The 287,047-nt window shown below is 42.9% G+C and overlaps 7 protein-coding genes across 15 annotated transcripts; 4 read left to right on the plus strand and 3 right to left on the minus strand.

Moving 5' to 3' along the window:
- The first annotated feature begins 2,018 nt into the window (after positions 1-2,018).
- Positions 2,019-38,594, plus strand: STAT4 (signal transducer and activator of transcription 4). The gene is made up of 23 exons (XM_032190208.1): positions 2,019-2,146; positions 4,022-4,166; positions 15,751-15,849; positions 16,648-16,740; positions 18,245-18,323; positions 19,945-20,030; positions 20,875-21,026; positions 22,293-22,451; positions 23,347-23,439; positions 24,320-24,379; positions 25,786-25,803; positions 25,886-25,979; positions 26,780-26,824; positions 29,290-29,373; positions 30,136-30,234; positions 31,155-31,290; positions 32,434-32,477; positions 33,276-33,370; positions 33,818-33,954; positions 34,458-34,649; positions 35,782-35,848; positions 36,365-36,473; positions 38,278-38,594. The coding sequence occupies exons 1-23, from the start codon at positions 2,019-2,021 to the stop codon at positions 38,302-38,304; spliced, it is 2,241 nt and encodes a 746-aa protein (XP_032046099.1). The 3' UTR covers positions 38,305-38,594.
- A 2,041-nt stretch (positions 38,595-40,635) lies between these two features.
- Positions 40,636-62,492, plus strand: STAT1 (signal transducer and activator of transcription 1). 2 transcript variants are annotated; one of them, XM_032189701.1, is made up of 24 exons: positions 40,636-40,707; positions 41,146-41,274; positions 41,903-42,047; positions 43,257-43,355; positions 45,082-45,177; positions 45,358-45,436; positions 46,337-46,428; positions 47,028-47,179; positions 47,471-47,629; positions 48,898-48,990; positions 49,491-49,550; positions 50,333-50,362; positions 50,445-50,538; positions 51,408-51,449; positions 51,944-52,027; positions 52,197-52,295; positions 52,797-52,932; positions 54,749-54,804; positions 55,218-55,312; positions 57,095-57,234; positions 58,350-58,535; positions 59,112-59,187; positions 59,628-59,730; positions 60,315-62,492. In XM_032189701.1, exons 2-24 carry the CDS (start codon positions 41,147-41,149, stop codon positions 60,336-60,338), a joined length of 2,268 nt encoding a protein of 755 aa, XP_032045592.1. In that variant the 5' UTR covers positions 40,636-40,707; position 41,146; the 3' UTR covers positions 60,339-62,492. The 2 variants fall into 2 exon arrangements, with proteins under 2 accessions (XP_032045592.1, XP_032045593.1); XM_032189702.1 differs by having other exon boundaries at positions 40,652-40,707; positions 59,628-59,703.
- A 297-nt stretch (positions 62,493-62,789) lies between these two features.
- Positions 62,790-115,095, minus strand: GLS (glutaminase). The gene is given in 19 exon segments (XM_032189703.1): positions 62,790-66,024; positions 66,026-66,059; positions 66,147-66,210; positions 66,314-66,390; positions 67,310-67,371; positions 81,491-81,583; positions 83,141-83,272; positions 84,359-84,535; positions 86,906-86,956; positions 87,478-87,544; positions 88,725-88,783; positions 89,042-89,074; positions 96,389-96,447; positions 100,742-100,905; positions 102,406-102,485; positions 103,220-103,349; positions 109,199-109,320; positions 109,802-109,898; positions 114,770-115,095. Coding segments are annotated over 19 exon segments (2,013 nt in total). The 3' UTR covers positions 62,790-65,838.
- A 30,918-nt stretch (positions 115,096-146,013) lies between these two features.
- On the minus strand, positions 146,014-169,385 carry NAB1 (NGFI-A binding protein 1). Of its 4 annotated transcripts, none has more exons than XM_032190046.1 (8): positions 169,368-169,385; positions 165,469-166,302; positions 159,812-159,945; positions 158,756-158,807; positions 153,405-153,515; positions 150,829-150,970; positions 149,557-149,706; positions 146,014-148,739 (listed from the first exon to the last, which is right to left on the minus strand). In XM_032190046.1, the coding sequence occupies exons 2-8, from the start codon at positions 166,285-166,287 to the stop codon at positions 148,648-148,650; spliced, it is 1,500 nt and encodes a 499-aa protein (XP_032045937.1). In that variant the 5' UTR covers positions 166,288-166,302; positions 169,368-169,385; the 3' UTR covers positions 146,014-148,647. The 4 variants fall into 4 exon arrangements, with proteins under 4 accessions (XP_032045937.1, XP_032045935.1, XP_032045934.1 ...); XM_032190044.1 differs by lacking the exon at positions 169,368-169,385 and adding an exon at positions 168,466-168,608 and having other exon boundaries at positions 149,581-149,706; XM_032190043.1 differs by lacking the exon at positions 169,368-169,385 and adding an exon at positions 168,466-168,607.
- A 20,385-nt stretch (positions 169,386-189,770) lies between these two features.
- NEMP2 (nuclear envelope integral membrane protein 2) lies at positions 189,771-201,864 on the plus strand (the record flags this gene model as incomplete). Its single annotated transcript, XM_032189957.1, has 9 exons — positions 189,771-189,789; positions 190,991-191,106; positions 192,753-192,981; positions 193,157-193,229; positions 194,229-194,322; positions 195,028-195,142; positions 195,770-195,995; positions 197,984-198,160; positions 200,329-201,864. Coding segments are annotated over 9 exons (1,275 nt in total), but the record flags the coding sequence as incomplete, so codon positions are not given.
- A 2,325-nt stretch (positions 201,865-204,189) lies between these two features.
- MFSD6 (major facilitator superfamily domain containing 6) lies at positions 204,190-231,661 on the minus strand. Of its 4 annotated transcripts, XM_032189733.1 has the most exons (8): positions 228,581-228,599; positions 220,546-222,144; positions 215,284-215,381; positions 210,816-210,977; positions 210,161-210,259; positions 208,514-208,794; positions 206,527-206,545; positions 206,239-206,307 (listed from the first exon to the last, which is right to left on the minus strand). In XM_032189733.1, the coding sequence occupies exons 2-8, from the start codon at positions 222,090-222,092 to the stop codon at positions 206,297-206,299; spliced, it is 2,217 nt and encodes a 738-aa protein (XP_032045624.1). In that variant the 5' UTR covers positions 222,093-222,144; positions 228,581-228,599; the 3' UTR covers positions 206,239-206,296. The 4 variants fall into 4 exon arrangements, with proteins under 4 accessions (XP_032045622.1, XP_032045621.1, XP_032045623.1 ...); XM_032189731.1 differs by lacking the exons at positions 206,527-206,545; positions 228,581-228,599 and adding an exon at positions 231,184-231,661 and having other exon boundaries at positions 204,190-206,307; XM_032189730.1 differs by lacking the exon at positions 206,527-206,545 and having other exon boundaries at positions 204,190-206,307.
- Positions 231,662-243,269: 11,608 nt separating this feature from the next.
- Positions 243,270-285,240, plus strand: HIBCH (3-hydroxyisobutyryl-CoA hydrolase). 2 transcript variants are annotated; one of them, XM_032189753.1, is made up of 14 exons: positions 243,270-243,339; positions 244,153-244,195; positions 244,927-245,067; positions 246,292-246,376; positions 247,277-247,357; positions 248,846-248,898; positions 263,054-263,132; positions 267,682-267,827; positions 268,867-268,953; positions 270,908-270,966; positions 271,868-271,949; positions 276,648-276,767; positions 277,937-277,970; positions 283,076-285,240. In XM_032189753.1, exons 1-14 carry the CDS (start codon positions 243,308-243,310, stop codon positions 283,189-283,191), a joined length of 1,158 nt encoding a protein of 385 aa, XP_032045644.1. In that variant the 5' UTR covers positions 243,270-243,307; the 3' UTR covers positions 283,192-285,240. The 2 variants fall into 2 exon arrangements, with proteins under 2 accessions (XP_032045644.1, XP_032045645.1); XM_032189754.1 differs by lacking the exon at positions 244,153-244,195.
- The last annotated feature ends 1,807 nt before the right edge of the window (positions 285,241-287,047 follow it).

Here is a 287,047-nt window from a genome sequence, read left to right on the forward strand (position 1 = left end):
CTATTACTACATCATGATTTTGTTTTCTGTACGTATCTCCAGAAATACAGCCTGTGATTCCTAGTAATTACCAGTGTAGCAATAAAGAGAGGAAAGCACTCCTGTATATTATTCTTGCTCAGCATTTTAAATAAACAAAGTAAATGTTTGGGCAGTATTTTTCCTCTCGTTAATGGAAGTAATAAAGAGGAGGGAAATGGCATTGGGCACATTTCCACAGATGGTAGGCAGCGTCCTTTATAACGCACACAGAGTCATTGCATCCAGCCTTAGTTAGCGAGAAACTAAAGCTTGTCACTTTTACTTTTCATGAGTAAGTACTCGAGGCTGTTACACCTTGAGATACTTCATCCTTCTGTTGTTCTTTTTTTCCTTCTGACTTAAGCAACATAAAAAAACCCACAATTTTCAACATGTATTCTTTGAAAAGATGATGTTACGATTCATAAATGGAAATGGGAAAGCTGTTTATAAAAAGGTCAACATTTTATAAAAAATGTCAATTTTGATGAAATCTCATCTTTCTTTTCGGGAAAAAAATCTATCAGAAGTGTTCAAACATAACACTGACCTACTGCAATGCAATCTTTAATCCATGGTGCTGGGTTTTATGTCGTTTGTTAGCGCGAACAAAGATAATAAAGGAGCAGATGATCTCTGGTACAGGATCAGGGTAGGGCAGAGTTCACGTGAGGGCCAAGATACCAAGGCATGCCCTAGGGTGTCCCCCTTATCTACTTACCCATAATGGCCCATTACCAACACCGCTTCAGATTTTTCCTGCAGACACCACATCTAGAATGACAACCTGGCATAGTCTGCCCCGCGGCAATGTTTTATCTCTCTGTGCGATACAGAAGTACATCTGTTTATCTCAGTGCATCCCTCAGTACTATAGAGAAGATCTGATAGTGCTGGAAGGACCTGGAGGTATAGGCATGAGCGCTGACACAAGCACACTGCCAGTGGTACCCTTCAAAGCAACCTTCAGTGCACTGTGGGCTAAAGCAGCAAACCAGTTTCTACTTTTTTTCATTTGAGCTTATTCCCCTTCTGCTTTTGGCCAGGCTTTTCAGCAGAAAAATAAATAAATAAATAAATAAATCACAATGAAATTGCTGTTTTCACCAGTTGGATTAATGATGATGTGGTGCAACCCTAGAGCACAAAGAGGTCATGTTCGCCCAAGCGGAGAAAGAGTCACAGAAGCTGAGATGTCTACTTTGAGAGTCTGCTCACCCCAAACAATCTCTTCAGTCCACGGAGACGTGGATATTCAAAGACAACTCAACCCACCTAAAATCTGGAACAACCAAGCTTCTGTCTCTAATATGTCAGTAAACAGTCAAAAGCTAACTGGGATAGATATTCCAGTCAAGAATTTCAGAGCCTGTCATTGGGTGATCCTACTCTAGCTTGTCTTTTAGTTTTCATAGGGCTTTACCCTTCCCAAGCTTTTTTATTTATTTTTTTTTCCAACATCAAATCTCAGAATTCTATGCCAGTAAAAAAATGGAAAAGATCAATAATTTAGGTTGTGACATAAGCAGTACTCTCCAAACAGAAGACATGGGGCTGTAGGAACAGCACACCATCATACAGTAGTATGAATTCACAGATAAGAGCAAATTCTATATTTTTACTAACATCATAAAAATAGTTTTACCTGGATTTGAAGCATACAATCCTAAGCTACTTCTATTGAAAGAGATGCTATGTAAATCTCGTTTTTTCATAAGCATCATACAGTAACCCAAAACATTTGCATTAAGGAAGAAAGTTGGTAGTGGTTCCCATTCAGGTTTAAGAGCTAAAACCTCTATTGGTCTTGCTTGCTTTTCTTCCTCTTCCCCTTAACTGATCAGCTTTAGCCAGGTAATGTCCATTTTGAAATACAGAGGATAATTAGGAATATTAAAGTATGTAATAAAAAAAGAACTGCAATGAAAATCTGGATTATTATTATATCAAATACATAACTTTCAGTATCAAACATGTTTAATCATTTCTTTTGCAGTATGTCCCAATGGAGTCAAGTTCAACAACTGGAAATAAAGTTTTTGGAGCAAGTAGACCAGTTCTATGACGATAACTTTCCCATGGAAATCCGACATCTGCTGGCACAATGGATAGAAAGCCAAGATTGGTAGGAATAATTTTTTTTCACTCTCTTATGATTTCAGTCATAAACATTTTTTTTTTTTGCTTATCTAGTAGATTTTAGGGTGCTCATTTGTGAACTGAGCAGACATCTACACCCCAAGAATAGTATTCCACTCATTATGGATTTAGCTTGTTGAGCTAGTGTTACACTTTACTTACTTTAGGGATTCAGCGTCAGTAAACTCCTGATAAAGCTGCAAAGTTCTTCTTAATTTATTAAATAACAATTGTACATATTTTGTATGTTATGGATGTGCTTATCTTAAACCACAGAATAAAATTATTTCCTACGCTTATTCCTAATAAATAAACCACCACATACTACATGAAAGATAAGACGGTATTTTTGAAGAGAAGTTCTGAACATAATTGGGTTTTCTGCATGTGTTGAAATAATGATTTTAATGAAAAGCACCATATTACCATATTTAAAGGTTAATGTAAGTATATACTCAATGTATCAACATTCTAGATTGGATGCACTTTCTTAGAGCACAGTTTTCTGTCCCTTACAGCTTTAAATTTAAGAAACATCTGGAAGTGAGTTTTCATTTCTACTTATTCCTAAACAAAATCCCACAAAAATTGTCTAGCAAATTAATGGTATTAAAGGTTTTTCATCAAAAAAAAAAAAAAAAAAAAAAGCAAGTCAGATTTGAATGGAAATGTTATTAATTTGCCTCTTACAGCACAAAATTATTTGACTTGTCCAAACCAGCTATTTGCAGGAACAGTTTTCTAGAAGGTGAATTTATGCACAAATCTGGATCAAATTCACTGCACAGTTATCTTAAGAAAATCCAGAACTAGATACTGAAAAGAGTTTATATTAGTAGTACCAGTAAGACATCTCAGCTTGACAAGCTAATTCCCCAAGGCTATTGGGGGACTATTGCAAAAATCTGCTAAGGAATATAATCTTTCCTCACAGTTTATGACATACTATGCTTACGTGCCTATGGGAACATGGGGAACATTAAAATCCCCTGTTTGCCAGATTTAGCAGTCATATCTCAAACAGGCATCTGCCATTTGGGGAGCAAGGAGAGAGTGCCCTAAGGACAAGGATGCCATGCAATCCAAAGCTTATCTTCCTCTATTCTGCTCACTAATGTTATTGCCCATCGTGTAGCAAGCTGTTCCATAAACAGCAGAGCTAGTAAAGCCTGTTTTCTCATGTATTTGTGTCCTTTGTCCCCTACATACCCTTCACTAGTAGCTTCAGAGTCTTCTTGGATCCCCAAATAGTTTGGCCAGGCGAAGGCTTATCTGGTGCCTGGTGTGAAGATATATATCTGCTGACTGGCCATCTGGCTGTTGCCTCCTGGAGCAAGTTTTTACTGCCATTTTCCTCAGTGGAGGCACTAATTTGGATTCCTCTCCTCTACCAACCTGCCAGTTTTCTGGGAAATTCATGCAAACATCATCTCTTTTAGACTGCAAGCCCCCTGTCAGCGTTGGCTGAAAGTGGGCAGCAACTTCAGAAATTATATGTGTGACTGACAGACTGAGAGTGACAGCATGCATACGCCTCATTTCCTCTGGGAAGCAGGCTAAAAATGTTTAAATATTCACTGGAACCAAGACTAGAAAACCCTGGTTGTCTCCCCTCTGGCTGACTCTGTAGCCTGGGCTTAGACCATCCGCTGCCTTTATAGCTGCTCATCAAGGTGAATATAAATTAAAGCATCGTAAAAATTAATTATTTACATCGCCCTAGCTATATGCAAGTCACTATGTATTTAAAGCGTTTTTTTACAGCTTTAATTTCTCAATGGATTATAAATTTCTGTAAAGATGGTTTGGCACTTCTTATAGCATTTTTAAAATGCATGTTTCTCAATCGCTTTTTCTCTAGGGAAGCTGCATCCAACAACGAAGCAATGGCAATGATCCTCTTACAGAATTTGCTAATACAAGTGGACGAACAGCTAGACCGGGTTTCACAAGAGAAGAACCTTCTTTTGATACACAACCTGAAGAGAATCAGGAAGCTGCTCCAGGTAGGTTGTTGCTTCAGATAACAAATTGCACGCTCTTACTGGCTTCTAAAGGCACTGCCCAACCTCTGCTGAGTGCAGCTTGTGCCTGTGAACAGCTCAGAGCTGTCCTGCCCCCTGTAGACTCCATGCAGCCATGGGAAGACCAAGCCTTCAACAAGGTAACTCAAATAATAGTTCCACTCCCAGTTACCTTGTGGACAAATAATTTTTAAGGCATGCTGCTGAGATGCAACAATGCTGTGACCTTGTAGCTCAATGCATACCTGTGCCTCACTCAGCTCTTCAAAATAAGATTGTATAGTGCTTATAGAAGTTAATGTTTATTGCAAATGTAATTACTGACTTTGCAGACAAGTACACGTAACTATGATTAGCTGTGACTATCTCAGGAGTAAAAATGTGTATTTTAGGATTAACAAAACAGCACCCTGAAAAAGGAACCGCACTTGGTATTTTATGCTTAACTGGGATTATTTATTAGGAATGGCTTAAAGGATTTTCCATTAGGCTTCTACAAAGTGATATTTATTTTGATTGACTGCATGATTCTCTAATAATTGTTTATTTAAAGCAAGAATTCTCAGAGTTCCACCCCATTAGTCACCTACTTCCTGACATCTATGTGTCTTCTTCATAAAACAGATACACATCTGAGTTTAATGAAAGTTTGGGGGTTTTTCTCTTCTTTCATGGTGTTTTCCATAAGCACTTCAATGAAAATTGTACCACTTACAAAATATTTTCTTTATTTTATATGAATATATTGGTCTGGAAAATCTGAAGATGACTGTGTCAATTATTTTGGTCTCTTTATGGCTGCGTGTCTTTCTATTCTATATCCCTAATGGTGGCTTCTTAAAAATGTGACAATATTTCCACTGCTGCCACTTTTTGTTCCGGTGTTATGCAAGCAGTTTCATGTAACTTGAAACTAAAGTTCTTTCTTTATTTCTTTTCTGGTTTGTGTGGCAGCATTAACCCTCATTTCAGTGCTGCTCAAACAACAAATGCACTTACCTACTTTTGGAGTTGACTGCAGAGAGGCTATTGCTTTTATTTCTGTCATGGTCTTAGCAGACTTTGCCACAGCAGGGCTGAGTCAGAACTCCGTCACCTTATTAAAAATATTCTCTCACAGCAGCATGCACATAGAAAGAGCATTTCAGGACACTGAAAAAAGCAGTTGTATTCTTGCAGATTGTACATTTATGATTCTACCATCGCCACATGCATATGCATAGGGATTGGTATGTATTTACATACAGGCTCTAACAAATTCAGCTCTCACTGTCCCTTCTTCGCCTCACACCATTTATTTTATTCTAAAATTTTACCAAGACTTGAGGTGGAAACTCTGGATCCTCCGTGAAATTCAGCATACTGAGACAAGGCATCAGGCCCCATCACACCCATGAGTCAGTCTGTAAATGGCCAGAATGAAAACCAAGTCCTGTAAGCCCCATCTTAGCAAGGCAGCAACATCTCTGCTCCATTGGGCCACAAAGGTTTGTAGGTTAATAGCCTAAAGCAATATGAACTGCCTGAGAGGACATCAGTGGTGCCGAAACTACACTACTAATTAAAAAGGACCGTGATGAGTTTGCAGTAAAATGTTTCCCATTGAGCAAAAAATTCAACAGCTCTTCTCTCTGTGAAGTTGGCCCTTCACCACTATATAATTTCTCCATTCTATCAAGACAACAAGCAATGTCTATTTAGATAAAAAGCTACTCGTTCAGTTTCAAAATGCACGTGCATCCTACCAGGCACTGAATGACACTTTCCCTATCAGAGCCTTTCCTGATTTCTTATGACCTTTCTCACTCACAGTTTGTGATTAGCTTGTGATTATAAACTCACAGGTTGAGCTAGTTTGTGACAGCTTCATGAGACTGCACCAGGAAAGGTGACTGAAGTAGACAGTGCACTGCCATAACCCCTTTTGTCCTGAAACACCACCTAGAGAGAGGGAGGCTGGAATGGCAAGCTGCAAAATTAGAGATTCTCCACCAGACTTGATGGGGGCAAGGACTGGCTTCCTGAATAGGAGAGGAAGCCACGCTTGTAAACATCTTTTCATTTCTGGTGACTCTGTGAACAGTCTCGGCTTGATTTTCTCTGAAGGTTAGTTAACATGATCCCACCTTTATCTCTGCTCTCTAGCGCAAGCACTTCTTTGAAATTTCACAGTTCACTCCTCTTCCTTCCCTTCTACACCACACACACAGGCATACAGACACATGTACAGCACACACAAAGCTGTCCAACCTCAGCACAGGATCTGAATGCAATGTTTGTTATTTTGAGCCAATTATATGTGGCTTGTCAAGGTAGATAACACTGGAAACCAGCATTTATCGCTGCGTACGCGGAGTAGCAAGTTGAGCTTTAGTATAGATTCCCACACACTATGATAACAACGATAATAAAACAATTACAAATGCAGTACACTCAAAAAGAATTCTGTAGTTTTTGGGGAAAAAAAAAAAAAAGTGTGATTAATGTTAAATTAATAATACATCTAGGTCATTGGTGAAGGGCAGCCTTAGAAAGGGAAATAACAGACCCTACAAATGGCTCGAGTGGCTGCTTTCTAGACAGCACGGGGATTGCTAGGATCAAGATTCCCAGTGCTATTACACCTGTTTTGTAATATCACAGCCAAGCACACCCAGTCTGAAGTTCTGCTGGGGTTCACTTTTATTAAACAGAGGAAAAGTTCTGAGCTCCACCTGCAAACATCTTTATGCAAACATCTTGGTTATTCAACAGGATTAAGGAAAGAAGGAAGGGAAAAAGCAAGCACTTGCCTGCCTGACACTTGCAATATAAAGTTTTTTGATGAATTTCAGGAGTTGTGAAGTGCAAAGAGCCGAACTGTTAGCAGAAAGAGATGCCTGCCTAGCACCCTTGCTTTTAGGTCACAGGAGCCATCCCTATTCTTTTAGCATTACAGAAATAACTATGGAGCATGACATTTCTGCCCAGACTGCTGACATTTCCAGAATTATCTTGATGTAAAAAGAAGCACTGACCAGGAAACATACAATCTGAAAAAGTTATAAGCACTTGAAAAAGCACTGAGCATCTCAGCTAAGCTTATTGCGAGCTCTCAATAATTTGCTTCTCTATCCACTTCTTTCTTTTTTCAAATGTTGCCTCTTGACACTAATCTGGTATAAACGCACACATTATATTAAAATCAGGATCGGTGCTTTAGGTTAAAATCCTTCATATTCTCGTATTATTATTTCTGCAGTCACTAGATGGGATTCATTTTTACAGCAGAGCAGTCTTTTGTTGCGGTGCTCTTCAGCGGATGACAGTGCAGCACAGCTGCTCGCTGAGGTTAAATTCCCTGTCCCTCCTCCCACAGAAGCCCTGCTCCCAGGAGCAGCAGCTCTGTAAAGAGATGAGGAGAGAAAACGTTTGGAGGGGGGAAACTCTGCCTGTGATTCTTTCTCCTGCTGAAAGCCTAGATGGAGCACAGCAAAGCAGATTAGTCACAAGGACGTGTTTTGTGCTGTTGCTATGACAGCAAAAAGTAAAGGGCAGATGTTAAGCTGAGAAGAGCTGCCTATCACTTCTAGGAACCAAATTTCAGATGCAACAGTCTGCAAGACCTTAGCCTATGAACAATTACATCTTGGCTTTATAAAGGTTTTTGGTTTTTTTTTTTTTTTTTTTGAAATGACTGTGCCTGTCCCTGATGTAAGCTTCTTTACAACACACAAATAGATTTAATGCACGGAAGAGACTGGCAAAATTATGGAGACTCATTTAGGGCAGAAACTGCATGCTGCTGGCTCACAGGCTCAAACCCTTGATTAGTGAGAGCAGCAGGGCTGCAGCGTCCCTGGGGGGCACAAATCAAGGCACCGGGAAGCTCCCAGTAGCCTGGAAATCTGCGATGGCCACCGCTTTCCTGGTGTCTCACCAGCCCTCCTAGGAACGTGTGTAGGTCTCTGAGTTACCCAGGCATTTTGCATCTCAGAACTCCTCGTGTCCTTGCGTTTTCCCCCAGTGGAGCTGGAAATTTGGCTTGGCTCCCTGAGCCACGCTTGAGCTACCAGAAACTTCAGAGACACAGATGGGCCACGCGTTGCAATGGGTGTGTGACAATGACAGCAGGAGGAAGCAGGAATTCCCAGAATGGGAATTCCCACTCGTAATTGCAGCCCATCTTCATGCTCTGGTCTCAAGATAACTCTTGAAAGCAACCCCTTCTCATTAGCAGCAACATGCATCTGTGTCTCACCACTGCTTATAACATTCAGGGGAAAATCGGATTACATAAATCTTTTATAAAAGTGAAATAACTGATTTCAGGAAGAGGAACGGCTACTTTGCTCATTTACCATTGCACGCTGAGCTAATGAGGGTATGGCATGCTCTGGGGAACATTTTGCTGCGAACAATGTATATTCATGCTTTTCATTTAATATTCACAACAGAGTCTCAGGTATCGGTGAACTTTACACACTCACCAGCCCTGCCAGAGCCTGAGATGAGGGGAGGGCAGGCAAGGGGGATCCTGCCTGGGTATGCGCACCATCAGCAGCCCGGGGACTGCTTGCAAAGAGAGAGCAGGCAGACTCGCCTCATTTGCTGGTTCCCACCAACCAGTTATATCAAAATGAGCTTTTGGAAGCACTGTGAGTCCAGGAAATAATACTTCAGTTATACTTTGTCCTTCTACACAGCCCTACTTTTTTATGGAATGATCTGGAATAGCATCTTAAGCTATCTTCTGTCGTCTTAACCAACACAACTTAACCTTATGGCACTTCTTTCCATATAAAACTCACCCTGCTCCTAAGCAGTACAAACAGCATCTTGCTTTCCATGCTGTTACTTACATCAGTAACACCATCGTGTGCTCTTGCTCCTGCTTCATTTTCTCAGTTACAGTGCACAGCTTGTTTCCATCTGCAATGAGAACTGAGCATCCTCCTGCTTCTCCAGGCAGAACTAAAGTGAACATTTTCATTTCAGTTCAGGTGACTGTTTACACGAGTCACTCTGCCAGAAAGGAAAAGCACGAGGGGCCCTAACATTACTGATATTGGTGCATCAAAGAAAATTGACCAAAAAAAAAAAAAAAAAAAAAAGCATTAGATCTGAAATAGGATATTCCAGTGGATATTTAACAAATATTTCTAATAAGCATTGTGATGAGAAACAGTTGCAAAGAATGGAAACATAGCTATTGATGCTTAAGTTGCAGTTTCCTGTTAAAGCTTAGAACTGGGTGAGAATGGAACAAAATAGACAAAGTTTCTAACACACCACAGAAAAAAAAAAAAAAAAAAAAAAGAAGAAAGAAAGAAAAAAAAAAATGTTATTTACATGCAATTTAGTGCTCATGTAACCTGCCAGATCAACAAATCAACAAATTATAGTAGAAAACATGCTTTGAACCAATGCATTCTGCTAATACAATTTGAAATGACTTTTCATATTAGCATCTTGCCCCCAGTGAGTTTTCAAGTTCCACCATTAAAGCTGTTTACAAAAAAGTTTGGCCTGTAAATGGGAAACCCTGAACAGAAGACCATATGCTCACCAGCCACCCCTCTGCTATTAGTGATTGCAGGCTGGCTGCTGGGTACCAGCTAGGAAGGATTTTCTAAAAGGATTCTGATATAAGACAGAAAAAAGCTCTTAACTAGAAGTCAAATATTTTTAAGTTCCTTTTGTGGAACAGTTTGCTTTTGTAGAATGAATAAGAATTAGCTTACACGCAGAGGTTACAAACAAAACAAAAACAAAACCCACAAGCACATGAACTAAACCTCCTTGTGCTCTTTGCTCATTCTGGAGTATTAAGGGCCCAGCTGCAGGCAAACACCTGCCTGAGAGATTAGTTAATAGTACTCAGGTCTTCAAGGTGGTGGGGGGGGAAAAAATCAAAATAAAATCAGACCTGTCTCCTCCTCCTGTTTGCCCTCTTTTGCTGGGAACATTGCACTTCTTTTAATTTTATTTTGAAATACATTCCCTTTAAATAGGTTGCATTGATACATTATTCATCTCACGGGTTATGATGAGCTCTATAGCCACATGTTTTCTGTAGCCACCCCCCACCTGCTTAGAAATCTGCTGCTCCCATAGACCCTTCCTTGGCTCTTTTTAGTGCTCTGTCTATTGAGAGGAACTTAGTGGAGTTTGGGGGCAAACTAGGGGATGGAAAAAAATATATATATGTATATATATATAAATAAATAAAAAGACCTCTGCCTTCACAACTTTGCCAAGTTTTGCCTTGGTTGCATACACCCCATAAATATTTACGATCTTCTGGAAGTTATGCATTACTCTATACGAGAAAAGCAGAAGTACAGCATTGCAGAGTTATGTTTTCGAACTTCCCACACACCATAGGAGTTGTCTAAAAGAATGAGGCTGCCTTTAAAGTTCTCTTAGGTATTTTGAAAGGGGGAGGGGAAATCTAAAAATAAGAGTAGAACACTCTAAATAGTTGGTGTCACAAGTACTTCCTCTTAAAGACCTACATAAAACAGAGTCGTCTTTTTATTAGAAAAAGATTTTTAGTAACAACAGTAACTGTTTAAATGCAGGGTTCCAAAATAAATAAATAAAAAAGCAACCCTACAAAGAGAAGGTCAGTCCTACACTGAGATAGGTGTGCCACTGCTGCCTCCATTACACTTTCTGCCTGGATGCATAAACAAAGGTAGAAAATAAATCAAGGCAAAATGTTGTTTGTCACATCTGAAGGTGAAAACGGGAAATAAGCATGCATGGTTATGCCTTCCCACCCACACAGTTCTTTTTGCAACACATAAATATACCAAGTTTTGTTTTGTTTTGTTTCTGACAAAAATAAAATGATAGGCTAAAGTTTTTTGTTTTTCTTTTTTCTTTTCCCCTCTGTTTTTTCATTACATGAAAGATGAGATATCTGCTTATCTAGAAAGATGCTGAGTGTTCAAGTTGGTAGAATAAGGGTACCACAAGTAAGCAACAAGGAAGGAAATGTATTCATTCTTGACTTTGTCATCCCGTTCCCTATCTGTGTCCCAGCTCCCTTCCGTCAGCTTCTTTAAATATTCATTCAACTTCAACAAACACATCAACTGTTGTAGTAGTTAACAGTTCCAAGCCTCCAATAAAGATTTTATTGTATATGCTTAAATGGCATGAAGTAGGGTTTTGCTAGCAGAAACAAGAAAAAATAGAGCTGATGTTTTTTATGAAAAAAAAAAAAATAGAGGAGAAAAGTGGGGAGAAACAACCAAATCTAAAGCACTTTTTTCAGAATTAGAAAGCAGTAAAACCTTCTCAAGACCTTTCTAAGTCATCTTGAAAACCAGAAGAGATAATCAGGTAAAACCCTGAGTGACTGTATAAAGGTTGAACACTGCATCCTTGTACGACAGAAGCAGAAAGCAACAGTACCACCTAATCCTGTACTTTTACCACTGAAAACAGAGTCAGGGTACTCAAGCAGTGCATATGTAAGTACTCATTTATATATGTGTGTGGTAGAGAGACCTTTGATGCGTGAAAAGAAAGCTGGCCAATATTAGCATGGTTGGGAGTGATCCAATCTGCAATGGAGACAGCCACAGGAAAATACACTAATTTTTTTTCTGGGGGAATTAGATGTGAGGGCAGGGGAGCAGGGGGAAGCAAGACATTGAATCTCTGGCCTAGATTTCTTAATTCTTCCCAGGAAAATTCTTCCCTGAACATTTCCAATACTAAAATGGACGGTTGCTTAGTGTTCTTTTTGAAACCATGTGTATTTGCAACTTTCATAATAAGCCTTTTCAAGTTTCTACATGATCTTGTGACTTAGGGAATCAGAATCATGCATTTCTCCAGCCACTGAGAAGGCTCTGAAAATATCCCAAACAGCTCAGACCGTTTTAAAACCGAGCTGAAGGATGTGAACGCTGCACACTGTAATGCACGGATTGTTTGTGCAGAAACGCTTTTTTGTTTTTCCTTGTGATCTAGTAAGATACTATCACAACTCATCTCTCTGAAGCAGAGACAATGCATTCTGGGTTGTGGTAGGAGGCTTTTCTCTCTAGCAAACATCAGCAGCATTCAGATAAAATTTTCACCTGTTCAGAACGAAAGTTTTATTTCCCCCGTATAAATTTATCATCAAGCTGGTAGCTGTTGAGAAAAAAATGGTCCAAATAAGATTGTTTGTTGTAAATCATGATATGAAAGACCTCATCAAAACAGAAGAGAGGAGAAAAAATTTCTAAGAACTGAAATACAGTAACTGAATTACAGTAATATTAGCAGATAAGAATAACATTTCCATTCGAAACTTTAGACAAAAAGTAAATCCCCAGTTTCTCTTTGTTGGTATTTATAAAAACACGACTGTAAGTTTCCCTCTGTAAATATATTCATTTAAACCTAATAATACTATTTTGCATAGCTGCAGAATCTACACCCTTTGTCCTTTCCAGCTGTCAATGCTCATGTTACACAAAGTTAGGATTCCCCTACCTCAAGCTTGCTTTTTGGGCTAAGCTTCCTTTATTTCCAAACTTACGCCACTTTTGCAACGAGAGGAAATCACTTGCAGGCTGTCATTCAGAAGCCAAGTTCATCCTGAGCAAATTCCACCCTCAGCCAAAGACAAAATAGAAGTAGAGAAGAACAAGGGCTTACAGTAAACTGGTAGCACTACCGGCTGGCATGGTCTGAAGTGCAATTTCCTTTGAGAAGTATAGAACATGGGGAGAAAAAATTCAATGATTATTATTATTTTGACAATCAAACACGATGGTTGCTCCTTTTGGTAATTATTGTTATAAGTTGTAATTAAGATATTTAATGCTATAATTTGTTTTCTTATATCATCCTATAGTCTGTAAGCTACAACCCATCTGCCAGTGCAGTGCTGGTAGCACAGAGGCTGAAGAGCCATCTATCTCCCCCCTAGGAGGCTGGCTGCCCACAGTTTGCATCTGTCTTGCTCTCCTTTGGTCACAAGCACTTGTGCTGCTGCTCCACAGCAGCTGCAGGGCGTTATTCCAGCCCTTGTTTGAGGGGGGCTACAGCCCTGACAGCTCTCTGTCCACCCACTCGGCGCCTGCTGGAAGAGCAGGCTGAATCTAGTGGAATTGAAAAAGCAGCACCAGGCAGGCAAAAAGCAAGGGAAGCATTAGAGAGACAGCTTATTGCTAGGGCTTTACGAGTTACAGAAGGTAAAAAAATAAAAAAAAAAAAAAAAAAAAAAAAAAGAGAAAAAAATAAGTTAATTTCCTCTTCATCTCTTGATTCAGATGGTTTTCCCTTAATGAAACAAAGGGAGAGAGTTTGTGAATGTTTTGCAAATGAATGCTATTTAGACATGCTAGGGAAGTCCCTGATACCTGGCATTTTTGTGGGGGATTTTAAAATGTCTCGCTGTCACAAGGTTCTTTGAAAAGCCTTTTCTATGCAGATACGTTTTCCAGCTCCAAGAGAGGATTTTTATTTCTTCTTGACTTCATTAGGGACATCTTTTGTTTCAACCCTTCTTGTTACACAGCAAAGACAAAAGGCAACCATCGATCCTTGTAGGCTCCACAGGGGTTTTTTGGATGGCAGTTTCAGTACTGATTCCTCCAGCCTATTTTGATTTTTCATGTTTCCCTCCCTATGCTCAAAGCTTAAAATAGACTCACAGACCCAGCCCAAAGTAACGAGGACAGCAGCAGTTTTGTCTCTGCTCTTTGGAACCCCGCACTGCAATCCAGGTCTCCACACTCCTGCAGCCAGAAGACCCTCAGGAGCCCAAAGACCTCTCTGTTGCCCGATTGTGTTTTAGATTAAAAGTGCTTTCTGGATGCTACCACTGTGTTCTGCCCTGCTCAGACTCTGTCGGGCAGAAAAAAAAAATGGGACGAAACACTTTGCAGGCTTTGCTGCTTCAGGTATCTTGCAGGGGCACCCTTGCATATTTATATATATATATCAGCAGCAATTAGAAACCAACTGATTAATGCACACATCAGTTACAGATTTCTGACCACAGCTTTCATCCCAAGCCTTATTACAAAGATGACTTTTTTCCTCAAATCAGGGTGCAAACAAACAAGGCTCAGCAACACAACCTACTGAGGCTGGAACAGGGCAGCCCTGTTCTGCCCTCCCCTAGCCAAACACTCAGGACTTCACATGTCCTAGTCCTCAACAACCAGCTCATCCTTTCCTGAGCTGTTTCAGCCCACTGAGGGGCAGAACACCATTTCAGCAATTAATTAGCTCCAGCTGTTGATGCTGGAGCCTACCTTCAACCTAGTTCCCCACGAAGCTCCACTCCACTCTTAATCTTTGTTCCTAACCTTACAACCAGGAGCACAACTCTCTGCAACTCAAATTACCATTTTAGTCTAACATTCCTTTACCTTGTAATGGAAGTCAAAACACGTGAACAAATACTTCAGGTTACTTAGATTTCATGCAAAAGTACCCAGGAAATTATTTGGTTTTGTCTAGTAAAAGCTGCTAGGAATACAGGCTTACTGTCATAGCAGTAGTTGAATCTAAAAGGCATGTTCACATTTCTATCAGATGTGTTCGCATCCGTGGTTTCTAGTAGAGCAATTGGTATGAGATATCTAAGGAAAATACAGTATTGGTTTAAGTATGCAGAAATTTAACACACCAGATTCAGAGAAAGCAAAAAGAAACAAGCTTCTGAGTGGCAGCAGAGTAAGATGAGACTAAAAGTAGTCAGAGAGAAGGGAAAAAAGAGCAAGTCTAAAAGAGGAAACTGTACAGGAAGATAAAAGAACTGGATTAGTTCTAATGAATGGCTGAAAAAAATAGCATATATGAACACTGAATAAGGGGCATCTGACTGAATAAAACATGAGTGCTGAATAAAAGGCATGAAGGATATTGAGAAACTGAACAAATGTATCACCATGAAAGATGCTGCTTGAGTTCTCAAGCTTTCCAATTTGATAAATATAGCACAAGCCAATATTTTTTTCAAATTGCACCCATTTCTCAGTCACGCATCAGCAGTTCTGCACCTTAATTACAGCAGTATAAAAAATGTGATTTTGATTCTTTGACTTGGGACAAGAGCTGCTTCTTCCTTCGTCTTACGCACATTGTTGAAGGAGATAAATTGTTCATAAACTCAGTTTAAGTCTTTCACTTTATGCTGAGGAGGCCTTTCTGAATGCACCACTACCATATTGATATGCTTACAGTTTTTTGTTGGCAGAAGCACTACATGCTAACATCCTATTGAAAATGGAAAACATGATAAAATCATGCACAGAATTGGCTGACAGGAAAGCCCTTTCAAAAGAGCTGTGTTAGCAGTGGAGCAATTTGATCTTCAAATGATGTAAATCTCAGAGTTATATCTTTGTCATCTCTGTAGAATGCTGTTAACAATATTTTATGACAATGGCACTAAGTGATGCTGCACTGCAAAGACAAACAACACTAGCAAAGGTCAGGAACATCAGGGAAGTCTTTTTCACCCACTCGAAACTGTGCTCAGACAGAGAAATCACACTGTTTGAGATTTCCAGATGTAAATCCTAAATTCTTAATTTTTAAAAGTTGTATTTGCTTGTGTTTGCAGGGCAAATACCATGGTAATCCCATGCACATAGCAGTGATCATCTCAAACTGTTTAAGAGAAGAAAGAAGAATATTGGCTGCAGCCAGCATGCCTGTACAGGTAATGAATTACATTTCATTAATCTGCTCCATGTTAATCTGCTCGCATGCTTTTAGGAACAAATCCTGTCCTCTTATTATGAATTCCACTAGAGTGATTTGTGTACACTGGGGGTTGCCAAATGTTGCTCTTTTTAATCTCATGTTTATACTTCATTAGTGGCTCTACTGCTGCAAACACTGCTATAAGTGACTCCTATGCCACAGCTAATCTTCAAAGACTTTAATCTGTGGGAAAGGCTTTAAAGAGATTATTCTTTGCAAAACAGATGTGTATATATTAAATTATGCATTGCACTAATTCATATTAATTATGCAGTGCAAAGACATTCCATCTTCTACGTTACAAGGCATTGATGGGTTTTACAATGTTTGAAGAAAGAAATTTTTAAATTACATATAAGGTCATTTTGTGGAAATTTAGATGGTTAAACCCATACAGAATATTTTTAAATCCAAGTGTGTTATTTTGATAACCTGTGGATGTAATATGTATTCTTACATGAATAGTACAATACTGGTCTTTTTTAGAAATCTAATCATCAGTGTGTTTCAAGTTCTTAAATTTACTAGATGTTCAATGACTGCAGTATACCTACACACCCTTTCATCTTTTTGATTACCAAGTTAAAGAATCATGCTTTTCAGATCTGTGGAACTAAACAGATTGAGCTGTTTAGACCAGTCCCCAGCCAGATGAACTCCAGGTTGTGAACTCCCTCTCTATGCTAGGACTTGCCATATAGTTACTGTCACTCGTCACTGCTCATCCAAGTATTACCCATTCAATGTGTTCTAGGGGCCACTGGAAAAGTCTTTGCAGAACTCTGTGGTTTCAGAACGACAAAGAAACGTAGAACACAAAGTGTCAGCCATCAAGAACAGTGCTCAGGTATTTTGTTGTCCTGTTTCCTGTCTACAAATCCGTGATTTTCATAGACACTACCTATTTTACAGCCATCACACTCGTCCCTATGTGAGTTGCAGGGGGACTACTGAGTACAGTACAAACATACCTACGGCCTCTCAATAGATGCGAGGTTCAACCAACCTGTTTCTATGGCTCCATCTCCTTCAGTATCATCAGCAGTAGCTAGCCTTCCTGACCTCTGAGTCACATACCAGGATTTTTGTAAAGCTAAAGGTTACGTGACATAATTACATGTTTTTGAGACATGAAGGGACATGAACATTGGGAACTGATGGTAACAATCCTCCAGAAGTTTGTCATATCACTGCAGGGCAGAGCCAACCCAGTAGCTATATCCCAAAGACACTGCAAAGGCTCACAGAATAACTGCCCGTTCGTTTCAAGGCAGGATAAGGATTCCACTTACCTACAGCCTTTTTGCTGTCCCAGCCCTGCAGCAGACTCAATGTAAGAATTACATTTAAAATGTTTGTCCATATGCCATTCAAGAGCAACACTTCAGGTACACTAGAAAGAAGGCCTAGTAGCATTCTTCATAATTGTCTCCCTACACAGAGAAGAAGGATAGAGAGATGCAACTCTTAAAAGGATAAAGCTAGCTTTAGAGCAATGTGGTACTAGACCTCTATCAATGTTGTAAGAATTGCAGAGGAAAAGCATCCAAAGCTGCAACCCAGCAGCCAACCACACTGTTCTTCTAGTCTGTGCCTAGCAAGCACCTATGTGGAGAAGTGCAGCCATCCCTGAAAGCCCGTGAAAAAAGGAGAGTGATTTCTAGGTACAAGGGTGTTTTTTTAATAGCTAATTAAGTTGAACACAGAAATCAGCCAGCTCCTTGTGTATGTAATTTCATACCTTACGCATATAATTTAAAAGTTCAGTCTCTGAAATAAAGAAGAAAACAGAATTGCTAACTGTGTCCTAATTTAGCAAATGAGTTTTTTCTATTTTCCCAGACACTTCACTTGCATATCTCAGGGAACTGAAAAGCGTTGTTTATGAGTTGATGGCAGGATCAAGGCTTCCCATAAACAGCACATAAACAGAATTTTGAAGCAAACCAGATGATTTCCTACAGTTACATTTTCCTTCTTTTCATCTGTCTTTTTTGAAGTATTTTTGTATGCTGAATGGTGACCACTACACACCTTCTAAGCTTTTTGTTGTAGGTATGAATACTCCCTTGCAAAAAGCAAAGCAGTAAAATTCCTGAGTATTTCTGTAAAAATAGTCTCTGAACTCTGTTGCTCTCCTTAGTTCCAACTTTCTTGACTTTTCAAAATTACCAATTTGCCCTGCTCTAAAGTTCTAAGAAGAAGGTTACATTATTGGCATAACAGTTTAGATTTTCAAATGGTAGGAAAGGAAAATACTACATTATGCATTTGTCCACGACAGAACAAATTCCTTTTTATGTCACTGTGAACACCCAAGTAATTTCTTACTTTTCTCTCTCCTGGGAAAGATGACTGACCAAGATGTCAAATACTTGGAAGACTTGCAAGAGGAATTTGACTTCAGGTATAAAACAATACAAAGTTTAGGTAAGAGCTTTTGTAATAATTTTTAGATTCTCTAGGAAAAGGCTGATTATATGACTAGCAACCACTCTCAGGATTTATTTCTGTGCATTACCCAGATGCTACATGTAAGCATAAGAATGGGTTTTTAGTTATATAAAATCATAGTCTAGGACATAATGACTCTGTGGGGTTAAGAGGGCAAACAGGATCTTATTGATCAAGTATAGTTATATTCTATCAATAAGCTGCATAATGGATGAAAATAAGTAATTTTCTTAATTCAAAGAACCTAATTTTCAGTTTCTTCATGATTGACTTGGCCCTTCCTTGGCAGGATGTAGAAGAGACTCTTATTTCCCAGAGTAGAGTTGGGCGAAAGTAATTTTTTAACCTCTAATTTCGTTTTCTGTTCTTTCTTGACCACAGTGGTGATAACCTACTGGTAAGCACTCTGAATGCATGTTTCACCCAGCCTATGATGGTTGAAATCTGCACGCTGCAACAGTAGTTGCATGATCTTTATCAGAAAAGAAACTGAGGTCCACTCGTGTCTGCTCAGATTTCTTCGCGTCACCTCCCTTTGAACATGTAGAGATATTTGAGCCTTGAAATGCCCAGGTTCTTAAACATATTGCTCTTATCTATTTAAGGCTGGATATGGCCAAACAATTAAAAGAGATCGAGTTGCCATGTTTTAATGAGGTTTTGGTCACCAGGTCAATCACAGTTATTGACCAAGCAGATGATTGAAACCTGCCCCACTTGCAAAATAAAACACGCTTATGTAAGTGACGTTCAGGGCTTACAATTTCACTGTGTCACCAAATGCTATACACCACCACAGCCAGCTTGAAGTGCCTTAAAATGCACATGGGAGCATTTGCTGTGGCTGAGCTGACAGTCAGGTACTGGGCTCTCTCTTTTGAAACACACACTCTGACGTAACGAGGAGACATCAGTTTGGAGCCCAGCAGAGACACAGTTGGCACCAATTTCTTTTCTGAAGGTAGCATGAAAATGCAAGAGCAAAAGGTGGGGGAAGGCAAGGGCAGGGGGAAGAGCCATATGCAAAAGAGCATTAGGCAAACTTGGGGAAGCTTGAAACTAATGCATGATCCACAGAAGGATATGTTACAGAGAGGGGGAAGTACCTAGTGATCGGTACTCCTGGCTGCTGAAATCCCCATGGTGATGAACACTTTTATCTGTTTCAAATGCCTAACCTCCATTCTCTCAACCAGACGTAATTCACCTTAAGTTCAAAGAGCTTTAGCCTAACTGCTGACACCAATAGTGCACAAACCAATCACTGAAAACCAGATGCATAAAATAATACACATAAGAAATTTACAGATTTATATTTATGATCCATCTTTTCCACCTTCTTCCTCTTCCAAATGTGCACACATATCTCAAAAAGGGAGTCATAAAACCTTACCTTAAAGTCGTATTCATTAGTCTCTTCAAATGAAATACACTATTACATAATCTATTGATGTCTGCAGTTTATTTTTCACTAGTTCATACTGCACTCAGATCATGGTTTCCCCCCAGCACCTCCTATAAACACGCGTGCACACCCCCACGCCCACACACGCACTTGTACTGAATTTACCGGGTGATTTTTTTCATTCCCCTGCAGAGCAGAGCGACAAAAACAGTGCCCTCATTAAACAGGAAATGTTGGCGTTGCAGGCTATGCTCAACACGTTAGACTACAAGAGAAAGGTTAGTGACATCTTTTGTCATCCGTGCTGTGGTTCTTCAGCTTTCTCCCCTTATTTGCACGCTGAATACTCAAATGCATATGTGCTCCTTTTGGAATTCTCGTCTCAAAAGCGCAGGCAAAGAGCATATGAGTTGTAAATGCACCAAAGGCTTTCTGAAGGTGATTTTGACTAGCAGGTAAGAAATTGGCAATTAAGCAATGGCCTCATCAGGGCCGTGCTTCTGCACACCTTAGAGGAAAGGGGAGGACGTCACAGGACCTCTTACGTGCCGTGTTGACTGGTTAACCTAGTTGACAGTCTACAGCTTTTAGAGTAAATAAATGTTATTTGAAGTAAATGTAGTCTAATAATCACAAAAATAAAACAAAAGAAAAAAATCCACAAATGGTACCTAGCTCTGTTCAGCAACAGAGACTTGTGAATAAGACTGCTTCTTGACCGCTTTGCTATGACAGAAAACCACATGGTCAGGCAGTTGGAGTCCACCTGCTGTTTACAGTTTTTTACAAGCAAAAAGAAAGCCTGTGAATTGGGTATGATGCAAAACAGGAGAACGACTTTTTGATCTTGACAGTGCTTGTAAACGTCAACTGCTTGGAGGTGTTATGCTCACAATGAATGCAGCAACCTTCCCTCCCACCCCCAAAAAGGGAAGATTTACTGAGGAGTTCATTGATATTCAGGATGAGTTTCAAGTGCAGTGGGTGACGAATCCAGACACCTCTGGGCCAAAGAGCCTAAGGTGGTAGGACTAAATATAGCCGATCCCAAAACAATTCCAAAAATGCAACCAGCACTGTATGACAGCTGCTGAATTCTGTGACACCTTTCCTACGCCGCAGGAAGTACTCAGCAAAATCGGCCGCGTGATTCACGAAATCGACATGCTCATGAGCAACATGCTGACCGAGGAGCTGCTAGACTGGAAGAGACGGCAGCAGATTGCCTGCATCGGGGGTCCTCTCCACGGGGGGCTCGATCAGCTCCAGAACTGGTAAGCCCGCGCTGAGCTTGTGTTTCCACTGAAAACCACAGGAAGTCTGCTGCTCGACAGCGAGCCCCACGCGCACACACTGATCATTCCTGCAGATCGGCTGCCGTGCTACCTTGCGACATCAGCACATCCACAAGCAGCTGTGCAAGTCAGTAACTAAAAACACGGTTTCCTTTGGTGGACAAGGTTTGCTGTTAGAATAAATGACGTTAGAGCCAACTGCTGAGCCTGAGCCACTGCAGTTGGTCATTTTTTGCTTTGACGGCTGTTGCAGATGCATGATGCATATTCCCCAGGGAGTTTTGCTTGAGTAAGAACTGAGCTGAATGAGTTTGTCACTGGGGACAGTGGGAGTTTTATCTCAGCAGGAGCTGGGTAGACACACTTTATGCTTTGACTCACTGGGTGCATCACTCCTCCAAACGTAAAACTGCACAGGAATTGAATGGCAGAAGTACGCCCCATGGTGGTGATAAACAAGGCTCTAAAGGAGGCTCCAAATAAAAACTGTGCTGGATTTAAAAGACAATGCAGCCAAGGAAATCAATGTCCTGACCGTTTCTCTCCCATTTAACTTCTCATCTGGAAACTGTGAAGTAAAGAACAAGGAAAAAAAAAAAGAGGGGGGGGGGGGGGGGGGGGGGGGAGAAGAATTACCAATACCTTTTTTTTTTTTCTTTTTATATTTGAAGAAAAAAGTGGTTTTTTTTTTTTCCACTTTTTTCCCCCAATGAAGTATCATTTTTTCCCTCCAATGAGCACATTAAAAACTTCTAAAAACATTATTTTAATACATACATACCCTATTAAACTAGAAGTATGTTTGGATTTGATTTTCCTTGGCATAGTTTTTGCATTTCTGAGAAATGCAGCTCTTTAGTCTTGGTAACTTGTTCACTTTATATAATTGTTCCCTTTTAAAGAGTACGTTTTGAAAAGCAACTGAGCTGTAGGGAAGAATAAACCTGACAGAAGTGCCCTGCATATAAAACATCAGGACAGTGTATATATTTCTTCTAAATTATCACAGCCAGTGTTGCGCTGTTGTTGATGAGGCCTCTTGGGAGGTATTTACCTTTGAAAGTAAAGTAGGAGATTTTGTCTGATGTATTTATACACTGCTGTAAACAAAAGATGAACAGACTTCAGTTTGTATAAGGCTAGAAAGCACTAATCTGCACCAATTCTGATTTCCCGAAGTAAGAATTATGTTCCAATAACTGGTTTATGTAGCAGACTGCAAATTGATCTGTTGCCTCGCTGTAGTTTTACACTGTTGGCAGAGAGTCTGTTTCAAGTTCGAAGGCAACTAGAGAAACTGGATGAACTATTGACCAGACTGACTTACGACGGGGATCCTATCCCAGTGCAAAGACCTCAGCTGCTGGAAAAAGTCAATTTCCTGCTCTACAACCTGTTCCGCAAGTGCGTAAGCTATTGTGAATTCCCGTTGCTTTGCTTGCACTGACACAAGGTTATGGGCAACACTGAAACCATACTGGTAAAAAGAAAAGGGACAAACGGCTGAGTCTGCAAGGATCTCAAAGACTGAGTTTCCAACGTAAAGAGCATGTACAGCTGTCATCAAAACTCGTAGGAGCTGAAGGTATCAGGCAGCTTCTTGTTTATTGCACTTAAGGTTTTGTGGTCAAATTCTGACTCTAAGAGAACACACAAAACCCACTTATTTCAGTCATGTACATACCGCTGAGAAGTTTTTGTAGTAAAGTGACAGGTACCAATTTGTGCCTCGTCTTTTTTCTTCCCCACCAAGGCATTCTATAAATCTATGGTTTTTTTCCCTCCTAAACTTACCCATCTATTCATATATAAAATCATCAGATATATTTATATTCGTATATAAAATCATCATTCCTTTTCTCTTTTGTATTGGCTACAAAAGGAGATAAACCACAAGCAGCTATTCTGTTAGCTGCCTCTGAAAGCAAAGCATGCTTAACTGTTAAAAAAAAAAAAAATTAATTTCATTGAAGCTGGTTCAATGTACTTTTAGTTTGTTTTATGGTTCTGATAGAAGTCCACATCTTCCAACCGATACTTCAGGCCTACAGAATTTGATTTTGGTTTGGTTTCTAATGTATTCCAAGTGTGTGTTTCCTGTGGGAACAATTCAACTCTAAGTTATACCACTAGATCATTTGGAGAACTTAGGGTGGGAATACATGCCACCCGCTTCAGCTTCTGCAGAGAAATAAGCCTAAGAGATAACAACACTATCCCTTCCCCTCTCTCCCCCATTATTACCATTTATTTATGCATATTCCTAACAATTTATTTGTTTCATTTCTTTTCACCCTAGTTCATTTGTGGTGGAAAGGCAGCCCTGCATGCCAACACACCCCCAGAGGCCAATGGTTCTTAAAACGCTAATACAGTTCACTGTTAAATTAAGGTAAGGAAAGGAAACCTGATATAAATTCCTCCCTTTGTACACTGCATTTTATCCTAGGAGTCCATTTCGGGATCTAAAAAGCAAAGCAGAACAACATCTGTGCCAGTCAGGCTGAGACTCTTTTGACTCCAAGGCGGGTTTTCCTGAGCAGGGGTCTAAAGGCCACAGAACCTGCCACTTGTAATAATGACAACGAAGAGCAAACCAGTGGAAGGAGAACAGGCAGGCTGTGGCCAAAAGCCAGCACCTTCCGGAGTCTGTATGTATTGGATTGCTGTCTTAATGACTGTGCAAACTAAGCGAGTGGTGATCCACGTCCTGTAAGCCAAGATCAGGATACTCAGAGCCAACCTAGCACATAAGAGGGAGAAACTTGTGCAGTTTGGGAGGCATGTAGTTGGTGTACCAATGACAGGTTATTTCTCTCCCGCTCACTCCTTGCCTGACTATGTGAAAAGAGGTAAGATCGGAGAGGATCTCACATCTCATTTCTGCCTAGCAGCAAAAAGAAGGCAGGGAAGGGGCAGGGTGGGCAGGAGTGGAAGGAGTACATGGAGGAAAGTACAGGGAAGTTGCAGGTTACACAAATCCATTTCTAAGCTTTGATGTCTCTCTACCCATTCCCTCAAACACATACTAGCTTTTCCACATACTTTCAGGGAGACTAAAACATTTGCCACTGGAAAAAAACTCATCCCTTCTTTCACATATAGGAGCCTTCAAATTGTGATATAACCCTAGGTGCTTAACCTGTTTTCCGATTATAATCCTTTCAGATACGGTGGTGTGGAGCTATTGGTCTCTAGTATTTCCTGGTGATTAATTTATTTGTTAAAGTTGTTGGCTTAGAATATTCACCTCTACATTTTCTGTTTTGAAGGTTGCTAATTAAATTGCCGGAGCTGAACTACCAGATCAGAGTGAAAGCAACTATCGACAAGTAAGAAACTTTAAAGTGAGGATGTTAGACAACTTGCTTTCTACAGAAGCACAGATTTTTCAGTTGCTACTCTATCTGCTTTAAAGTCTGTTTTAAAAAGGGAAAAAAGAAAAAAGAAAAAAAAAAAAGAAAAAAAAAAAAGGACAGCTAAAACATAAGGGTGGTGCTTTTTTATGTGGAAGATTTCTTTGTGTTTTTAAAAGAAAGCTGCTATTTTTAATTGCTTTATTGAAATTGGAGACAGCAAGTTCATTTAACATCTGCTTCATGTCTTAAATAAAATTCATCAGTTATAAATAGTGGCATCACATGAAAACTTTCAATCAAACTATCTTGCATTTACAGTTTAGCATCTCTGCGTGTGCTAATATCTCCACCATTGTCTATGCAGCTGCTCCAAGTAGTACACAAAGTTTGAGCTTGGAAAGCTGGTGCTGTAATTAGTACATATGGCAGCTTAGAGAGTTTTACCTCTGCCTGAAATTAAGGCTGTTAAGTGAACTCCTGCTTCCTAACGGGTTTGGTATGCCTTCATGCTCCCATTATTTCTTACAGCAATCCCACATGAACAGAAACCTCTGCTCCTTCTGTTGGCCATAATTTCCTGAGCAAAAGGCACCTCCGAGCCTGTCTATGCTATCTTTGTGAAAACAGTGTTATCTCTGCCTCTAGTATTTCTATTTGAGTTGATTTGTCTTCTCAGCAGGATTTATTATTTGCAGTACAATGCAATAGTCCTGACTGCAGAGCAAGCTTGGTTACAGATAGGCCTAGCAGATAAAACATGAAGCAGAAGAATCAGGGTATGATTTCAAAATCAGCAAAGCTGATCCAAGCCCTCACTGCTCACCATCCCCTCCCAGCCACAGGTGCTGCTTCTGGCTGTTGTGCTTCTTTTAGCCCCCTAAAAAGCCCTCTGCTCATGCTGATACATGTCAAAGGCACTGGCCCAAAAGGAAGGGAAACACCCGGTGGGGAAGCAGCAGGAGAGAAGACAACTGTTTCTCTCAAAAGCAGTGTACTGTCCCATTTGCTGTGTACACACGTCCCCAGTACGCTGTGACCTATCTGTACAGGCTTCTATTGTCCCTGAACACACTCATGGAGGCAATTAGAGAGCGCAGCAGCTTCCAGTATCCACTTATGGCAGAAAAAAAAAAAAAAAAGAAAAAAAAAAAAAGCTAGATATAATACACTGCTTGCATCTGGACAGATGGAAAAGTCTAACTGGACAGAAGAAATTTCAGTTCTTGTTTTCAAAAATGTGCAGTTGTATTGGAAATATGTATTAACTTTAGGAAACGAGGCAAAACCTCCTGCTTCAAGATACGTTTTCTCGGTGCAATCATGGCTTACACATTTACTGATTCACCACCTGTTTCCTCCCCACCCCTCTTCTGTTTTAGGAATGTTTCAACTGTCAGGTAAGAAAATAAAATACAAGATCTCTTAAATGATCCAACATTATAATGCTATCGGAGTACATAAGTGTAATGTCCTCCATAGTAATCGTAGATTCGTTCTGTGTGGAACGCATGTGAAAGCGATGAACATGGATGAATCGGCAAATGGAAGTCTGTCCGTAGAATTTCGACATTTGGTAAGTTTGACTGCTCTTCTCTCATCATGCACCTCTGGTACAGAAATAAGATGTTATTTAAAAACTATGCAAGGAGAACTGTAGTATTGTCACTCGTTTTCTTCTTCCTTATACAGAGAGTTTACTCCTAGAACCAATTTATCCCATTCCATACTGCTCTAAAATGAAATCACACATTTTCACAGAAAATAAAAAGCAAACCCTATTTAACGCCAGAAAAGGAAAAGACTAATCTTGCTGAATTACACAGCTCCTCCGAAATTGATTAAAAATAAAAATAAAAAAAATGATAGAATGGAATGCTTTAGATTTGATTGAAATTAATGCCTGAGACAACTGTCTTTTAAGAGACTATAGAACTGCTTCTATAACTTCTCTAGTACCCCAGTGAGTCATGCTCTTAAACTAGGCTCTTTCACCTGTGGTATTTTTGTGGCTTCACCACGCGTGCAGTGCTTCATTGTAGTTTTGCAAAACGAGCTGGAAACTGATGGTCTTTACTTCTTTTTTTTCTTTTTTTTTTTTCTTTTTTTTTTTTGTATTATACACTCCGCAAGCAACCTAATTAACACTTTGTTACATTTACTCTATTATAATAAAGCTAATTGCTTCAAAATTCTTTTAAAATATCTATGAGAAGCCCATTCAGTGAAGGCATTGCGTCAGAACCTTCATTAGAGCGTACTTGTACGTTCTAAATAAATCCTTATTATGCTAAGAGCATCGTGGTTACAAATAGCATTCTTTATGTACTCTCCTGTAGTTTCTCTGCCCCATGAATTCTGTTTTGCTTTATACAGCAACCAAAAGAAATGAAATCAAGCGCTGGAAGCAAAGGAAATGAGGTTTGTGGATTTATTTTAGATGGTATTTTTGATTACTCTCAGAAGTATTTCAGACTGGATTTTATTTAAATCAAACAGCAACCATATGTAAGTAAATTGGATTTTGAAATATATACTCTCCTTATAAGTACAGAACCCAATAATCGTATGATTGTGTAAGCACAAAGAAAACTTTTCAGAAGTACTCAGAAATTTTAATTACATGCCTCTAATTTATGTATTAAAAAGGTACAGTGGAAGGTAGGATCTAAACATTTCTGGGGAGGCCTCGTTGCTGCCTCCCAGTGCTTGGGGGGGTGGGGGCTTACAAAAAGGATGGAGAGTGACTTTGTACGTGGGCAGAGAACAGGACTGAGCCTATGTCGTATGTCGCCATCGCGTGGCGACACACGAGGCTTCAGGAACAGCCTGACGGAGGGGCCAGGCACTGCTGGCGACTGCTTCCCACTACAGGAGCCTAAAATCCGAGTGCTGCTGCCTGCGGGAGTGCCCAGCCCTCCCCAGCTTCCAGCCCCACAGCCCACACAGATGTTTTATACAAGCACTCAGTGCAAGCTGTCCAAGTGCAAAGTAAAGGCGTGATCAGCACGGAGAGCTAACTGAAAACCTAAGGCAGAAGATACCTGAGCGTGCTCCATGCCATTTCTGAACGGAATAACTTACAACAAGATTAGCAAGACTGAAACTCAAAGCTCGCCTCCCAGCCACTGTGCTGCTTAGAGTCATTTGCATCCAGACAAGCAAACGCAGAGATGGAGGCGTAAAAATGTTAGTGTTCGACTTCTGGTGGCGTTTTACTCCCACTTTCACGTTTTGTGCCTTTATAACCATATAAAATATAGGGCTGTGGTGAATTAGGACATCTGAGCCATGACAAAGTTCACTGCTACCTGCTTTCCACAAATAGAGCTTCTCCTTGGTCAAAGCACAGCCTGAAATCATTAACTTAAACAAGTTTTTCACTTAACAGCAGCCATAATAATTAAGAAACTTGGTTCATTACAGAATGGTTAGTAAGCCACGAGTATAGTTGAGAAGTATGACTTATACTGAGAAGGAAAAAAAAAAAAAAAAAAAAAGTGGAAACTCTATATTTAAGGTTTGTCCTTTCATGTAGGAACACCTTTTTACCTAGAGGCTTTTGTTGTTGTTGTTGTTTTCTCCCCAAAATTTAAGATTTTTCAAAATCATAACAGGGCAGAAAAGGAATGGGGAGTTTAACCAACCTTTTTCAACTTTTTTCAGTGGGACTGTTTCTACCTGTATTAAAATATTTGAGTTCATTTGATGGATGAGTATTTCATTTAAAAGCAGGCAGCTCTGAACTGGATTTTTTCCTTTGCAAGGCAGATCCAGGTGCCAGAGCATCTCGTGGTCTCAATCTCTCATTTATACAGAATCTTTTACTACAGCATCCTGTACATGCCCTGAAGGAGGGGATTCATGGGAAAGATAAGGCCACAAAGTCCTTTCCCAAGGAACAATTTTATTTTATGTGGGCTCAAAGTGAAGCATTGCAGTAAACGGAGTGGAAGTGTTTAGATCCAGAAACATGCAGATTTTGTTTCCTTTTTTTTAAGAATTCTGACAAAATCATATCTGAAGGGGTTGGGGGAGGGGGGAGAACACCACAGGAAAAAGTGCAAAAAGATTTTTATACTTTGCCTTGTATGGATGGAAACTCATTTTGAAAGATCTCTTTCCCAGGGGGCAGAGATCTGGATGTTTACAGAGCTTTCCTCATTTGTAATCAAAACAAAATGCTTGTATGACAAACTAATCAACTATGCTGAACAGACTTTCTTTTTTTTTTTTTTTTTTCCCCAAGAAATGTAGTGGGGTTTCTGTTTGTTTCTTTTTGTATACCAGATTTACTTTAGATTAATGATTTAGGCCTCCATTTGTTCAGCTAGTACCATCTGAGTGTACTTAAACAAAAAAACTGTGTTCTAGGATGGGGGCCTACTTGCACATAAAGACATGGCTCCTATAACTGCTTTTTCTTGTGTGGCTTGTTTCTTGACATTTATCATCTGTGTTTGAACTGGAACTGTCAATCAGTACAGAGACTTTAGGAAAAGTGGGAGACGATCTCTATCAGATAAAAAAAAAATCAGATTTGTGTGTGCAATACTGTGCTTAAAAGCAACATTTTTAAACAACTTAAAAGCAGAAGTTAAAAATTTTAAGATATTGCTTTAACAATGTCTAGGGTTGTTGGATTTTTTTTTAGGGGGGTGTTGCGTTTTTTTTTTTTTTTTTTTTAAGATTTGTCTAAAAAAAAAAAAAAAACAGTTCTGGACTAGTTTGATATCACAGTTTAACAAAGGATTTCCTTCTTTTCCTGTCTCTACTTATAAATTTGATAAGTTTTCTTGCAGTGTTATGCAATCTCAGCAGTTTGCCAAGACAGTGTTAAATACCAAGCATGCATTTGCAGTTTTATAATTTACTTATTCTCTCAGGGCCCTCATATGGTGACGGAGGAGCTGCACTCCATCAGCTTTGAAACACAGGTCTGCCTGTATGGACTGACTATAAATTTAGAAGTGAGTATTCTTGACAGATTTTCTGTGGCAACAACAAAAATCACTTTCCATTTGCTACATATGAACAACTGTGTTGGGCATCCTAGGTGCTGTCTTCAGCAATAACCATAAGCAGATGCGAGATATCCAGCACTTCTGGACAGAGGCCTATACAGATCTGCAGCAACGTTTTAGCCATTCTGTTCAGAAGCTGAAATGCTGGCTCTCATGGCAATTTTGATATGCTATGAAAGACAATACATATTGCTATGCAAAAACTGTAGGATCCATTTAAGCCAGTGACAAAATCCACACAATATTCACTAGAAGGCACATCCCTCCATTAAATGTCATAAATTAACACGTTAGAGGGAGTCTATGATACCGACTTCAAGTTGTAGGCTGAGGACATCCCTGTGTGCCTAAAATGGACCTTCAGAACCAATTCTGGTGCTAACCACTGCCAGAAATCCCTTCTCTGGCTGCACGAAGCCATGCAGTCATTCCTCTGTATAGCTGTCATGCAGCTATGAGCTGAGCTTGCTGCCCAAGTCCAGCTAACCTGAGTGCTGACCACCTTCTGGAAGCCTACGTCTCACCTCAAACAGGCTAGGCAGACGTTTCCAACAGCTGGTCCTGCTCCACTATGCAGGTAGAGCCAGGCTAAGGAACAGTATTTGGGTTGGCAGGAGAATGAGAGGGGCCTGAATGAAAACAAAACCTAGCAGAGTGTTATCATTCTCCTCAGCAATATTTACCAACTGTGTTCGTTTTTCCCTCCAGACAAGCTCTTTGCCTGTGGTGATGATTTCCAACGTCAGCCAACTGCCCAATGCATGGGCTTCTATTATTTGGTACAATCTATCAACCAACGACCCTCAGGTAAGTCTTCAGTGTGCAAATACTGACTTCCTGCATTTCCGTGCTTCTGTTATTTGGTTGCCAAATGCTTTCATTACAAAAAAGGCTGTTTCCCCCTCTTAAACAGGCCTGATTTTCTTCACGTTCACTGTCGTCAACATCAAACTCCAACATTATTTGCTTTGTCTTTTGTTCCCTGCCCAGATATAAAACCACATGCCTCTTAGCCTTCATTTTCGTAGGCTAAAGCAGTAATTCATAAACTGAGGAAAGGTGCTCACCCTTCTCCACAACTTTTCCACTTGGAATTGGCCATTCTTGAATGCTGATGATTAAAACTGCACGTAGCGCAAAATAATTCTGCTATATAACTCAAAACCATTGAAGTAGACATATGGTTGGATCTATGATGCAATTAAATGCTGCTTTCCCTCATGCATTTTATAGGAGCCAGTGCTTTATATGGAGAAGATCCTAAGAGTCAGATAGCACCTTTCTGGTAGCCTTAATGCTGAGCAAAAGCAGAATCATTATTTCTCTGCCTCCTGCCAGCTCAGCATATATTTGAGTTTCAGTTGCTGTTACTGCATTTGCAGATTGTAGAACATACTATCTGCATTTATCGGATAGGCTTTACACACATTTTCACTGCCTTGACATACATCACTATCAGAAGCAGAGCCGGGTATCTTATCACCCAAGGCAGGCACACTGACAGCCACTCTCTCCGAGTCTCCCCTGACATCTCTGCCAGGCGACTGAGCAGAACTTACTGGGGGGCTGCAGGTGGGATGCCCAGGGCATATATGTCCCAAATTATTCTGCTCCCCCCTATCCTCTGGACTCAGCTTAAGTACTTACTGCTTTTACTGCTTTCTTTTAAAGCCTGTAGTGTCTTTCATAGTTGCTAACTGTCTAACGAAGCATGAATTCTCTTGCAGAATTTATCTTTCTTTAACAATCCCCCTGCTGCCACTTTAAGTCAGCTCTTAGAAGTGCTGAGCTGGCAGTTTTCATCTTATGTTGGCCGCGGACTCAATTCTGAGCAGCTCAACATGCTGGCCGAGAAACTTATGGGTAAGTTTGCAGAAACATACATTTTATTTGTTTGGGCACTCTTATATTTGATAGTCAGGACTTTAAGCATGACCTCCACTTCCACTGCTGACTTCAGAAATGCCACTGTAACACTGTTTTTTCTTTAAAGAAAAGCACACGTCAGCATATTCTTACCACAAAGCGATTCAGCTTCTGAACTTGTAGGCTGCTGAGCTGAAGAAAGAGGGCATCAGAGTCACACTCAACATTATTTTGTTCCTTAGCAAGTAATTGTTATCTCTAGCATCAGAGATCAACAATCTTTTTGCTTGCTGGTGGGATTTTGGCTTAGTTCGCTTTTTGTTGTAGTTCTCATGGTTGTTTTTAAAAGTACCTGTCCTCTGGGGCTTGTTTAGTTCTGGGATCCATGCTTCACTGATAAAAGCACAGAAAAAAAGGCTCTGCATGACTGAAAGTTCAGCAAGATGAGCAAATGACCACTTCGATCTGACTGTCATCCAGAAGGGAAAGGCCTTACGGAAGGCTGGCAGAATGAAGAAAGCATCATCTGTTTCTGGAGAATAAATAATTATAACGTGTATTGTAACCTGCAAGAAACTCCAAGTGAGGGTGTAACAATACCTCTGCTGTCAGGCAAGAGCTAAAGCATCTGTGTCAAAGACTGGGGACAATCTTTACTTTTTACTGCTTTCAAAGCTGGGAAGCAACAGCTGGCTTTCTTTGGTAACATGCACTTTTTCTAATGCTTTCTTGGAGATTTCTTGGTTAGTGAAGTTGAAAGATGCCATTGTAAATCAGTAAGAATCAAAAAAATAAATAAAAATCAAATCATATTAAAACATCAAGATAGGGTGAAGACCAAGAGAAGTAAAACTGAAAACTGAAACTGAGCGCGCACTGCAGGAACAGAGGCCCAGATGGCTTTAGGCAAAGACTCCCCCCAGGCTACCACGAGCAGGCACTTCAAAAGGATCCACAAAGCTGAGCTAGCAGCTGAACGCTCTCTCCATGCACACAGTCCCTCACCAAGCCTCTCTCAATCCCTCTCCAGGGCTGGATGAGCTGTACTATTTTTCAACTATACAGACGTCAAAAAATACCTTCTTAAGAACTCCAGAAATACAGACTCAATTTTATTTATTTTGCTTCTAGGGCAACAAGTCAGTTACAATGATTACCAGCTGTCCTGGGCGAAGTTCTGCAAGGTACGGTTCTGAAAGTAAAGCACAGACTCTGCTTGAACACCTGCACACCTACCTGTGCCACTGATCCCAGCGATGAGGTTCCCACTTACCATTTGCGGGACTTCTAGCCCAGCACAATCCTATTAAATCTAGAAGTTTAACAATTAAAACAGTATTTCCTGAAGTTTAAAGCTGGCACTTGATTTATCTTTATTTAGATCTATTTAGACACATTGCTGCAAGTACCAGAAACTGTCATTATAGTCAAGAATGCCCTATATATTTCTGTAAGTGATCAATAGATTGGACTATTATAGTATAGAGTAAATTTTCATAAAGCATACAGTATGTTTTGTTCTATATGCTCTGTTGTGACCTAAATAATTTTAAGTCTGTATAATATATCCAAAATATTCAGTAACTTTGATCAGGAACAAAAGAATTGAAAAAGAAAGGCAAATCCATTTTGTTCATATTAACCACATTATTTAAACACAACTAGAACTTTGCAAGTATGTTCAACTTTCTCCTCATCATTTCTCTCAAAATGTAATTTCATAATGAAAAAGAAACTGAGCATGCTTTTTCTTTAAAAATGAACAAAGAGGCACTTCCAATGCTTATCTTAAAAAAAAAAAAAAAAAAAAAAAAAAAAAAAGTTTTTACATTAGGTCAAAAGAGGGAGTCTCAAAGCAGCAACTCAAATTTGCCACAAAGAGAAACTAGAATATCTTTAAGAATCTGAGATAGCTGTATCATGTTGATGAGCTGTAACAATACGCTCACAATGCTCTTCTTTTCTCATCTGTTTTCCATTAGGAACATTTACCTGGGAAGTCTTTTACCTTTTGGGTTTGGCTTGAAGCTATACTGGACTTAATTAAAAAACACATTCTTCCTCTTTGGATCGATGGGTGAGCAACACAGAAACAGCTTGGTATACATTGATCTCTCCCTGCTTTATCTTTTTTCTTTACTAACCTCACTTCTAGCTAGAGAATTTGCAGAGTTGAATACTGCTGTCTCCCTCTTCCCATTTATAACTTTTCAAAATTTCTGCCAAAAGGGAACACCGTTGAATCTTCCAAAAATGCAGCTTTTGATCTATTTATCAGTTCTGTCAGTGTACAGTCAAGTGCTGTGACGAATTTCATCACATTTCATAGTACTGAGAGCTCAATGCCACACTCCACAAGTAATTCACGTGAAGCTTTTGTGATATTTTCAAGACCTTACAGCTTTTGTAACCAGGCTTTGAACACCTGCCTCAACTCCTGTATGAAGTTTGGCCAAATGCAGCACACAGAATGAAGTCTATCATTTTTGCAAAAGTAAAACCATGATTTCCTGTCACACTATAGGTACGTAATGGGCTTTGTAAGCAAAGAGAAGGAACGAATTTTGCTCAAAGACAAGACACCAGGAACATTTTTATTAAGGTTTAGTGAAAGCAATCTGGGCGGAATTACCTTTACTTGGGTGGATCAGTTAGAAAATGGTAAGTACAATTAAAAATAAATAAATAAATAAATAAATAAATAATAATAATAATAATAATAATAATAATAATAATAATAATAATAATAATAATAATAATAATAATAATAATAATAATAATAATAATGTAGAGTTCAAAATCTGCAATACACCTGTAAAACAATAGCCATGGTTTCTTTGGTTTAAAAGTAAGGTTCATGTGTATCATGTCTTTGTTCGGTTTGGGGCAAGACAGCAGTATCATATTTACTACAACACAAACTAAAACTCTGAAACTCTTCCTCTCAGTTTTTTAAATTAACACAGGTAAGCTCGTTAGGAGATGTACCTGCTTTCTGCAGGCTTTAAGTTCGTTCCCACACGTGCAGAAAGTGTAACTTGAAAGACACTAACATAAAGGTAAAACCCAGGCCAGAGTAAATCGCAAAAGAAAGGCAAGAAGTGCTCCAGTAGAGATGTTGATCCAGCCACTCACCAGCTGCTACACACCTTTGTGTTTTACAGGAGAGGTAACCTTCCACTCGGTGGAGCCCTACAACAAAGGCCGCTTAGCTGCACTGCCCTTTGCCGACATACTGCGAGATTACAAAGTTATTATGGCAGACAACGTTCCCGAAAACCCTCTCAAGTATCTGTACCCAGACATTCCCAAAGATAAGGCCTTTGGCAAACACTACAGCTGTCAGCCGAATGAAGGTTGGGCTCTGTTTCTGTACTTACCCCTTCCGAAAAGCAGCTTCAGGGTCAAGAGGCAATTCAAGGAATTTGGGGAGAGGAAGAAGGGAACAGACTTCCTTCAATAAGCATCCTCAAGAGAACCGTTTTAATCCACGTCTGTCATTTAGACAGCTTCACCTTGCAAATATAGCTGTGGTCTTAGAGGCTAAACTAAAAACATTTAAAAGAAGCGAAGAAATAGATCTCGAGTTAGGATTTTTTTTTCCTGACCAACACATTGCAAAATTCAGTACATGCATGTTCAAAGGAGATGAAATTGAAAAGCTCATCAGCTTCATAATTGTGTGACACTGTAGCATGCTTTCTCCTCAATTTCAAGGCATTCTGTGTTTTCCAAACAGCTTGGGAGACCTGCTTTAATTCCACAACGAGACAGCAGTAATAACCCCTGGCAACTGCAGTAGAAAACACAAAAAAAGCTAGATAAGATTAGCTCCAAATATGTACTTGCTCTTGTTTGGGTTATGAGTCAGGCCATTTCTAGATCAAGCTTGCTCTCTCTCAAAAAAACCCTGTTTTTTCTAGATTATATACATTCCCCTGAACTTTCATTATAAAGCAATACAAGCCCATTTGAATCCAAATCCTTACACTTTTCAAAAGATACCTGGAACCAGCAAATGCTTTTCCTCTTCATTTTACTGCAGTGGATTTTGCCTAATGCTCCAGTCCTCTGAAAAATTACGTGTGCGTTTAATTTCAAGCCAGAGACACCTCCGAAGCTGTGTCTAGAGACAGGGCTCCACGCAAGCATTTGCAGCACCGAGATCCCGAGGCTCAGAAGTACAAAGCTTTTGGAGTCACAGCACAGGCCCTGTGGCAGCCCTGAGCAGCTCCCATTCATCAGCTGCTGTATTACACTTGGGGAGGGTGGTGTAGATTATTTCCCATCATGGGAACACAGCCAGTTATGTGACTAAGACCTGAACCCAAACACTAATCTCAGGAATTTCCCTGATTTTATGGCTGCTTATTTAATCATAAACATGGTCATTTCTCTTTTAATATACTATGGTCTGCAACATAACCAATTTTAAAGAAATAACAGCGTTAGTAGGCAACATCTAATCTCTCTAATATTGATTTTTAGTCTCAAAGCCCTCAGACGGTGGAGTGAAAGGTTACGTTCCTTCTGTATTTATCCCAGTCTCCAAAATGTGAGTAACCTTGTAAGATGTATTACTCTTTTGTGTGCTTTTCACTACACCTACATCCTGTTTCAAACTTTTCCCTGGCTCCCTCCCGCCAGTCAAAATAGTTCAGGACAGCAAGGCATTGTAAGTTTTTGTTTGGCCAAGGACTGCTAAAGACAAGGGAAGTGAAGAGCTTCACTCCCAGAGCGCTTTTCCTGTGCATGGAGCCAAACGTGTAAAAACTGAATGCAGACTTTATGGTATGCTGCTCTACATCATCTTCCACTCTCCCCTTTTTCTGCCCAGCCACTGATATTACAGAGTCAAGATTAACCTCTCCCTTCCTTTGGCCCTATTCCCTACGTTTTTAAACATACACCAGGTCCTTGGCGTATGCTCACAGCAAGCCTAATAAGCACAGGCTTAACTGCCTCAATTAAGCATTCAACATGAGTGATCCACCATGCTCCACAGCAATCTTCCATCAAATTGGTGGGATTTACATTACTTTTAATGTCATTTTCTATTTTTTTTTTTAAGCTTAAATGATTCTACAGATCCACATTCTCCATCAGATCTTCTTCCTATGTCTCCGAGCGTTTATGCGGTGCTGAGAGAACACCTGAGTCCCACAGTGATCGAGACTGCTGTACGTTGCAAACATTTCCACTCCTAAGTTACTGCTAAGCAAACAGGGTGTATACAACACAGGTGCCGGTTGTAAAGTGGCTGCTGTACCATTAGGAAAACGCTTGAGCTCTTTCAGCAGTTGCTGCGTTGTGTTCTGAAACGGTGCTGCAGACATCTCCTACTCGAGCAGGGATGGGATGCTGCAGATACTTGGAAGCATTGCTTCAGATGAAATTATCAAACTCACAGGCCAGCGAACCCTGAGTGCCAAAATTCAGAGGTCTCAGGGTTCTCGCACAAATGAAGCCAAATGCAGATGGACTACAGTAATTTTGTAGATAACACAAAGGACACGACTTCCTCAGGAAAGCCGCACAGGGAGCACACACATTTCTGACCCTTCAGACTCACACAACTCCTCAGCACTTTTGATATCTGGTACCAGGATGAGAAAATTAAAAAGTCAACTCACATTTTTAAAAGATAAAACTCATATTCATTAAGACTACAGAGGCAGATTGGTAAAATACTGTATCGATCACAGCACGGTCTGTTAAAAATATTCTCCACTTTTTCCTAACAAGTAGAAATGTTGTTCAGAGCTCTGCGCTTCCAAAGATCAGTTCAGCTTTCAAACTATAAAGTCAAAATCATGTGGCTTAGAGTAGTGCTGATTTTTCCGCACTGGGGATTTGTCCAGCAGAATTCTATCAGGAAACGCAGCAGTGGTTTGGCTTTAACCACTTTAAAAGAAAACATCCTTTCAAAAAAAAAAAAAAAAAAAAAAAAAAAAAAAAAGCTTTTAGTTTCCTACATATTTGATGATTTATGATCTTAAAATGATTGTGTCCTTAAAAGCCTGTCTACTCCCCTCTGAATGACTCCCTGTAAACTCTCCTCCTCATCTACAAACCAAACAAAAATAAAACAGATTCTTGGCTGTCTGGAAGCGTGGTGAAATTTCACATACCAAGAGAGGAATTCTTTAAAATAGACCAAGCCGAAAAGCTGATCGAGAGCAAAATATTCTCCTTTGCTTCTTCAACATTTTTCTGGTAGTGCTCATGACAAACTGATTCTTCAGCTAAAACTGAAGTAGTAGTCTGAATGAAAATTCTGGGTTAAAAGCTCCCATACTCACTCATCTGCCATTTATTTTCATGTATATTTAAAACAGTTTTGACCTTCCGAATTGCGTTTGTGAACTACGTGTGTATTTGCATTTCCCCGTTTCTGGGGTGAAAAGAAAAGTTGGCTTCACTTTTGTTTAACATCACGTTCAAAACATTTGTGGTTTCTTTTTAGCACGCACAACAATTCTCAAACCAGCTCTGTCCAGAGCTTCCAAACCAGCTGTGATTGTCACCATATTCTGGGGCCACAACCACACAAAAAAATTACACAATGAGTTGGGAGAGTCAAGTAAAATCACGTTGCAGTTTTTAAGGGTACTAGAGAAGTAGTTCGGTGAACTGCTAGATGGTAGGTGGATTTCTGGAGGCTCTTGCTAGACATGTGCTCAAGTTCTGCTAGAAATTAGGGCAGAAAATAGTTTTGGAAGATTTTAACATTCCTGATTTCCCTTTTCCACTCTATTTACCCTCCTAAATGAGAACGGGCATGATATGGAGGTTTTTTTCTTTATTCCTACAAATTCACAAAACATAATCTACCCACACGAAGAGCTGGCACTATACTGAAGTCCAGGAAGCAAGGTTATCAAAGGAGCCGGAGCAGGTTTGCTTTGCAGTTGTTTTTGAATGAACAGCAGTAATTGCCTTAAGACTGATCTTTTCCTTTTTTATTTTTTTTTTTCCTTCCAGCTGAGTTCTCCTTACTCAACTGACTGAACTCCACATACTGGAATCTTGTGGACACTGGATGGGTTAAAAGTCTCGAAAATATTTTCTTCATCATCTTTGTAAACCAGCATTTCCTGGAAACCATTATAATGCTGTCCTCACTGATAAAAGGCCAAATCCTTTCTGGACTGTGGGTCATTTGACTCTGGTTGGGTGCAGCAGGCATAAATACTTGCAGAATTACTGGCCTTAGAATTGCTGTAAATATGACAGTGTAAGAACAGAACTTTTTGCTTCTGATAACAGCATATAAGGACAAATAAAGACTTTAAGGCGTTTGGAGAAATCAGTTTTTATTACATGAAATAGTAACCATCTTTCTGTATGCCCTTGGTTTAGCTTCTATTTTTAATTTAAGATTCTCATCCCTCTGAGTTCAATTGTCCCGTAGGTATCCAGGGGTTCTTTTTTCCCAATGATGAACTACCTCGAGCATAGGTTTTTATCTGCCACTGCAGCAGAAGCTGTGGGAGAGAGGAAGGCAAGACTAGGAAGAGAAGGGAGTTCTATGAGGAGATCAGACATAAAACTTGTGGTGACAAATGGCTCTGTCTTCATTTTTGCAGCTGGAAGACAGGGTTAGTAAAATCTGTCACTGTTTTCGGGGGGAAGTAAATCTGTGTGCAGTACTTACTCTTGTACCTGGGCGCTATCAGAAAGCCTACAAACTAGAAGTGCTGATCTGACACACGGTTTGGACACTATCTGGTAAATGCAGACTGGGAGGCAGTTTTAAGAAGTAATTACTGAAGAGCTGCAACATCTTCTGACCACTGGGCACGTTGTGACACATGACAATGTTACATGCCTGTTGGAAACTCACCTAGTAAGCAGAATAACTGGTTTTATACTGCCTTTCTATTTTATTTTATTTGCTTCAGGCATAGATTAATGCTTGCTTGTTTGAGGTTTTTGTTTTTCTTTTCCCCCAATACTATCCCTAAAAACCGTTAATGGAATAATAAACTGGCGATTCCAAGGCCACCGTCTTTCATGTGTGTAGCCTCATTAAGATCTAATTCTTGTGTGCAGAGTAAATGGTTAACGCAGTTCTTAAAACACACAAACAATTATGTATTTGCACTTTATACTCTTCTTGAGCATGTACTCAAGAGTATTTATACTCTTCTTGGCACAAATCAGATAACCAGGGTGAAAAGATGGAGTCAGTTAGACCCAGATTTCGCTTTCATTTCTCTACTTCGCTCACCCCCTTCACCCACAGTATTGATGTTAATTAGCAGCATCGCTGTTAGAACAGAAACAGATTATTCCATGCATCACCCAAATACTGCATTGGACTGACTTTAAATTAACAAACGCCTCTCTGTAGCTGACTAATCTGAGCTGATTCAAAGCTAGCTGCAGATAGGAAGTCCTATTTTCTCAGAAAGCATCGTGTATAAATGATTTTCCAAAACGATTGTGTATATACATCTAATAAGATCTGTAATTTATATGACCAGTATGAATAAAGAGAGATTTTGGCTTAAAGTCGCATCCCTGGAATTCTTCAAGATACAAGAGGGAGTCTTCTTGCGCTAACACAGCCTTAAGAAACAGCAACTTGGTCTTGCATTTTCTTCACGCCTGTTTGTTCCAACCCATTTTCACCATCAGAATAGAAACAAAATGACAAATGGCTCCTGCCCACCCCAAGCTCAAGAGGAACATGATGAAGGAAACAAGCCCGGGAATGTTTCTCTCTCCTTTGCCCCCGCTCCCCATGAAATCCAACTTAAATAGTTGGATGTTCTTGGCTTGAACATCGAGTTTTTTGTGTTGCTGGACGGGACTGTGAAACAGGGCTTGGCGCTAGTTTTTATTATCCTTTTAAAAACGCGGTTAGCACAGGGCGGGTTAACAATTAACGGGACGGCGCCTCAGCTGCGGGCTGCGCCGCAGAAGCAGGTCACTTCATGTGAAACCAGCAGCTGTGGCAGCAGCGCGACTTTTGTCCTTCAGGCGCTGTGAGGTGAGGGCTCTGCCTCGGTAAAAGGAGGAATTAGAGGAGGGGGCTCCCCGCTGACGGCCCCCTGAGGCGCGGCCGTGCCCCAAGATGGCCGCCCGGGGGCGCGCGGGCGGGGGCGGGGGCGCGCGCGGCGCTTTCGGTTTCGCCTGCCGGGCGCCGGCCACCTTTCCGCGAAGTCACGTGGGGGCGGCGCCGGGCCGCGCCTGCGCGCTGCGCCTCCGCTCCTTCCCAGCCGCGCGGAAGGAGAGGGGGGGAGGAGGCGGGGCCTCCGAGCGCCGCCGCGCGCGCCCATTGGCTGGCTTGGCGGGGGCCGGGCTCCCATTGGCCCCGCCGCGAGCCCCCATGGCCGCGGCCCGGCGGCTATTTGTGGGCGCGGGCGGCGGGCGCGAGCCGAGCCGCGGGGCTGCCTCGTCCGACGGGTAAGTGCGCGCCGCCAACGGTCGCCCCTAACGGTCGCCAACGGCCGCTAACGGCCCTCGCGCCTCCCTCCCCTCAGCAGGCGGCCCCAGGCTCCTGCCTGCCGGGCAAAGTCCTGCCTCTCCCCTCGCTGCCTGCACCGAGCGCTGCCGGAGGGGCGCAGGGGGACGAAGCGCCGGTTGTCTAAGGAAAGGTGACTCCACTTGGAGCTGTTTTTCGTTAAATAATGCACTGAGAGCCTCAATTCGCGATTTTTTCTCAATTTTTTTAATTAAAACAAAGCCAATGTACAATATTATCATGCAGTCGCCCAACAGAACACGTTTCTCTTGGCTGGAAATGCTCCTCCTCCCTGCACCTTCGTTTTTAATGAAAAGCTGAGCTCCCACTCAGCTATTAATCACTCACACTGATTATTATTTTTTTTCTCCCTTCCCCAGAATGACTCAGTGGTACCAGCTCCAGCAACTTGACTCCAAGTTCTTGGAGCAAGTTCACCAGCTGTACGATGACAGCTTCCCCATGGAGATCAGGCAGTACCTGGCACAGTGGCTGGAGAACCAGGACTGGTAAGCACCGAAAACGACCTCTGGGTTACGTGACAAGAAGGGGTCTTGTGTTTTGCTGCTGCCTCTAACTCTGCGTGTGCTGGGGAAGCGAGCTGCCAGGGAAACCCTTGCTGGTAGGACACTTCAGTAGCTGTGCGGCTGAGGGACACAAAGAGGGGCAGGAGCCCAGCCTATTTAGAGTAACGTGTACCATCTCATAATCCCCTTTGGTCCCTAACAGAAGTAGTTGTTTTAAGACAGATCAGGTTTTTTTTGGCATCTCATGCTCTCACTAGTCAGTGCTTTGTACTTTTTCCAGAGCTTCTGCAGAGTGTGTTTCTAGAACTGTAGAACAATGTGCATGTGTCTCAGGGTCACCTTCAGCTTCCTGACATGCATGGAACAGGTAAATGAGGCCACACAGAGTGTGGCAACAGTAGCCCCAGGGAAAGGTAGCGCTTCTCTGTCAAGGAAAGTGAAATAGAAGGTGAGAGAATAACAGTGGCTTATGTTTGAAGGTAATTCTTACTGCTTGCATGTATCCCAACTGGAGCTGGGGGTTAATAGTGAAGTACTCCTGCACCCGTTTCTTGAACACCACTTGGAAGTACTGAAGTACTTAACACAAGCATGCCTTGAATCATTCCAGGGAACATGCAGCCAACAACGTCTCTTTTGCTACGGTGCTGTTCCATGACCTGCTGTCACAGCTCGACGATCAGTTCAGTCGATTTTTGATAGAAAACAACTTTCTGCTGCAGCACAACATAAGGAAAAGCAAGCGTAACCTTCAGGTATGCCTGGGACGCGTGCCTGTGTATTTGCGTGAGTGGCTTCAGTACTGCGATTGGATGTCTCTAAGCAGACTAGCCTGCCAGGAGGGAGTTTTCACAAAGTGTTTGAGTTCTGAATACTTAAATTCAGGGTTCTCAAACATTCCTACTCTTGGTTTTAAATTGGCTACGGTTAGAAAGTTAGTTTCAGTAAGAGTATGGTTGCAGTTCGAGAGTTGTTGAAACAGAAAGTGGAGTTAGTAAGGTGTTGGCTACATCTATTTGGAGCACCTACATGGATGCCATTCACTTACCCCATGCTTTCCCCAGTTAGTCTCTTTCATGTCCTAACAAGACAAAAGAAGATGCAGAAGAAACACAATGGAAGAAATGCTTGCCATAGAGCTACAGAATCACAACAAATAGCAGGGGGCCTGCCGTTAGGCAACAATTCTATGCGTGTATCGTATTGGCAAAGAAATGGACCGAGTGATTGGTAGCGGGGGCACTGCAGAACATATTCTTTGATTTAATTAGTTTCCTTAGCCAGTCAGCCCGTCCTCCCTGCAGGGCTCTGCGCCAGAGGATCTTCCACAGTTGCCTCCTCCACATCTGATTTCCCACGCACTTAGCTTATCCTCACTGCAGGTCGGTGCCCGGGGGAGTGTTTTCTGAAGACAGGACCAGCCTCTCGGTCAAGAGGGCTGGCACAACTCAGCAGCTCCTAAGGCAGTACTCAGCCTAGAACATGTTTCAGCCTGTTACCTGCGTCAAGCAGAAAGCCTGAATTTGTATCCAGCCCCGTCTGTGTTCCTGAGAGGCAGCAAACCTCTCCCCTTTACATCCTCAAGCAAGAGCTGCACCCACCAAGCTAGAACAGCCCCTCAAAGCCAGCAGCTCCATCTCTAAGGAATGGAAGGGTGGCTCCCAAGAGAAGAGAAGCTGTCTCTAGGACTACGATGTATTTTCTGCCTTCTTCCAGTAATGGCACAAAACAATGGAGAAGGGCTGGAGACAAGTCCCACGGTCTCTTTGTAAGCTAACAGAGAAATAACAGGCAGAGAAAACCCTTCTCTTAGATGGTTGCAGCAGTTGCACTCCATGTAGTCTTGGAGCAAACAATGACCAGTGCCTCAAGGCTTCAATTCACAACTTTTTTGCCAATTGGTTTAAAGAAAAGACGAGAGATTCCATTTCTGAACTTTAACAATAGCCTGTCTCTAATGGCAGGATAACTTCCAAGAAGACCCAATACACATGGCAATGATCATCTACAACTGTTTGAAAGAAGAAAGGAAAATACTGAACAGTGCCCAGTTATCTAATCAGGTAAGTTAGTCTTGGGATGTCTGTCTGTTGCAGTCCTATCTGCCCTTTCCTATTATTTGGGACAGAGAGAGGAAAAAGACAAAGAGCAAACAGGCTGTTTCTGCTTTGCCTCACAACGTGATTTTTAAAGATGCTAGAGTAAACACTAGCACGTACTGGGTAGTTTGAGCTGTATGAAGTATTCAGAGGAGAAAGAGCCAGAAAGTAATTCTGATTCCTTGGGTAATGTAAAAGGTAAATTATTTTTAATTCCTCTGTAGTATGACCTGATGTGCTTATCTTTTTTTTTTCTTTTTTTAGTCAAGCACTATTTCTATTTAATCAACAGTGCTTCCCTTATTTCTTCAAGATTCTAGCTTTTTTCTTCTGTATTTTACTCCCAATTTACTCTGTACTGACCAGCTGAGCTTTGGTGGTTTTCTGTGAAAGTGATGCTGCATTCTCCCTGCCCAGTTACCTTCAAGTATTGTTTTTTTAAAAAAAAAATAAATAAATAAATAAAAAAAATCTCATTTCCTCCTTCTGAACCATAGGTAAATCCATACACTTCTCCCTTCCTTATCAGTTCTAACAATGCATGTCACGTTTTCCTTTCCAAGAACTGTATCACAATAAAATCCTGCAGTTGGGAAAGTTGCGCAGACTGTGTAGCTAGATGTAATCCACTTATGTAGTAATGAAGTGATGACTAACCAAGCACATGTAAGTTCCAATACTGAAATACTTCCCGTTACAACAAGCTTTTGAGAAGGCTGGGACTCTGGCTTTCAACAATGAGCCTAATGCAACTGTGTCCAAAATAGCTTCTCTAAAAAGCCACTGTGGCAAAGCCACTCCCAAATACCTTGTAGCTGTAGTACAGCTGTCAGTTTCTGTTCTGGCTCATGACACAAAAGCATGAACTGCCTTTCCAGCATGCCAGCTGGTCCAAATTAGAAAAAGAAACAAATCTTCCTGTACTTACCATTGGCAGCATGTAAAACACCATGCCCTACCTCTGCTTTCCAATAAGTTTAATAAAGGTTCTCATTTTCCAAAACAAGCATAATTGTAAGCATCATTTAAAAAAAAAAAAAAAAAAAGACATCCCCTATATTAGGGTATGCTCAGATTGCCCTGGAGACCTGATCAAGGCTCTGATGGGGAACCTTTACCAGTTTATAGACAAATTCTCTAGCTGACCTCAGCAATGCCATAAGCTTCCAGCTTTCAAAGGAGCTATACTGAGATCTAAAATGTATTTTACTGTCCTGTAGGAAAAATAAATCACATAAGAGGTTATCCCATTGGCCTGTACACCAAGCTACCTTGCTCTCCCTCTTAGCCTTTTTCTCCCCGTTGCCTGAATGGATGAATCTAACATTTAAAATAGATGTGATCCAGCCTTCAGCACGGTTGTTTTCTTGGAATATATTTAGAAAAATGCATTAAAATAAGCAAAATAGGAGGATGGATTTGTGCAAAGAAAACAGTGTTTATAGCTTTTTATTGGTATAATGAAAAATGCAGCATCACCACAGAAAAAAATTTTCTTAATCCTCCCTGGTCCTTGCAAAATCACTTGAACTCTTCTATAAAACCTTGCTATGACTTATGAGAATAAGTAATGCTTTGTGAGGCTATTTGTTAACAAAAGCCACTAACTAGCATTAACAACAAAAAAAAAACCTCTACTCTTGGTTCACTCAGATTTGATTTCTGGTTTTGTTCTACTTGCCGCCCTCAGATGGAAGTGGGGAGTGTACAGAACACCGTGATTGGGATGCTGGACAAACAGAAGGAACTTGACGCGAAAGTTAAGGCTGTAAAAAACAGTGTTATAGTAAGTATAGTATGATTACAGCTGTATTTAAAGCAGTTTTTAATCGATTCACACGCATTGAAAAGCTTCCAGTGCATAAAAGACTTTTTAAAGTGACAAGTAAAAATAAGGTGATTGGCTTTAAGCTCTGTCATGTGAAAATATTGAGTAATTGTGGCCACCTTCATTTACACTTCATAGGATGTGGAACAAGACATCAAGACATTAGAGGACGTGCAAGATGAATATGACTTTAAATGTAAAACCTTGCAGAACAGAGGTGAGTAATTTATCAAGGACGTGCCTTATTGCATGCAGCTCGTAAGAGTAAACTCTCCTGTCATATGTCAGGAAGCCAAGCTACATGATATGCAGCCAAACTTACTGTTCATGTCCCTCCCTCATCAGTGCTGCCTTATGCTGAAACCTAAATTCCCCAAAATGGATTCTCGTGATGTGTTCTTAGAAGAGAACCTTTTTGCTAACGCGGCATTCCTTTGTCCTTGACTTCTTTTTGCCCCTAGAAATAGCAGACACTATAGACTGTGACCACACAGGGTTCGTTATATAGATCTTTTGGACTTAGTTTCAAAACAAACTAACAGAAGACCCTTCAGTTTCCAACACAAATTTCCAGTTGATTAGCCCTTAGAAGAGGGCTGACTACTACCTTGAGCCATAGTCTTGGTCTTTGTAGTTGGTGCACTTCCACAAATGGATGGGAGCCTCTAACTTAAGGTCAGTGGGGCCACTGTATGGGAGCTATCAGCATGGGCTTCTCTCAGAAGGCTATAAATATCCTCCCTTGAAGTACGAGTTAACTTTAGTTGCCAGGTTAGGTAACATGAGTGATTCATGTCAGCATGAGAAAAAAAATCAGCATCTACAGAACATAAAGAACTCCACTTAAAATAATGACATCAAAAACAAACTCATATCAGGTACTTTGCCTTGCATTGATGCTTTAAGTGGAGAGTCCTTTCAAAAGAGAGGAAAGGAGAAAAAAATGTAGATGGCCCAATTTTTCCTCCCTTAAACTTTACAGATATACTGCAGTTGACATTAGCCATGTGGGTCTCTTCCTCGGTGGTTTCCCTCACCCCCTGCTTACTTCTCTGTTCTCACAAGGCCTGCTGCTGTTTTTTAGCCTCAGCTTCACAGTTTGGACTTATTTTTACAGAGCATGAGCCCAATGGTGTGTCACAGGAGGAATATAAGAAAGAACAGATGAATCTCAAGAAGATGTTCTTATTACTTGACATCAAGAGAAAGGTAGTGCATTAGTTTTCTTTTCAGAAGGCAACAACAGTTGATTTTGAATGCATGTTCGTTTTCATTAGGTTGACTTATCAAATCATAGCAATTTTTTTCTGCTCTCACTTCAAGCTGAATTTTGTTCACTCAATCCTTCCTGGAAATCTAGAACATCACTAAGCAGTTATATTTCTCTTCTAGCAACCTTTCTTTATCAAACTGTTAGGTAAAGCTACAAGAACGAGAGGAATTAACGCAGTAGCAATAATCACGTTTTTGAGGAAAAAACAACTAAGATATTTACAGCTGTGTTTTAGTTAAGTGTGCTGCTCACTCTTATTGCAGTGCTGAAGTCTCCAGCAAACACTGGGTGGTCCCAAATGTACACTTGGGACACTGGCTCTTTGGAATACTGAATATGCATCGTTTCTCCACTTAATCTAGCAAATATTGCAGATAAAAAGAAGTAGATGTTATGGGAAACATCTTCCGCTGGTAGAAAGTATTACTCTGAGGTCCTTGCAAAGTTTTACAGGACACAGCACTAGCTAAAACAGCACTTAGATTTTTTGTATTAAAGATTTTTAATAAATAGGGTAATTTAACATTCCCTATAGGAAGTGGTGAACAAGATCATACAGCTGTTGAACACCACAGAACACACACAGAGTGCTCTCATTAATGAGGAGCTGGTGGAGTGGAAACACAGGCAACAGACTGCATGTATTGGTGGCCCACCCAATGCCTGCCTTGACCAGCTACAGAACTGGTAAGTCTCCAGACAAGGACTGTGTTGGCCAAACGCTTGAAGCGTGTTATGAAGGAGCACCAGATCTGTCAAATACGCTGATTATTTATGTTACATGCTTTCATTCTGTCACAGCGTAACTACATGTCACTGATTTTTTTTTTTTTTTTTTTTTTTACACTTCACCACATTTCCAGTGCAAAAGTGTTCTTTGTGTACTGTGTGCTCCTTAGAGACAGTTACCTCGCTGGTGTCTCAGCATTATTACAACACAAAAAACGTGCTAAAAGTAATGAAACCCTCTAATTGTAGGTTCACCATTGTTGCTGAAAGCCTGCAGCAAGTTCGTCAGCAGCTCAAAAAGCTTGAGGAACTGGAGCAGAAGCTTACTTATGACCCTGATCCCATCACAAAAAACAAACAAGTTCTGCAGGACCGAACACACAGTCTTTTCAAACAGCTTATCCAGAGGTAACGGACAAGAATGGTCTTTTTGCAACTGTGAATGAATGGATGGAATCTTCCCTTCTGTTTGCTCAGGATTTCAGGCGCACTAACTTTGCCTTTTCTGAGGTTTTCCTATGTTTGTTACAAACATTAAGTAACCATTTTTTTTGAGATTTATCCTGCTTCACCTTTCCACAGGCCTAAACCTGTGGAAAGGGTTTGTGACCTGTCATCCTGTAAGTCAGCAGGAGCTTGCTACAACATGCATTAATTACAAGCTCCTTGTCCGTCAATCTATGTCTTGATTTCAGCTGCAGCCCTACAAGCCACCTTGTGAATCCAGCCCCACCAAGCTGTGCCCAAGATAAATACACACTAGATTCTCCACCCTTTTGTGTCTGGATGCATCTTGTCTGTCTCCAACGTAAGGAGGCCAGCCCTACCCTCTAGCATCTGTGATGCAAATTACTGTAGTTGGTAGATGCTACATGTACGATCCAAGTTCCATTCTGTAGCATACAGTACATGACAACTCATGCTGCAGAAGACTTGAAACTAGCAGATAAGAGCAGGGCCTGAGATCCAGCACGTAACCCCCTGTGCAGGGGCTGAGACTTGGGTTTCCAAAGTGCCATTCAATGCCTCGACCACTAGCTTTCAATTGGAGGACACGGGTATCGCAACAAGAAAGAGCTGCATTAGTGCAGCTGCTGTAAGTTCTCATGTGCAAGTACAGTGGAGGGAAGCATCCCTGCCTAGGACTTGCTAATAGAAACACTTCAGGGTTTGTGCCTACAAAAGGCACCTACAGACACAGTTTGGGGTCCATCTGTACAGGAATTTGCTTTGTGGTGTCAGGTAGCCCTCACTGAATCCCCAGATAGTTTATCTAGCTCTTGGGTGTGTGTTACAACACCAAGCATAAGAATTTAGCAAGCTGAAAATAGCAAGTGAAGCAACACTCCTCATGTGGATTATGTGAGTTGCATCAGTGTTTACACACAGTTTGATTTCAGGGAAGTCTGAGATAGCACTCCATCCTACCTAAGGGCTGTGTTTCCTAAATGCACGAATGGCTCACAAAGTCACTTTACGCTTTAAACATTCCTAGGCCTGCTGAAACGAGCAAAAAGAAAGCCACACAGAACTCGGTATCCATTGAAACAGAATGAATTAGTGGGCAGAACTACTAGGAAATCATCATTCTTTTGAAATTTGTTTTGTGTGTAGCTTCATATACCTTAAAGAAAACACTGATAAATCAAATTGCCTTTAATCTATTCTTTCCATAGCTCCTTCGTGGTAGAGAGACAGCCTTGCATGCCAACCCACCCTCAGAGGCCGTTAGTCCTTAAGACAGGCGTACAGTTCACTGTGAAGCTCAGGTATGTTTTTCCCTTCCCCTTCTTTTGCAGGGAGTCTTTCATTTCGTTGGCTTCCTACAGCTGGGGGGATGGCACACATTACACAGTAGCCAAAGTGCTGAGGTCAAGGGGATGAGCAAAGTGCCAAGTGGCAGGGGGATGTCTTCTATCTAAGCTTAACTTGTGTTTTACCCTTTACCAGGTGTGGTGACAATCGAGTGTCTGAGAAATACAAGCAGATAGTAGATCAGATACATGCAGGCTATTTTTTCCATGCAAAGTAACCCGTTTGCCAATCTATTTTTACCTCTAAAGCAGGAACTGGAATCAGTTCTACAGACTGCTAATTTATACTGTCACTGCACATGTTACCTTGTACAGAGCGAGCTTGGGGCCCGTACATGTTCCTGAGCTGTGCTGCTCAAATACACCTGTGATAAGCAGCACTACATCAGAGCAGCTGTCTTTTGTAGTTGCAGTCATCTTTTTTTTTCTTTTTTTTTTTTTAAATCTCTTTGCAGATTGCTGGTGAAATTGCAGGAACTGAACTACAACCTGAAAGTGAAAGTTTTGTTTGATAAGTATGTTGTATTTTTCTCGTTCTTCTCTATGAGAAAGCAAAGCAGGCCTCATGTTCAGAAATCCAGAAGGCAGCCAGATTAAGTAAGTGTTGGAGTAGGCCAGGAGTAGGCTGGTTCTCCATCACAATAGGCACATCCTTCCCCTACACCCTTAGTCTAGGTCTTTCTACCCAGTTTTGGGAGATGTCACAAAGGACAGAAGGCCTCAAGTTCTTACTGCCAGCCATGTTCATGTGTGCTGAGGAGAGCTCGCTACTGCTAGATCAGCCTGGGCACAGAACAGCACTTGGTCAGCATGTGCACTGCTGAACCACTTTTCTCTGCTGTGGATGTTTCACTTGTGCTAGCACAGAAAGCAGAGCTGAAAGCATAGAATTGAACTCTGTCTCCAGGCACATACAGCTTCCCTGCTTTTCAGTTGTCTTTAGAAGTGTACCAGATAATGCAATTCAGTAAAATTGTGAGTGGTGGGAGAACTGATTTAATTGGTGCACTGATTTCTTCAACAAGTGATATGGTTTGAAAGCAGATTTATAGGAAGTGTATCGAATTTCAGAGCAAGAGTTAAAACCTAGGCACCCATGAAAAAAAAGTGAACCTCGGTAAAAAGATAGCTTGTGTAAGGCAATGTTTGTTTTGACTGCTTGAACCAATCGACTCTCTTGCACAACAGATTTCACAGAAGCATTTTAGCAGTTCTCAGTCGGCTATTAAAAAACAGATTTGCTGTGTCTGTGGCAGAATCTTTAGATGATTTTATCTTTTTTTTTTTTTTTTGACAGAGATGTAAGCGAGAAGAACTCAGTCAAAGGGTATGTAGCATCGCAGTTTGATATACTAACGTTGGGTTCTTTCAATGGATTTCAGACCTCTAATTCTTTTTTCTTTGTGAAGGTTCAGGAAATTTAATATTCTGGGAACAAACACAAAAGTAATGAACATGGAAGAATCTACTAACGGAAGTCTAGCAGCAGAGTTCAGGCATTTGGTAGGGGATTTTTTCTTTCATTGACACATCCATTTAATTGTGTGGGCAGAGGGTGCGGTAGGAAGTAGGCAATTTGCTTTTATTATTGAAGAAGTCAGCATTTACTTTCATAAAAAAAAAAAAAAAAAGGAACTGTGAACAAACATCTCTTCAAAATCTTTGGCCTGGTTCAGCTGAAATGCTTATTGCTGACTGCCTTTCTGGCCCTATTTCAATGACAAGTATTTGCTGCCATACAGCTTATCCTGTAATGAGCATGTTGGAGGAGTAAGAGAAAGAAGCCTAGAACTCTTTTGGGCTTTTCAGGGGAGGGTCCATAGACAGAGAAGCATAGAGTAATTTAAAGATATTTGGCATTGGAAGAGGAAAATTGTCTAAGAGGGAGCAGCTACAAGGAATTCAGTGCCTTCAAGAGACAATAAGACACCTGATTTGCAGATTACGAAGTAAATCAGATTGGTTTCATCATAACAACAGGAAAGGAAAAAATGCAAGTCTTGAACCTGATAACACAGAAGTCTCCCTTTGCTGTCCAGAACGTACACTACTAGTGTTCAGAGTTTTGTTCAATTCAGAGGTGTACTTTTGATAAACCAGTATTTTATCTGATCCTTGCTGATTTCATACTGCTTCTGTTGCTATAAGGCCTCTTATATAAAGACACAGTACCTGCTTTCACGGCTGAATGCTTTATAAAAGAGTAGTATACATTATAATGCTTTCACAACTTCGAAACAAACAGTATCAGACACCGGTGCAGCAAGTTGACATGCAGTTGAGCAGCTAGAGCACAGAAGCAATTTGCATCCACTACTGCTTTCAGCTGTGAAAGAGGTAAATGAGTGACAGCTTTGTTTGTTTGTTTGCAGCAACTGAAAGAACAGAAAAACGCAGGATGCAGAACAAATGAGGTATGCAACACTAGCCTTGTTCATAAAGCTTTTGCACAACACCAAGACGACATTCAAACATTTTAAGACAATGCTCCACTCAGCCCCATGAAGAAACACACAGAGACAGACTACCAGTAGAGTTCAGCTTTTCTAAGAAGTTATCTATGTAGGAGATGTCTGCAAATGACAACTACTGCCGGAATGATTCCTCTCAACTCTTTCTCATTGGCATCTAGCTTTAACAGGCCTTTCCAGCAATTAGAAATCTTTGTGGCTTTTGGTAGCAGCCGCAAAGGAGAGATGCTTAGAAAGTACCCATTATAATATGCAGTTTTAGGAAGTTAGCGTTATCACTTAACTGTGGGCTGTAAACCATCTCTGAAGTCCAGAGCAAGGAGTGTCCCAAAACAAGCAACTTCAGAGAAAAGGGTTTTCCCATAATAAATCCCTTCCCCTCCCCTCCAGCAATTTTCAGTCCCTGAAACGTTTTTTTATTTTTTCCTTCTTCAAAGGGTCCTCTCATCGTGACAGAAGAACTTCACTCCCTGAGTTTTGAGACACAGCTGTGCCAGCCTGGCTTAGTAATAGACCTTGAGGTATGTCTTAAATGAAAGAGATGGAATTAGCTTCCTCTGTCACTTATGGTGACAATTAAAACGGTACAAGCAGGGAATTAAGATGGAAACAGGTTTGAGGGTACTATAAAGAAGGACTTCAGCAGGGATGCAGGATAGTCTGACGTGTTTCCTCCTGTTCCCCTTTCAGACCACGTCCCTTCCCATTGTTGTGATCTCAAACGTGAGCCAGCTTCCAAGCGGATGGGCTTCTATCTTATGGTTCAACATGCTGTCTACTGACCCCAAGGTATTTGCAAAACAAAAACCCTTTCTACCTCTGTGGAAACAGTTCCTGAAATTGTATTAATGTAGATTTTAAGCATCAGTTGCATGCAAGTGGCTGCTACATTTTTGCCCTGCAGATGACTGCTAACAGCTTTTGGGCATAGAGAGGGAGGCAGAATGACTTACTGACCCTACCCTACCCAGTGTTTGGAACCCACAAAGGGAATTTATTTATTGTATTCAGTATACACAGTGAGAAGCCAAATAATCATGCAAAAATGCAAACCCTGGGATCTGGTAATCTGACCCACTGGGAGAAGACCTACCCAAAGCAGAGTCCCAGAAACTGCTCTTCCCAGTAAAAAGTCCCCATCAGAATAGCAGTCCGGTTTTGAGGGTTGTCTCAAGCTGACATCCATTCTCACATCTGCATTTGTTTAGGCACTGCACCTTCATGAATTCAAGTGGCATTCCAAAGTTAATGTTTACTAACTGTACGTTGTATTTTTCCCTTCCATTCTAGAACTTGTCCTTCTTTCTGAATCCACCTTATGCAAAGTGGTCGAAACTTTCTGAAGTTCTGAGCTGGCAGTTTTCCTCTGTGACAAAGAGAGGCCTTAATGCAGATCAGTTGAGCATGCTGGGAGAGAAGCTACTTGGTATGGTCTGCTTCTACCACTTTAAGCCTTTTAGTTCCATTGAACAAGCAGATGGCCAGTTTGAATTGAAGCAAGTTCATGTTTTCTGCAATCTGTTTTAAGTTTTCACTTCCTCTCAAGCCTTTTCCCCTTATACAGTATCACACTGTAGCAATACAATGCTTTCTAGCTTTCCCCTTCATAGAGTTTGCAAAGGAAGGTCAGGTCATGAAAAAAATCTGCACTTCTATCCTAGGAGTTCATGCAATAGGGCATTGCTAGCTGGAGCTACTTCTGCCTGTTGAAGAAGTTCTAAATGTTTACTACATACATACATACATACATAGAATTTTACTACATACGTAGTAAACATGTGTTGATATACCTGTCCCCAGCTACAGGGAACATTCATGCTGCATACACAGAGTTGCCACACCAAAGCACAGGCACTATGAAACTATTGAGAGATGCCAAATGAAATGTCTCCCAGGCCAGAATCCTTAGTAAAAGCATCGTCAGCCATGGGTTTTGTTCTCCAAACTCCTGGTCCATTTGCCTGATAGGCAGGGTACCTGTCACAGCTACTGACTTTGCATAGTGGACTCAGGATAAAAATACCATTGATTCAGTATACTCCCCTATTCCTTAGGTTTTAGAAAGCATTTATATTTCAAGGGATTTGGCTTTAGGAAGTCTAGGTATCAAGTACAACATTCCAGACTCTTTAATTCCCTTTCCCTAATTTCCCAAACATAAGATCTGACAACAAAAACAACCTCCTTAATTTAAATAGGTTACCTTTAAAAATAAGTGTCCTTACAGACTTTTAGTTAGGCTGATTAATCATAATGAAGACAAAGCAACCCCTGACATTCCTATGGTCAACTTGTATTTCAGAACTTAGATCTTTGTCACAGTAAGGATGCTATTTAAGTCTCATCTCTGCAGCTAAAACTACTTCACCACTGAAAAAAAATATCCCCGAAGTTGAACACGATGTAGTCAGGATCCTTTAATGCAAGGGGATATAGAATCTAACAGGGTGCCGGGATACAACTCACCTACTGCTTTTGTGATGTGAACATTGATCTCTTGGTCTCTAATATTAGCAGTATCAGAAACAAGCTTCCTTAGCCCAATTTGTTTTTAAAGAAAAAGAGAGGGAAAAGATGATTTCTGTCTTTATTGAAATTCATAGCTTGGCCTGTATTGGAAAGAATTGTGCCCTGAAGACTGTCAGGGTCCACAAAGCTGCTGTAGTCGTGGCATAGGATTTTCTTGGATGTTTTGATGCAATTATGAAACACTGACATTAAAACAAGGAGAGGGAGTAATTACAACAGGAATGAGAAGAGCCCGTGGTTGAGGCGGACCCAGGAGACGTAGTTCCTAGGTTAAAAGCTGACAAGTCACCAGAGCTGAGAACAGAAAAGTTCTTAATCTCAGGGGAAAAAAATAAAGTTGCAAGGTCTGTTCAACTCCTACAGAAAAGCTTACAGTTTGCTGTAGAAGAGATTTTTTTTCAAAATGCTTCCAGGAAGAGAACTAACTGGTGCATACTAGGTGTAGTACAGTGTAGAAAACCAGAATGAGTTAGTTCCCATTAGGCAAGGTTTGCCTTGCACTCTGGGGGCCACATTGGGTCAGTCTCATGCAGTGAATTTCTTCAGAGGGGGCCTCTGCAAGCTCTCTGCTGTAGCTTTCCATTTCTTTCCTTTCTTAGCTCACCACTTCAGAGCTGCAAGTTACCACTCAGAACTTGCTGCTCTAAGTCACTTCCTTTCTGCCTTTTTAAGTACCTTATGGAACATGACTGATGCCCATTTATTCTGTTCAGGGCCAACGAGTGGAGGATCTCATGATGGTCTTATTCCTTGGACAAGATTCTGCAAGGTATGAACTCGGTTTAAAAACTGAGAGGATTTTATTTATTTATTCCTGCCCAGGCCAGAACCAGATCCTGTCCTGTGTTCTTAAACCAGCATAGTTAGTTGCCCAAGAGTTAACTAGGTACATCTGTGGGTACTGTGGGTTCAGGCAGCCTTCTCTCTCTCACTGCCTCTTGCCTTAAGATTCAGCACATGACTTGTTGCCAGTAGTTTCTGTTGTTCTTTAATAGGGGCACAGAAAGGAGGGGAAAATCATAAAGAGACGAATATGGGGTTATGGAGAAGAAAAGGGGAGAAACATGCAAGAGCAGGAAGATGATAGCACTGATACTGAGAGCTTGCTTCCTCTCCATTTAACAAAACTCATGCTTCATTTTCCCCATTCTCCTCCCCCCCCACCCTACCTCTGAATTTCAGGAAAATATAAATGACAAAAATTTCCCTTTTTGGCTGTGGATTGAGGGAATTCTGGAGCTTATTAAGAAACATCTCCTGTGTCTCTGGAATGATGGGTAAGACCTGAATGAAGTTAACAAAAGTGTGGTCATTGCCTCAAAGCTTTCACTCGGGTTAAAAATTGCATCATCAGGTTGTGAGATTGTTTGTACTGACACTTGGGATCAAATCAAGTGCAACTCACAAACAAAGTCCTGAGGCAACCAATTTCTAGCAGTGAGGAAGTCTTGACTGCCTCAGTCACAGAAAGAGAAGGGCTCTGAATATTCAGTTTTTTTTTTTTTCTTCTTTTTTTTGCCTCTTTAAGTAGTCTCTTCCACCATAAGCAGTTTCTTCCCACACCACAGAACAGAGCCTCTTTTTTATTTATCAGGGAAGACTGAAGTACAACAAAGTATAATACATAAAGTGATCGTCCATCTTAAAAATAAAAAAAAGCACCCACAAACAGTACTTGTGAGTGTCCTGTAGGTGGCAGCAGCCAGACTATCTGCAATACCAGTGCAGAAAGGAGGCTTTACCAACGGAGTAGTAAGACCATGCAAAATTGAAAATGAGTTCCATTTATCCTCTAATACTATTTTAGCAAACCTTGAGTTCTGGTATTGCTGATTTCAGAAGTAACTTCTGCCAAAAACAGGCCCGACCACAGTGACCACTGTGCACTCTAGTTGGTTATTTAAGCTAGGCTCTGACATTATGAAATGCTGTTAACAGCTCATGTGCTGTGGAGTATCCCACAAGTCTGCAGCCTTGCTCTTATTGCATTCAACAGACTTCAAATTATTACCTTCTAGTTCCAGAGGAGTTCAGTCTAAACCTTGTTGTACTGCCGAAAACAAAATGAGCAGATGACAAGACCACAACACGACTTCACAGACTCCCCTTGCATGCACATTGCTAAGCATTACAGCTACAAGAACACTTGCCTTTCTTCATACGTGAGGGATAGGAAGGCAGAAGACTTGTTACACACAGCACACTTCTTACCCACAGAACGTATCTGTTACATACAGCACGCTATTTAGAAGACAGAATAAGACACCTGAAGTTTCTAAACAAAATCATGCTTATTTAGTAGACTATGCAAGGAGTATTTTCCCTAGCAATACACAGAAGCACAGCTATTCCTCAAAATTTTGTTGTTACTAACAAAGTACTTTGAGGAATTAACAGTGCAAAGAAATTCTGACTTTTAAAAAAGAAAAAAACACGCAACTGGGGCTTGATCAGAGTTCTGACCTATTGCTGGCTTGTACAACTCCCTCCAAGTATCTGTCCAGGCCAGCTTGTTTTGTATTTTTTCAAATTACTTCCATGCAAAAAATGTGCCGAGCATAATGTATTTTTGTGATAGAAGTCACACAAGCTTAACAAGTGGTCTAGAAGACACGCACAAGGAATAAAATGAATCACTCAAATGTATGGATGCAATCTGGTAGCTAGCAAGCTTTGTTTCGTCAGCCAAAGAGGAAAAATAACTGATCTGTAATACAGTTTTAAAGTTAAAGTTGCTATCTAGGATTTGACCATATTGCGTACGCATCACTTGACTTCTACCTCCACAGCCTACTTTTGATAGAAAATATACATATGTGTATATATTGTGAGCTCAGAAAAATGGTTGGAGAAGCCACCAGGCAAAAGGACGAGTGATGAGAAGAGCAGAGGTGATTCATGGCTTCCGCAGGGCAGCTCCAGCCCTGCTCGCCTCCCAGCTGTTCACAGGACAAAGCTTTCTATGAGGCTTTCATAAATACTTCAGTTCTTTAAAGTGACAAAAGCTTTTTAGTTTTCCTAGCTGGACCAGCACAGCCTTTTTCTTTTTGACATTGCAGCTGCATCATGGGATTCATCAGTAAAGAGAAAGAGCGCGCTCTGTTGAAGGACCAGAGTCCAGGAACATTCTTACTAAGGTTCAGTGAGAGCAGCAGAGAGGGAGCAATCACGTTTACTTGGGTAGAAGGATCTCAAAACGGTAAGTTGGTAACAGAGAACGCCTTGATCTTCAAAACACATGCGTACATCAGAACACCTCGTCTTTATGCTTGTCTCTTTCACGCAGAGAACCAATGCAGTTCACCACCCAGACAGCTACAGGCCACAAACCACAGCAGATCCCTGCCTTACTGGGTACAGTTCATAAGCCATGCAATTGATTAAGCAGAACTATTAAAACTTCCCCAGTACTGCTTCTGACCTAGAAGTTTGCTGAGGACAAACCACCTGGGCTGTGTACAGACACACGCAAACCTGTGCCTCTCCCTCTCTCTAGCCCTGTATCACCTTCCCCACCAGCTGTTTCTCTCCTGGGAATTGTTCACCGCAGCCTCATTCAGTCCCCTGGACTATTGTTCTCTGCCCTACTTCATCTTGTATGCAACTTCTTTTCTTGAACATCTTTCTTTAACTCCTTGTCTGTCCGGTTTGTTCCTTCCTTCTCTTGTTCTTCCCAGAGGAGCCCTGTATTTGCTTATCTCATTTTCCTTGCAGTTCTCCTTCCTCCTGCTTCCAGGAATGGTCAAACAGCCTGACACCACCACGAGCCAGGCCACTTCTCTCACCATCTTTCAGGGAAGCCTAAAGGCTCTAAAGCTGCAAGAAGATATAACCTCCCTTATCACACTGCTTAAACCAACCCCACCTGCCAGAATTCTGCAGCTGACATTTAACTTGGATAAGCCCAAGACCTGTAGCAGCTGGGGAAGCAAGTGCTGAGTGCACTCGCATCACCTCTTTTTTCTTTCTCCTTGTTGCCTTCATACCTGAGGCATCCAAAAACTGAATTTTTGTTTTTGAAAATATAAAACAGGGTGATAGCATTTGGGGCTTTCAGGAAGGCTTTTATGTGTCTCTATTTTTCCTAAGAGCCCCTAGTGGTGTATTAGGGTCAAAGTTTCTAATAGGCAATAGAGCTTGAATGGCATCAGCTGGCAGAAGGCGGGTAAGGCAGCACAGCTTCAACAAGCACCCCTCAAAACTGGCGTGCTCACTTTGGAAGTAAGCCTTTTGCTCACTTGACCTGCAGCTTTGGGCAGTTTTAGAACAAGCTTTGAAACCACCTTTAAGAGTCATTTCGTCTCTCACCTCTAGAGCCCCAGTTCCATTCGGTAGAACCGTACACCAAGAAGGAGCTCTCTGCTGTTACCTTCCCCGATATCATTCGCAACTACAAAGTGATGGCAGCTGAGAACATTCCTGAAAACCCACTGCGATTTCTGTACCCAGATATTCCCAAAGACAACGCCTTTGGCAAATACTACTCCAGGCCTAAGGAGGGTGAGTGCTATAAATGGTTCGTGTAGCATAAGCGTGCCTGTTCGTGAGGTGGGTGGGAGCTGGGTAACTCCTGTGGCATAGAAGGGAAGGGCAGCAGTTGGATCGAACATCTTGGCAGCCTAACCCGTGTTTGAGTGCTGCTCAGACGACGAAGCACCTGAGCTTCAGTAGGTTAAGACACCTGTTTTTAAAGAGGAACAACACAAGTTCTGATCGGCTCAAAAAGATGTCTCTATCCTTCTCATTCAGTTTTGTTTGCCTGTGGCGTATTTAGAGATGTAGGTTCCCACTAACAGCTGGAACCACAACAGTCATATTTGACTCTTGCACTACACTGAGACTGGCAGTGTGGATCAGTACGTGAAGCTGCAGGGGAGGTTTCATTTCCCAGTGTCAATAGGGAAAAGCAAAATCTGACTAAAAGTGAAATGAACTAACCATAGTGCTATAAAATACACAAGACCTGTGTATTATTAGGGTCACAAGCTTTACTTGAAACAAAGATGGGAATGGGAGGTAAACCTAAAAAAAAAAAAAAAAAAAGCTTTTTTTTTTTTTTTTTTTCTCTCATTAAAGCCCCAGAGCCTATGGATTTGGACGGTCCCAAGGGAAACGGCTACATCAAGACCGAGTTAATCTCTGTTTCTGAAGTGTAAGTTTGGATTGCTAGGAACTGAGCATAATTTTCCAGCTGTAGTTCACCTGTCTTCATATTTAAGGTGCCCCTAACAAACCTTTCCTCTCTGAGGATGTGATCACGCCACATTCATGAACTGCTGTCACTGAAACAATTGACATTTTTACATTCAAAAAAAAAGCTGTAGGCAGTCACGCTAGCTAATAATTCCAGGAAAAGCAAGTTCTTAAACGCTTGTTGGGCTCATTCGACTAGAATGTAGATCACCACGTATTCCTGTTGTTCACTGAAAGCCACGCTTGCTTTGCAAAGCATGGTACATTTCGGCTAGCTCTTCTTCTCAAGAGAGCCCATGAGTGGAACTTCTGGACTCTGAGCCAGCCATGGTAGCCCAGCTGTGCCTGACTTCTTCAGTGCAGGCTGATCATTTATCCCTGTTGTTTTCTTCCTTTTAGCCACCCCTCCAGGCTCCAGTCTCCAGAAAATCTGCTGCCCATGTCTCCTGAAGAGTTCGATGAGGTGTCTCGGATGGTGGGTCCGGCGGAGATTGACACTGTGGTACACATCATAAACCAGCCTTTTGGGGGAAGATTTAGCTAAACTTGCATTCCTCCCCTCACTCCTCTCCTCCCCATTCAAAAATACATCAGCCAGCTGCCACAAGCTGCCACTTCCAAACGCTTCTCTTCAAATACATGAAGGGAAACTGGGAACTGAGACTTAAACTTGGTTGCTCTAAGTTGATGCTTCCACTTTTCGGTGGGGATAGGTGTGAAGGAACAGCAAAGCAAAGCTTCCAAAACACTTCCCCTTCCCCTTACAGGTGGGAGGAAGGAATAATAATGTCGTCATCCATGTGGTGATGGGGGTAGGGAGGGAAGCTGGAGTAGGTACTGCTGTACCTGTAAGGTAGTGCCTGTTAACAGACCTGTATTAGCTTTTTGTTACGCTAAAGGGAAAAAAATAAAGCTAAATTAAGGGATGACTTTCCCACCCACACCCACCCCACAGCAGTTTGAGCACCAGAGTCACACCTTAGGGTATTTGGGGAAGACCTCACTGTGCTCCACAGACAGTAAAGGCTTTAGAGCACGGGGGCTTTACTGAGCTTGTGTAATTGACATGTCCTTTCCTTGTTGCAGATGTGTTCAGCATATTCAACTTAAAGGTTGAGCTTTTGACTGCATCATTAACCAGCTGATTAGCTTATGCATCCTGCTCTACAGTCAATGACTTGGTGACAAGCTTCACTCCAATTCTTTGGGAAGGCCCTGGGTAATTCAAAGCATACGTTTCTCAACCTGAAGGTCCACAGTAGCAATTTTTAACTAGTGGGAAAACAAACAGCAGTCTGCGTAGGCTCCGTATACGCACAATTTTGGTTTCATTAAAGTTTTAAGTTTTAATACGCACAATTTTTAAGTTTCATTAAAGAACATCCCAGTGACAGCATACTGTGCCAGGGCAAAGGAAGAGAGAAGGATAAGAATGAGGGGTCCTCACAAGAGTGAGGGGGAGAAACGCGCATTTAAGTGAATTTGGTAAATGGAACATTTAAAGGGGTTGGCTGTACATGAAAGCATTTCAGAGGAAAGCTAGTTCTTTTGCAGAGACTCTCTGTTCAGAGCGCTTGCACCTTCTGCTTCTGAAGAACTTTGACAGCTTTGAATCGTTTTCTGCACCACAGAAAGGGGAGAAGAGAAATGTGCTGCAGGTATGCATGCCACACTGAATCTGTATGATACTGAAGTTTGACCTAGGTTTCTTTTATAGAAGCACGGCTTACTGCTCTGCAGGAAAATGTAAGCCAAAAAACGTTATCCACGTTTCATTTTTGCTCGTTTCTTACGGCAGAATCTTATTGGGTAGGATGTTTTGCACAATCTTTCACATAAAGAGCACTTAGGAAAACACCTTGAAGCTCTATTGGCACATGCTGAGCTTGCAGCTCAACGTATACAATCAAGCCTAAAGCTCGCAGATTGCAGTCAGCAGCTGGCAGCACTATCAGACAAAACAAGAACCTAGAGTAAAAAAAAATGGGTTTGTTTTTACTCACTGTGCTTAATTAACCACAGTGAGGATCCGGTCACTGGTGGCTTTTACAGTAAAACATGCCAGGTGGAATGGAACTTAATTTTCTCCTGTACTATGAAACTGGGCACTTAATTGCTGAAGAGCTGAAAGACTCAACAAGCTTTGCTAAGTGATTTTGCAATTAGGGAGAGGGCACAGGAAAGTGAAAAACTATACTGACTAATAGCAGCAGGATATGCTATCTTTAGTACCTAAGGCATAAAATCGTGCTTCTGTCAGAGGAGGAACAGATTTGTTTTTCGGCATGTTTGAAGGCAATTAACAACTCAATTAAGATGCAAGGTTGTCTTAAGCAGTGGACTCTTGCAGATATTAGTCCAGACTGCTAATTAGCATCCAGCCACTGAGAAGGGCTCCAGGACACGGGTGCTGGATCGCCTGTATTCAGGTAGAGGTGCTAGTGCAGCTTCTGGCCCTCCTGCAATCCCTGCCCCGTGCCTGGGAGGTCAGCAGTGACCAACGTGGCTCAGGAACTGCAGAGCTGCTTTGCAACCATCCAGCTATGCTGAATTGATCAGCTGCTTCTCATGAAATAACTAACTAGTTCAGTTTAGTGTATTCTGCCCAGGAAGGCCAACCCACCCCTGCAAAAGCTCAAGGGAAAGAAAATTGGAAGGGCCTACAGCAAGCCAAGTATGTACTTAAATGGAAAGTATTGTTAAACTGTCTTACTTTTGGTACCCCAGGTTACTGAGGCTAACAGAATATCACGACTGGTGACCTAATTAATGCTTTAGTCTTAGCATGAATAGCTGAACATGAGCCTTCATTGTAATATAGGATCAGGTATTTTTTTCTCCGAGCTATACCTTGTACCAATGTTCTATATGCAGCAGTCTATTTGCATTATTTTTAAACTTCAGTTTTTAGCAACCAGGATGAAATTTTCTTGTGAGACTTAAAACAGCCTTATTCGTAACTTCGTCTTTACATGGCCAGTAGTCCCAAAGCATTTTTTCTTCCAATGGAGCATTATTTTGCCATTTTAAATAAATGAAAGTGTCCTTCTTCGTGGGTTTTGGCTATTTCTATTCTAATAATGTTGTGCCTGCCAGTACTGTATGTTTCAAAATAATTGACCTACCACTGAACTTTGTGATCTATCAAGCTGGCCCACTAGTGCATCGTTTTTCTCTGTGGCTATCAGGTGACACAATCCCTTCTCTCATGACTCAGGCTTTTACACATCACTTTACACAGCCAGAAAAAAAAAAAAAAAAAAAGAAAATGGTGAGGTGAAGGATTGGGGAGTAGGCAAGGGAAGGCTAGAGCTCTGAGGGCATATGGCCGATCCACTTAAGAATTTCAGCATCAACAAAAAGCAAAGGAAGTGGGAGCTCTAGAAGTGTAGATTAAAACAAACAAACAAACAACTAGAACAGCTAATTAATTCTTATTTCTTATAAGCTTTGCATAACAGAAATGACCAGAGCAGGTTTTCTTGGACGGCCTCCCCCCTGACGAAAGGCTTGTATTTCGATGGCAGTCACACAGAAAACCAATAAAAAAACAACCACCACCACCTTGGTATTTCCATTTATTATGCTGTAAAAAGCAACACTATCTGGATCTTATTTCTTAAAATAAATAGCTTTCATTTTCAGAACCAGTACAGCTCAAGTTTAGATTCACTCATGGGAAACTGCTAGAAGTACATTCATCACTGTCTGTTCCCCACAATACAGAATCTAGAAGTCAAGATCAGCCTAGTCAGTTACAATGACCAGAAGTACACTGCCAAGAAGTATAGTCACTGATAGTCCAGCTCTGAAGCAAAAAAATCCGGTACAATACGTTTTGTTCACAAAGATAGGCTAATTAATGCTAAGACTATCACAATATTTCTGAGTACAAAGCATTAAGTTAGCTTAACTATTTAGTTTGTGATACAGAAGAAACATATATGACGAAACCAGAAGTGTGGGGAATCTTCTTTGGAGCATAAGGAAGTCAGTAGTTGATAAGATAACCGAAAGCTACTTACGTTGAAAGCTACATGTCAGCATCATGAATGATAAACAGCCAAATCAATGTACTGCATATAGTTAGCAATAACGCCATGTCTAAATAGCTGCACTGCTTAATCGGACATTACGAAATAACGCATCTTCTCACACCGAGAAAATACTAAAGCTAGCCAGCAAAAATGCACTGAAGCTAAGACTGGCTAAAAGCACTCCGTATGATTCGGGAAAGCATTAAGCTCTGGGACAGCCATGATCTTTATGTTAACTCAGTCAAAATGCTGCTTCTGAAGGTTTTGTATGGTTGTGTGTTATACAATATACCTGCCTTTTAAAGATGCCTGCTTGAGCAATGCAAATTTCAGTTAAACTAAATCAGGTATTTTTCTGAGAAGCTGAAGGACAGGTTTTTATAGGAAAACAGAAATCATATTAGCATTGAGATACAGAATACTGTAGTCCATCTGAAAATCTCTACTCCTCTATACTAGAGTTAATAGATCTGTTGCCAGAGAAAGCATTTGGGGATTTAGTGTGGGGTGCAGCAGAGGAGAGGCCTCGTGGTATTCAGTGACCAATGGGGCTCGTTAAAGAGCCAAAGGCCATTTGATTTCATCATCGACTAACACTAAGGTGGCTGTGACACAGGATGTGAAGAGGTTAAGAGATGTTAAAAGCCTTCAGAAAAATAGCTGATATTCAGAGAGGAGAAAAAAAAAAGATGCAACTTAAGAGCTGTAAGATTCGTGAGAAAAAGTGTTTGATAACCACGTCAGCCAGCTTGGAAAGGTGATTTCAGGGCTTCAGACTTTCAGATTCAGCCAAGATTTCATCATCACGAAGACAGTCGCTGCTTGTGATGAGTATCAAGCACTTTTCCCTTTGGATTTTCCCTTCCTGTAGGAGGCAGTATGGCATAGCGAGTAGAGGACTGTGCAGGAACTCAACAGGATTTACTCTCAGCTATACTGACCTGCTGGGCCATTCTGGTTACTTCTCTCTATGCCTTAGTTTCCCCACTTGCAAAAGGAAGATGATGTGGTTCTGGTCATCTTTATAAAGTGCTTGGCCCAATCTAGAAAGAATTCAGGCATCAGTTTCAAGAGAATTTTGGTGCCTAAACACAAAGTTTGAACTTCAAGACCTACTAATGACTTGTATGTTTTGTGCTGGCATCAAATTAGCTATATAAGCTATTCTTAAGCACAGCTCTCTGTGTTAAACAATTCTGGCTTAAAACCTACAGCCAACAACTGCAGGGTCTCAAAGTCAAACCCTTTACATCGCTGATCACTTGGGAGGCTTCATGCCACAGCGTTGGTAAAAACAGCTGCACGTGGGATAGGGAACGGCCCCAACACCATAGCTCTGCAAACAAAACATCCGCATCTACGCTTCCCACGACAGCACCTGCCAAGCTGCCCTCAGCGGTAAGACAACAAACGCCACAGCTCACCACCAAAGGAACCGTCCGGCTGTGCTCCTGTTGCTGAGCTCCTGGTTCTACACCCCCATAATCCTACTGCCTAACATCCTGCTCCTTGGCTGATGGGAGTGCGAGAACATTCCCAAAATTTGGCTTATCTCCTGCTCTGCTCAGGCTTTGATTGGCTCTCTGCTCCTTAAAGCTGTTTAACTCCATCCGTGTTCCTCATCATAAGCTTAAATTTAGTCAGATTTCCTGTAGTATTTGGTTTAATATTTCGCCTTTCACATGCCTCATCCCCCTCGCTGGGTCCTGGTGCAACTGCCAAGAGCGAAGCGTGAGCCCAAAAGGGGGATGTGCAGCTTGTCAAGGCTCGCTGTAGTGCAAATGTACCTGCAAGGAGCACGACTGCATGGAGTGGAAGCACCCGCTTTCCCCTGCTACAGGGGAAGTACTTTAGCAGCTGAACAGGGAGAGAGGAGGGAGGCTAGAAAAAAAATGCTTTAAGGAAAAAAAAAAAAAACACTAAAAAAAATCTAAACATTGGTAGATGTTACAAGTCACGTTCTCCTACACCATTTGGTCAAACAAACCTTAAAACAAATTCCCTGACAAGACTATCTCTGAGAACAAGCCTAAGACCATAGACAACCATCACCTATATACTCTTTTGATATTTATATTATGTAAACAAGCTTGTGTGGAAATTTGTTTTCTTTTTTCTTTTTTTTTTTTTTTTTTTTTTTTTAAAGTAAGTGCAGATCTTTACTTAACACACCCAGCCTAAATCTACATCAGCATCCTCAACTTTTGCAAACCCTCACTGACGCTCATACCTGACAGTACTCTGGCTCATCTCAGCCATACTGGAAACAGAGGGCTAGAGAAACAAAAATATAGCAAAAAAAAAGTCCTGACCACAGACTCGAGTTCACATAGAACACAAAAATAAATTAAGTAGTGCACAGTAAAGCCACAGCTAAATATCTTTATACATCAATTATATGCAGCATGAGGTAATATTGCTCACATTATGGAGGGAGATTTAGTTGGTTTTGTTGGTTTTGAGAGATTGGATTTGTCCTGTGCGTATAGAAACTCCTGTAACATAACACTGAAGTAACAGAGACTTCTGTAAAATATATACCACTATCAGATAGAAACACACACGCTCTTCAATTACTTATGTACACCACAATTAAATAGGTAAGTGATTTGATTCTTAGGGTCTAGCTGAGAGTGATTATAGTAAACCATCCAGGTTTTTATGAACCGTTCGGTTCTCCTTTCCGTTGTTGGAATCCTCTGACGGCGTGTATTGGACCTGATATTCCTGAAGGATTTTAAATACATCGTGGTGTCCAAAGTGTAAAGCTTCATCCATAGGAGTGTTGTTCCATCTAGGGGAGGGGACACAGATCTCAGGTCAGCATGCAGTTGTGGAGCCAGAGAGCACCCAAATTCGCACGGGCTGTAAAGCCACTCACCTGTCTTTGGGGAAAGGGTTCACTTTGCATGCTTCCAGCAGGAACTTAACAACATCCACGTGCCCTGTAAGAAAAGCAGGAGTTGGTGTGTGTGTATGCACGGGCTTACGTGTATTCCTGTACACACACGGTGTTAGGAAGCAGGTATATGCAAGAGGGGACCGTACCTTCTGCAGCTGCCACGTGCAACGCTGTTCGGGAGTCGTAGTCCCTCTGCTCCATATCCATCCCTGACAGAGCAAATCTAAAAAAAAAAGAATTATGGAAAGAAGTTGTACGTAATTAAAAGGAGTTACAAAGTTTGCATTGAACAATATCAGTGCTAAAGCAGTGAAACATCTCCTGTAAGAGGATATACATGTAGATGGCAACAAAGTAAGGACAGGGGCCCTAACTGCTTTGGCTTTAAAAATAAAGTAGGGGCTTAACTTTCTTCCTAGCGTCTAGCTGTCATAAACAAAAGAAAAAGTTAAAGCACCTTTACCCTCAATTTATCTGATCTAAAGCCAAACACGGGCAAGGTAAGTCATGTAACGCACAGGAAACCCCTGCCAGATGGGGAAACCCAGGAAGGAGCCCCAGGTTTGTAAATCCCGAGCAGCATTGAGGTATTAGGAGAGCTCTTTCATCACACCGCATCGCTCGGGGACAGAGCTAAGCTGTGCGCATCCACCCACCCACCAAGGATACTTGGATATATTCTAGCTGCATTAATGTTTATTTAGTCTTACAGTTACTCCCTTAAACACTGCCAAGCTCTGTTCAAGATTTAGCCAGCAAAGCTCTCCTACCCTCTGTAAGACTATTTAAGGAAACGTACTTCAGTACGATCCCAAGAAATGGGAAACAATGGGACTGCAGTATAGCACGAGGGTACCTTTTTGATGACTGGTTGTTTATTTTCTTAAACACATTGTTAAACCTCTCTCTGCGCCTAGCTCCGATTTCTCAAACCTTTTCTTTCAAACACCTTCAACCAAACAAGGAGTCAGGTGAAATATAACCATTAAAACGCCATGGCTAGGAGGTGGTGGTAGAACAGATTGAATCTCCAGCACAGCCTGGACATCCCCAGCACGAGCACAGCGTAGGCTCGTGAGCAAACAACAAGGGCAGACAGCACCAAGCAGCTTTCCTGCCCTCAACCCCCCGCTGGTTTTTACCTCCGGAGTGCAGACACATCCCCCGTGTAGGCAGCAAACAGCAGGTTTATCACAGACTTCACCTACAAAGAGAGACGATGCCCAGTTTATTCAGCTTCTTGCCTCAAAAAGAAAACTGACGGAAACCCCAAGAAAGGCCAGCATGGTGCTTATGAACGGGTTTGTTTTGCCCTGCGAATTTTGGCCAGAGAAGCAGGCAGCGTAGAAGCACTGCGAGAATTCGTTCCAGTTGGCTTTGCCACCCGTACTCCTCTGTCTCCGTCCAAAGTTGAAGTCAAGAGGAAAGTAAATGAAACCCAAAGCGTGCGTGCCTGTTGTGTGGCAACAACTATGGCCCTTGTTGTAGGACAAGCAGCGTTCTTCTCTCAGACTGCCTGATGCTGACGGAGACAGCAGCGCTCGGTGCGATGCACAAATCATAAACACCTCGTCACACAAGCTCCTTCTGGCAGAGTAAGTTGTTTGCTTTGTTTGTTTGTTTTACAGACGCTCAATGTTAAGGGAAGTCTGTTTTAGCGAAAGAGAAATAATGTTTTTGCTTTGTATTACAGACTTTGCTTGCATACATCTAATACAGACGCTTTCCTCAACAAGACGTTTTAAGCAATTCTGTCACATGAAATCATTACAAGACAAGCAAGGTTTGTAGGCAAAGGTAGAACAATTACAGATCACATTACACAGGGGAAGTCTCCAGCAAGTAGTGCTTTCCTAGCTGTATTAAATACTCAAAAATAAGGACTGATATTATGAGGCCACAAGCCTCCTCCCATGTACATATTTAACACATCCTGGCTATGAGAACTGCAAGCTTTAACAGGAGATAAAGCCTGGTTTTAAGCACACCACATCGGTTTGCTTCCTTCACTGATGCTGCCGGTTCTGTGTGCGACCTCACAGTCGCCCCCGAACGTGAAAACCTCCTAAAAGAAGGCAGATCTGGTACGGATGCCGGGCTGCAGGCTGGCATGGAAGGGGAATTCAGTTTCACCATCCGTGCGTGCCACCAGGGCGGCTCAGAAGGGTCTCCCTGCCGAGCACGGCTCCGCTCCTGGTGCCTGCGGTTCGTGCCCGAGCCAGAGGCAGCTCCTGCAGGTGCTGAGAGCCCCTCGGCTTCCTGGCATGAGCAAAAGCAAAGGGCCTTCTGTGCTGAAGGAGCTGTACTTTTGGCTGGGCTGCTTTGCGTTCCTGGAAATGCAAGTGTCCATTAAAACATAGTGTAAAACAGCACACGCTCCTCCCTAAAAAAAGGGCAGAAAAATCTAAACTTTAGTTCAAGGAAAGGAAGTTTGAGAGGAAACGTGACCGCTCTCTGTACAGCAGCGAAGGTAACGGGATACAAAAGCAGGGGAGAAATAAGTTTAGCAGGAGGACAGTTGTGGCAGAAAAACTACCCAAACTGGCCAGAAACGAACTCGAGCAAGAAAAAAGCAGGCACATCGTAGCCGTCCTCCTTCCCATTGGGTTACCTGCCCCCATTTCAAGGGAGACCAATGATTTTAATTGAAGAGTTGGACTGGGTTTGCCAGCAGCAAAGCAAGCCCAGGCTCTGCAACCTCACCCTGCTCAGCAGCAGCACAGTCCAGGCCCAAAAGTGAACAAGTTTCGTAAGGCAGCAAATGAACCGCTCCAAATGCAGTAGTAAAAAGCGAGTTCAACGATAAAAGTTAGAAGCATCTGCCAAAACGAGGTAAAAAATTCAAAATAAGAACACACGGGATATACAGAGTGAGAACACGCGGGAGCATCTTCTGGTACATCCCAAAGAAAATATTGGTCTAAAGAGCAGACGTGAAATAATCCTGTAAGAGGTCACTGCTCTGATAAAGCTTGGAGTGACTCAGCCCAGTGCTGGCAGTGCTCCTGCCTCAGTTCAGAAGTGGTGAAGTGGCCGTGACCTGGAGAGCTCCTTCCCAACCAGCAGCTCTGAGAGCCCGGGGACGAGCAGGGGAACAGCACAGGAGCAAAAAAACGAGCCCTGTTTTGTTGGTGAAGAGCCACGGCGATGTGAAGCTAAAGGAAGGAAGCGTCCAGAGAGGCAGGAAGCTACACCGCTGCTACAGGGTGTAGATAAACACAGATAAAGGGGGAGGAGAAAAAAAGAAAACACCCCCAAACCATGAGCCAAACAAGATACAGGTGCTGCTGCCTCTTGGATGCTTCCCAGCACTGACTCCGGCAGCACAGCAGCTGTGAGAAGACAGCAAATCCTTTAGAAAAAAAAATAATAATTTAGCTCGAAGCTGGATTAATTCCACGAGCTCTGAACTAAAGAAGGTCACTGAATCTGGGTTTTCATTTCCTATCGTGTCCTGCTTCCTGAGAGCACCCCCCCGCGCCCAGTGATTTATTTGGAAACATGACGGATTTTACGGATTTTACAGGCTGAGAGATGTTGCTGCTGGCTGCAGGGTTTTTCCAGGGGGCCGAGGAATCCTGTCAAGCCCAACACAGTCTGAAATGGTGCAGGTAATACAGACAGGGGTAACCAAACAGCCCCCCGGCCTTCCTCCAGTTCCCTTCACGGGATTGAGGGACACCGCCACAGCCCAAACTTCAAAACAGACGTCCAAGATGTTGCAGGAAAAGGTCCTCTGAATGCACAGTTTCCCAAAAACTCTGCAATGGCTGAACTTTATTAAGCATGGGATGGACCTCGCATACTGACAGGAGATTTTTAAACGCAACCAGGCTGGGGAAAAGACGGGGCTGGCAGCCACCACCTGGTCCCCCTCTCCCTCTCCAAGTGCCACATCGAGAGCAGGGTTTGGGCACGCTGCTTCCAGCCCTACCTCCCGGCCTGAAGGCCAAACCTTCAAGCCTTGAAGCATCCCCCTGCAGCACGGGGCACAGCCCTCGCCAAAGGGTCCTGCACCAGGTGCCAAGTGCACGGCAGCGCTAAGCCAGCTCAGCGCCGGATTAACGCCGAAATTCAGAAAATAGATTTTAAGCTAGGGATTAGGGAAGAGACCGGCGGTGCTAGGAAGTCTCCCCATTCCCCTGACCTTCGCAAACGAGCAGGTACTGACAAGTAACGCAAAAACAGAGTTTACACGACCCAAAGTCATAAAAAAAAAAAACAAATCAACAAGTTGGACTCGACACTAGCGGGGTTTGGCTCCTTGTCCTAAAGCTGACCCAACCCGGAGGGTTACCCGAGGAGCCAGAACAAGCAAAAAGTCCTTGCAGCTCTCCTGAGAAATGGCAGATTTTTAAATGCTCGTTTCAGCAGTGGGGAAGGACTGCTGAAAAAGTTAGCGTGGAAAAATCACTATTCTGGTCTAAAAGACGCATTTTTGCTTAACTACATCACTCCTCAATATGACATGAAACTGCATTTTGTAGGGAAATCAATCTCAATCCCAAGCCAATGCCTTCGCTACAGAGCTTCTGCACTGCTTCCCCTGAAACAACCGAAAAGTTACTACCTACAGGTAAGCACAAAATTCACTTCTAAAAGGAAAAATTAAGACTGAACCCTAAACACACGTCACCCTCCCGGTGGGTCTGTCAAAAGCACTTGTAAAACATTACTATGAAAAATTAGGAAATTGTGATTCCTGAGGAAAATCTTTGTTCCCATTACACTGAAACTAACTGCAAGATGTGCTAGCAAAATGAAGACACGTTAAAAATAGAGAAATATTTAGAAATATCTGAAATTACAACCAAGGTGAGCTGGTCCCTAAAGCTTATTTCTTCAGGGCTTCTGCCCATGCCCCCAAGCCTATTTTCTGCATTGCTAACCTTTGCTTCCTGACTTGATGTAAAAAAGTGCACAAACAGAGCTGCAAATACTTGCTCCTCTGTGCTTTGAAACTTTAACACAGCAAATAAGATGGTGGCTCCCCTCCTTACTTCTAAGGCACCGATTTCTCTTCCTCTAGGTGGTGCACGCTGCTCTGTGCAGCCGGTGAGCAGCCGATACCCAGCGCCACCAGCTTTTACGAGCTGCAGCGTTTATTTTTGGAGCCCAAGCAGCAACAGCAACTCTCAGCGCTGCTCCCTGGGAGGTTATTTTTGGAGTCTCCCTGGTGGAACCCGCTTGAAACGCTGCTGACGTGGCGATTATTCACCCGTGCACAGCGCCGGCGGAGAGCTAGCAGACTCACAGGACACCTGCTTGTCCCCCAGTACCTTCCAGTTCTGAGCAGCCGTGTCCAAGCACCGTGTGTATATACCGAAAATTTCTACTTCCCTGCGTTAAGGCTAGGCCACAGCCGAGGAGGAGGCTGCATTTTCACACAGGCATGCCCACAACTGTGCTGCTGCAGCTCAGCCCACGTCAGGCCGGCGAGCTGGTTATTTACCCATTTTCACAGAAGGGCTTCTCAGTCCTAGAATTCATTAGCAAGCCGACTGCATTTAAGCTGGAAATAAGACTGCTTAAAACGAGCTGAGTTAACCTAGCAAGTGTTTTGTTTAAGCAGACCCAAGCAAAACCTCTACTTACCTTCGGGAGGGGACTCCCAAAGCCCATGCCCGCTACCCGGCTCCGGAGTCACGTACGGCCGCGGGGCCAGCCCAGCCCCTCGGCTGCCACCACCGCCTCCCCCAGAGGATGAGGGAGACTCAAACCCTCAGCAGGAGGCCCTTACTAGCCCCAGCTCATGCTGAAACCTCACCGTGCCTGAGATGATGATGCAACGAGGAGAGCTTCCCTCCCCGTGCGCGCACACGGCTGGGACAATGGGTATGGCTGGTGAAAGAGGAGCTAATCCTAAGTGCTACTCACTAAGAATTATTTGTAGAAGTCCTACGCTTGGCTTCAGTGCCTCTGACCTTGGTTTTGGAGAGGACTGAGTTGACTTCAAAAGGGAACAACACTGGGGAAAGGAGAAACTTGGGTACGGAAACTGCTTTCATCACATTATGGCAAGCACGGTCACAGTCAGTTCCACCTGCTGCTTCCCACTTCTGGTATCGGTGGGTCGACACGTTTCCAGTTTTGGAGACAACAGCATGAAACTATCACCGACTCAACTCCCAAAACCTGGAGTAAAAAATAGTCCCTCTGGGCTGAAGACCTGAAGCTGGTTGATTCCACATGCCAGCTACGAACAGCTACTTAAAAGAAAACTTTTCACGAACATTCATAAAATGAAAATACTACAGCAACCAGAAATTTTGGAGACCTAATAAGCAAAAACTCATCAGAATAACTCTTAACTATCCAAGAAGTTCCAGAGCTGTGCACATTACCAAGGAGTAACAGCAGAGCCAGCCTCAGACCTCTCCTCCTGAGCAAGGATGTTGCTGTGGAGGTGTCTGCCACAAGGGGTATGACAACAGATGAGTACACTGACTTTGTTCAAACAAAGCTTTTACTAAATCGAGTGGAACATTTAAGGCATAAAGACCTGCATCTTCCAAGTCAGAAAATGAAAATGAAGAAAAGTTTCTGTTTGGGGCAACGTGCATTTGCCATCAGTATTTTGGATGGCAATACCTGAATCTTGCTGCTATGTCCAAAGCTCCAAAGTTACACAGAGAAAATTTTAATGACCTTCTGGAAGCCTTTATCTTTCTCTGCTGCCACGGAAGTTTTAAAGCCAGACAAAAAAAGATGTTTTGTCACTGAACTACGATGATTGGAAATTCCAAAATGGTAAAACAATAAATCTTGCAGAAAACCAGTGCCAGGTGATGTCATGACGTGGGTTTTTGTAGTCCCTTTGCAGTCCTTTCACGGGCTAACCCCCTGCAAACGCTGCTGCAACAAAAGGCAGAGGGAACCTTAACGAGCAGGATGACCGCTGACCGGTCGGCTCTCTGAATGCAGGAGCACAAACAAGAGGCTTTGAAGTAGTGGACCCAGACATTACTAACACTGCAAGCTTTGCGACCAAAGGCCTGGGATCAACAACAGGCAAATGAATAAAGCAAAATGCTGACGAGCGCTTTAGGGACACTGGCTGCGTTAAGCAGGCAGGACAAAAGCAGGTCTGCCCTGTCAAGGACCTACTGACCGCAACAGATAGCTGTGATGCTCCTGCTCCCCTGGCTGCAGCTGCTTCACAAGTGATGGACGGCTGCTGGCTCTCAGCTACAAGACTTCGAGCTGGAATTATTCCCAAAATAATGGAAGATGGTTTTGAAGACACTTACCCAAGCTTTACAAGCAAGAAGCTGACTACATGCAGCAGGCTGAAGTCAGAAGAGGGGAGGTCTTACGAGAAACCTGCACTCTGCTCCTGCTGGAAGGATTGCTGCTGAGATACCAGCAACAAGTTCTAGCAACCTTCTGATTCCCAGTCTATTCATTTGTTACCTGCTTTTCTTCCACTGGTAGCATTTAGTAGCTTGAACAGTTCTTCCACCTCCATGGTTTCACCCCAAACATATGACTGGGAACCCCGAAGATGTGATTGGTAACAATCCTATTCCCCGTTTGTACATCAGCCACACACTCAGCTGTTCGGTGTGTTCCCAGACAGAAGCCACATCTAGCAGTTGGCTCTGCACAGTTACAGGCTGGTGAAGTTTAAAACAAGTCCTTTAGAAGCAGCATGAAACGCAGTTATCAAACAAAGCCACGGCTACCCTTATGACCAGAGCCAGGCCTACCAGTCCAAAAAAATCCATTTTGATCCCGAAGCAGTAATTCCTGAGCAAACAATGAAGCTGCCTGCCTCGAGGAAAGAGTCGGACTGGTGAATCACATCAACAGGAAGCCAGCGGCATTATCTCTGCACACAGAGCTGGGCGATAGGAACAGTTCATTGTTTGCTTGGGAATCACTGTGATCGCACGCGGTCCCACAAGTAACACGCCGGCCCTCAGCAAACAACATATTTCCAAGTTTGCATTAGCCTGTTATACTAGAAAAAATACAGGACTACAGCTCTTTCAAGTTCGTAAATCACTTTGAATAACTTTTTTTAAAAAAGTAAGAATCCAGTAGGGAAATACAGCAGGAGGTAAACTGTTAGTTAGGGCTTGACCAAAAGCATTACCCATGCCTCTCATAGGACTCCCTGCTGGCCAACAGATTTCCACACGACAGTAAGCTTACCACGCAAAGAGAAACGACAGGAGCCAGCCACCACAAGCTACAAGAAAGGTAAATTTTAGCAGTCGTTGTTCCCAATATATTTTTCAGGATGGAAGCAGTAAAACTCTGGGATGCATTAACCAGTCGCGTCAGAGAGAACCCAGTCTCGGAGGTTTTCAGCATTTGGTTGGCAAAGTCCCTGAGCACGATGATCTAGCTGACATTAGATCCTGCTCTGAGCTGGAGGCTGGACGGGATGATCTCCAGGAGATCCCTTCCAAGCTCAACGTCAAGACCCTATGGCTTCACGCCTGCAGCCAGTACCATCTCCCGCACTTCATGCGGGTTGGTTAGGATGATGGTACCCAGCCAGGTATAATTGTCCCATTTTAAGAAAAGATACTGATGAAGATGACCTCCCAGTTTATGGTGCACATAATAGTATTTTAAAAACACCTGAGCACTTTAAATCCTAAGTACCAGTTGTTAGGCAACTCAAGAGAAAAGCCTACCTAACAGCGCTTACCAGTTAAAGATTCTTCCGAAGAAAAAAAATAAACTCTGAAAATAACAGTTCCTGATTCCATTATCAAAGTAATTACTGAGAATTTTCAGCGTATTCAACAACGTAAAAGCAAGAACTTAACTGAAGCAATTCCACTGAAAGAAATATCATCCTGGGAGCCAAACAGATTAAGAGAAGTGCAAATAGAGGAAACAGACTTCATTTCAAGTCTGACCAAATAATGATGAAATGAGCACACACTGACCAGGAGCAGCACTGCCAGCTGCCTGTAACTTGTAAGGTAGCAGTGCTACTTAACCTGAGAAGACCTGCACTTAGCGACCAGATAGAGTTCAGAGGAAATCTGGAAAGAAGATATGCAGAAGACAACTACTGCCTTTTTCAAGTAAAACAGATCAGGAAAACAGACAACACAACAAAAAGCTAAGTGCCAGCTAGGTAAAAAAAATCAGAGCAGAGCATCAGCTAAAACAGCAAGTGTTACCTTCGAACATTACGCTCCACCACGTGTCCACTGCATAAACGAAATGTAGGAAAGCACAGCTGACTGAAACATCTCTGAGGGCAAAAATCGTGCTCTAGGAGTCCTCCCTTTACCCCTTGTCCTTTGTTCAACCCCATTTCCTCATCACATCTCATGCTGAAGAGACAGCGCGTCGTTCTCCAAACACACCAACACACCTCTTCCCCTTTCTAAAACCCTGCAGTTACCTCTAACAGCCTTCCTATAAGTCATGCCTCTGCATCAGCTTCGCTGCCTGAATGATATTTTCAAGCATTTAAAGCAGTGCTGAACTTGTCGCCAGCACACTTCTGCCAGCCGAAATTCTATTTCGGAGCTTGATTTAGTTAAGCTGTAGCTTCGGATACAACCATTACGCAAGGCTCCCTGCGCACAGAAAAAAAACAACATATGCTTATTTTGTGAGTAACTCCATTACTCTTAAGGCCTGTAAAAAAAAAAAAAAAGTGGTAGGCATTCAGAAGTCTGCAGAAAGCATTATTAGAAGCCAATAACGAAAGATAAATTTTACCTGAAAAGCAAAGAGAAATAGGACATCTCTATTTTGTATACAATGCTCTCTCTAGAAGGGAGAAACGTTACATCAGGAGCTCCTATTGATTCTAAGCAGGTAGTTCAATAATTTAGACTGCAAACTATTCAACAGAGCAGGACTTCAGCTCCCGGAACAGAATGGGACTGAGCATTACCCATCCCTCAAAAGCATCGCATTACACACATTGAGTCATTTTCTAGAGGGGACAAGACGTACAGAACAAACAAGATATTAGCACGATTTAACAAAATAGGTAAATTAATTCAAGTTTTAGTTGACTATCTACCTGATTAAACCTTCTTGCTATTCCTTCAACTGCAGCAGACATTTATGACACTCAAATTCCTCAGCAAAGAGGCTCTGCACCAAGATAAACCATTAGGTCTGTTAGGTCACCCTGCTGAATAAAGGCTGTTCTTTCACTGGAAAAGCTGCTTCTAAATTTCAACCTTCATTTTCCACCAGAAAACAAATATTTGAACTCAATTAAAAAAAAAAAAAAAGTCAAGTCATACAATGTTTAGGATAATATAACACTGTTGCATAAACATTATGTATGATGAAACTCAAAATTAACTACTCTGCTTGCGCATCAATGACATGTATCATGACCAAGATAAGTAATTAACAATCAAAAACTATTAAAGATCAATTAAGCAACATAATCTTGCCCTCCCTCTGCCCTCCTCCTCCCACCCAACTCCATTCCCTTTTTATTCATCAACCCACCCACTGGTCTTCTGACAAAAAAGCACAATGAAAAACAAACTAATAGACAAAAAAACAAGTCTAGAGTAAATCATCTGTATTCCTCTCTACCTACTACTGCTCTGCCTTATCTTCATGACTTTTAGATAACCTCTTTTGATCCACGCTGTATTATCTACAAGCATGACACAGCTCATTTTCCAAACAAGTAACTGCAGTTTAAGAACCAAGCAACAGAAAAGCTGGATTATGAGCTGTGTCCCCAGCACAGGGATGTCTCTACAGGAAGCGTCTCGTCTCAGAACCATACACATTATAGACCCAACTCCTATTTAACCTCTTGAATAAATTGTCACAGGAACAAAACCAAGCCTGAGACATAGGCGAGGTGCTTTGCCAGGAGCAGAGCTACAGCTAGCAGTTGTTCAGACCCCTCTGTCACTACCACAAGGACATGTTTTTTTAACCAGCTTCCTCGCTTGATTTATTACAAGCTCTATTTTTTACCTCTTAATGCTGCCTATCAACAGTTACTACTCTGGCTCTGGCCCCATGAACCACATTTTCCAAGCAACTCAATTCGTATCCTTAAAACCACACAAGAACACAACGTCGTGGATATCCTACCGCACCGTGACATTTTTATTAGCAAAGTCGCTGTAAGGAGGTTTTGCTACTCTGATTTTTGCTTTCAGGGTAACAGCTCAAAGAGAACAATAATTAAATCACTGTACAAAACGTTTAAGAAATCTTCGGAAGGTTTTCAATGACCCATGTAACTAAATCTGCTCAGCCTATCTAGTTTTCCAGAACTTTATTGCTTTTTAGGATAGAGTGCTCCCTATTTCGCTTCAGCCTCAAAAAGGTGTTTGAGCAAATTTGTTCTCCATGGAGTGAAAAAAATACAATAAAATCAGCTTAAAATAAATTTATTAAACAATACAAAGATAAGCATGCTGGAAATCGAGATACATAAATAACATACAATGCAAATGAAAAATGGAAAACGAGACAGGTAACTTAACAACTGAGCCAAAAGGTACAACACAAATGCTAAAATAAAACTTCCAAAAGCATTTACATTTCTAATGAAATGTTAATGATGCCGACAAAGAAAAACGAACAAACAGCTAAAATGCTTGAATATCAAGAATTGCCATTACTGTAGCACAGGTGACACTAAAACCGTTGCAGACTCCCTCCTTTAATGACGAGCCCCTAGCACCACATCCTTCCAGACCCACTCACCAAACATCATCCAGGCACGGGCAAGTTGCCGTGGCAGACCAAAAACTCTGGGCCCCACCTGCCATCACCGAGAGCCATCTGCAGACACGTCAGGCCTGAAGGAGGCTCCCTAAATGCAGGCCAGTTGCCAAGGCATTGGTCCTAAGGAGGCGAACCCCTCCGAACCAGAGGCTGGCCGAAGTTCTGAGCCAGGCTTCAAGAGCATATATTACAGACCTGTAATAGATCATCTAAAGTGAAGACTGTGTAAGCTGTACCCTAAAGGTTCTGATTATGCATATTGAAGATTGACTTGTCTCCTTGATTTTTTATTTTTTTTCCAATTCCCCAGACAGAACTTGTGTCTAGCACAAGCTTTGCTAAGTAATTTATATTTACAAGATTTTCGTTTTCAGGTTGTAACTCAGATGGAACAATTGCCCATCTTCATCTAAGTTTGTAGTAGTTGCAAATCCTGCATCACGCCTTCTCCTTTTGTAATTAAATCAGTCATCAGCAACATGTAACTACTGTACATACTTCTCATTAGCAGCACAGACACATTACCTTCCCTCTTGCAATCGAGGGTATTTCAGGTAACCACAGTTCTGCAGGATCTGAATACTTGTTACGTCTCTGTAGCTACTACTTCACTGAAAAAACCTCAAACAGGTGAGAAATTTTTATAGTTCAAGACTTTGCCTTTACTTATTTCCAGGATAAGCGCTGACAAACCTAATGCCAAACATCAGTGATAAAGAATAGCCGTGATTCAGCAATTTATCACTGACATCTGCCCCACAGACTTGCTTGTTTATTCCACTAGGACTTGAAATTCACCAAATAGTGATTCTCTGTCTTGTTTTGCTTGAACATTTTAATCACAGGCTTCAAACCAAGGAAGCTCATCCTTTTTCAGTACATTGCTAGATGAAGATTATTCAGGGTTAAGTCAGAGCTTATTGCATATATTAATATTATTTAAAATGTTTATGCAAGACTAACGATACCTAAACAAAATAATTAAGAACAGCTTGCTTCCTCAGAGAACATGAACTTTGCTCCTTGATTGACAAACACGTACGTGAGACAAAAAGGGGCAGGAAAACCATAACTTTCCCCTTATGCAAAACTAACACATGAATGCATTTTGGAGCTTTGGATAACCACAAAAGGGAGAGCAATTGGGATGGGCAGGCAGGGAGAAGGGGTGGAGTTGTTACTAAGGAATCATCCAGCATTACCTCTTAAAATCCTCAATGAGCTTTAATGTACGTAGATGAAGGAATAGCTTTTATCATTATTTGGACAAGTTTGCCAGAGTTTTATAAAAAAGGACTCTGCATGAGGCACACTGGAAGGTGGAATACATCCAATTATCTGCAGGCTTATATAGGAGAAAATTTTATAAAGGTATACAATTGTTTTCTAAGACTTTTAGTATCATTCAGAATCTCAAAATAGCTACAGGTTAAATCTGTGCCCTCTGTCCAGCGCTGCCTACTGAACCTATCTGAAGCCTGCATGCACCATCTCCCTTAACCTATTCAAGACACTTATATCAAGTGTAAATACATCTGTTAACTTAAATAACTTGATAGTTTCCTGTAAGAGAATCCAAGTCCTGATTCTCTGCAAGCTGACAGAGGTGCAAGCTTGCTAACACTTGAAAAAGGAGCAACTGGTAACTTTAAAGTTTGCTCAGGTAGAAAGCAATGAGGCCTCTAATCATAGGTATGAACATGCACACACGTTAGCGGCTGAAAAATAAGTTAATTGTAAACAGTTTTAATATCATCTATCAAAATGCTTTACTCTGAATACGTTTCCTGCTCACTACGCTGTTGGTTAGCGCTCTAAAACGAGGATTGCTTACATTCCTCTCTAGGGTGGAGCACAGCATTATTAGTAAGGCAACTTCTGAGTCATAACTACCAACAGGCAGTGCAGGCAGCTAGCAAGACACTCAAGATAGTTCGCTAAGAAATCCTTCTGCTACATTAGTCAACTTGCAAACAAGGCAGGTTTTTTTTTCCTCTTCTCTCCCAGGCCTCCCCAGCCATTATTGCTCTTTTTATTTCACTATTAGCATTAATATTGATTAAAGTTCTGATAAAAAAATACATTTTCACTAGCATGGCATATCTAAGGGATCCATTTCTGGTCAAAGCAATTTAGAGGTTCCTACTAAAATAAAGGATACAATAAAAACGTGACTCTGAACCTAACTCCACTTAATTTGGAGATTGTGTTTACTGTGTTCTGCTGACATTACGTTGCTTTGTATATTAATGAAAATTCTTCTGTCTTCACATGCTGAGCCTGATCAGGGGACACATCTTAAGTTCTTGCTTAACTCTAATATTAATTTACTTAAAATTCTCAGATATAAACAAAAATACACAGATATACACAAGACGTATATCTTTGAAAACATTCAGATTTACCTTTTTTTAAAAAAAAAAAAGTAAACGTGCTTTAAGTAACTACAAAAGTCATTTAACAGTTTTGGTTTCTGTTGTGTGTGTGCTTTTTTCCTTGAACTTCGACAGCATTTTTGGTATAGCATACAGAATTTACACAAAATTTATATATAAACGAAAATACCAGGCAAACAATATTCAGGCTGAAGTTAGATCTAGAGATGCTTGAGGGTTTTTAAAATGTAGAATTTAATGGAACTAGAACCCATTCGCTTAGTTTTGCTCTCCCCGACCTTCCATTCTATACACTACGGTTCTGGAGATGTCCTCGTTTGATTCAGGTGACACTTTTTTCCATACTGTTTCTTTTAAAGCAAGTTCTTGCTGGAGATTCTCATAGTCCATTGGTCCAAAGGAATGCTAGTTGTTCAAGCAACATACATTATTTATTAGTGTATTTGAAGGAAAAAAATCCAAATCTGCAATCAATGCTAACAGAATCAAGTTTTTCAGCTCTTCACATATAAACTGTTATTTTTTGTTTTCCAGTTATAAACAATTCAAATCCAAATTGGGTATTTTTCAGATGCATGCATGCAAATATTTAGAAGCACTTCAAAAATCATTCTCCTGTATCTTCTCCTCTAAAATCTTCATGCCTTAGTTAAAGCATTAATCATATTCTCAAGCACCCTCACACTTATCTTTTGTACATGAAGCTGGATTAGATTCAGTTCTTTCCCAGAGACTGCTTATGCCACTTCCTTAGTAACAGGCACTGGTCTACAGCAACCTAAGGCCTGCTCTCACTGCCTGTGCAACTCGGCAAATAACGTGGTCTCAGAGATATATCACTGTGAAAAAAGACTGAACATACATCTCATGCATTGCAGCACAGAACAAAAGACTAAGCTCCCCAGCTTGTCAATTTTATTTCATTTTTATTAAAAGGCAACCATAGCAGCAACTCTTAGTGACTCACATCAGGTACCACACACTTACTCTAGCGAGGGAGATGACCTTGCATGAGACAGAGTTACAAATCTAATATGAAACTCTACTATACAAAAAAACCTGTCATTGTGTGGTCCACCCAGGTAAGTGTCCACTAATAACGTGCATGATTGGTTTATCTGAAAACTTTGATGGAATACATGTCATTGAGCAGTTTTGCATTTAGAGATGGACTCTCCGTATTTCATCTGATGTCTACATGCAATACTCACTAAAAAAGTTTCAACTTACCCGCTGATCACCACCTTCTCTGCGAGGATCAAGCTTTTTTGCAAAGTGTCTCAAGTTATCGTAATTATGGAAATTACACAAGGAAACCAGATCCTGCAAATATTTAAATAACATAAGTTATTTCCTATATATGGTAGTCAAGTGCATATGATATAATACTATTAGCACTTAAGTTCTACATCATATCGTAGAGACTTAAACCAGTAAGAGAAGCTTATTCAATCAATTAGTACCAATGTCTGTAAGGCTCTTTGAACATAACACAATGATACAAGTAAGTTTTAATAACACTATTAAACTCACTTTTTAAAAAAGCAAAGAACAGACAGCAATTTGCAGAGTATCTACGGGCTGGTCTAATATTTAAAACTCAAAAATTCCATCAAAAGTATGAAACAAGAAAATGTATGGCATAATGGACCTGAATTTGGTTTGAATTTTATATTAAAATTTGTAATTGTAAAGCTTGGCTATATTACTACATTTGAAAAACAAAATAATACACTCACGTTACTTGTGTGCCACGATCATCTATCAGGTTTTAGGTCTCATTTTAACACCAGTAAGTGCAGTAATTCTTTCACCTACCATTTTTTTTTAATGACTTGATAATTCAAGGTATCGAGTGCAAGACTTTCATATCAAAGGTTAAAAAATATTTAGACTAGAACAGGTAACTTCTTCATACTGTACAGCTGGATGGAAAGTTGTAATTGCTGCTCATCCCCAAACTGAAACCTTACACACTGTAAATCCCATGCTGTTGTGGATAAGCTAAGTGAAGGCTACTCATACGAGTATTTACACCGCAGGTTCTGAAGTCCATCCAAACTAGTATCGGTGCAGCCTTACTGTTATTACTAATGAGGAAAAAGAACAAAGATGTTTGCCTTCAACTTCCAATGCATTACTAAAAATCCAAAGTTTCCTATGGGACTCTAGAAAGCCTGCTCTTTTCTTGAAACTTTGTTTTGTTTTCCGTTTGTCATTACTTAATGAGTATGGCAAGGTTGATTTAAGCAGAGAGTAAGAACGATGACACTTTTTTTTTAAATTCTCCTCTCCCACAAAGAATGTTTATTTGTCATTTAAAAAAACTATATAAAATCTTTGCTGTTTCTAACACTGCTGTCAGACTGTCCACAGCTCTTTCAAATCAATAGACAAAGCTAGGACTAGCTTGCCAACAACTGCACCTGATGCATGAAGAAGATCTTGTGCATCAGGATTATTTACAAAAATCTGCTTCAATCAGAACAGCAATATTTCTTTGGAATCTTTTTTTCCTTTTATTACAATAAGAACAGCTGCATTTCTTATCTTTTGAAAATTGATTCCTTTATGATTGTAGAGGAATAGAAGCCTACAGATAAAGCTCCATACTTTCTAATGCAGCATACAGGAGACTGATGCATTTGTTAGGTCAAAGTATTTCTTGCATTTTTTTTTAAATGCTCACAAACTTTAAGTGCTATTTATTACTAGAATGTAAACATCTTGTCTTTTCACAGACTCTCACCCTTGGATCAGATGAAATCGCTACATATGAAAGAATGAAGAATCACTATTTAATCCAGTGAGGGCTCAGCTATCCTAACTGAAGCTCAGTAAGCACCAGCTGCAGAAGAAAAAAAAGGCAATGCTGCTTACATGACAAAAATGGATTCCTTTAACGCTGTTGCCCATCTTGTCCAAAGGAGGAGACCAGCACATCAAGCCCATAACGTTAGGAACAACCAGGAGAATCCCACCAGCAACTCCAGATTTTGCAGGAAGACCAACCTATAAAGTAAGCAGAGAGTCATTGTCCTCTGCATGTGCATGCAATGTATTTTACTGAAGATCATTACACAGCATTAGTACGAGGTAGATCTGGAAAGCACTTTAAGCTGACAAAGCATTACTACCTCTTTCTTTTTAGGCAGACAGTAACTTGAACCACAGTTCATGGCTATCTGAGGTATGTGGTCAAAGATATTTGCTCTCAGTAACACAGAAGCCAGTGATATAGCAAAGAAGATAATCCAAATCTCTCTGTTGTAATAAAGCAATTATGACTAAGCAGTAATGTATATGGTTTGTCTGTCGTGAAGAGTTTGCACAGTGGCATTAGTACAAAGCTAAATGAATATTTAATGGAAAAAGTAAACAAACAAGAAAACAGAAGTCTGCCCACAAAGTCATTAAACAACCCAGCTATTTACACTCCCCCTCCTCCAGTAGGAACTAATGTCTCCTATCCCCATATTTCAGTAAGCAGTCACTTCTTAGGTCACACAAAGCACCACGATCAATTTTACAAGTTTGCAATGAGGAAAATTGAAAATGCTAACACCACACTGAAAATACAAGTTGCAGCACGTTTAAATACTTGCATAAAAGAAACGTACTGACAGACACAGAAACATGCTACGTGTGGTGCACAGCTTCCACTTACAGTACATGAGGACGATTTATGAAACTGCCTGACTCAAAGAAGAAAAAGCAACTGCTAGCAAAAGCTTCCTGCTATCTTCTACTCCCATACATCAGGATTCCTTCAGTTACGCTGCTTCCAGTTACACCTGCATCAGTCCCTGTTTCTCTCACCAACAGCCTTTCTTAAGGTTTAAGTATGTGTCAGGGTGAAAAGGAGTCCCAAGCGTGAAGTGGGAGATCATACTCATGTACTCCAAGGTATTGCATACAAGTAGTGCCACGGATTCCAGGAGGTATTTTCCCCATACATTGTACTTCAATTCCTAAACAATTCATATAATGCCCCCCCCCAGCCCTGCAAAAGCAGGCAAGCAAGCCCCTGAAGATGGAATGCAACAGCACAGATCAGTCTTCCTAGTCAGCTCTAATTAATATCTGAAAACTACTTACATGGAAGGCAAACTGCCCTGAGAAGTCGTACATGCCACAGGAATGCATTAAACTCAAGGTATTCCGGACTGCTTCAGGACTCAGGACTCTTTCTCCGGTGATTGGGCAAAAGCCACCATTAGCCAGAGTCGCTGCCATCACACTTGCTGACTCACAGGTTACTTCTATTGAGCAAAGCTTATGAAAAAGAAATTAACGTTGTAAGAACTGGTAACTCCAGCACAGTAAGGTCCACTATAGCAGGATCAACAATGTCTCTACAGAAATAACATTTCATTAAATAACTTGCAGCATTGTATTTGTTACAGATGATGCTAGTAGCATCAATCAATATGGTCTGAATCTTCTTACTATAAAGAAATAAAGATCCCAGTGACAGTGTTTGTAAGCCTTTTTAGTAGTTTGGGACAGCATGGGTTAGTGTCTCAGCTTGATTCCTCCCCCCACCCCCCTTATGTTGTTTTGGAAGGAAGAGGTCTGGAAAATGATCTCAGTATTCTGCATCTGCTTAAATGGCAAAGACATAAATTAACTTTTTTCAATTTGATTTTTTTTTGTGTTTTTTTTTTTTTAAAGTCTTAGAAGACCACTTTTCTTTTTTATTGAAAAGTACATTTCAAAGCTGCAAAGCCTAGCACATACAAGTCTTAATGCCAGCACTTCCTGCTGATGCAGCCTTATCTTTACCTTTGTCTCATATATGCTTTATGATGTATTAGTGATATGACCACATGTTTGTCTCTCCCAGGATCCCTGCTTCAGTACAGACTATACATACTTTGGTGACACATCAGGAAATGTGATATGATGCCATCACCTGATGCTGCCTCATTTCTGCAGAAACCAAAAGATAAGCTGGTTTCAACCTGAAGCTGAAATGCTACTCTGAAAAGTAAACAAACTAGTGCTTGTACTTTTGATTTGCCAAACAGTCATTACATGATACTTCATGAAGTTACCTAAGCCAAGTTTTCATGGGTAGTTACTACCTGGAATTCTTATTTTCCGGCTGCCAAACTCAATACATCCTAGTCCAATCAACTGGAGTTGCAAATCAAGAGAACGTCTGAGACGCATCTAAAATAGCAACTGTGTTTTAAACAGATGAAGCATTACAGAATATCACCTACTTTGAAGAAAGCGTTTCTAGGTTCTCATTTTCAGCACCTACGTTTTGTACCTTGGTTTTGCAAAATTACATAATTCTTCCTCACTTTACAAAGGTAATATGAAACCAAGTTCATTACTGCTTAGGAAGTTCCCAGTCACACTAGTGAGGAAGGAGCATTACAGGAGAAAAAGTAGCCTTTAAAGTATAATCTGAGTGCAGAAAAATAAGCTCTGTGCAATGAGAAGAAAACATCAAATTGCCACTCAATATAAATTCACCCCGTTCTCAGATAACGGGAGGCAAGGGGGATTTTTGTAAGGAAAAGTGACAGACCCATGAAATTAGGGCTCAAAATAAAGCCAAATTAAAACTTTATTAGAAAGCTTAGTGTCAGCCTTTCTTAACTTATGAATAGCTTTGCACTCAGAAGCATATTAGGACTTGTAGCGGGACAGAAAGCGTTTTAAAACGGATGTTTAAACAGTAATTTGAAAAAAATCAGTTTGTTCTGTGATAACAGTTCAAAGTAGACTATTAGTTTGTATCTAGTTTCCAACTTAATAAGTAGTCAACAGTTTAATTTACATACACAGTTCATAAACAGTCATTCACTTTAAAGGCTGGAACAGATATATCCCAATACAAAACTCAGATAAAAATATGCATTTAAAAACAGTTCCTAACTTGCACAGGCAAGAACAAGTATCACAAATCAAAACCAGACTCCTTTTGAGAACCTTTTTTTTTTTTTTTTTTTTTTTAAACACTTCCCCAGGCAGACTGGCTCAGTAACACAACTTGAACTGGCTCGAGAACTACATGCAACAGTGAATTGTGATTTTTTTTCTTTTTAAGGAAAGCCTTACTGACGAAATACCTCACACTTGCCAAGTTCTTGTTTTGTGACAGTTGCAAATAATTAGCTGAAGAGAGGAAAATAACATGGGGGAAGGAAAAATGCATTTGACTAGATTCTTTGTTTTACTCAAAAGTAAGAAGTCCAAGTTCAGAAAGGAAGAGATATTCATGTTATTTCATTTATGACACTGCACTTAAACTTACAATAGGACATGCAAATGCTATTCTAGTTATGTCAGAGTTCAACGTCCTCCACAGTACAATAAAGAGCAGCAACTCGAAGCAGCAGAAATATTTTAAACTCACTGAAATAACACAGGACAGAACAAGCTTCTGAACTACTCATGCTTTAAAAACATTTGCTAGTTTGCATTAACAATAAAGACACTTAAGTACATCACCTAAACAAAAGCAAGTCTGTATACATTAATTGTACATCATTCATTTCCAAACAGTTTAAACTGATGATGACAAATGTAATTATAAGCCATTAAAACCTTTTTATGAATAAATCAGCTTCTATTGTTTATAACAGTAATCCCAAATCCATTCTAAGTCTCAATTTTAGAGTTAATTACCTGAAAATAGAAGTCTAGGATAGCAACCATATCTGTGCCTTCCGGAAAGCACTGAATGAAGGTAAAAAAAATAATAATAATAAATCTTTAGGTAAAGTTGCACACTGAGACAAAATTAAACCATATTCTTATTAGCATATGAAACAATAGGCAGATCTTAAACACTTATTCTAATGTAACAAGTAGAAAAATCACTTCCCATTGAAAAATAACAATAATATGAAGTCAACAAAGCTAGGTATTAAAATATTTTTGGTACAGCTTTGAACAGCTTTAAATCATTGAGTAGCAAAATGCATCTAGAATCTTAAAAAATTATCTGTACAGCACAGATTATATATTTTAGCCATGATAATTTATTTGTTCTATGATACAGAAATAAGGTTACAAGTATCCAATTAAAATGACACATGTATTCACACCCTAAATGAGACAGGGCACTTTGAATACAACGCACATAAAATATTACAAAAAATTGTGTCATTCTGAACATCAAGTGAAAGAAACTAAGAATACTGATAGACTATGAAAAGCACTCAACCTTCAAAATACAATAAACAAAAGAGATCCACCTTTTTTTCTTTCAAGTAGTAGCCAATTGCAAAGTTTCTATCTCCACTCTCTCTCTCGGACTGGAACCTTGAAATGAATAACAAAAGAAGAGAGATCAAGCTTTCAGAAGTGTTGAAGTTCAGAGAAGCATGATGTAACTCAATAAAACTGCACATGAAGGACACATTACTTCTTAACACAAACATTCTATTAACAGAACAAATTGCCATAAAAGCTCACCCCAGTACACCCTGTTGGAGTGAATTAAGTTGGAGTCAAGCTTCAACAGCTGCATATGTATAGTACCAGTTTACCTATACCTACACAAGCTGACTTGCAGGTAAGAAAGAAGCACAAGATCCTACTCTCAGAAGCACTCTTGAACAGGTAGTGGCAGGATGAAACATCTGACAATAAGCTGTAGTGAAAGGGTCATTCACTGACAACGTGGACCAAACTAGAGAGGAACTCAAGGATCACATTACAGCCATGACCAGACTGACGTCTGCACTGTTCACCATGATGATTAAGTTAAGGATGAAACCTAAAGAAGGAATCTGTACGGATACAAAGACAGGTAATTCTCTCCTACCTGGTTATTCTATCACATTTATATAGAAAGACAAGAGTCGCAGTGAGAGCTAGTACCTTCCATGGCAAGCACTTTGATGCAAACAGCACGCAGGAAAAGCACCTGCTGCTTCTCTCCATGTGCATGCCAACTAGCACCCTGCATGCTACTCTGTGTGGATTCTTCACAATTTTTCACAATGCTGCCTCAAAAAGCTCTCAAGATTTCTGAAATGCTACATATTGAGTTAACTGGGGAAACGGGGGAATTATTTTAAAAAAGAATGTAAATAAAGCACATAAAAAGCATGAAGAGTTCCAACTGTACAAAGTTTGCTTTCTCAACATTTGATACACAACCATTAGCATGCACACTTCAATTTTTAATATGAATGCCCGGAAGGTAAGAGTTGCACTTACAGCTCTCAGAGCCATAGCATCACAGCACTGCGACAGAATAATGACATTTCAAAGAGAAAACGAACACTTCCGTGTCAGATACAGCCATAGTGATGATATCCAGAGACACACACAACTTTATTTCTTGATAATTTTAAGCCAAAGATAGACCCTATGACATCAGGGATGAAATTACAGTTTCCATTTTAAGTAACCAAACACTGCTCTAAACTCATAGTGCCAACTGTCAGTGGAGGTATTTTTCACCTAACTTTGTTAAGTATAGGAAAATACTCACGTAGCATTACTGAATCCGACATATTCATTACCAGCCATTTTATTCATGAATTGCATCACCTGTTAAAGACAGACAGAAGGGAGAAAAAAGGCATGCTAACATTTTCCAACATACAGTTGTAACTGATCAACTTTCAGCCCAGCCTTACCCTAAGACCTATCTTGTAACAACATTTCGCAAATGCAATCCAAATCACTGGATGTTTAAACAACCAAACACAGATTTAAGAAGGACTAACACTTCACATGCAGTTCTTTTGCATGTTGAGACTACAATCACTCATTTTAGTTAGAAGAAAGGAATATCAGTTCACTTACGTAGTCAAATTTTTCTGCATTATTTGCTCCTTGCTGCAAGAAAAGAAAAAATAATTTACAAAAATGTTAACATAAGAAACAAGTAAATTCACTTAACATCTATAGGATTTTTATTGCATATAACTAAGGTATGAGGCTAATTAAGAATAAGGTACTACAATCATTTAATATATAAATGAAAAATTAGTGTTAAGTAAGTCTTTAACTATCATTTAAGTAAAACGATCCTTTAAGAGTTATCAAACGCCTGCATGGTGAACATAAACTTAAACTGAAAAAGGTATGCTTTATTTTAAGCACTTTCTACTCAACTTTACGTGTTTAATACAAGTAAAAGTAGTAGTTAAAGCAAAAAAAAAATACAAAAATAGCTACAATCAGGATAATTACAATGAAAACACTAACTTAACATAGATTAGTAACAATAGGTAGTCTTACATTACCAATAGAGCTGAGCATAGCAAAATTCAGGCTACTGAGGCTAAAATATTTTCCATGGCTAGTGCCCATACTAAGAATTTGGACTGAAGACTTTAAATAAAGTGCTACCACTTACTATGAAAATAATTGCATTTAATCAAAAGTATCTGATTTAATAGCTGATTAATGTCCTACCTATTAAAAAGTAAACAGAAAAAAAATATAATTCCACATCATACAGGACAGTACATCACTTTGCTAACAACATAAAGTAAAATATTAAACAAAATAATAAGGATGCTGGGACATTAATTCTTAGGATCAAGGGGTTGTTTGCTTTGCTCTTGTTTTTCTCCTCTGGGGAGAGGTTGGGGGTGTAGGTGTGAGGGGTGTTATTTGGGGCTTTTCTTTTTTTTCCTTTTAAGAACAGTCTCAAATTTAGCAGCTGCCAGTTAAGGATGTATTGGTTCTTTATTGTTATCTGACAGGCGACCTTTCACAAATTCCTATAGCAAGATATTGAAGTAAGGGTGGGAGATTTAAGAAAAAGTGCATGGTCGACTGGGGGGGAGGGGGATTGAGCTAGTTTTTTGAAGTAGCCAAGTAGCATCATCTTAGGAAGTTTAAAAAACTATGGCATTACATATACAAGTGGAAACAATACATCTGCAGATGTTTTTATGAGTAATTTTAGTATTAAATATACTTTATTTAGCTATAACATTCTGTTAGCAAACTATTCAAGTTTCAAAAGATGTATTCAAGTATTCAAAAACTTGCACAATGTTTAGTATGGGAACAGGGAAAAAGTGAAAAAAACTGAAGCTTTCTATCAACCAGTATTTTACTTATTAAAATGCATAAAGCCAGTCTCATTTCCCACTCTACGTGGATTAGGGTGTTGCAGGTAATCCCTGAAGCCCATGCATCAGCTCATCTACAAGAAGATGTGCAGTCATACACATACGATCACTAGCTGCAAGGAACACCAGACTGTTTTGACAGAACTACACAGCCGTGGTTACCTTACAATTAAAAGCTAATAACCTTAAAGTCAATAATCTCTAGCTATTTCATAATAAGATTAAAAAAATATGCTACATTTCATCAAAATGTTCCTGTATAATACCAGAACACAAGCCTTAAAAATTTAACTCCAAATCTGTTCAATGAAAAATAATTAAAAGAAGAAATTACCAACTTCATTGAACTGTTGCAGTTGTCAAAATATTCCATAGATCCTAATGCTGTAAAATATGTAACAACATTTAAACCACAAAAACCTTTTCAAACCTTTCAAATGCACAATGAACATCTTTTCTGGGAAAGTGGGTCAGCATTAGTTATGGGATGCTGCATTGATAATCGTATGGTTAGACATAATAAATTGAAACAAGTTCTTTTGTTAAAAAAAAGAAAGAGGGAGAAAGGGATCATGCTTTCTGCAAAAATATAAATACATTATACTTCACTTTTTTTTGCCCAGTTGAAAAAAAATTCCTTGCCCTTCAACGAAAAAAAAGGCTTTTCTAGCAGTATATAAAATTGGTGGGCAGAAGACCCAATGCAAACTTGTTCCATATCAACTTCTTATTAAAAAAGGTTTAACAGTTGCATCTACTCTCATATTTTGGGAAGAAAATCTTCTGTATACTAACTCAGATGATGCCTTTTTAAGTCATTGATGCTCTACACACTTCCATAGGTACTTTACACCAAAGAAGAGCATTGTTACAGAAAGTAGACTGCTCATAATACCTAAAACATTTGCCTGAGTAATTGCATGACCAAGACTTCAGTAGGGATTTAACATAAGGCATAACTAACACAGTAAACATTGCTTCCATTCACAGGATTCAAAAAGCATGGCATTAGTGTCCCTGTTTCAGCCCCTTACAGATGTACGCCTCCCTCCTTCTAAACATCTGGAGACAAAGATAATGCATGTTCTACAATGAAAAGCTAAGCGTAGATATAAAATCTTAACAGAATACTGAGCAACTTTTCTGTAATAATTTAAACAAATATAGACAAAAAAACTTCTGTTCCTGCAAGTGCTTCTTATTTTTAGCTTGATTGTGTAAGCTTATGAGGCTGGGAGCACCTGGACAATACCTTTTGCTTTTCTTTTTCTCATCAGCTGTGATGCAATTGCCCTGTCTAGGACATTGAGCATTCCATGCACTAACTGCACAAACACTTACTGCATTTCCAGGGACATATGCTCATATACACACTGACTGTACACATGCTTGTGTGTATATACATATGGAAAAACATCTCTAAATGAATACAAAATGAAACTGAAAATGTTAAGATTGAAGCAGTTTGAGAGACAGAAGATTCAAACTTGCAAAAGACAATTTGGTAAACCCTCAAAACCACAGTGGAAGTCTATCAAAATTGATTTTTTTTTTTTTTTAACTTTTATTTTTTGACTGTGACAGGTTCTTAGCGATCTTTCTCTTATTTAGAGAAGGCATTTCTATTATTTGTATTTCTACTGGAAAAATACAAAGCAATTGCTTAAGTTGCATGCCTATATGTACAGAGAGACACATGGATACCTACCAGAGCTTGCAACAACAAAATTAAGCAATAGTTATTAGAAAAGTGGTTGCTGTTATCCACTTTTCACTGATCAACATATCATGTTTATACAATTAGACCACAGAAGCTCTTACCATGTGTCTCTTGTTAAATTATTTTTCCAGTTTTGAATCCAAACTAATAAGAATATCTGGATCACGAGACTTAAAAGAGAAGATGATTATTAATAAACATAAATGCCTAGAACTTTTAAAGGTACATGTATAACTTAACACTATATTGTGAGGAAAGCACCGAGGAAAGGAGTCCTAACTATGTTACAGGGCAAGGAAAGAGTTTTTACATTAACTGCCACATACTGCTCTACCAGGTGTTCTAGGCCAAGTAACATGTAACACATCTGAGTTGTAACAAAAAGCAGAGAATGATGTGAATGGATGTTCTACTCCACGTTAGTTACTACAAGACAATGAAAAATCCAGGAAGAGAGGAAACTTCTCCCAAATAAATACAAGTATCTCACGATGAGGATCACAGTGCCAACACACCTTTTTAAGTGGTGTGCATGTACACGTACACATCGGGCTAACTGGAGCAAGAAGCAGACAGCAGTTAAGCTAAACCTGGACTATTTATTTTAACTATATTATTAAATAAGCCCATTGAGAAATGTCTATCTTTTTCAAGGGTTCAATCCAGATTGTGTAAGCTTCCTAATAACCGCACCCTGGCAGCGAACAGACCCCCAGAGCAGCTGGGCAGGTTTTTACATCGCTCAGGCTTACTGGTGTATTTCGCATGCTCTGAAGTATGAATCACAGAATCACGCTCTGCTTTTTATGCTTAAGTGAAGCTTTACTAGTTCAGATTTTTTTCAGGGTCAACAAAACCAGCATTTTCATCTTCACCTATACCAAACTTCCTTGCAGAGGCTGTGAACACTGCTGTGCCCCGAGCACATCTAAGTGCCCCTCACATTAGTTCATCAGCACAGAGTGCTCCACAGAGCCTTGGCATCTGTCTTCCCTGGCTATGTAAACAGATCCTGCACGAACATGTCAACACTCAGGGGATTTATATACACCACCATCACCCAAACCTTTGCTGCTACCCTCAGAAAGCTTTCATCTACGGACACAATCTTGGCACTTAACAATAAAAAGTTACTTAAGATGCCTTGTAATTCCTCGCACAGCCACGTGCCACCTTCTACATGTCTCACCCTGAGCCCTTCCTCTCCATCTCGGCTGCACTGCTGCCCCGCTGCCAGCCATGGCTAAGCGGACACGCCACCACTCGTCTTCTGGACGGGATGCACTTTGAGGATTGAGTTTCAAGTTTCAGAAGGAACAAGAAACCAAAGCATTAAAACTCCCATCTACGCTGAAAGTAATAAAGACTTCCCAGTCACTGATTTGCAGAGAGCTAGGTGGTCACAGAGCACCCATCTGTGCTACGTCTGTCCAGCAGCTGCATCCTCTCGTTTCAGGCACCTGTATTTCCTTGGAGACCTGCAAGATTTTATCATTTGATTCTAATATCATTTCTTCACATCAACTCGTGTAATTGCCACTACTGTTCTCGTTTGATAAGTTATATTGTTACAACAATTGTTACAACAATTTTGAAGTAATTGTTGACTAGTAATAAAGGCAAATGGCTGTACAATAACAAACACGCAAAAGGGTTCTCAGGGCTTTTTAAAATTTTAATTAAAAATCAGCCCACGGTATTTCCTCTTGCTAAAGGATTTTTATGCTAAATATGTGCTTTAAACAGTCTGTGGAGTGCAATGCAGGTATGGTTAGAACAGATCCATCGGTTAAGGCACCAAAGTCTCAATGCACAGCAGGTCCAAGCACAGCAGGAGAATCATATAAGCAGGTAGAAGTATATCATTACTCATGCCTAAGCTAAATAAAACTTGATATGCAGGTTTTTTGTGTTTTGTTTGTGTGTGTGTGTGTGTGTGTTTTGTTTTGTTTTTTTCTACTACTATGAATAGCAAATACTAAACTTTACAGTTTAGGTCTGTGCTGTCTCTGTTCTAAGGTGTGAACACCTAATTCTTACTGCAGTCAAAGCTGGATTCGGGACCCTAAGAACTGTTTCTCCCCCCTAAAGCACTGAAACATTACATATTCTGACAAACAAAAAAAAAAGGATTACTCCAAGCTTCATCTCTTATCCACAAATAATCATCACTGATGTCAGATTTTAAGGGCAGTTATGTACAAAATCATGCATGCTAACAGCTGCTGAGTCCTGCACATTGTAACAGGTGTAGGTTTTGCAAGACTTCTTTTATCAGTTTCTCAGAAAGAGATAAAACAGCAAACGTATCTCCAAGGAGGTAACAGCATTCTGAACACTGAAATACAGCAACAGTCTCTCCATAGCTATCAGCATGCTATCATTAGATAAACCTGGCATACAGGAGAAATTCAACCATATTTAATGACCCTTTAGTTTTCTTGGACTCCACAAGCCAAACAGAGTCCACATATGTAAGTAACATCTTAAACAAAATAGAAGGAATTCAGAGGAACTGAGGGCAGAACAACAGGTTAATGCAGCCACCTTTTCCAGGAAAAAAAGGGTAAGTCAGATTAGATCCAATACAAACTTGAATTTCTTAACTCACTGTATAGTTAGGAGGAATGTTGCTAACTTGCAGATTGTAAGGAAGTTATTTCACAAACCGTGAGATAGCTGTAAATAAATAGCTGTATTTTTCCATAAAAAAATATAGCTATTCATTTCCGTAGCCCTCTATGTAGCTCTCCTCAGAATGGTATGTTTAGTTTGGTTAGTTATTCAAATGATAAATGGTATCTTAGTGAAAGTATTACATGGATATCTACATTGTAATCATAGTGAAAACAAATAATGAAGTGATAAGTGTGATATGCGTCCATTAGACGTGCAGTTACCACATGCAAAGACATCGGTGCAGTGCAATACTCTTCATAAGAACATTACAGAAAAAAGAAAAAAAACACAAAGCCCACCCTGCAAAAACAACCCCCCAACCTGCTAACAGATATCACAATTACATGCAGTAAACAAAACCGTTTTGTCTATTTACAAGTAAACCATTTATCAAGAACTATGTGCCTTCTGCAAGAGGCACATGCTCGTGTTTTGCCTTACGACCAATAGGACATGTTCTAGTACGTCTAACATTTTGACAAGTGTGTAAAGTCAGGTTTTAAAATTCACTATTAGCCAAGTGAATTTCAATGCTCAGTCAACCTTTAAAAAATATTAAACGCGAGTAAATTTACCTGTCATACTTAAGGCCATTTTCTTTCACCTACAGCTATTAAAGATAAATGTCTTTAAGCAGGAGTTCTTACACCTTCTTCAAATATAAAATAACAGAAAAATCATGATCTAAGTAATTTTAAAATCAACAATTTGGAAAGAAGAGGTAGGAAACACACTGTAGCTAATGAACTGTGAAACATAACCAAGACAAAGGCTGTAAACAAGATTTTCAGATCTCTCAGTAACAGCATTAAGTTTCCTACTTCAGAACTCGGGGGGACCGACATGTTCCCCAGAACTCTAAGCAGGAATCCTGAATTTTACAAATACTTTTCGTATCAGTGGCTATAAAAACAAAAGGCAGAAAAAACAAGTAAAGTAGCTGGTAAACTTTAGCATTACATGAAATTTCCACCATTCACAACTTCAAGAGATGCACAGTTATTCTAATGACAAAGAAAACTGCTTTCCAGAAGTCACAACATCATGGGCTAAAGACACTAAGTCTTTATTCAGCTTCCAGTTTACTCAGCAAAATAGAGGCAACAGTTCCTAAACACATTTAAGAAAGCACATTTAACGAAACTACATCCCAAAAGTTCAATGTAATTCAGTCGTGCAGTATGTTAATAGTAGACAAATTTAGAATTAAGACTGACGTGGGAATATAACTACATTGCTCATACAAATTACAGGATCTTCTATTTCTTCTGCACAGCAAGAAATATTATTGTAAGTTTGTGCTATATAAGCATTAGACATTCAGAAACATATTTGAGTGCTATAAAGCATATTTGTGAGGACATACTCTTAACATTGAATACCAGGCAATTCTCTCAAGAGTATATAAATTGTTATGCAGTTAAAGAAGGAAACAAAATAACACTAAAAACACTATTAATAAAGTTTTTCATCTGCACTGTTACTTCTTTGAAGAACTGTTAGTCTAATACTGCCTTCGTTTGGGAGTGTTACTACTTAGAAAACACTACAGCTGGTCTACCTGCTAATCCTGCCATCCAATATTCCAACACATGCAACAAAAACATGATACTTTTCTACATTCTATTAAAATATTCTTAGAGAAACTAGAAGTTATTTTTTTACCTTGATTAAAGATGTGATCACAATTGCTCCAGCATTCACCATAGGGTTATGTGGCCTGTCTGTGAAATAAAAGTTTTCAATTACAAATCTATCCCAGGACACAACTGTCAATCAGAAACAGGTGTTTCAGTGAAAAACGATAAATGTGAAATATATGACTTGAAACAATGATGATAGAATATAGTCCTAAACTATATAATCCTAAATTGTAACACTAAAAATAGTTTAAGTTTTTTGTAATTCTGAGCAAAGCACTTTAAAGCTTAGCACACGCTCAGCCTAACGCTCCTTAACAACCCAGTAAAAGAACCAGACTGGCAATGTCTTTTCTTGAAAGTTTTGAATCCTCTGCATTGATCCAAGATTTGATAAATGCAACATTTGCAAGCAAAACAACCCCCAAGGGACTTTCCAATTTTTCTCCAACTTACCAAGTCTGAGTAATTTAAAATGTTCAACAGTTACTTAAAAAAAAAAAATCTCAAATCTTGAATTTCCTTATTGCTGTACTTAAACACAAAAACTTGGTTCTTTTCAAGAAACAGAGGTTTCTATTGGCTTCTTGTGAAATACAAACATCGCTTTACTCATCCTCACCAAGATTTAACATTTTACGGCTAGCTTCCACCTGCTATGCTTACATCTTTTTATCACTAATCTCCATATCAACAGTATTTCTGCATTCCCACTGGAAGAATCACCATTAAAAAAAAAAATCCTTATCAGTTGTCTGCTTTTCTTAACGAGTAGTTTTCATTCATCAACATCTACCTCCTCCAGATTTCCTTCCTTTTTTTAAACTAACACTTTTGCTGTACCATTTAACTAGGATGTTGCTCTTTAAGGCTTCTAGTGTCTGAAAGAGTCAGTTTTCACTACTTCGATACTGCAACAGGTTTAAAGCAAATAAAAGGAAGAATTTATCTCCAAATTTGGAAAAAAAAAATCCATTAGAAATACAAAGCATTCACTTTTGTTAATACACACTAAAGGAGCTTGATAATTGCTTCCTAGAGATTGATGCAATACACTGCATGTACACACACAAACTGTTTTCCCGTGAAATTTACACTGGGTCAGGGTCAATGGCACTTGGCCACCCCTGACTATCAGAATAATCTCCAAAAAAATAATCGAGGTCATGTTAGTATTTTTCTGAAAGTCAGTATTAAAAAGATTTTTTTTTTTCCCAAACAAGTAAGTTATTCTATTAGTGAAAGGTCAAGACCATTAACTTATGTCCAAAAAACGTGAAGCTCCCCTAAGATATAAACTTAGCCTATGTCCTGTTTCTGAAGCCGTCTGGGCCAGTCTCCAGGTCTGCAATCAACCTGTGAATTGTCCTCATTTTCATTCATCCAATTGTATTTGAGATCTGCACACACCACGCATCCTGTTCTACTCCTATCAGTAATACCAGTGACCTGGGTCAAAAATATTTGCCTTTTGATTAAAACCGCATTTGAGAAGGAAAAACACGTCGTTTCAATAGCTTCCGAGCTCCGTCTCATTAGGGACCAAAAAGCTCTTCAATCCTCACTTGTGTTGCAGCGTGTCACTGAATGGCATCGAGCCTTTTGGTCTCAGGGTTCAGACACTGCGTTAGCTTTTACCAAAGCCACGCACAGGTCTCTTCCTAAAGCAGCAGCAACTACTGAGCTCCCTCTCTGTGGATGCAACCAGCAAAGGGACTGCACGTTGTACAATGAGAAGGAGTGAAGGCTGCCAGTGTAATTGCAACAGTGCGCCGAAGAGGTGAGCAGACTCATCTGCTTATCTTCAGAAAGAGATAGCGAGCTCTGGAAAGCTAACTGGCACACATCACTAATCACACACACTAATCAAATAAAGGCAATGATTTGCTTAGACTGAAAAAACATCTGTTACATGGCTTCCCTGCAAGTCTCTTGTCTTGTATCATCTCATTATACTTCAGAGTAAATTCATCTTCTTACCCTTAATGAAAAGGGCAAGTCATAAGAAGCATTCAATTCCAACTGGGATGCCCTAAGCCCAGCACTGAGTCATTTGCCTCGTGCATGAACAACCCACCTCCTGGCCTCCGAACAGGACACGGGCTGTTCTGAGACACAGCTCTGCTTTTGCTGCGGGAAGGAGCTACTTGACCACAAGACCCATCAGCGCAGGGACTGGAAACCTATTTAACAGGTGTTTCTCCGGCATTTCTCCCTCTTCGAGAAGAAGGGATGTGTTTTTTTATACCTCCGACTGCCTGGCGCCCAGCAGGACTGCTCCAGCAGCCTGCCAGGCCGCCACGCCACGTGTGACCCAGACCTTTCCCTCGGCAGCTCAGGTTACTCCGCTTCCCCGCTGCCGCTTCTCCTGACCTTGCTGGCCCACCGCTGGGCTCACTTGCAGGGCTCTGCCTCGCAGTCGTTGAGCACAGAAAGCAGAAGTTGCCACACGGGCACCAAACAGACATTTTAATGCACACTACAGTTCATCACGACAGCTTCCTTCCGAAAGAGACATCAGCAGGCGCTTGTCTAACACAGAAGCAAGGTAAACAAAGAGATGCAGCACCTCTCTATTTTAGTAACCTTCAATATACTACATTAAAAAAAAAAGCTTCAGACAGATCTAAGCAGTTTCCAAATAGCTGCAGATCACTTTATAAATCCCGACTACAAACATGAAATCCCATCATATCAGAGTAATTAGAAAGCAAATGGATCAAATGAATACCTTCTGTATTTTCAGATCCAGTCCAAGTTACGTTAAACCTACCACTCTGCATATCCAAGCTTCAGACAACACTTCATGTTTACTTGTAAATTGCAATCCTTTCTTCCCTCTGTCTCTTTCACTTCCAGAAGCACAACTTCCCTTCCTCTCCCTGTGACTGACTTCTGCTTTCTGGTTAAGGCCTGTAGAGAACCAGCTCTAAGAGCCTTTCACCCAGCACGTCTTCTCATGTGTGTTGTCCCAGCCACACAGCCACAGACTTTATTAAAAGTTACATCATGTGCATGAGTCCTCTCTATTCACTTCATGCACACCCGTCAAACTCTCACTAGAGCCAATTCTCTTGTTACACAACAGTCCAATGCTGCTGAAGCCTAACAGTAATATAACAAGTCTAGCAATTCACCTTCTCTCATAATTTAAGAAGTGTAATAAAAAGCAAATTAAAGCTACTAGATTTTGTCATTCTATTAAGATGAAAAACGGAAAAACTTAATTGGATTAAGTCTTTTTCTTTTTTTTTTTTTTTTTTAATATTAAAGCTTTCTTAGGACATAAAAGGCAGTCTTCTTCATACTGTATGACACTATTTGAGAACTATTAGGAAAGTCAGAACAAGGCCAACAAGCCTGAATTCCCTCTTGGGAAGTGCTAATGAAATACTACCGTGAGTATCACTAACATGCTAAAAAGAAGAAATGAACTGTCAAAATTTATCTGATGCACAAGGTTGGGAAAAGGGATTTCAAGGTATGTCTAAATATAATTATGCATTATAATTTGTGAATATCTGTATTAATATTTGCAATGAAAGTCAGAATTCAATACAGTCCTTGACAAAAATACGCTATTAATCAAATATTAATTGGAGTACCATGGCAACAGAAACATTGGCTGTGCTTTTAGTGGCAGATCTGCTAGAAGCAGCGTTTGTGTTTCAGAGATAACATCCAGCACTTCCTCTAGGGCTACATGAGTCATCTTTCTCAGATTTTCACCATAATGTCTTCCAAAACTGCATTTTTGTGCCTGATTACTAATACAATATAAAAAAGAAATCTACGTAAGCACTATACAAGAAATTCCTATTAAGCATCCCTGTCACAAAAAAATATAAATACATATATATATTATTTTGAATCACTAGCCAAATTCCACTTAGAATATTCCATGGGAGGGTGTGCTCACTTTCACTTCTGGAAACTGGCCAGCTCTAGCATTTGGCACCAGCACCTGCTTCTCACAGCACTGAGAAGGCAAGCGAAGCGGTATACAGATTTCTTTTAAATCTATTTAGATCTTTGATTTTTTCCACCACCATTTTACAGAAGGCATAAAGGCGTGTTTGAAGAACACTTGCTATCAACTCAACTAAATGAAAGCACGATTATAAGCATACATTTTAAATACCTTCATTATCAAAATCTTTTTTTTTCCAAACAGCTAGGTATTAGCCAACTGGCCGAATTCAGCATATTTTACTAGCATTTTGTATTAGGCAAAATTGAGTGAAATATTTGGAGACAGTATCCCCTGGTAAGACCTAAGAGGATAGAGTAAAATGAAAAGACTAAGAAAGATGGGTAGCCTGTTTTGTAATTTTCTGAAACTGAGTATTTGCATTATTAAATGTTATGTAACTCTTACCATCTTCATTCAGGAACAATTTGTTGAATCTTAATCCACTAGGCTCTTTACCGACATATCTGTGCACGTACTCTGTGCCAAGATCGTTAACAGCAATAGCATATTTCAAAGGCTTTACACAGGACTGAAGACAAAAAGGAACTTTGGTATCTCCAACTGAATGCCTGAGAAAAAACACAGATGAAGATGCTTAAAATCTCCTGTTTGCTATCTGTGGCAAGTGCAATATGAAATGCTTCATTTATTCTCCAACATAACAGGACCGGTAACAGGAACAGCCACCAAGAAACAGATTATTATGTAAACTACATCCTAAAAAGCAGAACAAAAAAAGGTTTGGGTTTTAACAATTGCCTCCATAAACACGGCAAAGTCACTTGTTGGCCATCATTACAGATATAGCAAAATAAAAGCAAAGTAAGAAATGGGTTTGTACCAGAGCAAAAGTCACCTCAGAACTCTAGTACCACATTTATTCAGTAGAGTACAGTCAATCTGAATATAGTCCCTGTACATATTGATGGATATCAAAACAAAGATGAGAGCCAGATCAGTTTTGGAATTCAAGGGCAGAAGTAGAATGGCTGGACACTTATTCCCTTTGATACTGGCATGGGTATTTTATTGCAATCACGAAATACCATCTTTTGGAAAGTTTACTTTCAACACCTAATTCAGACTGCTCAGAAGAATGACTTCAACAAGCAGCATAAGCCCCTTTTAGAACAAAAGGCTCCCAGACACCGCTTGTCTGATGTCAAAATCAGAAGTGCATTTGCTTCTTTTCTTTGCAGAAAACTTGAGAAGTGTTCAAAGAAATTCACGGAAACATTTTGGCATTGCAAAAGCTAACATTAGACAATATTAAACATTATAAAAGCTACTACTATAAAAGCTTCCATTAGTATATGTTGTAATATCCAAAACAAAGAAAAACGTTAATTCAAGAGATCAAAAAGGGCAACTTTTTTCCCCCTTTTAGAGGTATTTTACTATCAATACATTATAAATCAGCCACTTAAGTAGGAAGCTGAAACATTAGTCTAACACTTCACTCAGAAAGTGAATGCATTTAGGAGGCACATGAAAACACTCGTACAGCGCTTCCCTTAGAGAATACTTCCTTTTTACAGAATACACATCTGAGATTTTTCAGTGATGTACAGTGATCGTAATTCCTTTCCTGCATTTAAATGTTCTCACCATGCCACTATTACTAACTTTTAAGAAAATCATGGCCTACAAAAAAAAAAAAAAAAAAAAAAAAAAACAAAACGTAACTCAAGGCATGGATGCTATTAGATAAAGATATAAAGATTTTTTGCAAATTTCACATAAGCTTTGTCTCTATTTTGCCCTTTGGTAATCACTGAAATTACCCTCAGCTTTATCAATTTATTGTCAGCTCAAAAGAACAATATAATCCTACTCTAAATAGTAGTTACAAATGGTATTTTTAAATGGTATTTTTAAAAAAATGAAAAATAATTCAGCTTCAAAGAAGTTGGAAAAAAAAAAAAATCAAGAATGATGACCATGTAGTTTTTACTTCTTAAACAACTCCAACAAAGCTTTTTGTTTAGTAAGAGATACAATAACATGAAACACTGTATGTCTCAGAGTTTAAATCACTGAAATGCAACATCTACAAGTTAAAAATATACCTCTGTCCATCCACTGTGCAAAGTGACACACCCCACAAATCCGGGCTGAACTTTGCCAGTTGTGGAATATAGTCAGCAACCTATTGCAATGAAAAATAAAAATATACGTTATAGCTAAATATTTTGGATGGTATATGTTAGCAAATATTAATTTTAATAAATTAATTTAAATAAATGCCTGTGGAAAGGATAAGAGATACAACTGAATTAGCTCACAAAACAAATCTAAAATCTCTTCATAAATTATTATGTTGATATTAACATTAAATATTTTTCCAATGAAAGAACAAACTCAGCATGTTTTAGGAGCAGTGTGTCCTGTTTTATGTCAGATTTAGGATTTCCAAACAGTAACATTTTAACTCGTAACAAAGTTTGGGGTTTTTAATTAATTGCTCACTGAAAATAAGCACTAAAATAAACTTTAATTACTAACTTCGGTGCAGTATTGACAATTATTTCTGTCATACAACTTACCAGATATATAAAGTAGTATAACTTTTATAGACTTAACATCAGTCTCACAAACTTTACAGCGGTTTTATAATTTAGGTAAAATTAAGAATGAACAACGCTATTTTCTCTCTTTAACCTCAAAACTTCAAAAGACCGTTAAAGGTATGGAGCTAAAATTCTCTCTTAGTTTACAAGTTGCAAATACAATTCAACTTCCATCACTATTTTAATCCGTTATCAGTTTTACATTTTGCTAAAAACGTGAAGAAAAATCTCTCTACTAGAAAAAGAACAAACGAGCTTGGTTAGTATCAACAAATCTAGAGAAGTTTCATATTGAATTTACAAGCATGGTTACCTTTCCTCCAGACTGTTTTTTAGCACTTTCATATAGCTCATCGATATGCGAAGTAAACGACATGAAATCTGGAATGACAAACTTCCTCCTGAAAGCTTGAGTAAGCAATACAATATTACTTTGTACACACCTGCAAGAAGTTAAGAAAAAAAAAAACAGATTAGTTTGACAAAGCTGACGGAAAGCCTAGTTAAGAAGCACTTACATATGATTTAAATAAGGACTGTCAGTCCTTTCAAGTCATGTGCCTAGAAAAATAGGCCTAAAAGAATTTTCTATTCCATATTTTTAAATATGAGCTACAACTGTTCCATTACATTCACTTTTATAACTTATTTTTTTTAATTTTAAAGCTCTCATTTCGAGTTCCAGCTGTGAGGTTGGACAGTGAGGTAACATCTCTTGGCCTTCAGGGGATCTTGCCAAGGGATCTAAGCCCCCATTTCCTAGGAGCAGCGCTCGTGCCAGCTGTCTGGCCCAGCCCGTGTTTGAAGAAGAGCTGAGAAGCAAGAAAGCTGCCAGCAGCCCAAACTGAACCGAGTTAAAAAATGCAGTCTGTTAGAATAGAAAAACCAAGCAAGTCCTTGCTAACACCCAAACTCAATAGCTAACAGTGAACAGCACTCAAAGGCCTTCCCTTCAGGCCGTCCCCGTTTCTGCCGTCCTTTAACCCCCAGGAGTCACACCGCTGCCCACGCCCTCCAAACACCAGCCCATCTGCTGCCTATAAAAAAATGATGAGGTGAAAAGAAAAGGCTTTATCTAGGCAGAACAGAGGGAGGGCAGGCTGGGAGCACAAGTTGAGACAAGCTGTTCAAAGCAGCGCGTCCACGGGAGGGGGAATGGGAGCGGAACCGGGAGCGTTATCAGGGCAGTTAAAGCACTGCCTGATAACGGGGATTAGCAGCCCTATCCCGGGGCAAGAAAGAGAAAGGGAGGCTCAACGCCAAATTCACAGCTCTGTTAACGTTCAGGCTGTGCTTTCTGGTAGTGTTAACAAAAGCAGGAACACTTCATTCAGACAGATGAGAAGCGGAGCACAGGGAGGCCCTTACTAGGAAGGAGAACTTGTTCTTCCAAGGAGGAGTTCCTCAGCACTCAGACACCACTTTCACTTCAAGCACTACTTCCCACAATCCTGTTATTCGAAGTCTTCACCCGATTAGACCACCAAGCACAGTTCAAACTCTGGACTTTAAAGACCAGAACTGCAAATCCACCTGACAACCACTTCCAGTGCTGGTAGGCCCAACTCCAAGAGTGTTAAAGAGTGAAAGAGAAACAGCAGAGAAGTTTCTTCCGCACACACTGATATCTTCTGAATTGCTCTGTCTGTCATAAACTTGTTAGCCTACATTAAATCAGCAGTTTCAGCTGGTTCTGGTGTTATTTGCTATGCTTACCCGCCCTCTTTTCACACAGCTTGCAGAAACCCTGTTCGCTTTTGTTCCCAGCCTCCAATTATAGATACCTTCACCAGGTGGAGCAACCCCTTTTTTCAGAAGTAATGAAGAGGAGTCCTGACAGCTGTGCATGCAGAAGGAAAAACAGCATACACATGCATTAAGTTTAACCTTTGGATTTGCTTTGACATCGTGTGTATCACCTGGACAGCAGTAAGTACTCTTGTAAAGAAAAATCTGAGGCTCACCTACAGCTATTAAAACAGTTCAAGAACACAAAGCATGAAAATCATGGCAATAAGAAGGCAGCATGCAGTGAAATACAGCCCTTACAGCCCTCTTGTTACTCTCCTCAAGCAACGGGAAGGGCATTTTTACACGCACCAATTTACACCCAGCCTAGTGGCTCGCTTCATTAGTTCAATCACTTTAAGCTAGAGACTGACCATCACTTCGGAAATCGCTGTGCTGCTCAAGCACTTGACCACATTTCTGCAAGTTATTGTTCCTAGACTTCTGCCAAGGTTAGTGTCTCCTTACTCCAGGCAAACAGAATGAACTTGGGCACTAAGCACAGAGGTTCAGTTAATCTAGCTGGGAACTCACAACAATTACTGCGTAGACAAAACACCAGGGGTGTTAATGAGCTCTGGCTAATGGGGCAGTGATACTCCCAATCAGAGGACAACAGTCTTGGCAGCCCCTAATAAACGGTCTGCGACTGACATCTCCCCAGTGGGGTTTCTGAAGTTCCAGGTAACCCCTTGGAGAAGAATGGTCTGAGGCTCAGGAGCAATGGAGCAGGATGAAAAGACTACAGGGAGAAATTTAAACAAACGTAGCAATGAATAACAATCCTGCTACAGTCAGTCTTCAACAACAAGCCCTTACTATGCCCTGCCTGTATTAATAGAGTTCAAGATAAGAACGCTACTTCCTCATCTCAAATTTTCAGTTCTCCTAGCTTCACACCACCGTCACAATTTGTCCTCCCCCGGTGCATTTGTGTTGCAATAGTGCCACGCTGCTGTTCACGTGAGGACCAAGCAAAACAAGGTGAAAGAGACAGCGGTATGGCTGTCAAGGGCTCTGAATCCCCCTGTAATTTTGGCCATCACAGGCGTGTGCTGCATTTGCATGTGCTCTGTCAGGGCTGTGCAGCTGAGAGGAACGCATGAGTACCACATTTCAACAAGCTATTTTCTCCAAAGGGTAAACCAGGGATTAAGTTCAATGAGCTTCCAGCAGAAAGATGGATGAGCAAAGAGAATGGATGTTCACAGATGACTCTCCCGTGAATATTTTAGTGACAAGGAAGAAATCATTACATCCGCTCCCCGCAGCGGGTTTGTAACTGATTTGCTTGCTTCATTCCCGAGAAGGACAGAACTGCCGAATTCACAGCATATGTCACTCAAACAGCAAAATGCCCTTCAACAACGCTCTCATAGGAGACCAGGATTCAAGTCTTCGGATGTGTAGTAACTCTCAGTGACTTGCATACTCTGCAAGTAAAGGTTTGGCTTGGATCATTTTGCTTCTTTTCCCATACAGCTTGTTACACAAACCCCTTCTTTTTTCAAGTTCTGGCTCAGATTGCCAATTATTACTTTCCTGAAGCAAGTAGGTACCTGCTAAAAACACAGACTCTGAACTCTCACAGATTTTGAAGATCTGAAGACCTATAGCTAGGCTAGCTATAGAGCAGAAGGGGAAACTAGCAAATCTTTCCGCTTAAAAAGCTTTAGAACAAGCACTCTGTGAAGCTCCATTTCCAGCTAGCAAGACTAGGTTTGTGTAAGCGTTCAAAATATTTAGACATTTTAGAAAAATAAATTCCACATTAACAGCTTTTGACAGAGGAAGTATTTATAGTAGCATAGCAAAAGTCCTCTACATCTTCTGTCAAAAGCTTTTCAACTCCTCAAACAAATAGGATGAAAACATTTATTAATACCTGGGCTAAGCACATCTAAAATTAAAGTTTTCCTCAGGATTTGCTGCCTAGATTTAGAGAGCAGCACAGCCGTTCCACGGGAAATAGATAAGCCTGTTTGAGATCTAGTAACAGATGCTTAGAACGGAACAGCCCCAGATTGCTGCTTCCTACCAGCAGATCAGAGGAGATTTGGCTAGCAGGACCACAATTCTAGGTCAATAAAGCAGGACAGGCAGTACCTTGTGACAAAGGCTAAGCCTAAAAAGCCAAGTTACCCAGAAAATCAATCAAGTTTCAACTCATAGCTATTAGTGTTGCTCAGCTACCATCTCACTCAAGTTTACACCCTTGTCAAACTAAATAAGATCCAAACGCCTTACACTTTTCCTTTGTGCCACACACGTTGACCAAAATGTTGTCAGTTAAGAAACAGTGATTTTTGCAAGTCCTCTTTTTCTGTCAGCAACAATTTGTAAGCTAAGGAAAAAGCAAAGGGGGTGGGTGGGAGTATTTTTTTTTTTTTTTTTAGAAATATTGTTAGAAATTTTTATACAAGTTAGCTGAAATGTCATAAAATAGATCTGACTAGTAGGATGTGTCATAACATGCACACTTCACGAGGCAAACTGGAGTGGATAATCTTCCATATTTGTATAGCTGCTTAAGTTTCATCTAAATACTTTACTAAGTCGTACCATAGCAAAGATATCAAAAGATAAAGAGCAAAAATTAAGCCATAAGCTAACTGGCATGCTACTACCCCTCTAGAAAGCTTTCCTCTGTAAGGCATCGTGCTACCAAGGCTGTGTGGTGTGTCACATTCATGCAGCTCCGACAGCTGACTCAAAAGACATGCAGCACCCGCTCTGGCTGCAACAAGTGCATCCCTGGAGTGATCCGTTCTGAGAACTCCAGGGATGAGAGATGGAAAACCAAATTTGTGCCGTGGAGATTTCATCCAAGTTTTTAATTTAACACCAAGACATCAAAAAGCCCAAAGTCTTCAAAAATAAGGCCATTTAGGTCAAATTGCAACCTACAGTTTACAATCAGTAAAAAGGTGCTAAAACTTTTGTGATAATGATGGACTGCAAAGATGCATGACCTAGGATATTTTACAGATAATTTGGACTGGGCTGAATTGATTTAGCTGAGTTTCTGTAATCGCTGCTCCACGTTGCTTATCCTTGCTGCTTTAATTGATCTAACAGCTTTGGACTCCAATCTGACAGAAGAATCACAGCACTGACTTTCACATTTAGGAACCTGCAGCTTCAGAGTCCTGAGGTAAGTACAAGTGAGTGGGTGCATGATTGTATTTCACACCTCAATCACCCGGAGAAGAACGAAAAATCCAGGAACCTTGTATGAGTCTCAAAATAGCTCTCTAATTAAAAAAAAATACTTGCTGACTTCGTTTTATTTGTTTTGTTTAGTTTTAATATAGAGCCCTCATCTAAAACACAATTACTAGTTCACCAATACAAACAAGCCTTCTAGCATAGATGTTTTATATAAAAGCAAATATTTCCTTTCTCATTCAACCATACACCCCAGAAAGGCTTCTCACCCTACAAAAACGGCTTTTACTGTGCTGGCAAACAGCCAACAAAGACCTGCTCTTGAGCTCAAATGCAAGGAAGAAGTTAGTCCATGTACCCTTAAGAAGTAACCCACATCAACAGACTGAAAAGGTAACTGGTCTGTTATTTTGCCACACACAGAAATGCATAACAAATATACTTGTGTATATTTATATATATGTATAAATATGTAATCCATATTTCATGAGCGTACTATATATGTACTTTATAAGCATATAATACACATTTGAAACAAGAAATAGCACTATGTTTATGTGAATATACACATGGGCGCATATGTATACATGCGCACGTACCTCAAAAATAGGCTACAGACTTCATTTCAAGGTTTAAGAGCATCTAAGCCTACAATCCTTTGGCACACAAAAACTGTAGGTACTGGAGCAAAGGAGTGTGCTTGGAATGAGCTGAGGACAAGCTGAACAGTGCTCAGATCGTTCAGCTAACTATACTCACCACAGACTTTTCTCAAAAAAAAAAAAAAAAAAAAAAAGGTATCACTAAAATATGGCACATAAATCTTTTCCAAAACAGTACAAAGCGACATCTACGGTCCTACCTGTTCTCATCTCTACATACCTTGAAGTACAGCTTCGTTCTGATTTTCACATATTCACTTAGAATTATCTACATGCGTGCCCCTCACTTGATGCCAGAAATGCTCTGGACATCTCACGCTACGCAGAAGCAGTTCCCTGAACTTTGGGTTACAAACGAGTGATGCAGAGTTTTCCGCACAAACTACTCCCTGCTGCGTCAATTTATTTCTTGGCATCTGACTGAGAGCTGCAGGCCAGGGTCAGATACACATGCAGGCAACGCTGATACACGAAACCCTGATGGACATCACCCTATCTATCTGCTGCATGAAGCCACGGAACAAACTTGCACGATAACATCAACAGCAGGAGCGTGTCTGACCTCCTTCCTAATTAATTACACAGCTATATGCCACACGGCTCTCCTCCACAGGCGCCAGTAACACCCATGCAACATCCATTCACAATTGTAACATGAACAACAGAGAGCTTACTTTTTAAAAAGGTCTTTGTCCAGCATAACACCATCTGAAGTTGTTTGAAGGGTCAGTCTTAACATATCCATGCACTCTTTCAACCTGGGATCAGAGGTACGTAATCCTGTAGATTTGAGTGCCTATCACAATTAAACAATAATTACCAAAATGAAAAACGTGCGCTATTACAAGTAAGTTTTCTAATGCTCAGCCTTATTTATTAAAGTAAAAGGCATCTGCCACAGCATCATCAACATTTGGACAGCATTCTGACACCCTTTATTGATCCTTTTGCCACTTTGGCTACTTCTCCCATCGAAGGATTATTACGGTTTGGTTTAAAATTCAGCTGCCCAACTATTTTATTCAAGTGCAAATATTACTTAGCCCTGCCACAGACAAGAGAAGCTTTCACGCATTCTCTCGCACAGCAAATAAGCAAATAAATAAATAAATAGCATTCTCATTCACTTAATTACACCAGCAGTGTTGGGGGCAGTTACAGTCCTTGTTGCAGCTAACTACGTGCAACATTCCTTGATTTATGTTCTTGCATTTCATATGTTTAAAAAGGCCTGTGGTAGTTGGCTTTCGTACAGCGCTTTGGGATAGTGAACTTACAGTTATGAATTTATGAACGGGTATTTTTTCTTGTCCTTCTGCAATAGTATAGAAGAGCAAATCTTCCAAGCTGGGAAGGAGACCTTGCTTCACTTTACTAAAAAATAAAAATAAAATACACGCAAGGATTAGTTTAGTGAGTATTTTTTATTTATGCTTGCATTATTCACAAGAAAACACATTTTTGCTACCAATACAACAGCTATTCAAAGAATGCTTTTATTAACATTTGAAATTTAATTCAGCTTAAGGTAACAAAAATGGTTAATATTAAAGTATACAGTACGGCACTTCACAAAAGCAAGCACATTTTTACCACACTCATGTTTTTACTGACATACGTTAACTTCCAAGGTTATATTTAGCAGTTCTTTAGAGCAGATTCGGCACAGTTCCCCCAGCTTTATGCTGCAGAGGACAGAAGCATTACTTGCACAAAGAATAAAGTATCTGTAAGACTTAAAGACCCGCAGAATAAAACTAGAAGAGCAGACCGATGCAAGAGTTCTGCAGATAAGAGAAAGCAAGAGATGATGCTATGTGGATCATTCTCTTCAAGCTAATCCTCTTTTTGTTTGTTTGTTTAGGAGCCCCTTGAAGTCCCTTGTCCTTCGGGAAGCTTATATAAGCCGCAGCAGCTACAGGGAAAGCAAGCAAAGCCATCTGCAGCCTATCAGGGAAACCTGAACGAGCTGAGGCACCAGAAGCAGCAGGGTAAATGAACACGCAGTACAGATGCATCTTCAGCAGTCCGTGCGGTTATCAGCATCATACAGCAGCTCTCCAGTTCTTCCACGTGTCCACAATTTCGCTGGGGCACATTCTCCTGGCGCACCTGCACGGGCACCTAACACATCTCCATTTTAAAATGAAGGCACCGAGATCCCGTCCGAAGGGGCACACTGCACTGCTGAGAGCTTGCTTAGCACCCCCAGGGGCTTCACCTCAGACTTTCACCTTTCCTTGATATGACAAGGCACCCCACAGCAGGCAGGGGCACAAGGCTGTGCGCGGCTCCTTGTGCCAGGTATGTTGATCAGGCAGCTGGGAGGCTGCTCCAGCAGTGCAGGCTTCCAAACCGCTACAGGCAGCGGCAGCGAAGGGCCTCGGCTCCTCTCGCAGCCCCCTGCCGCCCTCAGGTTTGTTTCTAGACAAAGTCAGTTTTGACCAACCAACCTGCTGCTGCTTGACAAGCAAAAATAAGAAGAGTTTCCCGGTCAATGTAAACACAAGCTAAGTGAAATAGATCATCGGCAGTCTTGCGTTATCTCAGCCATCAATTTTAACTCCATCCTACAACCTAATAGCATGGAGACCACCACTTTGTTACTATACTGACACACAGAGGAGTTACTGCTTGAAACTTCCTACCTGAACCTGGAGCATTCAGGGTTTTATCACTTTATCCCAGCCCTAGCTTACCAGAGTTCAGCAACAGGTCAGGCTCATGATTCATTATTTTTAATAAAAATCTGATTATGTCCACGTACCCTTTTAAATTTAAGGCAACCTTCAGATTGCACTCTACCTCCCTCCTTTCCTCGTAACCAGCAGTAAAAATCTCACTTCTCATTTTCCGATGGATTTAATGCTCTGTCCTTACGTACTAAGAACAGAAGACAGCTTTGTAAGCCAACAGAACTCGCCTTGTCTTCCAGGCTGGATTTTTTTTTTTTTTTATTTAAAAAAACTGATGCTGGCTGACTAACGCACAGACAGGCTGGCAATTCAACCGAGACAAACGCTCGCAGCTACCTCCAGCAGATTTCTGGAGGGAAAACTCCCTTTTTCCCTACAGAAAACTCACGTCTTCCACGCAGCACACTGCACCTCTGATCTCCTGAGGACAAGACTTGTTCCTGGCTCGCTGAAGCTCTGTCAGAGGAGCCTCCCCTGCTCCACTTTAACAAAAAGCCTCTGGATGTGTTGGCCAGTTAACTGACATCCTCCCTAATGACAAGTTTCTGAGCTGTTACTCAGCGCCTCACAGCTGATCCAAATGGAGAAGTCCTGCCTGGGAGAGAGCAGAGAAAAGCTTCAGGCATTTCAACCAGATCCTTATCTGCTTCTTCCTCAGATTTTCATCTCTCACAGGGATGCTCCTTTCAGAGAGTGAATTCCCTCGTAAAGTTCCCGTATCTTTCACATCTGCTGCTGCTCACTACCAGGTCAGTCAGCTTCATTTAGCAATGGATCCGCACCGACTGCCAGACCAGAGAGGATGGCGTTCAATATATTTGCAGAAAAGCGCTCTGTGTCAAACAGTCCATCTCTTGATAAAGTTTATCAGTTAAATAGAGGTGGAAAGGCTTGCTCTGCAGTTTATCAGGTCACTGATGGCCGTAACTAATGTTTGCTTAACCTAAAAGCGGCGTTTTGGCACCATGAGCACACTTACTAAGACAGCACTGCTCAGCACAGGCTGCAGGGAGCCCTGTTTTTCAAGGCAGGAGAACAGCCGAATAATGCCAACTGCCAGGTCACTCCGTTTTGTGAGCCATGACTTTTGGTAAAATTAAAAAAGAGGAACGACCAAACCTGGACTTGCAGCTAGAGTTCAGCAGTCCTCTGATCTGTGAGCGCTGCTGGATGCTCCACGCTGCTCTTTTAGGAAGGGCTGAATGCACCCAGTCCCCAGCCAAGGACTCTGCAGTCCCTGTCGCTCCTTCCCTCAGTCTGTCCTTTTCCATCAGGACAATGCTCAGACCAGGCTCCGTGGAGAAAGTTGTTCTAACCAAAGCTGAATTATGATGATAATTGAGAAGTGAAATATCAAATGTGGTGGCTGACTTTTGTTATTTTAGCCAATGCCTTCCAAGGGACAGTCAGAAGCTACAACTCATCCCACACAGGCTACCACTTGTGCTACCTATCAGGGAAAGGAGACTAAAGCCAGGAGCCCTTCTCCTGGAAGCACATTCCTGCTTCAGGATGTAACTGGCAAAATGCAGAACAGAAGATCTGATGCTAAGGCTAACACCACAGCAGACATTACCAGCCAGGAGACACCAGCCATAAGCACACGGGCCCACAACTGCAAGCTGCCAGGGCTGCAACCTGCAGCTCCTCGGCGTGAAGCAGGCATCCCACAGAAGTTGTCCCAGCCCTGCTGGCGACTGGTTTCCAACTCAAAGACCTCAACGCCTGCCAAGTCACTACATAACCAGCCTCTGCCCGCAGGCACACACAGACCCCGAGCCCAGGTAAAAAGCTATCTCCAGAATTCACCCCGCCCTCGAAAAGGAGCACCAGCACTCCTTTCTGATTTCCTAAGGAAAGCAATTATAATGGTAGAAGCACAGCCATTGCGCTGTGCTCCACGCACAAGTACCTCCTCTCCTGTAAATTACCTGCACTTCCATCGATGGCTCCTGTTTTGCTCCTCCTCCTCGCCCTAATAAACACCTTCATAGTTCAGAAGTAGCTTATGCTAAGATGAACTATGCCTGATCCTATTACTGCCCAGTATAAAAGACTGGAAGGCAAACACGGTTATACCTAACGGAGAAGCACAGACTATCAAATACTGCACAGGTTTACACACTTATAATTTAAGACAGTACTAGGTTACTGCATTTTAAATATTTAAGCACGAAACGATGATTATGTTTTAATCCACAGCCTTTAGTCAGCAAAATCACTAGCCTATATCCGGAGGAATATATGGGTTATGGAGTCAGATCCTTGTTATTTCATCAGCTACAGGTCCCTTTATTACACTTACCACATGAAGGACTAAGCCCTTCTAAGTTTCTGTATAGTCTTTGCAAGCAACACGTTAGGTTTGCACTTGCAACTACTGCTCTCCCTACAGGGGGACCATTAAGCAAGCAAACAAGCAAGAAAATCTTCCTTTGACTTAGGTTATCCCACTATAGGAAAAAAAAAAAAAAAAAAAAAGACACACACACACAAAAAAAAAAGGCAGTATAAAAGGACAGCTGCCTTCCCAGTTGTGGAATCTCCAGTTCCATCTACCAGACACAACTCAAATGTCTGCTGGATGGCAAAGCGCTGGAACTGGCAGCACACCGCCTACACTGACACGGGCCAGTTGTTAATTCAGTCCAGAAACCTGCCTTCCGCAGCACTTCGCTCTTCTTCTGAGCCCTGCGCTTTGTCTTAGCACACCAATGGTTTCCACATGTAACGTCCCATGTAAGAACGCTTAAGGGAACTTTTTGCAATCCTGTATTAAGAAAAATGAGAATGCAAGTGGTTAACGTGCCACCACGAATTCCTGCCCAGCCCGAAGTGGAGCTGTTTCCAGCCTTTTCCTTATTCCTAACTACAAGCTGTAGGTATGTTTCATGCAATTTTCTTTGTTAGCTGTGCTTTGAGCCTTGCTGCAAAGCGATCTGACTTTAAAATACACCTTTTGTCCAAGGTCAGAAAGCATTAAAACCGTGTCACTGGCTTGCAACTACACAACCTCATCAAACATACTAGAAATTTCATGACTTCCGTAATCGATGCTAGCTGTTGGGAAGCGATATAAAAGCCCAGCTGAAGGAAACGTTATCTCTTTGATAGATCACCCTGCCAGCTGTGAAGGAGGGGGGCTGAAGATGTTGGAATAACGTTGTGTTTTGTTGTGTTTTTTTTTTTTTCCCTTAAGTTTTTAATGGTGCCGCCTGCGTTTCTCATTGAAAATGGAAGTTAACCTTTGCAAGCCACTCCCACACGAGCCACGGCCAAAAAAAAAAAAAAAAAAAAAAAAAAAAAAACACTTTTTCGTGCCAAAACGCTCTGCGGGGCTACCTCAGGCAGGAGGCTCCTGCCCCTGCGAGCCGTGCTGAGGGCGCACAACCCCCAGCGGCAGCGCTTCGGGGGTCCCACTGCGGCACCCCGCGGGCCTAAAAACCCCCCAAAACCCCCGAAACCCCCCCAAAAATCCCCCGTGCGCGGCCTGGAGGCTGCGCAGCGCCCGCAGGCGGGGCCCCCTCGCCCCCCCCGCCCCGCTCTCACCTCTCCCCTCCCGCCGCCAGCTCCGCGGCCCCGCCGTGGTTCTTGCTGCGGCCGCCGTCCGGCAGCGGCGGCTCCCCGGGGGCCGGGGGCTGCGGCTGGGGCTGGGGCTGGGGCTGCGCCGCCTTCCCCGGCTCCTCCAGCGCTCCCTCGGAGCGAGTGCACAGCCCCCGCGCTGCCGGGACGCGCCGCCGGGCGCCCAAAGGGGGCGGCGGCAGGCGCCGGGAGCCCTGCCCGGTGCCGGAGCCGTGCCCGGTGCCGGTGCCGTGGCCGCCGGCCGCCCCCCGCAGCAGCTCCCTGAGCAGCGCCGCCCGCCACAGCCGCATCATCGCCGCCCCGCCGCCGACTGCCGGCCGCCGGCCCGCCGCGCCGCTCGCCGCCCCGCCGCGCCCGCCCCCGCCGCGCCGCGATTGGGCGGCGCCGCCTAGCTGTCAGGCAGACGGCGCGCTGATTGGCCGGCCCGCGCGTCGCTCACCAGCAGGGGCTGGGCGCGGGGGGAATGGGGAATGGGAGGGGGGGGGGAGGGCAGCGGGAGCGCCGCCGCCGCCGCCTCCATTTTATGGAGCGGGGAGGCCGGGGCCCCGCGGCCCCGCGTGGGGGCGGGATGGGGCCGGGTTGCCATGGGTACGGGCCCTTTTTGTATTTTTTTGTGTATTAAAAAATGAAAAATCGGTGACCAAGCGCGCCGCCGCCTGCCGGGGAGACAAAGGGATGTGGGCAGCGTGGCTGCCCGGCTCCTCGTGCGAGGCGCCTCCCGCCGCGCCCTGAGCACACGCGCGGGGCTCTGGCCACGGGCATCCAAAGCCAGCACCCTGCAGCATCACCGGCCCGCATCGCCCCCCACCGTTATTAGAAATAAAAACACGAACACGAAATAAAAAGACCCAGACGCATCAAGCATGGCTGCTCACCACGCTCCTTCCTTCAAACACGCAGTCAGCAGCAGCTGAGTGGCTGCGCGGCCGCGGGCCTCAGCCTGGAAGATAATCACAGCCATTAGGGTCGGAAGACACCTCCGGGATCAGGTCCAACCACCCCCTACCACCACCATCACCCACCAAACCATGTCCCCAAGCACCACGTCCAACCTCTCCTTCAACACCCCCAGGGACGGTGACACCGCCATCTCCCCGGGCAACCCGTCCCAGTGCCTGACTGCTTTCATGAGGGGAATTTTCTCCAAATTCCCAACCTGAACCTCCCCTGGCGCAACTTGAGGCCATTCCCTCTGCTCTTATCACTAGTTATTACCTGGGCACACTGCGGGCTCACGTTCAGGCAAGCATCAAAGAGCAGCACGAGGCCAAAGGCCGCGCTAGGCATGGCACAAAATGGCCCTGCGGCTCCAGCACCGGGGTTAATGTCACTCCTTGCACACACTCGGGCCCCATCACGGCACCCTGAGGTGCTGCTCACAGCACACAGGTCACAGACATTGCGGTTACCTGGCGAAATGCAGCCAATTCCCAAATTTGTCTGTTACTAGTTGCGGGGAGTCGTAGTTCTGAGTTAAATTGCTCTTACTGCAAACTTTATTGGAAATGTTTCACACTAAAAATACTGATATTTGAATTTCTACCACCTCTCCCTCCTGACTGAAATTTTCAGCTGTATACACACAGTAAATTGCACTTAAAAGCACGTAAAACAGAGGTTTTTTTTTTGTTAGTTGCTTTCCGTGCGTTCTGAGTTTTAGACAATGACTGCAAATACACGTTCAGAAGCTTACACGTACACTGTGGCACAAATGCCCACAGGAGTTCCCTCTGCTAATAAATCATCACAGCAGCCATGAGAACTTTTGGAAGCAGATTTGAAGATAGCTGATAATTTATGCCTCTAAAATGAACCTCAGCACACCGCTGGCTTTCCCTCCCACTGAACAAGAAAACTTGAAATATCAGTGTGGGATGTGTAATCCTGTGCTACGCTTACTTCACGTACAGAGATGCAAAGTGCCTACGGTTCTCACATATTTATTAGGTTACCTATGACGTTTCCTGGAACTAACTCTACATTTCCATTTGCTTAGACCTCTTGGCAAGCCAATAGCTGCATCTTTCGTCCTGCAGCCCAATACTAATATTTCTCATTTTTTAGATTCTGTATTCCAAAGATGGAAGTATCCCAAGCGCCTTTTCCATTCTCTTTGCAGGGGCTCCAGCTCCAAGTGCAGAGGCAGCAAGTATGTTTCCCACATGTGCATATGGTCACTAATTGAACACACAGCCCTACAGACACTTACAAGATTCCCCGCTGATTTTTACTGCCAAGGTGATATTTTTGGTGCGACAGCTGCACTTCTTCACAAGCCAGCTGTTTAGCCACTGACCTGGTTGAAAATCTCTTCTAATTCATCTCTTGTGCTGCAGGGGGAAGAAGAGGAAGAGTGCAAAATGTAATGATCTGGATCTTTCCTTTCAGTTCTCTGGTTTCTGTTCAGAACGTTACACGTAAGGTTGTGGGAAGGAAAGAAAAGAAAAAAAAAAAGTACTACGTAGACAAAAATACTTGCCTCTCATAACAGTACCTTGCATTACACATTCCTGACCCTACATGAACTCTTTTACTCATTTCCTCTTTTTACTTTGTATGCTATTGCCGTATTTCTTTATTTGACCTTTTAGTATCAGCTTCACATCAATAATCCCCCAATGCGAGTGTTCTTCCATAAAGCATCTCTTAAAACTCACTTCAGGAAATGAATCCTCACCTTCTCTCCCGGGAAATTGCCTTGTACGTGTTTTAGCCCTGCAGGGGCTAACGAGAGAGAAGGCAAGTTGCTGTGTGTGTGTAACTAGAAATACACAACTCGGGAACAATGCAAATGATAAATATAGTTTCAGATTCACAAAGTTCAAGGGCAATAGTGACTCATTCCCCATTCTGAGAACTTTTGCTGCATATTTCAGGCCATCACCACAGGCTCTCGCTATTACTAAGCCTAAGAAATTTCACAGAGCAATTCTTTTGCCAAAGGCACAGGTAGACCAGAGAGTCTTTATTTAAAGAAGTTTTTTTCTTGCTTTTATATTAGGCCCTAGGAAATGTAGAAGGGAGAGCATCAGAAACAGGGCCATTTGCTTGTGAAAAATGTTGTACTTGAAACCTATTAGACTGCCTCTAATTTTTGTTTTGATTCAGATATTACACTGTGCTTTCCCATACCTCTGTGAAAACCCCTTCTGATTTCCCCCTTGAACAGCATGACATTACTTGTCTTTTTGAAAACAGAAGACAGGCTGTCTGCTCTGTCATTGTGCTTCACATCGTATCCCAAGAGGAACAGAAAATGACAAAAACACTTCCCAACATACTGCGAAGTAATTTGAAATTAAAATTCCCTCTAACTTTTGAGTCAGTTACGTGGTTGGCAATAACCATAAACCTACGATTCTCTTTTAATATCCACAACTACCCATGTATTTTTGTAAGACAAAAATTATGAGAGCCGATTTAAGATGCCATGTTTCTTCAGGAAAAAATAAAATCGTTCAAATGGGCATTAGTTTTATAAGTACTTTGCTTACTCTGTATGGTAGAAAAATATTCCTAGTTTAGCCCTCTCAAAATAATCTACATTTCAGAGGTTTTTCTTTCTAAAAGCAGTGTTAATCTTCTAGGAGAAAGAGCTCTGAAAAGCAGGTGGAAAGAGGTCTTCCCAGTTCAAGCGCATCCAGTGACAACAGCTTTCAGGAAGGTTAAATCCTCCATCAGATCGGCAGGGCAGATCTCAGATAAGCAGCAGAAATTAAGGATTATCTTGACTACGCCATGAACTGTTTACTTTGCTACTTTAAATGGTTATGTTGGCTCCGTTTCATTTGTTGCTGGGCAATGCTTTCCAAAGGAGAACCAAGGACCAGATGCCACAATCTTGACTCTATTCGTGTATTCCTACTCACTCTAGCAGCGGGCCCTAACAGTACTTTTATTTTTTATTTTGTGAGGCTAACATGCTGTACATTTGGATACCATTTTGATCTCAATTCGAAGGAAAGGTGCTCAGCCACAAGAAACATTTCCTCTTGGATTGCACAAGGGATAAAGCGCAGCCGCCGCTGAGCGGAGAACCATAATCAGTAAATAAAGTTACAATTTAATCAAAGAAAATGGTGGGTAAAATACTTAAGCATGATAGCTCAGAAATCCAATGAGGGGGGAAAAAACTGAGAGAAATAATTTACCTGGAAGGTAATAGCTGAGGGAGAGAGTGACCTCAAGTGACAAGCAATAGCAAAAATCTGAAATCATCTGCCCTGCGTGTAGCACATCAATGAGACCATAGCTCGTATCTCATCAGCTCGTTCCGCATAGTAAGGCAGTAAGGAATTAATTCAAAGGAAAGCAGCAAAGATATTTGGAGGATTTGCTGAGACTGACATGAAGACAGACTAAAGGGGCCAGAGGCATTCCTAGCATGATTAAGAGACAGCATACAAAGTTCTTGTAGTGCAGACGGCAGAGTAAGCAAATCAGAGAAGTGAGTTTCTTGAGGATGATCTGCCAGGACTGACACAAAGTCATGGATGAAATCAAAGAAACACTTCAGAGCCAGGGAATTGCCATTTGATTTTGAATAAATTGCAAAGAAGGTGCTTAAAATCCAAAAAAAAAAAAAAAAAAAAAAAAAAAAAAAAAAAAAGATAACATTTTAAACGCTTCTTTTTTAACTCATCTCCTAACCTGAGTATCAGGAGTGGAGACTCAGGACAAAGTTCATTCCCTGCTCTTGGCGTTGATGGGGTGTCTTGGTCTCTTACCCATAGCTTGGTTTTCAGCACTGACCTGCTTCATTAACTGATGTGAAGTCAAATGAGGAAAAGTGACGGGTGTTAAAGGGGGAAAAAAAAGGAATATTGTTTATTTAAAATACAACAGAATGAGCATGCACTAAAAACATAAATTGCCAGGTCTTTTCTGGCTCAGACTTCCAAAGGAAAGCCACACGAACACATGAAAACATGCATTCTTAATGCCCAAGTAATACTCTAGCTCTCTGCCTCCAACACCCTGCATACTGTTTGCCCTATGATACACCCACCATAATGTTACAAACCCCATGCATTCAACCCACAGCTATACTTAATGCTTAACTCAGGAGAGCCGTGCCAAACTGCAGCTCCGTTCTGGATAGCAGAGCAGGCCGGGGAGAGGGAGCAAACCTGGACCTTCTCCTCCTGCTCCTGGTCCTCAGCTACCAACCTTGTGCTAGCAAGCCGAAACCAGCAACCGCACCACATGGCTGCACACCGTGTACCGCCGCGCTCCAAGGGTGTTTAATATTTAGACAAGGACTTTTGAACAGTTCCACAGCAGTAGGCCAGTGGGGACTTCAGGACTGGGAAACCGGCTTCAGAGATTAAAAAGCAAAAAAAAAGAAGAAGGATGGAAGGAATAATCAAGGCTATAAAGCAGCCTGGTTTAAGCAGCAGTTTTTGCAAGTAGCCAGTTTGGTGGTTAAATGCATGTGTGTTCAGCCTAACTCACGAGAAGACAAACATTCACAATTTTCCCAAGTAAATTTTGGTGCGTTTCAAACATTTGTGAAAGCAGGAGAATTGTGCTTCTCTAGAGCTCACTGCTGTCACAGAGCATCTTCACGTCATCCTTGCCTGCTTCACAACCCTCCATCTTTTCATACACGGTGTGGAAGAACGCACGAGAAAAGGCTCTGCTTTTTAAGGCATATTTTTAGCCCTCGGCATAGTTTCCATAGCAGTATTAGACCCAATTACGTGGGCTTCTGCCTCGCCTGTCTGGGTTGCGCTGCTGAAATTCGGAGCGTTTCTGGCATGACGTTATCTCTGGTGGCAAAGGCGCTCGTTCCCACACACGTGCCCGAGCCCCTTCCCCTCAGGCAGCGATTTAACTGGGGCGCGCTGTCAGGGCTCAGAACTGGTGAACGGGAATTCTCCTCTTTGGGAGAGGGGACTTTTCACACCACAAATCTGTGAGTCATCTTCTGAGGAGCCTTGGGTTAGACTCGGCATTGGGCGGCTCAAAGGAAGAGCAGCAGCCGAGAGATTTTGATAATTTTGCTTCCCTCTGTACACTTGGCCTTGCACCACAGGAAAGGGATGTTGTCGGACCACAGGCTTCACAGCCTTCCTGTCACAGGCAATTTTTAAACGATGAGCAAGTGCTTGGATATTTGGAATATTTAGATAAAGTTTCATCGAGTGGCTCGATCAACAAAGAGCTGCAGGCAGTGAGATGTCCTTGTGAGAAAGCACAGAGCCAGGCCACTCGTCTGTCGGGATGATATTGCTGTATCGATCTCAGGAGGAAATGGAAGCAATTCTGGAATTACCAGAGCACCCCTAATTCTGTCGTGTCCTTGCACACAAAATTACCTTATAATCCCCCACAGCAGTCATCCAAGACATCACGGGCCTAATTTGAGAGCCTACCAGGAGCCCACACAATACTATTTTTTACCTTCAGACGCTTTGCTAGATACACTGCTTTAGACGAGGCTCTCATTACACACCTGAGGATCAGCTCTGCCAAAACCAGGTCAGGAGAGCAAATGGACACCTGAGCAACGAGACCAGCGCCAGGCTATCCTGGGAAGATGCTGCAGCTAAAAGAGGACTTTAGGAGAATATGTGCGAAAATGAACGGTGCCTTTTGGGCCAAAGGTGTGCAATCATCAGCGTACCTGTAGTGAGGAAAACATCAGCCAGCCAGCCACCTTTCTGCTTCCTCCCCAGTTTGGACTGACTGCACCTTGTCTGCAGCAGGATCACAAAATCTCACAACAGGGCAAGGCTCTTCCAGTGTTACACAGCCCCGTGGCATCCTAGGAGTGTTAGCACTGGAGATAAACAGAAAGACGGTTTGGGAAAGCTCTCAGGATGAAGAAGGCCGTGTATTACTTACAATTATTTCTCTGTCGCAAACATGTTTAGTCAAGAAGTTACATTTGGTTTATTTCCTGGACTTTCATTATATGCATTCTGGTGCCGTTCAGCTTCAGTTTATTGCACCTTGTGTATTTCCACAACCTTTTCCTCTTGTTCCCTCTCTCTGAATTTGTATCTCTCGGTCTTTTGATTGATATACTCTCGTAAAGAAAGCACGTGCTAACATAAAAGTTTAAAAACAGTGACTCATCCTGTTCTGCTTTACCTATCAGTTACATTGCTCGATGTGTCAACATATTTTATTAGTATGAAAGGTGAAATTCAGAGCTGAATAGCACAAGCAGAAGGATGTACTGCCGTTTGACTGAAGAGATAAACGTGACAACTACACAGCGTGGCTCGATGCTACGCCGGATAAATCCTACCCTTTGAAATAAAAAGTTGTTCTTAGACTACTAGTCATTGTTAATGATTGCTAGAACTGGAAATAATCAATCAGAGTTCACATGCTAGTGAGTGGTAATCTTCTGCAAACATCCGTAATATGCAGATTATGCCCTCAGCCTGACTACACTGTACCCAGGATAAGCAGAGGGATGCGTGCACTGGAATGCTGCTGCTCATCTTCCAAATATTTGGCTCAGCTCTGGGCCTCCCCTGCACCCCAGCCGAGTGGCATTAAACTGTTCAGAATCGGCTGGCATGGTTATTTTGGAAGAGACAACCACTAGGATTGGATCTTTTCTTCACAGGTATCGGTAGTTTGAAAAACAAAACAAAACAAAACAAAACAAAACAGGCCACTAATATTCGTTGTGTCCCTGAACTGGTGGTATCCAGCCGGATCAAATGTCCCCTTCTCAACATTACTGGGAGGACAAAAAAATAGCACCCCGGATAGTGTTACAGCTGTGCTTTCTTGCTTGCTTATCTGTCTTGTAATTTTCAGGGCCACTCATTGGCACGCTGAGACCTGTGTCTTAAAAACCAGATGGGCATCGCGTGGGAGATCAGGGGCGGGAGCAGCGTGCCCAGGAGGCTGCCACCCAGCTCCTCGGTCAAGCACCAGGCACTTTGACACGAGCTGTGGCAGAGCAGGCTGGCTGCAGCCTGACTGCAGCAGGAAGAGGCTGGCTTCAATGCGCCTCTCACCTCCTGCCCGGTGCGGCTCAAGGGCATGGGTAAGAGGCAGCTGTGCCGCCAGAGTTACAGGTGCAACCTTTGCAAGCATGGTTCAGGGTTGGTTTATAAAGTCAGCCAGCTGGATCTCGAACCATTTAACCTTCAGCTACCAGAGATGTCCATGTCAGAGCTGTGGTGGATGGAGTGGGTCCTGGCAGCCTGCGACACGTTATCCCAAAGCCGGGTGGGCAGGGGGTGGCAGCAGGTTCTCCATCTCTCCTTGGGCAGAAGGGGATGTCCTAGGCTGGTGTGCATGCAGAGATTTGTGCCGGCTTGTTAAAGACCGTGTGATGCCTTTATGAAATTGCTTGTAAAAAAAAAAGCCTTTAGTCCTCTTCTTGAAGGTGCCAAGAGGCTATAGAAGATGAAGGCAGTGGGATAGTTGAAGGTCTTCACTCAGAGCAACTGTGCAGAGGGCAAATAAAACAAAAAATGGACTCTTCTCCTGTGAGGAAAGTCATCTCTGACAAAACCTGGGGGAGCAAATGTTGCAAGTGAGACCTGGAAGGAAATGAACGCTGCCACACAGGAAATGGGAATTATTGAAAGCAGCTGCAAGCCAGAGCCCGCTGGTGAGCTCTGTGGCAGTGTCTCCACGCAATGCTGGGCTTTGATGTCCCCTTCACTCACGTTAAGCCACCAGGGACACACACATCGGGGCCGACTGCCCTGGCCCCGTGAGCAGACTCCAAGATTACCATGAGGGCAGCAGGGAGGCTGCCCTAAACCCCCGACACAGCACAAATCCCCGCGTTGTATAGCGGGGTCTCTGACCTCACTGCCCCGGTGTCCCGGCGGCACAGGGGAGGGAGCACCCCGGGTAAAACAGAGGCTGTGGTACGAAAGTCGAGGCAGCGTGAACACAGTGTCTTGCGTCTGGGAAGCATCTGGATGGCTTCATGGCGTTTTTGGATATGCTAAGGCATCCCAGGAGGCCTGACACACAGCAAGGGGAAGATGTCTTTTTTTGTTCATCTGGAGGTGGGAAAAAAAAAAACGCACACAAAACCAAAAAGCCACAAATGACGATGTACTTGTTTCAATACTTGAGCCGAGGCGAGAAAGTGGCGCCAGTGGTCAAGTGCTTCAGCAGCTGCCTCGGGAAGAGCAGGAGGTTGAAAAGCCTGCAGAGTGATGACAAAGAAAGCAGGAGACATCCCGAGCCGGCCAGCCAGGGCCTTGGGGCTGGCACCGAGCCACAGCTCGGAAGGTCACATAGCTGACATCTCACCCGTGAGTCACACGCTGCCGATGCTGCGCACGTCCGCCTCCGCTTGGCAGGACCCGGAGAGGTTCCTTCTCCCTCCACACATCACCCTGCAGAACGGAGAGGACACCAAAGCAGGCAGAAGATGTGAAGGGGATGGGGCTACGTTAATCGGCGAGAAAGGCGAGCAGAAATCCCAGATGCTGTGGTTCTTCTGGCAGGAGGCACAGAGGGGTTTGTAAGCAAGGGGAGAAGAAAGCAATAAACAAGAAACAACGCAAGCACATGTGAAAATTCTAGTCCTTGGACTAAAGTCGGGCCCAAATCCTGTGAATTTTGGCTAAAATTGAGCAAGCAAAAAAAAAAAAATTACTACGAATTGGTCATATTAATAAACAGGTAGCTATAACAAGGATGCAGCAGCACAGATAAGGCACGGCGTATCTTTCCAGATGCAGAAAGCAATTGCCATCACGGCTAAGCAGTCTGTTGACAATACAGACAGCTGTTTAAGATGTGTGCTCATAAACAACATTCATGAAGAACAAAGCAAACAGTTGTCCAGGTTTTCCCAGTCAGAGCAAGGAGCTGGTTCTCTAAAGCATTAGGTTATGATGGCCGCAAGCACAGTTCGTATTTTTCTTCTACAGTACAAAAAGATACATTATATACATCATATATTTCAACCTTTAACTAAAAGCCATCATCCTATAATGCTGGATGAAGTGCTGCAAAACGCCAAGGCTGTTTCATATCATCGCAGATCTTACAGAGGTTGTGATGCCCATGAAGGCTGTGCTAAGCTGAGAAAGATGCTAAGCCATGAGACCGAACTGAGATGCTAAGATCCTTGGCATCCTCCTTATTCTAGGTGGAAATAACTCGACACTGACATTGCAGATTTCAGGCGTGCCATCTAAGGTCTGTTCCTACGTGTTAAACCTTACTGCCAATCATTACAGCATAACAGGTTCCAGCACCCCGTGCTGAACACCGTGTACTCAGGCAGACAAAACCAGAACAGCTCTGGTTCCTTGAAGCTGCTGCAAGGAGGACTTGGATGCACACAAAGTTGTGAACGAGCTGTCACAAGCAGTGCTCACCTCTCCCCTTACAGCAGGGGCATTAACATCACAGGTGATCTCCAGGGTTCCTGCCACCGTGCCAAACATTGCTGGCTACCTGGCGAGGCTGCCAGTGGAGGCAGAAGGAGCTTCAGGAGGAAGGAGGACCTGCAGAGCTCGTGCACTTCATTGCAGAGGGTTCTTCAGATGGAGAGAAAAGGGTATGTTCATGCTGAGAAGACAAGACTGCACCAAAATACACGATAGAAGTGGTATTGCACAGACTGCGGTCACCTTCACTACTGGGCAATGTCACGTAACACAGGAGACCATGCAGCCTTCTCTTCTGTGTGGTTTTTGGAGTTCCCTGATCCCCTGCACTCCCTCAACAGTCCCAGTCACCATTCACATCTGCTTATGTCTTTGAAGTATGCGGTTAAAACACATGAGGAATGGCTAAAAAGTCAAATGCTTGTCACACCATAAATGAGAGAGTTGTGTTCTTCATCTACAACATTGCTTTTAAGTGTTTTTATCAAGTGAATCATATAAGCCATTAAAATCAGGAAAAATCATCAGCACATGCAACTGTGAGAACACTTTAAATGTATTAGTTGCATAATTTAGACCCTTGACTTCCAAAGCCCTACCCAAAGATAGCTTGCACTCGAGCTGGAGGAGCCACTGTGACCTTATCTTGGGTCCAGCCAACCGAGGGAACTGCAGAACCCTTTAGCAGGGTGTTACGGAGCCATCTGAGGACAGCAGGGAGGTATTAGGGATCAGAGTTTCTGGGTCTTGTTCCTCACCCATGACAAGGTTTTACCTAGGAAGGACGGTCATGTACATTGTCTGGGCTTACTCAGCCTAAACCTATGGATGAGACCCCCAGTTTCAGGTTAGAAAAAGAAATGCTCACACATACAGTAAAGTACAGCCTAGATGGCAATACTTCTGAGAGGCAGAGCTGAGTTTTAACTATGGCTCACACAAAAGTGTTTACACATTTTTTCCCCTGAACTGAAGTAACTGCTGAAGTTACTCATTAGCAGTTCACATTCAGGCATAGGGACATTTGCTCAGGGCACAGATTTATTTTATTTGTTTTTATTTTCTTACAAGCATGTAGCTTGCATCTGAGGAAGATCAATTATTAACTGTGGCCTGAGATGGAAGCGTACAGGTTTAGCTTTCCTGAGGGGCATCGCCAGATCTGACAGGCTCTGGCGTGGGCTGCTCCCCCCAGCCAGGAGGTTCCGTCCCATGGAGCAGGCAAAGGACACTACAGCAAGTACCGAGGGCAAGAAAATCATGAGTAACTTAAATAGTAACTTTTATAGTGCTTTTTATAGAGCTGTAGCTTTTGCTTGCCATCAGCTCCTTATCCAACCCCCCAGAGCACTCAGGCATCCCTGCCCTGTGGACGCTGCGAGGCCTGGCATCACGCATGGCAGCCCGCATGTGGCAAGCCTGTGGTCCTTTCTCGCTTCTGGCCTCGCTTTTCTAAATTGAGCAGGGGAACTTCCCTGCCTCTGCTCATTTGCAAATGCTGCTTCTGGCTGGAGGCAGCAGGAACGGAGGGAGCAGGAGCTCGCCGTGGGGCAGGTCCCGCTCACAAAGGCGGCCTTGTGCTCCCGGGCCCGGCTCCTCGGCCTCCAGGCTGTCCCAGCCGAGCTGCTGAAACCCAAGGCAGTCATGTGGGCTCGTGGCAGACATCAACGGGTCTATTTAGATGGATTACACATCCAACAAAACTGTTCCTGCCAAAGTCTGTTTAAGGTTTCGTGGTGTCTCATAACCGCTCACCTTATTACAAAAATATATTGCCATCGTTGCTAAGCCAGCACGCCAACACCAGGCCGACCCAGGAGGGGAACCAAGGCACAACGAGCAGCCCCACTTGGTAGCCCCAAAGGTGTTTAAAGTTTCCATCTGAAGACGCTAAATTACCAGCACTGGTCTCTTCACTCTGTGTTTGTGCAGTGCTTAACAGAGCTCTGCCCCCGGTCCCTGATGGCTGGGCACGGCCACACAGGTGCCCCAGACAATACAGAAAGCCCCGTGGAACAATGCCCCGCAATGACTTGCAGGAGGCTGGGCTGGGCCCTTACTCATCCCTCCCCGGAGTACTGGGGAATCAGAAATAGCACACAGCAGCTCAGCTAGCTCCCTCTCAGGCCTTCAGCCAAGAACAACTCTTGCCTCCAGTGCAGGGCCTGCAAACCGATTTCAAGATGAATGCCATGGTCATGACACACTAGGTGAAATTATTCCACGTCAAGCACCCGAACCCTTGAAATCTTAACAATTAACTCCTCGCTGACTGCTGTGTGAAGTTCATTAAACATTTGCCTGAAAACGTGCTTTTCTTCAAGAAAAGGCTGCCCAAATCCAGTTCAGGGCACAGACTCAGTGAACTCTGAAAGCAACATGACAGGGAAGACCACAGCCTCCAGCACACAGAGCAGCTGAGGACAGCAAGCCAGCAGCCAAGAGTTTTCTTGGCCCTCAGCCTTCCCTGCTGAAGCAGCTGGGAAACAGCAGTTAGTTTGGGACAGCAGAGTAGCAGCATTTGCCGTTTATTTGCAAATGATCAGTAATATCCACGGTGATTTTTCTGTAGGCCTACGCCTGCTCTGCTTAAAGGCTGAGGGCTAGAGCTACAAGCGGTAGTCACTGCCCTGCAGCTCAAGGGAGTCACTGTGTGCTCCGTGGCTCCAAGGGGGTGACACACTTCCAAAGCTGAAATTCCACTTGCCCACAAGTGACGTGGTAGCTTCTGAATCTCCAAGAGCATTCAGCTGGAATTATGTCACGGGGAGAAGAAAAAAAGACATGTTAGCTGAAGGGACGAGCTGCAACCCATCACCCTGTGGTTGCTGTCTGCTACGTTTGGTACCTCTCTGCTGGGACAGGATCTTACCCTGTTCCTGGAAGCCCTCAAGGCCAGGCTTGATGGGGCTTGGAGCAACCTGGTCTGGTGTCCTCCACCAAAAAAGCAGCTGTTCAGAGGGCAGGCTACGGTGCCCGTGCTCAGTCTGGGGAGAACGGTGCCTCCGTGCACTCTGGCAGCAGCACGAGCTGTGACAAATGAGCACATAGGCATGTGCAAAGTCACTGGCAGATTTCCTTCCCCACCCAAATACAATCTCACGCTAGTCAAAGGTAATTGTTCATCACTTCAAACTGAGTTCTAGATAAGCACCAGGACTACTGCATTACGGGAGGCTTGTCTACCAGGCAGGGTGTGTGTCTCTCATTGCTCTTACAGGCTATCTCGCAAACGCCACTGTGGCACTATGAGCCAAGGCCAGTAGGTCAGGAAAGCTACTGGAGGACATAAAAATGTTTTTGACTGGTAGGCCTGCAGTGGGAGAAGAGTTGTGATGCACAAAACTGTGCAACCGCTAGCGCAAGTGCCCTTTTTTGTTTGTTTGCTTACTTCCTGGCACAGCACCACTGCTCATCCCACAGCGACAGCTTCATCCAAAATAACATTTTTCTCATGTGTGAGAAAAAGGAGAATCAAGAGAGGACCACGCTTAAAAGAAATGCAAAGTGGATATGCAGAAACGAGTGATGGCTTTTCTTGTACAGCACGGCAGCAAAGCCTTCAGGCAAAACAAAATAAAACTAAATTCAACTTGTTTTCCATACTTCTTCCTGTGCATGCTGTATTTGAGTGAGTTCTCCATTTAGCAATCCAAGACGTAGCCCTTCCCTGCTGCAACAGGGAAATTAGCCCCAACTTTCACCACATTTCACAGAGTTTGGGAACCAACACATCAGCAGGTGTGGTCAGGCAGGTATCTTTCCTCTTGGAAAACAAACAAAGAAAAGCAAACCTAAAAAAAGCCCTGATCATAGAAAATGCATCAGCCCCAGCATCTTCCTCATGCCAATGAAGTTCATTATGCAACTGATAGCGTTACCGTTCAGGTGTAACCACTGCCTCTGCTGCCCTTCCCCAAATTTCTGATTGCTTTGCAAGTCCTGCAGGGCAAGGATCTGTCTTCCAACTCTTTGAAGTGCTTCACACACTGCTGGCATCATATAAAAGTACCATAAACACACACAAGCATATATCTGCATGGGTTTTAATTATTAAGGAAGTTGTTCTATTTGCTGCTTATTTTGCTGGGCAATGGTTATCTCACCCCGACTTATCACAAGCTCGTTACAGACGTATACAAATGCCGAAGTGATCGGGCAAACGCAAGCAAAAATAATTTATTTCCTCGACAAATATAAGCTGGGAGAAGCAAGACAGAAAGTGCGTCATTTTGCAGGACAGGACTCTGCGGGCAGTGGGAGCTGAGCAGAAAAGCTGTCCTCAAGCACAACCTGCAGGTGCAAGCCGATACTGCAGCTCTCGAGTTGGGCTTCTGCCTTTGAACGTTTCTGGAAGTTTTGGTGAGGAATACACCCCTAGGAGCAGCAGCCTGGCCTGGCGTCTTGCTCTGAGCTTTTCCCCCGGTGGGTGACAGAGAAAAGCATCCTGCTGAGCCGGGTACAAACAGGGACACACCGTGCTGCTGCCAAGATGACCCTATAGAGCAAGAAACCCATCCTGTTGGAGTGGTGTCCTTGCTGAAACAAAGATCTGTCTTTGTCCCAGGCAAAACTACATCTGTTTTCTGCTCTACTAGTAGGTGGCACATAAAATAATAATAACAACAATAATAATAATAATAATTCGTGAAGATAAAGACCTTATTAAAGGGTAAAATGTGCTGCAAACACAAAGGTGATCGCTGCAAGCTTCACGACGCCCAGGATGGAGCACTCAAACCCCTCTCCACAACAGCAAAGGGCTTCCACCCTTTCTGGGGAAGGGGCTGAGAGAGGACTTCCAAACCAGCTCTGAACAGGGGCATGGTGTACCGGGTGCGTGAAAGTTGAATCATCATCTTAATGATGATTTTTCCTTCAGAGACTTGAAGTGGTTTTCCAGAAGGAGTGAATTAGGCACTGTGTTTGGTCACATCATCTCGTCCCCACCAAGTCAGGAAAACCTGGAGTCCACACAAGCCATCTATTTACACCGGATAGAGGGATGATAAATGATAAAATGGCAAAAGAAGAAGGTGGCTTACCTCCGGGTGAGGTTTCTGGTCTTCAGGACCAGCGAGCTCAGCCATGACCTCAAGAAGCTGGTACAGGAAAGGACACCTGCAGCTCTAGGGCATGCAGGGCTCACAGGCAGGGCTGTGCTGTGCTCATCCTGATCTTGGCTGGGGAAAACATGAAATACGTCCCTAATACATGATATTGTAGTATGCACCTTGACAGGCATGTGTGTTCAGCCACTCCAGAGCTAACAAGTACGGGTGTTTTGTTCCCAACATCTCTAAACAAGCCCAGTGTTCACCTACACAGCAATTTTTCAAAACAGGTTCCACCTGAGAGGTTTGAAATGGGAATCCCAGTGATCTCCCGTGACTCTTCGAAATACCAGCCTCAACATTTGGTCTGCGAAGCCCAGATACAATTGGAAGGCACCTCCTGCTCAGAGGCAATTCAGCCATGCTGTTAACCACAGAAGCCATTTCAGAACCACTCTCAGTGCAGACAGCTTATTTGTGGATAAAAGAGGCCTTTTTTTCCATTTACGTGTGTGTCTGTGTGTGTTTAAAGCCACATGGAGGCAATCATCACCCATGGCTCTGGGAGAAATTCCAGAACAGCATCATTTCCTATTCTGGTAATTTTCTTCAGGTGGAAAACTCCTGAAAGCGGTCACACTGGCAGCATTGCTTAGCTCTGTTAGGGCATGGGGAAGTGTCAAACACAGCCTACTTTAAATCATCTGTTTCAAGCTACACGTTATAAAATCATCCCTGAAGTCGCTCGAATCTGGTAGAGAGGTCTCCAAACACATTGGGACCTGCTGCAGAAGTCCTCCCACTTAGGAAAACTTACCGGCTCATGCATCACCACGCGTGCTTTCAGGAATGAAAACGAAGAGCGAGGTAGCACGGAAAAAGTTAGCAAAGATGCTAGGAAGGCGGGCAGGCTGTGAAATGCCCGTGTTTCCTTCTGCACTCTCACCGCAAGCCAGCAGGGTGTGCCTGCGGATCAGCTTCCTCGCCCGCCCGCAGCCCGGTTTTCAGCCGAAGCGATGCCAGCTCCCTGCTGTGTGCATCTCGGCTTTATTCACCCACCGAGGAGGCTGGGCAGCCGGTTGAGCTCAGGAACCAGGGTCATCTGCTGTCACCTCTGCAGGGTGAGAGCACAGCCAAACGCCAGCGCTGGGAGCAGCAAGCCAACAAGCGGGCACCAGCCCCATTTTTCCAGCAGCCACCAAACTCCTCTCCTGCCCGGTGGCTCAGCAGCTTGGCCGGCTTCCCACCCACCCCATAACACTTGATTTATGGAGGCAAGCGAGGGCAGTGCAGCTCCTGCCCTCCGGTCCCTGCTTAGTGCCACTAATTTTAGCCACGGCTCCCGTTGGCACGGCCACGCCGTGCCCGTGCATCGCCGCCACAGCCTCCCACCTCTCCCCGGGCTCCGGATGCAAGCACTGAATGGCACCAATTAAGGTCTAAACCTAAGCGGAACAACATCAGGCAATTTATTTTACTGCACAGGCAACTGATGTGCTCCAAAAGACGAGCAAGAAGAGCATTTGAAGTCATTGAAAAGCACTCGGCACCGCTAAAAGGAGCTCCTGGTTTTTCCCCCCCTCTGTGCACATCACCGTGCCCTCACCTCCGCTGACCCAGCAGGGACACAGCTGGCATTTTGTCTATTTCTGACACGGATGCAAAAAAGCTGTCCCAGATCACTAGCGGGTGCCATCTGCTCCTCGAAACCGAAGTGCCATCAATTCGCAAGCCGGGGCCAGGATTTGCAAAAATAGCTAGGCTGAAGCGAGACGCCTCAATCCGTATTTAGGCGCCTGCCCGCCTTGCAGCGAGCCCGAGCACTGTACTAAATCTGCAGGCACAGTCCCTCACGCCCTATTTACGTAAAAAACCCTTCAGCGATGCCCTTCTTCCTCCCGCGCGTGCTCTCTTCCTCGTCTTCGGGCAGGGACACAAAGATGCAGGTCCACAAAGCCGTCTCCGTACCGCTGGAGGCCTGTCATTCCCACAAAGCACCAGAAGAATCCCGAGAGCTGTAAGAGATGTTTTCACCGTATTAGTGACTATCATTTTGATGTGAAACCCGCTTTAATGAATACCTGACAAGCGAACCTTTTGAAGGAATGATTTAGCTTGACGTGAATGCATGCAACTGCTGTTTGTTGAACGACGCTCCTCTTAAACAGCCAGCAAAAGAACACAGCCTCGCCATACAGCAGCATTTACAGCTCCGAGGGCCGTGCTTGAGATGTGCGATGCTCTCAGGGCAGCACTGGGCTTAAGAACAAGCTGGGGTGGGTTTGCAGGAGCTGAAGGAGGGATTTTCTGTTTAGCCGGAGAGCAGTCCCCACCACGAGCATTACCGGGCACTGGACACACTACTTCGTGCCCATCGCCGCACCCCCATCCCCATAAGAGAGACAGCAGGATCGGTACTGCAAAGGGCAGAGGCTGCACAAAGCAGACCAAGTGTTCCCAATAAAATGATGATGTATAAAATGATGATGTATAAAATAAAAGTGTGGTGGGGTGAGAGCTCTGTACCCGTGCAAAAACATGGTTGTCTTTCGTTGAAGAGACGGCGTTAGGCCGTGTTGCATTGGTTCACATCCACAGTTCCTGTTGCCACTGAAATAATACGAAGATCAATTTGTGGTTTTTCTTCCTTTTTTTTTTGTTTCCCCCTTTCTTTTTCTTTTAAGAAAGCTCTTCTGCAGAACCAGCAAACCCTACTAACCAGAGAGGGAAGCCTCTTGGACAAATACCCTCCAGCCTGCCAGAACGAGCCACAGCAGCGAGCATGCTGGCTCCCAACCCCGAGAAGCCTGACACAGGCGAGCTGCGAGGCTGCGTGCGCTGCTCAGGAACAAAACCCCACGAGGCTGATGTCCTGCTGCTAAAGGGCAGCCGTGCCACCTTCCTACCAGCAGATGTCACATGGAAATAAGGTCTCCTCTCAGGTGACATTGCATCTCCCCACCCTCACTGGGGCACAGAGCACCCAGGGGCACCCACCACAGACCTGTCCCCATCTCCAAGCTGGCCAGAGTACGTACGAGGTCCTGACGACCACACAAAAACAGCTGCTGGACCTAGAGTCCCGTGACTAGGAGTAAAGCAAATCAAGACAACAGTAACCCCATTAAATACAGCCACTGATTACTAGAGGAGCCTTCCTGAATTACGCCACATTATCTCTCTTTTCCTTCTACCTTTGCCACCAGAAAAGCTGGTGCTCTTTCCAGAGTCCCCACAGCCGTCTCATTTTGTTTTTGTTCCAGGAGGGGAACAAGCAGCGGGATGGGATGGATGCTTCACACAAATTGATTTTTCAACAGCCCCAGAAGAGCGTGGGAGTGCTGCTGTTTGACATCCCCTCGCAGAGCGTCGAGCACCCTCAGGTCCATTTACTCGAGCACAGGCTCCATCAGACTACGCTGACCCGAAACACCTTCAAATAGAGATGATTCATCTGGAAGAAACGGTGGCTAGTGGTTTTTCCACCGAACTGCTTTGAGCAAGAGGAGAGACTTTCAATTTAAAAAAAAAAGTAATAATAATAAAAATAGAGAAGAATTTTTACTTGAACAAAATGCTCTGGCAAAGCTTCCACCTCCCCGGCTGTGGTTTCTAACTCCACATCAAGACAACAAGATTTCAACAGCTTGCTGAAAATTCAAGGAGAAAATAAAGATGCCATGCAAGAAGTAAACCTGGGCTGTCCCCAGTGATGTCTGTTCCCTGGAACGACCTGCAGCAACATCCCAGGAGCTGCACCTCGCCACCGGGCGTGATGTCCAGCACCCAGCCACGAGGGCACCCCACGGGCGGGCGCTGCACGGGGCGAGCCTTTCGGGGGCTGCAAGGCGCCAGCGAGGACGGCGCCGGGAAATCTGCTGCAGCTGCGTGGGCAGCGAGTGCTACAGCGGCCGCATTTAGCAGCGCTTACACTGACACTTTTAAAAATACATTAATTTTACACATCTACTACTTCAATTAAAAAAAAAAATAATAAAAAATGTTCAAAATAACACCCTTTCTCCCCGCTGAAGTGTGCTCTGTGTAGCAATCGCATCAAGGAGCAGTCCTGTGGCCTGTGCTGAACCCTCTCAATAAATAAATAAATAAATAAATATATATATATATATATATATATCAATAAATTATAAATCCTCCTTTCCACGGAGCAGCCATCTGCTCAGAGAAGGAAATCCCCACAACACGTGTCCCTTCGCAGGGCCAGCCAAGGGAGGGCAGGGGGGAAGAACAGCTATTTACCAAGAGACATCATTAAAAAAAAATAAAAAAAAAAAAATCCGCAGGAGGTCTTAATTAAAATACCATTGCTGATAGACACGGGTGGTTTCCACCAGAATTCAAGCGAGGAGGGCTGATTCCCTTGTCTGGGCTGCTCACCCCTTTTATAAATTAAAAAAAATGAATCATCCAAGGCTCAGCAATCATGAAAAAAAATGTTTAAAGAAAGACGATTTTTATTTTTTTTCTTAATGAAAGCTACTCGCCAGGTGCCACACAAGAGAAAGCACAAGGGCAGACAAGCCATCACCGCCGTCCCTCCAGGGGCTTGAGGCCACCCTGGGACACTTCTCAGGAACAAGGCACGCACAGGTGAGCCAGGCCAGGCCCCAAATAAATAAACAGATGTGGAAAAAAAAAAAAAAAAAGAAAAATAAGAAAACCAAACCACAAAGATTTGGCTTTTCTGCGCGCTCTGGGCATGATCCTAGTCCCACAGAGCGCGTGGGTGTTGTGCAGCTATCTCCACTCCATGCAGATCTGTTCTGCTCACCCTGCCTGCTGCCTTCCCACCCCTCCCCGTGCCCCTGTCCCCCTGTCCCCACCGTCCCCTGGCTGCTCTCCAGCCAGAAGCAGACCCAGATGCCTCCAGCCCCAGAAGGGCGACGAGCACCCAACGTGGAAACCTCCACCGAGGCAGGCCGGGAGGGAGCTGCCTCGCAGCCTGCGCCTTTAAATCCACCCTACTATCACAGCCATTTCACTAACTACTTAATTGCAGCCATCTCTCCGTGTCTGTCTCAGTCCGACACCCACAGATGCGGCCGCCCACGCCAGCCCACGCTCTGACTCATGCTCGGAGCGGTTGTCAAAAAAACCCTGCTCCCCGCCGAACGCTCCCTTCAAACGCGTGCTGCTACTTTGATCTATTTCCATAGATTCCTGTGAGTCATCGGAGCCATCTCTGATCTCAGCCCCGCCGACCGGAGCCCGCACGGGTGGTGGTTTTGTATTTTTTTTTTTTTTTTTTTTTTTTTTTTGCATGAATTTGGCTCGCGCAGAGAGCGGACCCTGGTGCCACGCACGGGTGTGCGGGAGCAGAGAGTTCCTGGGAGCGTCTTCCAGCAGCGAGCTACCCAAAAAGAGAGTCGTCATTTCCTATTTAACGAGAAATGCTTGTGCTCTAAAAATAATACCAGGGGATAGCGTTGTTCTCAGATGTATGGGCACAGGGATGCTCCGAAACCCCTTCCCTCGCCTGGAGGTGCTTCAGCAGGCAGCCTTCTCGAGGTGTCCTCCTCCTCCTCACCTTGCAGATGTCACACCTAACACCTGGCAGAGTTTTTGGTCTGCTAAACCTGAAAGATTTGGTCTGCTAGACCCCAAAGCTTCATCTCTTCATGCCCTGGGGTTGCAGATTTACACAGCTGGGTTAGCGATGATGGAAAGCCCTGTTAGATGTGCCATTCCTCGCAGCTTTGGGCTTGGTGGTGGGAAGCACCGAGTGCAGAGGGCTTGCACGCTTGCAGGATGGGTGTTGCATCACTGCAGACAACTCACTTAAGATTTACATTTCAAAAATGATTCAAAAAATAAATTAAAAAAGCAGCCAGCTGGGTTACACAAAGTGGCCACCAGGGTCATTCCAAGTTTTGGAATAACTCCAATGCTTTCCCTTGCTCCTTGGGTGTAAATCCAGCTCACCCCCTTCCCGCATGGCCAGTTAGTAACCAACATCCAAATTTTGCTGCCAGACTAAAAGCTTTCTGGTGGCCAACACTTGGGTGCATCAGTCTTGCTGCATCCAGCTGCTAACTGGCCTCTGCATCAGCACGTACATACTGATTGCACCACCACTGGTTGGTGAGCCTGATTATAAGAAGTCTGATTAAAGATGTGAAATCAAAACACCTAAATAAATTATCCATGCATAGCTACACATGAAGGCCAGCCCTTTCTGTCAAACCTCAGTGGCAGGGTACATTTTATGGGATACTATCCCAGCTCTCTAACAGCAATAATGCCACCAGCACCTCCTGCAGATGGGAAGTGAGACCCAGCACAGCACAGCCCAAGTCTGGATGTGCCCACAATGGTTTTGTTTTGTTGTTTTTTTACTCTACAAGTCTTATTTTTGGGTGCCTCTCTGCACAGAGGCTAATTGCTCCTTCTGTACGGGGTCTGGCTGGGATGTTAACTCTCCTTGCAGCAGCCCATGTAGTGCTGTGCTCTGTGCTTGGAGCCAGAACAGCAGTGGGATCACCCCAGTGTTGTGCCTGCTGCTGAGCAGTGCTGGCACAGCATCGGGACTCTCCCCAGCCCTCCTAGGGGGTGGGCAAAAAAGTGAGGAGAGAAACATCCCCAGGGCAGCTGACCTAACCCACCCAAAGGGATGTTCCGTACCATGTGGTGTCACACTCAGCAATAAAAGGTGGAAACAGGACGAAGAGGGGAGGGGTGGGCTCTCGCTGTGAAAACGTCGGTCCTCCTCCTGAACACTGGCTACATGCACTGAGGCCCTGCTGCAAGGACGTGGTCAGGCATCGCTCATTTGTGGGAATTAGAGAGGAATTTCTTTCCTCTGCACTTCCACACAGCCTTCATTTGTTTTATCTGTTTGTTTTCCTCCTTTTTTTTCCCATCCTCCTCCCTTTTCCCCTTTCCCTTTTAGTCAAATTTTTTAGTTCATAATAATCTTTCTTTAATTATTATTATTTCCCTTTAATTAAATTATCCTGATCTCAACCCGTGAGTTGTTCTTTGCTTTACTTCTTCCCCTCCTTGCCTAAGGAGGGGGAGTGGGAGAGTGGTTGTGGTGTTTAGCTGCCCAGCACGGTGAAACCACCACACCTTCATCGTGCATCCTCCTCCTCCATCCTTCCCAAGGAGAGTCCTCACTAAAGAGCAAAGAAAAGAGGGATGATTGCAGCAACTGCTTAAATACGTTTTTGCCCTCTTTTCAGAGGAAAAAAAAAAATAAAAAATACCAAATTACCCGAAGTTAGAGCCCAAGGGGAGACAAGCTCCTATGAGCAACCTGCCCTGCCCAGGGCAAGTCTCATCAACCCCAGGGAATGGGTAGCAGCTGCTGTCCCTCTCACAGGTGCACCTTGTTTTCAAGCTAAATAGGGAAAAATAAATGAATAAATAATTTTAAAAATGTATTTGGCTCCATTTGCAAGCAAGAAAAAGGTGGTGGGAATATGGCAGGTGGGACTCAAAGATGATCTGCAAGGCAAAAGGGCTTTGTGCCTTCTCTTTCTTCTTTGGAGGAAGATATCTTGGATTCACTCAATATTTATATCATGTTAGCAAATTGTGGGTCCAACCAGCACCAGGACCCCACTGTAAATTAGAGCTTAAAAATATGAGCAGGTGGAAAAGGACAGAGGAAAGGGGAATAAAATAGAGCATTTAATAGCGGCACTTATACATGTAACGTCTAACAAAGGGATTACTTGCTGACTTTAGAAACACACACGGTGAAAAATACAGAGCCAGTCACCCCCCAGGACTGGGCCTGTCCCAGACAGCCTGTTCCTACGTGAAGCAGATGGTAAATGTGGTCACTCTGGTGGGGAGCTGTCGAGGTTTTGTTCTCGTCCCCCTTGGTTCCACAGGACCCCTCCTCTGCAGGGGAAAGCAGCTTTGCGTTCACGTCTCCTCCTTGGCTCCCACAACCACTGGGTGGTCGTCACCTCATCCACGTCCCCCTCCTGCTCGGCCAGAAGCACATCACAGCAGGCTGGGGGTTGTCCTCCCGTACAGCAGCACCTTTCCTCCTTGCCAGAGGTCTCTCGTACCGTGGGTGAAGCCTCGTCGTGCTCCCGTGGGACAGGGATGTGGGCAGAACGCCTCTGTCCCCCAGCAAGGGCAGGGCGGCAGCTTTCCTCCTGGGCAGGGCAGGGGAGGGGACCAGTCCTCGCCTCTCAGGAGCTTTCCAGGCAGGAGGGCCCCAAATTCAGTTTCCAAATCCCAGTTTCTGCATGGTTAAACCAGGGGAGACCGCTGCAAGCCGGGGAAGAGCAGGGAGAGCTGTTTCTCAAGCCAGGAAAGGAACGGTGGCTCTTAATATAGCAAGGGGAGTAATATAAAAAGATCTCCCACCTCCCGTTCCTCCTACAGACGTACTTATTTTAGTTCCTGGCTACACCCCCCGGCGTGCAGAACACCGCCAGGGTTGCCAAACGCCTGTTTGAGGAGACAATTTGCATACTCGGAACAATTAAACTTTTGTGTGCTGCTCCTCGCCAGAGCACCTGGGGCTGGGGCTGGGGCTGGGGACGGGGCTCGTGCTCCCCCAGCCGCTGCTGGGCTTCGGTCCTGGGGCATGACAGCAGCGGGGAGGCTTCGTGACCCTCCGTGACCACCAGCAGCCTCCTCTGAGGCCCAGCGGTGACAAAGTCCCCGCGCTGTCCCCACCACATGGAGGTGAGAGCAGCGCGGCCGCACCCCCAGCCAGCCAGAGCCCCCTCTCCAAAGCGTTGGCCAAACTTTGCATTTTTCATCCCAAAGGCGCTCGCAACAGGATTCAGCCTTCAGGGCAAACACATGTGTTGATGAGAACTTCTGCTTCACAAATGAAGGGTTTTCCATTAAAAAAAAAAAAAAAAAAAAAAAAGTTATTCTTATTAGATGGAGTTTCCTTCTTACAATGCTATTTTTACCTATTAAACGACACGTCAGCAGTAGTTATTGTATCATGTCATATTATGACAGGAATAATAGTTGAAATATTCTCACTTTATTTTCCATTACAATCACAAAGAGCGGCTGTTATCTGGAACCATTTGAGACATCTTCCTTTTGTGTCTAGATCAAAGTGTCTCCTGTTGGTGCCCGACAAAGCTGTCAGACCCTTTCCTTACAACACAAACAAGAGACACTTTGATCTAGACACAAAGGGAAGGCCGTTTAATCAGTATCAAGCACAAACTGCTCTTAATTTAAAAAAAATAAAAAATAAAAAGCGTTTAAACCCTTCTGTCATGTCACGATGTGTTGGTAGTTACAAGGCACATGGCATGCTGCCTCCACAGGTATGATGTGAAGTACCGCAGTGGCAAAACATCCCTATGTGTTAAAGAAATCCTCAAATATGTTAAAAAATACCCAAATTCTTCCTCAAAAATCCTAAAAAGTAGAGTTGTTTTTTATTTTACAAAACTCCAGCTTATAGAAACTGAAAATATTTGGCTTTGCTCCAGTTCAGCTTGTGTAACTTATTTTCCTGTGTGAAATTTCAGAAGGATCCTGAAATTTGGTGAGCTTTATACCTCTGTCTCTTACTCATTTCCCAAAATGTCATCTTCAAATGACTGCTGGTGAAGCCTAATTTGTTTTGGAATTGTTATCACAAGAATTTCCTGAATTCTTTCCGAGCCAGCAGCTCTCCATGGGAAAAAAAAAAAAAAAAAAAAAAAAAAAAAAAAAAAAAAAAAAAGCATATTTAATGAAACCAGAATATTTTAAAGGCATGTTTCAATTTTTTCAAGGCGGTCTGAAGATAGATATAAGCTAAGATTTTTCCTTACATTTATGACACAAAGCCCTGTGGGTGCAGCACCACTTCTTGCTGGAGGAGGCCCGAAGGAGCACGGGGTTGTGTTTTCTTTTCTCCTGCCCCCTGCCACAGAGCAGCTGTGCCTCCTCTCACGTTTGACCCCCCTCAGCCCTCGCTGCTGCTTTCACTCACAGAGTTAGTCCTGTGTTAAGGGACGGCTTCAGCCCTCTGGGAGACGTAGAGCACAGCAGCTGGATATGCGTGGAGCTTGGCATCACAACCATGTCAGGCTTTTTTTTTAATTAACGCTGTACCGTGTTACAACAAGGAAGCATTTTCTCCTCTTTTATTATCATGCTAACTCTAAGCCAAGTATTAAATAAGACTTAATTTAATTAATTCTTGCATCCTCCCCTCTTGCAGGATTATTTGGTAAGACGAGGGCCTTGCCCAGCTCCCTCTCCTGCAGCCAGATAAAAATCCTGCTGATGGTGGTGGGAATGCTCCAGGCGCCTCAGTTACATGCACGGCATGTTAGGGGTTATAAAAGCCGCTGTGTCCCTCTCCAGCCTCACCTTTAGCCGTGCTGGGATCTCACAAACCTCCTGGAGGCAGCACCCAGCCCCACAGCGCTCGTCCCACCCTCGGGGCACTCCTGGAAAACCCAAGCTGTGTGCTCAGCTCAGGGCCCGACCCACAGCCCTGTACCCTGCAGCACCGTCCTGCTCCCTCATCCCTGCCCTCGGGTGCTGCTCATGTGGTGGCCCTGTCAGAGGTGGTGGCCTCACCAGGTGACACCTGGGCTGAACCAAATCTCCTTTCTGGTAAATTTAGATGGCCTCTCCGCCTTAGAAACACCAAATTTGAATCCTCCCCTTCAAATTGCTCGCAGCCTCATGGGCGCAGCCGGGACCGCCACAGCTCGCGGTCTTTCCCTCACCCGGCGCTAATGGCAGTGCCAGGGGAGCGGGGCCCTGAGGTGACACTGTGGGGTGTCCTCCCGCACAGCTCCCTGGCTTTGTGAGCTGCCAGCCCCTCTGGACATGGAGAAGACCATGGTGGTTTGACCGCCGTGTGGGCATGGGGGGCAGCCAGCCCAGCAGGGCCTCGAGGACAGGGCTCAGCCCACCGAACCGCGCCTTCCAGCCGGGGAAGGAAAGGGAAGGCGCCGCCCTGAAGCAGCAGGTGGCTGCAGCAAAAGCAAAACCTGAGGACATAGAGACTGAAGGCAGGAAAAGCAGCACCCAGCGCTGAGGGCTTTGCTTGGCAGAAAACCCGCTGGGTGCAGCAGGGCAAGGGAAGAGAAGCCCGGTGCTGGTGACAGCATGACGGGAGGCTCCCGCTGCTGCGAGAAGCGCTGGTGAGGAAAAGCGCTCGAACAGCGAGGGGAAAGGTCTGGAAAAAGCGGCGAGCGAGAGGGAAGGAGGAGGAGGGAACGTGGGCAAAGAAGTAGGTGGTGCCGCATAGCACTTCCCGATGGAGCCGGGAAAAGGATGCGGAGCGCCTGGTTCCCAGTCCCACGCGTTCGCCGGGGACCATCTGTCCTCCCCCGGGAGGCTGCCCCGGGTCGGGCGGGAGCATCCTCCTCATGGGGTGGGAAAGGGGGCACGGTGCCGAGCACGGAGGGGCTGCACTTGGGAGAAGCCTTGCTCCTTCAGGGCCTGCCTGCTTACCCACACCAGCTCCGACAGGAGGGCGAACAAGGAGCGGATTTTACAGCACTTTGAGAAACGGGGGTGAAAGCACCGAGGGGTGGGTGGCTGTGCCCAAATTCAAAGGAGAGTTTGGTGAGAAAGGCAGCCCCCAGCTGCTCAGGAGCACCCCCAGCCCCTCGCCCAGCCGCAGCAAGCAGCAAAACAAAGCAGCCTCCCTCCCTCTGTGCCACGGCCGTGGGGACCTCTGACACCATCAAGGAGGGCCTGCGAATGGGAGCCGTCCCTTTGCACGTCTGTGCTTTCTGCCCATGGATAGCAAGTGCCGGCTGTGCCACACGGACTCCTACACGCCAGCCTGCTTTCCACGCCGCGCATCCAGGGCTCCTCCTTTGCCCCCTGGAAAGTTTCTCCACATGCATCAGAACCGGAGAACAAAGCCATAGGGTTTAACCACCTGTTGTAATACCTTTGTTGATCTAATCTTCCTGTTTTAATTAAAAGCCTTTCACTTTGGTTTGCAGGTTTTGTTTGTTGTTTTTTTTTTTTTTTTTTTTTTTTTTTTCCCCCCTCCCTGCACTCAGCGCAGGCTCGCCACCTGTTCCGCAGGCTCTGGTGCTGCAACAGCATCTCTGCCGTGGAGGTCATGTCAAACCTCGTTGAATTCCACCAGATGCATGGAAATAGCTGCAACAAATAAACGCAGGGCTGAAATACCTACAGAGCTCAGAGAGAGCAACTAAAATGCTCCCAGTAAAACCAGCAAGGCGGGTGCAACCTTATGGAGGGATCACCCCTCAAGTTGTTTGAATGGAGACATGATTGAAGTCTGATTTCAAGCCCTAACATAAAATCTTCCCTATCTGGTGCTTCAATCACCTGCTGTTATACCAGAGATCACCACTTCACCGAGCAAAAAGCGAAAGAAGGAAAAAAAAATGACGGTGTGGCTCTAATGCGTGAGTGGGCCGGTACGTGCAGAAGATGTGAATCTGAAGGAAAGCACGTTGGGTGCTGAAGTAATAACCGGGCGCACACCACAAGGACTGGGCCTGAGCCAGGGAAGGGAGAAAGGAGAGGGCTTCTGCTCAGACAGGTTTATGCATCGTGGAGAAGTAAAAGCTCCTGAGCGAGCGGGAGCGGTGCTGTGGCTGCCGGCTGAAGCTGCAGTCGGCATGCGGGGTCTCACAGAGCACCGGGGGGAGTTATTTTAAAAGCGCTGTGTGAAGCACGAAGGTTTGTGTGCAGCAGCAGCAGGAAGGGCTATCTCGCCCAGGATCCCGTGGGCGTTTAACGCGGCCCCGTTTAAGCAGTCAAACACCAATTTACCGAGTGCGAGCTCCTAATGGCACAGAGATGAGTCATTACAGGGTTTCAAAATGCGTAAATATGATCGCATCCTAACTCGGTGTGTCACCGATGATTTACCGTGCATTTGCTGGGTTGCGAGGTTGTGCAGAAACCTCGGAAATTCCTGCCCGCTCGTGCGATGAAAAATAATAATTCACATTTGTGTCAGTGTGTGAAGAGTTAAATGGGTTTTCTTCTTATGTTGGCACTGGATTTCAGCGGAGACTTATGCGCAGTTTTACAACCCGGCGCTGCTATATTTCACACCGCCAATATACAACCGAATAATAAGTAAACATAAGATTTTTGGCTACGTTGGATTTTCCAAGGTGATTAAATAATTTTCTAAATAGCTCTGAGAACGAAGCTGCCTGAAATCCCCAGGGCATTAAGAAATTAGCTGCATACATATGCATTTTAAAGACATGGTCGGGATGCAAATTCACTAAGCAGCAACATCAAATATTTCAGAGAGCAGGCACCATTGGCTCTGAGCTCTCGCAGCGTGAATTGCAGCCACCCCGACCAGCAGCGGGGCTGCCCTCGCTGCAGGGGCTGCTGCGGGCACCCACATGTGCACCGAGCTCTGCGCGGCGCCTGCTGCACGAGCTGCCGCGGCAGATGGTGAGCTTCTCAGACAAACACCCCGCAAAAGCCCTCGGAAGATTTCCTGGAGCACGCCAAAGCGACGACCAGACCTTGCAGCATCTCGAACAACAGCCTTGTTCTTCACACAAGGCGCTTGGTGGGCTCACCCAAAGAAGGAGCCGCTAGCATCACAGATCGGGGTGGTTTTTTTTGGGGGGGAAGGCAGCTGTTTGGGGCACTGATGGCTCAAGGACTTGGCAGCAGCCCATGCTGGGGCTTTTCCACAAGGTTTTCCACAGCAGGAGCCACCTCCACCATGACCTGCTTGGGGACCAGAGGCTCCCCGCAGAGGAGCCACAGCCTAAAACCATGCAAGAGGAGGGCTCGCCCTTCACCGGGGTGAAGGCTCCAGGTGCAGGCAGTCAGGGCAGGGTGAGCAGCCCCGTCCTGGGGCTTTCCCCTGGTGTCAGGGCTGCTTGGGGCGTCCCCCAGCACCCATCTGCTCCCGAGCTGCTTGGCCAGGCAGGGCGAGAGCAGAGCCTCCAGAGGACGGGCTCTGGAAAGCCGGCCCTCCCCATCAGCTCAAGGAAATTCATGTTGCGTGTTCTGCTCCTTCTCTGCCCACAGAGTTCTTGCTCGTGGTGGTGCGTAGGTGTATGTGAGGGATTTATCCTTTCCCCACTGAATCACTGCAGCACAACATCTTTTCAACCCTTCTGTACAAGCAGAAAAGAGCCCTGTGTTATTTCTCCTCGATTTTCCTGCTTAAGGAGACACCCAGTCAGCTCCACGGTGCGACCTGGCTGCATCCCAGCTGGGAACCAGCACAACTCCTCCAAGCCCCCGCCGAGACCTGCCTGGGGGAGCAGCCAAACGCCCTCCTGCCAGCTGGCACCCCAAAACCACAGCCGAGCCCGCCTAAGGCCAGATGCCCTGTGGTTCTGCTGCCCCATCCAGCACCCACGCCTTCCCCCTCGCGTCTCGAAAATCATTTGCCACCTTTACAGGTGATTTCAGAGCAAGCACCGCGTTGCAGCAACTCCTCTGCACACTCATCACCGTCACAACACGTATTTAAACCGACCTTACTACCTACTGTAAGGCAGCAGCAGCTCAAACAGCAAGGTCACGCATGAATTCACAGCAGGGGTCCCTCCTGGCTCTGCCCTGCCAGCTGAAACCTTGCCCCGTGCCATGCCGCAGGGAAGGAGCAGCGCCCGCGGCACGGCGACGGCGAGCTTACCCGCAGCAGACTGCAGGGGTCGGGTGGAAGCCAAAGTGCCCCCAAACACAAACCACGGCGGCAGCACAAGGGCTTGGAAGGCCTTTCCTCGCCACGTCTCCACCTGAGGTTTGCACACACCATTTCTGTGCGCCAAGGAGAGAATGAATTCTGCGGTCGTTGCCATGGGCAGAGCCACGAGTGGCTGCTTTCCCTCCAGACCCTCCTATAAATTGCTTATTTAGGAAAAGACGAGACCTTCAGCAATTAAACAACGAGCTTTTTGGTTGGATGAGAAACAGACACATCCCAAATTTTGTTATCCCTCCTGTAAGAGCTGTTCAACAGTTTCCAACCAAAGACGTTGGCGTTTTAATCTTTGTAGCTCCTCCATGGGACGCTGAATCCAGCAGGGCTGCCCCAAGCCTGTAGGGCTGCAACAGACCTATTTTTTCTTGAACTTTGGTCATTGATCTGCCCAGAACCAATGGAAAAAAAAATTAAAATTCACATTTTCTGATTTTGTGTGCAGTCCAGAAGATCACCAATAGCTCACGGCTTACTGTGACCCACCCTAGCACATTTAAGACAATTGTGCCCAGCTCCTTCCTTCTCCTACTTCCTTTTCCAGCACAGGGCAAGATCACACTGCAAGTGCAGACAAAAAGAAAACAAAACAGCAACATTAAACTATTTGTTTTGATTTCCCACATTTATTTCCCTCCTGGTTGGGCTGGGAGAAGGCACGAAGGATCGTGTCCTATCCTGAACCCAGCAGGCTGAGCGGATTTGCCTTCCTGCTTTGAACCACACCTGACTTCTTCCGTGCCACCCCAGCAACTCGGATTCCCCCCCCTCCACCACCACCCTTCTCTTTGATATTTTTCATCTCACCTCTGGTCTGTTTCTCTTCTCTTTTTGTACCCCATCTCCCATACAATCACTGTTCTCCAACAAACACACTGCCATACACCAGCTACAGTGCAGGAGGTGGCATCAAGCGAGTTTGCCATCGCTGCAGATCCTTTCTGGATTTCATTTCCTCCCTATTTGCCTTGGCCCTCTGAAGCCCTGCAGGCTCTGCACGTAATAAGGCCACCCATAATCAAGGATTCAACCACAAGAGCAGGAAAAGCCTTCTGCCAGCGAGAGCTGCGCTTCAAGATGCTCCCTCCTCCCCTGTCCCAAGAAAATTACCTCCCTTTAGAAAACACAATGAAAAAAAAAAAAAAGGAAGAAGAAAAAACCCCGGGGAAACTACAGAGTTCTCACGGTGACTTTTATTTGGTAAGCAACAATATAAACATGTGAATAAGAACAGGCATCGTTTGCAGGGCTGGCCTTTGATCCAGAGCACCCTGAATCTAGCAACCCTTCCATGAGCAGGTGATGAAGGTGAACCTTCACCAGAGACTAGCCGAAGTTGCAGTCCACCAAGACCTTTGTCGTGGAAAGACCAACGCTTGAATATTTGCTATGACCAAACTTATGTGCAATCTTGGAATGTATTAACCCTCCTCCCCCCCTCCTCTCTCTGGGTGAAAAAAAAATCATTGAGCTGCAAACCAGTAAAAAAAAAAAAAAAAAATTGCTTCCAGCTAACCGAGACTGAAATGGTCTGTTGGACTATAAACTGAAATATCATTCTGGAGATAACCAGCTGGTTGTGACACAAAGTACTGTATTTACAACTCGGAAGTATAACCGTTATATACTTTAATTTATAGCAAATTTAATACATTAGTGTTTACAAAATAAATTCTGGACTCGACTGAAACAGCGTGCTGCTTAGCAAGTTTTTTCCTTCCTCTCACTTCAACTGAAAAGACCAGCAAGCTTAAGAGCTTCTTCTGTGATCCATGCACAACTGCTGAGATGTTGAAAAAGGAGCACGTTTCCTGCATCTCTCTAGTCTCGTTGCTCGATCCGTTCTATTACTCAAGCTGTACAGTTCCAACCTTCAGCTGTCCTTTAGCAATTCCAGACACATCTCATGAAAACTACTCAGATACTAACCAGTGCACCAGCTAACATTACAAACTGAAGAAATATCTTATCCATATTAACTAGCTCACACAACAGGAAAGAGGAAATATAACTACACATTCAATCTCTTATTTCTAACAGCAAAGCTGCAAACTCCATCACTTGAAGTAAGATACTTCGGTGAGTGAAACAGTACCATACAGTTCAAGAAACATTTTTTTTTAAAAAAACAAACATTTTAATAGTATAAAAAGTTGTTTACTGGTGTTTCTACTATAAAGCTTTGTTCCACAAATCAGAAGTGATAAAATAATTAGATATGTTTACAGTGATAAGAGACTGCAGTGAAGACATTTCAGCTCACATTTTGCTGATCACTTCAGTACAACATAGACCGTGACTGAATTATTAACACATACCTATGACACAGAGCGAACTGCAGACATGAAGTGCACACCTGAACATGGAATTTTACCCACTGCATGGTAACTTACTTTCTTCAGCCCTCCCTTGCCCCTCCAGAAAGCACTGTAGGCAAAAACTGTATTCAGAAACTAAGGCATATAACTACTCGACTGCAGGAAAGCAACCCTTGTTGTGGGAGGTGCACGGAGGAAAAATGGATGCACACGAACACAGCATGGTAAATCCCAAAGTTACAAGCCAACTGTTTTTCTGTAGATAAAATGACATCTGAAAAAGTGAAAATGTACAAAAAATAAAAACTGTCAAATAAATAAAGAATACAGATGTTAATTAAACACATATATAAAGAAACGTATTGGCATACTGTATGCAGTATACGGTATATTCATAGAATCATGTGGGCTGGACAGCACTTAATAAGGAGTCACATATAAAGACGTAACCCCTTGTCTCTCTCCTCCAAAAGATCTTATGGTTTCTGGTATCAGGTGCAACCTTTTACACTGATGCATAAATCCTGCATCATATTTCAGTTTTGCCACACCTAGGATGCATTTTAGTATTATTATTATTATTTTTTAAGATCCACAGAGAAGTCCAAAAAGTTACAATGGTCTGAATCACAATTTTTGCAACCCTGTCCATGCTACGTTGTCTCTTGGGTTTCCTACCAGCCGAGACTTCAGTAATTGTACAGTACAGCAAACCGCAGTTGTTCACAACCAACTGGGAGCCAATCATACGGACTCTTCCATACTCTAATTGGCATTTTCTACATTCCTGAACTGTAGATAGGTATTGTACTATAAGTGTGTTACACGAAGGCTGCTGAAACCATTAAAAGTGATGTAACGATAGTTAAGTGTCAAGTAAGTCCGCTATAATACAGAATCCGGGTCTAGGTCTATTAAATGCTATATCCACATAACATTTTAAACCATGAAATATTTTATGCATTTTCCTTTTTTTTTTTTCTACAAATATTGTTGCAAACTTGCTGTTAATTGCGTCACGAGGTTCGCATTCCTACTTCTCCAAGGATTTTTAATTCAAATGTTTAACAACCATATCTACGCTAGGTACACTTAAAGTAGACATTGAAATTTCAAGTAAAATGAACTGTAGCCACATCTACTGGACTCTATACACGTCCCGACATCTAGATTTACTTTGATAAGTTATACAAATACATAATACATTCTTAAATAATGTAGACCCACAATATTAATTTGTGAATCTTTCCACGTTATAAAACCATTTTAACAGGAATGTTTATCCACCTGTATTACTGTTTTAGTTTGCAGTGTCTCTTGCTTTTCTGTTTCCACAGATTACTGTACCAGTTCTTAGGCTTTGGCTATTGAAATCTCTTATTTGAATGAGGCAACACTGGTTATTAAGGCTGTTTTTTGTTTGTTTTTTTTTTGTTTTTTTTTCTCTTCTGAAGTTTCATTCCTTATTATGACTCTGGTTTCCAGAGCAGGATGACTATCTTGTGTCTTCAGGTTCTGTTTTTATGACCTTCCTTTCTATGTTGTTAAAAGCCGAGTGAGGAAAATCCTTTAGAATACCAAGGCCTTCTGCGAGAGTAAGAGAAAGAGAGAGTTAAAAGTACTGCTTGAAAACACATATATCATATTCTTACTTCAAAAAAAAAAAATCCATGAATTTTACAGATACTGAAAGTCGAAGCAACAAATAAATCCTGCCTCCTCCTTGTGGGCTTTAACCCAGTTGGGCTATAACCTTGGTTACATTACAGTGATGACAGAGTAATCACCACAGATTTACTTAAATTCTCCCCAGGAGCAGGGCTTAGTGCAGATGCACTCTTCACTGAAGAGTTTGAAAGGGAAATTCTGCCTGGTGAATGATTCCTGGGACTGCCGAACTGCACAAAAGCTGACCTCAGATTTCAATACTCCAGAAGGGAAGATGCGAGACTCTTCTCATCTTTCAATAACCCCTTTCCTATTGCACCTTCCAAGCTCAGACGGAATTTTGTTATTTTTCCCACAGTTGTGAGAGGGAAATATATATGCTTTTTTATAAAAGCATGCTTATAATGTGATTCCTTTATACAGGCTGAAGCAATAGCAGCAATGTAATAACAGCTGGAGTTTGGGTCAATACCTCTCTGAGGACAGACACATGCCAGAACTTGCTTATCTTAATCCAGTTAACTGTATCCTCCGAGTTTATCCCAAATAATATTCAATCTGTTTTTAGATTAACAAGTAACACCACTCTTGAGGTTTTTTTTGTCCAAAGCCTTAGTTAAAACGTTACACACAACACATGTCAGACTGAGCTACCTTCCTCACTCAGAGACAGCCCGTATTAAGTACTTCAAAGCTTTTCTACAAAGCTGATTCATTTACAGGGGACGGCACTAACCCGAGGACTGGGACTTTGCCTCACCACCGGGGTAGAGCCGGATCAATTCGCTGCACAGAGGTTTTCCAACATGCTGCTCTCCATCAAGTGAAATGTGCTGCAACTGTCTACTGGGAAGATTTGACATTCGGAGATTCAGCGGTCTTTCACCTGTAAGTGGTTCACAGTGAAACATGGATGGAATAAAAAAAAGTGATATTAAAAATCAAGTAGAATTGGTATTCACTTAAGTCTCTATCACCAAAAGTTCATCTTAAATATCAGCTGCCTAGAACATTTCTAGCAAAACAATGGCTGTATAAACATGGTGCTGTACAGACTATTCTGCAGGCATTGCTAGAAAGGGGCACCAATCCATACAAAACTCTCTCATTCTGCCCCAAAAGCCCATTGAGATGCCCAAAAATCCCTCTCCCACTGCGTAATACAAAGAAATTTGCACCATCTGAGGAGCTGGATCCACACACCCATTTCTTTCTGGGTATTTCAGTGCTGTTTTGCTTGACCGATACACACAGATGGAAACCTATGTTCTAATGCTTATTTGTATTGGCTCCCTTAGTTTTTCCTTGTACTGCTTCTTTTCCATCCTTAAAAAAAACAAGCTCTCAAAAAAAAGTCTTCTGCAATATTTCTTGTCCACGTTTAACATTTTCTCTCATTTCACAACATCCAAACAGAAAGCAATCAAACTGAACATTCCTAAAATTAATGCAAGCTAGGGAACAGGCAGTTGGTAAATCAAATAGATAACCACAAAACCGAGCTTTCTGAAGAACAGCAAGCTCCTAAGAACATTATTAGAATCTGCTTGCTTCTGAGTAATTTACATAGCCAACTCCTCAAGCGTTGTTCCTAGACTGCACGCACAGGTAAACAAAAAGCAGCACCAGCTACATTATCAGCCTTACCTTCAATCTCCACAAAGCCAGAACACAAGTGACATGCAACGTTCTGCTCTGTTTCCAGAACTTAGGAGAGACCTAGAGCCAAGTTCTGCCCTCACTAACAGCAGTGCACCCTGCGCTTTCTTCCCTCCCTGTGTTATCTGTAGGGAAAGCAGTCTGCCCAGGAACACAGCAGAATACGACTGCACATCTGATTGTGTTATTTAGACTGTAAGCACTTGAGGGCAGAGATCTTGTCTTGTCCATTCAGTGCTCGGTGTTCTGTTTTTGCTACACTCTACTAGATAAAGAGCACCGCTGACAAAGGTTGCGTAATATCAAATGCATCTGCTGGCAGCAAGACCATGCCTGGAAGCTACTATACCTTGTCCATCAAGGTTATCTAATGACATGCCATTGGGGCTGTGCTCTTCTGAGTTTTGTCTGTAACATCCTGCGGAAAGACGTCTCTCTAATCCAGCCTGGCTGCAAAGAAGCTCCATCTGTTTTGCCATTACCTTTTCAGACTGCAAATAAAGCACAACAATAAAATAAAATAAAAAACACACACAAAAACACCTCTTTAAATACATATATATAGTGAGTCAAAACACAGGGAAAAAAGCAGTATCAGATGATAAGACTAACAGCCTAGATATAGATTTTTTGTTGACTCATATGTACAGATGTGTGCTTTACAGTTTCTTCAAAAACTATCAAGCAAACAAAATATTTCTGCACCCATAAAGATTTTCATACTGTACATCTGAGTCACTCAAGAATACTTGAAATGCAAGTTGCTGTAGTTCATCCACACACAAAAAAACATAATGCTAAATTCTGTTCTTAGAAAACACATCAAAAAAACACTTTCTGCACTTTAGGACTGCGGGTTACGTGAAGAGAATCTCAAGAAAAGCAAAAAATAATGTCTTAATTATCCAGCTTCGCTCTGCTCAAATGCACGTCTTCACAAAGTATTCCAAGAGTGATGGCAACATCTGCTAAAAACTTATGCCAAGATTTCACTAGACATCTTGGAATCTTTATTTTAAGAAACAGCACTACACAAGCTTAAAAATCTGCCATTCTGAAAGTGTAGGATGACAGTATGTTTGTGGGGGATAAAGGTGTGAAATGTCTGTCTAGAAGAAGAACAAGACCTATACACCTCTCGAGAGTGAAATTAAACAATGCAGTGCAACGTGGGAGGAAATGGCGTCTGAATGTTTGTCATTGAATTTAATGCCAGGAGAATTCTAACTTTCAATATAATCTTGTGCTTGAGAATGTAAATAAGCATCTTGCAAAAAAAAAATAAATAAAAAGAAAATTACAAGCCAAAAAAAAGTTGATTTAGAAGAGCCCCAATGAACGTAAGAACAGAAAGAGTACAAAATTAACACCTAGGATCAATAGGAGGGATTTCATTTCTCTTCTAGGTAATGCTGTAATTGTTTCAACAAGTACAGATGCCTATTAAAAAGAAGTACGGGCATTTTGAAGGGCACTTAACTTTTCCTGGTAGATGACGAAAGCCTGACTTCCCATGAAAGTCTGCTTCCTCTGCAGAGTTCAACGCTTAAATACAGTGACAGTGTAACAGAGCAGAAGCTGGGTGCCTGCAGCACGGTGGTGACCCCGACAGCAGGGTAACGACACGACCAATATTTACTTACTCTGACTTAGAGGTCATCAGGTTCTGCAGAAGAACACTGAGAGCTCAAGCTTGGTCTTGGGAGGTAGGATAAAAAAAACTATTTTCAAATAGTTTCCACTCAATTGTGCTATAGTTTTACTATTCTGTCAGTGCTGTTGCTACTTTTGAAGGTTAAGCCATTTTTAAAGGAATGAAACATTTAAGTTCTCGCTCTTGTAAGCTTCGTTGCTTAATTCGAATAAAAAGAACAGGAAGTATTTTAAATTGCAACGCTGGGGAAAACCCAGAGAGCTGCAGATACATTTGAGCTTAAAACAAATTCCACTTACCAGTGGAAAAGAGGTTTGTTTTAAACTCAAACGCACCTGCAGTAGTTATGCAGCGCCAACCAATGAAAACACGAAAGCATATAAAAGATGAAAATAGACTTTTAAAAACCAAGTTTGTTTACCAATAACGTGACATCAGAACACGTAGCATAGCTGATTTTTGATGCAGCACAAGGAACAGAATTTGCATGCCCGTACGCTGCGTTGCAACAGAAGAACGTGGAACCCAGGGCAACGTACTTGGTCTCAGAAAACAGGAGCCTAGCTCCCAAATGTAATCTTATGTGAAAGTTTGGTGATTACATTTGCCCAGATCAGTTATACCAAATAAATTTGTTGCAATTTAACATGAAATGCCTCCTTAGAAACAATAAGCAGTAGGAGATGTGTATTATACCTCAAGGCCAGGATATGCTACAGAAAAGACAAAGAAAGAATCGGAAACCTGCCTCTGTTTATTGAATGCCTTCCAGATACTCAAAAACATTGTTCTTCTATCAGGCTGAATGTTATTTTACAAAGGCAATTTATCCTCTCTGATCCAGGGGTTCACTATTTCCTAAATATAGTGCCGTTGCCTCTTAAAAAGAAATGGCAGAACTGAGGACTCCGAGTTCCCCTACTCTATTTATTCCTCTAGGCTCAACAACTCGAACTTTCCATTTATAGCTAATAACCCAAGTAAAACAGCACAAGCTGTACCAATAGTACTCCACTTGCTCCAACAGGAATCGTGTATTTTCAAGCCTTCTGTGCTAGATCTCACCTCCTTGGAGCGAACAAGGTTAAAGCTGCAGCACCGTGTCAGAACAGTTTCAGAAGGTAAACCCAAATTAAAAGTGATGCAATCACAGCTAAGCTAGGTAGCCTTTGAAAATTGAAGGTAATTGCTTTAGTCATCAAAGCAATGCATCAAAATCAATGTACAAAGACATGGCCCGTATTATTCACGGTGTTGTGTAGTTGGTTTACCTGGGAGTTAAGAGCTGCTGAGTCTTCACTCTTTCCTTTAGCCAAAGCAAGTGGCATTTTGTCTGGCTGATAGAGTGTTTGGACTGAGTCCTGGAAGTCAGGATAACCATCCTATTGAGCATAAGAAACCAAACACCAAGAAGAATAATATATTATTGTGTTTTTTTCTGCACCCTGTCTCTCTCTATACCCCAGAAGAAAACAAAACAAGCAACATTCCTGAACATCTGTGAGAATTCTGGACTGGAGTTTACATATTTGTACTGTCCGTTTCATTTTTATATATAGCTGCTTTCAAGATTAAGAAATCAAATTTGTATGTAGTCAAGACTAAGGCATACCAGCTGCATATACTAACCTCAAAAAAATGAGCGAAGCCTCCCCAAATTCAACATACTTCACGCAAAAACTATCCTCATCTTACAAAATGAAATACTGTTTTAGAAGCAGAGTAGCAAGGATCTCATATACTATGGGAAATAACGATTCAAGAGTTCTTTCAAACAGTTATAACATGCAAATCCCTTCTGCAGCTTGCATATGTACAAATAAAGCAAATAAAGTTCTTGTGAAAGCCTGCCAGACTCCATTACAATAAATTAATCATCGGAGAGATGGTTCAGGATGAGAAATTTATCTTGCTTGGCATTATAAGGAAAGCTCATGTAAAACAGAGGAACATCCATAAACATTTACAGAAGCAGAATATAGGTGACTGTGTTAAAACGGGAGAGGATGCTAGAGATCTTAAAATAGACCCAAACCTGAAAGACATGGCATTTGTAACTGAGGATCTGTAGACCCAAGTATCAAAAGCATGCCAAATGATGTTGATTTTCCTTTTGGATTCTGGAGGCACATGCATGCAAGCGAAAGCACTTTTGACAATAGCCAACCAAATAGGTTACCATCCAAGAACAAGAAATCTGATCTTTCAGAAAAAATCACAGGGGAAAGACTGCAAGGTCTGCGCAGCTGGCAGGCTGCACAGTGGTGGTGAGACCCTCAGCATGCCTATAAAATTATTTCTTCCTGCTTCAGGAAAGAAAAAAAAAAATAAATCTGTCTGAATCACTGCGTATGGCTTTTATCCACCCAATGTATTCCCCGGGGAAAAACAAACATGATAAGTATGTAAAATTTCATAACCAGGTAAATTGCCACAAAACCTCATCCTCTACAAACAAAGACTTGGCAGCGCATTTCCATGAGCGCTGACCATTTTCATAGTTAGGCCTGGAATTGTTGGGGAGAGGAAAAACGACTGCGTGTAGGCAGATGAAAAAGCGAACACACAAAAACGTTATCGCTCGGGATCCTATTTTTGCAGGAGATCGGAACACGGCTCTTTAGAAGGCATCTGTGATCACACGCCAGTCCAAAACCAAAAGGCTGCTTCCTAAAAGGAGGCCGCGGAGCCTGCTGCCACGGCTGTCCCCCGTCACTCCTCCGCCTCCTCCTTTGATGAGGACGCAGCTCTGGCTCCCCGCCTTGGCCACCTTCCCTCCCTATCGCTGGCTGATCTCGTTCCCAGCGCCTCGATGACGAGGAGCAGGTCGTGCCAGGCGATGACCTGCTCTGCACCGACCCGGCCTCGCCGCTCCTCGTCCCTCTCCGCCTGGCACGTGGCGCTTGCTGCTTTCCTCGGCGGCTGCTGCTCAGTTGTTTTTCAAGCCGCTTCGTACAGCAGATGTTCTCAGTCCCACATGTGCTTTTTTGCTCCCTCTAATGACATTTTTCCTATGCAAACAGTAGACTCGACTGCTTTTGCTGTTTTGGTGAAAAAGACACAGAAATCCCACACTCGTGCTGATTTTCTTCTCCGCTGCCTCAGCAGCGGCGGGGGTGGGCCTCTCCTCTCTCCCCCGCCACCCATGCCTGCCACCAAGGGAAGATGTTTCCTCACAGCCTCCGCTCCTGGCTTCCAGCCCATGCCCCCAGCCCCCGCCGAGCACTGTACTGTGTATCTATATTGTATTTCCAATCACCTCACTGCTCCGAGCACTGCTGCTGAGCCACGCAAGGTGAGCAAACAAGGGGTGTCCCTGCCCCACAACACCCATGTACAGAGAGATCCTTGCTTCGGAAGGGGAAACGCTGTTTCCATCCCTATTTCCCTATTCATCTATTCTGCTCTTTGTCCAGGACACACTTAGGAAGTGCACCCCTCCCAACCTTTTTTTTTTTTTATTTTTATTTTTTTTTTTATTTTAAACAATCCGGTTCCAAATCCCAATTTATTCCATTCCTTGTTTCACTCCCTCAGCACCTTTAGTCTCTCATTTGCCTGGATTTTTTTTTTTCCCCTTCTCCTCTGTACACTTCACTCCCACAGCTTGCCCACCCACTCTACGAATAAGAGGGGGAGAGAGCACACAGGGGAAGAGAAAGGCTTTTACAGGTAATTTGATGTAATTCACAGCATATTGTTTCTTTGTAATGCTTGTGTGAGTTTCATATTCGTGAAGAGGATAAATTTACAGTGGTGGCTGTAACCCAGCAATGTTTAAGCTTGCACACACAGCCCTGCCAGCTCTGCCCGAGTATATGACCTTCAGAGTCTCTCCAGAGATTTTTTGTGTGTGTTTGTGAAGTGTTATTACATTTTAGGAAATTAACTAATCTTTTCTGCACAACTTTTTACAGTGTTCAAGCAGCGTATGAAATCTTTCCAAATCCAAGCTAGTATTTTAGACCACAGAGACATTAATGTCCCTGTAAAGAGACATTAATGACTAATGGGCAAAGAAATGGCACATCAAAATACCGAGTTTGGCCTTAGAACAGAAATGCAAAACAACCTTCACAAAAAAAAAAAAAAAAAAAGGAAAAGAAAAGGAAAAAGAAAAACAAAAAGCCAGAGCTAGTTAGAAGTCACCTGCGTTCTGATCTGCATAAAGGTATTAGCATGCCAGCAAGCTAATCCAGCCACAGAGAAGCATTACAACTTTAAAAACAGGATAAGGAGTACTTAGACAGAACAGGAAAAATCTGCAGCACTTACTATTTTCATTTTACCTCCACCTTCCTAAAAAAAAAATTTAAAAATCCCCAGGCGTGCTACTACCAAAAAAAAATCCTTTTTTTTTTTTTTCCAGAATGCAACCCTTAAGAACAGAAACCATCAGATATAAGAGTCATCTACTGAGTAATACTGCCTCACTTTTCTTTTCTCTCTTTGAAGAAAACTGATTTGCAGTGTACCTCAGAATTGTTATGCAGCAAAGTAACAATTTACTTTTGGGAGTTCAGAAGAAAGAGGAAAGAGGCATTTATGTTGATGAGAGCAGTCATTTCATAGTTAATAATACTATGCTATCATATGAGAGATAATTTCATTTACAATTCCTTATTTTGGAGACAGTCTTATTCCTGAAATAGTCATTCGTACAATTAAATTTTCATATGCTTTTTAAAATATGACTGGCAATTTTAGATAGAATTAAACATCCATTCTCAAAATTACTCAACTAAAACAGCGTCTAGAGAAAGCAGGCCTTTCAGACTGCTAAGATTTCACCATTCAGAAAATAAGAGAACGCATGTCCCCTAAGGTTGTCCTAATCTTTCTGCCTGCCCCCTCTCCTTCCCCCAAAAAAATAAGTTACAGACCATATTTTCAATGCTTTCAATTCCTTCTTTCAATGAAGATCCCGTGGAAAAAAGCCCCTCCCTTACAGTGTGTCATTTTAGATACTTGCTCATCATCAATTACCAGTGAATGAAGACAGGCTTTCTGCTGCTGAAAGCTAATTGTCTGTGAAGCACTGTGTGAAGCAGCTCCCCACCAGCTCTTCCCAATTAAGACTAGACTGGACAAAAGAAGGGAGAATCAAGGAACCAACTTGTCATGTATTGGGCAAGGCTGATAATGGTGTGAAGGCGGAAAAAATCATCGAACAAAGCTTTTACCTGATCTTTCCTACGGACTGAAGAACGAGCATAGGTCAAAGCACAACCCAACACGGCTAAAAATGGCCTTACAGAATTATTTTCAAAGCTATGAGTAAACCCTCAACACACACACATATTTAGTATTGTATAAACTCAAACTACAACTGTACGCAGACTGGTGGAACTTAAAAAAACAACACAAAGAAAATATGAACATGCCTATACAGCTATTCATAACTGCCTTTTCAAAACCAACTGCTCTCACAGGGGTTTGCCACACAGGAAAAGCCCCTGTACAGGTAACAAAGCACTGCACTGCTGAAGAAATGAAAGGCTTGCATTTGGTGCATCATTTACCAGAGATCAAGTTCCGTATGAGAAACACATCCACACTGCAGAATATGATCAAGCTCCCCTCTACAGCTAAAGAATATCACGTAGTTGTGTGACACCAATTCCAGCTCAGGCCCATCTCACATCCTAACGTACATTTAATCTGCACCTTTTGGAGCAGGCAGCACAGTAAAATCCCCACAAGGCTATAAATGAATTAGACATCCACCTGAAAGTGAAACAGTAATTAAAAGCGAAACAGTAATTTGTTTAAAAAAATAAATAAAAGGGTCTGCTACTTTCATGAGTTACATAGGTATGTATATTTATAACATTTTGTTTGTTTAAATAAGTGACTTTTTAAAAAGCACTCCTATTTACTTTTCAGAAGCAGCAACTCAACCAAAAGGTAGACTGCATATATGCTGACCCTGCACTCTCAACACAAAGCTCCCAGCAGAACACCCATTTCCATAAGCAAAATCTTGTGCAGGTGTATATATTAGCCACATATACAAGCTTGTTGTGCTTTTGGCACAAAAATAATTACAAAAAACAGTAAATTAATAACTCCTGGCATAACCATGTGTGTTGATGTATACAGCTTTTTGTTAGCTTTTGACTCTTTAATATTGTCAGTTCTAGAACTCATAGCATAGTCAGAGCTAGCTAATATTCCCCAACAATCCTTAACCAGAGCTTTGGATTCTAAACAAGATAAAAAGCTGACCCAAGAAACTTTAAAAACAACCAAAAAAAAAAAAAACAAAACACCACCCCACCTCACACCGAGGCCTTATGGGAAGACATTTCCTATAGCGCTCGCGTTTATTCCACCACAGGAAATCACTCGGTCCCATTCCTTCCCCTCCTACACGCACAGCGCACAACACTGAGAGCAACTTCACCATACAGCAGATCCTACTCTTTACCCCTGCTCCTACAGGTTCCTCCAACGAGCATTTACATTTTCAGAGACTCCGGCGATGGATCTCGCCCTCTCTCTCACACCCATCAACTGTCTGTCAAATGTTTTTCTGACAAACTTCCTTTGACAGATCCCTTCAAAACACAAGTCAGTTTTAGCACAGATAGGTTAAAATAAAGGAGTCTCAATACTGTACCTCTATCTTGATTCTCTTTGGTGACAGTTCGTCCCGTTCTCCGCATTTAGATCTAGAAGACAAGACGCACACGCTATCAGTAAACAGCAAATTAACCCTGGTCACCAGAAATACTCATGAGAAATGGTCAAGAAAAAAAAAAAAAAAAAGAGCAAGAACAAACGAGATGCTCAGAAAAAGCCTCCAATTCACTTGGACTTGGCAGTAAAAGTCACTCAAGTATACAGGAGAAGAATACAAGTGCCTTGTGTTGTTTTCAGAAGTGTCAAAAGACTCAGGCACTCTTCTTCCGAACAGAAAGGAAATCTGCTGGAGCACACAGAAATATAGAAGCGCCTTTGACTACCCAGAATGGATGTGTATTTACATAGAATCAGTATGGAAGAACTGAGAGCAAAAGAAAACCACAAAAAGCCCCCAGAAGTGTTATGAACACGCATTTTGAAAGGCCACTGCAAGAAACATCAGTTAAAGTTTGAAATCAATATACAGAAAGTATCTAAAAATAATAAATATGACAAAAAGTTCAGTTTTAATTGTACTTAAACGCTATTAAGCCGTCGTTACTTTTTCCTAACAGCAGTTCATTTAACAGAACAGTAACAACTGAAATTAAGACTCAGCTCCGGTTCTTTGAAGCAGGTTTGTAAGCTGCCCCCCATGACCTTATCCATTCTCTGGAAACTAGCAAACCCCATCAGTATATATTAAAAAATAAAAATAATTAAAAAACGATACATTAGAAGCTTTGACTATTCTGCCAATTTACATTAAGCCTGCAATTGCCTCAAATACTCGAAATACTAGCCTCTCAGATGCCTCTCCACCTGTACTATCGTTGCAAAAGCCTGGAAAACTGGAGAACAACTAAAAAGGTAATTCAAGACAGCTAAATCTTAGCAGTTTGAAAGCTTCATGACTTAAATAGCATTTTCCTAACCTCCTCAGAAGAGCACTTTGCTAGCTAGAGAGCAAGAAGAAAGCGTCTCTTGTGCTTCAAAAGAAATGCTGTGAAATTCATTAAGTAAAGGTTCTTCGAGTTAATTAAAACCTTACTTGGTGGTCCTGTAAGTATACTTGTATGTAACTTCTCGAGAGATTTGCCGAGCTAGTGCGAAGAGTTCATCTCTCCTGGTCAACAAGGCATTATCTTTCACACACAGCTGAGCGGCTGCTTCATTAACTGTCAGCTGGAAATTAAACACAGAGATGCATGAGTTTGAATACTTTCACCCATTACATTTGGAGAAGTACCCTTCTTCTGAAATAATCAAAGACTTCAATGCCAAGTAAAATTACTTGTCACTGTATAATACACCCCGACGGGTTTCTTTGACTTTTTTTTTACATCCTTAATGACACAGGTAAGCCCCTGAGAAAAGACATAAATGTAGCTGGTGCATTTGAAGTCCTTTCAAGTCAAACATCATTGTAAGACACTCTCAACGTGCCCTGCTTGCGCCTCAACCCAGCATTAATTAAATCTCGGTATAAAACAGTAGCTCTGAGCATTCACAGTGTTTGGCTCCCAAAGCCTGGTTTACAGGGAATACTATTTTTATAACTGCAATATGCCCAGGACTTGAAAAAAAAAAAAAAAAATCTGACAGTGTGGGTACAGATGGCTTTCCCTGGTGAATACAGCATAAATTCTGTAGAAGGTGATGGTTTAAGAAACGATTAAACTTTTTTTAGCTGTGTTTCTCACCCTCATGTTTGTGAAGACTATCTTCAGACATGAATCAAATGTAACTTGTTTCAAGGATGTTTTCCCGAGCCTGCTGGGACACATTTCTAGTGTCTCTGCTGCTGGCAATAGTTTCAAAAAGAGGGAAAAAAAAAAAAAAAAAAAAAAGCCTGAAGTTAAGGCTCAAAATGGTTTCACAATGCTCTTCAGAAGCCTATAGGAAGTGGTGATATCATCCTGAATTATACCAGCTTTATAATACTGCTGTCTGAACAGCAAATGATCAATGCTAAGGACAAACAACAGAATGAACGTAACGAGAGAAAGCAAAACCGAGATGCTGGAGAAGAGATTCCCTCCTCCTCCCACAGTAAACAGGAGCTAAAGAGACATTTTCACTCCTTCCTCGGCTGAAGAGCAGCAAGAGGTCAGCGTCAGGCTGCAGGTACTTGCTCCAAAGCGCGCTCAAACCTTCCTTCTTTTTGGGAACGGGGCTGCTTCGCACGGCCTTGACTCCTCACAAGCGAGCTCAGCCTGAGCTTTGCTGCTACAACAAAATGCTCTGTATCGGTCTCAGGCTAGCGAATATTAAAAAGCAGCGAGGTTTTCCCCAGCACAGTCAGCATATTCATGCCGACTAAGCCGTGCCACCGCCAGCCCTCGATGTGGCAGAGCCGGCAGCACGAAGCAGCGGCAGGTCAGCGCGCGGCCGCCCGTGGCTGAAGACGGGCAGCCCCCAACGCCACGACCACCAAGAGCACCCTCCTGACCGCCTCCTCACACGGGCAGGAGGAGCTGAAGCTGAGGACAGGACAGCGGGGCTGCAGATAAACACTGCCTCCTGGCAAGGAGGCTGGGGAGCTCCCTCCTGCTAACACGCGGCGGGGCATTGCTCGTGAAGCAGATCTGAGGCCTGCAGCTCACCTGAGCTACTGCTCGCTCCATCCCCTAAAGGCCGAAGCTGTCCCATGAGGCGGACAGCCCTCAAACTGCCCTTGGGCAGAGCTCTCAACGTCACCCAACTGAGAAATTTTGGGTAACACAACACTTGTTCTCCGGGGAGGTTGAAAAGCAAGAATATGTTTCAGGAGAGCTGCGGTTCCCTCAGCAGCCTGCGCCCAGTAGCACCTCACGAGAAACTGCTGTTCTTAATATTTCGTAAGCATTTTTTTTCACCACCTTTAGCGGAAAAGCATCTGATCTGATTAGGACATTTCCTGCAATACCTGAACGCTAAGCAGGCTGCATACGTGTCCTTAACAGGCAAGCTAGGTATGCTGCCTGATCCTTTAGTCTCTGGACAGACAAAAAAAATCTCACGGAAATCAGATGTACGGGGTGGGAAGTTAAGGTTTAACTTGTCAAACATCTCTAGGTCGCTACGTTCCTACCATACAAAATGCTAAAATAAACTACTGCCCATTTGAGAGGAACAGTTGTTCTATAATGGCTGTCTTCTCAGAAAGATGGAGAAAAAAATACAGAAATAAAAGATGAATACAACACCTACGGAAAGGATTATCAATCAAAGCCGGCAATAATTTCGGTCAGTGATAGGTATTACTTTGCCCAGGATGAATAACATTGCTAATGTTTACAAAATAATTCAAAGTATTTTTTAATCCCTCAATAAAGCATTAAAGTGTTGCAAAGAGCTGAAGGGGCTGAAATGCTCTGGGTACTCGTAGACAAATGCTGTTTATCCTAAACACGGGAGAAAAGCCAAATGTTTGTTTGTTTTTCCTGCTTTCTTCTTTCAGGTCACATCCAGACTTACTGAACTGAAGTGCATCATGGCTTCCTGCCTTTTCAGGAGGCATAATGCTGCAGTGAGAAAGTGCTGTATGCCTAAAAATAATGATTCTGTATGCTGGAAGCCTTGATGGCAGAGCAGTACGTAACCGTACAGGCTCTACAGAGAGGGATGGGTATATTCTCGTCTGACGGGGTTCATAAATTTCCCCCCCTAACTAGAAACACATAATTAAATATCAAGTCCTGCTGTTTTGGTGAGTCAACAAGGGAAAAGGGAAGACAACAAGTTAGACAAAATTTATCATTTGAATTTCTGACTCCTGTTTCTCAAACTATTAAACAGGATTTTTTCAGTTTTTTCAGGTACCTAGACCAGCACCGAAATATTAATACGCAAATTACAAATCTGACTCAAACACGCAAGAGTCACTGAGTTCAAGGGCACGTCTCATGCTCATCCCTCCTCCAGTCCGACTTTAAACATGAATTGCTCTCCCTGATTCAAAATGTGTAATACCGAGACAATGGGATGGATTAAGGACTGCACATTTATTAGTTTTGGAACCTCCTTGTTTCAAATATATATATATTTTTAAATCAGATTTAGTCTGGGTAAGTGCCTCACACAGATACTACTACCAATAGCACGCGCTTTCAGAACAGCTCAGTACCTCCAGTTCTCACTGGCCTGTAATGGCTGCTCAAGCCCTTTGAGACACTAGTGTTCACACTTAACAGAGAATATTCTCAATAATTCACCACTGATTTTGCATGAAGTTTGAGGCAAGTTTGCACACAACTCCACCCTGCCTGAGGAGTCAGAGGTGCCCTGATCTTTACCTTAAGAAGCCATCTACTACTTATGTTTTTTAAACCCACAGAGAAGTTTATTCAGCTGCTCACTCCCAGCTGCAGAGAGACCTTGAACCGTGAGGCAGAGCGACAGCCTTGGAACGTATTGAATGTATTAACATGTGCAGAAGCAGTATCTGGATGAGCAGAAACTTACCTCCCTGGTCCTTCAAGGTCCTTCCTTCTGAGCAGCAAATTGTTTAAGCCATTGAAAACAAAAATCCATCAAAACTGATTTCACAAAAGATAAACTCTACTTAACCAAATTTCAAACAAAAAAAAAAGTCTCGGTGATCGTGTAGTATTTCTGTATTTTCTGCTTTAAAGTGGAAATCGAGAGAAAACCGTTCAAGACAAAACTTTGTGAAATCCAGCCTCTTTAAGCCAACAGCAAACCAATTGTGAGCAAATTCCTCTTGTTTGCATGTGTGCAGTTCCCATCAAGTTCAGCGAGGCCCCACATGCGTAAGTGAGGCATAAGTCAACCACATACTCCTTTGATCCTCTGCCCTTAGTCATAATAGCGATAGAAATATTTCCCAAAGCCAAACCATGCTCTCATTCCATTTTTAAACACAATTTTACAGTGATGTAGTAACGATCTGCAGAGCAGCACTACAGCAGAGTCACAGAGCAGAGCTGTCCTCCTTCCTTCCTCCCAGCATTTTGCTCCCCCAAGCCTCACTGTGCTCACCCCTCCAGCTTCACAGAGCCACCCCAGGGCCCGGCTCGTCTTGTGCTGCTGCACGGCAGCAAACCGCCTGCCCAGGCTGCAGGGTATTTCTGCAGCCACCATCCCCAAGGGAGATGGAAACAGCACAGGGCCACACACACCGCGCTGTAGGCCTCGCCTGCCGCCATGCCCACCTGAGGAGAATCCCGCTCTCCCGCCCCAGCTGCGGCACCGTAGGCAGGGCACCCACACAATCGAGCCTTTCAAACCCTGCCTCCACCTCGGCAGCCACACGTCCTCGTGCAGGAGAGGCTCACTGCTGCACGGGCAGGGGAGAAAGGCTACGTTTGTTCCTGCACACTGGGTGGATTCATCGGCTATGCGCGTCGCCGCGCAGAGCCACAAAGCACGCAAATGAAAGCTGCACGACTAAAAGTGTGTGGCAAACCGAGCTCACCGCCGACAACTTCCCTTGGAAGTGTCTCCCCAGCTTGTTCAAGTCCTTGTGAAGTCCCTACTGGTGACATGCAGTTGCCTTGTGAGTGTAAATACAGAAGCAAAAACATAAAAAAAACACATTGTTTCCTCCTACCCTTCTACTCAGAAGCACGAAGAGAACTTAGTTTTACACTACCGTTAACACACCTAAAAAACTTCTTTTTGAAGTGAAAAAAGGCTAAAGCCAGTACAGCTTTTTTGGCACTCCTGTAACATAAACACTGCCTTCCCTTTTGGGAGCTCGGTTTTACATGCCAAATTTTGAATCCAACTGAAATTTTGCAATCACTGTTAACCGTGAAAATGCTGATGCAGCACTCGTATCAACAGTGTTTTGGCACTGCCTTGACTTCGTGTTTGTTCTCTTGCACTGTACTTTGGCACTAGGGAACAATTCCCAACACAGACACACCTATGGCATTACAACACACGCAGCGTGAGCCTCGAGAAAGCCAGGCCAGAAGCAAAGGAGGCCTGCACAGACTTTTAAGGACAGGAAGGAGCAGATGGTATGCAGGTATTGAAGGGCAAACCTGCACATTAGTCACCCTTCAATACCGGTGACAGTCCTTCCCCTTCCTCCTCACAACTCTTACTGCCTGAACTTCACTTGGCTGGCCTAAATCCACTGTGTCCCCCCAAAAGTGCCACAGGTTGTATAATGAAGCTGCATACCAATTCACACACAAAAACCCTACGCCACCAGGGTTAGGGACCTCATCAGCAGACCCTTTTCCACCTCACCCAAGGTAGAGAGAAGGGTCTCGAGGTCAGGGAGGACAGCAGTGCAGTAGCCAAGCCAGGCAACCCTGTTACCAGACACAACCTATTTTAGCTATTAAACTTCTGAACAACCTCCAAGGCGCAAGGGAATGTAACAACAGGACTGGTTTCAAAAGGTGCCGTACGCTTGGAAACCCAAGGAACATGCTCAGTGCTATGCTGGTTTGCTATTTCAGTGCCAAAGCTTTCAGACCCTGTCTGAGGGACCGTACAAAGACCGAGCAGTGTGATGACGCCAAGCTGAAGTCATCAGTGCAGACACGCACACACGCGCCCCCAGGAAAGGAGGCTTCTACTTCACCCAGGATTTCCACTCCTGGGCAGGGCTGGCTACAGCTCTTGTAAGACACGCAGCTCTTGTCACCCAGGGAAAAGTGCCTGTACAAGAAGCGTACCCTCTAAGCAGCATCTCAAAAAAGGCATAGGAACAGGAGAGGGAGCCCTCTGTCGCTCAAAGGACTTTACCTCGTGGAGGGTAAGATGCTTGCCATCCTTTCTTTTCGAGTCAAATCTGCCATATATTGCACTGTACTTCCTGATCTCCTCCTCTTTGTGAGGGTCCTCGTCACTCATCTCAAAGATGTGGCCAATCATCTTTGCCAGTTTCTTATTTGTTTTCAGTAACTCCTTGACTTCACTCAAGTCACTTTTGGGCAGGGAGGGAACCATGCGTTCTACGCATTCAGCAACTGAGAGAGCAGCAGCGGCATCCAAGGTCTCACTGTTTTCCTTTGGTGAAGCCGGAGAGCCAAGGTCAGCCGGGGAAAGACTATGTTCGCTCTCTGTAGTGTGGTGTCCTTGCCAGAGTCTGGGCTCGCTGCCGCTCTGTAGCGATAAGCTCCCCACCACATCGGATTTGCTCGCCCCCACGCTCTGCACGCAAGTTGTGGCAGCACATTTGGGGATCTTCAGGTGAGGCTCTCGGGTACTGCTGTTCCTCTCGTAACTACTGCAGGAAATCCCCAGCCACGCAGGAGACCCTTCTGGCAGTTTATATATTGGAATGCTGCTGACCGGTAAGGAAGTGAGAGGCTGGTTAAAAAGACCAGGGTTTGTGACCCAGTCCCTCAAAGCCTTCTGCAGCCTTCGAACGTGAAGCGGCTTGCTAGCCATGCCTACGAGAGCCATTATCTCCAAAAACTCCTCTTCACCTGCTTCACAGAGCTGCTGGACATCATCGCCACCCTGCTGAATGAAGGCATCGAAGTAGAATAAGAGATTTGCTTTTTGTAGTATTCGATACAGCTGCAATTCCCCAAGGGTTCTGGGTAGAGCTGACGCCATCACGGATGACAGAACCTGCAAACAGTAAAAACAGAGAGAGGGTGAACACCAGGATGCTGGCATTCCGACAAACTGCCCCCCACCCCTCATCCTTCCTTGAGACCGTCAACTCAAGGGATGAGATTTTCTTCTCTCGTTACAAAAACACACGTGGAAGTGGTAAAACGGGTGATAGTTCTCTTTTTTGATAATGTATTATCAAACAAGAGACTTCGCTGAAACATTTGTGAAAAAACAAATCAGCAGATAGCTGCGATGCACCTACAAAGAAGATGATTCAAACACGAAGCCAGCTTGTTTTCAGCATTCCCACTTCATGTTTGTTCCCGAGAATGTCATTCAATATTGCTCACTGCTTCTACTACTCTCTTTTTTATGTCTTCAGATCAAAACGATCACAAAACAATCTGAAGAATTACTGAATGTTTGATCGCCTAAAGGAAAAGGAAAAAAAAAAAAACAAAAAAACAAAAAACAACTCGTCAGCTGTGATTCTCCTTAATTCTCAAATCATTTTCCCCCATAGCAATTTGGAGGACTGCAAGACCTGTGTGGTGCCAGGAGTTGGACTCGATGATCCTTCTGGGTCCCTTCCAGCTCAGGGTATGGTTCTAAGAGGAGAGCAAAGAAGAAAGAGGTGCTTCACAGAAGCCCAGAGAATTAATGAAGCCAGCTCAGTAAAAGGTTACTTCAGTAAATTTCTAGCTTTCACCATTTGATATTAAAAAAATAAAGGATCTAATGCCTCTGCTGATTTTAATTCCAGCGTCAACATCCACAGAGGAAGCAAAAATTCGGATGGATTCCAACACACACGGTTTGAAAGCATGACTTTGAATTCACCTGCCTGTTCCATTTGCTAAGAGCCCAGTGTGTCACTGATCCCTAGGAGACGAAACAGCAGCAGGCAACACAGCAATTGCGCTCCAAAGGCTCCCAAGAGACAAACTGCACAGTCCTACCCCCCTCATGGCTGCAGAAAAAAAAACATTTCCACAAGTTTCGACGTCAGAAAACACTGTTTCCATAAAACTCATGCTACCCAGAGAGAGCCCACAAGTAAGAAACTCTTGAGAGTCCCCAGGTCTCTCAGACACGGGGTGGCTTTCACAACGACAAGCGGTTAATTTCCCGTATTATAGCATTAAGCTACACCAGCCAACCAATGAGACCTCAAGCGTGCAGTTTATATTGGTTGGGAAAGTCAGAGAACTGAAACATGGAGCTGGGCTGCTAGCATTCCCCTGGCTCCGCTATCACGTTGCTCCCCAAAAAGCAACAACACAGTAGTAACCTAAAAATCAGCGCTTATGGCATGATTTGCACACACTGGAGCAGAATTGTTTTAATAACAAGCATAAAAAGAAACAAAAAACAAAACAAAGCAAAAAACCAACAAGCACACCACAAAACTGATGCAAGAATAAACGTATTTTTATGGTCACTGGGAGACTGGTAATCAGAAGGAGAACTATGGGAAAAATAATTTTTACAGTAGGCTTTTTTTTTTTTTTTTTTTTTTCAGTTAACAACTCAAAATAAATGTACAAATGTAACAAGCAGAACTTAAATTCCCTTCAGGGGGCATCTGAGAGACCAGACTCCTGTTCAAAATCAAATCTTTGATCCCATTCTACAAGCAAAAATTAAAATTAGGAGGCCAATGGAAACTTTACAAAGATCCATGTGGTAGCAACAGGATGCATGCAAACAGCCTCTCCAGGGGAAGGAAAAAAAAAAAAAAAAAGAAAAGAAATAAAAGGAAAAAAGCCTTGAAAAATGAAACAGCTGCACTTATCATGCTTTGTACATTGGGATCTGTACAACAGAAGTGACAGCGCTGGCTGTTGGGATCTGGGCAGCCACCTCAAGGAGCTGCTGGTGTGACCAAGACCTAAACAACTGCATGCTTGGGAACTCGGGGTGAAACTGGAAACGCTGAAGAGATGCTTATTTTAGAAATACAGCCGAACTGTAGGAAATAATAGTTAATTGCAGAAAAACAGCTAAGTACTGCACTCAAAGATGTGAGCTGCAAGAAGGAAAATGAAGCAAACCACTTAAAGGTAATCCTTTAACTCGGTATTTTAAAAATTGTCATTACTTCTCAAGAAGTTCCTTGAAAAACCCTCCCCTTCCATGCAAACTTTGACAAGACAAACAAAACCAGCAGCTTACAGATGAGTGGTATTTCAGTAAGCTGTCCCCAGCCTCCCATTTCAGGCGGTGTTGACTCTCTTCCATCAGTGCCACAAATCAACTTATTTATTACAACTGCTGCGAGAATCAGCATTTTCCCGGAGAGCCATCCATCTCGGCACCAAATCTCCATAAATCTACAGAAACAGACCTTGTGCAGAGCACCAAATTGAATTTGGAGACGAAGGTGTTGGGGAAATTACACGCAGCCCGGGCGCCCCGGGCAAGGCGTGGAGCTAATTTTTGCAGCCCACGGGCTGGAAGCAGCAGCAATAGCCCAGGAGTAGTCTTTACCTCGAGGCTCCTAATCAACAAATCTCCTCCTGACAGATAAAACTGGATTAATATGTACTACGGAGGCGGCGGTAGCGGGTCCACGGCTCAGGCTGTGTTGGGGTTTGCATTAAGAGCCAGCGCAACACCGAGGGATTTCGCTCTTGGAAGCCCAACTCCGCTTTCCAAATTTAGTACAGCAACTCCTCGGAGGGCCGTGCGGTTTCTCCAGCTAAGACCGCTCCTAATTTCCGCGGAGAAGACATTTTTGGACACTTTTCCCCCTCTTGACCTGCCTTCTCCTCTGGCGGAGCTGCAGGGGAAGCCCACCCGGCTGCTGGGCGACCCTGCAGGAGCAGGCAGGGAGCAGGCAGGGAGCAGGCAGGGAGCAGGCAGGGAGCAGGCAGGGAGCAGGCAGGGCAGGGCAGGGCTCTCTCTGCCGTGCATTTTCCCTGCCCAGCCCCAGCGAAGCAGCCGGGAAATTCCCCGGCTGGCTGCAGGCTGCGGGCAGCACATCCCAGCCGTGCAAAGTTCAACAAAACACCCCAATCGCCATCAAATCGCCCTTACCACCCCCCCGCCCCTCCATCCCCAGCCCCGCCGCCTACCGGGGGCCGCCCGCCGCCAGCACCGCCGCCGCCGTCCCGGCGCCGCAGCCTCAGCCCCGCCGAAGTTGCTGCCGGGCCCCCCCCCGCGCAGGCTCCTCCTCGCCCATCGGGTGGGCGAGCCGGGACACGGCCCCCGCGGCCCCCAAGCCCTCGGCGCTGGCCCCGGCGCCGTCTTCGGTGCTGGACGGGGAGGGAGAGGAGCGGAGAGGAGCTGGGGGGGGGGGGGGGGGGGGCGCGGCGCGGCGCGGCCGCCGCCGGCTTCGCCCAGCGGAGGGGAGGGGAGAGGGGAGAGGGGAGGGGCAGGGCCGGGGAGGGGCTGGGCCGGGGAAGGGAGGGGGAGGGCGGTCACGTGGGGAGATCCCGCGCGCGCTCCGCCGCCCACGCGCGGCCGCCGCGTGACGCAGCGCCCGGCGGGGCCGCCCCCGCCACGGGGCCCGAGATGGCGGCGGGGCGCTGAGGGGGTGTGAGGGGGGGGAGCACCCCACGGGGCACGGCCCCAGCCCCAGCCCCAGCCCAGCCCCACGCGGGCCGCCCCGCCGTGTGGAAGCAGCGTGTGCGCCCCTACAGCCCCACGCAGGGCTCCCCACGAGCAGCCCCGCCCGCTCACACAGCCCCCCACGCCGCCCCCACGAAATGGCGGCCGCCGCTGGCCACTGCTCGCCCCTTCGGGGTGCTCCGCGCCCCTCCACGCCCCGTCACGCCACGGTTCCCATGAGAAAGCCCGGGCTCACGGGGCCCGGCGAAACCACAAGAATGCGTGTGCGCGGCGCTGCCTCGCCACCCTCCCACGCGCCCTGCTTTTTGCATACGCCCGCGGGCGCTGGCGAGGGCTGCGAAATATCCCTATCCCTCCTCGTCGCCACGCGGGGAGGCGGCGGCCGCCCCCCAACCAGACCCCAAATCACCTCACGGGGAGCGCGCAAGCGGGTCAGCGCCACGCCACGCCACGCAGACCGGGCTCATCAGGCGTCGGGGAGAGGGATGGGAGGGCTGAGGAGCCCCCTTCGCCACGTGCCCTCCATGGCCTGGCATCGCACGTCAGGGAGGAGGAATAGGACGAACCCGCTCCGCTGTCTCCCTTCACGAGCCCGGCTCGCAGCGCTGGGCACCAAGCCAGAGGCAGCCGCTGAGACACATTCAAACTTCCCCCCTGAGAGGCAGGGAAGTGTTTTTACAGTAGTTTTTTAGCGCTGTCCCTCTATTGTTAAATTTCGAACGTTTTCCCACTCAGGTACTGCTTCCACTCGCGTCCCAGGGGATGCCCCGGTGCCCGGTCTGATCCTTCTCCCAGACACCAGGAGGTAGAAGTCTCCTGAAGACAGCTGCCCTGCGCAAACAGAGGATGGAAAGAGGTCTGGTAACTGTACAGCTGTTTTCACACTTTTACATTTTGGTTTTAAAAATGTAAAATGTTGCAGGGCGCCAAGATGGGTTAGGTAAAAGCGAGGACTTCTAACGTTAAGAGAGTAGATAAAGCGGGTGGATCCAGGGATGGAGGTAGCAGAACTGGCGCTCAGAAGACAACCTCTACGTCAGACCTTCTTTTTCTACAATAATTGCAAGCTACAGAGTCCTGGCCAGCAATGTTAAGCCTGAAGCCCATCTAGGCTGATCTCTTGGTGACGCAGGCCCTACACGGTGCTCCACAGTTTGCGATGCACGTCCCAGTGCACACACAGCACTCATGCTCTTACGCCCAAGTACAGCCACCCAGCCTTCTGCACGTGCTTTTTCTACCCCTGCCCTAGGGGAGCTGCGTATCATCTATGCACAGAAGAGCAAGGAGTCACTGCGGAAAATTCTGGTTGGTTCCGTGAGGTGATTTGGTTCCCCGTGACCTCCACAGGGTGAGAAATGGGTTTATTCACAGCGTGCGCAGGTCCCCAGGCAGGCATGTGCTGCCGCCCATGAAGGACTCTCCCTAGACATGGCTGCTTAAGGGTTCCTGCCACAGATCAGATGCTCTGCCATATAAAACTGGCAAATCTGAACAGCGTGTGTGGTGGGGGAGAGGCACAGCACAGGGTTAGAGAGGGGGGAAGTGAGAGATTTGCTGTCACCTTTGTGGAGCTGAGAGCAGGGAGCATCTCTGCAGGAACGGATCCTTCCCTGCTCAGAGCACAGACCTCGCCAGCACAGTCTGACTCTTTGATGTGCTGTCTGATCAGATGAAAAAAAAAAAAAAAAAAGATTAAAATCACACATGGCATAGGGACACTTTCATAATATACAGAGGAAACAGGCAGCTGATCGGTTCTCTATTTCCTCCGACTCCCCAGATTGCAAGATTGAGAAGGAATCTGAGTAGGATATGAGTTCCACAGAATCAAAGAAAAAAAAAATAATAAAAAAAAAAAAATCAGCAGCAAGCAATTATATTCAAGGAGACAAGACGGCAAGGCAGACCCAGAGGCAACTCCAAGGCTGCCAACACAGCAGCTGGTATCGCTCCCCGAAGAGCTCGGCGCAGAACGTCTCCGTGGTTGGTCCCCAGCGTCTCCGACTGCCACCAGAAGAGCGGAGGGGCGGAGGAGGAGGAAGAGCAGAGCGCGGGGGCGTAGGTGCCGCCTCTCCCCCTCGCTGCAGTCTGCTTCCTCTAGCAGGTCACAACTGCTAGCTGGGTCGCAACACACACACACACAGACACAAAGTATTACCGAAAATGCGTGTTGAAACATATTTCTCAAGGATGCTATTAATGCCTGGGAGGAAAACGCTCGAATTGTTTGCTCGGAATGGAGAAGACAAAAATGCGTTGCATAAGCACTTATTTTCTTAGCTATCGTGGAGCAGGGTCTCGCGGCTGGAGCACGTGCCTGGGGCCAGAGAGGGCTGCACGTGGCTTCTGGCGCTCTGCTGTGGATGGGGCGATGCCAGGCGGGTTATTTCACCTTCCACTACCTCCGTTTCCCCACTGGAGTCACGACGTGATGTCCTCGCTGAAGCAGCTTTAGATCTGCTGGTGAAGAGTGCTAGGCGAGAGGCAAGCACGATTATTTAGCATCATAAATATTCATAGGATCCAGAGTTGGGCAACGGGCAGGGCTGGCTGGACCGATGACTGGCTACAGACCGTGCCCCAGAAAGCCTGCAGCCTCCCAAACACTACGCACAGGAACTCGTGCAACGGAATGAAGAACAAATACGGAGCAGAATGTTTTGGTGATTTTCTTTTTTTCTTTCTTTTTTTTTTTTTTTTTTTGGCAGCTACACCACCTCACTGAATGCACGGTTAGGGAGAGTTCTGGAAGAGAACTTGCACACTTGGTGAATGCAAATGAGAAAGTGGCTTCAAATTAAAAGGACGGTCCCCACACAGATAGACGAGACCATGGGCAATGAGGGCAGAGAGGGCAGGCGAGGAAAAAGCCTGGGTGGAGACGAGGAAATGGAAGGGTGTGCAGGCTTCAGTGGGGGCAGAAAGCAGGGCACGATGGAGCAGAGTGGAGCTCCAAGAAGAAAAGAGATTTAAATTTGACAGGAGAATGAAAACCAGGAATCCAGGGTCAGGGCTGACGAGAGGAGGAAATTATCAACACTGCAAGTGATATCTTTCTGTTGATTGTCAAATGAATAGATTTTACGGCCGGGAGCAACTGTGTAAAATCATCATAGTCTGACCTCCTCTACCCTGAAGATCAAAGAATTTCATCTCGTCGTTTGAATTAGATTAATCCCACGTAAACAAAATAGCACACTAATTATCGTTAGTTGGAGGGTGCAAATTCATCACAAAGACCCCATGCCAGCATATGGTGCATAAAACAAGCCTGCAAAAATTTCTCATTTAGTCGTCATCCGACCAGGAAGGAAGGTGGAAATGACTCCATTTTCGATTTGTGCCCAACGTGGTATTTTAGCCGTGCCTGTTACAGACGGCAAGATGCTTATCAAGAACTGCACCTCCCGTGGGAAGCACACATCTCGCTGCTGGCCTCCTTCGAGGCACAGACCCAAGCAATTTGAGCTTCTTCTGCCAAAGGCGTGGAAGAGCGGCACGAAGGGCTGCGGGTGCTTGCATCGTGGAGCTCCCAGCAGGATGCTGCTCCCGAGGCACGCGTTACCTGTCTGACACCGTGCCCAGGACCCTGCCTGGCACAACAGGAGGGCAGACAGCAGCAGTTTTCAATAACTGCATGTATATTTATCAATATACAGCCAGTTGTTCCTCGGGGCAGAAAGGGGAACCATCCAACTCAACATCAATAGCTCCAGTCCTGCTGTCAAGGTCAGCACCTCCACGTTCACAAATTCTAGCGACAGGGTTGCAGAGCTCCCCTTGCAGCTCTCCCTGCCGGGGCATCCGTTTTGTCAGCACGTTTGCCCTGACAAGACCATTGGCAGCAGATGAGAGAAACCAGTCACGTCGGAAGAAGCCCAGGTATCTGAGGGCAGGTACGAGTCACCCCAACGTGCCCTGATCTGCAAGGTTCCCGCTGTCCTCAGCAGCAGGGAAGCCGAGCTATGAGCTGGCTGTCCAGCCACCTCATATGGGGCCCACGTGCCCCATTCAGGAGCGAAAAAGAAGGTCCCAGTGCTCCCCTTTCTCTGGTGTCACCCCAGGGCTCACGCAGAGCTGGGCGAGGTACCTGATTAGATACGGAGCCCTAGAGGAACCCAGCATGTTCGCAAGCTCAGCCTGCGTCTGACGAATACCTTCCTCTGAAAAGCACAGGGAGGAGGAGGAACTTCGGAGATGTCAAAATATACCATTTCAACGTTTTCAAAATAGCAGAGCTGAACTTGTTGCTTTGAGACAGCCTGTTTCTGATAAAAAGGACCCCCGAACTTTAAAACAGCAACAACAAAGAAAATGGTAACATTACTTTGGGAGCTCAATGCTCTGAGTATTAAACAAAACCACTGCTTAGGCTCAGATCAACCACTACAGCCAAATTAGAAATAATCTGCTTTATTTTTGTATCATACATACCAACGCAGGTGCGACATTAATGTCTGTTTTGGAGAGCCCAGGCCTCAGTGTTCCTTCTGTACCGTTCAGCCATAAAGCCAAAGTGGCCATGCTTCATCCGTCCCTAGTGAAGATACGGAAAAAAATGTGAGAAATCACTAACAAACGGCAGGAAGGAATATGAAATCGTAGGCATACTTCATTGTAAGCTTGATAGGGTAAGGCTTGCATGACATCTCTGGAGGGAAGGGAAAGCGTTGAAGCCCTTACAAAGTTCCCCACGTTGTTACCGAAATTCTAACGGCTGCAAATTGCCGTCCCTCCCACGCCCGTCCTGGGCCACAACCAAACCGAAACTGGCTGCGATGGGGGCAAGTGAGGCACGGGAGAAGGCTGCCAGAGGGGTCTCCAGGGTCCAGAAGTGCAATGAGGGGTGGAAAACTCCCCCCGTGAGCCCCCAGGAGTTGCTCAGGAGCCTCCTTTGTAGCCAAACCAAGCGATTGTTTAATTTGTGGGTCTGTAAAAATAGCAAAGCCAGCGGCAGGAAGGGATGGCAGGAGAAAGCAAGTGTGGAGTGAGTGACAGCGAGCGTGGCGCGGCACCTCCGGAGTGGGAGTTTGGCTTCGCAGGCAGTCACTCAGATCTCAGCGGTAGCCTGGGGCGGTTTTTTAGTTTGTAACTTTAATCTTTTAATCTTTCCCTCTCCCCGTGTGTGTGGGTGAGCGGCGCACATGGGTGGGTTGGTTCTGCAACACCTCTCCCTCATTTGCTGCTCTCCATCTGTACATGCGGTGGACCCGCGTTTAGGACACAATGGGTTAAAAGGGAAAAAGTACCCCAAAACCGAGACCATGAGCCCGCAACGGGCTGAGCCATCACCCCAAAGAATCTGCATTCAGCAGGAGGCAGATGAGGAGAGCCGGCACCCCAAATTTCCTGCAGACAAAGCAAGTCAGGGCCAGCAGCAGAGGCCTTCATTATCTACAGGTGATTAGGCAGAGAAGTGAGCACCAGACAGTAATTAAAAACACAAACCACGCTTAACCTGGCAACGAAAGCACAGAAGTACACCTGGCTGGGGGTGCTGGCACCCGAGAGCAGCACTCTGCCAACCCGTGCACAGTGCCCTCCAAAAGCAGCACCTAAACTCCTTGCCGCAGCCCCCCGGTTAGCGCTTGCTGCAGCTTTGGACAAGCCTCTTGCCACAACCACGGAAAGCCAGAGGGCAAAAGCTTGACCTGACAGAGAGCCACTCGTGTCTGCTGAGCTCCTGGTGCTTTACAGGGCCTCGAGTACCCAAATGCTAAGTGCATGAGCGGCACGCTCAGTGCCTCAGTCTATCCTTCTGTCAACCAGGGACGAGGATTTGCCCCGTCACAGCATTTTGGGAAGCCAAGCGAAGAACCCTGGAGCCCACAGGTGAGAAAGCTGCAGAAGAGGGGAGCTCTGATTACACTCCAGGCCCTCTTTCCAAGTAAGGAGAAGGCTTCTGTGCTTCCCAGCTCCTCTCTTGGCAGTGATGTACGTGTAGGCAGTGGTCATAATCAGGAAGTGCCTCCTCCAATTTACAGCTGGTGATACCACCTGTGCCTCTCTAATTCCAGCCAAAACAACCACCTCCTCAAACCCACTTGTAAGGAAGGGCAGAGGATCCAGCAATGACAACGCCGAGGGAATAGCAAGGCTCTGGTTGAAGCGCTGACATTTTCCCCAGACGCACGCTGCTGTTCGCAGTGTTTTCTTGCTCCTTGTCAATGCAGCTGCCCTGCTCCCTGAGAGGAGTAGACCTGGGTAAAGGGGGAAAGTGCTGCAGAAGCACCGAGTGACAGGGCAGGCGCAGGACAAGAAGAAAAGGTTAAAACGTTCACATTTTGTGGGCCAACGGGGGACCCACGTATGTGCCTGCCTGGCAGCTAGGAAGGAAGAAAATGGAGTCATTACTCATCACTTAAATTCTGTCAAGGATTTTCTTTCTGGAAAGGAAACAGCAAGTCAGTAACCGATGGTGAGGCAGAGAACACTTGAGGTATAACTGCCTATCGGGGTGTGTGTATATACACATACTTGGCTGGTATGTTCCTTTTGTCCCATGTGCTGATTTGTAAGAGCTCTTTCATCCATGTAGCATGCCCATTTTTATTTTTATTTTTTTATATCGACAATATCTAGCACCATTTTAAATTGCAAATGGTTCTCTCTACATGAAGAAAATCACAAAACGAAGGTAAAGGAGTGATGCCAAGTGTTGTAGACCTTATGATCCATTTCCAACCAGCAATAAAGCCTTCAAAAGGACCCTGGGGAACAGCCTGGCTTCCAGCATATGGCTTGCAGTCCCTATCACTGCCCTTTCACTGATGCTTCCGCTTCCAGATGAGCTGGAATGAGGTAAATTTTGTGTAGCCGACAGCATGCCGTATATTGTGGCTGTTCTTCAGAGAATCACAGAATAGGCTGCGATGTCTGAGACGTGACCGGGAGGACGTTTCGCCCCCAGGAGCACGAGCCAGGGGGAGTTCTCTGATTGCTAGGAAGGCTCACTCAGCATCGCCCCGTGGCCGCTGCAGCCCTCCCGTAGTGGCTGAAGCAGTCCCCTGTTCGTGGCAGGTCTCAGTTCTGGATTAGCGTTCACTGCTTCAGTCTGCTTCAGGCCTTGTCCTGAGCTCCAGGAGCTGGCATTCGCCCTGGGCAGCTCGGCTTTTCCACGTGTACGTCCCTCGTGGGGCACGGACCGTGGTGCTGTTCTGCTCTGACTGACAGAGCCCCTGCTGGCTGCTCCGGAGCAAGCAGGGCCGAGAGGTATCAAGTTTGAGATGTATTAAATGCATTTCCAGTTAGTCTGGAGCTGTGGGTGCAAAAACCTCAAGGGAGTCGCTTACTTTCATTGCAAATATCATTTCAGCCTTTCTGATGCCAGTGGAAAATTAATAACCTTTTGAGACAACTTAAGGGCACTCTAAAAGCTACCTAAAGAAAAAAAAAAAAAAAAAACACACAACAGGATCAGAATGCAAACCAACAGTTTCTGATATCAGATAAAACACTCCCTTTCATCAGCATTTTCCTCTCTTCAGTAGCTCTTTTTTAACTTCATTTCACCCACTTCCCATAGCCTCAGAAAGTTATTTTTGAATGACCTGCTTACCACAGATTTCCTGAAGAGGCCCAGCCATTTACACATCTTTCAGAAAGCACCTTGCTGTTGCCTGGTCCTATAATTATTCACGTACAAACCTGAAGTGGGCAGCTTCTCATCTTCCATTAATTTTTTTTTTTAAATGGATGATGAAAGAAGCAACAATTTAGCCGTACCGCTCTGTAAAGCTTTTGATCTGCAGCTCTCTGAGCCCAGCGCCGTCGTGACAAGCAAGCATGGGAACAACCTACTGCACGACAACCAAGAGCGTGCATTTGACGTTGTGGAAAGAAATCTGCCCAAAGGTATAAAGCAGACATCTTGCTGTCAGAGGCACTCCTGCCGTGATGCCTACAAGTCACTCTTTCCTTAGGAAAGTAGGATTTTGGTTTTTTTTCTGCCGAGCTCTGTAAATGGAGTAGCTGCTCCTCAAACTGATCCCACCATCTGCTAACTCCACACAGCATCCTCTTATCTCCTGACACGGGGGCTGTCTTGTCAACAGCATCCAGCACCGCGGGGCTCTGACCTGCGCTTGAGTCATCCTGGTGCTGCTGACAGACGGATGAAGAGCAACTCCTCTTCCTCCAGTCCTTAAGGACCTCTGGTGCTTGGGGCAAAGCAAATCCCCCGAAGCTTACATCCCATTACAGCCGCTGTTGATTTAGAGTCAGGTGTTCCTCCATCATTTTCTTCTAGCTGCTGCCTTGAGGTAGGGCAGCAAAATTTGTCTTCGGCTGGAGGGCCCAGGGACAGAGGGCAGGAGTGAGAGCTCCACGGACTGGAATAAAGATTGGCCTCATGGTATCTGCGGGTCTGGCAGGAGGCAACTGGGAGCTGAGACAGGCACGCGAGACGCAGGATTTAACAGACCAAAACCAAAAAGTAACAAACAAACAGAAATCAAGGCCGTGGCTGGCTTTCCTCTGTGCAAGCTCGACAGCAGCGAGAAAGGTCACAGACATGCAGTGAAGGAAAATGCGTGCACGACCTTTTCAGAGGGGTTTGCTGAGAAGCAAAGCAGAAAGCACACGGTCACGTTTGAGCAGTATGTGGATCGCTGCAAGGTTCATTCCAACACTCGCTGCACAGGCCTTTTTGTGTTCAAAACGAGCTGCCAGCTTCTCAAAGACAGGATAACATAGGGCCGTGTTAAGGTGTTGATCCATCTTAATGTGGTGATTACTAGCAGGGCTGAGAGTTTCATCTGTTACCTAACATTTCCTGTAATGACACCCTCCGTTGAGATGCTTTGATCTCACTACACTTCAATCATTTGGATTAAATTTTCCATGGCAGGTATTCACCTTAAGTTCATATTTTAAAATCAATGCAGCTTTGTACCTGTTTGCAGGAGCCTGACACCCGCATCCTCCCTGCACAAGGCATTGCAATCCCTCGCTGGAGCCCCTGCCCCAGGAGCACGTTAAGCAGGTCTGCTCTCACACCACAAGAAGGAGAGCTAGGGAGATGTTCCACATCACAGATTTTTGACAAGGGATGACGTTTTTGTAGGAATGAGCCATTTTGCTCATCCCATAGGCCTTATCTCCATGCAGACCTACTTATAGCACCGGCTGTAAGATCAGAGAGCAGATCCAACACAGCGGTGGGGAATAACAAAGAAGCAGAACGCCCCAAGCTTGCTGCCAGCCAGCTGCCTTGCCACAGCAAAGAGCAACCAACCGCTAAAAGATGCTGAAAGAGGCCCAGCCGTGCCTGGCAAGCACTGCTTTCTCCCCGCTGAGGAGCAGGGTTTTGGGTTCCCTGTCCTGTGCCTGGTGGCAGTGACATAGCTCTGAGATGTCACTGAAAGTACCACGTGCAATTCTTACTTAGGGTGGGTTTGGTTACTTTTCTTCCGTTCTGTTTTTCTCAAGCAGGAATTTATTCGAGAGAGGATAAAGTGACTATGGGAGAGGAAAAAAAAAAAAAAGTGTGAAAATGGAAAAAAGTAGCTCAACATCATCAGAAATCTGTTTAATAGCGAGACTCTTCTTGTTGAGAAGCATAACTGGTTCTCTCTAAGCAACAAGCAAAGTTACTAAACTACACTATTTTCCCTCAGCTACAAAACAGTTTAATCATTTAGATTTGAACCATGTATGTATAGAAACATAACTGTTTCCCTCAGTCTTTTCACAGTACGCTGGCAAAAAAGAGGCAAATGTTTATCTTATTATCCTATAAGCGCCAAAGGGTCTGACCTGGAGTACGTGCCCAAAAAATGGAGACTGAAACAGGAAGCGAGCCTTTCTGTCTGATGAAATGCTTGTATGGCTTATGGTCACAGAGCCCCTTGCCTAGCATTTTCCTTTGTTTCCATTTCAATTCCTTTAGAAATTTCTGGTCAACAAAGAATGCAAGATCTGGGAAATCTGACCACAGCGTTGCAGGGAAGAGAAACTAAAAGGAGAAGAATCCTGGCAATTACAGTGGAATAAGACGTAAGCATTGACAAAAACAGTAATAATGGAAGGCCACTGCACCACTTACCTACGGATCCAAGCAGTAGTTTCAGGTAGGCTTTATTCTAGCAATGAAAATACCTCGGGGATATAGATATCCTCACAATCAATTTCTGAAGTCAAAAACTATTGCAAAGAGCTAGACTAGATAAGAAGGATAATAGAGGTTAGATTTTCTGGTCTACATGGATTTTAGATTTGCTGTCTCTTTCTACATGCCTGAACCTCATCCCTCCTCTTCACCTTAAAAGATAGCACATAGAAAGCCTATTACTAACTTATTACTGGAATTGCTCAGCAATTGTGTTAAGAGCACAATATGCCATAATCTCCTTTTGATTCAGAGAATTCATAGGTCAGACTTCAAAGCTGGCCTCTCATTTCCAAGCGTATGTTTTGTTCGATCAGGATTTAACTGCGCATGTCAGCCAGTCGATAGTCTCTGCATTCTGACACTGGGCAGAGCTGTGATTTAGTGGGAGCACAGACCTGAAGGCAGCCAAGCCCTCGTGAATCAGGTTGTTCCTGTACGATCTACTGAGTGCAAAAACCAGTGCTTCCCATATTCTTATTCACCATCTGCACGTGCTCAGGAGTCTCCTCCTCGGTGGCCTGTGCCACCACTGGGTCAGCACCCAACGGAGCTGCACTGGTAGATGTGAGCTTACGGACCCTGCATCGCCTCTCCCCTGCCTCCCAGAGCAGCAGCTGGGCCAGGAGCTGGTCCTGTGGGATCACAAGTGCTCCCTTGTGTTCGCAGAAGACTTGGGAGCAGATGAAAGCCCGGGTCCACATTCCCCCAAACATACCTGCCGGAGAAGTTCAGCGGGTATAGGGCGGGGAAATTAACTGTGCTAGATAAAGGAGAAGTATTAAAATCTTTGTACGCCTGGAGCAGTAAAGCAAACAAGAAAAGGAGTAGCAGCTCTCCAAAGGATACAGCTGCATGCCACTCCTTTTTGGGGGTAAGCTGTGATATTTCAGCCTTACCTGCTGAATTCATGCCCAGGGAATTAGAAGCTAGATTAAAACTGTGTGTTTGGTTGTTGTTTTTTCTTTTTAAAATTATTATTTATTTATATATATATTTTAATTATTTTACCAGCCCATCCTGCAGCATTCTTTATCTATGATCTAACAGCTCTTTTACCATTCACAACTTCTGTGATTTCCACCAGAGGGAAAAATGTGATAGGACTTTGCATGACTCATGGGTCTTGTGAGGTACTTTCAAATGGCTCATCTTTCGGGTGTTTTAACTGGATTGAAGCACAGCAAAAACTTGAGTTCTGTAAAATGACCTGGACCCTGAGCTTCCACACAGAGTACACAGAGTATATTTTGTGCTTTTTAAAGATGCCTTTTTTTTTTTTTTTTTCTTTCCCTCTTCTGAAAGTATGTTAAACTGCTCTGGAAAGCCTGGCAAATATCTACCTGATTAAGCACGCACACAAAGGTTTCTGCATTCTTGGGTACACCCCTACATACCTGTACAAACCTTCAGACTTTAAAAAAAAAATAATAATAAATCAAGCCCAAAGTTTTCAGCTGGCAAAGTACACCTGCAGATTTGGATACACTAAACCAATGAGAAAGATCAGCTGAAGCTTGTGCATGCGTGGTCACAGCTGTACTCTCAGCTTCTTGGACCAGAGTCTCAGCTAATGTGAATCTGCACAAGGCCACCAAAACCAAGATTGCCTGAGACCCCTTGCATTTTTATCAGACAATTGTGATATGGATTTTCCTTCCCACGTAGCCGTGATCTGCTTGTGGCCTTGTCTCCTTCATCTCCTTAGCGCTTCAGACTGAAGGGCAGGTAGCTGCATCCTTGTGGGCAGAAAAGAGAGGAAAGTCCCTGGAAATTGTTCTTCAGTGCAACGTCAAACGAGAAAACCTGCTGCTGAAAGACAGGTTACAGGCTCAAAATGGTGGCATCCGAAAACCCTGACTTTTCCCACGTTAGGGAGAATTGTTGTGCTGCTGCTCTGAGTAATCCCCGTACAAGACTCGCTACTAATAACAACAACAATAATAAAGGGCCACAGAACAAATTTTGGTTTCTGGGTATCGTTCAGCTGGGAAACGTACCACAAATGTCTGCTTTAGAAGCGCTGGGAAAGCTTGTTGTAGTTCAGAATGAAAGTCTTAGGCAGATGTGACATTTAATATCTGAACTGTCATCAGAGAGGAAATCACATTGTTACCTAAGTGGAAAAAAAAACCAACACAACACTTCAAGAACGAGCATCAGGGGCCAGCTTCAGCCTTGGTGCAGCGCTGCTTGGTGCAGCCCCTGACATCCCGCTGGGAGTCCAGGCCCAAAACATCCCCTCTGCAGCTCCACGTCCTCTTACTGCCACCCCTTGAGAAGCCAACGTGAGCTTTCCTTTGCCCTGACTCCTCTCCGAAATGTCTCACTGCTTCCAGGGCTGGGAAGGCTGCGCTGCAGGTGGATGGACTGAGTGCTGGCAGAGCGAGATGTCGCAGGAGGGGAGCTAATGGGGAAAAGTTTCACGTCTCAGTAGACAGAGACAAGCATTTCTCTCTAATAAGACGGGAGGATTTGACAGAATTTCCTGTGTTTTGAGCTTAGCACGCCTCTCTTAATAAAAACCAAGACTCCCTTCTTCTGACACGGCGCATTGTGCCTCGGATGAAATCCTTTTGAAGAACAATATGCACACACAATATAATCTGACATTATTCCAGTGCTACAGGGAACATCTTGAACATAATTGCACCACATGGAAGTTGACTCGCTTCGAGAAAAACAGACTAAAAAGCTTTCACAACAAATCTGTAAACACATTTATGCTCCCAATAGCCATGATAAATCCAATTAAACAGCCAGGATGCGCTACAGACTGTCACTAAAGGAGTTAACAGAGTTGCTGTTGCGTGGAATATACCAGCACGAGGAAGAAATGGCAGCTCCCAGCTGCCAGAGGTGCACCATCTTGTAGCCAAGCTGCCCTTGGGAGGACCGGCAGCCAAACCAAGGCTCCTTAAGCCCTGCTCACCTGTATCCCGTCCACACTGGCACTGCATTGTTAAAAAATACCTGGTTAGTGATAACAGCCGCTCTTCTGGAGCCAGTTAAGTAGAGGACGTGGTCCTAGCCTGATGTTCTGCCACTGACACACCGAAAGCAAGCAGCAGGTATCACAGTCTTGTCAGCGTTTCTCAGGAGGAAGGGAAACTCTTTTCAAGCAGCGCTGTCTGGTGCTGATGCCCCCGAAAGCAGGTGCAGGACATTAGCCATTTAGCTAAGATTTCAGAGCTTCATGGCTAATTAGCCTTCAAATTAACGGAGTGCACTGGCCCCCCGTGCATCCCACCCTTCTGCTGCAGCAGGACATTGCTCATGTTCAGTCTCCCTGCTCCTATTTTCACCCCAGCTGCAGAAATTCTGGAGCACTGTCTTCGGCAAATACAGCAGCTATTGTCTTCCCCCCTGGGACAGCAGCTCTCAGGAAATATCTATAGAAAACACCTCGGAATTAACGAGCACAATAGCATCAGTGTCTCTAAACACTGCTTCCTCGTAGCAAAAGAGATCCAGCCGGAGCGTACCCTGATGGGTTCTAGCAGTATTGTTATTATTTTTGATTCAGCTTGCTTCCTGCTTTCCCCCCTAAACGAGGCACCCGAAGGATGCTGATTCCTGCAGACAGTCCCCGGAGGAGCTCTGGGCCGCGTTATCCCCACAGCTAAGAAACCCCAGCTCTGTTTCTGCTCTCGTTACCAGTTTCTGTGCACGTAATCGTTAGTCCCTCTGCAATATTTTGATTTCCGCTGTTCTTCTGTGAACGTCTCGAGCCTCCCTTTTCAGTAGATGTAGCCATCGGCTCTCAGAGCCGTGGTGCTGACTCACAGCGAAAGAAACTGAGGTAACCCCCGGCCTGAACGCCCAGCTGGGAGTAAAACCATCAACGGGAAACATTCACGGAGACATTGATGCCTATGGAACAGCCAACTGGTTGGAGGATTGCAAGCCTCAGTCGCTTCAAGATGCTTTAAAAGCATCTCATTCTCCAGGATGGCTGCGTGCAGAGCAGGATGGTCCCTGAGCTGATCCTGGCCCACACGAATTCAGAAACGGGCGAGTGCTCCCGGCCTGCTGGGATCCTTTGGGCATCCGAGCTGCCGCAGCCACACCTGTCTGGCTCACACACGTTGTTCAAATGTTTGCAGAGCTCCTGGCCACCTTGAGCAACAGCGATTAGGCTCGAGAGCTTCATGAGTGTTTCCAGGTGTGTCTGAGATCCTTCTGACCTCCTCAAACTGCAGCTCGCCTGGCTGGCGGAGCTGGCAAGGTGCGCGGCTGCGTTTGGGACTTGTACCTTCTTTGAAGCAGCGAGCGGCGTCTGCAAGCTTAGCGGTGCCGCGGCGCGTCCCTCAGCTGAGGGAGCTTGCTCGGAGCTAGGAACTGCCAAAGGTGCGGATCAGCTGGCAAGAAACACCTGCCTGTAGATGCTTTCCTTTGGAAAAAACGTTCTGGGAACCCGGGCTTGAGGTTTAATGAGACAGAACAAATGCTGACGCTTCCAGACTGTGTCGCTTTTAAAATTAGGAGCTTAAAAAGTTGGTGTGTTTTTCTCCCCCCTCAGGAATCACGCTTGTGCCTCCATCACTTGATGCAGACCTAATCCTGAGGTGGGATTGTCCTTGGAGGAGCACGGCACCTGCCCTGCCTCTCAGAGCTGTGGTTCCCAGCTGTCTGTGCCAGCTCTGTAGGGCAGGATGCCCACCCACAGTGTACGTGTTCTCCGCTCTCAGCTAGACGAGGAAAAATGCATCTCTTACCAGCTGCTTGTCCTGCTAACAGCACGGGCAGGGAGCTCCTGCTCTGCGTGCTCCAGAGGTGCACACTAATGTCCAAACGAGCTGGGGTTTCACAATTAGTAGTTTCAGCAGAAGAGGAATCCCACAGACTTCAGCAGAAGCAGCACGGCACAGACAGCGCGGTGTGACGCTGTACAGCCCTCGGACAAGCACCACGGCAAGGGCATTTGGCAAGTAGCATTTGGCACTGGGACAGAACACAGAAACCTGCCAGCACTCTGAAGGGAGCACCTCCCTCCCCTCCTCGCCACTGGATCCTTGCAGTTATTCTTCCTTATCTCATCAGGATCGGTGCCAGAACTGAAAAGATTCACTTTGTGGGGAGGATGGAGCGGGGAAAGGATTATTTTATGCTTGTTTTGTTCTTCTGCGCTTTCTTTAAGCTTCCCTGGCCACTGCCAGAGACAGGAGCCTGGGCTTGTCCAACCTTTCATCTGAGTCAGTAAGGGAGCCTGATGTTCACTTCTCAGCTGGCACGACAGAGGAAAACAACAACGACAAAAAAAATCCACATGTGTACTCTTCTGCAGTCGCTGTCACTAAAATCCCCAGCTGTTGTCAGCGAGAGCTAATATTAATACCAGGAAAGGCTGAAATGACTGCAGCAGAGCATATTTGTGAGGCTCTATTTGAGGCACATCCTGCATTCCTCAAGCGTCGGCAGGAGCGGGTGCAAAATGCCTGCACATCCTGGCTGCCCCTGCCTGGGGGCTGCACTGCCTTGCTGTCCTTCGCCCCGCGGTATTCGCCCGGCAATCACCTGATTTTGGGGAAAGCTACCGGGAAGTTGCCTGTGTGCAACACTTCAGGTAACGCCGTTACTCACATATTTCCACCTCACCACTCGACAGCCCTTTTTTCCTCGTCTCTCCCATGTTTACATTGAGGTAGGGAAAAAATGCAGTAGTCAAAAAACTCTTGATGAGGGAAAAAAAAAAAAAAAAAGTAATTTACCAGCCTGTCTGGAGATGCATTTGTATCAAGATACATGTTTGCTGTCATAAAATATGCCAGGTATTTTACTCCAAACCCGAAAGAGACCAACTCTTCTCAGATCCACCTATTATTAAAGCACCCTGAGCAGGCTAAGAAACTTTATACGGGAGGAGGACTGTGTCTGAAAGCAGGAAAGGAGGAAATTTCAAGAAGCCAGGCGTGCTGGGAGTGGAGGGGATGAATGCCAAACTGGCATACCCCACTAATAATGGGATGGCAAACCTGGGAATTTTTTCTGGGGGGGAGAGAGGTAAAGAAGTACTGAGATGTGCAGGTAAGCAAGGCAGGCTGTGAAAAGAAGTGCTGAACAACTGAAAATGACCAGGCTCTGAACGAGCAGAAGCGTTACAGAGTTTGCAAATGCTTCGTTCAGGGTGTGTTAAGAACAGGCAGCCTGAGCTGGACCAGTCTGAGCACGCACAGAAAAGAAAATAGGAAGCAGCAAGACACCCAAAAACTCAAAGGATCAAATGGCAGACAAGAAGCACAGGCTACCTTTGTATTGTCCCCAGAAGTTTTAAGAAAGGCTGTCCATTTGGGGCCTTTTGGATATCAGCATGGCTCAGGTTGCCCTTTCTAATAGATAAAGTAATAGATTTTGGTAACTGCATGTAAACCAATGGCCCAAGAGCCCAAGGTGCTTGTTTCTGAGCCGTGCCATCCTACCACACGCTGTTTTCCAGCATTCCCAGCCGCCAGCCTCGTTTATCCTTCACGTGTCTTTTCAGAGGAATCGCCTTTCCCCCACCACGCAGCACAAACGTGGGCTCCCCCGCATCAGCGCGGCCATCTGCCTGTCCTATATTGAGCAAAAGTTCCTCAGAGGAGAAGGTGCTTTATTTTAGGGCTTTCCTAGTAAGCAGATAACCAACTGTAAGCCTGTTTTTTGTCCGTTTCGTGTGCTAGATGTCCTTAAAACATACAGGCAGCTTTCAAAGTGCTTGTTCTGATGGTCTCCGCCCGTGAATTTTCTTGTAATATTGGGATCTTTCTCCACACCATCCCAGGGCACGCTCACAGCTGCTCTAAGACCAAACGATTGCTATTACTTGGTTACCCCAGCCTCCTTCTAGCTCTGCAGTAAGAGTTGGCAATGGAAGAGGATAAAAATCTGGTAACTGGTTGGAGGAGCCTGCCCTTTCCTGGCTCCTTGCTCTGCACCGTCAGCGTAGCAGCAGGCTGCTTATTTTGGGGCCGGGTGGCTGCTGCGTGTCCTGGGGATATGCTCAGCTCCAGCACTGTGCTTTGTGCCTTGGTGCACGCCCTGCCGCAGGGGTGAGGCCCTCCAGTGAAGGTGACTTCCCTGTGCCAAGCTGCTCGCGTGCCTGTGCATGGTCTTGGTGCAGGAGCTGGTCATTTCCCTAGGGTCGGAGCCAGCATCTTATCAACCTTCGTGCAAACAGCACCCAGGGCCTCAGAGAAGGAAGCTGGGAAGGGCAGTTCACGAGTGAATACACTGAGAGTACAGGGACTTCTGCTACAAGTCAGCTTATTTAAATAGCATTTTAAAAGAGGCTCAGCTTTTACTCTCAAAAGCTTGAGTTAAAAGGCCTTTGCTTTCCTACAGCTGCCTGGGTCACGAACACGCTCTTAACATTTTCCCCTCATACGAGACAAGTCTCTGCTTGTAGAGGAGATGGGCAGAAAAGCTATTTCTGCGGAGCAGTAAGTGATTTTCAGAGCTGTGGTATCAGTGGGAATTGGAAATGCTTTGCAGGGCTGTATGTGAAGTAACTGAAATGGCTTTGCCTCTTTTTTCCTTAGGCTGCTTCAGTGCTCCTTTAGGTAAGTAACAAGATCCATCCAATTTAAACATGGGAGTTAAGAGGTGACTGAAAGAAAAGAAATCTATAATATATTAATCAGAGCAAATTTAACATCACTAATAAGAGCTCTGGGTCAAAAAAAAAAACAAACACAACAACAACCAAACCCAAACTGCCTCCCTACTGCAGATGCAGAGCAAAGGAGGAGTCCAGCAAGATTTATATCACTGCTTCCTTGCTACAAATATAGCTACATTTGGCGTGCTAAAAATAAACTAGATAAATATTTAAGGCCCACTGCTACTTCGCAGAAGCCTGGAGCTGAGTTTGCTTGCTGTTGTGTACAGCAGGAATAACATCAATGGGATCAATGAACGTATGCCGAAATACTTGGCTGAAGGCAGAGCGCAGCACCGTGTTCCCAAAAATTGCAGAAGCATCCTCCCACAAACACTGCCAGCAGCAGCCCGAGCTCTCCTCCCTTCTGACCTAGAGGTCCCGTTGAGACCGGTGGGAAAGCGAGCGTCCCACGGACGCGGGGTTAAATGCCAGGAAGGCTGCACACAAAACGGGAAGAGCCGCGTTACTCAGAGCACTTCACCTCAAAACAGCGGGATTGCCTTGGGTTGCCTGACCCCCCAGCAGTGATAGAACAGCAAAACGTGTTCTGGCACTTCGGTTTTTCAAAGCATGGGTGGCTACAGTAAGTGCCCTGCACTCAGATTAAATATGCAAAGGTTTAAGAAAAAAAAAACAACATAAATAACAGCATAATGCAAAAATTACGGCCCTTTTGCCTAATCAGTAAAATATGACACAGGTAACCTTTCAAAATCCATTTCCATTGTGCATTTATGAGCTTGGCCTGGAGAAAGATCGTAAAAGATTATCTACTGCCTGGAGCAGTTTAGGAGAGATAAATATCCCTCGTAGAGCAGCACCTAGCTCAGTATCTATACATGTCAAATAAAATAGAGATTACCATAAAACTACTGGAAAAAATAAGTAGCTATACTTATCTTTTGTAAATAGTTTTGCTCCCCAAAAAATAACACAGTATTTTGCCAGTGAAATACTTCAAACTAATGCACTCCTGAAAAAACAGCTGGAGATGAACAAAATAGTCTCAAATGGCTCTTCTGTCTAATTTTAACTCTCAGAGACCATTTACATCAAATAAAACGACAACATAATGTACCTGATAATAAATTGCATTGTTTGCGAGGGCACTTACGGCACACAAATTATTTGCATTACCGGAATAAACATTCAACAGAAGCCGCCAAAACACATGAAACTATGTAAGAGGGAACAGAGGAGTGCTTCATCCTGAGTCAACGAAAGGGAAAAAATAACAGAAATACGCTCAGGCACGTATAGGCGTTGTGTTATCCTGACTACGTGGGAAAGCTGCAGACACAAAGGCCGCCTGGTTTTCTATTTTTCCCTTCTTTTCCAGGAAACCAGATACGAAGTACCTGGCTTACGGGTCTCCAGCAGCTGATCCCGCTGCCTTTGCTGCGGATGCCACAGCCCAGCGCCCACGGGCCGGCCTGGGGAAGGAGAAATGCCATCGCTTCACAAGCCTGCAGCCACTCGGCCCGGCCAAAGGCAGGTAGACCGCCCCGTAACTGCCAAGAAAACCCACAGATTGGTGATGTCAGGAGAGGGAAGGGGAAAAAAATAATCAGGGTAAGTGCCCTGAGTCATCTGGAGCACAGAATGAGGTGTTGGTGGCACAGCTGGGAACTCAACCCTTGCCAGCTCCAGCTGGGAGCAGGAGGCTGAAAGAGGGTGGCGAGCAGCACCTGGTGGGTGCCTGCTCCCCGGGGATGGGGACAGGGACAGGGACAGGGACAGGGGGTGATGGCTCCTCAGAGCAGCACCCAAGCTGGCAGGGCTGTGGGGAGCCTCGCACCAGGCTGTGTGTGGCAAACGGTGTCAGCAGCCGGGCAGTGCTCAGCATTACACCCAGCGTCCCTCAGCTCTTAAGCAGCTCAACAAGGGCACTGCAGGCCCTGCTGGTAAAACATTTACGGCCGGGGCTGTCTGACTGCGGAGCTTGTCCTCGCCACAAAACCCAGCCGAGAGCCCGAGGGCTCCCCCCCCAGCCCCGGGGAGCCAAGGGGCGGCCCCAGCGCGGCCGGGCCGGGCCGGGCCCCGGAGAGGCGGAGCCGCAGCCACCGCATGGCCCCGGCGCGGCCTCCCCGGGCCCTGCCGGGGCTGGGGCCGGTGCTGGGGGTGCTGGCGGTGCTGGCCGGGGCCGGGGCCGGGGCCGGGGCCGGGGCCGGGGCAGGTACCGGGGCAGGTACCGGGCTCCCCTCAGCCCGCCGGGGGGCGGCGGGGCCGGGCGGGAGATGGCGGCGGGGCCGCTGAGGGGAGCTCCGCGGCGGGCAGGGCCCGGGGGGTCGGGGCAGGGGGGGCCGGGGGCGCGGTGCGTTAATTAAATCGTTTAACAGGTAATTGAGGCTAGGTTGAGCTGCCTTACAGAGACGAGGCAGGTTTTGACCTGCAAAAAGCGTTTTCTCGTCCAGATCGCGTCTGTTTTGGACGCGTTCGTGCTGCTGCTCTGCGCTGTGAGGGCTGTGGCAGCGAGTGCTGAGCTGGGCTGGGACCTGCGCTGTTTGCTCAGCGAGCCAGATGATTCCCTCTCTTCTGATCTGTATTAATTTCCTTTATTCTGCTCTTTAATTATGTTCCTGGAGCACTGTAGGGCACATTTTACACATCCACAGAGACAGGAATGTAGGTTGTGCGCGAGGGCTGGCTGCAGAAATCCTCTTTCAGGTGCATTTTTGCTGAGGGGTGCAGCCTCACGGCGAGGATCCTAGGGGGTCCCCAGCACCTCAGGAGGGTTTCACCAGCCCGAACCCATGTCCTGAGGCTTCTGGCACGCTGTCAGTGCAGCTGCCATCCTAACGGGTAGTGCCTGGACCGTGGCAGGGAAAACGATGCCAAAGGTACAAGCTGAGGAGTTAGGATATTTGACATCCGAACCGTTCTGGGGGGAGATGGGTGCGATTTCTGTAGTCAGCAGCAGTGTCATGTGCTGAATGACTCTTTAATATGTGAGCCTGTTTACCTGCTCAGACTCCCACACTTGCATTCACCATTGGTATAAGCGCCGACTACAGTGGAGTTACGCCCACTCGTGCCAGCAGGGAATTTGGCCCAGAGGCCCGATTCCTGTGCCATCAAAACGTGGATAGAGATGCCAAGCTTTTACTGACTGCATTTTTTAAAAAAATCTCACCCTAGATTAATTTTTTCTCCCCCAAGGTGTTACTGTTTATTTTAGAGCCTGAATTACTTGATTAGAAGTGTCATTTGATTTTTTTTTTTTTGTCTAAATCAAATTGAATGTGCTACCCTGCAGCATAGTTTTTACGTTCAATTATCTGCAAATTGCTTGTGATTCCCTCAGCATATACCAAAAAAGGCAGGAAAATTACACATTTGTCCTTGATACGTATTTAAAGTTAACTTTCCCTCCCCAGGTGAAAACTGTAGCGTCTTGAAAGAAGGGGATGTCATCCAGAAATGGGATGAAAACTGCTATTGTTACGTGCAAAACAGAACCTTGCACTTACAGTACATTTGGTCAACTGTAGAGGTAAGAGTCCCTTTGGGGGTCATCCAGATACACCCTACACTTCACATGAACTTCTTCCAGCTGAGTATACGTCCAGCTGGCAGGATCAGGTAGGAGCATGATAAAAATACAGCACTGTGATCCTTCAGTCTGTATGCGGTGAAGCTTGCTGTCCCTTTATTAAAAGGACATCAGCCAGGCTTACAGTGTTACAACAGGATGCCAAACAAACATTAACTTAGTGTTGCATCTTATTTTGATGCACATCTTTCCAACCAATGGACTGCTGTTAACCTCAGCAAGAAATGTTTTGCATCATGACACCTTTATGCAGCTTCTAAATTTGAGGATAAACCACAGTTCTGTGAACCGCTTGCTTGCATCATCCCTCTTCTGTCCCTAACGTGAAGACTGAATTATTGTCTACAAGAACCATAAAAATTAGAATTGCTGTTCAGGAGGGGAATGAGGAAGAGTATAAGCATCCACAGTATAAGAACTAAAGATGTGTCAGATCGTTACCCTGAAAACTAGAAATGTGCTGCTGCTGTTTTTTTGTTCAGCACAGAGGGTCATATTAAAAGAAACGTGTTTATTGATCAGCAAAACAATATCAAAGTCTCCTAACACTGGAAGCAGTAACAGGTTAAGGAACAAGCTGAGTGTGTCTGTTCTGTTCTTTTTTTTTTCCTGGGAAGAATGTTGCTGGTCAAGGGAAGTAAATAGTTCTACTCTGTGTCTGTCGGAGGAATTGGCTCTCAGATATGGAAGTGGAACACCTCTTTGTCCGTTCCCACGACTTTTTCCCTTGGGAACAGGCTGCAGATGTTTTTATGAATGGTGGCAGGCTTCAGGTGGTAGAGGCCTCCAACAGCAACACAAGCTTTCCTGGAGGAAATGCTTAAAAGCAGGAAGTCAAGATTTCTCCCAAAACAAATGGCTTGCTGATGCGTTGCCTCCTCCCCAGTAGAAGCCTGGTTTATTTATGGCATCACTTTTTTTTTTATATAAATGTTTTTTTTGTTGTTGTCTAATATGCCCAGATCAAGAGCTCACAATGCAATATAACGTTCAGCAAGATCACCCCATCTCAGCAGATGGACATCTACACTATGGAATGGCGGTGTGCTAGGAACTAGCAAGAAACACCAGGTTAAGGAACAGGAATGTGCTGTATTTACATTTCTGGTTATGATGCCTTTTGTTTTCCCTTCTCTCATCTGCCCCTAACATAAATATTATCTACAAGAAAAGCAAGTACTATTTCTTAGGGTTAAAGAGGGGAATGGGAAGGAGTATGGATCTCCACAAAAGAAACAGCAGTCACACAAATACTGCAAGTTTTGTTAGAAATCTGTGCGGGGGCAAGTTTCATGGTAAAACCAACCCTCCAGAGGCCTGTGGATGGACTGAGGCCCTTAGATAGACCTTTGCTGACCTGGATTTCTCTGAAGCATGCTGTAAGGCCCAAACAACTAATTGCATACACTAAATAACCGGTATTAAACAACTTAAATTTGCAGTACCATTATGTTCTCTAGCTTTCCGTGGTGAGCCTCATTAGCATGTGTATGGCATAGATGCTGTGTGTCAGAAAAAGCAGCAACAAAAAAAAAGCAGTGATTCTGAGCTATTCCTCTATGTATTTTGTTATTGTTTGATTTTAGGTAAAAATCAACAGCACAGAAACATTCAGGTTTGTGCCTACTTCAGAAAAAAGCAACTGTCGTAACTCAGAAACTGTCTTTGAGTTTGCTGCGTGTGCTGTTCAAATCTTCTGGAAACCAGAGACATCTACAGAAACTTTCCTAAAAATAAAACAATATGGAGAGGATATCTGCTTCAAAATACAGCCCCACGAGAAAGAACTGTACATCGTGAGTGTGAAACGAGAAAGTAAGTAAGGAGGCTTTCAGTTCAGATTACAGCTAGGTTGGTATTGTCACTGCACCTGAATGTACCATCTCTTTTTAAGAAGCTTGGCACTTTTCTGCTAATCTTTTATATATAACCAATGCTTTAGATTGTATAACTCTAAAGTCCATTTCTGTCTTTTTTTCCCCTTTTTTAGTGCTAGATGGAAAGCTCTTGTTTTTGTTTGTAGCTGGAATTTTTCTGTTCCATTTTGCACACAGTCTGAGCAGGTGAGTACGAGTTGCTGTGTTTTCACCTTCTCTCCCAAAGTCTGTGCATCTTTGGTCTGTTTTACTGAGCTGGAGACACGATTGTCTGGGAAAGTGAAATAAGAAAACTGGATGTATATTTAAACATATATTAAAATTAATGATACTTCCTACCGTTTGTGCCTGGACAGACTGTGACACACCTAGGAGCATTTGTCAGGTAGCTGCATCTTGCACTGGGCAACACCAGGACAATCCTCAGCAGCGAGCAAGTGTGGATTCAGAACAATCCTCTCTCCCTTTTGTGGACGGGGGAGGTTGGCTGAATGCTAAAGGATGTCGCATGCATCAAAAATGATGCCTTCCTGCAGGAAGAAATGCTTAGGATGAGGTCACCTGGGGCCTGGTCTGCCTCCACCTTCTTGCCAACCCTTCCTCATTGTTCTTTTGATGCGTGTCTTGCATAGCTCATCAGGGAGGATACTTACTGTTAGAGCAAAACACTTGGCCCATGACTTCAAAGCAAAATGAGTCACAAATTAATTGTCAGGAGGCACCTTTAAAACAAGCAGAGCAGCAGTATTTTTTATATTCTTTTAAGAGTTAACTAAATTATATTTTTAAATCAGATTTTTACCAATGCATAAGCTTAGAAAAACTTGCTTTTTCCTTTTAAATAAAAAAATAAGTGTTCTTACAGTACAGAACCACATTGCTATGTACAAGAAAATAAAGCAACTAGCAAGTCAATAAAACCAGAAAGCATGAGTGTTTAAAAAATAATTTAAAAACCTTCTAGTGTGTAACAATTCCAGTGCATTGTATAGCATTTGTTGGGATTTTATTGTGTATGAATTTAAAATCTAAACCAGACCTGTTAACCATGTAACTACCACCTCTGACTTACAGCTGTGTTAAGTCCTTCCCGAAGATTACTGCTATCTTTACAAATGTTGGCATTTTTAACTAATTACAAGTTAGAAAATACTTCTCACCGTGTTCTCTCTTGTTCTTTTACAGGAATACCAAGTTCTTTTACCTTTCTGGAGCAATACTGGGTGTTCTTGCTCTGCTAGTCTTTGTCCTGTTGACGCTGAAAAGATTTATTCCAAGGGTAAATCTACATTTGCAAATAATAATAATAATAATAAAGGAAGTCAAGAGTCCAAGGCCAGATTCTGACCTTGCTCTGTTTTTGTGGCCAGGTAGCTCCCCTGAAATGGATATAGGAGTCAAGTGAATATAATTAAGTCAGAATCAAGTTCTAATTAGCTGCTCCTGAGTTTAACAGGAGATTGTTGATGTAGGATAAAAGTTTATTCCAAAACCTAAATTATTTTTATTGGACTGGAGCTAAGCTTAGCTTTAAGAATATGAATCACTGTAAATCAGAATGTAATTTTCATAGAATCATAGAATCATAGAATATCCTGAGTTGGAAGGGACCCTTAAGGATCATCAAGTCCAACTCTTGACACCGCACAGGTCTACCCAAAAGTTCAGACCATGTGCCTAAGTTCACAGTCCAATCTCTTCTTAAATTCAGACAGGCTCGGTGCAGTGACCACTTCCCTGGGGAGCCTGTTCCAGTGTGCAATTTTAGTGGCAACTGGGATGGATTCTCTGCCATTCACCAGAGAATTCATCACAAGGCAGATGGGAACTGCCAGAAGCATAGTGGAAGTCCAACACAGATCAGAAACCCTGCAGGACTACCAAATAGCACATCTGGTTTTGCCTGTCAATTCACTTGCACACAATGGTCCTGATTCTGACAGATTTCTGTATTTTCCCCACTTATTTTTTTGTCAATTTTCAGCACAGCACCTTCTGGATATTAATGAGTGGCTGCTGGATGTCCTCTCTCTATGTTATTTTCTGTTTCAAAGAAAATATGGAGTGGTTGTGGTCCGAACACAGGAAATACTTGTTGGGTAAGAAAATTAAACCAAAATCCGCAGTGCATTTTTTGATAATTTAGTGGTTAGATGAATACCCATCTATTAAAAAAAAAAAAAAAAAAAAGTCAAGCAGCTCCTTTATAGATTACTTTTTTCTCCTGAGCCAGAGATGATGTAACATTCCAAAGGTTCCTAATGTACTCAGTGAGCATTTACTCACGTTGTATCATTAAATAAAGAGTTTGGTATAGTGGGCCAGTAACAGCTGTACCAGCAGATTTTGCCTGCATTATTTTTTCACTGATTTGTCATCACGTACACTTTCCCCGTGACAGGGAACGGGCAGCTATGATGGTTTTTATTTTGCTGAATCTGGGAACGGGACGCACAAATTGCTAACTGCAGGGGTTGGCAAATCTGTTGGTCTGGCACCTGCCTCGAGGTTCTTGCACTGCAGCTCCTACAGCGTTACCCAGCGGCTCTTCACAGATCACCCCGTGAGCTACTAAAACACAAAGCTCATAAAATGCAGTGCAAGTACCCGTAAGACAGCACAAGAAAGAGCAGGTTGTACTACAGCAGTTGCAAGCTTTGTCAACCAACCTCGTACAGTTTATACGAGTAGTTCTCATCTTTCTCTCCGTGTCATTCTTTCCACAGGGTATTTTCTGGCTGTTGGAACGAGCAGCTTTGCCGCGTGCTATCAGCACGGACCGCTTACCAGTGAACTGAGCATAACCTTGTTCACGTGGACGCTGCAATTAACAGCCTCTGTCTTGATTTACCGCGGTGTCACCATACCTCACGTTGCATATGCAATAATAGCAGTCAGCCTCTGCTCAAAAGGCCTGTGCTATCCCCTCGGTGCTGCTTGTCACATAGCCAGGTTTGTGTGTATTCGGGAACGTCCGGGTCCCTTTACCACCAGGAAACATTAGAGGCTAATAATGAAAAAAAAACTTACACTTTGGTAACAACTGGTGAATTTCTTTTGCTAGGTTTTGTCTTTTTGTTGGTTTTGTTTTTCTTTTTTTCCAAATATAAAGCTACAATAGGGAAGGTTTAAATCCATAAGACACAGGAATTTAATTACTTTCCATTTGGCAGTTACAAACATGAATTTTGGTTGATAGACAAATGTGAGGGTGCTCTTAAGTACAAATGTAGCACCTTCTAGTTGCAGCATATGGCAACCTAAACATCTGTTTGGTTAGACTGCAGCAATACCACCTTGGTTTCACACATTGTGAGAAAATCTGCAGGTAACTTGTATTGAATCTCTTGTGATAAAAGCGACCCACCACCTAGGAAGTGTACGTTAAAAACCAACTGTCCTGTGTAGGCCAGATGGCTTTCAATGTCAGTGTAGAATTCAGAGACTAAAAACCCATTTTCACCAAAATATGGGTTCCTACTGATTTGAATATTTCAAGGTTATCATCACAGATGTACATATCTACCCTCAGTAGATGCAAGCAATCAGTTATCCCTGTCGGGACGTTCTCCCTCCCATATTCCCAGTGCCCCCCTTTATGTCGTGGCATTTGGGATTGGAACTGCTTTCACAGATCCTACTGTGCTAAGTATTTTGTTAGTAATATGGGAAGAACACATTTGCTCATCCTTGAATGTAACACATTTTTCATCGCAGATGTAACACTCAAATGAAGATCCTAAAAAGCCCTCACAATTTACAGCTGCTTGGTACCTTCAGCGATGACATCCAGATCAAAACCCTTTAGTGTGGCCTGGTCTGTAGCTGTGGCCTACTGCTGAACCTCAAAGAGCCAGGAGGAGGCCAAGGCTAGAACCAGCATAGCCAGAAGAATAAGAAACAATTTCTTTTTTAGTCTTTGACGCATTGTCTGAAATAGAGCACTACAAATAGAGCACTGCAAATCTCTCTTCAGACAATAAAAAGGCTTTTTTTTTTTTTCTTTTTCCTGTTTTGAAGCACTAAACAAGTTGCCCCAAGTGGTGAGGCCACGATGCCTGACACACCGTTAAGAGCAGCAGATATATCAAAATTAAGAATCCTGCATTAATTATTAAGATCAATACGGATTCCACTGAGCCAGCAAGACTTTTGCCATTTGACCTGGACCGGGGCTGTAATTCATTCTTGCTTTACAGGGAAATAAGGAGGAAAGTTGAACGCTGCTGGTTGGAGCAGGTGTTTTTATACAGAGCTGAAAGTTTTATGGGCATCCAGCCCTTGCTTATCTTAACTCATCACAACATTTAAATTGAAAGCAGTCGACAGAAGGGAACAGAACATGGCACACTTTCTAATTGATATCTAATTATATTATACATCGCTATGCAGCAGCTAAAAAAACATCAGATTGTAAACATTTTGGCCTCAGACTACTCAGTTTTGTAATTTAAAGCAAGATTTAAGAGAAGCGATCTAGTAAACAACATGAACAACTCATAACAGACTTAGAGCATTGCTTATCTTTAAATTTACATATGCAGACGGGGTTTTGATTCATCCCATGTCTCTGCGTAGACACATTTTGCATGTTTCACCTAAAAATGGCTGAGCAAGTAGACATCTATTTAATTCTGAGATTACAGTCCGTGCGTACACAGTAAGGACCTGATCCAAAGCTCTTTTGAAGCAGCATTCTCTGGAAGGCTGGCTAAGACCTAGAGTAAGCAGCTTGCAAACACGAAACCTGTTGTCTTCACGTTTTCATTTTAATGCAAGTATGCAGCTTTTCCTCTTACGAGGATAAACAGGGAGTCATTAAGGTTGGAAAAGACCTCCAAGGTCACGATTAATGCATGTTAATAGCAGCCAGTAGAGAAAAATGATGGGCCATAATTATGAAGACTGCAGAAACGCTAATTGATTTCATTTCATTTTAGAAAAATGAGGAACCGCTTGCAATCAAGAAAGTTAATGTTTAGATGGCTTACTGAAGAAGAATACCGAGAACAAGGTGAAGCAGAAACTATCAGAGCTCTGGAGGAGCTACGCACGCTCTGCAGGAACCCTGACTTCCCATCATGGCTGGCAGTATCCAAACTCCAGTCCCCACATCGGTAAGAAAATTTGGCTTTTCTGAAAGAGGAAGCATGTTGCTCAGACACTGTTAGACAGCAGGCCCACAGACTGCTTAGGTGAGTTCATCTTGCACGCAGTCAGATGTGGGGGTAGCTTTACCCCCCTAAGTAATCCCACTAAAGATCACAGCCATGTCTCAGGGATATTACTTGCTGGTGGTATAAAGCCCCCTTGGTTCCTCTCTGACCATAGATTGCTCTGGATTTCGCGGCATTTCACAGCTAATTCATGGTATTGACAGCTTTCCCTAAAACTTCCAGTGCCTCTGCAAGTTCCTACACAGTGACCCAGACCAGTGCCTAACCAGTGAAATACCCTTTTCTTCAGCGTTTCCAGCAGTACGCTTTTACATGGTGGAAAATTGGGGCAGGCTGAAGTATATTGCTCAAACATTTGCTGCATTAAGCCCTCTGACTGCAGCTCTGCACAGCCAAGGGAACCTACTGCTTGAAACAGGAGTAGTGTAGAATATCTAAGGCTGAATACAGAGAAAATACCAGAACCTGCACCTAAGTATAGCAGGTGGTGGAGCTACTCCAGATACAGCTTAAGAGACAAACACATGTTGTGAAGGGAAGAGCCAGTAAACGCAGCCAGAAAATCTTCCAGGATACAGAATTAATGATAATCACCATATATTTCCTTCAAAATCAAACACCTGAAGGTGTCAGGAGCACGGTTTCACCTAGTAGCCTGCTACAAAGGCTTGGCCCTTGCCACAGAACCCAATGTCACAATTTCAAGGAAGTCTCAGTCAGCTTGGAATTTAACCACTAACAAGTTAAAACTGATTTTGGAACCTTCATCATTCTTGGACGGGCGCAGAGACAGCCTCTCTGCCAGGTTTAGATTTAGATATAGATTTACTGTTAAACTGTTATTTTCTAAGAGACTTGCATTCTGTAGCATGATTTGAAGACACAAAAAATGAAAACTCCCTACTCTAAAAAAATATCACCAAATGCACAGGACACGCAAATGAGACACATGTATTTTCTAGCCCTCATTTAGTTAATATTCTTACAAGTTGTTCACTGGAAAAATACAAAAATAAAAAGAACCAGAAGTTTGATTTGAAATTGAGCATCCCTTTAAGCTTCCACTAAAAGATGGCTCAGCACAAGGCAAACCTCTAAACCAGAGGCAGTCCAGCTCTGTTCCCCATGTAGGCTAACCGTGCTTCCACGGGGAGCGAGGTGACGCCATTCATCTCACAGGAATGTTAAGCCTAAATGTAAATTATTGATCAGTTTACCAGAACTGCAGAGTGTAGCTGCAGCTCCCTTTTCTTACATTTCTCTGATGCTGTCGACACTTACCCAGGTGTCAGAACTGCCGTCTGTTTCCGTGCGCTTGCCAGAAGCCTCCAGCTCCCTGCTGTATCTGCAGTGGAGTTGTCCACTGAAAGCAGGATGTGTGGCCAACTGAAATGTAGGAGCAGTGTTAAGCTCGCGCTGTGTTCAGCCAAACCTCCGCTTTGGTGTTGGCTCGGAGCAGCTGCAGCATTCCCAGCCTGCAGCTCAGAGTTCACCAAAAGCAGGAATTCTCTGGCAATCGCAGGCAAGCTTAGTTTCAGCTTGCCTGGAACACACAAGCAGCACCAGAAGTAAGGTGATAGCACAGGAATGTGGGAGTGCTAAGTTCCCACCAGTTTTCCCTTCATTAGCAATGTCAACTTACCTGAAATTCTAACAGCCTTTGTCTCAACTGTTCCACAGCTTGAATTTATTTTTAGAAGCTAAAATACCACCTAGCCAGTGATACAAACGCTTACTCTGGGTTACCCCACGAGCACTGTCAAGATGAGAAAATGAAGTCAGGTCTTGCTTAGTCACAGTGTGGTACAGATGCCCTCTAGAAGGGCAGAAATTACTTATATAGGGAAGACTGAAAACAGAAAGGACAACGAGGCAGAAGAATGAATCTTCAGAGTCGTTGCCATCTGTTGCTTTTTACTCTCTGTTGTGCTCGACTCTGTAGCTCCTGCTACAATTTCCCCTGACCAGCATGGCCTGCAGGCATGTCCTCACAACGTCCCTGCTTCACTGGCAGCATCCCCTGCATTTACAGAGTGTGTGTATGCATACATGTACGCATATAAATAGATAGAAAACCTTCCCAGCTCATCCCTTCCAAAATCCGTCAGGTTTGCAGGTTTTGTTCTGGGATCTCCCCACGTCTCGCCTGCAGAGACAAAGGCGCACGAGAAGGAATACGGCTTCGGGAGCTTCTTCCTGGAAGAGCAGCTCTTCGACACGAGGGTGGAATCTGAGCAGGACGAGACAGAAAACTCCATCCATGAAGAAGAAGATGTGGATGAAGATGAAATACGTGAACAGATTTCATTTCCATACGCTACCGAGTTGCTCTGAGTTTTGGAAAACACCCTAACAAGGGAGAAGGGGAAGAGGTGTTTGTCCCAGGAGGGAAGACTGCAGACTAAGAACTCGTATCTGGTGATTTCTTGTGGATGCTGGGGGACAAGCAAGCATTTTGGACAGCCTGTTTCCTGTATCGCTGATGTTGCCTGATTAGAGCAGCAGAAGGAAACCATCAAGTGAAGAGGATCTCATGCTATTGGTACTTAAACTGGGAAGGGAAACGTTGCTTCTTTTCGAAGCAAGTACCAGCAGCTGGCTGTCCCGCGGCGATGCCCTGCTTCGCCAAGGATACTACCTCTAGTAAACACAGCATCTTTTGTAGCCCCATGTGTTGTCCAGTCCTCTGTGCTGAGCACTTGAGGAAAGAAAGCCATTATTAGTGCTCTGCTTTTACTAAGTACCCTACATAGTAGTGAATTTAATAATGCTGTTAGTTTGCTGATAAGCTATTTTTATTGCTCATCTGACTTTTCAGTGCTAAAGATCCAGAGTTGAGCAAGGTTCCTTTACTCTTCTGGCTCAGCTTGTCTCAGCTTCATTTTGCGTCCCCCGTTAGTTTTAAGTTCCTCTTACTCTTCAAAACCCTCTGCCTGAGCTTTTGCCGCTCTGCTTATTCTGTTTGTGGTCTCCCTGCTCTCGTTATGCTGTGTGTTGTTCTTTCCATGCCTGTTTCTTCACACCCTCTCCTTCCCTCTTTCACAGGTCTCTCCACAGATCCTTTCTTCAGTCTTCTACTTCTCTCTCTCTGACAGCTGCAGGTGACTTAGGAGATTTCCCTCCCCACATACCTTGTTCTGTTGCTTTCCATTTCATCCTCCCCTCAGCTCAGAAGGTACTGCCCCCCGCTCAGCCCTTTGAGCAGCCTCGAAAAGGCAGCAGACACCGAGGCCGTTTGATCTGCTTGGATAGCTGCTGTCAGCTGAGCTGCAGCACAGCAGCTGACCCACACGTGGCTCCACTCTCATCAGCGTTTAACTAATTCAATACAAAGCAGAAAGTAATTCCTGGCAAAACCAGGAGGAAGGGAAACCTGGCTCCCACCTCCCTGCGCAGCCTTCTTTTGAACTTACACACGAGGCGTATGGGGAAGAAGAGCAAAGAATGGGGAGAGAAGGTTCAGACAGTGAGATGTCTTTCAGCCCCTGTACCACACAGCACGAGGTTAGGGGATCTGTCACATCTCCTAGGTTCATCCACCTGCAGAGGTCATTTTCTCCTTCTGTTCCACAGACTATCCCTATCTTCCTCCGTCCTCACCCTGCTGTTTCCCTTGGCTGCCTCCAGACTGCAGGGAACACAAGGCCATTACTTCTCCCACCACCTCATCTTAGAAACCCACCAGGAGCAACCTGTGGTGGGGAGAAGTTTGCTCTCCCGAGGGCGATTTCAGACCAGACCGTACTGGCGTTCAAGGGGATTTCTTTTCTTTGTGACGTGCCTGGTGCTGCAGCACGACCTCACCGGTGGTTCCCCACTGCCCGTCTCTGGACAAGGGTGAAAATCCACCACCTCCAACGAAGAAGTGCCAACAAGTGCTGCCCTGCCGCATTCCAGGAGCTCCTCCGTGTAGCTGTGACTCAGATCCTGTGCCTGGAACTAGCACCGAGGCAGTCCTTCCTCGGTGACATCGCTACGAGGTTGCTTCATTTCAGAAAGAATGCTTCCACCGGACACTAAAGGGACAACGAACACCTTTTTGTGCCACATATTTATAAATATGCACAATCTATAGCGTATTTGAGGGAGAGAAACCCTGCCGAGCAGGTGCTCCAAAATGCATTCGCTTCTAACTCCACAGTATTAAAAAATAGATAGGCCACTAGCTTAAGAGTTCCTTGTAAGAGAGGCTGCTACTGCCAAGTGCACAGTTCAGTTACCACCCGGACTCAAATGTCAGGCTTGGCCAGGTGGGTCCTGTCACTAGGATGAAGTTGTTTTCGGTAAGAAGCAATTGTAAGGGCTATGAATTCCCATCCATGCAACTTGAGGCCAAGCAGGAGAAGCAGATTTATCCTAGAGGAAACCCACAATTTTTCTGGACCTCCTCTTTCTGCTGAGGCAGTGATTATCCTTTCATGAGTATGAAATATATATTTATATACGATAGCCAGATAAGATATTAAGGTAACATTTAACCTATGTGATGTATTAAATGGTAAAATAGGCTGTGTCATTTCTGATACTTTCCCTTTTGCTAAATCATTTAGAACAACACCAGACAAACCTATTCCAACAGGGAGGAAAAAAAATCCAAACACAAGTTCATCATTTGCCAGGGATAGGTCAATACTATCCAAAGTAGAGCAGGAAACCACTAAGCACATCCAAAACAGAAGTGCAGCAACATGCCAGAAAGGTGACTGCTGTAGTGGATAGCTGATACTGACCTTAAAAATCCTCCCAAGCCTGTTCCAATGCTGGAAGCGTTTCATCATTACCAAAACCTACCAGAAGCAACTGCTGTCATTTGAGCCCTTTGGCAGCAGTGCGTTTACCTGCAAAGTGTCCTGCGAAGTATGGAATTACAGCAGTTCACTGGGACACTGCTGGCAGCTGGTGTCCAGAGCTCAGGCAGGAAGCCTGAGAACAGAATCCTGCTGTCAATCCACTGCCTTAACTATCACAGAAGCCTTTCTTCCGTAACAAAGAATGAATTGCAGTTATCTTATCTTTCATTGTTAATTAAAAAATGGTTAGAATTTCGTATTTATTTTGTATTGTACACTATAGTTGATATACTGTATGGTACTTTAAGGGTTTTTAAGTAAAAGTATTTTTCAGCTATGTTGTTCTCCTTCCGTAAGCACTTACTCTCTCCAGAACAGCAGGACCGAAATGAGGGAGGAGCCACGCAGAAGGGTGTGTGCATATCCTGAAGTTTCCCCCATTGCTGCAGATTTAAAGCTGTGCGTTAGCTGTGGTAGCTTCAAAACCTTGCACACCCGTCCCTGTAGGAGGCTGCCTCTCCTGTTCCTCCATTCACGACAGACCCAAACTGCAACAAAGCCCAGTCTGTAAGATGACCAGCGAGGTCTGAAAGTTAGACGTGGGAACAACAAAGAACTGCCCCCGATGTCTCTCCCTGTCACAACGTTTGTGTGCATACCCGTTAAACAGATGAAATAATAAAAAATGAAGTTCCCTCTGCCTAAAAATAAATAAATAAATTCCAGGCAAATGCGCCACTGTAGAGACCAGGTGCATGACTGCAAATATGTGCAGTTTATCAGACACAGGAATTAGAAATACTTCCATGCAGGCTGGCACAACCTGCCCTTAGGAGCCTCCACCTCACACTGCTGGGTGACCAGCGAAATCCAGCTTTGACTTTCCCTCCTCTGTGTCCTGCCCACTGCCGCATCACGCTGTTGCGAGGTGATGCACACCGGTGTGCGTGCCTTACATTTTCCTCACCCCACAGCGGGAGCTTTGTGCCCACAGCCTGATTTTATCACGGGACAGATCTTAACACCGCACGAGATAGCGGCTGCCAGGTTCCAGATTCACTGTCCTCCGGGGAGCGAACCTAGCAGGAGATAATTAGCACCGAATTGTTTCTCAGTTCTGGTGGTTAAGCTCACTGCTGGCACCGTAACACGAAGACATGTAATAAAAGTTGAGATGGATACTATTAAATACATTATGGATAATTTATATTTCTTACCACGGTTTTTACAGTTTCACAAATATCAAAACCCAGGTGTACATGTCCATTTTGCAACATAGAATGACTCTACAATTCCAAAAAGAGCAGGCATTTCAAATAAACAATTCCAAGTGTAAACACAGTGTACAAGCTCTTCACCTCACAACCCAGGTGCTATGCAGGAGAAGCTGAGGTAACACCGTACAGCGTGAGCTCAACAGATGGTTGGTTTGTCTCGAGATGGTTTGTAGCATCCTTCCATCCTCTCACCTGCTCAGCCCCTCGGTTCTCCCCCCAGTTATACAAACATACAATAAATACATTTCTGATTTTAAAGGACACTTCGACAAGTCATGAGGATTTACATGAGTACAGTACATTTAAGTTCAAGTGCAAAAAAAGTAATTAGTGGCTAGTCATCGATGTTCCTCTTCATTTTCTAAGGTGTTGGTCCCAGGCACCGCCAGAGCACGGTTTGGTCTAAAAGCACAGCTAAAGCACAGCCACGGGAGACCCCTTCAGCCAAACTAACTGCATGTCAAAGCGGGTGAAGCTGCCTACCCTCCTCCTGCTCAGCTGCTGCCATCGTCCTCTCCCCTTCCCCTAACCTTGCCCCCGCATCACCGCAGGGGCCGTGCAGCCCAACAGCTCCGAATCTCCCAGGAACGAGCTGTTGGGATGAGCAAACGAGCCAAAACGCTGTCCTGACCAAACCCCCGGACTCCTCCTCGTGCCCGGGGATCTCCCCCCAGCAGCAATTTTCACTATTCAGCAGCGAGTGAGCTGGCTGCAGTCGGTATTGAGAAGCATGACAAAACAACACAAAGTTTTCCAGTGTCTCGACGTCGGGCAAAGTTAATTTCCAACACGTACCGCGTTCTAGTGACGTACGTCTCCTCCTGAGAATCCCTCATTCGACTTGATTTCTGCGCCAACAACTTTGCCCCTGAAATTGTCATCATTACGATTTTTAGGTGACTCTCCCTCCCTCCTCCCTCCCCCCCTTCCCCAGGCACTTAAAGCTTTCTTAATAAATAACCACAGTAACTACACTGCATTAAATAAACCGCTGTATAGATGATGAAATAAGAACAAAAAAAAACCAAAAACAGTGTCCATTGAAAACCTTGATCAATCTCAGGCTGTGCAATCTTGATCAAAGCTAGTCGTCCCAATACAACATCAAACTAAAATTACCCAAACACACACAACATACGCCCAGCTGAAGGGCTGCACGCACAGAGGTTAACTTCTTCACAAGCTTTCCTCCAGCTTTTTTGTTTCACTAAAACGTCATTTCAAAAAATCTTTGCTTTGCAGAACTAAACCTTTATCTCAAACAAGATAACGTAGCTTCAAAAAACATATTCTTTGAATATGCCTTACTCATTCCATCACCGCAATATGAAGATATGCTTGCTAAAGCTAGTCTGTATCTGAGAAATCTTTAGAGAGACAGGTTCATGCTGTTCCTATATTTATTGGATCCAATATTTTTAATAGACTATGCAGGGAAACTCAGTTTCTCTCCTAAAAAGTCTTTTCGTTTTGTCTCAGGAACAAATTCAAAGGAGAAAAAAAAAAAAAAAAAAGCTGATCGAGTCAGACACTCTGGCCTCAGCGAGCGAAGAGCGGACTCCCCTTTTTCTACAGATTGCAAAGAAATCTCACAGCGCTTGACTGAGCTTTAGCACAGCAGCCAGGAGTTCTTCCTACAGTCAGATCCGGCCACGTCACTTCCCTCGACCACTCCAAACTGTTGGCTTCCCTGCTTGTGTCGCTCTGTGTAGTCCTACGAGTATTGTTGGTGGGGTTACAAGCTTGCAGTGCACCACGTTATGATCGTTAGGATGAAGGCAGTCCTACTTTTGAGCTCCTGCTCCAGCGTTCCCCAGGTGAGAAGCAGAAATCCATGCACTGCTGTGGGTGAGGTGAGCGCGTCTCAGGGCCCGGCGGCAGCAGGCTGAGCGGCGCCGTCTGCCTGGGCGTCGGGCGGCGCTGTCGGGGTCGAACAATTTCTGGGCTGCCCAGAATCTGGCACGTTTTGGGGTTGTCTCGCTGAGCTGGCTGATGAAGCACTGTAATTCTCATTGATTTTCTAAAGAGAGGGGAAAGCACGGCGTGCAAGGAAGTAAGTACGGGCACTCACAAACACCGTCCCCAGTGGCATCCCCCCCGATGCATTCAGGCACTTCTGGAAGCTCACAAAGTGCTCACTTGGGAAGCCCGCAACGGAACAGACCAAACTTAAAGAAGCAAAGCAAAAGTAGAGCATTGAAACCCAGAGGACACTGACAGCAAGCAGGCGGTCGCTTACCTTCCAGCTCTTTTCCTAACTGCACTTCCCCAAGAAGCATGCAAAAAACAAACTCGTTGTGTTTCAAGGGAAAAAAGCAATTAACTGGATTTCAGTGTTCAGACAAGACCGTTACTTTGACCAAACAATTCTCTAAATTTTTTTTCAAGCTCCTTACATACGGCTTGCCTGAATAGTTCCTTCCCTCCCCCAGATACTGCTCCGACTTTCTCAATGGCAGAACATCCAGGCTATTCAAACAGGCCTCGTGAGGAGCATGAAAGCAAAATCAAACCCCAGGCACTGTCCCCAGGATCAGAACAACACTGATAAATTTGCTATTAGAAGACAAGCTCTCTGTGAACGTTTGTTTTGCACTGAAGAACAGACAATACGGCATGTACACCACTTTGCTTGGAGGATTAAAGAGCAGTAACAAAAACTGATCCAAAATCCTACAGAAAGGAGGAGTAATTTTTGCCACCAGTCCCATTTTCTGCACGCTACCTCTCCTTCCAAGTGATCTATTGAACAAGCTTAAGAGATTTGCACAGCCTTTTTCTAGTTTCAGTACTTTACCAGCACCAGCTTTAGGGATCGTGTGAAAGTAACAGCAGCAGTATTTTGGGGATGGCCAGTCCATTTGGGGAAGTGAGACAGAGGTAACAAGTAGATTTGGGAGGCCACAGCAGATGAACAAAATAATACAATAGGCGCATTGAACGTTGGCACAATCAACAAGAACTACTTCTGTATCAGCACAGCGTTTTTATAGGATGGAAAGAATAATGAAGAGATCGTGTTCTGCAGAGCTCCAAGAGGCATGACAGCCTGTTTGGCTGCTTCGCAATTCTCTGTGGAGTGGCTGGGTCGTGTCCAGCAGTGTCAGACAAATCCCTTTCAGACACCACACAAGGGCAAAACTTTCCTTTCCTGCAATGCCCATCGCATGCGCTCTCTGCTGCTGCTCTCCTCTGCCTTTTACATTTTTGCTTTGTACAAACCAAGACCCTGAGGACAGTTAGCAGTGGGAAACAGCGGCTTGTCTGGACAGATTGCTTGGATGTCAGACATTCAGTGATACCTTTGGTGCCACTAAAACACAAACAGAAAAACCCAACTCTCTCCTTGACTTGGGGAAGTTCAAAACACCCTAAAGCAAATGTGCCTGTAAATGTGTTTGCAGTAATAAAGACAAGTAAGAAAGGCAGGAGAGAGCTGACCCGGTGAAATTCCTACACGCTCTGCTGAGTCACTGTCCTATCCGAAATTGCCCATTTCTAAAGACGGGAGTTGTGGAAAAAGCCTTTCTGTGTTTATTCCTACTGGGTGTGTAAGAGGGAACCTCACCCACTCCTTCCAAAGCGGGAAACGCGGTGGTTTTAAGCTCACCCATGCTGTTCTAAAACCTGCACTGACAATTTTCCTGCTTTCCTGAAGCAGCATGCTTCAGCTCCGTTGCAGGAGGTATAGCCAAAGCATAATCCCAATCCATCCAACCCTCGATGAGACTATTAAAAATAGTTTGGGGTGAGACTGGATGGAAGGGAAATGGTGTCAAATTGTGGTAGTTGCCTGGAATACCTATTTCCACTACACTGTGGGCAATATGACAGCATCACCCAAGGAACCAAAACTAAGAAGAAATCATTTTACACTCTTAAGTAGCTCTGCATCTTCACGTTCAATTATCATCTCGTGAATTTTGCCGAACACAAACCCAAACTCATGGGAACTCGGGTATATCTGAGCCTGTAGAACAGAGCCTTGCTCCACGTCTCCCTCTCCTCCTCTCTTCAGGAAGATGACACATGTAAAAATAGTTACTCCTGCTGCAGTACACAGACAGCAACTCTATTTCATACAGTACTTCAACTATTGTTTCACAGCTCCACATTTGCTACAAGCTGACAGAGAATACTTGCCAGGTAGGAACAGATTTACTCAGCTGTAACAGTTTGCTAGCAACCACCAGCATGTGAGAACTTCCCGTGCGTCAGAAGATTACCTGCAAAGGCTGATTCTCAGGTATTGGGTGGGTTTTGGAGAGCTTCACCATCTCTTTTATCTGGTAGACAGCATAGGCTAAGGTGACCCAAGGAGAAGAGCTGATGCCCCAGGCAGGCTTGTTCACATCCTCTTGTTCTTCTTGGTGTTTCGTTTTCTTCAGAGGCAGCCTGGGCTCAGTCCGAGGCATGACATCTTCTGACTGCTGCTGCACGAGGTCAATGGTCGCTATGGGGACAGGACTGGAAGGCACTGGGATCCTCTCCGCCAGCATCGCCTTTTCTGAAGTTTAAAACAAAGTCAGCACCAGCAAAAGCCAACAAGGCAGACAACCAACACAAAGCGATTCTTGCTACCGTAACGCGCTCATCGCCGCGCTGAAAGCAGGACAGGGGCGCTGCCCGCCAGGATATTTTACTAGCTGCATATTGTCTATGAGCCTGTAAGTAACACATCCTGTGGATTCTGAGAAAATATTTTGTCCAAGCATTTTACTGATGAAAAAGATCTTTTTCAAAATTATAATCCTATTTTGTTTACAGACTTTTAGATAGCACTCGATATTTTAAGCTATGGCTGGATGTCCTCTAGTAGAGGAAGAAACGAAGAGGGTAATCCTGCAGACACGTAACCACACGCTTTGCTTTACTCACCCAGCTGGTATTGTTGAAAGCAACCTAATTACTGCCATGCTTAAAATTAAGATGCACACTCTCAGGATGGGTAGAGCGCGTGTTAAATGAAAACCAAAAGACTGAAGCAATGTAGGTAGAACAAGACCACCAAGAACGATCTATTCCTTTGTAGCTTCACGCGTAATTAACCAAAGGTTGATGGAAAACTGAAAGAGCAGCTCTCCTTCCTTCCACCTTACCGCTGTTTTCATTTGAACAGAGGTGAAGAAAATTCTAGCAAAATAAATATTTGAACACTTCAGTACAGGCAACTTGATAACTGGTCAAGGACAAGTCATTGACAAGTCATGAGTGACTAAAAAAAGCTGGCTTTCAATTCACACTGAGCAGTAATCTTTTGGGTAAAAAACAGATCAAAAATTCATGACTTTTCAGAATTCCGCCACTGTTTTACTGTTTTCATAAGAATTACATTTATGCTAAATCCTTAACCTGGCACCAAGTTTTTTGTTTCTTGTTGGCCTTTATATTAATAGAGGCGGTTTGAGTTCCATCTGTGGGTTCTCTGATGCCAGAACAGAACCGAGGCAGCCCTGAAAGCTTCTGTCCTCAGCCTCTATAATCTCTGGCAGAGGTGACTGGGCATTGTAGCACGAGACTACTCAGGCACCCAGAAGGCAGCCGTAAGGGACCGATGCAAGTGGAACAACTCGTTACATCTGCTAAGATTAATCTAAGAGATTCCCAGAACTAAGAGGACATACAGGTAGCGAAACATGTTATGCTTTCCTCTTACTGATAATCAAGAGCTCAGTGCTGCACTCCCTTGCAGAAGCAGCACAACACCTCAGTGTTCATCTCTGCTCAGGAAAAGATTTCTCATTCAGAACCAAACTGCTCAGTCAAAATCTCAATAAAGGCACCGAACAAAATTAAAGCAGCAGGAAATGACTTTTGGAGATACACTTTTCTCTAATTTTGCAGTGTCTTTAGTAACAGGAATATTTAATTACCTTCTTCTTCATCAGGAACTAGCAGCCACTGGATCAGTGCAAAGAGCAGAAGAATCACTAAACACGCCATTCCTATTCCTCTGAATGTGGCAGCAGGACCTGGAACGGGATTTTTTTTTTTTCCAACTGAGAATCTACTTACCTGGTACAGTAACACAAGGTGAGTCAGCATCATACACTCTTAGGGTATCTGTTGTCCCTTGCAGACTCTTGCCAGCTTGTCATGTTACATTTTCTTCCCCCAACACTTCCACAGGCTACGTGAAGGCCTTGTTATGGACGGTGTAGTTAGGTTTCACTTGCACACTGAGAGGCTGCAAAGTATCAGCCCAGTCTCTCACAAAGGATTCCTTCCTCTAATTTCAGGATCGAGTTGTAGATTTGCGCACATGATACTAAAAGTATCTAGGTATAACAACTTGAATCCATCCGAAACATTGAGAGGACGAAGCTGTAAATCAGCCTGGTGTGAATTCAGTGCTGCTTTGTCAGCAGGGTCCCGAGGGCCCCGCCAGCCTGAGCACCTGGCCGGCTCCTGACTTACCCCGTGCATTAATCCCTACACCTCGTGCATAAATCAGCTTGGAGCTGCTCGGCCAGTAAAACCAGAACTTCAATACCCCAACCCGAACTGCTCGGCGCGGTTCTTGCTTACCGAAATAATTGACCAAAACCCCTCCGACCATGGCCCCGCATCCCCTGCCCAGGCCCAGGTGGAGGCCTTGCAGGATCCCCTGGGCCGAGGTGCGCAGCTCCGGGGGCACGGCGGCGCTCAGGTACGAAATGCAGGCTGCCCATATGGCCGCGTGCGTGACACCTGCAGAGGGGACACGGTGGTGAGGACAGGGCCCGCGGCGTGCCCAGCAGCTGACAAGAAAACCCCATCACCCCCAGTGCCCGTGGAGTACAGACCAAGCCACGTCCCGCGGCCACATGTCCAAGTCAGACCCCTGTATGGATTTTGGAAGCCTCTTTCCTGCAGATTCAGGGTGATAAACACTTTTTTTTCCACCCTAGAACAGCGCAGCAGGGAGAGGAGCGATGCTCAGCGTGCAGGAGCAGGCTGCAGGTGGAGCCCTCGTCTCTGGGCACCTGCTCGGTGGCTTTCGGGGAGCGGGGAGGAAGGGACAGGGAAAGGCTGGGCTGAGAAGAAGCTGGAAAAGCAGAGCAGCCTCGGAGCTCGTCACACGTTGAGTACGCCTGAACTATTTTGCCACCCTCAGACTGAGTGGGAATATTTATTCTTATTTGAGTGGTACTAAAAATAGCAATCACAGCTTACCAATGCCTAAGCTCTGCCGCCTTCCTTAAAAAAAAAAATAATGTGTTGGCACAACCGATGATTCAGTCAACATGTTTCTGTCCTCTGCACTTGACTTATTTAGGAACATTTGGACACTCAGCAATCCCTTCTGCGTTCAGGCTGAAGGCTCTTCTGAGCAGGAGGATGCATTAGTTTGTCACATACCCAAAGAGTAACCTGGATTCTGCTCGGATGTTAAATGATAAACAGCAGCCTTTGAACACTGGCAGTGTCCAGGTTTGATACATGCCCAGGAGGCTGTGCAGTTTGATTTAATTCCAGATTGAAACAAACACTGCGCAGTGTCTGGGTTTGTACCCAATTAACTACTTAGAGCACACAAAGACCACTTCCATACATCCCGGAGCTGGCTCTGGTCATAGGCACATCGTCTTGTTGAAAAATGAAAGGTTTACATTAGGGTGAGTGTGTTTTACCTCATCATTTACAGCTTAAGGCTGTAAACCTCAGGTTTTCCATGGAAAAAGCTCTGAATTTAAAACTCACTGAATATCAACTGTTTTTTCCTTAATGTAAACTCACATAAGCATTGCAAATAGCACTGAAGAAATGTCCCAATAACAGTGCAAAGCTAATCTAATGTAGCTAATGTGCTTTTGTTTTACAAACATTTTACAACTCACGTAAAACATTCGGTTTTATCAGCTGTTAAAGAGTCTATCAAGCTTTAAAGCCAGGCAAATCACAAACACATCAGACATTATTTGAACCACCAGACACAATCCTGCTGTCCTTGTTTGGAAACAAAAGGCTGAATTTAGCCAACGTGTTCTTTACGTTTTCACCTCTGCTAGGATATCCAGATAGGACACGGAGCTCCCAGTTCCCCTGAAAATGAATCCACCCCTTCAAACCAGCTTATCTGACTGGCCTCAAAAGGTACAGGCTTTTATTTTTTTTTTTTTTTATGTGCAATTACTATTGTGAGTTTTTTATGATAATTATTTATGCATCAGTGGCTTTGGAACAGTTTTTACAACAACTTGTGTAAAGTCTGGTCTGGATTACTGTTAATCACAGTTCTTTCCGAAAGGAGCTGTTAACAATAACCGTATTTTGAGATGACTTGCTGAAACCACTAACCACCATTTGACCATCTGGAGTACAGCAACAATAAATGTAACACCCCTCTGTTATGCTCCGAATAATGATGTTTAGCAAACTTAGCGCTACTTTCCACATGAAACCAGAGCTCAACATTTTGGGAGCCAAGTTTATTTCAAGAGGTCCATCCTAACCGTGCAGCTAAGGATCCAACCTCTGCTCTCCAGACATATCTGTGTTGGCTGGAGCACCAGCAGAAGTCAGTTCTCAGCACAGCACTCGCTTTGGAGTTTGTTGGACAACTGCCATGTGAAAATAGCTAATTTTCAGCTTATTCGTATAGTTTTGGACGTCAGAAAATTCCTGTTATGCAGCTTGGTTAGCTAAGCATAGCTGTTAGCAGAGAATTTGAACCATTGTTTTGGAGCAACGTGAACAATAATTTGCAGCTAACTAGTACATTAAAATTTAATCTGTTAATTGCAAAATTAATGAGATCGCTTGCAAATTCAGCCTGACAGATGACCAGTATGTGCAGTATTTACCTGCCAGAATGCCTTCAAAATTACCAGTTAAAGATTCAGCCTAGGCCTGTATCTTCACACACTGCATGTACAAATAAATCCTACAGATCTGAAACTGTGAATTAAGAAGTGAGCTTTTATCTCCTCATTTACTCCTCTGAGAGTGCAGGACACCTCAGAAGCCCTCACCACCCCGTTACGCTGGCAGCAACCAAAACGTTGCTGTTGCATGGCTCCTGTTGCAATCAATAGGGGCAGTCTGCAGACGTCTTCCAGCAATGTCTCCATGCCCTTCAGCACAGCAGACGGGGCTGATTCTCCTTGTATTTCAGGAGCATGTTAAGAAGAAAAACAAATTCTTTACAAGAGTCAGCTGAAACTGTTGTTGACCTTAAAAGCCCTTCAGCTGAGAGCACTGGAGTTTACACAGACTCTGACAGCTTCCTGGAAGCGGAGCTGTGCTTTATTACAACGAGGGCTTCACACGGGATTTAAAAGACTTATCAGCTTGATGCAGTTACGTGGCCCACATGGTGCCCACATGCTCTGTATAATGTAATTTTTTCTTGGTTCCAAAGACTTCTAGCCCTCACATAACAAAAAGCAGCTACCACTCTTACCTCCCACTGTCAGCAAACTCCCATAATGAAAATAAGAGCTCCCACCTCACCAAACTTCATTAAGGTGTCACTTCTTACCCCTCCTGACACATTCCATGGATGCGTAGGAAACAAAGAAGAGTCTCAAGACACAGGTTTTAGTAATTACTGCAGAAGAAATAATGAATTGGGAACAGAGCAAAAGCAGTAAGAGCGGGGAGGGGAAGAGAATAATAATGGGTGGGAAAAAAAAAAAAAAAAAAAAGCCAATTGTAATTTAAAAAGATTCATTTGTTCTACGATTGACCAAGACTGAATGAAATTACTGGAAGGTAACAGATGTAGTCGTGTAGTGGCAGTAATTAGGTACACACACAGTGCCTACAGGCTTCATGGACACCAACACCATATTTAGTTTTGTTGTTTTTGTGTCTGCGTGTGCTATTTTTAACTTTCTCATTTTCTGGCTCTAAGTAGCTGCAAAATTCATTTTTCTCCAAAAAGCAAGATTAACCCAAGCGTACATAATTCAACAGTGGCTACAGATTCTTTGTCACATTACCACATTTTAACACTTGGTATGAAAGGTGATGTATCAATTCAGTACCTGTGATTTGGAGGATTTTTGTATCAAAATTCAGAAGCTCTCTTTTATGGCAGATTAATACAATAAATTGTTTTTTTGGCAGGCAGGGAAGGACTCAGGAAATAAAGATTCATTTCTGTGTGTATGCAGGGATCTACACAGTGTTCACCAATGGCACTTTCATGGTTAAGCTATTTTTAAAGGCAGGGAAAACATTCTCTGCATTTAAATTAGCTATTCTCTTGCAAGCCTGCAAATCCAAATAATTCAGTATTCTTCAGATACTGAAGGAACAAAAAGTAAAATAGTTTACATTCTTCCTGGTTTTGAGCAGTGGCACCCGTCACAAAGGCAGGAAAAAAAATACAAATTAGAGCAATTTATACATTAATATTGCACTGAAGACCTTACAAACCTCTTTGACAACGTGACTTGGAAATAGGGCTCGACTTACTTTTCATAGACCAGACCTCTGTGGTTCTAATTAAGTCAGTTAAAGGGCAATTATCTTAAAGAAGCTCTATTAACACAGACAAAGCTACTGAAATAAATTCCTCTCCAGCCATTAGAAAAAAGAAAATTCAATAGTCTAAAGCATTGATCAAATGATACCCTGTAAAACAAGTGCAGAATATTTTACCAGAGACAGAATGACCCAGACTACATTCTTTTTAATTTTTTTTTTTTCCACGGCATCCTTTCAAGTATGGTGACCTTTTGCATGTAATGAAGTTCATATTTATCCACCAAACAGGATCTGTGGTAGGTGTGTACCCAGCTCACGCTCTGTCTCTTTGTTTAGCTAAAGGGTGTGTTGCCTCGCACAGTTCTGCTTGAATCAACAGTGAACTGTGCACAAATGCAAACCCACCCTTCTGACGTCAAATATTTTCCAAGATAAACAGTAAAGTTTTATAAACGTGGGTCTTCTGGGATATTTGTAGTCGAAAGAAAAAGGAAAGGAAATACCAGATTTTTATTTAATCACAGTTCAACAATATAAGCACATGATCTTATACTGGAAGGCCATTAATGCACTGTCTTACCTTGAAGTACTTCCATTGGGAGAACAGTCCAGGCGTTTTCCAGATATGAGATGTAAATGTAGCGAGCCGTATTGCAGGCAAGGCCAATATACAGCACTCTAGAAGAATTAAGGAAAAAAGAAGTCATAATAGTTTGCACTTGCCTTTTTTTTTTTTTTTTGGTATGTTACAACACACCTTACTGCTTCAGAAATCAATTACACGTGTACAGAGTTTGCTTGTCCGAAGCATTTGCTCAATGTGGGGAAAAAATCAAAAGGGTCAGCAGAGATGCAGAGCTTTTAATCAACCTTGGTAGCTTCAAGCCATACTCTGCAGAGGACTGTATCTCACAAAGCATTTCTAAGCACATTCAACATCCCTTCCAAACAATCTTCTTTTCTAATCATTCAGACATTATTCCATTTTAATAGCAAACCTGATGCAGGTTTGGATTAGAGGAATTAATTTCACCCCAATTAATCTAAGTTTATAGTCCCAGTATCTGCAAACTGCTCAGAACTACTCTAAAAACACATCCCACAGAAGCAATATGGTTTGTAACAACATGCCTCAGGATAAAACTTAACCATCCTGTTGAAAAGCAGCAGATGCTGCATCTCAGAAGGAGGGAAAAAAGCTCTTATTACAGCTTTTAAACAATGAAGCACAGAGACTATTTTTCACGGTAGATTTCCCACTGCACGTTTAACCCGATGACTTTTAACTTCCAGTTTTCAGATGTAGCTTTGTTTACCTTCAGGTTGCATATTCATCCAGCTGGATGGATAGATCTTTCTCTTGCTTTGAGAGGGATTTTAGGAATGACTGACTTAATTCGAAACATGATTTAGCTTGAGAAAAGATGCTGTTGCAACCTTTAAAGGTTCTTCAGAAATAAGGATTACTTAATCCCTAAACATGCTTCTTGGTTGACTCCTGGTTTGGCACGAGTGATTTAAATGCAACTGGTAATTAATGTGCAAGCACTGATACTGTGAAAGAACGTGTTACTCTTTGTGCTGATCTTTAGTTAGCTATTCCACAAAAGCACAGCAAGGTTTAATTCACTGGTACATAGCCACTGACAAATCTGGAGTGAGATGCAATCATAGAACTGCAGCATCTTGTCAACATTTGAGATCTCTAAATATACATGTTGACAGCTAAAATACCCATACCGTAATTTTCAGCGTGTCAGCGATATCAAAAAAGATTAAAAATTATAAAGGCAGGCCTTTTGCAACAATATGGATTTACAGACAACAATACAGATTACTTTCAGTAAGTTGGGTGAGTTTGCAGGGTTTTTTCCCCCCCAAAATTACTCAAACTGGTCTGCGCACCGTGCACCAGAAGTTTCACCTCTCCCTTTAACTAATAACATCTGGGCCAAACAAATAACTTGGTGTCTTTTACAGCCACAGCTTAATGTAATTCTGAGGTATAATCACAGCTGTGAAGTGTGATAGGACACACAGTACAAAAGGTGAGTGAACCGAAGAGGTTTGCGGGCTCCTATGTCACTAAGTGAGACCCAGGGTAACGCAGCCTCCTGGGGACATGAAGGAACCATCCACCTCACGTACCCGTACCCGTCCTTCCCTATCAGCACTGCTTATGCCCCCAGCCCTCTGTTTGGGGCTGTTTCGCCTCAGTTTAATTTCAGTTTTGTCTATCAACAACTCTGCCCGTCCAGCAAGAGCTTCTTTCCTGTCACAGCCGTTCCCTGTGACCAGGCCGCAGGCATGAGGCGGCCGCCGGCGCCATGCTGGCACCCTCGCCACCAGCACGCTCAGCTACCTGCCTTCCCCCACAGAGTTACACCCGAACCCTGACTTAATCAGGGCAATTTAGCTAGCTTCTGCCTTTTAGTTTATTAGAACATGGATGGGGTTTTAGGTAAATGGCAGTTACTTGTGTGAAGATTTCTGTCAGGATGCTTTGGGAAGGGCACACCAGAACTTTTGTGTATTTACAGAATCGTTTCAAAAATTGTTTGCAATAACCACTTAGGCTTTTTATGAGACCTAAATAGATAACGTAAACAGACGGTTCTTACAAAACCTATTTGCAGTATCCACAGAGACACCGTATTCGATTTACAGGTTAAACACTTAAAGCACTGGATCTATATTTATGTCAAGACTAAGCTGTTTACAGCCACGACTACCAGGCTCTGCTTCCCATCAAGACTCGCACGCTGGAATTATGGTCAGACAAACACACTCAAGCTTAACCTTGAGTAGGAGGTTACTTTCAGAGATTAACATCCTCTTCCTAAACTCAGTGGCAGCTCGGAGTGCTTCTACACAGGGTGCCACTCAGCAATGGTGCCTTAACATCTGACAGGCAGCTTTTTATGCTTTTCCATCATAACACCCTCTCAAAGAATTGTGGATTTCACGCAGCTGCTGATGACATTTCTTATAACTTTTTAGTTTACATCTAAATGAAAATCACCTCTCTTGTTCTTAGAAGGTGGCTAGAGGCAAAACAAAAGGCCCTTAGCACTCTCTTCCCAAACCCAGAGGACAACACAGCCCTCCAGCCAAACTGCTTGCTGTCATTGCTCCGGGCTCCCTCCAGTCACCTGCTTACATGCACCATCAGAAACACCAGCAGCACGTGGCACATATTCCTGCAATATGCACGGGAAAGCTGGCAAAGACAGAAATAAGGCGTTATAATCAGCACACATTCACACGGTCACGCTTAGAAAACCCGGACAAGGAGTTTGGTATTAGTACAAGCAGCCTGTGAACACAACAGGTTTCAAGATGTGGGGAGGAGCCTGTGTGCTAAGGCATACAGTGGTCGAAACTAAAAGCTCTGCAAACCTAGAAAATGAAAACCGAGCTCATATGTGACATGAGTGTAAAGTCCATTTTCTTGTAGTTCGACAAAGGACAACTGACAGTATTTCTTCCCGCTGCTGTGACAGCGCATAAGGAACTCTGCTACTCATACCTGTCCTTCAAAGGGTTAGGACAGGAGTCATATTGTTCACGGAAATACTGCAGGAAGCTTGCCTTCAGCCAGCAGTCTAACCACCCAAGAGGAAGAGTGCATATGTATCCATGTATTTTTTTAATTTACTGACTTAAGTCAACAGAAGGTGAGACAACCTTATCAGTGAAGTCATCTCGCCAAAAAGAGAAGTCAAGCCACCTCCCCTATAACCAAAATACCCCCAAAATAATTCACAGCTAGCTGTGGATTAAGCTAGTGACTTGAAAAGTGACTTTATCTTTCCTATCTCTGACAAGAACTTACAGCTGAATTCCCATGAACAGCTAACTCTTTGTATGCCAAAATGCTAAACGAGGAATTCTGAGCTGTGAGAGGTGGCACCAGGGAGGCAGAAAAAACATCCCAAGAGCTTCTGGCTAAGACGGCTCCAAGAAGGGCATCTAGTTAGAGGAGATTTTTCTTATTATGGGATAAAGAATACCTGCACTATAAGGCGACAGACATATACAGAGCTATCCAGAGAACATGAATTACAAACTCCTATCAACACCTTCTTATATATATATATAAAGCTTTATATAGTGAAGTTCAAAAAATACAGGAAGGGGAACTAGAAAGAGACTTCTCAAGCTGCGATGACTAAATATGAGTAAGCATTAGACAACATTAAAATATGAGTAATCTGCACTTCCCAGGTGTAGTTACAAGGAATGTTGTTCCATTGCAAACACAAACTAGTATGTTAACAACTTACCAGTCTTGGTTTGATAGGCTTACCAGCGCGAAAGGAAAAAGAAGAGTTGCCCCTGTACATCATCTTTCTTTTTACAGGCTAACGTCCCTGTTGTCCCCCCATACCTTTTATGCCATCGTATTCACAAGCCTATCATTCTTTTGGGTTTTCTTCTTTCTCTAGTTGAAGTCTAAGCCTGTATTTTGCCCTATAACAATATAAATGGAAAGAGCATACCCAAGCTATCTTTAGCTATCAAGACTGTGATCTGTTCTCACCACTCCTCCATCATCATATCCTTCCTCCAGTCTTTGCATGCAAAGTGTCACATTCTCCTCAAACTAATTGTTAAATTCAGACATTAAATGACTGACTCAAAGTAAAGAGAGACTCCTCAGTTTAAAGGAAGGAAAAAGAAATCTGTTAAGTAAATTCTCAAATTACTGTGCTAAGTATCTTAAACATTTTTAGTAGAAGTCAAATGAATCAAAAAAAAAAAAACAACACCACACATCCCAGTAAGAGCAAATCAAAAAAACAAAGAGCAAAAACACAGAACAGAATGCATAAAAACAGCACAATTAGACAGCTTAATAAAAGCCATCTTGATGACTATGTGATTATAAATGGGCTTTTTGGAAAAGACATACCACTGAGAGCTCTGTGCTTACTGGCACTGAGTACCTGAGTAAATACAAAACAAAACAAAAACCACCACCAACAAAAACATTACAACTTCATTAGCCGAGATCCACCCCTACCTTTCTTCCCTAATCTTTAAAATAAAGACTGAAGCAACTTATAATATGCAGAAATTAAGTTATTTTTCAATTTAGAGGAAAACAACATTCACAAATATGATGGAAGTAATCGATTTCACTTAAACAAGGCAAAAAGCATGTGAGAAGCTCTCATTTCACTAGCTAACACGCACAGTTGCAACTACAGGAAGAGAGCAAGGAACTGAACTTGTAAGCAACACTACCAAGCTGCAACCTCATTCTGCCAACACCCCGAGCCTGCTGATGGGGGCATGTGCACAGGAGGTGCTCACCTCGCTGCTTCATCTCAGCCTTCTTCCCTCTCAGCATGCAACTGACACCCTTGCAGGCTACTGTGGGGGCAAAGACTGCCCTGCAAGGAGAAGTGGGCTAAGCAGGAGGTTTCCAGAATGCTGCTACTCGCAGGAAAAATAAAAAAAAAAAAGTAAAATTAATGGAAAACGTAATTCAAAACAAACGATCTTGGAGTAGGAGGCGATTTGTCAAGATCTCGAGCAGAGCTCTGAATCGCTGAACTAGGACATCTTCTGGAAATGTCTGCAAGGGGTTATGGTGCCACGTGTGATGTGTGCACTAACTGAAAAGCTAATGAAGCATTGCAGAATGTTTTCAGCTCTTAAAATAATAATAAAAATCTCCATTAGGCACCTTCATAGCTGAGCAGGACTTGGAACTTCAAAATAAAACATTTAACTCGAATTTCACTTCGTATCACAAGGCCAGGCCCCAAACTCAATTATTTTAATTATTTTTTTTTTTGGTATAGATCTTTAATGAGGGCTAAGATCTCCTCACCTGATGTGTCCAACCAATTCAATCAGCTTGTGGCTGAAGAAGTAGGCAGTCAGCTCAGACACATGACTGAGCACTGAGCAAACTCCAAAGAGAGTGGTGGTGCCATTCAGGTCTTCCAAGTGCCAGTAGAGGAAGGTGAAGACAAAGCCATACCCAAAGCCCATGAACCATGCCACGAAGAGCACCGAGCCATACTGGATACTACAAAGCAGTTTTATGAGGTCCCAAAAGCTGAAAGACTGCGACTGGCTCATACTGGTTGTAGGAGTGTTGTCGGAGGATTCATTGGAGGCGCTCCTGTCCACCTGGGATATTTCCACCTCCTTCCTCTTGTTTTCCTCTTGCTTGAAGTGCGTGTAATGAAAGCGGAACTGGGTGGCCACAATTAACGCCATTGTCATCAGAACACCAAAAACGATGAAGACTATCCTGTAGTTCTTGTATTCCGGAGCTTTACATCCTTGACCTTCAATGACGACTTCTGTATGGGTGTAGTCGATGCCGATTCCCACGGAGAGCATGGCCAGCCCCCAGCCCAGAGACCCCCACATTCGCTGCAGCCCGTAGCGGTCCCGGTGCTTGCCGAGGTATTGCAGAGTTACGGTGTCCACAATTGTAACAGAGGAAGCGCTGAAAAACTCTCCTATTATGACAACCAGCAGAATGAGCAGGAAGATGGCTTCTACTTCTTGCTGATCATAAACGAGCACGGCTTGGTCAGAAGGCATGGGCTTTGCGGTGACGGCAGCTGGGGTGGTGCTTGGAGTCGTGTTCCCTGGTGAGGCTGGGCTAGCAGTGGTGTTTTTCAGAACAGGATGGGTACTGTTTTCCAAGGCAAAATCCATGTCACCGCTCTGCGTAGGTAGCAGGAATGTTATTTCAGGAGTAGCAGTCCCTGTTGCTCCCAGAGTGGCCGGACTGGAAGTCAGCAGGTCTCTCTTCCCACGAACTTTGGGGGATGCAGCACTCAGGGTCGTTAGCAGAGATGGCATTGAGGCGTTTTGTGAAATGGTGGTTAAAAGGCTGCTTGCGTTGGTGGGATGTGCTGGGGGAAGGCCCTTTGGTACGCATCTTAAGGTGGCTGGTCTAACAAAACCAATCCCCAGGTTAAATAAAACCCAGCATAAAAGCGAGAAGAGAAGGACGATCTTCCCTTTCTTGAAGCGATCTGCTACCACTCCCCAGAAGGGAGCACTGCAAAACTCAATAAAGTACCTGATGCCCACCAGAAGTCCGCTCTGACTGGGTGACATACCCAGCTGCTTGTAATACACAGGCAGCAAGGGGTAGAGAGAGCCATACGCAGAATAGAAGAAAAAGTAAAAGACCTTCGAGATGAGAAGATCATTGTTGATTTTGACGCAGTGCTTTTCTAGCCAGTCCAGCTCTTCGTCTGGGACAGTGGTTGTCTCTGTCGAAGGGGATTCATTCTGGGGCTGCAAGTCTTGATCCTTGGAAACGCCGTTGAAAGGATCAGCAAGCACGTATTTTCTTTTTTGTTCCTCTTCATCGTCAGTTAAAATGGCAACCTTATCATCAGCTGCCATGGCTTACCACAAGCATCCAATATTTGGTGAGCTCTCAGCAACTAGGGCTACCCTGCGAACAAATAAAACATCACACGGTTAAGGATCCACACAGGAACAGGTCTGCTATGCAAGTCATCAAGGACAAACAGAGCTTCTTTTTTTATAAGTGGCATTCCTAAGCAACAGATGCAGTTGTTGCCACAGCAGTAATTTGTGGGAGGCTCAACTTTTCAGGCTGAATAGAATAGAGAGGTGGGAATTAGGATGGTGAGAATTAATCCTAATACACGATTAATATAAGGGACCCTCAAAATTAGGATAACAACCTTAAAGGCATCAAAGACCTGGGGCAAAGAAACACAGGGACAGAAACTATGCACAGACCCTACAATGACTGGTTCAATAAAACTCTGAAATTGAAGCAAGGTCAACTGGAGCATAAATTGTACTGCAGCCGCCCACATTTATCCTTCGCAGAAGAAAAAAAATAAATTGCAGAACTGATGAGCAACACTTAAAAATAAACTCACCACTACTTAAACACGGGTTGGACAGAAGAGTTTTCACATTAAAAACCAACAGGCCACTCTAATGAGCTGGGTTAGCTAACGGAAGCTTTCCTCTTAAGGAATAAAACCAAGTTATGCCAGCAGACTACCTCGCAAAATCATTGTCTTAGGCAACTACTATTGCTGTAAAGTTAACCTAGGAAGATTAGCTCACATGCGTTATGAAATGTTGAACGTTTAATATATTTTGGTTTTGCCCTGCCTTTTCTGTTTTGGTTCAGTGTTCATATACAGAATCTTTTCAAGCAGCAGGATGTGAAAATAGCATTTTATTCGCCTGAGACTTCTCCGGGAGTGCTGAAGTTTTGATATGGAATATATTTCTCATGGAGTCTGAAGTTTGTTTTTTTTGCAACTCTGCACTTTGTTTCCACTAGAAGAGCTGCAACGAAACTGCAGCCTTTGAGAACTCAACTGAAAGCACAATATCATCTACTGAAAATCAGTCATTCACTGATATATCCAGCTTCTTTAATTATTTAATGATAGCTCAGAATGTACTTAAATACCAACAACATATTTGCAAATCGATGCAAGGCTAGTAGCAGACGAGAGATTTAAACATTCATAGGTGTATTAAATGAATTGATTTGTGCTGATCCAAGGTACACAGACCAGGCGACGGAATAAGCCACGGATAGTTGTAAAAGCAACAGCCCATTAGAACAATCTAAACCTCAGTTCAGCGTTACACAGCGCTAAAAATGCCACCATTAAGATCCCAAACTCCCCTGAGGTTTCTGTTTTTCCACTTTTAAATGACATTTCTGTGGGACACTACCTACAAGGATCTCTGGTTTTACTTAAGCAGGCAAGGCTGCACAAACAACTTGGAGCTGTGACCATTCATGTATTCAAGGTCAGAAGTTAATCAAAACAATGCCAGCACATACACAGACTGCTTTTTTTCTTCCAGTTGCTCTAAAAAGACTTCAGAGACAATTGGATTAAAAAATAAATAAAATTCAAGTGTCAAAAGACTGGATAAAGCCTTAATTAAGTTGTTTGAGCTGTCTAATGTGAAAATGCATTTTCTTGCTCTTACCTGCTATCATCAAAAGCCACCAAAGCCAGCAGCTATTTCGTTAGTTCCTGTAATTCTCGGTGCAGCCAGCCACTTCCACCTGACAGTTGGACGGATTACGGGCTTTCTGCTCACATGCTTGCTCAATTTTGGCTTCAATATCCACAAAACAAGTCCTTCTAAGGAATAAGTTAGATCTGTCATCATCTGCGCTTTTATTTTCTCTAAGCTTTGCCTTGCTTGGACAACCAAGACTCCAGAAGAGGTGCAGCTCAAGGGCATGGAGCAGAGGATTGGGTGCTGTTCCTGTGTCCTGACAAAACCAGCAGACTCTCACCTGCTTACTAGCTGTACCAGACCTTTACAGACCTTTACTTCTGCAAAATACATTTCCTCACCCCCACGACACAAGATCCAAGTCACATGTTAACCACTCGGACATCCAGACAGCTCGTTGCAAGCATTCATTCATTCCAATTGTCCTAACCTAAGCACAACAGCCGTACTCCATATCCCTAGGTATGAGCCATCTGATTTCACACAAATTATAGCGGGAACTTTTACAGCAATCTGTATTTCATCTGTTTTTAATTCAGCTTCCCTTCTGTGTGGGAATGGGACGCCAGTTTTTGAAGTTGCATGGATAGTGGCTGTACTAAAAATGGTGACACTGCTCACCTCGTGGCCCCTTCTTCCCCTCCCTGGGACATCTGTTGGCCACAGCACCCATCTTCTTCTCCTCACCTGTTGTGTGCAAGGATTAATTCAACACTTCTAGTACTCTGACTAGAACATCTTGAGTAAGAATGCTAGGAAAAGTGTATTTCATAATAATTTCAGTAAATATTTTCCCACCCTGAGAGTGTTTCATTGAATATTATTAATAACACAGAATATACTCTTCAGAAATATAACAGCACCAAGACTGGTAGGAGCCATATGGCTTTCTTTAATGTTTTGATCACTAGTTTGTTTGGAAGACAGTTTTTTGAAAGTGATTTTATTTAGCGATTTTTTAAAATCTAAAAATAAGCAACTGGAGATGAGAAAGCCAACGAAGCGGTATTGTCACTGAAAATCTACAGAAAACTTATTAATCTATGTGGCATTCCTTCTCCTGACCAAAAAAAACACACAAAAAACAAGCCAGTCAGGGACTGAACGAGCAGCAAAATCAACCAGATGGCAAAACAATGTACTTTGAAGTAGGACTAGACAAATACCAGCTATTTTAACCAGGCTTCAAATACCGCATCTTCTCTTTGCAAAACCCTTTTCTGATCCACGAGACAGTAGGAGGACAGAAGACAGCGCTACCAGCAAGTTTAAAACAACAGAGAGGAGGGCAGGCTGGGAAGACAAACAGGAGGATTTCGGCACGAAGATGAACTTTAACTCCTTAAGGCACGACGGAGCACGGAGCTCGGGCCCAGGCCTGCTGGTCCAGCTGGGCCGACTGCGTGTGCACCCAGCAAAGACCCCGGAAAATTGGGGGAATGCTTTTGAAACCTCCCTCCCTGAACTCAGGCAAGAGGTGTGAACACCCAGGAGAGGCAAATGGGGCGAAACATCCACCAGGACCTGAGAAAGTGCCAGCAATGGGAAGGGATAAGGTGGAGCAGCCTCCACCTGACGGAGGCACAAGCTGCTGTGTGCCCACAGCTTTGTGCTCCCGGACCACCACATGGAGCAGTGCCCGGTCTCTACATTTTCATCATCCCATCCCCCCGGTGGTACAACAACTGCACAAAAGGCTTCAACACACGACAAAGAGAACCACCCCACGCTGAAGCCCCATTTGAAGCCGTGCAGGAAGCTTGCGGCCGGCCCAGCGGCCTCAGGCCTTTCCCCACGAGATCACACACGCTCCGAGCCCGGGTGTGTGTTTCTTTTCAGATAAAGGATGTGCGTGTTAACCACAAGACCATTCTTCCTTCAAGCTCTGCACAAATAGGCTTGTTTAGGTGAGCACTTGTGTCTCGTTCTCCTGACACAGGAAGGTGCCCTCCTGGGTTGCATCTACCCCTCCACCAAGCCCAAATCCTATTTCAACCCCCAAAACGTGTGAGGCATCTTTCAACCCGTCACCCGCTGCCACAAGCTACAGCAGCGTGTCTGCAAACCTCCGAGCAACCGGCTACCTGAGGAACAGGGACAAAAAGCATTTGTCCTGACGACCTCAGTGCTGCTGCTGCGATGGGCATTGCAACGACGGCGAGGAGCCTCTTTGGCAGGCAGGCAGAAGACGACAAATACTCTGCATTTAGTTAAGTACCTTCTTGGCTTTCTTACCATTTTTGTTTCTTGAATTGATCATGCTTGTGTTGGCTCTCCCAGTTAAGAGGATTTCAAGACCAGGAAGGATAAAAAGTGAATCTAATTGAGACGACCAGACATTACAAGTGGAGCCAATCTTCCCAAACACTTGTGTGGAAAAAAAAAAAAAAAAAACAACAAAACTTCATACTGAGTCAAACAGTGCTAACCAACAGGTATCAGACTGGGGTAACAACTCCCTAAACTTCTCAGGGAAAATCCCATGGCACTTAGAGCTTTACAGGATTAAAAACAAGGCATTAAAACTCCACTTGCAGGCCAACAGAAAGTTAGATTTGGGGTGGAAGAGTACAGCTCATTTTAAATACTTACTTCAGTATAAATATCCCATTTGTTAGGCTTTGGGAATTAAAGCATAGTCAAGACTCACCCAGCACAACATCTAACAGCATCAAACCTGGGGTTTGGATGCATACTGAATTAAAAGAAAAAAAACAAACAAAAAAAAAACAAGCAAAAAGACCACCCTGCAGTTCATCAGGAAATAGTCCAGCTGACCAAGAGTAGCCTTAATCTAGATTGTTAAGCACCTAGAAAGATGACTGTGCAGATTTACATTTACACAGTCTCTGGAAACATACTCCAAGAGCAGGATTCCAGAAGAGGAATCATGAACTAATCCCTCAAGCAACACAGAGCTGTGATGGAGCAGCCTGGATCACTGATGCACTGCGGGGATAAAGCAAGGCCAGCCAACAAGGGATCACATCTTACTTCGCTTTCAGACTTTCCCTGACTAGAAAGCTGAGTTTGTAGTGAACTTGGGAAATTCCACATCAAGTTTTCATATGAACATTTTAAAACAAATCTGATAAAAAGATTACATGTTTCTTATTTTAAACAAACACGCACTGAAGGTTTACTCAGGTTACCAATTACTGTTTGATTCACAACAGGGCTGTTCTAGAAGTCAACTTAAAAGCTACCTGTCCTCCAAAGCAAGCTCACCTCTCCGTGCCCAGGCTGGAGCCCACCTATCACCCTGCATCTCCTCCTCAGCCCCACACCCCTTGCTGGTCCCAGCTACAACACTTTAGGATCAAAGCTGTACCTGTGCAGCATCTCACAGCGCTAAGCCCTGCATCCAGCAGGCCTACAAGGCCTGTCTGTAAGGAGCACACATAATAGGCTGCGTTTGCCATTCCCAAGCAAGTTTTACCCCGGAGGAGTAGCCTGGTGCTGTCGCCTGTGCCCTTGCCAAGAAGAAGCACAAAGCGTGCTGTTTGCGTAAGCACGCACAGCCTTTCTCTCATGTCCTTCATCTCCTCGTACATCGCGCCCCAAAGCTCCCTGGGGCACACCAGCCTCCGGGGAGCCCTCGGAAGGGCTGTCCCCAGCCCAGCCTGGCCACCTTGCTCTCAGCCATGAAGCCAGGAATAAGTCTCATTGCGGGAATTAACTCGGTGCTGGAAAACGTATTTGTTGCGGGTCTGAAGCAAGACATCAGTATTTTAATGTTAACTCCCACAATTAGTGTTTCTAAGAATTGAAACCACTTTGTTCTGTAACACTTAATTCTTCAAATTGCTTTATTTTGCTTTGTTTGGCACGCACATACTTCAAATTTTGGTCTAAGTAAGTTTTTGTGCGCATAAAACCCCGCATTCTTTGACACGTCTAGTCAGTTAGATTGAGACTGAAGTATGTTTTATGCCAAGATTGGGTTTTTAGTAGGTTTAATGCACTTGATAATAGGTCTGAAGTTGCTAAGTTGCTACAACAATGCTCGTGGTAACATCAGGGAAGATAAGAACACTATCAGATCCTCATCTGCTGCTGCAAAACCATTAAACTCGCATCCTGGGACTCCTGCCTTCTGAGTTGTGTTTTCCACTGATTACTTGCAGATGAAGACACGTAGAGCAGCAGATACCCCATGCTGTAATAAAGGTAATAAATGAGCATCAGCAGTGGCTACCCACATTATCAGCAGCAGTAACTAGGGAAACACCAGCAAGTGACTGGCGCAAACTACTTTTAAATCAGTTCCTTCTGCAGCCAGGACTGGGCCTGGCTGTTTTAGCCTGCAGGGACGAGCCGTGCAGCTTGCCAGGGAGGGTGAGCACAGGCCAGGGGAGGTGTGCTGGGAGCAGGCGCCCAGAGCCCCAGCCCCAGGGGAGGACAGCCCCAGGCAGAGGCTGAGGGCGATGCCACTGAGGCTGCCCTGGCAGCAGCTACATGTGCGACCAGCCGCAGCTTCCTCACGTCAGCTCCTCGCGTCATCTCCTCCGGCTGCCGGTCGCTCTCCACCTGCTCCAATATTATTTTCCCCCCTAAAACCTGCTGCAGACCTTCACTGCGCTCCTGCCATCCCAAACACCCCCCATAGGAAGCAGACAGCGATCGCCCCGCGGGTCACCCGAGAAGGCGCTGGCTACCACAAAAGTTCCTTTGTCCACTCCTTATTTACCCCCAGCACCACAACCCTCAGGCCAACCAACACCACAGCCAGCCTCCCCCAGCCCCGAGCGGCGGGGCTGGACCCCGCGTCCCCCCCCCACCCTCCAGCATCCCCCCGCCTCCTCCACCCGCTGGGGGCCGGCAGGTCCCCGCGGCTCGGCCCGGCGCTGCCTCACCTCTCCGTGCGGCTGCGGGGGGCTGCGGGGCCGGCCCCATGCTGCTGCTGCTGCTGCTGCTGCTGCTGCTGCTGCCGCCCCTCCTCCTCCTCCTCCTCCTCCTCCTGCTCCTGCTGCGGGCGGCTCCGCGCTCCCCGGCCGGGCCCCGCCGAGCCCAGGCCCCGCCGCCGCCGGCGCCGCGCAGGGGCGCTGCGGGAGGGAGGAGCCGGAACCGGCACCGACACCGACACCGACACCCCCCCCCCAGGTGTTTTTACACTGTTTTTAAACACGGAATGCACAAAATTACCTACAGACAGCCGCCGGAAGCGCACGGTGAGAACATTGGTAGGTTTGGCTTGAAAAGGAGTCGGTGTCAGCTGACTGGGAGGCAGCCGATTTGTTCCGCGGGGCAGGGGAAAAATGAAGCAAATACAGCAACAACAACAACAAAAATAAATAAATAGATAAAGCAAATACACAACATTTTCGTGGAAAAACATCTGACATTGCTTGTACAACATATGCAGCTGGTGTTTTCCAATAACAGCAGAGGTGAAGTCCCTGAGCCCCATCTCAAGGAGATGGTTTACAGGAGCTGAAATTTTAATTTCTAGCAAGGCTTCTCACTTGGTTTCTTTCACAAACTAGGGCTGTACTTTGAAATCAGGAATTTCTGGTTGACGCAAAATATTCCGCTGTCCTGCAGCAGCTTTTAACTCTGAGCCAAAATAGAAAAAGGAAAGATCATTTACATCAGTCAGATCAGTAGAAGGTGAGATCTGTGCTGCTAGGACCTGCTCCCGAGCACCCTGGAGCCATCAGAAGAGCCTTCCTTTCAACCAGGCCTTGAATATTTTGTGCAAAACATGAACAAAATGACTTTAGTCAATCCCCTGCTAGGAGAAGGAGTGCATTAGGGCGACTACAGCACTCGCTTCCTCCTTCAGGAAGCTCTGCATCACACCCCCGTTTGTGTGTATCCCTCCCCAGGTAAATCTGGGCAGAAGCTAAGTCATTACGAGGACCAAAATGGCTTTTTCCCTCCTCTTTCAAAGACCACAAGCAACCCTATTACCATTATATAGCATCAGCAAACAGAAACTCCGACAGGGGAGCTGCCAGAGAGTCACAGAGTGAATCAGCAGATCGTGCCCAGCTCCAAGCACTGCGGATGGCAGCTGAGCACAACACCTTCACTGCTGAGACGAGGAGCTACCATCGCAGCGGCCCGGCAGGGCAGCAGAGGCTCTCCCTCCTCAGGATTTTTGTCCCCGGAGAAGACCAAACCATTTCCAAACCTTAAACAAACAGCCAGCCACCCATGCCCACGCACACACAGTTTATTCTAATAAAAGCTAGAAATATTGAGATAAGAATGCAAACTGGCTAGGGCAGACAGAAGAGTGAGAAATATGATACATGCACCCATCTCCTCTTCCCATTCATATCAAGATGGCTCAAAGTATTTTTTTTTTAACTGAACTGGTTTTGTGCTGTCTTTACTTTTAATCAGATACAGGAACAGCTCTACCATCTTATCTCCTTGATTAAATTCATGTCTTCTGCAAAGCAGCTCTGCAAATACAAACCATTACCAAGGCAGGCATTTGCACTTAATACATGCAAATGTGATTTTTAATGAAAGCCACTTGAGTGGCACAAGCAGTGAAATCACCTGTGGTGCTGAGGGACAAACTGCACCTAATTCAGGCTGAGGCCTCACATCTGTATGTAGAGCTGAATTTGCCTAATTACAAACAGGAGCAGTAAATGACAATTTTAACACAGAAGGGAGTCACTGTGCTAGCCGAGCTGTCTAAGCACTTTCTCCAAAAAGCAGATTGATCTTTTGTTTTGTATTTCATCCCCGGACCTCTAGCATAACTGACTGGTTAGTCTGCTTTAGTCCCTTGGTTAATATAACAGCATCTGAGCAATACAAGTAGTTGAACTCAGTGGCAAGGTCAAACATTTCCCCTGCTTCCCAAGGCGTGAAAACAAGGAGCAATTTACCGATGCCCTTCTCCAGTTCTGGAGGTGATATTCCTGGCTCTAAAGAACAAAGGACCTCAGTACTCAGAGACAGTGGGACTGCCAGGGATGTTGGTTACACTGAGATACAAAGCAGTATCTCTGATCACAAATGATTAGAAAATAAACAGGACCTTTTTAGGCAAACGGAAGCATTCATCCATTTTAAATACGGACAGGACAGGTAGACTATGTTGTCAGTCACGCCAAAAATAGAGAAATAGGAGCTTTCATGTCCACTGATAACATTGTAGAATAATGTTTCAATTTTTCTACTCAGATTTATGGAAACTAAAAAAAATATTAGTTACATGTAAGAAACCTTTTGGATGCTTTATTTATAGTGCCCATAGTACAATCTAAGATAAAGACTTCGGGTAATGATACAAATTGTTTCTGAAATGTTGTACACAGCTACTTACCTGTTCCCTGCAATATCCTGATAATCTCAATGTCTTTAGGATAGGACTTTACAGGCTGTAGTATTCTCAGTGGAAAGCTTCAGAACATCTGTTTATTTCAGAGTCTGAAGTTGAAGACAGAAATAACACAAACAAGATCTCAGGAGATATTAATAGTCCCATACTTACCAAGCTCATTAATAAATTCATTGGATTCCTCCCCAGCAATGTTTCTTTTCCAAACCTGGAAACTAAATTGTTGACAGTGAAGAAAAACAACATATGTTTAGTTTTCAACAGAATGTTAATTTAGGTTTAAAGAACCTGATTCTGCAGCGTGCATTGGCCTAAACTTCTAAAAAAGCAACGGCGGGTGGAGATGCACCTCAAGCACCAGGTCCCACGTTAGCGACACGTCCTTGTGTTTGGCAGAGATGGAGTAGGTATGGCCAACGTCGACGCAGTTACCCTGATACGGCTGCTGTGAAACCCAGCCTGGTTTCAGGAAGCAGCTCTCCAAAGCCGGAACGTAGCAGGGAGAAAGTTTGTCCCTTCCATTTAATGAGTTATTTTACAACCGTCACCAAATCGTCTTTCTCACAGTCACTCTCATGGAATTAGATAGCCAGGAGATAAGCAGGCGGACTTCAGCTCTATGTACAAGGCTGGGGGAATGCCACCGCTCCCAGCCAGCAGGTTTCGGTACACTCCTGCTCTCCCACAGGCAGGTTGGAAGTGTCAGGAGGATCTAAAAGGCCTTACAAAAGGAGTACTCAGAAATGCTGCCTGATTCCACCTGGCCAGTCCCCACTGCTGCCCGAGCCCAGCTTCCTCTGCTGCGCTTAGCAAAGCATTTCAGACCCGGTGCTTCCACTGGTGGAGACGTCTGAAATCTCAATCCACATCTGCATTTTGCAGCCAACCTTTTACAGTATTTCCATTCTCTTTGTCTCTTGCAGATTGTGGTCTATTTATAACGTCTCAGCTATTTCTAAACCTCAAGTAGACAGAGAATTGATGCGTCACTGCAAGGATATGCCTTTGAAATGGCTGGGTGGGGGAAGAAGAAAACACTGAAAAGTGACAACAAACGAAAAATACTCTGTCTATGTAACAGTATTAACGTTTCTTACCTTTTTTTATGCCTTATCTCTTGACTTCCTAAACCAGCACATCAACTATGAATTTTAAGTAGCTACGCTTTTAAAAATCATTTACTAATTCCTTTTCTTCTTTCCCTTTTCTTCCCCCTGTTCTATTAATAGTTGAGAAAAGCTCTGATGCCTGCAGGGTTAGACGATTTTAGCTGCTTTTAGGATGTACAACCTACCTCCCTGGGGATTTGTTATATTGCTACAGTGTGCTGTTAACTGTTTATTACCAGAAGGCTCAAAAATAATGTCAAACTACTCGTGAGGAACAGAGAAGTGCCAAAGTAAGAATCACAAAGTAAGACGGAACTCTATTTCAGTGTAACACGCAGATTTTTTTCGCACAGAGAAATTGAGTAATGGATCCCACACGAACTCTAGGAAAACACAAAAGAAAACAAAACAGGCTCCTCATTTCAAACCAAATGTAGAGGAACTGGAAAAGGTTCAGAGAAGGATGCTTAAAAGCCTGGGATGACTTTTCTGCCTGGAACAGGTGAGTAGCCTAGCAGTTACCAGTCAGGAAAAGTGGCAAATTAGTAGGGATATGGCAGATTTACAAAGCCACGAATTGGAGAAAACAGACAGGTCTATCTTCCTTCTCATCCCTGGATGAAGGTGCATCAGATGAAGCTAGTGGGAGGCAGGTCTGAAGCAGAACTGACAGGGACTTTCTTCTCACAGATACTAGACCTGGGGGACTGCTTGCTGCAGATGCCAAGAGGCAGTCAAAGTTCCAGCAGCAGCCGTCTCCTTCTTGATATCGGTTGTATTTAAGTCAAAAGAGCATCAGTCAGAGGTGACTCGTGTCTTCTGCAGCCCTTGCTACTGCTAACAGCAAGAGAGGGGCATGTTCAGGAAAGCCTGTGGTCTCAGTTCCTGCTGGCTTTGTAGCATGTGTGCACAGTTATATCACTATAAAGAATGCAAGTACCATTAGCTCTGTAGGTTTTGTGTGTGTTTTAATTAGTATTCAGACGGTAGTGGTATAAACAATTAAACAACTACACTAAGCAGCGTGGATGGCAATTGCAAACCAGCCCTCCTGATGCCTACAAACCCTTCAGACAGGGCTCTTGGAAATAAAGACTGCTGATCTTGAAAATTCTCAGATCAGTGGGGCTATTTATAACTTCCTTTGGTGAAAATGAAAATGTGTACGGGCATAAATGTACATGATATCATGATTGCCTGTCTACCGTGTAGGGCTCTTACTTGCTGAATTAATAATTTAAGCACTGACTATCATTTCAAATGGTAGTAATGGAGAATAATTTTAAAGACCTTACACTGCAATGCGTTTTATAGCTCTGACTTCACAGCACTACATTTGAAGCAAATGCAATATCATTAAAACAGAGCACAGTTTACAAAACCTGTATTATCTTACCCACCTTTAGGTTTATTAGCTAAACAAAACTGGTAAACCTTTGGACTCTGTGCTGGGTGGAGGCAATCTTGCAATAACAGAGGCTGAACAAATACACACGGCTAAAACATAAAGGGCTCAAAAGGAGGAAACAGGTATTGGGAAGCTGAATACTAATTAACTCAAGGAGAGAGACAGAAAGGGGATTAAACTACACTCGCAGAGTTGAACTTTCATTTTTCTAATTTCTGGCCTAAAGTGTTTTAAAAATGTGGCTGAGCTCTGATTTAGTTATTTTTTTTTTTAGTTCCCATCCTACATTTGAAATCCATGTGAAAGATTCTACCGCTGAGCTGCAGGCAGACAAGAAAGGCGAAGGTTAAACAGCACGGGGTCACCCAAAATCTTTGGCAAAAAGTCTCCAGGCATTTAGGATGAAGTGGCATCTCCTAGGGAGGATGCGTCCCTTCACCTTCCAGAAATACCTCGGCAGACTCCTGGGAGATCTGCTGCTGTTTGTTATGACGCAGTGACAAGGTGACAATACGCTGCAGCAGTCATTGTGTAGTGAGTCATTAAGCTACCTACAGGCGTTACGACTGCGATTATGAATAACTAACAAAACCAAATGAATTACTGTGAAACAAAGCCTTGTGCAAATATGCTACAAACCTCCTGACACTGCACGCTGGAGGACCTTAAAGGCTCCTGGGCCTTTGACTCCTGAGAATACTAAGATTTTTTACTCTCCAAAAGTAAGGAATGTAGGAAATTCTCAGACAGATGGAAAATTTCCTCAGAAGAAAAGATAAATTAAATACTCCTGAGGAAGGGAGTGTTGCTAAGTACATTTTTACACAGCCCTTTGTCCTTTGTTACAAAAGATCTGCGTTTCCTTCTACAGAGCTGGGTGAGGGCTGATAGGTAACAGCATTATGGGCTTGTCTATGAAGCAGGAGTCAAATTTTGTCAGAAAAAAAAAAAAAAAGCATGCATCTTTTCTTATGTATGTAGAAGATACTGTTTGGATTTCTGTTTAAAACAGTCTATAGAACAGCTTATTATTATTATCAAAGGGGAAATGTGTTCTGTGTGCTGCTTTGCAAAGCAACGCAGAAATTCAAAGCAGGTGGTATCTAATTCCTCGTCCTCTGGAGTCCAGAATTCCAGCTCACCGTGCTATATGGCATTTTCTGATAACGTGCTGCAAACACTGATAAAACACACTTACTCTTTCGTTCAATAACTGGAGATGCTTTTCGTGCAAGGACAAGATGCCATCTGTAATCACTAATAGGAAGCATCTTATCGTTTCAACTATAAAGTGAAGTCTGATATTATAACAAGAACAGTAAAGGTTACTCTTTTCACTTTACAGATGTAAAAACTAAAGCAGAATAGTGAAATGACTTGCTCACACCAAAATAATCAAGGTAACTTTCTTTACAGCTGCAATGATTCTGTTAGCCCCCATGGCTGATTCGTGTTAAGATTCTGACTTCTAAGTTACATGAAACCAGGTGTTGTTGTGACCATTTGGCTCTTTCTTGTAGCTTAATTAAAACCTCCACGTAATACAAGGACTTTTAAAAGTAAAACTACCAGCTACAGACATACTTCTCAATGTCTGCCTCTTCTGACTATCTAAAGAAGGTTGAAAATTGTGCGTTGCTACTGGAACTGTGATTATAAACAGCTGTACCTCCAAAATATGTCTGTCTCTTACTAGGAAGGAACTGGTCGATTGTGGCTGTTCCAAAAGGCTCCCGAGGGTTACAGGGATGCTAGCAGTGGCACAGAAGGAACACGCACAGCCCAAACGTGTTTCATGATTCTCCACCTCAGTCACGAGGAAAAAAAGATTTCCATTAGCATTTCATTTTGAAAATGGATTCTTTTAAAAGAATTTTTAAATTTATCTTTTTACATAATCTCTATCTTTGTAAATTGCCTAACTTTATCATAAAACAAACAAAAGATGTTTTTTCTTGACATTGGCCAGAATTGTCTTTCCTGTTTTACTTCTTTTTTTTTTTTTTAAGGTCACAAATGTCAATAAAATCACTTTACAAAGTGCTTTAGATTTCCCAGCTAATGTCCCGAGCTATCTCTGCATGGTGCTACATCTCCTAGGCAGAAGTAGGGCCTCTAATTCAAGCAACAGATTTGCCTGCTTTCAGATCTTTGCGGGTCCCAGATTGCAACCCTGCTGTTAACTCCTGCAGTTAACCATGCAATAAAGCATCTTCTCACTCCCGGAGCCTGAAGAAGTGCTCTTAGCAACAGTTTTATAAGGTAGTGCCTGCCTATTTCTTGGCAGACAGAGGTGTGTCAAAGTATGACTAAATCACACTGTGTAGCGTGTTATTTCTGAAATAATTACATATTCCTATCTACTGCTCTTCGCAGCATGAACCTCCGCTGCAGGTTGACTGCTGTCACAGAGAGAGAGAGGAGGAGGCTGCCCAGGTCTAGACAGGAGAACCAGAGGCATCACGAAAACCACGGGGGAGAGGGACGATGGAGACTGCCAAGAGGAACTAATGACCGTGTAATTCCCTGGGAGCAATTCAGATCCGCGTGCCCTGCCACGGCTGCCGCAGCTTTCTTCCCCTGGGGAAGCGTACCCAGGGAAGGAGGGCTCCAGGAGCCAGGCACTCCCTGTGTGTCTTTACAACAAACACACACGCTCCCTCCTGACTTGCTACGCGTGCTTTCCATGAGGTTAATGATTACACACGGTTATAGGAGTCTGGCAAATCGAGTTGCACTGAAGCCAGCATTTGCCCACAATTAATGGAGGCTGGTATTTTCTGTTTAAGAACAGAATACATCTGCAGTAATGAATGATAGATGCTTACTTTTTAATAGTAAGCATATCTCTGACCTCTTTTCCTCGTGATTTTTAAACTCTCTGCTCTGTCCTTTGCATTATTTGTGGCATTAAATGAAATATCTTCCCCTAGGCGATGTTCTTCAAAGGCATGATTTTATAAACACCATTAGCTACACTCCAGAACCAAGGAAAACGGAAAGAAATTTGGAAAAATACCCTTAACATTGACCTTTAAAACAAAACGTAGAACTTGTCAAGTGAAAAATCAATACCTGTGCAAGGTGTCAGATGAGTAACGTGGCAAGGCTTAAACGCACAGACACCCACTTAACAAGAAACACTCGCTGTCAGCCACACTGCCCTGCTGAAGAGACTTGCTGTAATTTAGAGCAACAAACCCTTAAAATAAACAGCTGAGGCGCTCTCCGTACTCATCAAACGTCCGGACTGTCAAAAAGCTACTAATTAGCATCAAATGCTCGCTCTTATGCTTAGTTCACTATGATTTTGAGTGGAACAGAGTGGGGTCACTACTTATTCCCCATGAGCCCTGAAAAGGCACGGCTGGGTACTGGATGCTGTGGGGCCAGAGGCATGGCATTCATGGGGTAAAACAGGGAGCCAACAGGAACGTTACAAACAGGACTGAGCTCCTGAAATAGACCTTACATTATTCTAAATGCTTTTTTTTTTTTTTTTTTTTTTTAAACTTCTTGAATAATATCATTCCACCACAATAGATCATCCAAAGAAAATTCCAGGCTAACAGCAGTTGGCAAGATAAGCGTATAATCTGCATGTAAAATCTGATGTACATTCATTGATATAAAAGGTATGAACAGCACTACCTTTAAAGTTAACTGAACCAACGCTAAATGCAGGATAGAATTACAAGCGGGCCGATCGTACTTCCAAGCACTCCCGACAAAGGAATTAGTGCAGTGTTTCAAAGTACATCAGTCAAGTGACACCAACTTACTATTTGGAATACATTTCCCCCTCAGTGTGGGTATGTAATTCCAGTAGATTATAATTATGAGTTACATAAGATTCTGTGTAAAGTTATAAGGATATATTTAAAATATTAATCACTGAAGCCATTCAAAAATAAGGCTTTCAACAGATCAGGGTAATTAGTTCCATTAAGGCTCCATCCCCGTTGATACTTGTCTAGCTCTTGCTAGTCTCAGTCCACCAGCTGATCTTTCTGTTGTGTTACATGCAAAGCTGTGCCAGGCTTAATCATAAACCCATTTGTTTCTGAGCGGATCAGTGGAAGGAATTGTGCCTACATTTTGCTTTCCTACTCCTGGGTAAAATCTCCAGAGCTACGGAAAATGCTAGCCTGGGGTAGGGGGCCCCGAAGTCAGCGAGCCCAGTTCCCTACCGCATTGTACCCGTGCAGTCCCAGCCTGTGAAACGGGTCTGGAAAACTGCTCTGTCTGTCCAGAAGACACGTTGCTTTTGTGCTCCAGCGTGTGCTCCATTTCCACAAAGGAAGTTCCTTCATGGGGCCAAACCCACTCAGATATCAGGCTGAAGGTCTCTACACATTAGGAGCAAATTAAACGCCCTATCCAGGATTTTTGAAAAATCTCCTGTACTTCGAAAGTCAAATTTCTCAAAATTCATTAGGTTATTGCATCTCTGACTCATTACAGACCACAACCGAATGTGAGGTTCGACATTGGTAATGCATGTGGGATGCCCAATGCCGGTGAGAAACCTAGACAAAATAAACGCATGGGTAGAGTTCTTGACTGAGACGAATGCATGCAACTAAGTCAGAACAATCTGATTAGCATTACACATTGTAAAACCTTTTCTTCCTAGGGAGATAGGTCAAACCGAGCCAGAACCTGAAGGCTGCTCTGTACCCGCAGTTCTCAGTCTATCAGAGAGATTTCTGAAGGAGCGGCGGTACCACTTCGTACTCCATGCCACCAGTCTCACAAGTTGTGTTTTCCTCTACTAGTTTCACTGCTATTTTCATGCAACAGAAGCAAAGCACCTCAAATAACATCCTGTTAACATAAATAAGCTTGAATTTAATTTCTTATAGGAGCACAAATTTAGAGTAAATTCTGAATTAACTGATATTCCGGGATAGTGCTATTTCAAGAGGGCCAATAGGGGTGGTATTTGGAAATAGAGACCCACACGGTGAAAACCACATGCTCCACATGCTCCTTTCTCTTCCTACATAGAAGCAGCTCTGACTCTCATCGAATCAGCCACGTACGCCAGGAGCAGAACCAGAGCCACGCTGACACAACGGGATGCCACACAAATACCACTTGCTACGCAGGCTCCTGGAGTCCTGTAGGCAAGCTTCCCTGAGCGCGGGCTGCCGCCGTCCCATTGCTTGGACTACCATGGAGAAATAAACACTGCTTCATTCTTTCCAGACCTGGGAAAGTGAGCCTTAAGAACTAATTTACACCTAAAGACACCCTCAGCATTAAGTTATCCTTGGGGATTTTTTCTTTCCCCGGTCTACGAGAAGTAACTGTCCTCCCAGCAGAAAATTCACTTTCCTCTGGCCCCATTCCCACACACACTCCCTACAGCTATTTCCACCCACGCTGCAGCTCTTTTTAACTGTGTTTAAAAAGCAGAGAGGGAGAGAGAGAGAGAAATGTGCTGCTGCTGCTGCTGCTCCTCCTCCTCAGGTGGGCGGGCTGGTGGCTGGTCAGTCTTCTGCAGCATTTCTCATCGCTGGATGCGTGGGAGGCCGGGAGCGGGAGTGGAAGGAAGGCACATCGAGGCGAGGGGGAGGCGAGCAGCCCCTGCCCACCTGCACACGTGTAATGACACGCAAGGAAAAACCATCACCAGGCATCTGCGAGCAGAGCCCTCGCCGAGCTCGGAGCGTGGCAGGCACCCAACACCTTGGGTCCCAACACCAGACCCAGGGGCGCCCACCGCGTCTGCAGGCATTTCGCACCCGCTGGGAGGAACAGAGCGGCGGGGAGCGCAGGGGGAAGGGGAGAGGGTGTTCCTTGCAGTTATGGTTTGGTACGTGGGTGGTGGGTGGTTTGAGGGGAGGAGTGACAGATTGCTTGCGGCAGCAGGGAAGAAAGACGTAGGAGGGTGTTTGCCCAGGGTCCTGTCTAACCCGGAGGGGCCTGGTGGGTGGATGCAGCGAGCGGCGTGTCTGAGCGGGGCGGTGGGAGGGGAGGAACCCACTGGTGGCTGGACCTTGCCGTGGAGCCTCGCCGGGCTGCCTGCCGCAGCACCAGCCACCCCCGCGCCTCCCCCGGCGCCCTCGGAGGCCAGGGGAGAAATGGAAAAAAGTGCCTCACTCACAGGTCCTTTATGGCTTGGCTTTCATCTGCTTCCAGGCACTTCCCAACCAGCAAAACGCAGGCTAATTGGTAAAAAGAAATAATAATAATAATAATAAAAAGGGCTTCCCCCCCCCCAACCCTTGTGTTACAGGAGAAATGGAGCAGTGAACACCACTTGCCGGGCGCTCACCCCAGAGCTCTGACCCCAGCCGTGATGCGGACCCGCTGGCCGACAAGCCTGACTCAACGCCCTGGGGAAGGCAGCCTCTTCCCGGGGAATTACTCACTTTACAGACAAAAGCAAAAAAAAAAAAAAAAAAAAAAAAGGCTTCTCCATATTACAGACATGTTTCCTGTGCTTCAGTCCTTCCCCGGCCTGGCTTATTTTTAGGGAGCGGAGAGACAAATTAGTTTTCCACTTAGTGTAAGTCAACTTCTACTATTGCTGAAGCCAATGGCAGGCTGCCCCTTGCAGACCGGAGCCTTTGGTACTCACTGCCCTCGCTGGGGCAAGCAAATTTAAGCCTTATCATGTGCTTTAGAGTACAATCAATCGGGGTTGTACTGAGGAGAGGAGAAAAAAATCAATCAATCCGTGGGGCACTTGTCAACACACTTCTAGCCAGTTAGGTAGGATAAACTGGGGGTTTTCCCCATTGTATTCCTCAAAGCTCCTTTTTCCCGTGAGGATGCACTTGCTACCCACACTATCCACACACAGAAATTAGCTGCTAGCTCTTAGGCCAACGAAGGAAAAGATTGTTTACTGCAAGCCAAGATGCAGAAGCGCGGGCCATGATGAAGTACTCAAACCATTTATTATCTGTTCTTGGTGAAATGCAGTCAGAGCTCTCACAGGCGAGTAACTGAGAGGTACAAATTAATCATTAATTAGCAGTATAGAGGTAACGTACAGAATGCAGCTGAGCTGCTCTTGAAATCCTTCTGGGGAGCAACAGCACCCACATCCTGATGCTGAAGTTGTATGTTTTTCTGGAAAAGAAACCAAAAAAAAAAAACCTACCAAAAACAAAACCCCCAAACATCTGCTCAACTCTGAAGTCCTCCTACAGTCTGCAATTTGTTTTCTCTTTCCAAACCTGCTGAACTCACTGCCAGGAAATTTCTCCACAGGGAGGAATTACAACCTGCCTATCCTTCTGGCTACTGCACTTGCACTCCCTGAATTCCTGGCTCGGTTACTAGGGGTGCTGCTCACCCCGAAAATATCCACTCTGCCACAGCCCTCTTTGCTGATAGCAATATCATCCACGAGCTCCCTAGTTAAATGTTATCTCATTCAACTTATTCTCATATAAAACTTCATTATTTTCAACGTTTTCACTACTTTTATGGATAGCAATCTTTTATTTTCTTTTTAGAAAGCGTTTTCCCTTTGGCATTCCACTCTGCAGAAAATAGGGTGTGAAGTACTACTAAAATCCCTGGTATCTGAGTTACTTTTTGAACCCAACTTTGGACTGGCTTGCACGCACCAAATGGTTATCAGTAAGAAAACTGCAGTACTCTTCAGAGCTCCGTACAAACAAACAAAAACACACAGGTAAATTTAAGCCATCAGTGGCATGTTTTAAAATAAAGTAGAACACAAGGCTCAAGAAATATGGCTCCAAAGCTCCTTCTCGAAACCAACAGGAAAAAAAAAAAAAAAAAAAAGAAAAAAACAATTAAGCATAAATTCAGTGTCATCACCCTGGAAAGAAATTGGTAGCTGTTGCAAGACAATGCTTGTGTTACTTCATTATCTACAAATGAGCAGGCCCCATTCTTGTTCCAAATCAGACATACAGCTGGGAGACAACAAAGAAAGGCTCTACACCATTATTTACACTGAAGCCAGGATGGGATGAAATAGTTTAAAATCTGGATAAGTAAAAGGTGAATCAGACCACTGACTTCTATTCTGGACTCCTAGACACTGCCATCCTGTGTAATCACATCCTGATCACAGCCTTCCCCTTCGTGTGCAGGTGGAATTTATTAAGAGATTTCCAGGAGTTTCACAGACTCCTCTCGCTCTTACCTGCGCTTAGCTTCCATGCACCGATTTCTTCATTTCCACAACGATGCTAACAAAAGGATTCCCCTATAGAAAGGCGCTGTTCATATTTGCTAGTGAAATATATAGACTTTCAGGCATCAGATACTAAGTACAAAAACATTATCTGCTTATCAAACTCCCCATAACCTTGTTAGGCCTAGATAAGAGATGCAGTTATCTCACTCTTAACAAGTATAAATATAAATAAAAAATATAAATATGGGTTCAGATTTGGCCACCATGGTAATTTGGTGTTGCTTAGGTTGGTTTAGATTTGATTGTGTGCAACTTGCTGTAAGACAGTATATAAGGTTTTATATAGCCAAGATAACATTAATAGGCTGCATCTTTCACAACCATATGATCTATGAGTAAAGGTCTATACAGTCTGGATGGCCTAATGAATTCTGCAGTTAATTAACTCGCAGTAGGCACACTCCCAAAGCCTGCAAAAGCACCTTCTGTCCTGTTCTCTCAGTCATTTTTTTTCCCCACAATGTACAAGACTGAAAACTGAGGCTGCATAATACTGAAATGTTTCGTGTATTGTCTTGTGTCTATTTAGTCTGATGAAGATTTTTGCAACTAAATTTAATATGCCCCGAGTTACTACAACGGAAATGCCAATACTGATGACGCTGCTGCAAGCAGGGGCTGAATCACTTCTGGAAATAAAGAGCAAGGCTGCCCTCTGGGGACTTCTCCAGAAGTGCTACAGGAGGCGTGGATTTTTTGTTCCAGCAAAATAAACTTGCTGCAAAGTTCGCTTGTTTGCTTTTGTTTGTTGTCAATACAGATACAAATCAAGTGCTGAACTTGCTACATTGAGATAGTGAAGCTACATTTCTACTAATGTACCTAATGCACCGTGTTGCCATTTACTCCATGGGTCATCATGCTTTTCGATGTCTCATGATGGTATGTGTCAGCTTAAAAAAAAATAAAAATCTATGAAACAGTGTAACAGTTACTGAATAAAAAGTTAATTTAGTATTATGGACTACTAGTATGATGTCTGTAAATCCTCAATTGTCTTAATGAACTTATATTGAGAACATATTGAATTGTCTTAATGAACAATATATTGAATTGTCTTAACGCACTTATATTTGAAAAAAGGCAGTTTCCCTGAGTGCGATTTGAGTGTATTTGCTGAGTGCAGGCTGTGTTTGAGCTCAGGGCTGTGTCTCTGGCTGCCAGTGGTGCAGCAGCCACACCATCTCCTCAGTCCCTGCGTTTACCTTCCCTGAGGTCCTCTTCCCTTTACAGAAGACCTGCTTGGCGGTGGGGCGGCACATGAGCTCAGCTCCTCAGTCCCGGCAGCGGCACGTCGATGGCCGAGCAGCCAGCACAGATCCTGTGAGGGAACAGGGAGCTCACAACCACCGGACCAAGCCTTGCTGCTGCCAGCACCACACCGCCACACGCAGCCTGGCGGACACCCCGAGCATCTAACAGGGCGCGGGGCCCAGCGGGGCTCCAGCCCCAGCCCCACAGGACTCACAACACCCCCAGACCGGGGCTGAGGCCCCGCGCATGCTCCCGCCCCGCCCAGCCCCGCCGTACCGGGGCCCATGACGGAGAGCGACGGCGCCGGCAGCCGCCATGGCGGCCCGCCTGCTGCGGCCGCTGCCCAGGTAACGGCCGCGCGGCCGCTCCCCCTCCGCCCCCCTCCGCGAAATGGCGTCGCCTCAGGGCTCGCTGCCTGCCCCGCGCCCTGCCCTCAGCCCCCGCGGCTTCCCCCCCGCCGTGGTACAACGCGCTGTTGGTGGCTGTGGGGTGAAGTCCTGTAAATGCCGCTTTCCATAAAATCACACAATTACTGGGATCATGAAGGGAGCTTAAAAATCGCCTCATCCCAGCGCGCCTGCTATGTGTGCGGATGCTGGTTTTATTATTCTCCTCAGTAGAATACAACGACAATAAACGCCTGTTACTTAAGTAACAGGTTCAAAACCTGCTTTTATAAACAGTTTGGTATGGCCAGATGTCTCCTCTTGGCAGCACAAGCATTAACTTTGCTCGAGTTGTTTCGTAAACCCTACTTAAATGTGCATACGTGCAGCACAGCGAGAGCAGGCTTTGTGTAATGGAAGCCTCAGGACTGTGGTTGGTGTTTTTTTTTTTTCTTTTTTTTTTTTCTTTTTCAAAATACAAGTATTAAAAGTTCCAGACAAGCATCCCCCAAACTCCTACTTTGTCATATTAGCGCCCAGACAACTTGCAATTGCTTAAATGCAATGAAAACATTAGCATTGACATTGGTATCTATATATAACAACATGCAATGATACTTGCAACCGCTTTGATATCAAAATATTACTTGATTAAGACAAAGTAGAAGGTAGAGCAATCAAGTCTAGAAATTTTCTGACAAAGCTTTGCTCAGCTGTGCGTGTGGGGGTTGTATAGCTGTTTTAGAATTTTAGTTTTTAACATTTCTTTTTCAGACTGAAGCCATTTAACAGACTGCAAGTAATATTACAGCATTTGGTAAGAACTACATCGTGTTTGACTGAGTTGGAAGCCCTTGGGACGTTTAACCCCATACCTGAGGCAGACAACACATGCAACTTCTAATGTGTGTGTGTGGTGCTTCTGAATGCCCTTCAGGCAGAACATTGCCTGTGTATGTGAGCACTTTGTTGTGTGTCTACTAAACCATAAACTAAAGCCCAATTATTTGGCTTTCCCTAATTTTATAGTTAGCTTCCATGTTAGCTTCCTTATATTCCTTAAATGTCATTCAACTTTGAGTTTGAATGTAAAATTCAATTGTGAAAATAGGTTAGCAACCAACTCAACTGTTAGAAGTTACATAAGAAGATGTATGTACATTTGTGGTTGCAGTATCAAAGTAGCACTAGGGACATACAAAACTCTTACTGTAATTGTTGTAGGTGTTTTCAGAATGTCAGTTTTAAACACCAGAGTTCATCGTTTAGTATCTCAAGTGTCATTGCCAAAGAGCATATAGCTCAAAAGCTTGTCTGAGGTTTGTCAGAGTCCTTCAGAATAATAAAGCGGCTCCAAGAGAACCATGTAAGAAATACAAATATGACTTGAATTACAGTGGGAAAGCCTTAATGTGAAATTCAAAACACATATTTTTATAATCTTGAATAGTGTGCTTTGAGAGAGTATATTTCCATAAATGCTCTCATACGTTACTTAAGACATCAAAGACATTAAGACATTTATTTTATTTGTTTTTGCACTTACAGAAAATGTGTAAGCATACTGATTCTTCAGATGAAGTGTTGTTGGAAAAGAAAGGAGGTGCAGGAATAATAACTTTGAATAGACCCAAGGCTCTCAATGCGCTAAATCTTTCTATGATCCAACAAATTTATCCACAAATAAAGGTTAGTAGCTGTTATGTTACCTGATACTGCTTTTAAAATTCATTCTGACACTTCATAGCATACCAATTTAAATAAACAGATTGTGAGAACACTTGCTAATGAGCTCAGATGTGTAGGATGGAAAAGAACAGACAATTTCAAGCAGGTTAGAAAGAAAAGACACCAAAGAAAAAAGCTGTCAGACAAAAAGTGAAGTTTTAGCACCTGCATAGATAAGACCCCTGTATTAACACCAGGACTGAAGTAAAGGCAAGCAGTAGTTAGTGTTTATATGTTTCTGTTCTGAACACCCGGTTGGTCAGTCAGCACATATTCTCAGCTGTACAGAGGTGTTGCCTCTGAGTTGAGTGCGTGTTTTGCTGGGAAGCTGGGTGACTGAAACAAAAGATAAAAATTATCATGAAGCAAGTTGCTTTAGTTTCATTCCCTAAAAAAGAGCCTTGTGGAGTTATGGACAATGCTTCTCAGTAAAGTAACGTGAAATTTTAAGCATGCAAATAGTCTTTTTTAATTTACATCATATGCAGAAAGTCAAATATTAAATACCAGTACTTGTTAGACAGTTACCTGCCTCTTGATATTTTGACAGATGGTTATGTTGCAAACTTAGGCATTCTTTGAAGAACATTTAAAGTAGTACTTAACCTGTAGTACTGAGTACTGCATTTGTTTTATGCACAACCTTAAAAGGTGGAGTAATTTTAAATATAGCTGCTGGTAGACAGAAATACCTTGTCACAGATGCATCTGTGCACAAATTGGCTTAATCCAGTCCTTGACAGGTATTGATTGCAATCATTTTGAAAATATCCATCAACAATTTAAATGCTCTTTTCCTTGCTGCACATCGTAGATACACAAAACTTCCATGAATTGTCTTGGAACAGTTACTATATCTTCTCTATTCCCAGCTTTCTCCCCCAGCATTGTGTTCCCATCCAGGTTTATATAGGGCCCTGCTTTAGGGAGTGCTGCTTTTCGTCAGAGAATGGGAGCTGTCCTTGGGCATTCTGAAATGCACAAAGTGGCTGTGCAAATCTCTGCCACCAGGGTTGAATATGACAACGGAGTGGCAGTTAGAAACTCCTAAGCAAATGTGTGTAGCTCTCAGACTTCATTTTAAAAACAATCTTTCTGAAAAAATAAAATAAGAATCATACTATACAGAAAAAGAATATTGAATTAGAATTTTAATCTTATGTGGAAACATTTGCCTCACTTTAGGCTTGGGAGCAAGATCCTGAAACTTTTCTAATAATCATAAAGGGAACTGGAGGAAAAGCTTTTTGTGCTGGTGGTGACATCAGAGGTAAGGGCTACAGTCACTTTAAATAGTTTTTACTGTTTTATACGCAGTGTTCCAACAGCTGTCTCATGACAACAGCATCATACAGCATCTGTGCGTCAAGGTGTTAGAAGAAGTTGGCACAACTAAACTCACTGTTTTGTGGCAAGCCTCTGTTTACCTGAGTCACGGTAAATAAATTAAACCAATCAACACAAAACAGTAACTGGGAAAGATATGTCAAATTCTTGCTTATGAGTAACTGGTGATAGCAGCCAGTCACTGAGAGGTTTCTTGTCTCTTCCTTCTTCTTCCCAGCATTTCATTAAAGACAGCTTATTTACAAGAAATTTGAAGGGTTCTAACAGATAGCTTTGTTGGATAATTTCTCTGATGTTTGACTCAGAGGTGGCTAGATAAATAGCTGGCTATAGTGATCAATGCATTTGTGATTATTCTTTAACTATGAATGGAAGAAAGTCTCCAAACTGTTTGAGTTGGCGGTTGTTTTAAATCCTAGGTAATCAAGCAGTACAGGTTATTGTTAAATTATGCCCTACTCTTACTGGCTTCTCATTTTTAGTATTCGGTTTTCAGTGTAATCAGTTTTAAGTGACTGTTCCATATATTGCTATGAAATACTACAGACAAGACTGACAACCACTAGGAGGGGTTCCATAGTGTAGAAAATAGACTGCAGTCTCTCAACTCTCCAGCATAATGGAAGGGACTCAAATTGGATAGCTGTTCATATTTAAATTTGATAAATTTGTTTGCTCAAGTAAAATAAAGCAGGATTAAGTTGCTGTTGACTGCTGTAGGACAAGTTTTTTTTTTTTTTTTATCATGCAGTACTGATTTTTGTACTTGTATTTGTGTGTTCTATTAACCTTAGTTACCTTTAGAATTTTTGTTTCTCTTAAGCCATCACAGATGCAGGAAAAGTTGGAGATAAACTGGCACAAGATTTCTTCAGAGAAGAATATACTCTGAACAATGCCATCGGTATGTTTAACAGCAAGTTTTAGAACTGTATCATTTTTATAACAGTGACTTTGAATATAAATTTACTTTCTCTCTTTGCTTGTCTATAAAATATAGATAATAGAATATTAGAGTAAGTGATATTCTTATTCTTTTGGATGAAAATCAAGGGTTGAGTGTTACGATCAGAAGAAATTTCTTCGAACATATTTCAGTTGAATAAAGTTTGGATTTTTAAACATTGATCAGAAGTATCCAGTATTAGTCACTGCAGGAAAAGAGGTGAAAATGTTGCATAATAACTGAAGTTATCAAAAGAGTATAAAGTAATACTTATTAGAATTAGCGTTTTTATGTACCTTCCTGTCTCCAGCAAAGAAAATATTTAAGGTGTCATGGAAAAATCTTAATATTACTATGGCAAACAGTTAAAGACTATATACCTCAGGGTTTTTTCTTTTTTTGTAATTGATTAGTGTATATTATTCCTATAATGCAATATAATTACAAAACCTAGATTTTGGGTAAATCTGGTATAATCGTATTCCTTTAGGATTGAGACTTCTACTAAAAAGAAATATTTTTATATTGTATTTTAGAACTTCAAGTACACAGAGGAGCTGTTTTCACTGCATTTGCAGACATACTTCTGTAGAAACTTAGTTCAAAGTCTAACATCGAGAGTCCACGTTCTAGCTTATAAGTTGATGCAAGAACAGAGTTAAAAATTCAGTTCTCGCAGTTTCTATCGACTTGGAGGATTTAAGTGCCTTGTAAAATAGTCTTTTTTTTTTTTTTTTTTAAACAATAATCTATAGTTGCTACAGAAAACAGCTATTGTAGCAGATACCTCTATCAGCAATCTAATTCAACTTTGTCTGACCTGAAAATGACAAATATGAAGCAGCAATTTCATTCTCGGAAGGCTTCTGAATCTTTCTGTAAACAGTAATTGACAGCATCCGATCTTTAGTTTCATAATTTGTATAAGCTCCAACAGATAAAGCTGACAAATAAAGCTGTAGTGCTTTAGGGCAACATCTTGACCTGTGCCACACACGGGTAACATGCAGCAGACTTGGCAAGACAGAACACGCTCATATTGTAGTAGTTCAGTCACATTTTGGCTTAAATCTACCAATGAATCTGACTTTGTATTGATACATGCTCTTACTCCAAGCTGTGAGATAGACACAACAGTTCCCTTTTCACCCTAATTTGTTACAAAATTATTTGTAATAGCCAGATATGGCTGGATTATCAGATGCTCACATAGCAAGCTGTCTGATGTTTCATGTTCTCTTACAACGCTAGGAATGTAGTAAGCCACTCACTGGTATGTCTTTCCCCTGCTTAATAATTATGTGAAGAAGCTTCATTGTAAGTTGATATTTTGTTTAATTTGCTATTTATTTTTTTGCTCTTGCTGAAATAAGACATGAGGAAGTTGTCATGCATATGGTTAGTCATTCTTTTGAAAAAAATACTTTTTTTTAACATTTTTTGTAGGCACTTGCAAGAAACCTTATGTGGCACTTATTGATGGCATTACAATGGGAGGGGTAAGTACCTTGGCGTTATATCTAATATAATTTGTTTTGAAGCAATGTAACGTGGTGTACTTGAGTTGCATGAAGTGTGTCAAACATTTCAATTTAAGAACAAACATTTAAATCCAACCTTTTTGTATCTAGCTTGTCAGACTACCTTACTGTTCTTCTGCTGTTCTTTGATAGCTACTGCAACTGCTTCCTCTGAGGATCTGCCAGTAGGCTTGAGAAAAAGAGCACAATCTTGTCAGTGCAGCAAACACCACCCAAAGGTTTTCAGAACACTTCAGTGTGAGTTCGTGGATTATACAAGAGTTGAGAATAATTTTCTACTCAACATTTATTAGAAAATAGAACTACATAAATATACATCTAAAAGGCAAGTCTTTGAAAAAAATGGAAAAAATCTCAAAGCAGCTGTTATGAGCATCTGTTAAATAGAGTTCTACATTTTCCCATGAACTGATTGGGAAATGCATCTGCAGACTCACCTCTGCAGTACTCCCAGATCAGAAGCTACAGGATCCTGATATCCTTCTCCAAGGTCACATCTTGTTTCCAAAGCATACGAATGGAGGGGACTCCGTCACATTGCTAGTTATAGTCAGTGCTAATAGTTGTTTTAGCAATTGTTGGCTCTAAATACTGTGAGTAGGTAGTAAATGGCAGTACCATGCTTTTCTACATGCTGAAATGCTGTTCACTTCAGTTTGACATCTGTTGGATATATCTGCATCATAGTAGGGAACAGAGTACAATAATCTTGAGTTATTTTGAACAATGAGTTTGACAGTGATGTCTGTCTGCCATATTGTCACTTAGATTTATGGGTGATGACAAGTATTCCTGGACTGCTAATTACAACTGCTTCAATACAGTTCTTGACAGATAGTTTTTTCTTGCTGCTGAAAGTGAAGATTTAAAGGATCTCTATTACGCAGTGTCAATAGTTATGCTGGAAAGCTGCTTCAATGCGTATGCTACCAGCTCATTAAGCCAGTGGAGTTTCTGGTTTTGTTTTTAACATCTGCTTATGATATGAAGTTGATGGGATTTATCGCCCAACTTATGCAGCTGAAATATAAGAGAGTGTTCCTTCCTAGAAGGAAGTTAGTTTCTTTCATCTGTTCTACAGAGGCCTATATAGTTTTATTTAATAAAGACATTTGAAACATTATGTAGATCTTAAGATGTTATGCAGCTACTCAACAGATAAGGGGACCTTTCACTGCAGGACCTGATGACTAGAAATGTATGTTATCTTGCTCAGAAAGAGAAAATAGAAAGAGATAGAAAAGATAGAAAGAGAAGACCTGGCCTACTTGTCCAGGTATGTCACCTCCAGGGTTTCTTCTTTCTTTGTGTTTTTTTTTTTTTTTTTTCTTCTTCTTTTTGAGAGCTACTCTTCAAGCATTTTTGTTCTCCTTCTGACTTTTACACTTTCTTACACTGCAGCTTCTGTTCTACTGCATTCCTTTTCAATGTTTTAAGGAATCTCATCAGGTGTTTGCTGTAGGCAAAGTTTAACACAAGTAGAGGCATGAGCATGGAAGACCTCAACAGCTTTCAATGAAGTACTTTTGTCTTGCAGTTCTCTAAAACATTATTTTGGTATAATAGCCTAAAATACTATTTCACAAGAGGCATTTTGCCTTTTCTTGCATTGGGCTTTTTGAAATTAAAAAAAAAAATAAAAAGATGGAACAAGCATATCATTCCAAAGCCTGAATATACACACTTCATTTCTGTTAAAGCATACAGGGTTCTGTTGCCCACTCTTTGGCTGGGTCTGAGAGCCAGGATTTTAGTCCTTGTGTTAGATTTGAAACTTTGTGGTACCACCTCAAGATCCCACACTGAAGTCATGGTTGTCTTTCATGTCAGTATGATTAAAAAAATACAGTTTTGGTTGAAAAAGTATGCAATCTAAGGTAGGGGAAGAAAAAGGTGTCAGTTTATGGACAGCTTTTAAACTTTCATATAACCTTGAATGCTATTTATTTAGCAGTGTTAGTGGAGCTGCAGTTTACTCTGAGATAATGTCCTTTAATGCCCTTCTTACAGGAATGCTTTTTTTTTTTTTTTTTTTTTTTTTAAATCAACACACTTTTTTCTCCTCACAGTACATGAAAGTATGTACTGATGGTTTAACACAGGAGGTCGGCAGCAGTATTTCTCAGTGCCTATTAATTTTTGTGTATGTGCTCTGTGACAGTTTTGAGCTGCGTTCCTTTTAGCTACCTCTGCAAGATTGGTCCATTTAGACAAATCACAAATGTTCAAGCAGGAAAGGTGTGCTAGCTTCCTTCTTTATCCACCTTCTTCCATCAGCGTTGTCAGCATGGGGAACCCCCATCACTCCTGGTCTTAACCAAACAAAGCTTGCAGCAGCTCTTTTCTATTGTGGTTAAAATAGGTGCACTGCAGTAAGATTTTTAGATTAAAACCACTGGAACAAACCTGGTCACGTTCATCCTCTTACCTTGTTTTGCTTGTTGCATGGAAGTTCTCTATCCTACTCTAATTATTCACTGAAACTACATTCATGCAAAGGAGTTGTTCTATTTGTGGTAATTAGATGATTTGTTTTAAATCACTCAAACATTAGGGATCTATGTTTTTGACACAATAAGGTCATATTTAATCTATTTCATATGCTCAAGATCTGGCTTAGTCCCTACAAGTGAGTGGGAGCTAGAAGCATTTGTCACTTGTGAACCACAGTAACTGTCATTAAAAACAAACAAACACACAACAAGCCATGTTCAGGTCTTTAGCTTTAAAAGCAAGTGGTTTAAGCTTGGGCTTAAAAGTCATGAGACCCTCTTAAACACTTCAATTTCACTCTACACCATTTATCTGTGAATAAAAATGCAACCACATCAATTTCAGCCATGCTCAGAAATGCAGGTACGCCTTTGTAGCACCATGCATATTGAGTGCAATGTTGTTCTAATTTAAAATTGGTTAAAAAATCCAGCAGCGTATTAGAAACTCAGTTAATAAAATTTGCTGTTGATTTGCATGTATTTGTGATAAACTTGGAATTATATTCCAAAAAATGAACTGGTTCCACTTAACTTTGTTCTTTAGAGTCTGGTAGGTGATACTCTGGAGAGCTTAATTAGCCAACAGATGGGGCTGTGGAGCTTGTTCTCTGCACCTTTTTGTATGTACTCTATAGTTCATCACGAATTGGAATTCCACATAAGTCTGTCTTTTAATCTTTTCATACTTATTCAGCTTCAGGGCAGTAGGTTTGAGTGACAAGAATATCTTAACGAAGCAAAAATGATGGCATTTTACTAAAAAAAAAAAAAAAAAAAGGTGAAATAAATTTTAAATTCCACATTTGCTGTTAAAGGGTGTGTCCTTTTGTTTATATTTAATAACAAAATGTTAAATATATGTTTAGAGAGAGGAATAGGAAGTTGGAATTTGAATATAGTTTGCAACTTTGAGAGACAGAGGTCACCCAGCCTTGTTTCCACGGCCTTGTACCCTCAGCTTTTGGGCCTAGTTGGTGATGGCAGTAGCAGCATGAACTGCTGCCTGCTTTGTTCTCTCCTCAGTAGAAAAAGATCTCAGCTATATTTATTGCAATTCCGAGAAGACTCATTGTTTGTCTCTCTGGATTCACAAGTGGCTTTCTATTACTTTTGTCAACACACACATCAGCACAGTTTTTTTAAGCAAGGGCTTTGAAATTGAGAGTCTACATCTAAGGCACTTAGGTAAAGTGTCTTCAAGGTGGCTATTAGAGAGTTTAAAATACTGTTTGATCCTGCCTTAGTCACTCGGGTAATAATGACACATACATTGAGATTTGGATTACAGAAGTACAGAGGATCCTTGAGATTATTCTTTTGCACTTTGAAGTAGTGTTAAATATAGAGTGATGAGAGCTTAGGAGATTTCTACCTAATGCGTTCAGAAGTTTCTATCATCAGGAATTCAGTTTTTCTAGACATCCTACCCTACTACTTAATTACTCTTTCATGATTTCCCTAGTGTCTAATTTAAGACTTCAGTGTATGTAGTCAATATATTCCTTAATCACAGCTCTCTAAGAGCATTTTGAGATACTTTCCTTTCTCCCAGCCGTCTCACTTTAACTGGGAAAAGACTAGTTCTTTAGTCTTTACTATAGATTAATTCCCTTTGTCTTCTTGCAATCCTCTGGAATCTCTCTAATTTGTGTACTTTACAGTTCATTACCAAAAACCAGACTGTGTTTCAGCTGGGGAATTCATTAGCACCAAGTAGAGCAGAATGATTATCCTCTATATATGATAGAAGTATTCTATCACAAGTAACTCACGCAAACCAAAGCCTCCTAAAACATCAGATGCTAGGAAGCCACCACATCTGCATACTCTTAAAGCCATTATTTTTACCTCTTTTTGCTTGCAGAATGTAAACTTCTGTCACAGTGTAGTTCCTTGTCACTTACCTTTTACCAGTATTTAGTTCTTCCTTGAACTGAACTTGTGTGTCAGCATCAATCTCAGCAAGCTACACTTTTCCTGAAAGACTATAAAAAAAACAACAAACAAGCACGTAGTTCCTCCTTGAATAAACCTGAGCATTGTATCACCTGGCATTGCCTTTTGTAGCTCCAGCACATCAAGCTGGTTAGGCTTCCCAGCTGTGGTAAATCTAGGCTAAGTGGGTACAGCTCCACCCTTTGGTGCCTGCTGTAGCATAGTGTCTGGAGTAAATTCTTTTTGCAGCAGCATTTTGTTACTGTTTGTATTAAGTTCCTAGTTGGTTTCAGGTCTGGAAAGCTTTAAGGCATTTGTTCTATAAAAAGCATGCTTGCAACGTTGCATTTGATTTTACTTTTGCAGATGTAGTTGATTTCATTTCATTTCATTTATATCTGTCTGATCTTGTTCCACCATTTCTCTGATGTGAGATGGTTTTGAATTCTGATCTCTGCCCTTCAAAGTAATAATACCTTCCCAAAATGTAATTTGGAAATTATATCTATACATATATTAAAAACAAAACAAACAAAAACACATCAAAAAAACAACAAACAAATCCCTTATTATTTCCTCATCCAAGCAGCTAATGAAAAATACCAAATAGAACTTTATTAATGATTGGCTTCTGTATGACCTCAGTAGAGGTGCTGTCTCAGTTTGGCTGCAAATTGCTGATATCTTAAAATGCCTCCAGGTAATTGTGCTCTTCATTTAATAGTGATATCATCTAGGCTATGTTTTCCTAGCATCATAAACTTTGCAGCTCAGAATATGATTTTTTTTCATAACGTTGCTTACTGAGTGATAACGTCAATTTAATGTAAGCCACGGGGCTGTTTAGAGGTTCCAGAGAATCAGATGCAAGCAAATCCCTGAACCTACTCTGCAGTTTGGAAAAACTCCTCCCGTTGCATATCGGACCATTCTTCCCTTCTGGGCTACAGATTCAAAATTCCCGCAGCCTTTTATGTTGTTGTAGAAAGTGTGAGCTTAGTGCTCATATTTAACTTTGTACGTGTGTGTCAGCGCCACTTGATTTTCAGCAAAAGATTCTGGTTGCTTATGTTGTTAGAGGAATCTGATTTACTTTTTAAAGCAGGTCTTAGGACCTGACACATAGGTCTTTAAACAGAAATTCACTTAGGTGAAGTTTGCATCTTTGCTCCATATTTATTGGCTGTTGCATCAAGTAGAGTCCACTTGTCTACGTGAGGACTGAAGAAGGGTTTGATGTGGGGGTACGATAACATTTTAATGATCTTCCAGAGAAAGTGGAGTATTTCTCTTTTAGGCATTTAGTTTGCTTTAAGCAATAAAAGCTTTTCAAAACTTAAAATAAATAACTTTTGGAGGGAGTTTGCAGTGTTTTATTTCAACTTAAGCCTGGCATTTTGGTGAAACTTTACCTTACAACATTCTGAAAAGCTAGAGCCTTCACACTATTAAAATATCTGCAGTCAGTTTCTTTTTTTTTTTTTAATTTATGCCCTAGAATCTGCCTGGAATATTGACATACTAAACCTGGGTAAGCTGCTTTCCTATTCTCTCTTTCTCTCCTTTTCTCTCTCTGGCTCCCCTAGAAACTCATGCTTGTGTACCGTACAGAAACTTCTTGTCCATTTGTTGTCTGTGCTTCAAAGCTGAAGCAAGCTTTTATTGGAAAATAGAGATTTTGGAAGTAGTTATCTGTTGTACTTTGAAACAAACCTTTGTGAGGTTGACTTGTGTACCTCTTAGCTTTTGTAATACAGGATGTTGAAAACAATGCTGAAGCAATACTAAAACAGGATGCACTCTTGGCGGATACTACGCTATATTGAGCATCTGGCATGGGGGTCTGCCTGCTAAGCTCCTGCGCTTGATCCCAGGGACAAATGGCACACTTCATTCTGTAGCTAATCGGACTGTAACATCAGCAGTTTTTGACATCAATACAAAAAAATAACTGCTGAATGTTCAACGATTTGCACATGATGTTCTTCCCCAAAGGGCCAACCATAAAGCACTGTCTTGAAAACAAATATTTTAAACTACGGGTTTGAAAACAGTAGTGGTACAGAAAGTAAAGCTCCAGTCCCTCTGTCAAATCTACATTCTTCAATGTCCAATACAAAAAAGGAACGGATGCCACTATTTTACACGTAGAAAGAAAGGCAGACTTCCTTAACATACATGTTGGCATTATACAATTGTACTGCACTGAATATTTTTGAAGCACAGAGCAAATGTTTTTTGCATTTCTGTGCAGTGTAACAGGGTAGAGATCACGTCAGAGAGTAGACATCACTTGTCTACTCTGTGACTAAATTTGAGGTTCTAAGCTGTACTTTCTGTATTTTTTTTATTTTTAATTATTTATTTATTTATTTTCGTGCAACCTGTGTATGTTTATAGGAGGTTTTCTGTATGGCTTCTTGGAAACCTTTTGCACCCTTGCACTGTTTAGTGTCATCGCAGATATTTTGTGTGCTTCTGCGTGGATTCATTCTTACCATTTAACACCACAGTCTTTCTTGCTAGAAATTGTACTATTTTTCTTTAATTCTGGGCCTTCATTTACAGTCTCATATTGAGAATTTTCTCATCTCATTATTTCCCTTTCCTTCCCTTTATTATAGATCAAGGACGAAAGTTCTGAAGAGAATTATCTTTGCCTGCTTCTCCATCCCCTGTTAATTTTTCTCGTTTCCCAGAAGACTGTGAATGCTTATTTTCTCCTTCAGTTAGTTTTAATGTCTGCTTTATTTTTTTTTTTTAAGCATTTTTTTCCTAAGAAATGGAACATCATGACAAAATTCCCTTAGTTTGCACATTTCACCCAAATAACCATGCTCCTTTTTTTTTTTTTTAAAAAAAAAAAAAAGAGTTGCATGTGCCCATCTTTAAGAACAAAAAGTGTTTTCTTCAGTTTTAACAGAAAACCTAAAAGCTTAGTTGTGTGTTGATGCATCTTTCTGAAATGGGTCCCGTCTCTTTCCTGCCTTCCCTGCAGCTGTTAGGATGTGGCTAGTCAAAATCTTTGTATTTCTTGCAGTAGCTACATTTTTAGGTGTTGCAGAGGAACAACGCTTGTCTTCAAGAATTTTAGAAACAATAATTAAAAAAAAAAAAGATAGTTAATAAATAAGTCACAGTAAGAATAGTGAAGAAGCAAGGTGGTCTGCCTCTTTACTCTGAAGGCATGTGTTTGACTGCCACTGCTGCTTCTGCATAAATTTTGGCTGCTGGTAGCAAAATCAGAACAGGGATTTTCAAAATTGAATCTGAATTTTGTTTGTAAAAGACAGTCATTGTAGCAGTGCTGCTGTGGCCTCTATGATTTTTTTCAAGTTTTACTGTTAGAAGAAATTGACCTAAATGATTACTATTAATGTAGTTGAGCAAATCTGTTTAAATAATCAGAAGTCAGGAGAACAAGTTACACTTCTAGGTCATCACAGAAGATATTAATAAATTAAGGGGAAGTTTTTAGTGTTATGTTTGAATTTGTGGTGAAGATAGAAGTAAACTTTAGGAAACACACAACTGGAGTGAATTCTGCCATTCGTTTGTGCCATGAAGCATCAGCAGAGCATTCACCAAATATTGGTTGTCATTCACAGCACAAACTTTCTTACAGGTTTGACATTAAGCTTTAGGGAAAACACTTCAGACTGAAACGTCAGATATTATTACAGGTAATGTTATCCAGACGGCTGTTCTTCTGTGTGCCTGTAGAAATTTGGAATGGGATGCTGTAGCACATAATCAGTATGTGGAAATTAATATTTCATATTTAAATTGTATATTAAATTAATATTTTATATTTTAAAATAACACACTGATTGAAAAGACCGCCAAAAGCACTGTTTTTAATGATTTTTTTAGGATATTTGTATAAAGTTGATTTATATATCATCAACTAAGGAATGTGATATTCTTAGTCCCGATCTATTCTAAAATATTGCTCTGGTTCAATAAATCATCTTGTCCCTGCTAGTATCTACTGACAAAAACAGATTATACTCTTTGGAGTGGTCCATGACATTAATGATGAACAAAGATTAATTTTGATTCAGTTTAAGATTTGCTGTGTCTGGATGCAGGGGATAATGCTCTTATACCAATGATTTTTGATCTAATGTAGCTATAAGCCTCTGGTGCTCCCTCAATCAATTTCACTTGTTTACTCCACCAACTAATGCTTTTGTGAACATATCAGCAGACAAAAATCACTGCACATTGTCTTTTTTACACATCTGTGTTCAGATATACTTGCCCTTTGTTATATTATGCCCAGTATGTCTTGTTGATTGCCGCATTTCTTTTGTGGTTCTGGCCCTACCAGGAACTGCATTCTCATTTAGTTTAAAATGTCTAATCATTGCATTTGAACTATTCCCAACAGGACTTTCACTGCAGATGGTATTGATATTAGTACTATCATGAAATTGTTTGCTTGTACAGCTAAAAGGTCTTTATCAGCCTACTGAAGATGAGCTCCTTTTCTGTTTGTATTTCTTTAATTCTGTCTCTTAAGCTTTCCTAGGCAGTGACTCCTTTGCAGTGTTAGGTTATTTAGTAAACAGTCAAATACGGTTTATGTTTTTGCTGTGAGACAGGTCTCCTTGTCTGTATGTGAACAGATGTTTATTCAGTTAGTAACTCCAGTGCTTAATGCTGCAGGTGAATATGAGCATCATTTTGTTGTATGTCGTTCAAGATGGGCATGTTTATTTTGCACTGTGTGGTTTTCTGTTGTGGTGGCCCTCAATTTCTATTAACTTTCTTAGATATGTTGAGTTCTCTGAATGACTAGTGTGGGTCATTTTCAATTTAAGACAATACAGCATACTTTTGAGATTTATAGTAGCTGTATTCCATTGCTCAGTTTATATCAGTAGTCTATACTTTGTTTTTCATCAGAAAAGTACTTTAGTAAGGTTCTGTATTCATCATGAAAAATATGGAACTCATGATAAATTTTCCATACACTGTCACATAATGACATTTGAAATACTGCACTGAGTTTGAAATCATGTGTATGGGAAGTAAAATTGAGATACTCTACTGGCTTCTTCAGAAGCTTGTTGATGAATTTGAACAGAACTAAGAGATCTGCAAACAATATTTCATAACTTTACTATTAGAGCACATCTTATAAAGGTGTAACACACTACATTTATTAAGATTAGTATTTTAATACCTATGCAGTAGTAAATTTATAATTTGCGATCACATCATTATCGCCTATCTGTCTGCAGTAATGCATTTTCAGACCACCATTTCTGCTATTATATATGTTTTTGATTAATTGAGATAAAAAACCTTACAGAAAGATTGTTTAAATTGGTTGGTTGCTACTAAGCACCTTAACTTCTGGTGTCATTTTTACAAAAATAAAACATGCAGTTGCCAGTAGAAAAAAAAAAAAAAAAAGAAAAAAAGGTTCTTGCCAGTATTAAGATAAATGACCTGGATTAAAAACCAAGGCTGATTCACCAGAGAAATAGAATAATAGAATCATTTAAGTTGGAAAGGACCTCTAAGATCATTAAGTCAAACCATCCACCCAACACTTCCAAGCCCACCATTAAACCATGTCCCTAAGCACCACAGCCACACGTCTCTTAAATAGACATGCCTCCCTAGGCATCCTGTTCCAATGCCTATATCGCACATTTCTCATGAAGAAATTCTTCCTGATGTCCAGTCTAAACTTCCCCTGGTGCAACTTGAGGCCATTTCCTCTCGTCCTATCCCTTGTCACCTGATAAAGGGAACCGACAGCCACCTCGCCGCAGCCTCCTTTCAGGCAGGTGATGAGGCCTCTGCCTTCTCTTCTCCAGACTAAACAGCCTCACTTCCCTCAGCTGCTCCATTTTTGTGTCATTTTCTATTCCTTTCACCAGCTTCATTGCTCTCTCGAGCAACTCAGTGGACTTCGTGTGGTGAGGGGCCCAAAACTGGACACAGTATTTGAGGTGTGGACTCGTTGGTGCCAGGTAGAGAGGGACCACCACTTCCCGAGCCCTTTCTTAAACCCATGCTGACTGGGTCTGATCACGTGGCTGTCCTGTACATGCCAGGGTAGTCTGCTTTATGACCTTTGTTAGCACCAAAGTCAGGCTGACAGGCCTGTAGTTCCCCAGATCCTCCTTCCTGTAGGTGGGTGTCACATTTGTGAACCTCCAGTGAGCTGGGACCTCCCCGGTTAGCCAAAACTGCTGCTAAATTATTGAAAGCAACACGGCAAGCACTTCCACCAGCTCCTTCAGCACCCTTGGGTGGATCCCACTGGTCCCATGGGTCTATGGGCATTCAACTGGTTGCTAGCCATTTCGCCCCGATTATAAGGGCTTCGTCCTGCTCCCTGCCTCTGTGTTCCAGCTCAGCAGGCTGGGTACTCTGAGGTGAATTAGTTTTACCAATAAAGACTGAGGCGAGGGAGGCATTAAATACCTCAGACTTTTCCTCATCTCTTGTCAGTGTTTCCCCCCACACTCCATAAAGGATGGATATTCTCCTTTGTCCTTCTTTTCGTGTTTATGTACTTACAAAAACTTGAATTGTCTTTTACTGTAGTGGCTAAACGTATCTTGGGGAAGTCTGGAGCAAGAAATTACCTTTAGTACATATTTGAAGATCATGAAAGGGAGGTCTCTCACACTGCAGGGTATATCACATTTTCATGAAGACATAATAGCATTTAGGCTTGTATGTGTAAATGCTGGGGCCATTTAAGGTGAAGTGAACACAGCCTTACTTTAGATATTTTAATAGTGTGAAGGACCTCCTAGATGGGACTCTGGATTTGTAAGGTTCTGGTTTAAAATTAAAATATATGTACAACCTTAAAAAAAAATATATATATATATATATATATATATATATATATCCAGAAATGGAGGAGGAATGCATTTAGACTTCTGATTGGAAGAGTTTGTTCTTTACACAGGATACTTTTAAACTAATACACATCTTTCCTCTGGATTAGATGGAGAAGGTTAAACACATACAGTGAAAGTTATTAAAATAACCATTTGGGAAGCTGCAAATAAACACATGAAAGCATATGATCAGCAGTTTAATGTATTCCTGGCGTTTGTACCCTCAGAGTGTTAACTCATTTTTCTCTCCTAGTTTTATCTTAATGTAGGATCATTTCAAAACGATCTTCAAATAAATAAAGATATATTTGTGCCATTTTCTTTACAACGACTAAGAAGAAAATACAATTTTAGTCTTTTAAATGTGTATCTAAATTAAGCTCTTATCTATACCATAAAACTTGAAGGCTATCTAGAAAACAAATCCAATTATGGCTAAGGCACTTGAGAAAGTGAAATCTGATTTAATTCTTTCAAAAGAAAATTACTTCTTTCAACTTTTTATAAGGAAAACTCTACAGTTATTTTTATCACTATAAAAAGAACAAACTTGGAAGAGAAGCAGTCTTTGTGAAGTTCACACTCCATTCTTTACTACTTAGAACTCAAGTTGAAAATTTGAATCTTTTTTCTTATACAAACTACTGATTACCTAGAAAATAAGCCAGGAAAATGTTTTATGATAAATGGTATTTGTATTCTTAGATACAGCATTAGAAAAACAACAACAACAAAACAGTTAAGAATTAGAAAAAGCAAAATGGATTTGCTTTATTTTATTTCAATTTATCTTTATAAAGAAGTTGCCATTACTGCTGAACATGCATAAAAATAGCACAGGTATTGTGCTTTCTCTTGCTATAGGAAAGACTTTGCTCAATGCAATGAAAATAGTCTGGTGTGATACAATAAAATGTTGAAAGTGCCAAAGTCACATTTCTACTTCCTTTAAGAATTCTAGAGCTTTTTAATGAATAAATGAAGCTTTACATACAGGACTGCTGCCTTTGCTGCTGCTCAGATGAGATAGATCTACAATCAGTCAAGTGAAAGAACTGAGGGACAGATAAGGGATGAGATGTAGATTGCACCGTATGCAAATAAGATTCAGGTTTTGCTCAAAATCCATTTGCCTCTGTGAAACAGCAGTTCCCTGTGTGTATAGATTTGGCTTAGGCTCTGCATACAAAATCAAATACAATAGCCAGAAATGTTAAGTGTCCATTTCTCAGAAAATTAGACTGGAATCTTAAAAGCTTCATAAATTTATATTAAAAACTGAGAATGGCAGATACTCATTTTGCAGAAAAAACCTGTAAGATGTTTTCAGATTTAATCATGCATCACCCTAATGGAATAAGTGGTGACAATTAATTTCTTGCTGGGCAGAAATGTACAAGGGGCCAGGAAAGAATGCATAAGAATGGTGCGAAGAAATGGATGTAATTTTTATTAGCTTGAGATAACTTTTTAAAATTTTAATGTAAAACTCACCCAAAGATCCCTGTAGATAAGCGAAATGAAAAGATGTTTCTACTGTCTTCTTAAAAGCCTATTGAACATGCAATGCTGGTCCAAGCAGCTATCACTCAACTAATGCCACTGTTTTTGTTGGGAAGTCTGAAATATAGTGAAGATGTTTGTGAAGACTAATAACCTTAGTTGCCATTTTTCTAATATCTAAACAAGTAGAAATGTTAATTAAAAATCGATTACATCTTCATTATACTTTGACTTCTTTTAAGCAGTGATACTAATTTTAATACAAAAATTGGTTGGATAGGAGGAAAGCAGTGAGGAAAGGAAGTAAGCTGAAACAAAGTGAGAGAAAATATTTGCATAATGACACTTGTGAAATATTCAATAGAGGGTACTTGTCTTCAGCTAGGATCTACAGATTTGTATCGGTATGTAGATAAGCTTTAAGAAGTGAGGATCCTTTACCCATTTGTTGTGGCTGTGCCGAGTAATCCCAGTATTATTAAATATGTCATTTTGCCTATTGAACGCTTCTCTGATGTATTTTTTTTTTTGATGAAAGGAAGATACATCCTTTTCTTGGGCCTTGCTGCTGCTCAGTGCCTAAATCAGAAAATATGATAGGCAAAACCAGGAGCTTTGCAGGTTTGAAGAAAATACCTCATCAGAAAAGTCTGCTAGAGAAGAAAGCTAGGTACTTCGCAGTGTGCATCTTATTTCTGACTTGGAGAACTACAGGGTTAAGGAAGACTGAGTTTCTAACCACAGACTTTGAATTTTAATGAATAATGCTGGAGGCTTTTCCTGCTTGAAATACTTCTGTATTGATAAAGTTGGTAATTATCACATAATAATAATAGCTAATATTTCTTTTAAAAGCATAATTACAGCTTCATGCAATTCATCTATATTCTAAAAGTATTGGCTTTTTTGTTGTTGCTGATGATTGTTTGTTGAAGTACGTGCAAAAGTTATAGATAATATAACATTAGCAAAAGCATATCAACTTGCTTAGTAGACGAATGGAGAAAAATGGGGTCACTTGTTTCTGTTATTGCTGTCACTCATGGGCTATTTGTAGTTAATCTCAGTATGAGTCAGCAATCTTTTAAAGCATGGAAAGCTATTTCAATCAAATCATGAAGGTAAAAAATGTTTTACAGGTCTTGGAACCATAAAAGGCCATTTAATATTTTGTTGAGATGTGCATTGCAAATGTAACATTATTTAATTGTAGAGCAAAACAGGAAGTGTTGCATAGGATTACAGTTATAATTATTTTCACTGGTAATTTTATAACCATTTCCTTTGTTTGTGCTCCATATGCAGGGAGTTGGCCTTTCAGTCCATGGACATTTCCGAGTTGCTACAGAAAAGACTCTTTTTGCAATGCCAGAAACAGCAATAGGTAAGTAGATTTTAACAGATTATCATATGTTAATATGTTTCAAGTTTCAGTGCTCATGTAAATGGGATGAGATACAGTTGACTGAAAGCGACAGCAATAATTTAAGAGCTTTAAAAAGGAGCTGGAAATGACCATGTATTGAAAGTATTTTCTATTAAATGAATAAAAACTTGTCTCTGAGTTATGGAAGGTTGATCACTGAGATTCTTAAAACAGGCTAGACTGACACAAAAACTATCAGGATATGATGCTTTAAAAATGGAAGTACATATGAGGAACTAAGTCTTTGCTACAGGCATAAGCAGATAAAGTCAGAAGATCCCAGTGCAAATGTGCTAACCATTTTAGATTCCAAACTCAGTGTGGAGACAAACTACATGATCTGCTATGTTCATGAGAAATCCTAGCTTTTTAAGTGGATTAGTAACGTAGATCAATTATAGTTGTGTACAGATTGTGCACGAGATCACTTTTTTATTTTGTTTTTTAATAGCAACATGTACCTTGCATTTTCTGATGTTTGATTCTACAACCTATGTCAACTCTGAGATGTACAATAGAAAATTTTATGACCCTGAGCTAAATAAAGAGGGTGGTGTGCCTCAGGAAAAGCCAGATTACAGTGAACCTTCTTATGAAATCATTCACGTTTCCCCTGAAGACAATACTGGTACCAACTGGTAACCACACAGAATGTATTACTGTCTGACTTCGGGATTCCCTTAATGCTTTCTCTCTGTCTAATTCCCACCTCCTGCTTACCAACAATGTTTACGAAGATTGCTTAAAACCTATTACCTATCCTACATTTCTGTCCTACAGAGTTCCTAAGTTTTTATATCATTCAGAGGTAAGGAACCGAAGGATGATGGCAAATGTTCTTATCTTTATGTCCTCAAATAGAAGAATATGGCTGGTCTGTAAAATATGGCCCCATTGAACACATTTGTTCAGAATAGAGAACCTTAACTGGTGCTTAAATAGTTTAAATAGCACCAGATATGGGGCTTTTAAGTTCAGTCTTAGGTTCACTTCAAAGAATAAGTAGGAAGGAGTATTGGCCATTACTTCCTCAATAAAAGAATTTCCAATTTTGTAATGATAAAGCTAAGAAATTACAGGAAAAAATGAGGAATCCATTCTGAAAAGAAAATAAATATAATAATGTCATCACAGCTAAATTTGATACATGTTTTGCTAGTGATTAGATTTTTATAGTGCCCAGTATCTTCCTATGCTGAAGGGAAACGTAGTAAAATTAGGTAGTTCAAGTATTAAAGCTACAGTAATTTAGTAAACTCCTGAGGCTAATAAACAGTTCTACAGGGAAACTATTTGAAGCAAACGAAGATTTTTTTTTTTAAACTAACAGTAGTTCTTAAGGACATAAAATTATTCTAATAAAGACACCTTTTCTTCTTCAAAGGTAAAGATACAGGTAGTCTTATGCTAACAAAGATTATGCACTTTACATACATTTTGTGTGTTTACAGGGACTTACTAAGCACAAATAGACTGTAAAGACGGGTAAAGTAACAGCTTAGGACTTGCTTAGGAAAGAAAGTAATTAAAACCCTTTTAGGATCAATTAGAAGTCAAACCACTGAAATCTGTTTGGATTTAAAGGCTTAGCTGTTTTGATCTCTGTGGTGTATGTTTAACATGTCTAGCTGCCTGGAGATTGTATTAATTGAATTTTTCCTTATATATTTCAGAAGGCATTATGCCTTTGTGAAATGAAAGCAGTGTTCATTCATCTGCTACACTTTCACACCATTGCTTATGCACTTAGCACCATAAACAAAAGGTGACATTTATATGCCATTTTGCAAATGAAAGTTCTAGACTGTAGGAGTTTCAAACTGATACAGATAAGATGAAACATGGGAATGCAGTTGAGATGTAGGAGGATGGGGAAATACCTTCCCTGGTGGGAAGAACAAAAGATGAAAGCGTATTGTGAGAAATGAGCTTTAAGAGTAATAGCAGACACTTTCTTGTATATCCGTTTAAATTTTTAGCTTTCTGTAAGTAATTTACTAATAAATCTCCAGCTGCCTCTGCAAGAAAAGGTGGAAATACTGTGGTACCTTTATCTTTTGCTTGGCAACCACATAGACAATTTAACAGTTGGGATTACAGTGAAGCACGTTGGATCCATCTCGAGGCTCAGGCTGCAAGTCAGTGTTACAGGCACAGGCTTTTAGCCTGGTCAGCCCAACAGAGATTCATTCTCTCACTTTAGTAGGCATTTGAAAAATAATTAGTTAAAAACACCAAAAGGAAAAAAAAAAATCAAGTATATGGAATATGTTGAGAAACTGAATAGTAAGCAGAAAGATCTGAGAAGCAGTATTGAGAGCATTAGGAGAAATACTTAGAACAGGGACAAGAGGAGTAAAAATTTAAGAGGAAAGGAAGACAAGAACCTCACATAGGACACAGTAGAAGCTATAGTGGTCTATACTCTTAAGCAGCTGAGTAAATCAAAGTGGATTAGCTACACCTTCACTAACGCTGCTTGTAAATTCTGTTCTAACTAAAGAGATCTTCATTCAGTTTAGTTTTATTGACTTCTGAAGCAACTTAAATTCATTCTAGTTAATTTAGAACTATTTTTGCTGTGTATGGCCATATGAAATAGCCCTATAAATCCCAACATGAAGATTGCTTTTCCTCTGGAATCTGAGGGAAACTAATGTGACCACAGGAAGAATAATAGTTCAGCACCAGTATTTTAATTACAGCAAAGAGGAGAAGGTTGTTGCAGTCCTGATGGATAGGAAGAATAATATAATTGCCTTTTTGCTTTGGAGGGGATTTGTAAGAGAACTTCCATTTTGAAATGAAGGAATTCTTTTGCAGTAGTAGGAAATCCAAGAAGAGACAGATGAATAGAAATATAAAACTAAATGGCAGTCTTGGCACCAACATTATAGATCTGATGGCTCAAACTGAGAAGGTAAAATGTGGAGTAGACTATTCATAAAGTGACTGCAAATGAAAAAGAAGGTAAGTGATGAGATGGAGATAATACAGCTTAGGGCTTTTGAAGGGTGCCACCCAGACATTGAACATTTTAGAAGAGCTGTATGTCTCAGTAGCCTGTAGGATGGGGAATAAATCAGGCCATAAATATGGGCAACACCCATATCAGCGGGATTAACTGATAGGAAGTGGCTCCTGAAAACAGCTTGTGATGTATTAGAGGCTGCAGAACTTAGGGAGGACCAAAAGGGAGCCAGAGGGGAGGTCGAGAGATGAGTGAGAACATAAAGCAGCAATGAACTTTTAGAGATTACTGAGAGAAGACAATGAAGTGATGATTTAAAGAAGCCTTCCCTTGATTCCATCCAAGGGAGAGGAATATTCAGGACCCACTAACTGCCCACATCACAAAATATTTGCAGTAAGTCCTTATATAATATATACGAGTGACTCCTTGAATGAAAGCAAATACGTTAGAGTGAAAAATTGCCATTTTCTATCAGAACACCATTTAAACTCCTTCCGTACATCTTAATCTTGCCCGTTAGTCTTTGCTTTGGCAACTCTTTTCTGAGTTTCTTATTTGTAATATGCTTTCTGTTTCATTTATCTTTTTTTTTTATCTACTCAAAAATATCCCACAATTAATTTATTCAGACGACTTGCAGTCTCATGAATCCTCCACTGGTGATTACTTCCAAGTAGTAACTGTACACTCAGCTTCTTTCCATTTGATTTCTGACACTGAGACAGCTAAGCCTGTTTTCCTAATATTAAGTATACTAGAAGTTATAAAAGTTGTTTGAAATTATTTTGTGGGTGATTATGTAACAGAAAAAGGTAGATATTGACAAAGTGACGACTTAAAATATTTAAGCTTTCCTGTGGAAACAAAAAATGTTTTTCCATAGAATTTGGTAAAAGCTATATATTTTTCAATTATATTTTTTATTAAAAGTTTTATATTTTATTCACTTTTTTTTTTTTTTTTAATTACTGTATTCTGTGGAGTAAAAAAACGTAAGACAGTCACTACACTGGAAAGTTTTATAACCTTTAAAATTGCAGGTTAGTCATAGTCCTGTCAAAGGATGAGGTATTAAGACAGCATATTGTGCCTCTGCTTTCAGGAGGTCCTTCAGCAGTGTAAGATTTTTATCATAATAGAAGATTTCAGAGAAAAAGCAGCTTCCAGTTCAACTTTGCACAAATCATTCTATAATTCTCTGCCCGTTGTTTGCTGGGAGAACACTCGATTCTTTGGGCATCTAGGAATTTCTCAGTTTGTAGGCAAATAGAATGAAGACTATAGTCTGGTATATGTTTGTAAATTACGTGCCAGTGGAAAGAATACAATTTGGAAGGTGCTCAAGGGTTTGCTTTTAGCAAGGGTTTAGATGACAGAGAAATGCCAAACCAAGTCAAGGAGAAACTGGGGCAAGAAAGCCGCACCCAGGTCAGGGAGATGGAAGTGAGACAAGCAGAAATAACCGAGTTACATGCATGGCTGGGACAAGTTCTCTCCTCACTTTCTTTTTTTTGTTTGTTTTGCTTATTACAGGCCTTTTCCCTGATGTCGGTGGAGGATATTTCTTGCCAAGACTTTCAGGAAAGATTGGCTATTACCTCGCACTAACAGGATTTCGGCTGAAAGGACGAGATGTGCTGAAAGCAGGCATCGCTACACATTTTGTAGAATCAGAAAAGGTAAACTGCTAACCAGAGCCAGCACGGGCTCATCCTGGCACTGCAATGACAAGTTGGAGTGGTTGAGCCCACCAGCATACATTTAGCAATTTGAGTGTACGCAGAGGTGCAGTTGTCTTAGCTGGCCCTGCCCTGGGAACAGGAGCTGTCAGGTACTCTTAGGCTGTCCTTGTAACACTTTTCAGCTAGTGACAGCTTTGCTTGCAAGAGGCAGCAAATGTTGCTGTCGTCACGATGCTGCTGTTTAAGGGCATGATTTGCTGAGCATAATTGAAGTTGCTTGAAAAATGGTATGCTCTGCCTTCATCCTCTCTTACTGCCTTCACCACTTCTGTAGTTTGCTTTCTGGGTACAATTTAGACAACAGTGTCTGAAATGAGTGGTTATTTATACAACCACAAGGCTCTAATTTAGGTAACAGCCAACTACTGTGTTCTTTATCAGTCTCCTTAATAGATAGCCTATTTGCTTCTTCCAGCAGCTGTGAGAAAATGTAAAAATTAGCATATTCAATAAAATCAGAGTCATAACGTGCCTGTACTTTAAGTGAATATAAGTGAAGGAGAAACTGCAACTGGCTCTTTCACTATGAAAAGATTCATGGCTGTCATTGTGACTGCACCGTTGGAACGGGTTGGATATGCAGGCTGACAGATACTATTTTGAGCACAGCATGGTTGCCAGGCTCCTGCTCTTTCCCCTCAGAAAGTCTGGCTTTACCTGCTTCAGCTGCAGCAATGCACTAGGGGTCTGCTCAGGAAGCAGTTTTTTGCTGATCACTGCAGACACGCTCAAATCCAGATGGTTCGACACTGTGGCAAAGTGAACTCCAGCTCCTTGTATTGCTTACTTGGTACTTCTTCAACACCTGGTCAAAACGTTTTGTGTGTGTGGTGGGTTTTTTTTTAAGCTCTATGTGTATGGTTAATGCGTGTATACATAAATGCATTTATACTATAAAGTACTATTGTAATAGCAGTAATGATTCAATAAGTACATTTTGCTTTACTTACTTTTAATGAAATCTTATTTTCTATAGCTACCTGACTTAGAGAAAGACCTGATAGCATTGAAATCTGCTTCAAAAGAAAATATTGCAGACTTACTGAACTCTTACCACGTGAAGGTAATGTGTTTCATTACTGAAATCAAGCAGAAATGTTAGTTAAATGTATGTAAATACCAATCATTTTTTCCTGTTGCTGATTATTTGTTTTATGGTTATAAAATAATGAGTTTTCATACTCCTTCCACTCTCTAAAATAGTACTTTGTAGCGCTAATGCCTACAGTGGTCAAAGTTGGAATTTAAAAGTCTTTCTTTCCTTTTCATTCCTGTAGTGGTCAGCAACTTCTTTCCTTCTGTTTGTTCTACACAGGTTCCCAGCTGGTAGCATAGTGATGCAGAAAATACACTGCTGTTTAATTTTCCCTGTTTCTCTCTGATTTCTAGCATGCTGTACAGAAGGCAAAATACATAGCCAATAGCAGAATGAGAGTGGTATGTGATGGCAACTGCAATCTAGGGAGTTATCCTGAAATCCAGGGTTTCTGACAAATACAAATGAAAGGGAGGAGAACCATAATTGTGCTCCAGAGGCTGCAGAAGTTACAGTGCCAGTTATTCAATACTAGGCTGCTCACTTTGAAGTGGATGTTATCTTTCCATCCCCTTTTTCTTTACTGACCTGAAGAATTATGCTAACTTCATCTATTTGATGTGAATTTTAGCATTACAGTGATGCATACCATCTGTAGGCAAGGTTCAAAGTCTGAATTTAAGGGCTAACATTGTTCCATTAATTTCTCAAACATTTTATAAGTTTGTAACCTTGAGATAATTAAAAGACTATAAATAAGCACAGCACTTATCTACAGGGTCCATATTAGCAGAGTGCAGATAGGTTCTAATGAAAGCATATGAGGTCTTCAAAGCAACATTTTCCTGGGGAAAAAGGTGCTGTTCTCCCAGTGGACAAACCCATAGATTTTGGAGGTGAATTTAACTGTATTGATAACATATATTTAGCACTTGTGTTAGCCCCACATAACAATGGGCATGAAAATAAAAGGTTTGGGCTTTATAGTGGATTTATTCAGCTGCTATTTCAGCTGTATTGATGTGTGTTGTAATTTTATTTCAGAAGAAAGGGAACTTCTGGAGCCAAACTGGGGTTCACTGAAGTCAGTCACCCTGAGTATTATTGCCCAGTTGTTTAAAATGAGCAGTTGATTTAAAATGAGCAATGGTACTCCTGCTATTTCTGCTCTAGAATTACTAAGTTCATAAATAAAGATTAATTAAAAAATACATTGGATAAGTTAATGACAAACAGTGGCACTAAATACTTCGATAAATAGAAAGCTATGAAATAGAATTAAGTATATGTTGCGGTATGCTGCTTTACAGGATGACATTTTATGGAAAAGGAGGCTGCATATTTTTAGTGATCGGAGCTGAATTGACAGGGAGCCTCTGTCTCAGCTTCAGCTGCTGCTGTTAAAACATCTGCCTGTGTCCCAAGCCCCTTAGTGCCAGAAGATCTAAAACATTTGACAGCCTTTCCACATAAATCCGTCAGGTCTTTCCAACCTTTTAGTTGTCTAACTTTTTGTAAAATCACTGAGAGAAGAAAGGTACACGCTTTTATTTATGTATTTTTTACACATGCATACATATGCATCTGTATACATTTAAGGAAACCAAACATCTCCTTTTCCTGTCTGCTACATTCTCAGGTTTTTGAGGATATTTATCTACACTGGCTTTCTTAGTATATTTGATAGAAACATATTGATAGAATAATTGTGATTACTTGCATACAATATAACCACTCTGTCAAATACGCATGTGTTCTAGCTCAGAGCAAACACTGCATGAGATGACACCTTTAACATTGACAAGATGAAGCGAGAGGTTCATTATGCATACTGTAAAGCTAATTCATTAAAAACATCTTATGAACATGACATGTTCATTTATGTTATTTCTGTAATAACTCACTGAAATTTGTCAGTACTGGTAGGCTTTTCAGACAGTCTAAAATAACCAAGTAAAATATGCATTTGCTTTTTAAATAGAGCAAAATTGATCAAGAAAAGAAGTTTGTACTTGATGAACATATGGAGAAGATTAACAGGTATTTGTGGATCTTTTTTCTTTTTTATTCCTTTGGACAGAAAACATCAAGTTAAATCCAGTAGCAGTATATTAGTGTTCCAAAGGTAAGGTGATGGAGATGCCGTTAAAGTTAGCCACTTAAACACTTGTTTTCGGGGTGCCTTGTGAAGCTCATTAAATATTTCAGTCTTCAGTATACTAAATACTTTTGAGCATAGTTGCCTGATTGGTATACCATTCTTTTAAACTGCCCTATGGCACATGAGAAGAAATATTTTTTATAGAAAGTTGGAAAGGGTTTTCTGTGAGTAATTTTCCATCTGGAAAGGGCACATTACAAAACACATTCATGTTCATTGGAACAAGGTTATTCCTATGACTGTTTGGGACTTCTTTGTATCAGAAAAGAATGCAGAAATGAAGGAGAGCAATAAGAAGCTAAAAATCTTGAGGAAGGACAACAGTAACTAAATGGATTTAGGGGAGATCATGAAATCATAGAAGGACATGGGTTGGAAGGGACCGTAAAGGTTATCTAGTTCCAACACCCTGCCATGGGCAGGGATGGTGAAAGGTGTTGAAGATGAATGGTGTTGGCAACAAACCAGTGGAGCAGAGTTGATAGTTGAAAACGTGATGCATTACAAAAATATTAAAAAAAAGGACTGACGGTAGTAATTAGAGTTTTTAGATAAATATCAGCACTAACGTGAGGTGTATTAAAACGCTAGAGATCTGTAAAGGAAGAGATGCCTGTCAACTGAGTTACTTAAAATTGAATGACAGGGAACACATTGCTAAGAAAAGCCAAATCACCTGGTTAAGCTCTGTTTCTAATTTCGCAGTTACTGGCATTTCATAGGGAAGCTGAAGGCTGCAGCACCAAAGCAGTTAATGTTTTTCTTTTCTTTTTCTTTTAGTCTTTTTTCAGCAAATAGCATGGAAGAAATTGTTAAAAAATTAAAGGAAGATGGTTCTCCTTTTGCCATTAAGCAGCTAGAGGTAATGCCTTTGTGTTATTTCTGTTAGAGATTAAGCCTGATTTTGTACTTTCTCATCTTGGCACAGTCTATAATCACCTTATTAATGTAAACAAAACTACATAACTCCAGCAGATGCAATCCTCAAGTTCTCATGCAGTCATATGCAATTGCAAGCATTTCTACTCCTAGAAAAATATTCCTCTGTGAAACCACAAAACATAAATGTCATTATATGTTGTCTAGTGCAATCTAGTAAAAGATTTCCCTTTTTCCCCCCACAGTCAGGGGTTGATGGTGACAAAGGTTCCTTTTATAGCTCCTCATTTTAGTGGCAGAGGTTGGAATAAAACAGTGACAGAACAATGTTGTTTGTTTTCTTCCATCTCAGATATCTAATTTGGGTAAATAGCAAGCAATTTATCAAAGTATTTATTATCTTCTTTAATGCATCTGAGTGTTGGTTGTAGTCCCTACTCTAAAAGCGTACAGTAATGCTACAAGCTTCCTGCATACTCCAGCCACAAAAGCAAGAAGCAGCTCATTTATCCGAAGTCTTTATATTTTCCCTTTCTCCTTTGAAGTACCTGTATTCAGGTGCATCATAAAAGTTTGTCTTTTTAATTATTATTCAAATAGTACTTAAAATTTGATGGAACACAAGCATTTCTCCAGCAAAATCTTTGCTTAAACATCTTACAGAATCCTGCTCTTGTAGTAAAACAAAACAGAACTATCATCTACAGACTGCCACTGAGCAGAAGGCATGTAACTGTGCTGTAGCATCACTGCTGTTAGGTGTCCTGCCCCTGCTACTTTCAGGATGGAACAGTAAGTTTCATAATATTATCGAGTAATTACTCAGGGTAACACATACAATTTTATTTATACTTTTTAATTAAAGATTTATTATTTTGTCTCTGGAACTTTCAAACAGTTCAAACAGAGAGGAAAATTTTCAAATCATCTTCATGCCAACTAGTATGCCTAGTACTTTGCAACAAGTGCTACGAAAGCAAAATTGAATGAAAGAGGAGGCTAATAATGTTTTTCCACTGGTATTCAAGTTCCATTAATTAAAGCAGTCAAACAAGCTAGTCTCAGAATAATCATTTTGTGTGTTTGGAAACCTGAACTGTACCACAGACTAACATGATGATTTTTCTCCCCAGGTTATATATAGGCTGTATGATTCAGATCCTTACTTTTTCCCCTGTGTTATAGATAGCAGAGAAAAGTAGTTATATTAAGGTCTGTGAGACAGTTTGATAGCATGCTAATATCAGTTACTTTTGAGGACTCTTTATAGTGTTGAATTACAACCTACTATTTTATTTCCAGCTGTTACAAAGTTCAGTATGATTTTACAGGGATACCGTTTTGAGTAGTTTTGATGGAGGTTGAAAACAATCGAGGATTACTTACAGATAGCTTTTCCTAAGATAATTTCATACAATCTTAAAATTTCAAAATACCATCAGACCTGGGGGAGATGTTCTAAACAAGCATGGAGTCCCTAAAGGGTGGTTTTTGTCTATTTGAAATACAGTTTTACTACAACGGATGCAAGGATTCTGGAAATACTTTGTTACTGAAATTGGTTAACTGGACTCCTTGTTTTTACCAAATTTGCTCCAACTACCCAAACCTGCAACACTTGCTTGCTCCATCTTCAGCCTCATAACTCACATCTTCCCTATTAAAAAAATAAATTTTGTTCCTTATGATTCCCAGAGTACATTTCTGTCATAGTTTTAATTTAGTTCTTAAATTTATCATCTACTTAAAAATTACAATTGTATATTTTTTAAATTCCTCAACCAAAATATGGATCTTTTGTTGCTTCGATTCTTATTTTGTGTATTTAACAGGACTTTATAGCAGACTTTCTTTCCTATGATTGGTAAAAGAGTTATTCCTGAACAATTGTGTATTTTTTGTTCTGCACAAGAAATCAGACTGTGGTAATGAACTGCTTCTGTCATTGCAGAAATTTGTTAGAAATTATTTTCTAGCAAGTACAAGGCTTGTTAGTGTGAACATGTATGTTAATCTCAGACAAGTTTCTAATAGCACATGTTCTGTACTAAGCAAGAAGTGCTTGTAGGACTAAATCCTTAACTGATTCTTTTCATTTTGTGAATATTTCACAGAAGGAAAATGGATTTATGTTAAAAAAAAAAAAAAAAAAAAGAAAAAATCAAGTACAAATATAGTTTCACCACAGAATGTTTGCCAATTAAACTGGAGGTTTTGTTTTACTGGGGAAGCAGAATAGTAATTAACTTTAATTGTGGCTGGAGGATGAATGGAAGCTTGCACCCTGGTGGCTGAGCATTTTATAGCACCTACAAAGCAGCGGCTGGCTACAGCACTCAGCAGGGATCACCTGGCAAAACCACAGCAGTCTGAGGTTATCAGATGTTATCCCTGATAGCAGTTTGATGACCTGTGTGAAACGAGTTGTTCTCCTTATCAGTAGTATCACAGCACCTCTAGGATTTCTGCAGCTGATAGTTTCCTGTCGCTTTGTGAAACCAAGGTTTCATCTCCAGGCACAGGAACAACAGCACACGCAAACGTTAAATGCAGAGACTATAAACGATTTAGTGGCAGGAATGTTCATTCTTTTTTTTTTTTTCTTGCTGTATAATTATGACACACATCCCTAAGCTTATTGAACAGGCCCTAACCGAGAGGTTAACGCAATGTAATACAACATTTCCTGGTTTGGAGGTACACACCAGCACTCCCCACCTTGGGCTCAGAGATACCTTTTGGCATTAATAAAATGGCATTGTGAGTCCTGCCATTCCCAAGTGTCCTGTGAACCACGCTCTCCTAGCTGTCCTGGTCTGTCCAGCCTACACTACTTCTGCATTTTTACTTCCTAGATAGGCTTTCACCTATTTGATACTAAAATGGACTGCATGAATAAGGAGAAAGTAAATTTGTTAAGCCATTTTCAAACTGAATTGTAAGGATTCACATCGCATTTTGAGCCCAGCTAATCGTTTGCATTTTAGTACTCCCCTTCCCACTTCAGCCTATCCTATCTCCTTCTCAGGCTTGTTCCCAAGTAGCAATCTCCTCCTCCTCTTTGTATGGAGGATTTATTTATAGATGCACTGGTGACTCATTTTTCTGCATCACACCTACCCATTTTCTTCCCTTGTTCCTCTTCCTTCAGCTTGATTTATAGCAGTGCCTCCTTCAGCCTCATTGATATGCCAAGACAAGGCAGCTGCTGGGTGCACAAGACGAGTTAAGTGCTGTTTGCAGATCTTCCCCTTTTCAGAGCTTTCTTTGCCCAGAAAGCATTACCATTTCACCTAGGGAACCATTGAGTTGCACCGTGCACACCATTCAGCCTGGTCCAAGCAAAGATTTTCCAATCCAGATAACAGAACGTGAAGCAAAGCAAAGGAGAAATGGTCCACTCCCAGGGTCAAAGAACACAGTAAGGGAAGATTTGTTCCCAGTAAGGGAAGCACTGGTTCTTTCTGAGCTAAAGTCTCTCTCAAGTGAAATGGTCAGCGTGCATCAAGTGGGATGACAGAACCAGTGCTTAAGTCACGACTGCACAGCCTCCTGCTTGTATAGCAATTGCCTGTTTTCCAGCTTAACTGGGCAAAATGGGTCACTGCTGTATCAGCTGGTGTCTGGAGAGGGATGAAGAGTAATTGGGAGCCAGAAAAAATGTTAATGTTGATGACTGGAAACCTGCCATTTCAGTCTGTGGGTGAGGAGTCTGATATCTGCCCTGAAAATCATATAAAGAGGCAAATCTTACCATCTGCCACTTCTCAGTAGAGTGGTACAAATGTCCTAATTAACAGGAAATGCCTATTGTTCTGTGAATAAGAAAGAGCTTTTAGTTGGGTTTACGGGGAAAGGAGCCTTGTTGAGAGTAATAAAACAAAGATCAGCCACTATCAGATTTAACTTCTTTCCTCCACAAACCTGAAAGCTTTAAAGCTCAGTTCTGCTTTCTTAACTAGGTTTTTGTCCTCCCCACCTCCCCCTACTGTTTACTGGCACGCTGTTAATTGAAGGATAGTCATGAGAGCCAGATTTACAGCATTTGTTTGTATGCCTTAAACAGACCCTGTCTGTGGCACAATATTTATAGCCTGTAGCTCTACCAAAAGAGGGAAGGCAAGACCTCCAGGCTTCCTATCATAAAGCTATGTAGGTCTGAATTACTGCACTATCTGTTGATCCCAGACAAGATCCCAGATATCTTTTAAATCCCTAAGATTTTCTTCTTGTTACATTGCCTGGTCTTTGCAGATTGTAAAGCAAATACTTCAAGTTTGTGGCTAATCTTGCTGGTATTACCTTGCTATTCTATTCTATCAAATAAAATCCAATTGCTACAATACCAGTAATACCTAAGAGCAATTCAAAAGAATCTTTTAGGAACTGGCTGTAGAGCTGCGTTAGATTCTCTAGCTAGCAGTAATTTGGGCAGAAATGATGTGACCGTAAGAGTTGTAGGCTTTCCACAAGTGATGGCCCACTCCCCAGGGATCTTGCTGGTAAGAGTTTATGCAGGTGGATTTATTTGGTGTGACAACACGGTGGGAGGGAGCAGGAGGACCAGGGATGCGCTCAGGGAGAAGAGTGCCATCGCTTACTGTCTTGGAAATGTAGAACAAGGATTTACAAATGCTTCTAAATTGAAGAGAATAAGAATAATTGTTCATGTCTTCCCCAGACCATTAATAAGATGTCACCTACGTCCTTAAAGATGACCCTCAAACAGCTCAGAGAAGGAGCTTCCATGAGCTTGCAGGACGTGCTCACGATGGAATACAGGCTGAGCCAAGCGTGCATGGTAAGAGCACCTCTGCCTCTTTCCAGCCAGGGTGGGGGCAAGCCTGTCAGAGGCTGTTTTACACAGGTTATGTCAAGGGCTCACAGTTCATAGGTTTTTATGTTCAGTATCTTCTTTGTGCATTTGTCAGGCTGTGACTCTTTTTTTCCAGTTCCACGTCTTCTTATGCAACTCAATGTAGACAATATTAGTAATTGTCAGATGAGAATGATACGAGGCTGTTGTCAAGAAAACCATGATAATGGTACAGTTCAGAAAGTTTTGTATTTGGACCATAAATTTTAAGAATTTGGAGTTCTTGTAAAAGTCTTCCATATAAATTGTGTAGTTCTCAGTTCCTGTCAGTAAGATAGGACCACTTGTATATCACTGCCTTTAGGATAGTGGTAAATTTGTTGAAGAAAGCAAGAGACTTTAGTACTGTCTGTAGTAAGGGCTGAGTACTTTGACAACACGTGATAAAGTCATCCTTGCAGCAAAACAGAGTTGCTAACTGGATTATCTGAACAAATCTCAGCTTCCCAGTGGAATCCTTACTAGTTTTGTCACATTTTATTTAATCAGATCTATCAAAATCTTATTTTAAACGATTATAGTTAAAGTAAATGCTTTAAATAAAAATGCATGTGAGAATGTGGTGTATCTCATTCTGATACGTTGTAGAGCCTGAATAGCATTGTTACCATATCTTCCCTGAAAACACTACTGCTACTCCATTACTAGTGAAGCACCTTTAAGGATTTAAGTTTAGCCTTTATCAAAAATAACTGGATTCTTTTTAACAGCAAAGTGTTCCAAGTATGCAAAATACGTACAAAACTCATGAAGTTGGGGCCTCTCTCTGAAGAATTTCCCATCCTGTTCTATACACCTTAGGAAACTTAGGAGAACTCCTTAGGAAAGTCCATGAGATGTAACGCAGAGAGGGCTTGCACTGCATGAAAGTTGGCTGATAACTGCAGAGCGAGAGGCTGATTGTAAGAGTTGTGGCTGCATTTAAGCAAGAACATATGCAGCTCTTTAATAAAGGATGAGAAAGTAGGACTAGGTGAGAACAGTGCAAGTGGGATTTAACAGGATCCTGAGTACTTGCCTTTCTGGCAGAAGTGGCATAGGAAAGATGGGATAAATAGAATTTATTTGTAATAGCTTATTTCTTTGTCTTTCAGAGAGGCCATGACTTCTATGAAGGGGTTCGAGCAGGTAAGAACACACCAGAAAGGTTACTCAATAACATGCAACCGTTGTGTTATTTCTGTGGAGATAAAACTGCATGCAGCAACAGCCCAGAGGACATTTCTCAGTTAGCTGTAGTTTTGGCTTTTATCTGCCAAAAAGCATCATGTGCTTCAGACCGTAACAGCCACATCGTCTCCTTTGTGTAGTGTCACCCTCCCAGAGAATTTTACGTACCTGGTAACACAGCACTGTAAAGGTTTCAGTGGTTCACTGGAAAGTTCAAAATGTGTTTAATGCTGCCAGTACCGAGTAGCTATGCTGATCGTTTGTGTGCCAGGATGTAGCACTGCCACACAGCTGGCTCAGCCAGCTATAAGATGGTTTAAAAAACCAACAAGACTCCAAGTCAAGAACAAGTACTTGCATAGAAAACTGGTAGAACAGAGACTACTTTTTCCTGTGCCAAAAATCCCTCCCTATGAAGATGTCTCACTATAATAAACCGATGTATGTAAACTTACTGTTCAGTAATACTGCGTTTTATGGCATTGGTAGCAGGCAGGTGGAGGTAAAGGTAGAGCAGCACTTCAGCAAGTTCATCTAGGGGACAGACGTAGATTCTGTCCTTGACTCTGCTGCTGATTCACAATGCAGTTTGTCAAATCCAATGGCACATCTGTTAGAAACTGCACTAACTATTTATGTACTGTTCAGCGCAAGGTGAAGGAAAAACAGAGACATTTTCTTTTCCAAGGAACTCACAGTATGAGACACTTGGATGAGTAACAGTTTGGAGATGGGAGGAAGGGGAACTTGTCTTTTAATTCACACACAATTACATCCTCAAGTATGTATTATCACCTCCTCCTTACTCTTTATATCTGTCTTTATAAAGCAGCTTAAAACCCACTCGAGTAGTGGATGTTAGTTTGAGTATTTACTGTTAGTAATACTGTATTAAAGACGGCCTAGAGATGAGAGGTTCACAGGCTGTTTATACCTCATGGAAAAAGCTTCTTACTTTTATTAGACTTTAGCACTCCTCAGCAGACACTCCTTCAAGGAGTTTACCACACACGTTGAAAAGTGCATGGTTTTCATTGTGCTGGTAATGGGGACAAAGTTATCTTAAAGAGAAAATATATGCTAGGAATATTCTAAAGCACCAGATAAAAGCTTTCACAACTGCTGAAATATGTTATTTGGGAAGTGGCAAACCTCAAAGGCTGGGAGTCAGATGAGCATCCAACCAACTCCTAATTTGTAATGCAGAGTGTCACTGAACCACCTGGGGACCAGGCAGAGGACAAAAGCAAATGACTTCACACAGTGTGGCCAGTAAATCACACAAACTGCTTGTAAAGAAAGCGGCTGCAAGAACAGCAGTTGGGGATCTTCTCTTTTAAGTAGGATGACGTAGCAAAGGCTTAACTATGTCAAGAAAGGGGAAGGAAAACAAAGATCCATCTGCACTGAGGAGGCTGCTTAGAACAAGCACTTGAAACCCTTCTGCTCTGTGCATATTGCACCGATCTTGTGCTCAGGTTTGTCTTCTTAAAATCTGTTGCTTTTTTTTTTTTTTTTTTTTTAAATATGTTGCTCTTATTTAAGAGGGGTCAGAATCTGACTCGATCATTTTTACAGCTGGGTCTAACTCATAAAAACCATGCCACAAGGTGCCAAGCATCCTGTCTGCTAGGAAGTGAAATTACTAAGCATTTCACAGGATCAACCATGCTGACTAAAAATGAAAACAGTAGAATTGTTAATATTACTAGCTTTTTTTTTTTTTTTTTTTTTTTAAATTCCAAGCATTTAAGAGCCAGCTGTTGACCCTGTCTACCACAAGAGGATCTACCACAAAGTAAAGTTAAAATACAATTATCGGATATTAATTTTTGAAGATCGTCTTTCAGCAGCATGGCCACAGGTCAGGTTTTAATAACAGCTTTTATCTACTTCAAACCATAATTTTAAACAAAATACTTTCCTAGCATACGTATTAAAAGCTAATACTAAGGTTTTTAAACCTACTCTGATCTGAGGTCAAAGTTTTGTTTCTCATTTAGCCATTTTCTTTCAGCCAGACTGAAAACCTGCTGCAAGCAGGCTTCCCCATTTATGATTCTTGTGGTTGGAGCTAGTAAAGGAAAGCCAAAACCCCACAACCATTAAATGCTCAGGTCATACTTGATCCACGGGGCATTGGATCTTCCCATATAATGGTAACTGTGGTCTCTGAACACTTAAGTATCCATTTCCCCGTGATTCATAGAAAATTACCTGATTTAAGAAACATGCTGCCCTAGGGAACTGCCAAGAGCTTTGAGCACGTACTGCAAGAGCAGGGGGGGCATTTTTAGAGCCAGGGCTCGAACACATCCAGGTAGACTACAGCCTCAGCAGTCAGCAGGGACAAAAATCTCTTAAGCTATACTCCTATTTGTGCAGGAATTTGCACCTGAAATGGAATTGTAAGGGCCTTCTCCATGCTGCTGATCTTGCAGAGCTACATTTCTGCGTGCCGCAGTGGTGCATTGCTTCTGCTCTCTCTCCTGCTGTGCTAGCAGCAGGCAGATGCCAGCTCATCCTGGACACCCAGCCCCCTGCAGGCAGTAGGTACACAGATTTCATTGCAACCAAGTGCATTTCAGGTGCTTAGAAACATCAGTGTTTTGATTGTGCCAAATTAATATAAGCAATACAACACAAATTGAAGTCTATTAATGACACTTCTACCATTTTTTTTTAATAAAGAACACTACGAGAACAAACCCATAACACAATGCCTGTGCTCAGTAACTTTTATCGTAATGAACTTTCCTCAACCTACCTGAGAAGTATCCAGAATTTCTGTTCCATTCTTGTACTGAGATCAAGCTGGAGAAACACAAAATACATACAAATTATTGCAGTAAGGGAACGTTTTAGCAATACTGTTAGGAAATAAATACTCGAATTTTGATAAAACTAAACATTTCACGGGAGATGCCATTATGATCATCCAGTTTGCCCACCAGAGTCAGACTGGCTGATCCAAACAGACAGTTCAACTCGATTGCCCAGTGCTGCCACATAATTATCAGCAACCACTACTGCATTTCGGACTTGAAGCTGTAGTAGCATGCAGATGGACTCCCCTCCCTCTAGTTTAAAGCGTCTCCAGTCAGTGCTGTCTTCTGTAGGTAGCAGTTGTGATTCTGTGAGACTGTGAGCATCAACTAAAGTTGAAGAAAATAATTAGATAAGTACTATTCTAATGGGATAAACATAGTTGATTGGGATGATAAGATATTTTGACCCTAACCAGTCAGTAGCTTCATATCACCACATACAAAAAAAGTGTAAAAGAGCTTACCCAGTCAAATTACTCAGTTATAAAGTCACTTTTTAATATAACATTGCTTTTAAGGAATTACCCACCTAGATTCTTACATATCTATATGGTGCATTTCTATTCAAAGTTGGTGTTTATTTGTACCTAAGGAGGCCTTAGTCCTATACTTCAGGATAAATGGATTCAGGGCTCCAATTCAGAACTACTCTTTTCTCTTGCAAGGTAAAAAAAGTGATGTTTGTATGTTTTCAGCTATAGAAATATTAGTAATTGTCATAGAAATATAGCAATTGTCATTTCAATGGTACTTGTTTTCCAGGCACTCACCAAGCATTGTTTGATAGAGAAAAAAAACACATTTTACTTCAGACATTTTAACGTCTTTTTTTAAGGTCATAAGCTGCCATAATGTATCTTTTGATAAGACATAATCTTTAGGTGAACATTCCTTCTACTGAACTTCAAATCTAACTCCCCTGCACACTTCTTATCCTCAGCGTTTCTAGTTCAGTTACCAGGAACAAAGCCTGCTTAGAAGGACACAACACCATACCAAAAATCAGGTGTTCTTCCAAACAGCTAGTCTCTGTGAAACTCACCTATCTGTGAGCTTCTAGCACCATCCTATCCTGACTTCTTTGTCAGCAGAGAACCTCACAAGGTGCTTCCTGCCCGTCGTCCCTTACGTGCTGTGGGCTGTGTTGGTCAGGAGGTCTGCTAGGACACAGGTGCCTCTCCGTGGCAGAAGCTGATAGCACCCATCTGAGGGCAACGTGTGTTGAGAAGGGGATTTGGGTGGTTCGTGCATCCTAGGGAGCCACAGGTACTCTAGCTGTTCTTTTTGAAATTATAAAAATATTTCTAAATGAGCTCAGATTTCGAATAGTACCATTATGGGTTGTCCTGAAGCCAGAAAGAAGCCCTGAAGGACCTGCTCAAATTCCATTCCCATTGTTCTTTTTTACACACAAATCAACTTTTCTGTCTTGCTGTTGTTTGCTAGTGCAGCTGTTCATCTTGCTGCCTTCAACGTTCCTGTGATACCAGGAATGCTTTCTGAGAATTGGTATTGTCTCAGTAACCTTTTACATTAAGGTCATTCACTGGTGATTTTTATTTTCAGTTGTGCCCTTCCCAGGACATGGTGTAAAGTATGGCTACTGAGATTATACACATCTGCACAATTAAATCCACAGGTCTGCAGCAGCTGTCAGTATTTACAAGTAAATACTCCTGATTGTCCCAAAGATACTCTGCTGAGCTGCTTCCTCATTAATTATTTCAATGATTAGTTTATGTAATGTGTTTAAATTAGCCCTAGGAATTTAAGGCCCTTTGCTGTTCCCTACGAAGGGTCAGGTTTTGCACAGAGCTGTAATAAATAGCCCTTGTCCGAAAGGAGCATCGTGCATGCTGTCACCAGTTCCACATGAAAGAACAGCAGACAGCTGAGGGTAGCAGGTCTGGCAGAAAGCACTGATTTCAGGGCTGGTCATTAAAAGCCTGGATACCAAAAAAAGCCTTTTGAAGGTTTGGAAAGGGCCAGAAACCTTCACCAGGGTTGGGTTCTTCCAGAGCCATCCAGCATTCCTCCTGCCACCCGGCAGCCCCCAGGGCTGTGCCCAGGTGGTGAGAGCAGAAGCCCACAGGTTACAACTCCTGTCTTCTCTGGAGCAGACCCATTTTTCTCCCCCAAATATTCACTGCAGTTGCCTACCTCAATGCAATCTGAAGCCATCTTCATTAGCAAGCACTCACAAGCCACTTCTGTGTTTTTATGCCCACCTGACAGTGCTGATTGACAAAGACCAATCCCCCAGATGGAAGCCAGCTGCTTTAGAAGAAGTCAGCGATGAATTTGTGGACAATTGTTTTAAGCCTCTGGGAAACAACGATCTCAAGTTGTAATGATCGAGCCCATTGACATCTTACACAAGTGCTTAATTTTGTGATATGAAAATGAATTGCAGTGTGGTAAAGCTTGACAAGCCTTCTAGCTAGCCGGAGATTTGTAAGTCTGCTTTTTTTGTGATCAGGTACATTCTCTTCTCTTAAGCTACTGTAGCGACAAAATAATCACCTCTCTTATTAATAAGGGGAAAAATGACTTCAAGGCAAATTGCTCTTCTTACTGCTGTTAGACAGTGATTAACATTTTTTTTTTTTGCATCAGCTGTTAGGAGGAACCGAGCAGGGAGACAGCGTGGGGAAGGGATGACCTAATAAGCAAGGAGTAAGGAGACCTCGGTGTTCTTGGCTCTGCCAGGGAGCTGTTAACCAGGATTGTGCCTCAGGTTCTTCTCTATAGAGCAAAACTAAAATACGCTTACAGACTGACATAGTGTAAGTCTGAGAGCAAGAAATTGTTCTATTGATTTAACATTTGGTCGGGATTCAGTCTTGCCACGGGACACAGACATTGTTTCCAACGCCATAATATTGCCAGAGGCTAGAGCACGTTTCTGTTTGCTTGTCAAACCGTTTTATTTTATTTTTAATGCCATTGATTGAACTGCATAATGAGTTTTTTATGATTTTGAGCGTTGCTAGAGCCTGTCCTGGTCTCACAGGCAAAGCAGTAGCTGTCTCAGAACTTGTCTGAGTGCCAGGGGGAACATTTGCTGCTGCTGCAAATTCCAGCTCAGCCCTCATTCCGCAGGGGGCTGGAGCTGAGCTGGATCAACCAGTCTGGGTTCACTTTCATTTATATCCACGAACATCCTCAGCTGGAAGTGTCCCTGTCTGCTGGGTGGAAAACTGGTGAAAAGCAGTAGGAACTGACGATGCAGAGCGGTGGAAAACAAAGCACCTGCTGCTACACAAGTCCTGTAGGTCTTTAACACAACATAGCCTAGCAAGTGTGCTTGTGGGCATCAACATCTAAACTGTCAGCAAAAAACCCCTCACTGTGTGTTCACTAAAGGTTGCTGGGGTGTGATGCTAACAACACGGACAGTTATGACATAACCAGAGCCCCTTGATACAATTATGATCTTTTTTGGATTAAAAAAAAATAATTCTATTATGTATGCAACACAGCTACAAATCTTTGTTCAGTGTTAAGGCTGCACGCTTTTTTTTGGTGGCTAATCAAGTCAGTATCTCTTGCAGCTTGGTTCTAGTAATAGACAGGTCACAAATACACAATTTTGGCTCTGAAGACCTAGGAAAGATGAACCACTGCCATTAAAGGAAGGCGACTTTGGTTCAACACAGCCAGGTATCAGCAGTGGGGAATTAAAAAAGGCAGAGCCACGGTGGAGTTCTCGACATCGGGCAGGTTTTGATTCCAACAGTGATGGTCCGCGCTGGCTTCGGGCTCCTTCCTGCCCAGAAGCTGCTGCCTGGAAACAAAGTTCCGGGAATTCAAGCATCAGGGTGAACTTCTAGATTGAGGTGAGCAAAATCAAGAAAAGAAATGGCACTTGGCACTGTCACTAGATCAAAAGAAAATTGGTAAAAGTTCAGCTGCCATTTATTGTTATCTTGTACGTATTTGCTATGAGATAGTCCCTCGATTTATTTTCAAGGCTTTGTTAAAACCTTTAGGATAACTTCTGAAAGTATGACTTGAATTTCTACCTCATGGGTGCTGTAAGGAATGCAAACCTCCCCCTTCTTTTTATTTTTTAATATTTTACATTCTTAAACAATGGCTATGGTTAATTTATTTAAACACAATTGGTTCATTCCAATATTCTTGTACAAAACCAGCCATCGCCAGCTACTCTAAATAACAGGAAACAGAGCAATCCCCAGGATCACACGGATCGTGCCTTCTGTGCTTGGAAAGGACCTAAAATGCTTCAGCAAAAGCGTACTTCTGAATGAATAAACATCGACCTGCATGTTCATTTGCTTCCAGAATTTTTGTGAAGGGGAATTATCCCAAGCTCATGGGAACAAAACCCTGTCCAATCTGTGCATTTTTATCAAATAAAAGTCCTACAAGCAGAATGGTCATTTTAATTTTATTTGGTCCACAAGAAAATATTTTCCACAAAAGATATTGTAAAAATATAGTGCAGTATGTTTTATTTGGGAGTGCCGTACTACAGAAATGTCAATTTTACAAAGTTGTGCTGCAGTTAACGCCTTTTAAACCATTATTAGGATACCGAGTCAGTCACATCGTACCCACGCAGACTATGTTTGTGCTCCATGGAGAAAACAGAAAGCAAATGTATTTTAACTCCTAAATAGAAGTACGTGATTTTTTTCCAAGTATGCCAGTCCCATACTGGAATGCCTTTAATACACAAAATCAAATTGAAGAACCGGTGGCAACTTAGCACAGAAAGTGGCTTTACGAGACCAGAGAATAATCTAATGATAAGTAGACAGATGGAATTTTATTTGGGTATAGAAACCTTTATTTTCATTATTACTGTGTATCACTATTGCATCTTTTAAGTATACCACAGATTTCCAGGAATAAATCTCCTTCAGGCTCTCCCAGCTGTAGCATTGAACAGATCTAGTTATTTATTTTTGCTGGGGCTAATGGCATTATTTACTAAGGACAGTTTCATGCATCCAAGCACCCGTGAGGGAAGAGGAGCTTTATGGAAGCTCACGGTCACACCTGTGCACGGGGCAAGGCGGATCGTACCTAAATCTTGCGAGTGCATTTAGGTGAGTAAATTTTCCTGATGCTCATCTGTATCCACCTAGCTGCCAAGCAGCGCCTAGGGAGTTGGGGCCTTTTATTTTTTAATTACTGACTTCAGCAGCATTAGCTCTTGAGTTAATGCTAATGTTGCAGAAAGGTTAGCTTTTTTGTAATAAAGCTTTCTTTTAGCTAGATAAGAACATTAATACTCTGTTTAAGCGGCATCAAATTAACGCACACTGATCGAATCTGTGTTTTGTTTTTGCTTTTTAATTTGCTCTTGCATCTAGCTTAGAGCTTTTTTAGATATGGCAGACAGAAGTTACGATTCAACATTTTACATGCTTTAGAGCTTAAAGGAACACCGCTGCTAGCAGCAGAATTTCAATGAGCCATACTGCCCTCGGCCCCTTCACATACGACTTCAAAGAAGACGACTTCACAACATAAGCAGATTTCTTTCCCTTTTTCAGCAAAAGCCTGAGAACAGCGTCACGAGCAGGGTCTAGTCTGGTCAGTGTGAATTAATGGCAGTCTTGCGCTGTGTTACAAAGTATTTTTTGCCACTTACTCCTGCTACAACCACCTCCCCACTAAATGAATTTCAAGTAATTAAGTTTGTGTCACAAAGTTTGGAAAACAGCCGCATTCCCTCTCAGGTCATGTGTGAGAATAAGCTAAAAATAACCATTGAAACAGATCTCTTTCTGCTCGCTTACCATTGCCTGAAAATCATACTTTGTACCAGTTACTAGAACTACGTGTACCTTTTAAAAATAGTAACAGTTTTTGCCAGTATGGAAAGCATTTTTTTTCTTATAAAATGACAACATAAAATGGAAAGCACTTTGATCTAGGAAAAATCGACGTCTGTGAAATTGGCTGTAACAGAAAAAGGAGCAAACAGGTGCTAAAAAAAAGCAAGCTTCTTACGAGGCATGTGCTTTGTATAAAATGTCAGCAACACTGGAGGTTTAAATGAGTAATTTACCTCCTCCTCAGTACACGAAACCCCAGTTAGGAGTGCAGTAGGGCAGGCTTCAAGTCCTGGAGAAGCAGGGCGCAGCGTGAGGACTCAAGCTCCATAAAATCGCTCAGGAATGTGGTAGCCCTTTAGTGTTGGGCCTAAGGCTTATTCACTAGCTCAGTGCT

The sequence above is a fragment of the Aythya fuligula genome, chromosome 6 (assembly GCF_009819795.1).
Source record: "Aythya fuligula isolate bAytFul2 chromosome 6, bAytFul2.pri, whole genome shotgun sequence".
NCBI lineage: Eukaryota > Metazoa > Chordata > Aves > Anseriformes > Anatidae > Aythya > Aythya fuligula.

Bases quoted from the DNA above. Each gene is read 5' to 3' on its own strand.
- STAT4 (XM_032190208.1), top strand. From the start codon at position 2,019: ATGTCCCAATGGAGTCAAGTTCAACAACTGGAAATAAAGTTTTTGGAG. The intron at 22,452-23,346 runs GTGCGTAAGCTA...TTTTCACCCTAG, and splicing joins CTCTACAACCTGTTCCGCAA to TTCATTTGTGGTGGAAAGGC. The intron at 34,650-35,781 runs GTTGGGCTCTGT...ATTGATTTTTAG, and splicing joins CAGCTGTCAGCCGAATGAAG to TCTCAAAGCCCTCAGACGGT.
- STAT1 (XM_032189701.1), top strand. From the start codon at position 41,147: ATGACTCAGTGGTACCAGCTCCAGCAACTTGACTCCAAGTTCTTGGAG. The intron at 51,450-51,943 runs GTATGCAACACT...CCTTCTTCAAAG, and splicing joins CAGGATGCAGAACAAATGAG to GGTCCTCTCATCGTGACAGA. The intron at 57,235-58,349 runs GTAAGTTGGTAA...TCTCACCTCTAG, and splicing joins GGTAGAAGGATCTCAAAACG to AGCCCCAGTTCCATTCGGTA.
- NAB1 (XM_032190043.1), bottom strand. From the start codon at position 168,531: ATGGAAGAGAGTCAACACCGCCTGAAATGGGAGGCTGGGGACAGCTTA. The intron at 159,946-165,468 runs GTAAAGTCCTTT...TTTAATTTCCAG, and splicing joins AGCATCTTACCCTCCACGAG to CTGACAGTTAATGAAGCAGC. The intron at 153,516-158,755 runs GTACAGTATTGA...TATGCTCAATAG, and splicing joins CAAAGAGAATCAAGATAGAG to GATGGTTATCCTGACTTCCA.
- MFSD6 (XM_032189731.1), bottom strand. From the start codon at position 222,092: ATGGCAGCTGATGATAAGGTTGCCATTTTAACTGACGATGAAGAGGAA. The intron at 215,382-220,545 runs GTGAGGAGATCT...TAATTCTTCTAG, and splicing joins GAATTGGTTGGACACATCAG to AGTGCTGTATATTGGCCTTG. The intron at 210,978-215,283 runs GTAAGACAGTGC...TCCCCTCTGCAG, and splicing joins CCCAATGGAAGTACTTCAAG to GTGTCACGCACGCGGCCATA.
- HIBCH (XM_032189753.1), top strand. From the start codon at position 243,308: ATGGCGGCCCGCCTGCTGCGGCCGCTGCCCAG. The intron at 244,196-244,926 runs GTAAGAACTACA...TTGCACTTACAG, and splicing joins AAGTAATATTACAGCATTTG to AAAATGTGTAAGCATACTGA. The intron at 268,954-270,907 runs GTAATGTGTTTC...CTTTTTAAATAG, and splicing joins TGAACTCTTACCACGTGAAG to AGCAAAATTGATCAAGAAAA.